Source organism: Cervus elaphus, chromosome 6 (assembly GCF_910594005.1).
Source record: "Cervus elaphus chromosome 6, mCerEla1.1, whole genome shotgun sequence".
In the NCBI taxonomy this organism is placed as follows: Eukaryota; Metazoa; Chordata; class Mammalia; order Artiodactyla; family Cervidae; genus Cervus; species Cervus elaphus.
In genome coordinates, this window is record NC_057820.1 from 25,451,305 (window position 1) to 25,739,662 (window position 288,358).

A 288,358-nucleotide genomic window follows, 5' to 3' on the forward strand; every position below is an offset into this window, starting at 1 on the left:
GCAAGGTCCTCTGGGTATGGAACCACCACCATCAAATTGATATTACACTTTACAGTTAACATAAGGCATTTCTACATCCCTTCTCTCTGTGATCCCCACAGTAACAACACATGATACTGTATTCAGAGCGAATGCAATTCTTCCTCTCCTGCAAGCAAAACCTTGATCTTGGGTCATAGCCCTCTTACATCAAATCAGGGCTGTTTCTCTATGTAAGCAGACAGGATCTTACTTGAGGGCCTCTTCATTTTCCCCCCTGTATTGACTGCTCTTTTTAGGGAAATCTCTCAGGCAAATGCTTCCCATATCACCTTAGGCTTTCCTTCCCCATTTACATTTATGGTTGGGGTAAAGACAGGTTCTCCAGCCTATATGGGGCTTCCCAGGTGGCGCTAGTGGTAAAGAATCCACATGCCAATGCAGGAGATGCTTTGGGTTCCATCCCCAGGTCAGGAAGATCCCCTGGAGGAGGGCATCGCAACCTACTCCAGTATTCTTGCCTGGAGAATCCCATGGACAGAGGAGCCTGGCGGGTTACAGTCCATGGGGTCACAAAGAGTCGGACTCAGCTGAGACACTGAGCACCAGCCTAAACAGGGAGCATCTGCTTAACCCACTGTATGCTGGTCTTCCTCCCAGTCTGATGGGGGCAAGTCAAACATCTCTGTATTTACCGTCTTACTGACAGGACATGTGGAAAACTGCCTTGTCATGTCTGTCGAGCGGGGACCTGACAGCATTCATTAGAATTCTAGTTTTTGTTCAGTCGTCATTGCTGCGTATGAGCAAGTAAAAACAGTACTGGATGTGCTCAGCTACAACTGTGGGCCTGGCATGACTGGCAGCCCAAAACAACAATTCTCCAAGCCTGCGTAAGCGAGTGCGAGCATGTTTCCCTGGAGAGCTGCGAACGGAGCTCTGATTAGTGCGTTTGCTCATAGCTGCTTCTTGTACCAGAGGTTCACACAGCCTCAGACTGTGCCTATCTCTCCGTGGAGTGGTCTGCAGGAATCCTGCAGTAATGGGTCCATTTCCTCAGCCACTGGCAACAGGATCAAGGTCACTGGGCACAAGAAGGTCACCGAGCGTGCTTAATCCCAATTGAAAAAGCTGTCCTGTCCACAATCTAATCCAAGAAGAAGCTGTGCTGTAGAGGCCGAAGTGCCTGCTGCCAGCCCCTCCAACAGTAGGACTCCCTCCAACCAGCAGCAGGAATTCTCAGGGGTCTCCAGTCTCAAAAAGAGAGGAGGTAGGACAGATACCCCAGGATTCAAGTCCCTGAGAACCTGGTTCTCCACATTCGAATCATTTGGGGAGGCAACCATTTATTGATCCCTGAGCTCCATTCCAGATTTACATTAATATAATCAGAATGTCTTTTAATTTCACAGCTGCAATCACCATCTGCAGTGATTTTGGAGCCCCCAAAAACAAAGTCTGACACTGTTTCCACTGTTTCCCCATCTATTTTCCATGAAGTGATGGGACCGGATGCCATGATCTTAGTTTTCTGAATGTTGAGCTTTAAGCCAACTTTTTCACTCTCCTCTTTCACTTTCATCAAGAGGCTTTTTAGTTCCTCTTCACTTTCTGCCATAAGGGTGGTGTCATCTGCATATCTGAGGTTATTGATGTTTCTCCCGGCAATCTTGATTCCAGCTTGTGCTTCTTCCAGCCCAGCGTTTCTCATGATGTACTCTGCATCAACTCGATGGACATGAGTTTGAGTAAACTCCAGGAGCTGGTGATGGACAGGGAGGTCTGGCATGCTGCGATTCATGGGGTTGCAAAGAGTCGGACACGACTGAGCGACTGAACTGAACTGAACTGAATCAGAATCTCTGGGGGTAGAAACTGGGCATTGACAACTATTATAAAAAGTCAGTCTAGGGTTTCCCTGGTGGCCCAGTAGTGAAGAGTCCACCTGCCAATGCAGGAGACACGGGTTTGATCCCTGGTTTGGGAAGATCCCACATGCCGTGGAGCAACTAAGCCCATGTGCCACAACTACTGAGCCCGTGCCCTAGAGCCTGGGAGCCACAACCCTGAGCCCACACACCACAACGCCCATGTGTCCTAGAGCCTGTGCCCCGCAACAAGAGAAGCCAGCACAATGAGAAGCCTGCACACCGCAACTAGGGAGTAGTCCCTGTTCGCCACAACTAGAGAAAAGCCCGAGCAGCAGTGAAGACCCAGTACAGCCAAAAATAAATAAACAAATAATTCTTTAAAAAGTCAGTCTAATGTGTGGCCATATTGAAAACTGCTACCTTAGGGGGTTTCTGTTTTGTTCAGACCTTAGAGCAAAAATTATGATGACAAAAAGGCAGGGGCCTCTCATTACAAAACATAAGATTCTAACGTCTTTAATGACAGAGTGGGAACACTGTCTGGGCACAGCCGTTGTTTGGGTGAACTGTAATCATGGTGTAAGTGTGTTTACTCCAGGGTGAGGATAATTCACTCTTCAGTGAGAGCATTGAACTAGCTCCCACCTTGGGAAGCCCTGGCCTGCTGACCTGGCCCCCGAGGGGAGGACCTGCAGGGAGGAGGCTTTGGTGTGCCTCACTCACAGGAAATGTTCACCAAATACTGGCTGGATGCACTGAATTTTGAAACAAAAAGCATTGTAAACTATAAAAGAATTCCAAAAATTAATCTCTTTATCTGAGAGGCAAGTTTGGAATTAATCATTCCATGAAGTAGACAGCAAACACAGCAGAACTTGGAAAACTACAAACACATTCACCAAATTCACTTAAAATGAATATGGATTAATTGATTTCTGAATTTCCTGGCTACTTTCACATACTCCCCTCTATCAAGAAGAGTATTTGGTTGAACATGCTTTAGAAAAATGAGATCTCCAAAGATAAAAGTTTTATCTACAAAATTAGCATTCGAAATTTTAAGAGATTTTCGGAGAAGGCAATGGCACCCCACTCCAGTACTCTTGCCTGGAAAATCCCATGGATGGAGGAGCCTGGTAGGCTGCGGTCCATGGGGTGGCTAAGAGTCAGAGGACTGAGCGACTTCACTTTCACTTTTCACTTTCACACATTGGAGAAGGAAATGGCAACCTGCAGGGAGCCGGTCTGAACGTACAGGCCCCTTACGGCCCTAAGAGAGAACAAAGGGTCTCTCTTTGTCCTGCCACCCCTTCTTGTTAAAAGTATAGACTGGCATTTGTCTCCTTCAGGGAAAAAACACACCGGTGACCTTTTGCCTGTTTTTCTGGTGCTGATAAACTCATCATGCTCGAAACCTGTTTTCTATCTAGTTAATGTTCTATTGATGAAGCCTGTTTTCTATCTAGTTCTATTGATCTTAATCATGTTGGGCGCTAGGGTAATTAATGCTTTACTGATCTTAAGTGTGGGAATTAAAAACATCTGTAGCTCTGCACTTATGCAAACCCTCGATCTATTCTTAGTAACTCCTGTTAGCATATATATAGGCGTGGTATTCTTCAATAAAGTTGGCGGAGTCGGACGCAAGTGGACTCCGTCCCTCTCAACCCCATCTTTCTGAGTCTTATTTTCCTACGTACTCTGGTAATTGCGTTCTCGACCAGTTCGTTTGCCGGCAGGCTCCGGCAGCAACCCACTCCAGTGTTCTTGCCTGGAGAATCCCAGGGACAGGGGAGCCTGGTGGGCTGCCATCTATGGGATCACATGGAGTCGGACACGACTGAAGTGACTTAGCAGCAGCAGCAATATATGAAGAAACTGAGTCATCTGATACATGACACTTTCCTTTTGATTTCATTAACGACTGAGGTTTCCTCTTTCCTAAGGGAGAATGAGGACCTGGTGATTTCTGCTTATCTCTTTTGGCTTCTGAATCACTCAACTAGTCAGGATTCCTAAAACACCACAGTGCATGCAGACACGCCTGCCACTTCCTGCTTCCTCATCCTTTAAGAAGACTGAACTACCTATGGATCCACCAATCCACCATGTTCTTCTCACTTCCATGTTTCTGCTCACACTGTCCCCTTTGCCTGGAATGTCTTTTCTGTCCTTCCCATTAACCCTGGGTGAAATTTTGCCATTTGCAACAACATGGATGGACCTGGAGGGTATCATGCTTACTGAAATAACAGAGAGAAAGACAAATACTATTTCACTTACATGTGGCATCTAAAACATAAAACAAATGAATGAATGTAACAAAACAGGAATAGACACAGATACAGAAAACAAATGAATGGTTACCAGTGGGGAGAGAGAAGAGCAAGATAGGGGTAGGGGATTAAAGTAGTACAAACTGCTTTGTATAAAATAAGATACAAGGATTTACTGGAGAAGGACACGGCTACCCACTCCAGTATTCTTGCCCGGAGAATCCCATGGACAGAGGAGCCTGGTGGGCTACAGTCCATGGGGTTGCAAGAGTCGGATATGACTTAGTGACTAAACCACCACCACCCACAAGGAATATAGCCAATATTTTATAATAACTTTAAATGGAGTATTATCTATAAAATATTGAATCACTATGTTGTATACTTTCAACGAATATATAAATCAACTGAAAAAAAAAAAAGAACAAAAGGCTCGCTGAGAAAATGTGTTACATTCTACTCTAGGTGATAGTCTGTGCTTCTTAGTGCTGAGAGCTTGTGAGTCTTCAAAGGGAAAGCACACACTCCTTTGGGATGCCACACCTCAGAAAGCTGAGAGGTCCACCCCCTCAAATTTATTCCCGAAGGACCGAACTTTTGATCCCCACTGTTGAGAAGCCAAGAGTTAGTGCCTCAACTTTAGGAGACACAGACAGGTTAACAAGCAAGGTTTTCTCGTCGGTCAGCCAACCCTTTTGCAAAGGCAGGAGGAACAAGCAGGGTCTTCTGACAACTGTAATCCTGAGGAAGCAGATTGGAAAAGGTGAAACCTGTATCTTTCAAGACTGGTTGCTTCTTGGAAATGGCTGCTCTTCCTTGGAGGCTGCCAGGTTTTGTGATCCTGGCATTTGCAGGCCATGATGGCTATTAATTTGCCCCTCAAGGGAGTGGTGCCACATCTCTTGTGTTCTGTCTTTATCCACATTTTCTGTTCTGACACCACACCACGCCTTTCTTTTTTGACCCCGGATATAAAATTTCCTTAAGGTTTAAAAACAAACAAGGTTCTCATATGGCTCCCAGACTATCCTGTTTGCTGCTGCTTAGTAGGGTGGTTGGGTCCCCATGATGATAGATCCAGAGGTTTCTTTGACTTTTCTCACTTATCACTATCTCTGTTCCAGATAAGATGAAAAAGAAGAGGGGATACTGCTTTAAAAGGGCTCAATCTGTTTCATCAAACTAGAGAAAAAGAGTGAATTCTGGGTTACAGGCAATTACACTATTCACATAGTTTCACACCTAGAACATGGGAGGTCTCTGAGGCAAAGTTGTGAAGCTTGCATTTTATTTCATTTTGCATTTGAGCTTATAAGTACCAGAACCTTTTCACAGAACTAGGTTACATAGACCAATAAAAGGCTGCTCATTAGAAAGAAATACTGTGAAAGGAATTGGGTTTGGCAAAGTGATGCCTTAGCTAAGCTGTTAGTGTCCCACAGGTGATGTTATTTAAGACTGAATAACCAAGATTTTTGATTAAAAAAAAATTACTGCAGACCAATTTACCTGGATCACAGAAGTAAAACCTATAGACATGGACTTCTCCAAAAGGAACTAAATATTTATCCTACCAAACATACAGAGCAAGAGATGAGTGAGCTTTTGTCAGTTTCCTCTGGTACTGAGTTAGCAGGGACCTGGACTCTGAGATAAGCAGAGCCCTGGAGTGTTCTCGGTGGGAAATCAAACTGACCTTCACCAGGTAACGCCAGCACAGGCAGAGCTGAGCTTGGACTCAGGGGCTAGTGCTCCCTCCGCTTATCCAGCTCATAGCCTCTTGTCTCCCCGCTGAATGAGATGGCAGAACAAGACTTCCTCTGTCAAGGAAATGACTCATGCAAATGTCAATGGATTTATGTTAAGTCTTTTAACCTGAAATTCTCAAGGCGTATCTTTCAGCCAAGCTACTAATACAGTTTGGTACTTTTCTAGTTGTTGCAATTATTTGTCTTGATTGTTCATTACCAAAACCCTAGGTCTCCTGAATGATTCCCGTCTCAAGAAAAACCACAAAAATGTATTCTGATCAGAGACAAGGGTCTTGGCCCTGCCAAGAATGTGAAGTATTGGCCCCTGTCCTAGTCCTACGCCAATGATGGTCAGGAGGACTTTTTTTTTTTAAATGTGCTGATACTACACGTCATTAGAACCCACATAAATAAATACCTTCCAGTTATCCAGATCATCTGGAAACGAGGCATCAAGGAAATCTCAACCATCTTGAACATTCTGTTTTTCCTGGAGTACAAGGTAATAAATATCCTTTCAATTATAAATTTTATTATCTTATTAAAAATATGGACAACTGGAAAGGCTTAGAATTAAAGAATTTAATTTGTTGACAATAACATTTTAATACTCCTTTATAGTCATGTGGCCTATGTTTTTAATTCTTTAAATATTGTCCCATGGACTCACATTTTATTTATTTTTAAATATGTTACTCTGATGCTTGTTCTGGGTTGTATTAGGGTTTTAAAATAGTGAGTGACAACAAATTACAGAAAAAGAGCTATGACAAAAATCCTACATAGGTAGAATTTTAGAAATTATCCCTATTTCCCTCCTCCATATTTAGAGTAATGAATATATGGAAAAATAAGAGGAGCATCAATCAGCAGTTATAAGAGGGAAACATAAGGATGCAAGCCTTCCAGTAGATAATAATAGTTACATGAATTTGGTCTTGATATCATCCTCTTGAAGGCTCTCTCTGCATTTCAAATACTGTTTAATCTCAAAGATGGATTTTTTACATCAATCATTGGCAGCTTGGTTCAAGACATATTCTCTTATGGCATTTTACAGATCTAAGATTATTGGATATGTGTTGTCATTTTCTGTCTTGATTTATTTTAAAATTATAGCTCCCTTTGTAAAAAGTATTTCAAATGGCAGAATTAATTTTTATAATAAACATTTACCAAGTGATCCTTCTTACAAAAATGAATCAATTAATATACTATCGTTAAAAATTATAGCATTCTTATGGAGAAGGAAAACAATTATATTTATCTTCAGAATGCCTCACCTCTCTTCTCGTCCTGAAAAACAACAATAAAGGGCATTTTGTATATCATTTAAAAGACGTTCTAATAACAGTGTAGATTTTTTGTTTTCAAGAAAAATTAAAATGATTGAAATAAAAGTTACCATGATAGAGTAGAAAACAAAAAATCATGAATCTATTAGAATTTACTATCACATCAAATAAACCATCTACATCATAATATAGGAATATAGATAAGACAAATACTCACTTCTAAGTGGATATCATACTAATGATATCTACCTATTAAAGTCACTGTAAGAATCAAATGAAGCAATAACTGTATTTCAAAAACTGTGTTTTTATAAACAGCTAATAGACCAATATTCTTTTAAACTCACTAGGTAAATATTCCTAATAAGTATGAAATCTGCCTGCAAAGCAGGAGATCCCAGTTTGATTCCTGCGTCAGGAAGATCCACTGGAGAAGGGATAAGTTACCCACTCCAGTATTCTTGGGCTTCCTTGGTGGCTCAGGCAGTAAAGAATCCGCCTGCAATGTGGGAGACCTGGGTTTGATCCCTGGGTTGGGAAGATCCCATGCAGAAGGAAATGGCAACTAACTCCAGTATTCTGGCCTGGAGAATTCCATGGACAGAGGAGCCTGGTGGGCTACAGTCCATGGAGTCACAAAGTGTCACGCACGACTGAGCAACTTTCCCTTTATGAAATGTTTTATACTGTACCTGAATGTGTGTGTGTATGATGTAGATCTTGAATTAGAGCCACATACCATTTATAAGGCATATGAATCATAATCTATATTCCAATTGTTTAACAGACTTAGCAACTACACAAGAACAACAAAATTATCTTCTAGAATCTCTAATCTATACATCCTTTGGTTCTTAATAGCATAATCTTCACTCAAGTTTCTTAAGAACGTGCTTGATCCAGGGTCAGGCTACATAAGCAGGAAAGGGTTACACATTTTCTAAGTTACACCCTTGGCGGATTCAAGTCAATGTATGGCAAAACCAATACAATACTGTAAAGTAAAATAAATAAATTAAAAAAAAAAAAGAATTAATACTCTTGTTTTACTTACAGATAAGAGTCAAAAGATGAAAGTGGTATTTCTGATCGCTTTCCTTTTGGTCATGGCTCACTGCACACCAGTAAGTAACCTCTTAATGTCTATTTCTGCAAATCAGCCTTGGTTCATGCATTCTAATCTAAACTTTAATACTCAATCCTCAAAAAAAAAAAAAAATCTATCATTGGAGTCAAAGTCACAGTCTCCATTTTAAGTTTCTTTGGAGCTAAAAGTAACTCTTTCAAGGTATTTTAAAAACCCTGTTAGAGGGCTTTCGTGCAGGCCCTGTGACTAAGATTCCAAGCTCCCCAGGCAGGGGGCCCGGGTTCAATCCCTGGTCGGGGAACCAGATCCCAAATGCCGCAACTAAGACCCACAGGAGCCAAAAAAAGAAAAATAAATATTAAAAAAAAAAAAAAAAGACTGTCAGAAAAGCAACAGATTTGAGTCAAACGTAGCAGGGAACCTCGCCTGGCCTCAGAGCCCAGCTGTGGTTCTCAAGCTTGGCTGCACTTTGGAATCGCTTGGGAAACTTTACAAAGTCCTAAGGCCTGGGTCCTGCCCTCCCCAGCCTGACTTAATTGGCCTGGGGCATGATGCAGGCATCAAGATTTTTATCATCTTCCCAGGTGACTGTTCCACTGGGCAGCCAAGGTTGAGAAGCGCTGGTGGAGAGGGGCCACGACTGCTCTGGAGAAGCCCTTAATGAACCCTGAGACAATCAGAAACCCCGAGGGGGTAAGTTTAGGAAGACTGCAGCTCAGGTTGTTACTGGGAACAAATCAGAGAGTGAACATGATGAGACAATTACAGGCATACCTTGGCACTATAGCGAGTTCAGTTCCAACCACAACAATAAAGCAAATATCTCAAGAAAGCGGGTCATACGAATTTCTTAGCTTCCCAGTGCATATAAAAGTTATGTCTATATTATAACCTATTATGTATGTATGAAGGACTGATGTTGAAGCTGAAACTCCAATACTTTGGCCACCTGATGTGAAGAGCTGACTCATTTGAAAAGACCCTGATGCTGGGAAAGATTGAGGGCGAGAGGAGAAGGGGACGACAGTGGATGAGATGGTTGGATGGCATCACTGACTTAACGGGCATGAGTTTGAGTAAACTCTGGGAGTTGGTGATGAACAGGGAGGCCTGGCGTGCTGCAGTCCATGGGGTCACAAAGAGTCGGACACGACTGAGCGACTGAACTGAACTGATGTATGTATGCAGCAGCGTTAGGTCTACAAAACAATGTGCAACTTAATTTTGTTTACTTAAAGTTTTCCTTTTCTAAAATTTGTTTTTAAACCATGTGTACCTTTATTGAAAAATAATTTATTGCTAAAAAACAGTAACCATCATCTGAGCCTTTAGCAAGTCAGAGTAGTAACATTAAAGATGACTGAGCACAGATCACCATGACAAATATAATAATAATGAAAAAGGTTGAAATACTGTTGAGAATTACCAAAATGTGACTCAGAGACATGAAGTGAGCGAGTGCTGGTGGAAAAATGGACAGTAGACCTGCTCGTCACAGGGTTGCCACAAACCTTCAATTTGTTTTTAAAAATATGCACTGTCTGTGGAGCACAATAAAACTAGGCATGTTTATATTTGAGATAATATTTTTGGTATTAAAACAGATTAGTGACTGATATTAACAGATACAACATTCATTCGCTTATTCTAAAAACAAATGCTTCTTGAGATGGGCGATCATGCGAGGTGCCAAAACACAGTCCCTGCCTTTTGGGAACTCAAAGTCCAAGTCTCCTAGTTAATTACTATTATTCTCATTACATCTATTTCCTCAGTCTCCATACTCTGTCTCTCAATTTTCACAGGTACGAGAATTTAATTCTGGAATTCGCCATGATTACTTCTTAAACTGGCAGGTAATTGTGTGTTTAAAAAAAAAAAAAAAACACCTAAATTAGGAATATTTGTGGTCTCCTAGGAAAATATGATTTAAAGAGAAAATATGTGAGACATTTTCAAGAAGTAATATTTTCAGGAGCATAAAGTATGATTACAAGATTTTCTCTTAGAAAAGAGAACCCTCCTACACTGTTGATGGGAATGTAAATTAGTGCAGCCACTATGGAGAACAGTATGGAGGTCCCTCAGAAAAATAAAAATAGAACTGCCATATGATCCAGCAATCCCACTCCTGGGCATATATCCAGACAAAGCTGTAATTTGAAAAGATACGTGCACCTCTGTGTTTATAGCTGCACTATTTACAACAGCCAGGACATGGATGCAACCTAAATGTTCACTGAGAGATGAATGGCTAAAGAAGATGTAGTATATATACAATGGAGTATTAGTCATAAGAAAGAATGAAATATTAATAATGCTATTTGTAGCAACACAGATGAACCTAGAGATTATCATACCAAGTGAAGTAAGTCAGACAGAGAAAGACAAATATAATATGATATCACTTATATGTGGAGTCTAAAATACAACACAAATGAACTTATCTACAAAACAGAAATAGACTCATAGACATAAAGAATAGGCTTGTAGTTGCCAAGGGAAAGTGGAATGGAGGAGAGATGGATCGTGAGCTTGGGATTAGCAGATGCAAACTATGACGTATAGAATGTGTGTGTGAGTCACTCAGTCGTGTCCAGCTCTTTACAACCCCATGGACTGTAGCCCACCAGGCTCCTCTCTCCATGGACTTCTCTAGGCAAGAATACTGGAGTGGGTGGCCATTCTCTTCTCCAGGGGACCTTCCCAATCCAGGGATCAAAGTCAGGTCTCCCACAGTGCAGGTAGATGCTTTAGAGTCTGAGCTACTAGGGAAGCCCATATATAGAATGGATAACAACAAAGTTCTACTATATAGCACAGGGGACTACATTCAATATCCTATATTGAGAAGAATATGAAAAAGAATATATTTGCATAACTGAATCGGTGTGCCATACAGCAGAAATTAACACTGTAAATCAACTATACTTGAAAAACATTTAAAAAAATTTTTTTCTCCAAGGTAAAAATGAAAAAAATCTAAGGTGGGAGGCATAGGAACCAGCCTCACTGACATGGCTAGGAATTCTGTGGACAGTTCCTGCCAGTTGGGAAAATCATCTTCAGAGAAACAGACCTCTCCAGGCCTGTGAAAATCCGAACATCAGCCTTGAGTTATCTCTTGTCTGAGTAAACACCCCCGCTCTCGGGGTGCAACTCATTTAGATTCTTCTCTTCTGCAAATAAGGGGACAACATAAGTCATGAAACTGCTTTTACAAATTTAGCGTAATCTGACTTCAATAATCTAGAACCCAGAAATCACCAGAATATTTTGTTTTTACAACTTAATATTTTGTCTTTACTTTTCAGAGGATCCATCACAGAATGAGCCCATATCAACTATTCTTGTATCACAAGGTAAACTCATTCAATCTAATATCTAAAAGTCCTCATTAAAAAGTTACACGTGTGGTTAATTCCTTTTAGAAGACTTTATGTCAACTGACAGATGTCTTTGTCTGTTTTTTTTTTTTTTTTTGCTAAGCAAGCTCAGAGATCAGTTTATACTTATTTTCAGGAATTATGTTTCGTATAGACTTTGATCTGTAGATGGCAGCTTCTTGGTATATTGCTTGCTTCTTCACATCTCCCTGAAGATGCTTGGAGCATCTTTGAAAGCTCAGGTTTCTGCTCAGAGAGAACTGTCAAAGCATACAGCTCTCTGTTCCTCACCTTGGTACTTGACTGTCCTTTCTTTTCATAGGCAGGGATGAACCTCCATGTTTCTATGGATCCTTGTTGCTTTTTTTTTTTTTTTTTAGTGAAGCTGCTAATCTCTGGAAAATTTTTGTACCAGTACTCTGCTCGGCTAACTCCTAACTCCATTCTCTTCATGTGTTTTGTTGTCCAATTAACATTACAACAAGCCCCTTTATTAGTCACAGACCTTAAAGTAATTTTTGTAATTTCTTCTTGGAAGTAATTTTTTTTGAGAACTTAAAAAAAATATCTTTGAACTGAAACAAAATTTCCTAACAATTAAGTGTCAGATAACTGTTTTGGTTTTTCTTTTCCCCCTTGCAGTACCTTCAGAGGCTTTATGAACTCTGCAATGCCTTTGTAAGTTTTCATTCTTGATTTTTCTATCATTATCAGCACTTGAGAGAAGAACAAAGGCTCAGGAAAATAAAGGAAAAGACACAGGAAATGTGAAATCATGTTTGAGGGGTTGTCATCATAATACTGGCTAATTTCCCATTTATATCTTGTTTTTAATACAACTTTAAGTCACTTATTATATGAATTAAGAATGTTCCACATACTAACAAAATTACTAATTAATGGAAGAACTAATACTTGTGAATTTGTTTGAAAAGACTTAGAATTTTTTGAAAATGTTGAAGACAGTTATTAAGCCAAAGTCCTCTCAAATTTTCATTACATGTATCCTACTAACAATATCTGAGAAGGAACTTCAATTTTAAAAAATATATATATATTCATATGTATATAAATATGTGAAGCCATTTAATAAATCATAATTTCCTTCCTTCTGCTTCTCAGCTCTAAAATGTCCATTTTATGTCAAAGACACCATCTTATCTTTTAATCCCTTGAGCATTTTAATCATAGCTATTTTAAAGTCAGTGTCTAGTAATTACAACTATTTGTATCTCCTGAGGGTCTGCCTCTCTGATCTAATTTTTTTTTCATTGTCAGTCCAGTCTTGTCCCTCCCGCTCCCTCTGATACTTTTTTTAAACCTGGTTGTTTTTGATTGAGCAGTTAACGTTGTTTTTGAAAACTGTAGACAAGCTGAGGTTCTAGATGAAATTGCCTTCCTCCAGACAGAAAGTATTTTTTTTCCTAGACTGTATAGACTATGGGCACAACATTCACAGACCACCTTGATCCATACAGAGACTGAGTTGATTAGAACAAGTCCCCCTGGTTCCTTCTTACTCCCAGGGTGAGGTCTTTGGAGTTCCAGCCATAAGACTGGTTACTCATTAAGTCTCCTTCTCCCTGCGTGCTAAGTTGCTTCAGTCACGTCTGACTCTTTACAACCCCAGGAACATGTAGCCTCCCAGGCTCCTCTGTCCATGGGATTCTCCAGGCAAGAATACTGGAGTGTGCTGCCATGCCCTTCACTCCTTCTCCCTGGCAGCCCCTGAACTTGAACTTTTGTCCCCTAGCCCGGTGGGTTTGCTAAAAGTCCTGTTAATGACTTCTCAGCCTTTTGGCTAAGATCCAGTGTTAAAAGTCCTGCTCAGTCACTACTTTTGGGACTGCCAATTGCCTCGAGAGTAAAGTCATATGTCTCCCTGGGATTTTTGCCTCCCCACAATCTCGAGTCCATAAAACCTCACTTTCTTATAACTCTGCTACCTTCAGAAGCATGCTTAAACATTTGCGGGGGGCAGGGGGGTGGTGTCCAACTCTTCCAGTTGTTCTTCCCAAAGGGGTTGACTGGAACAACAGGTTGGAAAGAAAGTAGTTGATTTTCTTTTCAATGATCAAATACAAACAATGTGAAATTTCATTAACTGTCCTACACATACAGAGAACTAGAAGAAGCTGATAATTTTAATAAAACTAAAAAAAAAAATGGTAATGGTTGAAAATTCTCTTATCTATAATAAACTTAACAATGTTTTATTATTCAAGTAGTGGCTATGTAATATTTATATGTTGAGTATTTATAGATGCATTCTTGTGTCTTGATTTTTGTCTTATCAGAGGAAACCACCAGTGAACAGAGGGACCACGGACTCCATGCTACCGTTCTCACCAGTGACAGAAACGGCTCCACCTCTGACTCCTACTCCATCAGGCCCCTTTACCCCACCAGGCCCCATTACCCCTGACAGACGGGGAGACATGTGATTCATGAAGTCCCACAGAGACTTCCTAGCCAAACACAGCATTCTTCCTCCCACATTGCTTATCACCACAACTGATGATCAAAGACATCATCTCTCTGCTCCTTGGACCACAGCACACCCTTTTCAGTATCCTAGATAAAATGGCAACGCTTCATTAAAAAAATGCTTTTATCACTCCTATTATTCCCAAGTGGAATGTCATTTTCCATCATTATCGACATTTAGAGATAGATCAGGAAAATGAGCAGAGGAATCTCGGAAACAGGATCTCTTTCTCTGAGAAGTCACAAGCTATAGTTAAGAACCAGAGGTTCTATGACAAAGGAAGGAAGGAAAAAGAATTTTGGGGAGGGATATGCAGCCTGCAGTCTCTGCCAAACATGGGGAGGTGAGAGGTGACAGGACCATCCCCAGCCTACATCCAAGCCCTTGGGATGCTTTCCAGCAAGAGGAGATGGCATTTTGACCCTTTTAACTGGGAGGGAAACTGACAAAGCCATGCAGAAATGCACTTAAAATTTCTTTTTGTCTTATTTGAGAGGCAAAGTTACAAGTTTCTCCCTGATCTGTTTATACAGATGTACAAAGCAAAAAGGAAGAAAGATTTTGTGGATATGACTCATTCTCCATCTCTACAAATACTAGGTCCACTTTTCACGAAAGAGAATGGTAACCTTGGCACCTCTGAATTAAGAACAATGATCACAGTCTATTAGTCCTTTCTGTGCCTTCACAGTGAAAAACCACTACATGGCATTCATAGGGGGCTTTGGTTTTGTTTGGGAAGTTTCCCAAAGATCTCTCCTTACACCGGGTTACAACAGGCTATACCTAGAAATCAAAGGAAACGAAGTCTGCATACAAAAGGTGTGTGTGCATGCTACGTCTCTAAGTCGTGTCCGACTCTTTGCAACCCTATGGACTGTAGCCTGCCAGGCTCCTCTGTCTGTGAGATTCTCCAGGCAAAAGTACTGGAGTGGGTTGTCATGCCCTCCTCCTGGGGATCTTCCCGACACAGGGATCGGACCCTCATCTCTTAGGTCTCCTGCATTGGCAGGTGGGTTCTTTACCACTAGCACCTCCTGGAAAGCCACAATCAACTTCATAGAAGTCAAAGTCTCAGACTTGAAAAGAACCTTAGAGGCCACAGAGTTGCCATCACCTGGGAGCTTGTTAGAAATGCAGGCGAGATCAGGCTCCACTGGGGACCTACCCAAGCAGTATCTGCATTTAATTAGGACCCCCTGATTAAGTGCTCCTCCACATCACTGACATATAGATAGCTGCCAGAATACCTCAGTCTATGCAAGAGAGCCATTCCATAGTCCTTTCTTGGCTAACTTTGATCTTGGAAAAAGTCATTCTTTGTATGGAATTAAAATTCGGTTCTAACCCAACTCTGTAGTCATATTGGATAAATCCAGTCTGTTTTCTCAATGTTAACCTTTCAAATAAATAAAAATAACTTCCACAGTCCTGCATTCCTCCAAGCAAAACTTGCCCAGTCCTCCAACTATTCCCTCTGTGACACGGTTTGATTTTTCCCCACATCCTGGGAGTCTTTGCCAAATATTCTCTAGTTTTTATATTGTCCCCACCCTCAATGGTGGTTTTCAGAACTGCATATAATACCACAGATGTGATCTGGAAAAGGACAAAAATGGAATGATTGTCTCTGATGTTCCAGATCCTACACCTGTTAATATGATCCAGGGCTGTCCCTGTCTTTCTGGGTAACCACAAAGTCCTTCCCAAGCTTTGCTAAAAACATTGTGGATGTCTTCTGTGCCTGGACCCTTGGACTGAAGGATGGGGCCTCACTCACATTTACCCCTGTTATCACTTATGTGATTACACCCAGATCAGCATTCTCACACACAGATATTTCTAATCTTATTAATTAAATGTATTCTCTAGCCTTTAAGTGTAATACTCTAGTCTTTAAATATATTCAAGTTCACAACTCAATGTTATTCTGTTAGGCAGCCTGGATAGGAGAGTTTTGGGGGAGAATGGATCCATGTATATGTGTGGCTGAGTCCCCTCACTGTCCACTTGAAACTATCACAACATGGTTAGTTTTGTTTTGGTTATAAAAAAAAAAAAAAAAAAAAAACAGTGAAAAATTAAAAGTTTAAAGTTTGGAAAAAAATTTTAAAGGTAAGTATTTTTTTAAAAAGCAATAAATAAATTCAAGATCAGTAGTTCAATATATGGTCTTAACTCTGTTTGTTCACCTATCCATCCAAAAATTTTAAGTATCTCCTCAGTTTCAGGGGAAACAGATGAGAATAGGACAGTCTGGGCTTCTGTTCCTCATCTTTTTTTTATTTACATTTATTTTTATTAGTTGGAGGCTAATTACTTTACAATATTGTAGTGGTTTTTGCCATACATTGACATGAATCAGCCATGGATTTACATGTGTTCCCCATCCTGATGCCCCTCCCTTCTGCCCTCATCTGACTCTCACTGTTTTGAAGCAGTATTTGCTATTCCTGGGAAAGTGAAAGTGAAGTCGCTCAGTCGTGTCTGACTCTTTGCGACCCCATGGGCTGTAGCCCACCAGGCTCCTCTCTACATGGGATTTCCCAGGCAAGAACACTGGAGTGGGTTGCCATTTCCTTCTCCAGGGGACCTTCCCGACCCAGGGATCGAACCCGGGTCTCCCGCATTGTAGGCAGACGCTTTACCATCTGAGCCACCAGGGAAGTCCTAGGAATTCCTGGGAGGGTGCTGTTAAACATAATGAAATATATTTGATGGCATAGCAGATACCCTAAGGGCTGTAAATTATAGTTTCATGAGCACTGAGAATGAACAGAGGAAGGACTTAGTAAAGCAAATATTTACATGGCTAATAAAGGGAAAGTGACATGCATCTTGACAGCTGGGTCCTATACGAAAATGCTTATCCAGAACTACCCAGCCCCGGCTCCACTTTAGAATCATCTGGGGACTTTAAATAAACCAAAGTCCAAGCCTACTGAATTGACCCTTTGTGGTTGTGGAAGGAACCAGAGCATCACCATTTTTCAGTTGCCTGGGGTGGTCTCAACGTGTTGTGGGGTTTGAGACCCACAACTCTACATGGATTCTTGGAAGAACAGAGGTCTCTCTGCTCTCAGGGATTGGTTCCAGGATCCTCCACAGATACTAAGACCTGGGAGTGCTGAAGTTCCTTACATAAAATGGCCTAGTATTTGCGTATGACCTATACACATCCTTCCTCCCTGTATACTTGAAATCATTTCTAGATTACTTATAATACATGGTGGGTACTCAGTTCCTCAGTCCTGTCTGACCCTTTGGGACCACATGCACTGTAGCCCATCAGGCTCCTCTGTCCATGGAATTCTCCAGCCAAGAATACTGGAGTGGGTTGCCATTTCCTTCTCCAGGGGATCTTCCCCACCCAGGGATCCAAGCCTGATCTCCTGCATTGGCAGGTGGATTCTTTACTACTGAGCCACCAGGGAAGACCACTTATAATACCTAAGACAACATAAGTACTATGTAAATAGTTCTTACATTATATTTTTTAGGAAATAATGATTTGAAAAAAAGAAGTCTGCCTGTGTTCAGTACAGACACAACCATCATTGCCCTAACTACATAGTACAGGTAAAAAACAACCTAATATTTTCTTTCAACACTTAGATTGCTTTTGTTTAATGACCTCAAAGAGAACTACAGAGAATAAAACAATATTTAAAACACAAGTACACAGAGGAAAATACAAAGAAACTATAAATTCATTCCCTCTGTCTTACACACACACACATAAGCTGCTAACACTCACCAAAACCCTGGTTCTTCTCACCTGATAACCCTAGATACCATGTCGATGATGCTGAGGACAACTGCCTGTATGGTGCCTACAGAGCCCATGGGGATGAGTGGCACTGAGATTTCAGGCTAAGCTGAACTTCGGACAGAACATCAGAAGGATCATCTCAGTGGGAGGAACTGGGTCCTGATTATAGATTATGGATGCTTCAGAGGAGGCTCTTCTCCAGTGGACCACATTCTGTCAGACCTCTCCTCTCCTCATGACCCGTGCATCTTGGGTGGCCCCACACGGCATGGCTTAGTTTCATTGAGTTAGACAAGGCTGTGGTCTGTGTGATCAGATTGGCTAATTGTCTGTGATTGTGGTTTCAGTCTGTCTGCCCTCTGATGCCCTTGGACTGCAAGGAGATGCAACCAGTCCATCCTAAAGGAGATCAGTCCTGGGTGTTCATTGGAAGGACTGATGTTGAAGCTGAAACTCCAATACTTTGGCCACCTGATGCGAAGAGCTGACTCATTGGAAAAGACTCTGATGCTGGGAAAGACTGAGGGCAGGAAGAGAAGGGGATGACAGAGGATGAGATGGTTGGATGGCATGACCGACTTAATGGACATGGTTTGGGTGGACTCCGGGAGTTGGTGATGGACAGGGAGGCCTGGCGTGCTGTTGTTCATGAATCACAAAGAGTCAGACATGACTGAGCTACTGAACTGAACTGAACTGAACAGAGGAGGCTCAGTAACAGCCAGGACCTGTTATATAATAGAAAACTGTTCCCTTTGGAAATGTCACTAACCATACGCCCCTTGAAAATCAGACACCTCAACACTTGCACCTGTTGGAAAGCTGCCACAAACTTCTCAAATATCCAAACCAAGAAAATCCACTGTAACAATTCTATCCAAGGCAAACCATTCAATATCACGGTAATCCAAGTCTATGCCCAGACTGGTAATGCTGAAAAGCTGAAGTTGAACAGTTCTATGAAGACCTACAAGACCTTCTAGAACTAACACCCAAAAAAGACGTCCTTTTTATTACAGGGGACTGGAATACAAAAGTAGGAAGTCAAGAAATACCTAGAGTAACAGGCAAATTTGGCCTTGGAGCACAGAATGAAGCAGGACAAAGGCTAATAGAGTTTTGCCAAGAGAACGCACTGGTCATAGCAAACACCCTCTTCCAACAACATAAGAGAAGACTTTACACATGGACATCACCAGATGGTCAACACCGAAATCAGACTGATTATATTCTTTGCAGCCAAAGATGGAGAAGCTCTATACAGTCAGCAAAAACAAGACCGGGAGCTGACTCAGATCATGAACTCCTTATTGCCAAATTCAGACTTAAATTGAAGAAAGTAGGGAAAACCACAAGACCATTCAGGTATGACCTAAATCAAATCCCTTATGATTATACAGTGGGAGTGAGAAATAGATTTAAGGGACTAGATCTGATAGACAGAGTGCCTGATGAACTATGGATGGAGGTTCATGACACTGTACAGGAGACAGGGATCAAGACCATCCCCAAGAAAAAGAAATGCAAAAAAGCAAAATGGCTGTCTGAGGAGGCCTAACAAATAGCTGTGAAAAGAAGAGAAGCAGAAAGCAAAGGAGAAAAGGAAAGATATACCCATTTGAATGCAGAATTTCAAAGAGTAGTAAGGAGAGATAAGAAAGCCTTCCTCAGAGATCAAAGCAAGGAAATAGAGGAAAACAATAGAATGGGAAGACTAGAGATCTCTTCAAGAAAATTAAGAGATATCAAGGGAACATTTCATGCAAAGATGGTTTTGATAAAGGACAGAAATGGGATGCACCTAACAGAAGCAGAAGATATTAAGAACAGGTGATAAGAATACACAGAAGAACTGTACAAAAAAAGATCCCCATGACCCAGATAATCACGATAGTGTGATCACTCACCTAGAGCCAGACATCCAGGAATGTGCAGTCAAGTGGGCCTTAGGAAGCATCACTATGAACAAACCTAGTGGAGGTGATGGAATTCCAGTTGAGCTATTTCAAATCCTGAAAGATGATGCTGTGAAAGTGCTGCACTCAATATGCCAGCAAATTTGGAAAACTCAGCAGTGGCCATGGGACTGGAAAAGGTCAGTTTTCATTCCAATCCCAAAGAAAGGCAATGCCAAAGAATGCTCAAATTACCGCACAATTGCACTCATCTCACATGCTAGTAAAGCAATGCTCAAAATTCTCCAGGCCAGGCTTCAACAATACGTGAACCGAGAACTTCCAGATGTTCAAGCTGGTTTTAGAAAAGGCAGAGGAACCAGAGATCAAATTGCCAACATCCTCTGGATCATCAAAAAAGCAAGAGAGTTCCATAAAAAGATCTGGTTCTGCTTTATTGACTATTCCAAAGCCTTTGACTGTGTGGATCACAATAAATTGGAAAATTCTGAAAGAGATGGGAATACCAGACCACCTGACCTGCCTCTTGAGAAATCTGTATGCAGGTCAGGAAGCAACAGTTAGAACTGGGCATGGAACAACAGACTGGTTCCAAATAAGAAAAGGTCCGTTTAGTCAAGGCTATGGCTTTTCCAGGAGTTGTGTATGGATGTGAGAATTGGACTATAAAGAAAGCTGAGCGCTGAAAAATTGATGATTTTGAACTGTGGTGTTGGAGAAGACTCTTGAGAGTCCCTTGGACAGCAAGGAGATCCAACCAGTCCATCCTAAACGAAATCAGTCCTGAATATTCACTGGAAGGACTGATGGTCAAACTGAAACTCCAATACTTTAGCCACCTGATGCGAAGAACTGACTCATTTGAAAAGACCCTGATGCTGAGAAAGATTGAAGGTGGGAGGAGAAGGGGACGACAGAGGATGAGATGGTTGGGTGGCATCACCGACTCAATGGACATGAATGAGTTTGAGTAAACTCTGGGAGTTGATGTTGGACAGGGAAGCCTGGTGTGCTGCAGTCATGGGGTCGCCAAGAGTCGGACACGACTGAGTGACTGAACTGAACAATTCTGTCTCATCATCGAGCTCTCTCAGGGGTTCACGTCGTACCTCTCTCCAAACACCTGAAGCTGAAAGTGCCCCCATCACCGCTTACCTTCAGATTCCGAACACTCCACATATACAGTCATTCTCTTCATGCAAACTATAGACCGTCATTTACAAAAGAAAGACTTCTCCGAACTACAAAAGCTAGGCAATAATATTTTGGATCCCAGAGTATCTGCGAAAATCATAAATATACGTACAATGTGAACAAGGCCAGAAGACACTCCGCAAATTTACATGCTTCCACACCCCTTTTAAGTGACGTCATTCTCTAGTTCTTGAGAATGACGAAAAAATCCGCAGGTTTTATGAAGGTGGAAGGCTGAATGACAGCCTACCAAAACTGTCCACATCCCAATCTCTGGAACCTGCTAATATGTTCAGTTCAGTTCAGTTCAGTTCAGTCACTCAATCGTGTCGGACTCTCTGCGACCCCATGAACCGCAGCACGCCAGGCCTCCTTGTCTATCACCAACTCCCAGAGTCCACCCAAACCCATGTCCATCTAGTCTGTGATGCCATCCAACCGTCTCAACCTCTGTCGTCCCCTTCTCCTCCTGCCCTCAATCTTTCTCAGCATCAGGGTCTTTTCAAATGAGTCTGCTCTTCACATCAGGTGGCCAAAGTATTGGAGTTTCAGCTTCAGCATCAGTCCTTCCAATGAACACCCAGGACTGATCTCCTCTAGGATGGACTGGTTGGATCTCCTTGCAGTCCAAGGAACTCTCAAGAGTTTTCGCCAACATCACAGTTCAAAAGCATCAATTCTTCAACACTCAACTTTCTTTATAGTCCAACTCTCACATCCATACATGACCACTGGTAAAACCATAGCCTTGACTAGACGGACCTTTGTTGGCAAAGTAATGTCTCTGCTTTTTAATATGCTGTCTAGGTTGGTCATAACTTTCCTTCCAAGGAGTAAGCGTCTTTTAATATGATCATGGCTGCAATCACCATCTGCAGTGATTTTGGAGCCCAGAAAAATAAAGTCAGCCACTGTTTCCTAGTATGTTACTTCATACAAAAAAGAAATTTTGGCAGATGTGATTAAGGATTTGAGCCGGAGAGCAGTATTGAACACTACCAAGACGGCCTTTTAATAGGAAAGGCCAGAGAAAATAGATATCAGCAGACACAAGATGCTAACATTGCTTGCTTCAAAATGAAAGAAAGGCCAACAGCAGCTAATTCACAGAGGTGGCAGAAGAGGAAAGCGGAAATTCTTCCCAAGGAAACAAAGGGAGCGCCTGCATTTCGACGTTCGGCCTGTAAAATCTGAGTTTTCTGAACACTTTCAAGCTCGCGGTTAACGTACTACAGCCTCAGAAAGTAGTACCTTAAAGATCAGAAACCCAAACCTGCGGCGGCCCGGTGGTCTGACACCCGCCTCTGCGCACACCCACAAGAGGGCGGGGCTAATGACGTAAAATGACGCGCGCCTTACGCTGCTACTACTGATGCGAGAAAATAATTCATGGGAAAAGGCTGATTATGGGAAGGATAGAAAGTGAAAGAAAAAAGTAAGCAACAAAAAGGGAGATTGTGGGATAGTATTTGCAACTCAGCAAACCGTGAACTTAAGTTCCAAGAAATAGTTAAGGACAAGGAAAGCTAGGTGTGCTGGAGAATCGCAGAATATTAACTTAGCACTTCCATAATACATAAAAACCAACTCTTTAGAGAAGAAAATAAAAAAACCACTCCTTAACTTTCACTGAGTAGTAAAAAGCCGAAAATTCTGTTTTTAAACAAAGAAACATCAGGGGAAAGCGCGAACGCAGTCCCCCACTACCACAAATTATGCAGTCGAGTTTCCCACATTTGGGGAAATCGCAGGGGTCAGCACATCCGGAGTGCAATGGATAAGCCTCGCCCTGGGAAAACCACCTTCGTGATCATGGTATCTCCCCTGCCAGGTAAGTATGAGTTTCCGTCACTGCTTGGTACCACACCAACAGATTCAAATCACTCTCTGCGTAGGACGACTTTTCTCCTGCCGTCTATACCACTCCCCTTCTGAGGTATAAAGAGTTTCCAAGAGATAATTACCACCAGCAGCATTTGACATCTGGAAATTGTCTAAACTCTTAGGAAATATGTATGTAGTTTAAGCACGACCAGCAGTCACTGCGCGTATCTACATATTCCACACCCCTTTCGTGATCTCATTTAGCGCGCGTCCTGTTCCTAGCATTGTTAGTGGCGCAGTTCCAATAAAACTTGTGAAGACGCTGCACAAACTTAGACAATATAAATTAGCTTCTATCTTGAAAGCCTTGGGATAAGTGACGTCGATGTTGACATCTGGCGCGGTTCAACAGCCGCTGTCCACGTAACTAAAACAGCAAGTCAGAAAAGATGAAACTTGACCAAAAACAAAAAAACCTACGTTCGATAGTCTAGTCCTTGGGTCGATAAAAGTAGGTTGTCAGTTTAAACCTTCAAGCCCAAGGACAAAACATGCTTTCTTTCAAACAAGCAGCAAACGATCGCCCTTAACCTGAAAGGTCAGTTGCATAAACACTCACTTTACTCTGGCAAACTAGACGGACAAGCTCACACAAGCGCCCCCCTACCTCATATCTGTGAAGTCGCCGGAGTCTGCACAGCCGCAGTGATCACACTCCGCCAGTGGGAACCAGCTTCGTGATCAGTGTCTCCCTTCCCAAATAAGAATAAACTGTGTTTCCTTGTATTCTTAAACGCTCCCGTGCTCAACGCTACAAGCAGAGGGTCATCTGTTTCCTTTTTCACAGACCTTTGAAATCCAGAATAAGACTGCAGGAGAATCCATCTTGCAAGGAAGAAACTTCTGAGCCCTCCTAGACTCATATTAGACTTCTAAAAGAGCAAATCCTGTCTCAGACAGCAGTTAGTAATTCACATTTCCACGTTCACGAAATAAATATTACCAGTGTCCCCAGTCCTCTCCCTCCCTCTTAGGAAACAGAGGTCTTGGCCTTCCCCAATCAATAGAAATTGACTAGCAGCCCATGCTGCAGCAGGAGACCTGGAGAAGAAACAACAGGTCCCCTTGATTGCTGGTTCCCCAGAGTAGGAGAGAAGCTTATTATTATGGCTAAGAGGAGACTCTGCCTTGGGCCCACCGGTGTAATAAACTGCACTCCACTATCTGCATTGTCTTTCTGAGTGAGTTTGTTTCCCGGAACGCGTGGCTACAACAGCGCCAGTACTCTTTTGGTATTCTCCCTTTGGCCAAAATAAATTAGCCAGAGTTTTGTATCTTTAAAACAGGAAAAACTAATGCTATTTCTAAAAATCTTAGTGAAAATGAACCAGAATAACTGAGAACACAGAGGTGTCTGAGGTGGGTAGAGACACAAATATTATCAGAGCAAGAAAGAAGTGAGCTCTGTTGTTGAAGGTAAAAGCCAATTCTGACTCCATGTTGGAACAGTTCTTTGACTTGCGTTACTGCATTTTTATTATTATAATCATACATAATGGCCTGCCTCCTGCCCTCTCAGACTGACTATTAAACTAAAGTGCCAGGAGGGGGTATTGGGATGGGGAACACATGTAAATCCATGGCTGATTCATGTCAATGTATGGCAAAAACCACTACAATATTGTAAAGTAATTAGCCTCCAACTAATAAAAATAAATGAAAAATATATATAAAAAAATAAACTAAAGTGCCTTTGTTCAGGACCCTACACAACTGCTGGATGGCAAGAAGGAAGAAATTTACACATCCCCTGCCTGAGGCTTGCCATTCTCGAACATATTAGAAAGGATTAATGACCTTTTTACTTTGTTTCCTCACCTCCCTCCATCTCTGTTCAGTAAAAGAACCTGGCACTCAGAGGACCTCCCCCCCAGAAGATGGTCATTTTGAAACACTAGTTTGGTATCTTCTAAGTGGGAAGCTTTCTGAGCTTTCCCAATAAAGTCATATTCCTTGCCTCAACACTTCCTTGCTCAGACTCATTGGCCTGGCTTGCCGGGACCAGAGCCAGCTTGGACTTGGTAATAATGTGAGCTGCAACTATTCCTGAAATCTGACCTTTTGACAGTCTACTAGTTTGATTTTTTACAGACTATCTCCTCCAAAGTATTATGTAATATAGACATACATATGATACATACATACATCCACATAAATATATATATATAGATAAAATCTATATATATTTTGTTTTGTGACATTTAAGTTTAGATACTTGGAACTCTGGTTTGGGAAACACTCATGTAAGGGGAAAAAAGTGGTGCTAGACTGGGCTTCCCAGGTGGTGCTAGTGGTAAAGAACTCTCTTGCCCATACAGGTAGACTTAAGAGATGTGGGTTCAATCCCTGGGTTTGGAAGATCCCTTGGAGGAGGCCGTGGCAACCCACTCCGTTATTCTTGCCAGGAGACTCCCATGGACAGAGGAGCCTGGCAGGCTATGGTCCACTGGATCACGCAGCGCTGGAAACCACTGAGCGACTAATACCCTACACTAAACCAGTAGTCTAGTGTATGTGTTCGTGTATGCTAAGTTGCTTTAGCTGTGTTCAGCTCTGTGCAACCCTATGTACTGTAGTCCACCAGGCTTCTCTGTCCATGGATTCTCCAGGCAAGAATACCGAAGTGGGTTGCCAATCCCTTCTCCAGGGGATCTTCCTGACCCAGGGTTCAAACCTGTGTCTCCTGCATTACAGGCAGATTCTTTACCAACTGAGCCACCAGATTACTGTTACCATCAAACAAATTTTAAATGCAAAATGCCATTTTCATATTTGCGACTAATAGTGCTTTCTTAAATAATAGAGCTGTTCAAGAGCCCATAGTCTTTCAAGACTAGTCTCAATATTTTACAAAAAAAATTCAGGGGCTTCCCTGGTGGTCCAGGGGTTAAGAATCCACCTGCCAATGCAGGAGACAGAGGTTCAATCCCTGGTCAGAGAACTAAGGTCCCACATGCCATGGAACAACTAAGCCCATGCACCACAAGTACTGAAGCTTGTGCACCATTACTCCTGAAGCACCCTAGAGCTGGTGCTCCACAACAAAAGAAGCCACCACAATTCAAAGCCTGGGCACCACAATGAAGAGTCCCTGCTCACCGCAACTAGGGAAAGCCCACATGTAGCAGTGAAGAGCCAGTGCAACCAAAAATAAATAATTTAAATTAAAATTTTTTAAAGAAATTCATTGATTTTGGCCTAGTAATCAAAATATTTGTCTGAGGCAGTCTGCCTCAGGGCAAGAAGGTCCCCCACTCCCTGGTAACTCAAGCAGGTTAATTAAAGCATTAGCGTTATAATCCTCACAGAAGCCCTGAAGATCTGGATATCCTTTGAGGAGAGTCGTATTTGATTAGAAAAACATAAGGAAATACACATTGTGTTAAATACTAACATAAGTTAGCATAGAGAAAGCTTCTTTAGTCATTTTGCAAAGGTTGAAAACCTCATGCCAAAGCCAAAGTCGACGTAATAATCTCATAGATAAATCTCATCTATAAACAAAAATGTAAAACTCTTAACTAAACCTATAAAATCTTTATGCACTGAAGCTAGTAGGGTATTGAAAGACATATGCAATAACTAAATAGGTTTCACACCAGGAACATAGGCCTGAAGTACACATAAGTATACTGTACATATATGCAGGATACAAATTCACTCTCTAGAAATCTCTGTTGGAGGACTCCCCTTGCAGGTTGTGGATGTGTACATTTTCTGGTACATTTCTATGTGCCCACCAAGGGTAACACTGGAGCAAAGGCCAGCACAAGAGATGTGATGTAACCTGCTGCTGCTGCCTACTCACTTCAGTTGTGTCTGACTCTGCGCAACCCGATAGACTGTAGCCTGCCAAGCTCCTCTGTCCATGGGATTCTCTAGGCAAGAGTACTAGAGTGGGTTGCCATGCCCTTCTCCAGGGGATCTTCCCGACCCAGGGATCAAACCTGGGTCTTCTGCACTGCAGGCAGATTCTTTACCGTTGAACCACCAGGGAAGCCCAGTGATATGACTTAGGTTCACTCAATTAGAATTTGACGTCTGCCTTGTAGTTTCCTCTGACAACAGCGGTAGCGGTAGTTTTCACTTGGAAAAAAATAAAACTGACACATAAAGCATTTCAAAGGTTACTTGTCTGCAGGATTTGGTTCTGTTTCTTTGATGGGTTCTCTGCTGACTAGGAATTCATTGTCGGTTCGTGTGCGGTACACCCGGGCCTCACCCAGCTTCTGACGTGCGCGGTCCCCTCCAGCCTCGGTATAATTATGTGAAATCAGGGATGTGTGGTTGGCTGCAAAGCCAGGGGTAAGCAGTTCTCTTAAAAGCAAATCCTGAAAACAGACTGTCACTGCCCATCTGACATCATGTTTTGTAAGGCTTCCTGTCTAGAGAGCACACAACGCCACGGGCATTTTGTGGGGTTAAGAGGAGGCCTGATAGGTCTTACTCTCGGTGGAGCTTCCTCTCTATCTCCCAAAGCTCCAGCGGCAGCAGGTGAGTCTTGAGGGGTCGGGAGGGAAACACCTACCCTGAGATTTATTGATTTATGGACCTGAGGCTTAGTGAACCTTTTGGTGTCAGCTAGAGGGGAAGTCTTTCTGGTGGATGTGGCAACAGGAGATGGTCACTGGAATAAAGCAGAGTGTTTGTATCCTGGGGGTGGGCAACAGGCCCACTGGGGAAGGAAAACATTTTAAGATTTTTATATTTTTAAATTCCATACTTTTAAACTTGTTTTTCAGTGATTTCTATAATGTACATAAAAAATATGCAGTAGCACATGCTTAAAGATGGATACATAATTAAATGATATCTATATCTATACATTTATATGTATATGGTGCATGCTCAAAATTTTTTACTGATGAAATGTATGATAAAAAACAACAAGAAACAAGACCATGGTGGTATAAGTCTGTGAGGCAAGCGAGCCTGTTGATTTGCCTGCAAGGTCTCCAGTTTCTTCTCCCTAAAGCTCTCCCCCAGCAGTTTTGCTGAAGGGAAAAGGCAGAAATGGAATCAGCCAAGTTTGTGGCTGCGAAAGACTTCTTCATACATTTCTTTGTTATTCAAGCTTGAAATGGTAAGACTAGGTCATTATATGTTTTCCCCTTTCCCAAACCTGTAGAGGAGCGTCTAGTTTAGCAGAAGCGCTGAAGGAACCCAAACAACCCCATACCTACAAGACGTTTTAAAAATTAGGATCTACTGGATAAAAGGGACATTTTACTTAGACTGTTTACTTTCCTAAAGTCACTCCAGCCATGCTTTAAAAACAAAATTTATCAGAGCAGGTAATTTAAACATGTATTGTTTATTTTGTAGCTTGTGTGTGTGTACCTAGTCGCTCAGTCCTGCCCAACTCTTGGGACCCCACAGACTGTAGCCTGCCAGGCTCCTCTGTCCATGGGATTCTCCAGACAAGGATAATGGAATGGGTTGCCATTTCCTGCTCCAGGGGATCTTCCCGACCCAGGAAAGAAACCCAGGTCTCCTGTATGGCAGGCAGTCTCTTTACCAACTGAACTGTGAAGGAAGCCCCTTGTAGCTTGTTGGGAAGGTCAAACAGCACAGTAATGAGAGCTTAGTGAGGGTTAGTTTTATTATGACTGTTTTTTTAATTATTATTTAAATTTTTTTATCGTTATGACAGAACTCCCACTTGGCCTAACTTTCTTGAGGTGGTTCTCTGGATTTCTGGAAGCTATTTGGGACCCTGAGAAATGTATTCTCTGAATACATTCTCTGAGAAATGTATTCCCTTTCTCCAGGCAGTTCTGGCTTCACTTCTCATTGTCCCTGACCAAACATGAGTGCTTAATTCTCCTCTGACATGGAGCATTCTTAATAAGCAGATTGGGCCAGGTTGCTTTACCTTCATAAGGGCCCAGTATAACTGGCAGACCTGACAAGCCTTCAGTAAAAAGATACTAACTTTCATCTCTTTGTCCCTGTCACCTTGCACGGTAAATGTTTGTTGGATTGAACCGAATATTAGGAGAGGCAGTAACTTAAGTCAAAGGAATGATTATTTAAAGGTGGAATATCAGATGATATCATAGGGAGGGACAGAGAGCTCATCTCTGTGGGTTAATATTCCTCAGACAGAGAATCAGCTTAATCAGCCTCCATAAAGTCAGTCCAGCTGTCCTTCGTTAATACAGAAGGCTGAGTGGTAGGTGGGGAATGGCCCATTCTGGGGAGTGCTGGTCCGGGGTGTGTTGGGGGAAGATGCATGGGAAGAGAAAAGCAGACAGTATCATTGTGCATGACAGGCAGGTGGCTCCCAGGTGCAGAGGTATCCCAGCACCTGGAACTGTACCACACTAGAACCAAGGGCCTTAAAGAGCGAGTCTTGGGAGCAGTACAGTGGGCTTGTGTCTTAGCTTGGGCTCCATAACAAAACACCATGGACTGGGCGGACTGAGAATCAGGCATTTGTGTCTCACCGTTCTGGAGACTGAGGATGGTCAGGTGCCAGCAGGTCAGGTTCTGGGGAGCCCTTGCTTCTTAGCTGGCAGGCAGCCCCCTTCTTACTGGGTCTTCACACGACAGAGACACAGGGAAAGAGAAGCATGCAACCTCTCTGAGCTCTTCTTGAGGACCCGAATCATACCAAGGGCTTCCCCTTGTGGCTCAGGCTGTAAAGAACCTGCCTACAGAGACCTGGGTTTGATCCCTGGATTGGGAAGATCCCCTGAGAAGGAGAAGGAAATCACTACCCACTCCAGTATTCTTGCCTGGGAAACCCCGTGGACAGAGGAGCCTGGCAGGGTACAGTCCATGGGGTCACAAAGAGTTGGACAGGACTGAAGGAATAACACTCATCTTATCTTGAGGATCCCAGCTTTGTGACTTACTTATCTAAACTTATCTAAACTTACTTATCTCTAAGCTTATCTAAACTTACTTATCTCCCAAAGGCCAACCTGTAGCTATTATCACAGAACACAAAGTTTGTCAGCTCTGTGGCTTCCAGGCAGACTGCCATGAATACAATAGGCTCTTGCCTGCATGTGGCAGGCAGTTTGGCCACTGGAATTGCGGTTTTCCAAAATGATGGATGACCCCCTGGGAAAATTCCAAATAAAGTTCAATTTTGCCAGGATCTACCTGAGAACCACAGCTTTAGGCTGTCTTGACAAAACGATTGTGTAAATGGTGAGATATTCAGGCATGCCCATTACCCTGTCCAACTCCAAAGAACCAAGTAAGAAACAGGCATGGGGATCAGAAAAAATCAGCTGGAATCAGACAGACATTCAAACCCTGCTCTGCCACCTCCTTTGGTGTGACCTTGGAGAACTTATTAACCTTTGTAATCTTGACTTCCTCTTGTACAACATGTGCATATAAAATACCCTCCTGATGCAGTCACTGAAAGGATCAAATGAAATAATATGTGAAAAGCACACTACACGGGACCTGGAGTATAGAAAGTTCTCAAGAAAGGATTTTTGGGGTGGGACTTCCCTGGTGGCTCAGTGGATAAGACTCTGCCTGCCAATGCAGGGGACACGAGTTCGATCCCTGGTCCGGGAAGATTCCACATGTTGCGGAGCAACTAAACATGCACACCACAACTATTGAAGCCCATGTGCCCAGGGCCTGTGCTCCAGGAACAAGAGAAGCCACTGCAAGGAGAAGCCCTCCCACTGCAACTAGAGAGTAGCTCCCTTGCAGAAACTAGAGAAAGCCACACGTAGCAAAAAGACCCAGTGCAACCAAAAATAAATAAATAAAAAGGATTTGGGGATGACAGGTAGGCAGGAAATAGGGAAGGGAAAAAAATCCATTTTCCTTTACTCATTTTAGGATCTCCAGTTGCAACCCTGGCAGACTGACAAAGACAGATAAACAAGAGAAAAACAAGCAGAAGTTTGTTAACATGTGCACAAGGGAGCACCCAGCAATGGGAAACCTAAAAGGTGTTGTTAGAACTTGGGCTCATAGCCTATCTTGTGCTAAAACAAAGGAAAGTGATTTGGGGCTTCTGAGTGGGAGGGGACAAGTTATGCGTGTCAAGAAGCAGCCAGGATCTCGGCAGTGTCCAATGCTTAGCCAGAACCTGATTTTCTAGGACCCATGCGGCCATTAGGTTGCTTTAATTATTTTTCAATCTTGAAAGATTCATCTTCTGATCTAGACAGCTGTGCAAGGCGCTGTTCAGGTGAAACTCACTCTGAGCTGCATCCAGTTTATAGATCCTCTTTATGCCATTTCCCTAGTGGCTCAGACAGTTAAGAATCTTCCTGCATGAAGGAAGACCTGGTTCCATTCCTGGGTCAGGAAGATCCCCTGGAGAAGGGAATGGCAACCCACTCCAGTATTCTTGCCTGGAAAATTCCATGGACAGAGGAGCCTGGCAGGCTCCAGGCCGTGGGGTTATTGTAGGAAGGGGGCGCCCCTCTCCAGGGCCCCAAGAGCGGGCTCTTGTCTAACACTCGGAAAAGAATTGTCCAAGGAGACACATGCTGACAAAACAAGAGACTTTATTGGAAGAAGGCACAGGGGCAGAGAGCAAGAGGGTAAGGGAACCCAGGAGAGCCGCTCAGCCACGTGGCTCGAAGTCTCGGGTTTTATGGGGATGGGATTAGTTTCCGGGTTGTCTTTGGCCAATCATTCTGACTCAGCATCCTTCCTGGTGGCGCACGCATCGTTTATTAGTTCCGTATTCCTTCCCAGGACCTCCTGTTATAAAATGACTCATGTGAATGGTTACTAGGGAGCCTGGCCAGGGTGGACGGTTTCAGTCCGGGTGCTTCCCCTAACAGGGTCACAAAGAGTCAGACATGACTGAGCAACTAACCCAAGGGATAAAGCAGTAAGTAATGGAGGCAGAAATCCACTCCTTTTATTTCGTCTCTTGAACAGACTAAAAATTCTACGCAGCCAGGCCTCTATTTTATTTATCTATCTCTCTGTTTGCTGCCCAGCTCAGAGCATGGTAATAATAATAAAAGCTAAAAACATATAGAGGGCTGCCGTGTTCCTGTACTATTTTAAATGCATCATACGAACTTCCTCATTTGAATTTCATAATGACCCTTGAAATAGCTTTTAATATTATCTCCGTTTTATAGATGAGAAAAATAAGGCACAAAGAGGTTAAATAATTTGTCCCAGGTCTCACAGCTAGCAAGTGTTTCAAAGTGAGGATTTCACACCCCACCTGCTCTAGTACCTTGTGCTCACGGTACATGGTCACTGTTAAATAAAGACTGATCAAAACATCATCTGTGTATACACACAGTTGTGTTCATTTACATGAATAAAAAAGTTTCCCTTGTGCTTTCAGCCACTCAGCATGGCGAAGCATGTGAGTCTTCTGGTCTTTCTCCACGGAGTTCTCACATTTCAGATGGTGAGTAGCCACTGATGTCTTCACATTTCTTTCCCTTCCAGGTCATCTAGATTTACCTATAGGAACACAAAGGCAGGTGAGATCTAGATTTCTCATGCTCTGGACGTAAGAGTGACTATATTAATTCTTCCCCCGTCCCCCCATTCTCCACCCTTTTATATCCATTCTCTCTTTCAAGAAAGGATCTAAATTCATTTATGCTAAATTGAAAGCAACCAAGGGTAACTTGCATGCGTGCTCAGCTGCTTCAGTCATGTCCAACTCTGTGTGACCCCATGGACTGTATGTAGCCTGCCAGGCGCCTCTGTCCATGGGATTCTCCAGGCAAGAAAACTGGAGTGGGTTGCCATGCCTTCCACCAGGAAATCTTTCCAACCCAGGGATTGAATCTGTGCCTCCTGCATCTCCTGCAATGCAGGCAGATTCTTTACTGCTGAGTCACCAGGGAAGCCCTAAGAGTAATTTAGGTATCCATATGAAGAAAGTTGGAGAAGGAAATGGCAACCCACTCCAGTGTTCTTGCCTGGAGAATCCCAGGGACGGGAGCCTGGTGGGCTTCCATCTCTGGGGTCGCACAGAGTCGGACACGACTGATGTGACTTAGCAGTAGTAGCGTGATGAAAGTGAAAGAGGAGAGTGAAAAGTTGGCTTAAAGCTCAAGATTCAGAAAATTAAGATCATGGCATCTGGTCCCATCACTTCATGGCAAATAGATGGGGAAACAGTGGGAACAGTGGCTGGCTTTATTTTTTTGGGCTCCAAAATCACTGCAGATGGTGATGACAGCCATGAAATTAACAGATACTTACTCCTTGGAAGGAAAGTTATGACCAACCTAGACAGCATATTAAAAAGCAAGAGACATTACTTTGCCAACAAAGGTCTGACTAGTCAAGGCTATGGTTTTTCCAGTAGTCATGTATGGATGTGAGAGTTGGACTATAAAGAAAGCTGAGTGCTGAAGAATTGATGCTTTTGAACTGTGGTGTTGGAGAAGACTCTTGAGAGTCCCTTGGACTGTAAGGAGATGCAACCAGTCCATCCTAAAGGAGATCAGTCCTGGGTGTTCATTGGAAGGACTGGTGCTGAAGCTGAAACTCCAATACTTTGGCTACCTGATGCGAAGAGCTGACTCATTTGAAAAGACCCTGATGCTGAGAAAGATTGAGGGCAGGAGGAGAAGGGGGACAACAGAGGATGAGATGGTTGGATGGCATCACTGACTCAATGGGCATGAGTTTGGGTGAACTCCGGGAGTTGGTGATGGACAGGGAGGCCTGGTGTGCTGCAGTTCATGGGGTTGCAGAGTCGGACACAACTGAGTGAATGACCTGAGCTGAACTGAAATGTTCAGAAGTGATGTTTAAGTTACTGACTCCAAGGCATGAAGAGAGACTAACTTGGATAAAGGGAAGGTCTTTCTGCTCAAGAATAGCTCCACAACACATTCTACCTAAAAAATATTTAGGTTTTTGTTGAAGACTCAGAGAAGAGCCCATGGGCACAGAGGCAGAAGAAAAAGGAGAGCAACGGAGAGCTGACTCCGTCTCCACTGTTGCTGCTTACTTCCTCTGAAATATTCTTTCCCTTCAACCTGCCCCAGAGCCGCCCTCCTCCCCATCCCCAAACCCTTAACTGCTAGTCATCCCTGGGAGTGTGGTTTCAACAGCACTTCCCTGATCCTCCCTCCCCATCCCCAGTCTAGTCAAATCACCCCAGGCTCACTTGCACTCCTGGCAGTTCTTTGTAGCACTTCTAACAGTCCTGACTGAATAATCCATGTTGTACTTAGTTGTTTGATGTGTGTCTTCCCTACTATAATTTATGTTCCCAAGGATGGGGACTCTGTCTTGCTCAATACTGTGACCCCCGTGGGGCAACATAGTGGGTGCTCAATAAAGGTGTGAGTCATGAGTGTTGAATGAGCCTGCCAGTATTGATGGTGGTGCCCTGGAACTTGGTGAGCAAGTGTGAATCTTCTTCCTGTGCCTCTGTCTGCCTTCGGTAGGACCTGTCCCGGAAGCACCAGTCTTGTAAGGCATGTGAGCAGGGCAGGAAGTAGACACCATCTGAAGCCGGGATGGGGTTCAAGTCCCCACTGCATCACTCACCAGGAAACTGGGCAAGCCTCCCAGTTTCATCATTTTTGAAATGAACTGCCTTGAAAATCAAAGACGATCACACACGTGTGTGCCATAAGGCACCTTGTAAACATTGCCCTCTGTGGGGATTCATTTGTGTTGTGTGGTGTGAAGCCAGGTCTGCTCAAAGACTAAAGGTCCTCGTGTGGAATTCCAGGTACCTTACAGGCAGGTAGGTAGAGTCAGGTGATAAGAAAGTGTCTTCTCAGTGCCCCAAATCATACTGAATTTGTGGCCACTAACATGAGGCTTGTCGAGAAGAAAACATCCTAAGAACAAAGGCAGAGTAAGGACAAATTGTGAAAGATTGAAATTTAGTGACAATCTGGCTAGTGCGTCTATTCCAGTTATTGTCACTTTGCCTTTGTTTTATTTTTTTAATTCTATTTATTAATTTTTGGCTGTGCAGGGTCTTTGCTGCACAGGCTTTTCTCTAGTTGCAGTGAGTGGGGTTAACTCTTTGTTGCGGAGCACAGGCTTTAGGGTGCAGGAATTTCAGCAGTTGCAGCATGTGGGCTCAGAAGTTACGATGCCTGGGCTCTGGAGCACAGGTCAACGGTTGTGGCGCAGGGGCTCTCTTGCTCTGAGGCGTGTGGGATCTTCAAGGACTGGGGATAGAACCCTCGTCTCCTGCTACAGCAGGTGGATTCTTTACCACTGAGCCACCAGGGTTGCCCTGCCTTTGACTGTTTTAGACCACTGGAGAGAGAGAAGTTAACTTGCACAAACCTGATAGTAATGTAATTAAATCCTGTGCATAGAAATGAGAACTGTCTGGTAGGACACAATTGATTATTGCCTGTGGACATTGACCAGTTGGGCCCATTTTGCACTATCTGTAAATTCATTTCAGTTTCCCTTATCTGAGCAGAAATGTGTGGTATTGAGCTCTCTTTTAAACTGTTGTAACAGCTTGCCAGTGCCCCCATTAATTAATGAATTAAATATAATCCTTGACACTTGTTCCTTTTATGTTTGTGTAAGAATCATGGCTACATTCTCTTTTTTTAGTGAAAGTGAGTCACTCGGTCGTGTCTGACTCTTTGTGACCTATGGACTATACAGTTTGATCCCTGGGTCCAGAAGATCCCCTGGAGAAGGAAATGGCTTCTCCCACTTCAGCGGGAAGGAGAGACCCACTCCAGTATTTTTGCATGGAGAATTCCACGGACAGAGGAGCCTGGTAGGCTATAGTCCATGGGGTTACAAAGAGCTGGACGTGACTGAAGCGACTTAGCACACACACACACAAATTCTCTCACACAACACTCTGGACTTCCCTGGCAGTCCAGGGGTTAAAACTCCATGCATCCAATGCAGGGGGTATGGGTTTGATCCCTGGTTGGGGAACTAAAATCCCACGTGCTGCGTGTTGCTGCCAAAAAGTAAAAATTATTTAAAAAGAAAGAAAACCACCATGTGAATCCATTATAATAACGTTTTTAACGTTTACAAAGTCAGAACATTAAAGATCACCTCAGCATCTTAAACACTGCTTATTCTGATTTTGTTTTCTAGTCACTTCTGTTTCATCAGCCATGCATAAAATGCTTTTTCCTTTTCTAGCATTTTGTGGATCATTTTCAAAGTTTTAAAATATATGTATCTGTGAAATATTTGGAAAGGAAGCCATAGACCAAAAGAACAAAAGGGGTTCTAAGACAACTGCATTTTTCTGTTTACAGAAAGGGGTGCTTGGTTTGTCCGAAGAGAGCAGTGACAGCAATCCTGGATACAGAAAAAGCTACTATATAGTTCCAGTGCTGGTAAGTCAGGGGCATTTATGTTTCCTGAAAGAATTAAGTTACTTTGGATCAATGTGTCTCAACAGCAGCACTTTTGGGGCTGGATAATTCTTTGTTGCTGGGCTGTGCTGTGCATTGTAAGATGTTTAGCCAGCATCCCTGACCTGTCCCCTCTAGATGCCACTACCACCCTTATCCTCTATATGGGACAATCAACAATGTCTCCAGACATTGCCAAATGTCCCCTGGAGGGCAGAATTTCTCCCAGGCTACAATCCTTGTTTTAGATCACTTACAAGAGAAGCCCGTAGCTGAATTGTAGAAACAGCACACTGCTAATATCTGAGGGACTGGTAAAATATGAAGGTGTTTAAATTTTTCAAACTTCTTGTGTACTGAACCCAGATAGAAATGTTTTAGATTCAGAGAGAACAGATTTTTTTTTTTCTTATCATATTCTTCTATCATATCAGAGAAATTCTATACTGGGAATTTTAGTTTAGAAGATATAAAGTTGAAACTATTTCAATTCCAATATCATCCTGAAGGAAATCCTAAGTCTACAAATAACAGCTACATCAGGAAAATATTTAACCATTTAGGACATAATGACTAGGATGTTGGTAGGCCACCTAAAAAACTCTGTGGCTCCCTCAGCAAGAAAGACCAACAGAACTTGGGCTCAGTAAAAACTATGTGAGAGTTCCCTGGTGGTCCTGTGGTTGAAAATCAGTCTTCCAATGCAGGGGATGTGGGTTTGTTTCCTTATGGGGAACTAAGATCCCACATGCCATGGAGTAACTAAGCCATGGGCTACAACTACAGAAAGCCCACACACTGCAATGAAGACCCCGTGGAGCCAAAATACAAAAAGAAAGAAAAGGTTTGACCTATTTGTATTTTTCTTGCGGCACTTTACCATTCTAATAGGAAACTGGTGACAAAAAATAGGTCAATGGAGACGAGACAAGAAAGACACAAAATATTAGACCAAATTAAAGGGCACCGATTGGTGAAGGGGTTTGTAGAATATAGCACAGTAGTGCCAAAAGGATGTCTTTGTTGAAAATGTCCTACCGTTTTGACACACTAATAATAAAGGGGAGAGAAAAAATAAAAAATAAAATAAAGGGGAGAAAAAATGAAAGGACAGAAAATATCTGGCCCATTGTTAACTGTTTGGTCAAAGCACCAGCATGGACCTGACTTGGGCCATGGGTGGCAGAGACCAGGCTACAGCAGGGATCTAAGGACACTTTAGAACCTTTCTCCTTGCGGACGTTGACATGGACCTGTCCTCAGGACTTGCTTCCTTATGCTCAATGTTTGTATCTCTGGGGACAGATGGCATTTAAACCTAGGCAAATCAGGCAAAAGTCAAACCAGTTTCCCAGTTTAGCCCTACTTCAACCACACCTACCTGTTGCAAGTCACCCCAGTCTCAGACGCCCTCTTCATCTCCTGCAGAAGCCATACATGCACTGTGTGTGTTTTAGCCACCAAGTCGTGTCTGACTCTTTGCGACTCCATGAACTGTAGCCCTCCAGGCTCCTCTGTCCATGAGATTTTCCAGGCAAGAATACTGGAGTGGGTAGCCATTCCCTTCTTCAGGGTATCTTCCTGACCCAGGGATCGACCCCCCTGGTCTCCTTTATTGCAGGCAGATTCTTTCCCATGAGCCAATTCTTATGCACTTCTCCTTCCAAAAAAAAAAAAAAGTTCTTTTAGGCCAAAACGGTCAATTTGCACAGAGCGGCCTGTATATTCCAGCCAGGAAGTGTCTTATCTAACTTGGTCTCTCCGTCCTCCTTACAGCCAATTCAAAGACTGATGGAGCAACCAGAGTTTGCTTACAACAGGGAGACAGCGCCCTTGCTAGCTTTGTGGCCATCCAGTATTTTTGGAGCACCAGATGGAATTAAGCCCAGAGTCAGCATGGTGGCACGTGTCCAGCTTCAGCCAGTGCCCGTCATTTCCAGACCGAGCGCGTCCACCGGGGCCCCTTCCTTGTCTGGGAGCACAGCTGTGAGCGGCGCTGTCCTCACACCCTCCGCCCAGCCCAAGACCTCGGAGGGGAACAGAGAGGCCTCCGCACCTGGGAACTTGGGGACCTACTGTGACATGTCAACCAGGTTTTCCCCGACACCCCAAGTTCTGACAACTCCAGGTCTCCCCACAGAGGGCGCACATCACAGCACCAGCTCCCCCACCTCCTCTACAACTAAGGAGCCCCGAGGAGACATGTAAGCTGAAGTCTGGGAGAAGGCCGGGCCCCACGTCTGCAGGGGCTGCTACCTGTGTGGAAGCTACTTTCAAGGGAAGTGGGCAAAGCTCAGGTGGTCCCGGTCACAGCCAATCACCCCCAGGGATGTATCCTGTGAACCTATTTTTATTACAGAATTCACCTCAATCACCAACTCCTGTAGAAACGAAGTTCCAGAAGGAAGCTCCATAGAACCAGGAAAGCAGCATAGTCTTTGAGGCAATTTCTCAGTTACATAGAAATAAAACAGCACAACTTTTAAACCATCTCTGAGCTATTTATTTATTTATTTATTTTAAGTCAATTGCAGGCAAAAGTGGGAAGCCATAGGAATTTGCCATCTGCCACCCTGTCCTATCTCTTTCTTTTTGCTTCTTTTTCCTGCCTGAGGGATTGGAATCTCCTGTTCTCAGATTGTCTCTACCACATCTGGAAACATTCTGATGTTGGTAATTTACGATTTTAATTCCTATAGTACTCTTTAGATTATTGAGATGATCTTGATGTCATTGTTTTCCAACATTTGAAATCTGGCCTCCAAAGAAAAGGAGAAAGCCCCGGATGATAACAAATGGAATAATTCTAAATCGCAGAATTCTTAAAAGCCTCAGAAAACTACGTACGGTTCTGGCAGGAAATTTTTAAAAAATACATTAGTTTTCTTCTCAGTTAAATCAGAGTCTCCTTCAAGTGGAAATAGCTGTGTTGACAAAGTATCTTCAGAGAGTGAACTGGGGGACTTCCCTGGTGTTCCAGTGGCTAAGACTCCACACTACCAATGCAGGGGCCCCGGTTGGATCCTTGGTCAAGGAACTAGATCCCGTGTGCGCTCAGTTGCTCAGTCGTGTCTGACTCTGCAACCCCATGGACCGTAGCCTGCCAGGCTCTTCTGTCTGTGAGATTTCCCAGGCAAGAATACTGGAGTGGGTTATCATTTCCTTCTCCAGGGAATCTTCCTGACTCAGGGATCAAACCTGCGTCTCCTGTGTCTCCTGCATTGGCAGGAGGATTTTTTTTTTTTACTGCTGAGCCACATGGGAAGCCCTCTAGATTAGGAAATCTACCTAGATCCCACATACCACAACTGAAGATCACACATGCAATGAAGACTGAAGATCCCAAGGGCCACAACTGAGACCCAGTGCAGCCAAATAAATGAATAAATATTTTTTTAAAAACTACTGTATTTAAAAAAGAGAGAGAGAGAGAGAATTGGTAGAGATGACAAAGGAATAGTGAACATGAGTTAGAAACTAAACTATGCCAACTGTGCTGCTGCTGCTGCTAGGTCGCTTCAGTCATGTCCAACTCTGTGCGACCCCATAGATGGCAGCCCACCAGGCTCCCCCATCCCTGGGATTCTCCAGGCAAGAACGCTGGAGAGGGTTGCCATTTCCTTCTCCAACGCACGAAAGTGAAAAGTGAAAGTGAAGTCGCTCAGTCGTGTCCGACTCTTAGCGACCGCATGGACTACAGCCTACCAGGCTCCTCCGTCCATGGGATTCTCCTGGCAAGAGTACTGGAGTGGGGTACCATTGCCTTCTCCAATGCCAACTGTGCAGATGACTGTAATTGAAAAGCTGCAACAACGACTACAATTTGATTACGGTACAACTGACAGAGATTCACTCAAAGATTTTAGCGGTGCTTGTGTGCAACAAATGAAATAAAAAACTTAAGAGCTGACTCAAAGGAAGAAGCTCACCTATTCAATGAGACAGACGTTGATCTTCTGTTAGCCAACTTCTGTTGTCTAAACCAAAGATAAAATTATCCTGTTTAGCCAAGGTTGAAAGGACAAACCATATGACTGGAGAAACCATATGGTAGAAACCTTCCTATGAACTGATTGCACAAATCTGGAAACTGGAAGAAAGAAGAATGATGTTAAACCCATCAAAAGTGAGGATTTGGTCATTAAAAGTTAATAAATGATCAAGCAGCTTTTTGTAGGCTTAGAGCAGTGGTGTGCTGGCAGATGTTTAACAACTGGCTTTATGGGGGGATTAAACTCCAAATTGTGGTTTTTAACCTGACCTCACTAAATACAGAGTTGGAAAGAGGTGGGCAGTAGGACACCATCTACAGTGTTGCCTAGATACAGATAGATGTATGTGAGTGCGTGCTCAGTCACTTCAGCTGTGTCTGACTCTTTGCAACCGCATGGACCATAGCCCACCAGGTTCCTCTGTCCATGGAATTCTCCAGGTAAGAATACCACAGTGGGTTGCCATGCCCCCTCCAGGGGATCTTCCTGGCCCAGGGATTGAACTGGGTCTCCTGCACTGCAGGCAGATTCTTTACCACTGAGCCACAGGGGAAGTCCCATACAGATAGATAGAATCAGCATAAACAACCTCAAGAGCACAGACAATAGTATAGTAAAATAATTAGGAAGTGTTGGGTTGAGTTTGGAGTACTTATTACCTATGTTTTTAGCATAATTTATTTAATTGTAAATTTATGTAAGTCAATTTTTAGTAATAGCCATGCTTAAAAACCAGTTCACAAAATCCCTGAAAAATTAGCAAGCAGCTCCAGCACACCATCAGGGATGAAGATTAAATCAGAAGACAAAAGGAAGCAGACACAAGGAAATCTTGCCATGCCAGAATGACTATATTATTGTGTTTCTAGATGTAACTCGAGAACATTAAAAGAAGATGAAAAATGAAAGTGGGAAATAGACGTCCTGGTGCTTACAGTTGTAAAGTACCACAGGAACTTTTCTACACTGTACTGCAGGTAGGAAGCATGTGCATTAATAAAGAATCCAGAGGAAGAAAGTACAGAGAAATACTCAAAGAGATGGGGCTGTGCTAGAATGGGATGAAGAAATAGAAGGAAAGGAAGAAAAGCATGCAGCTGGGGAAAAACAGAGCAACTTGAGAGATTTAATATGGCCTTTCTGTAATTTGGAATAAATTTTTGTATTTTGGGGTCTTAGACAACACAGAAGCTCTTGCAGTGAAAAACCTGCTGACTCACAAGGGAGATTGAGAGGAGAAAATGTCTTCAAAATCAAATTTAAGGAGCTGGGAAGCAATAGCTTTCTTCTTCCACAGCAATCTCCCACTCTGAAAATAGGTGAGCATTTGATAAGGATCAGGATGCACTCCCCTGTCCCCACATGCCAAGGATGCCACTTTGGCACAAGGATTATTTTGAGCTGAAGGCAATTGAGAATCAACAGCTACAGGGAAGTCCTCTGCCTTCCCCTTCCCCTTACCTGCCTGAAAGCAAGCTATACATTTCCCTTTAGGATGGTGTGCCCCCACTGTACTGGGAAGAGAAGAGCATTCTTTTTTTTTTTTTTTTGAGAAGAGCATTCTTATCATCAGAGACTGGGAGTCAGCACTGTGACGAGTTTACGTAAGCAGACTTTACTGAAATAACCCTGTCTTCCATTTGTTGTTGTTAGTAGTGGTCAGTTGCTAAGTTGTGTTCATCTCTTTGCAGTCCCATGGACTGCAGCACGCCAGGGTTCCCTGTCCACTATCTCCTGGAGTTTGCTCAAGTTCATGTTCATTGAGTCAATGATGCTATCTAACCATCTTATCCTCTGCTGTTGCTGTTTTTGCCTTCAGTCTTTCCCAGAATCTTCCACTAGTTCTTCTATAAATTTCCTAGTCACTTCTCCATAATTTATCTTCCTTTGAACTTCAAATCCCCTTTCCTTTGTTAAAAATGGTATATAAGTCCCCAAGTCTAGCCACTTTAACTTTTCTGTGAACTCCTGTGCATATAAAAAACCCAGTAAATTCAGGGACTTCTCTGGTGGTCCAGTGGTTAAGACTCCACACTCCCAACTCAGGGAACATGGGTTCCATCCCTGGTCAGGGAACAAAGATCAAACATGCCATGCAGCAGTGCCAAAACCCCCTCAAAACTAATATGTTTGTATTTCTTTCTCTCCTGTTACCCTGTCTTTTGTCAGTTAAATTCACAGACCCCATTCACTAAACAAACCTAACAGGGTATCGAAAGCTTTTGCTACTCTACACGTTAATGGTAACTCAGTGTCTTTCAAAGTTTGTCTAAAAGCTTAAGTGTGCTTGGGCACAAGCTTAGAAATTGAGCCTACTGTTAATGGCTTGTGTATCCAATTGCCTTTAATGGAGATAAAATGGCCGTTAAGATCTTTTTCAATTCCTTAGGTATTTGATGAAAATTTTGCGATTAGTGTAGCAAGAGCTTTTGGTTTTGAAGTCCGTGAAGCCATAATTTGACTTTAAGCAGGTGTTTACTTTCTGAGGTGGTAGATTAGATGAGTTATGTCTGTTTCTTATGAACACTTGAAATTTTTTTTTTCATGTTTAGCATCATTTGAAAGTGAGTTATTTATTGTTCCCTCCCAAATGGGTGATCTGTCTCCAGCACATCACACACATACATGAGAGAAAACTTAAAAACTCAAAAAGAAGGAAACTCTGAGAACAAATGTTTTAAAAAGCCAAGGAGTCCTTAAGTTTATTAAATGGCATTTTAGCCCATAGAGAACTTTTTGATTCAAGGAGGTAAAGTTAGTGGACAGCAAACACAAATGAACCATATAGATCCACATTACTCCTTAACTGAGATGGGAAATTATTTATCAATATTTCTGTATTGACAAATATTAAATACCTAATCAGAGAATTTTGAAAAATACTCATTATAATCAAAACAGATTTATCATGAATAAGCACTACTGGATAATATAAGGAAAATTACTATTAATTTCAGAAAATGCCCAGGTTAATTAGCTACTTAAAAGGGCATTCCTTTGAACATTTTGGAAGAAAAAGGCCTTTTGAAGGAAAGAGAATGAATGTTCCATATAAGCCATGCATAAAACCAAGCGACTATGTGCCTGCCGCTGCTTAGGCACTTCAATCGTGTCCAACTCTGTGTGACCCCATGGACTGTAGCCCGCCAGGCTTCTCTGTCCATGGGATTCTCCAGGCAAGAATACTGGAGTGGTTTGCCATGGCCTCCTGCAGGGGGATCTTCCAGTCTGCCCTCTTCCAGGCAGACTACAGTCCTTGTGGTGGCAGAATCGGACATGACTGAGTGGGCTAATGGTGATTGTGGGGGTGTGGCCCCATGATGGGATAAGTGGCCTTATAAGAAGAGACACCAGAGAGGCTTTCTCTCTCCCTCCCTCTCTTTCTTTCTCTCCCTCCCTCTTCCTGTTCCTCTCCTCTTCATGTGTAGACCAGGTCAGGATGGTGGCAGCTGCCTACAAGCTAAGAGAAAGAGGCCTCAGAGGGAAACCTACCTTTCTGGCACATTGATCTTAGATTTCCTGGCTTCAAGAAATGAACAAAAAAAATTCTGTTGCTTATGCAACCTAGTCTGTGGTATTTTGTTTTGGTAACCTGAGCTGATGGAGAAGGAAATGGCAACCCACTCCAGTGCTCTTGCCTGGAGAATCCCAGGGACAGAGGAGCCTGGTGGGCTGCTGTCTGTGGGGTCGCACAGGGTCGGACACGACTGAAGTGCCTAAGCAGCAGCAGGCACATAGTTGCTTGGTTTTATGCATGACTTATATGGAACATTCATTCTCTTTCCTTCAAAAGGCCTTTTTCTTCCAAAATGTTCAAAGGAATGCCCTTTTAAGTAGCTAATTAACCTGGGCATTTTCTGAAATTAATAGGGTCGGACACGACTGCCGCGACTTAGCAGCAGCAGCAGCAGCAACCTGAGCTGCTGAAGACACGCAGACACTTTTGCATCAAAAGTATAGACGCAATGGTTTGGACTTAAGTCTGCTTATTCTTTATACTCCTTCAAGTATCAAATCTGTTTGCTCACCTACATTACACGTGTAGGATAAAGGGAAAACAAGTTGACACTAGTGCCCACCAGCTGTGGAACACAATGTTTCTAATGAACTCATTCTGCAGTTGAATTATTGCTTACTAAAAATGAACTGTCATAGAGGGGGAAATCTCCACCACCCCATACCCCCATTGTGTTCTTGCTGCTAGACTAGCAATAAAATGGACACAGGACAGATTAAGAGGAGAAAAATTTTTTTTTAATTTGTACAGAAAGAGGTCTCATAGACACGGTACCAAAGGAAGTAGCCAAAGTTGGCACTTTTATACTTTTTAGACAAAAACTATAAATTTGTGAGGAATTGACAGGACAAAGAAATTGAGGTTTGGGATGCTCAATTAGCAAAGGACCTAAACAGAATTTGGGCTTAAGGTAGTAAACTGAAGAAGTAACATATTTGTAACACAGGCCTCTCAGCCCTCATTTCCTGTCTCTGACTACTAGGGGGTGTCCTTCTACTTCCAGATGTGGGGTGGGGGTCAGGGGGCACCTTTCACAGGAGAGATTTAATTCCTGTTTCAGGGAGACAGAGAACGTCTCTCATGGTACCCTCCTTATGTTGACCATTTCTTAGGTAACTTTCAAAATAAGCAATATGCCATTGAGGCCCATGCTGGTGACCTACCCTGGGCCCCAACAAAACCAATGAGTAAAAAGTAAATTTAGGAAGATAACTGAAGTACTGTAATGAACTTTTCAACTAATCTTCAGACATTGGTAACTTTACAGCACTTTATGCATGACAGTCACAAAAAAATATGTTAAATAGAGATCATTTGATAGGGCTTAGCATTCAAAATATTTTTAAAGCCATAAGATGTGAATTTCATGTAAGTCTGACCATTATATGAAACAATGGGAAGAGTGGGTTTGGTGCTTGAGTTACATATCTGGTCAGTGATATAATTCATGCCTAACATGAAATAGTCAGCTTTTCAGGATTGAAAAGGATTTTTGACACTAATCCCCATCTCAGCAAACAGCTACAGAGACCTGAGAGAAAATTCAGTTTTACCCTGATAGTGCTTATGTCCTAAATACACACAGCAGAGGTAACGGATTGCCCACCCAGTCTCCTTTCACCGACAGCCCTTGGTACCTGTCCTCCCTTCTTCCTAACATAACCTTTGTTTTGTTCAGTATGTCCCACACATACAAAGCTGTGGGCTTTCAGGAGCGTTCCCCACTTAGCCATACACCCCAGGGTGAGTTGCAATTAGTCCATGCAATCACTGTGGTCTCATTTCCTTTGCTGTTAATCGGTTTGCCAGTAAATGGGTCTGTGAGCCAATTCTGGCCATGACACAGGAAGACACAAATCGAGCTAAGGATTCAAATGCCAATCCTGTTCAAATGCCATGCTTTCCCGTATCAGCAGTAGCTTGGGTTTTGATTGTCAATCAAACTCACAGAGTAGACTTTATTCTAATACTTCATTTTTTAAAACTTTACAGAGAGATGAAGAGAGGAGTATTGAGTGCACAGTACCTTCATGCCATCCACAAGTTCAGGGACCACCAACACACACAGCCTCTTGGCCCCTAGAACCTACCCGGGTCACGTACGGGAAGTTCCAGGTGCATGGATTCATTTGATTGGCTTCTCACCAGTTTCTCTCTGGATGGCAGCTTAGAGCTCTCCCTCCACAGGTGCATTCCACAGACCAGGGATTTCACAGAAAACAGGCAGATAGCTTCCAGCACAAAGCATTCCTCTCTAGCTTAACATGACAGTGGCCAAGGAAACAGTGTTGTGAGAAGGAAGATCCCAGGTAGGTCTAAATCTCTGTGGAGCTCCAGGCCGGATGTTAATTCTTACTCATAGGCAATTGGCTGGGAGCTTCAAGGAAATGCTTCCAGGCTCTTAAGAAGGGACAAAGAAGATAGTCTTATTCCTCCTCACGTTTTTGTGTCTGAAACTGATGCCTAGAACTACTTCATCGAATTCCCCAGCTCCACTCTAAGATATCTGTTTTCACAATTTCTCCACTTTCTTCAAACCTCTTTTCCCAGTTCTTACTTCCAACTGATATCTTGCTTTCCTACCTAATGGAGAAAATAAAAGCAGTTAGAAGAGGGCTTCCACACACGCCCACCACCACCACATACCAAAAGGTCTCCACATCCTCCACCTCCCCTCCTGTTGCTGAGGATGTATTGTTTACCTTCACTCTAAGGCCACCCTCCACTTGTGCTTTAGCTCCTGACCCCACTCATCTATTCAAGAACATCACTTTATCAACTGTAAACCCTTCTCTTCTCTAGTTGGTTATTCCCATCTGCAAACAGTCGTTAGTATTTCCTATCTGGAAAATCTTTTACACTGGACCCCACTAGTCCAACTGTGGACTACTTCTCTGCTCCCCATTAGAGCAAAACATCTCTGTATCTGTTATCCCCAATTCTTTTTTTTTTTCTTCTGTTATCCCCAATTCTTTTAGTGTTATTTTTTTTTTCTTTCTTTTTTTTTTTTTTTTTTAGCGGGTTCGGTGTCGTTCATGATTTGGGAAGGTAACTAGTTCCAGGTACAAACTCCCGGATAACAGCAGGTATGCTGCTGCTGCTGCTAAGTCACGTCAGTCGTGTCCGACTCTGTGTGACCCCATAGACGGCAGCCCACCAGGCTCCCCCGTCCCTGGGATTCTCCAGGCAAGAATACTGGAGTAGGTTGCCATTTCCTTCTCCATTTTAGTGTTATTTTTTGTAATTATTTGTAACTCAAGTTGCCTTAAATATTCCTACATGAACTCAATAATTTTTTCCATTGAATAGTGTAGTTACTATGACTCAAAGTTATTAAGTTTTGAGAAAGAGTGCTTCAGTATGAGAAGTCCATCACCGGATCGTAGCATATTGGATTAACTTTCGGATAGGACCAAACAAATTAAAGAAATGCTCATGTCCAAACTTGAACAAGGAAGTTACTTCTTTGAATTGCTCAGTCATGTCCAACTCTTTGCAACCCCGTGGACTGTAGCTGCCAGGCTCCTCTGTCCTTGGAATTCTCCAGGCAAGAATACTGAAGTGGGTTGCCATTCCCTTCTTCAGGACATCTTCCTGACCCAGGGGTTGAACCCGGGTCTCCTGCATTGAAGGCTGATTCATTACCATCTGAGCCACCAGGAAGCCTTTGAATCTTATATCCACATATTTTTTCATAACTGATTTATTGCCTTGGCCTAATATGGGAGTATTTGAGAGATTATGATTGACAGCAAAGTATAGTATTATCTTAGCAACCCAATTATATGCTTTGTCATTTTTTGAGCACAAGATGCTTTTTAACCATTTATCATTAAGAAAAATGTTAATTATACAAGATTAGAAAATTTATTTGATATGTCCTGTATTAACTCTGTGTGCATGTTTAGTCACTTCAGTAGTGTCCAGCTCTTTGTGATCCTTTAGAATGTAGTCCACCAGATTTCTCTGTCCATGGGATTCTCCAGGCAAGAACACTGGGATGGGTTGCCATGCACTCCTCCAGGGGAATCTTCCTGACCGAGAAGCTGGGTCTCCTGTCTCTCTTGCATTGCAGGCAGATTCTTTACTCTCTGAGCCATCAAGGAGGCCCATGTATTAACTGAGGTAGTTTAAAATGAGCTTCAAAATTCTGTTATCTTTATCACATATTTATTAAATATCTTTATGAGATATCAGCTGCTTTAATCCATGAGTGATATCATTATGTCATATGTTTACAATATTTCTTTAAAAATTATTTGGCTGTGCTGTATAGCGTGTGAGATCTTAGCTCCCTGACCAGGGATAGAACTGATGCCCCCTGCATTTGGAAGCATAGAGTCTTGACTACTGGACTTCCAGGAAAGTCTTATAATTTTTCTTAAATAAAAAACAAACTGGAAATTTTATGTTTTCCCTTGTGTGAGTATATTGAATTGTGGCAATAACCTGGTGAAGTCAATGACAGTGTTAGTCATTCAGTTGTGTCTGACTCTTTGCGACCCCATGGACTATAGCCCACCAGGTTCCTCTGTCCTTGGAAATCTCCAGGCAAGAATACGGGAGTGGGTAGCCATTCCCTCCGTGGTGGCTTGGAAGGTAAAGAATTTGCCTGCAATGCAGGAGATCTGGGTTTGATCTTTGGGTTGGAAAGATCCCCTGGAGAAGGTGAAGTCAGCAGAGCAAAACAATTCTTCAATTTTTTAAAAAAGATGGCTAAAATAAAGTGCTTGTGATAAAAACCAGGATATGATAAACATCCAAAAAGGCTTCAGAAATGCAGGGGGACCACACATTAAGTCTAAATTTAAGCAGGTATAAAAGATCTTATCCTTTGGAGGCCAAAGAACAACTACACAAGTACAGAATGGCTGAACCACAGCATTGATGGAAAACAGGCAGTGCAACGAGCCTGTGATTATATTCTGTCTGCAGTTGTACTTCAAAACTCTACCAAAATCTTAGATTGAGTTGAAAACAGGATGTTTTGTGTTTGGCCTACATTTACTGAGCATTGTACTGGCCTTGCTTTACAAGGAATAAGCAGCTGTTACACAAGGAGTACTCAGAACATGGAGGTGATTGTTTTTTCCACTCAATTTGGGCACTACGTAGATAGACACAATTTCTCCCAGGAACTGCTAAAGAACACCTGAAGGAGCAGGGATGATTTCTTGGAGTGCAGCCTCAGGGATACATCTTTGCTGTTGAAGTCTGCATGACCCTAAAGACTCAAGCTATGATCAATGAACAGGGCCACGGGAAAACAGAGTTCATCCCAGTACATACGGCAGAAATTTGGGATGGTAAAAAGCACCAAAATTAGAAAGGAGACTTGAGGAAGGAAAGGGAACCAGTACTATGTACCATACAACATGGATGAGCTCTTTATTGCTGCATCATAAAGTATCCCAAACTCAGTGGCTTAAAACAGCACACACTTACCTCCCATGGTCTGCAGGTCAGGCTTTGGGCCACGGCTTTGCTGGGCCTTTTCCTACAGGGTCTCTCAGAAGGCTGCAATCGGATGGCAGCCAGAGATGGGGACATCTCAAGATTCAGCTGGGGCAAGAAGTGCTTCCCAGTTCACTTTGTGGTTGTTAGGCAGGACTAAGTTCTTTCTGGGCTACTGGACCAAAGTCCTTAGTTGGCTGTTGGTTGGAGGCTGCCCTTGGTTTCTTGCTAGGGTGGCTTCTTCTTCATCAGAGCAAATGCTTGGGAAAAGCCAGGGAAAGTACAGACTTCTCAGGTGGTGCTAGTGGTAAAGAACCTGCCTGCCAACACAGGAGACATAAGAGATGTGGGTATGATCCCTGGATCGGGAAGATCTCCTGGAGAGGGGCATGGCAACACACTCCAGTATTCTTGCCTGGAGAATCCCTGGATGGAGGAGCCTGGAGGGCTCTGGTCCACAGGGTAGCAAAGAGTCAGACGCAACTAAAGTGACAGCACAGGACACACACACAGGGTACCCTCAAAATGGAAGAGAATAGAAATGAGAACTTCTTAGTGACTGAAATCAAAGTTGAGAGGTAGGTATTAAGGTTGGTATTAAGGATGAAATTTCTTGTTTGTGCAACTGGAAAAAAGGATGGGACCAGTCCACCTTAAATGAGCATACAAGAGGACCAGGCCTAGGGAGAGAAAGAACATCAATTTTGTTTTTAACATGTATCTGAGATAGCTTTGTGATACCAGTTGGAGACAATGAAGTGGACATCAGCTCTGAGAACAGAACTGGCCTGAAGATAAAAATTTGTGACAGTATGTCTAGATGGTAGTTGATAGCTTTACACTGTTATACTTATTACTGACCACCGTTACAGTTACTCTGACTTTTTAATCATCCATTTGCAGGGATCCCAGCCTGGAATAAGGTTAAGAGATCAGTCAGTTCAGTTGCTCAGTCGTCTCCGACTCTTTGCAACCACATGAACTGCAGCACGCCAGGCTTCCCTGTCCATCACCAACTCCCGAAGCTTGCTCAAACTCATGTCCATCCAGTCGGTGACACCATCCAACGATCTCACCCTCTGTCATCCCCTTCTCCTCCTGCCTTCGATCTTTCCCAGCATCAGATCTTCTCCAGTGGGTCAGTTGTTTGCATCAGGTGGCCAAAGTATTGGAGTTTCAGCTTCAGCATCAGTCCTTCCAATGAATATTCAGGACTGATTTCCTTTAGGATGGACAGGTTGGATCTCCTTGCAGTTTAGGGGACTCTTAAGAGTCTTCTCCAACATCACAGTTCAAAAGCATCAATTCTTTGGTGCTCAGCTTTCTTTATAGTCCAACTCTCACATCCATACATGACTACTGGAAAAACCATAGCTTTGACTAGATGGACCTTTGTTAGCAAAGTAGTGTCTCTGCTTTTTAACATGCTGTCTAGGTTGGTCATAGCTTTTCTTCCAAGGAGCAAGTGTCTTTTAATTTCATGGCTGCAATCACCACCTGCAGTGATTTTGGAGCCCAAAAAAATAGTCTCTCACTGTTTCCATTGTTTCCCCATTTATTTGCCATGAAGTGATGGAACCGATCTTAGTTTTCTGAATGTTGAGTTTTAAGGCCACAGGACTGGAAGAGGTCAGTTTCAATTCCAATCCCAAAGAAAGGCAATGCCAAAGAATGTTCAAACTATTGCACAATTGTACTCATCACACCCCCATGTGGCTCAGCTGGTAAAGAATTCGCCAACAAGGCAGGAGATCTGGGTTCGATCCCTGGGTTTGGAAGATCCCCTGGAGAAGGGAAAGGCTACCCACTCCAATATTCTGGCCTGGAGAATTCCAAGGGGGTTGCAAAGAATCGCACACGACTGAGCGACTTTCACTTTCACACGCTAGCAAAGTGATGCTCAAAATTCTCCAAGCCGTGCTTCAACAGTACATGAACTGTGAACTTCTAGATGTTCAAGCTGGATTTAGAAAAGGCAGGGGAACCAGAGATCAAATTGCCAATATCTGTTGGATCATCGAAAAAGCAAGAGAGTTCCAGAAAAACATCTACTTCTGCTTTATTGACTATGCCAAAGCCTTTGACTGTGTAGATCACAACAAACTGTGGAAAATTCTTAAAGAAATGGGAATACCAGACCACCTGACCTGCCTCCTAAGAAATCTGTATGCAGGTCAAGAAGCAACAGTTAGAACAGGACATGGAACAACAGACTGGTTCCAAATTGTAAAAGGAGTACATCAAGGCTGTATATTGTCACCCTGCTTATTTAACTTATACGCAGAGTACGTCATGCAAAATGCTGGACTGGATGAAGCACAAGCTGAAATCAAGATTGCTGGGAGAAATTATCAAGAACCTCAGATACGCAGATGACACCACCCTTATGGCAGAAAGCAAAGAACTAAAGAGCCTCTTGATGAAAGTGAGAGTGGGAAAAGTAGGCTTAAAACCCAACATTCAGAAGTTAAGAGATACTTGCTATCAAATTTATTACCTCCTTCCAACTGCACTCATCATGTCCCCCACCCTCAACACCTTGTTTTGAAGAGTTAAGTTTCAATAAAATAAAAGCATGCAGCATCCCATGATCTCCACATCCTGGTATTCATGTGTTGTTGCTCAGTCATGTCTGACTCTTTGTGACCCCATGGACTGTAGCCTCCGAGGCTCCTCTGTCCATGGGATTTTCCAGGCAAGAATACTGGAGTGGGTTGCCATTTCCTTCTCCAGGGGATCTTCCCAACCCAGGTCTCCTGCATTGCAGGCAGACGCTTTACCCTCTAAGCCACTGTAATTCCTTCCCAAGAGTGGGCAGGATCTGACTTGCTTCTAGCCAATCAGCTATGGCAAGGTGGCGGATGCCACTCCTGTGATATTATTTTATCTAAGACTCAAGTCTGCTGTGGCTAGACCTTCCCCTTACTGTCTTGATGAAGTCAGCAAGCATGCTGAGGGAGCCCATGAGGCAAGGAACTAGGGGTGACCACTAGTAACTGAGAACAGGTTTCAGCCAACTGCCAGGAAGAAACCGAAGCCCTAGCTCTATGACTGTAAGGACATGAATTCTACCAACAACTGAATGAACTGTGGAAGCCGAGTCTCCTCTAGTTGAGCCTACAGATGAGAATACAGCCTTGCTGCCACCTTGATGGCAGCCTTGGGACAAAAGCAGAGGATCTAGTTAAGCTGTGCCCTGACTCATGACCCAGTGACTGTGGAGATAGTAAGGGTTAAGTCACTAAATTTGTGGTAATTTGTAATGCAGAATAGAAACCTAGGTAATATTTAAGCTTTTATTCAGCTCATCCTACTTTTAAACATGCTAACCATTTTTGTTGCATAACACTTGCCTGCTTTTTTTGTTTCACAGGCTTTATTTATGCAATCTCATTTTGGATCTAGAACACAAGGGTGAAAAAAGGATCAGAAAGCCCACATCATGTCCACCATGGCAACTAATTTACATCTCACCTTTTCCCTGATATTTATTATTATTTCAGGGTATTTCAGGGTTATTTCAGGGTATTAGCAACATGAAACCATAGAGAGGTAACAGAGCTTGTTAAGAGTCACAAAATGGTGAGCTTTACCCCTATAGATATCCCACTAGATTCAATACATTTATATAAATCTAGAATTAAAAGCCAGAGCTAAAAAAAAGACTAGCAAAGCAATTAATGGAACTCATTTACATTCTCATAGGTAGAATAATGTAATTACAAAGTGGTCTCATGTTTTTGTAATAAGCAAAAATCAAAGGTAATGTAGAATTGTAGCAAGGTAGCTGTGTAAAACTTTTTCAAACTAAGACTAGTCACAACTGCTTAGAGTGAATATAGAAAAACTTACGTCAAGACAAACATGAGTTAATTCAAAGGAAGGGAAACCAGTTAAGATAGGTATGTGTCATATCTTAATGTTTTTCCCTCTGCAAACAGTTATTTTCATTTTGAAGGGTTATAGAAAACCCTAAAGCTTCTGAGTTGTAGACATAGAAGAACTGCAAGAATAATTTTAGAGTTTCTGGAAGGGAAAGAAGTCACTAATCCACAAAAGGAACAAAAGGATATTATTTTCTTTAGGTATATATCTTCTATTTGGTTAGCAGGGCAGATTCTTAACAAAAGAAAACACAGTTTGATTAGGTTCACTAGTAAAGAATTAGTCTACATTGATGATGTCTTTCATTAAAGCTGTTGGGAAAGACTTTTTTCATTTTTCAGAATTGCAGTAAGAAACCAGTTCGAAGTTCACAGCTTGCTGTTTTCCCCTTAATTCCAAAGCTTAATTCCAAATTTGCTCTGGGTAAGATGATTTCATTGTTCATTTAATACATCTTAAGGTCCTTCCCCAGGACTCAAGGCTGAGTCATCCAAAGGTTGAGTTCTTGACTGTCTTCTCTCTATATTCACTCTCTGTAAGAACTTACCATGATGGGAGGGCTTAAATTCCATCTGTATATTTTTTTCCAGCCCTAATTCGCTCCAAACAGCCTACCAAACATCTATTTGCGGAAATATATCTACTTGAGTTTCAGATTTAGTAAGCCTAACACACAACTTTAGATCCCACACCAAACCTGCTCCTCCCACCTTCCCCCAGGAGTTATTCTTGTCTTGCTCCTCTACTCCCCAGACATGTGCAATTCACCAACCAGTCTTCTTGGGTCTACCTGTAAAATGTATCCCAAATCCCACCATTTTAGACCCTACCACGCCTACAGTGTAGTCTGAACTATATCTGTTTTTGCTTAGATGAGGCCAATAGCCTCCCGCCTAGTCCCCTGGCTTTCTCTCTTAACCTCTTCCCCAAAGACAATTCTTGACATAGTGGAGAAAGTAATCTATGAATACAAACCAGATCTAATCACTCCTCTGGCTTTCCATCAGAGTAAAATGCAAACTCCTTTCTAGAAGCTACAAAGCATTTGATACTTAATGTACTTGTTTACTGTTGTTTACGCTGCCAGATATATGGGGAAATTAAATGGGGAAGGGACTTTGTCTCATTTATAAACTCAGTAAATATCCATTGAATGAATGCCTTTTGCTCTAACAGTAAAGCTTTTCATTCTGATGAGCATTATGAGGCCCCTACCTCGCTGCAACAAAACTTTCAAGAACAAGTTTGATTTTCTATAAGCATAATTTCAAAGTAACTAGTTGGTGATGGATAGGGAGGCCTGGCGTGCTGCAGTCCATGCAGTTGCAAAGAGTCGGACATGACTGAGCAACTGAACTGAACTTAAACATTTAAATTGTGAGCTGTTCACTGTTTATAATAGCCAGGACATGGAAGCAACCTAGATGCCCATCAGCAGATGAATGGATAAGGAAGCTGTGGTACATATACACCATGGAATATTACTCAGCCGTTAAAAAGAATTCATTTGAACCAGTCCTAATGAGATGGATGATGGAGGCCCTTATACAGAGTGAAGTAAGCCAGAAAGATAAAGAACATTACAGCATACTAACACATATATATGGAATTTAGAAAGATGGTAACGATAACCCTATATGCAAAACAGAAAAAGAGACACAGAAATACAGAACAGACTTTTGAACTCTGTGGGAGGTGAGGGTGGGATGTTTCGAAAGAACAGCATGTATATTATCTATGGTGAAACAGATCACCAGCCCTGGTGGGATGCATGAGACAAGTGCTCGGGCCTGGTGCACTGGGAAGACCCAGAGGAATCGGGTGGAGAGGGAGGTGGGAGGGGGGATCGGGATGGGGAATACGTGTAAATCTATGGCTGATTCATATCAATGTATGACAAAACCCACTGAAATGTTGTGAAGTAATTAGCCTCCAACTAATAAAAAAAACAAAATAAGATAATAAAAAAATAAATAAATAAATAAAATGTGAGCTGTTACTTAACCTCTTGTAGTAATCTTGGATGATTATTCTTTTCTGACATGCCAGAGACATGCAACTGTACTTTAATAAAACTTAAAATAAGGACAAGTATGTTTTGTGCTTTATGACTGCTCCACTGTTGTAGTTTCCAATACATGGGAATAGCTGCCCCCCACCTTTTTCTTTCTTTTCTGGCTGTGCCACACAGCATGTGGGATCTTAGTTCCCTGACCAGGGATTGAACCTGCGCCCCCTGCATTTGCAGTATGGAGTCTTAACCATTGAACCTCCAGGAAGTCCAGAAATAGCCTTTAATGTGAAGGCTGACAAATGGGCAGAGGAAAGAACATGTTCAAAAGCAAAGTGAAGGATGAAAAAGCAGGTTATGCGCCATGATAGCTAATATATTCGTACAGTTCTAAAATATTCTTGAAGGGAGCAAAATTAGAGAGTGGTAGAGCACTGAGGGTCTTATCCTCCTGGCTAAGGACTCCAAACAGTAGGCAACTGCAGTTTCTTTGGCTCTTATTTTCATTTCAGGAAGCTTTAGTTCAGTTCAGTCACTCAGTTGTGTCAGACTCTTTGTGACCCCATGAACCACAGCATGCCAGGCCTTCTTGTCCATCACCAACTCCCAGAATTTACCCAAACTCATGTCCATTGAGTCGGTGACGCCATCCAACCATCTCATCCTCTGTCATCCCCTTCTCCTCCTGCCCTCAATCCTTCCCAGCATCAGGGTTTTTTCCAATGAGTCAACTCTTTGCATCAGGTGGCAAAAATATTGGAGTTTCAGCTTCAGTATCAGTCCTTCCAATGAACACCCAGGACTCATCTCCTTTAAGATGGACTGGTTGGATCTCCTTGCAGTCCAAGGGACTCTCAAGAGTCTTCTCCAACACCACAGTTCAAAAGCATCAATTCTTCAACGCTCAGCTTTCTTTATAGTCCAACTCTCACATCCATACATGACTACTGGAAAAACCATAGCTTGACTAGATGGACTACTGTGGTGAATATTGAGGATGGCCTGGAGAGGCAACGACCACTTGGAGATGGAGACTGGATTAGGAGGCTTCAGAAGCAATTCAGGTAAAAACAAACAAACAAGACCCCCAAACTATGGCTATGTTAGGAAGGTGTCCTTTTGGGCTCCAGGCTGGACTGTGCAGCTTCGAGGGCTTCTTGCATCTTCTCTACTCCAAGCCAGCCTGAGTGACTGAACTCTGGCAAACTGTTACTGATTTTGCAGCTATTTCTTTCTGAAGATCTTCGGTATTCTGTCATTCTTGGAAGTCATCTTCTTTCTCCTGACCCACTTCTCTTTATTCTTATAATATTGGCCTGAAAAGGTCACCACATGGTGTCAACTTTAGGAGAACGTCACACAGTGTGAGCTGGTCTGGTAATAATCACATGGTCCTCTGATGGCTGACACTATCTTCAGAGGCGTGGCAGGGGTGGGAGGGGGCGGGATGTGGTGCCGTATTCACGGGTGCTCTGTAACACACAACCATCTCCCTTTTCAATACTTCCTTTAAAGTATTTAAAGTTTGTGCCCTAGTGGATTCCTCAAATTATTCCTGAAACCAGGGGGTAGATGAAATATATTACGCCCCAACTCTCTTGCTGTCTTGCCTTTAAATAAGCCTGTCATCGTCGTTCAGTCACTAAGCCGTGTCTGATTCTTTGTGGCTCCATGGAGGTCAGCACGCCAGGCTTCCCTGTCCCTCACCACCTCCCAGAGTCCACCCGAGTTCATGTCCATTGAGATGGTGATGCCATCCAACCGCCTCATCCCCCTGCTATTCTCTTCTCCTTTTGCCTTCAGTCTTTCCCAGCATCAGGGTCTTTTCCAATAACTTGGCTGTTCACAACAGGTGTCAACGTATTGGAGCTACTTTAAGTAAAAATCATTGTGAAGAAAGAACTCCATTGCTCAGTTTACAAACATCCAAACCCTACTTCATCTGTTTTTGTTCTAACTAGTCCCCTCCAATCTTATGGAATCCCAATTATTAGATTTAAATGCTAACACTGCTGTTATCACCCAGTTATAGCAAAGTCCTCTTAGTAAGAGAAGGATGCCTCTCACAACTTCCCCCTGCCTCATCCTTTACAAAGAACAAAATACTACTCTCAAAATCTTAAAAAGGGAACCAAAACCAGGGATTAGGTGAACATAATATCTATTTTTATTACGAAAACATTAAATTTTGACACATTGCTTCATTGCTTTTTTAAAAATCTATGATCTGACTTAAACCTATTCAGCAAAAATGCCAATAAATTATATAAACCATAGTTTGGGTCTTTCTTAAAACTAGGAACATAATATGTTTTATAATAATCAAACAATAATACTAAATCCGAGTTGTATGAGCTGTTAATCTGTAATGTGTTTTAATGTTTTGCAAAAAATAAAATCAAAACCAAACACATGCTAACACACCGCTGGAGAAGTTTCTCAGAAACCTCCTCCTCGTCACTGCGTGTCTGCAGCCTCCTTCACTGAGGCACAGAACACCACCGTGTCACGTGTCAAGGCACTCACTCTCAACTGTCTTGTTCTGCTCACATCAGGAGTCATACTGGGTGAAGGGCTGATGATGTACTACCCCCAGACCATGCTATCTTGCCTGTAAGTAAATCCATTTCTTCAAAAGGAAATCATGAGCTAGGAACTCCAATACTTAATTTAGAAACAGTGATTCCAACATACATTAAATCAAATGTGTTAGTACTTAAAAGTCACAAATTCTGAAAAGTAAAAACAGCAGACAAATACAGAACTTCCATAAACAACCAATGAACTAAGGCAAATAGCATTGCCACCACATGCCTGAAAAAAATGGTATATTTTTGGTGTCTGTAGTTCTTTGCAAATTATATTTTGGGACAGTTCGGTTCAATAAAAGATGTATATTCTACATAAAGTTAGAGTAACAGGATTATCAACATGGGTGGCATCATTTAAAAAATACATCAATAGTCGTATTAGTGAATGTTTTCCACTTGGTTTCTAAATCTTTATTTTCTGTGGAGGCAAACCAAAGCACTGTCTTAAGACTCCATCTTCAAAGTTACAATATAGTCTCTATCATTCCTAGAGATTTTAAAGCTAGATATGACCCTGTTCCTTGCCATCATCTTCATCTTCATCATCCTCATCATCTTGGTCTCCAGATTCAAGTTCATCCTCTTCTTCAACCTAAAGGGAAAATATACATTAACATTATAAAGATCTGGTCACATCACATTCAACACAAAATGATATATACTCTGTGGATAAATTCTTTACTCTAGTAATTATAGTAGATTATGGGCCATCTGATTTCCTTGATTTAATATTCAAGGTTTCCTGTTATTTTTAATATAAGACAAGATACACAGGTTAACTTGCTGCCAGATGGGTACAACTCTCTACACATAAACCTGAACCAACATAGCAAAACGGGGATGGTACATTTGGATGGTGAGTGTCTCTGTTATCACAGGAGCAAGTCACTTTCCAGGCTCAGATTCCGAAAGAGAGTTAACAAAAGCTGGAAATTGCATCTAATCTGTGTCTTAAGTCAATTGACATACCTACAAATCTATGCCTGTAGTATTGATATACAAGCATAACAATATTCCCAAGACACAGCACAATGTTTAAAAACACATCATAAAGAAACACATATAAACCATTTTTGGAAACATCGCAATCTTACTGGATGACCAAGTTCCTTGAGTTTATTCTTTAATGAAAATATTTTCTGATCTTGATCGGCCAACAGCACCAAGAGATCATCTTGTTCTTTTTTAGAATCTGTAATGTCCACCTCGAGCTTGTTTTTCTCATTTTGTAAGATGGCAATGGTACTGTTAGATGAATCCAGCTGCTCTTTAATAGCAGTTCTTTCCTCAGACAGAGCTTTAATTTCATTCTAAGAGAGGAAAGGTGAAAATCACAATCAAAAATTAGTATTTACTCTCCTATGGTTTTAACAAATATATTCTTTCTACGACAGATCTCTGTACTCATGCAATCTGAAGAGTTTGGGGTTAGGTGTTGGGGGGACAGGAGATTTAAAATATACACACACACACAGTCACCTAGTAACATGAGAATTTATGTTAGGCTATACATCAAAGATGACTGCTGTGAAAATCTGAGTTTGACAACAAAAAAGTAGTTTTAATTACCTACTCCTCAAAAAAATCCTACTATTTCAGATAATCAGAGGAATAAATAAAGACATAACATCTTACAGCAGAAGCCTGGTTAGCACCAGAGTTAGGACTCAAAGTAAAAAAAAAAAATTTATCCCAACTTCACATATATACAATTAAATGGGAAAGAAAGATAGCTTCAAGTAAAATCCATAGCTTAAATATAAAATACTTTGACCACAATCCAAAAGGCAAAATCACACATTATCTTCCTCTTGCCATGTTTTAATTCCTACCTTTCTAGTTTCATTACTGTTACCTCATTCGTTACTTCATCCTATCTATTTTGATTTTTCTGTCACACAATAGCCTGGCAGGATTTAAGGTGTCTGTATTCTTTAGCCTACGGCTTGTGTATTAGCCAAAGCTATACTCCTTGTTTCTTACTGTGATTAGAGATTGATAAGAAAACTTAACTCTTTTTACTTTGACTAAAATATATGTTTTACATACTATATACATAGTATATACATACATACTATGTATATAACATATAAAAACATATAAAATATATGTTTTTACATACAACCTTATTTTACATATTTGATACCATTATTTGAAATAGCATTTAGAAATATTCATTTGTGCCACTTTTAGTCATCAAAATAGGAATGGACTTCTTGTGAGGTAAGATTACGTCCCATTAACTTTCTTCATAAATCTAAGAATTTGAGAAATTAAATGAAATAAAATCAAATTCCCTGGAGTGCATTTCACATCAAATACAATGAATAAAAAAGTTTCACGAAACCAACCTTTAACTCTTTAGTTTCCTGTAATAATGCTGACAGTCTTCCTTCCACATCAGTAGTTTTTGTAGCTATTACAGTTTCACTCTCTCCTGGTACAGGAGCTGATTTTGCCTAAAAGTAAAAATTGGAAAAAAAAAAAGTTTCTTTAAAGTTATAATATGAAATTCTAATGATGATTTTTCTTGCTATTTTGAAATTTTATTTCCAGTAACAGAAAAATCTAATTCTTTCAGTATTTACCCTCAATAACATGCTCTCCCTAAAAAGATGAGTTGCCTTTACAGTGGAGCAGGAGGCTGGGTCAGGAGTGGTGTGGTACAAGCTCTCATCAGAGTATAACAAAGGTTGGTTTAAGCAGCCTCAAGGCCAGATCAGGCAAGTTATCAATGACGCAGCTCTAATCTAGCTACGGCATAGCATTTAATATGTAGAGAATACTTATCAGTCTTTTCCTCATAAAATTCCTATAAGTTAAGACTATACTATCATTTCAGAAAGACAGATGGGGAAATTGAGTTGAATGCCATTAACTGGTAAAATGCAAGTATTTACTTAAGGGTTATAGGAAGTTGTACTAAATAAAAAATTCTCAGTCCTTCCCTCATCTTTTTTCTTTCAAAATACTGGGAAGTGGTGGTGTTGATCTCACAAATACCTTAAAATGAGGAAAGGGCTTTGGAACTGGAAGAGGCAAAAGAATTTTGAGGTTCATGTTAGACAAAGTCTCAACTGCCTTGAAGACACTTTTGGCAGAAATATGAACATTAAAGGCAATACCAGTAAGGGCTCCTAAAGAAAGAGGCAGACTGTAGAGAAAGTTTCTATGGTCTCAGAGAAAACACATGGCATTGTAAACAGGATGCTAGTAGAAGTATGGATGTTAAAAGTTTTGGTGAGGTCTCAGATAGAGGTGGAGGCTTCCCAGGTGGCTCAGTGGTAAAGAATCCACCTGTCAATACAGAAGACCCAGGTTAGATCCCTGGGTTGGGAAGATCCCCTGGAGTAGGAAACGGCAACCCACTCCAGTATTCTTGCCTGGAAAATCTCATGGACAGGGTCGCCTGTAAGGCTGTAGTCCATGGGGTCACGAAGAGCTGGACACAACTCAAGTGACTGAGCATGCACGCACATAAAGAGAGATGAGGAACATGTTATTTGGAAGTGGAGAAAAGGTGATCCTTGTTATAATGTGGCAAAGAACTTGGCTGACTTGTGTTCTAGTGTTGTGGAAAGCAGAACTTGTGAGTGATGAACTATGCTAGCTGAGGAAATTTCTAAGCAAAGCATTACAGGTGTGACCTGGTTTCTCCTCGCTGCTTACAGTAAAATGAGAGGATAAAGACAGATTGAAAAAGGAATTGTTAAGCAAAAGGGAGTCAGAACTCGATGATTTAGAAAATTCTTGGCCTATCCCTACTGCAATCAACGACAAAGCATGTCCCAGTGAAACACCAAGTGTGTGCCTGCACAACCATTTGTGAAGAGGTTACTCATGTGACACACGGACCCAATCAACCTATCTCTGCAGAAGGTGGAATAGAGATGTGGTTCCCCAGGAGGGATCCAGGAGAACCTTCTTGCTTGTTGGCTTGGAACCCTGGGAATTGCATGGGTCACCAATAAGGTTTTTGATGATTTTATACCAGCAGAAAACCTGCCAGCTTAGACTGCAAGATGGGGTGAAATATAAAACACCAACAGGGACTTCCCTGGTGATCCAGTGGCTAAGAGTCTGCCCTCCCAATACAGGGGTCCGGGTTCAATGCCTGGGTCAGAGAACTAGAGCCCACACACTGCAACTAAGACCTGGGGCAGCCAAATAAACAAATAAAATGCCAACAAAATGAACCACAACTAACTGATAAAACTGACCTGGCAAGTCTGACTATAATACACTGGCCAAGAAGCCTATGTGTCTGAAACTCTGGCTAATGAATACCTGAAAGGAAGGTGCTGACAAATTTGCTTCTTTTCCATAGTGGCTGAGAAACAACCTCCTGATCTTGCATATACTACCTTTCAGAACAACAACAACAAAAAACTTACAAATGCTTCAGTTTTCTGTAACAGCTCCTGTTTTTCGGCCTGTAGTTTGGTAATCTCCACAGACTGTGTGTTTAACTGAGATTTTAAAGTTGCCAGTTCCTAAGAGACAAAAAGAGTTGGGTTGTAACATTAAACAGTATTAATTTCATCAAGGAAATGTCTATTTACAGGAAGAAATTATTTCCTTCCTTGGCCTCTCTAAAATCATCACTTCTGAGTTTTAAAATTTAAGTGAAAGAACGACTCTTGAACTTTTGGTTCAAGATGGAGAATTAAATGTGTACATTAAACATGTTCACCTCTGCTTCCTTGTAAGATCCAGTGTGAAAAATCACAAAGGGAGGATAGAAGGAGGAAAGGAAGAAAAGGTGGGAAGAAGGGAGGGAGGAAGGTGGGGAAGGAGGAGGGAGAGAAGGACTGAGAAAGGGCAGGCAGGGGGGAGAAGCCCACAGGGAGAGAGAATAAGAGAAGAGAAAATAGCACTAAACTGTGGAATTTCAGAAAGCAAATGACAGTGGTAACCAACCGGCACACCTGTGAGGGCTGAAACAGAAGCTGACCTTTTAGAAAGCCACGCTGCTGCCTGGCGTATAATGCAGAACTACCAAAGGCCTGGGAACCCGCACCACCAATGTTTTGGAACTGTGAGTAAAACTGGGGTCAAAGACAGTAGGGCTGGAACTCCCCTGGGGGTAGAGTGGTTAAGACTCTGTCTTGCAATGCAGGGGTGGTGGGTTTGATCCCTGGCCCAGGAACTAATATCCAACATTCCACGGAGCAACAAAGTCCACACACCGCAACTAAGACCCGATTCAGCCAAATAAGTAAAAATAACAACAATAACAAAAACCCAGCAGGGTTGGTTGAAAGTCTGCTTAGAAATAGAGTACTGAATCCCTGTCCTAACTATGCCTCAGGTAACGTTTCCTTTTCTCTTGACTGAAGGCTAGAGGTGTATTATTTGGAATGGGCAAAATAAGATGGGTTTTAGACTAGGGGGCCACCAAACACTGATGAAAGTAGTAGTACTGTAGTGAAAGTGGTGGAATTAACTGAAAGTTTATGTATTAAGGCTGAAGTTTCCAAACTTCTTGCTCACTCCCCTCAAAACAAGTCCAGGAAAATGAAGCAATTCTAACAGTGGCTCTCCACCAAGGGCAATCTTCCCCCACGATATCTGGCAGGTGTCTGGAGATACTAGGATGCTGTCATGTAAAAAGTTTTTTATTCTCTTAATATTTTCTATCATGAACATACATGTCTTTTCTCTGACTGTTCTGTTTCTTCACTTATCAAAGTAAGTTATGTAAAAATTACAGACCATTTGGTCTTCTTTCTATACTCTGTTTTACTATATATTATTAAAAAAACCCACAACTTATTTAAAATATATCTTTGGGAAATATGAAAAGTAAAACTTTTTACTTGGGATTTATAGACTGAGAGTATATATTAATAACTTATTTTCATTTTAATATAGTTTTAGATTTCATAAAATCAGAACAGCATATTAACTCTTCCTCATAAGAACAAAACATTATGGCCACATTATTGGAGAGTTGTAAATCATTATTGATAAATTATTATTATTTTTTAAAATGTTGCATTGTAGAATCCACTCTAGGGTACAGAGAAATTACCAAAATAAGACATTTTGCTTCTCTCTGTCCAGGTATTCCCATCTGATCAGGCACGTCAGAGGGTGAGGACCAGCTGACTACTAGAGAAGGAAGTCAGTCCTAGGTTGGCCAAGCTGTTAATTTCTTTTTTTAGTATTACTTTTTTTAAAAAAAGAAACATATATTCCTTTTATAGAAAAGGAAGGAAGGAGAGGGGGATGGAAGGAAGAAAAGGCATATTTGCATTTCTAAATAATATAAATTACTACAGCAGAAAAAGTTATTTTGCTTTATTTTCAGCTAGTCATCTAACTGAGATATATACAAGTTTACTTTCTGTTTTTCCTTTTCCAATTCTAATAACCAACATTTTTCTGGAAAGCATGATTTAAATGCCCAATACATTTAACCAAGCAGTTACCAAGAAAATTAAGCACAAGATTTTGTATCTTCATATTTGCAGCTTATAAACATATTTAAAGTTTCCTTTACTGCTTACTGACAATCTACAAATAATCTGGGTAAGATGCTGAGATCTATTAAAAAGAACACCACTGAAAAATAAATACACCATAAAAAGCAAAATACCATTACTAGACAATTAAAACAGCTTCTGTATTTTCAAATGGCTTTTACTTGATAGAGAAGTGAAGATGCCTGACAAAGCAGTTCTAGATTAATGCGGGGCCGTTATGCTATTATAATTAAAACAAGACAAAACAGAGCCTGAATCAAGCTGAAAAGTGACCTGTTTTAACTCTGCAATTTGTTCAGAATCTCCTGCTGTTGCTGAAGACTGTTCATTTGTGCCAGGTGATGGTTGGGAAGATTTCTACAAAGAGCAGAGAGACAAACTGTGAAATAAATTCAGTTTAAACAGTTAGGAAAAAGCAAAACAAAACTGTACACATATAAGCTATGCCTGGTACATGTATACCAGAAAATTCCACACTGACATTTAAAATTTTATGCCCAAAATAACATTTCAACATAGCACATCTTGTCAACAAATTTTCCATAGCTAATCAACTCATAGCAAGTAATTTATTAAATCTAAGCACTTAACTGAGATAATATGAAGAAAAGAGCATAAAAGCAGGTATTTACTGAGTGATTTCCATGTATTAAAAGAGCTTCATACAGAGTACCTTATTTAATTCTTGCAACAATGGGACAGATACCACCACAACCATTTTACAGCTCAGGAAACAAGTTTCAAGAGGTTAACCAAGTTGCTCAAATTCAGTTAGCTAGGATGCACTGATGCTTTAGACAGTCTGACTCCAGAGCTCACGTTCTAAAACCTTAAAATGATACTTTACCTTAAGGGATCCAGAAATAAAAACAAGCAGGATAATGAGAATTATTTTTGACCTCGTTTACAAATTTTAAAACACTCACTCACCAAATTTTCAATCAGAGAGTCTTTTTCAGCCAGTTGACTTTGTAAAAGTTCCCGATTACTTTTTAATTCTTCTATCTCTTCTCGCAGCCTACTAATTTCTTCCGGCTGAACGCCATTCATCTGAGCCCCATCACTGTAAGGACCTTGATGCTGACTGTCTTTTCCTATCAGGCATAAAATTTGAGAAGTCAGCATGAAATTTTTCATTTTTTCAGCTGACAATTCAAGTATAAAATAAACACATAATTTCCTGAATAATTACTTTGGAGGCACTTTTGTATGCACATTTCATCTTTGCAAAACAGTGCACTGACAAAAATGATGAACTGATGCTTTCAGGGTTTCTGGGAGGAAAAACAGCATAGTCTTTAGACTAAACTGGCTCAGTGATCTAAAATTAAGAATTATAGTAGTTTCAATTCCAATTCTATCAATTAATATAAGAGAAAATAAAATCCTTTTAGAAATCTTCACAAAAGAATAGCTTTCTATATGGCCTAAAAGAACTGATGAATTATTGTCATAAATAGAGGAAGCAAAAGTTATTTTCTTCTGAAAATTTTGGTCACCTTCATATAAATAAACTATGTTTCTAAGTAGCTAGCATTCCAATAAGCAGTATAGAAAGAGACTATTTACAAGCATTTGAGCCCTTAGCATGTGCCAGACACCAAACTAGAATTTTATACGTATTATTTCATTTAAATCTCAGCTCCACTTTGCAGATTAAAAAAAAAAGAAAAAAAAAAGGAAAGGTTAGACCAGTCATTCGAAACTGGCTATACATTAGAATCACCTGGGGAGCTTGTAATAATCACTGATGCCTGGACCCAAACCCTAACTAATTTAATTAGAAACTTCAGTGGGGGGAAAAAAAAAAAACTTCAGTGGGGGTCTCAATATCGGTATTAAAAAAAATCTCAAGGGGTCTCAATGTGTAGGTAGCAAGGTTGAGAATCAATGGATAGCAAAGAGACTGGACTTCAAACTCTGACTTACACTTTTGTCACAGCGATCAAGGTTAAAGAAAGATGAGTCCACAAGAATAATCTCTTGGGGACACTACAATAGGAATAGCTAGCTACACTTACCGAGCTGTACTTTAAGAAGATTATACTGATCCTTGTGTTGCTGAATCTGAGATACTTGCTGTGTGACTGCTGTCTGGAGCTGTTCATTTTGACATTTTAATGTAGAAATCTGCTGCTTTAATTCCTCCAGTTGCAGATCCTGTGAAAGAAAACATAATTCAAGTGATTTAAATTCATACTAGTGAGCATTAAGAAGAACAAATGAAAAATCAGAGATTACTTTGGATGAGGATATTAAACTACTCAACATTTTCAAAATCATTCAACAATTAAGCAATAACACATTAACATATGTGCTAAGGCCAGTCAATATGTAGCAGAACTGTAAGATCTCCGGGCCCCACTCCATGACACACCTGCGATCTCACTGTGAGTTTTGGTTTGGGGGGCGGGGTGGTGGTGTCAATTTTAAAAACTTCATTTTATGATCCATCAAACTAAAAACTGCGTACCAAATTATTTAAGCATATGTATGCACCTCTATTACTTTTAACACTAAAAGACAAGCAGGGGACTTCCCTGCTGGTCCAGCCCCTTTCAATGCAGCAGGTGTGGGTTCCATCCCTGGTCAGGGAGCGAAGACCCCACATGCCTCTTGGCCAAAAAAACCAACTCATAAAACAAGAAGCAATACTGTAACAAAATCAGTAAAGACTTTAACAATAGTCCACGTTAAAAAAAAAAAAAAGACAATCATAGAACATTTAGAATTTCAAAAAAAAGCTTTCACTTCTAATCACCTCCTAATTTAACTGGTTGGAATGTGATCTGTGTGTTTAAAAATTTTCTTCTAATTTTTTCCAACCCAAATTTTTTAAACTTATCATAATCAGTCCATACATCATTTTTTAACTTTTAATTTGCCTACTATTCAATCATAATTTCCTCATATTAATCAGGAGATACAATATAATTTATATTCAAAAACAACACGAAGGCTGCTCTCCATTTTTCTAAATGATAGTATCATTACAATAAATATCTTAGTCAATATAACTGTTTTCCTGAATTTTGGAGAATTTCCTTAGGATTGATTTCCAAATATAATTCAGAGTTTATATAAACATTTTATAGCTCTTGAGGCTTGTTGCCTAATTGCCAAATGGTATTCTAATTGGTGAGAATATTTAAAATTAACATTTCTAAAGAAGAGTCATTATAGTAATTGTGTCAAATCACTCTTTTCTTCTTCCAAATCAACCATATTTATCAGCTCCAAGTATAGGCTATAATATTGCCTTCCAAGTTCTTATTTCCCACTGCTGTAAAGATTACATTTTACCATCTGGAAATGACTGTGATTTTGTACTAAGATAGATGAAAAATTCTAATAACCACGAACAGAGTAATGATTCAAATTTGGATCATTCAAAGATGATTCTAATTTACTAATTTGCTTATAAACTGAAAAGCTCAGACTGAATGCTAAATATACCTCCAGTGTACGTTTATTCTTTTTTAGAGTTTCATTCCCAGCAGTATACCTTGTGGAGGTACACCAAGTGGAGGGAGCTCTCATTTACAGGGCTCCACCCTGAAGCTCCTCCTTGCCACACCCGCCTGAGCTGTGCACAGTCAGCATGGGGCGGAGGGCAGTGCAGGGATGGTGGACCCGCCTCCCATGAAACTGTCTTCACCACCCTCGAACTTTAACACCAGTAATCTTATTTTACAGATAATACTGCAGCACTTCCTAGGATTCCATTCCAATAAAAGTATGTACGCCACAGTGAGGAATTAAATGAGAGAAGAAAACCAAGAAACACTGCTTGAAGGAATGTAAAGAAGCTAAGGTGCTGAATACTATGTAAGTGTGGGCTTCACTTGGTATCCTGCAGAGAAAATGTCAGTTGATGATTCTGAAACTGTAGTTTCAACTGAACTCATCATTACCCACTCTAATAAATCAGTTTCCTCTACTCTGTAGGGATACTGTGAAAATTAAATGTGACAGTGTTTAAATGTGCTTAGTGAGCACCCACAACACAGGAAACAAAAACCAGCAGTCACCACCATCATTGTCAGCTCCCTAATATCCACTCATCACCAGCATATCCTTCCTTCCCTCCAGCCTTGCCTCTCAAATTTCCCTTTACATAGCCAGCAAAGGTTCTGTGTACACATCAGTAACACGTGCCTTCCTTCTCTCTCCTTTTGCTGAGCTAAATCATAGTTATCCTCTCAGGGGGACTCAGCTTCTCTGTTTTCCCCAAGCCCCTATCTAGATAAATTATGTACTTCTCAGTGCTGCCATACACTTCTGATTATCTTTACTACTAGACTTGCTAAACACATATTAAGCTCTCAGTTTGCTGAATACTCAGAGGCTTTTGAATTATTTAGGTAAACAATGAGTTTTGCTTTGTGTATCCTCTTGCATTTAGAAATGCCAAGAGAAATTCTTCCCTAAAGCAGAAAAGTATGAGTGCTTAGTCATGTCCAACTCATTGCAACTCCGTGAAGTGTAGCCCGCTAGATTCTCATGTCCATTGGATTCCCCAGGCAAGAACACTGGAGTGGGTAGCCATTCCGTTCTCCAGGGGCTCTTCCCAAGCCAAGGACTGAACCTGGTCTCCTGCGTTCAGGTGGATTCCTTGCCATCGGAGTCACCAGGGAAGCCCCAGAAAGTGTCTACACTCCCAGTGTAGCAGAGACTGTGCATCAGTACGTACTTGCTCTCGAATCATATTTTTGTAGTGAGTCACAATGCTGTCATGCTGCTCTAATGTCTTCTTCACCTCTTCTTCTTTTTTATCTTCTTCACTGGACTTATAAATAGCCTTAGTAATCACACCTATGAAAGAAGACATTTAAAAATACTGCTTTATTATCAAGACTTATCAGTAAAAACATATGGCCTAACTGCATGAGGCTTTGGGCTTCCTGGTGGCTCAGCAGTAAAGAACCTGCCTGCCAATCTAAAAGACGTGGGTTCAGTCCCTTGGTTGGGAAAAGTCCCCGGAGAAGGAAATGGCAACTCACTCCAGTATTGTCTTCTGGGAAATCCCATGGACAGGCTACCGTCCATGGGGTCGCAAAAGAGTCGGACATGACTTTGCAACTAAATAACAACTGCATGAGAGATCAGAAGTCATCTTTCCAATTCTTACTGAGTGCCAAAAGTCCTTCAATGGGCTACAGACCAAGAGCTAAAAAAAAGATACTTTTAGGCTTACCATATAATCTGCATGCATCCAGAATATACATATAAAATAAAATCACAGGTACTTTCAAATGAGTGTCAAAATGAACTCTGGTCATCTTACCTTCAAGTTCTTTTACCAGTTTTGTAAACTCATGATCAAATATCATGTATTCTGGACTGGGGAAGTTTGGCTGGGGTTTCTGAGACGCTCTGGAATACAGCTCATGTTTGCTAATAAATCCTAGTTTCTCTATGAAATTCTCTTTGCCAATCCTCTTCTCTATCAGTTGTTTTAGTTTCTCTCTACAGAGATAAGTATATTGAGATGCTTAAAAAGTCATAACAAAACAGAAAAGCCTGGTCTACATTATGCTTTGGCAGAAAAAAAATTATCATTATCTATTGATGACATCAGCAAATCATTTTCCCCTTACTTACTTCATATAGGTCTCAAGAGAGTTATCATTGAAGTAAATCGAAATGCCCAACAAAAGAGCACATAAGCCTTGGACCAACTGTTCCTCTTCTCCAAGATTTTCTGCAATTTGTCCTGTTAGCTGAAATCTTTGTTAAGAAAACTAACAGTTCATAGTAACAAGAATACTTCGTTTTACAATTTGAATCTGACATGTATTTCATGTAAGTTTCAACAAGAAATTCTATACACAATCTAAGAAAACATAGAACAGTGGTATACATGTACACCCCCCCCCCCCCCAGCTTAAGCAAGCATCATTATCACCTTAACCATTTAAAAGTCTGCAACATAAAGAGAATGCAAACATTTGAGGCATGGAACTACCTCTAGTTGAGAAGAAGAAACAGAAAAGATAAATACTTACATGTATCTTACTAAAACATAAAGGATACAAATGGAACATTGGCTGAATTGTGAAGAAAGTGTGTCACTGCAATGGGGCAGTTGCTAAGCCAGGTACAAAGCAACATTAGTAATCCAACTCTTGTCTGTATTTTGCTTCCCTGCAATAAACAAGTTAGCAGAAATCTTTTTATGTTTTTCAAACCTGAAGTTGCCCTAAAATCCCTCCCCATCTACATAAAAAGACATTTAAAATCTTATAAAAGATGTGTCAGGAATCTGGATTTTAAAAATTGAACAAGAAAATGCACTCGTGTGTCCTGTTTGGACTGCACTTCCGAAACAGAGAGCAGAAATTAGACTTGATCCATGTTTACAAGAGTACCAGGTTATCTAAAATATTGTTAGTGGAAAACCTGATATGCTCAAGAAGAAATATATGTGGATGCTTATAATTTATCAATCTTAAAACACTAGCATAAATTTGCTGGCAAATTTAAAATGTTTCAATAGGAATTAGAAAAAAACTAGAAAACACAAATTCTACCTCCTTCAAAAAATTAAAAAAAAAAAAAAAAGACATAATCTCCTGAATTGTTTAAATTCCATTAAAGAATATATTTCTCTAACAGGAAAATAAATAAACCACATTACAAACTCTGAGAAATGCCAAATTATGAGAAATAACAAGCATAATGGAGAAGAAAAAGATTTATTTAAATTAGCTAAGTGCCTCAAACCACTAACTATACTGCTGCTAAGCATGTTAAACAATATTGAAAACTAGCATGTCCATCAACATTACACTTTCCTAAATTTTCATACAACACATTTACACCCCTTATATGAGTATTTTCTTAGCTCATAACATTCAGTTCACTTCAGTCGCTCAGTTGTGTCCGACTCTGTGACTGCATGAACCGCAGCACACCAGGCCTCCCTGTCTGCATCACCAACTCCCGGAGTTTACTCAAACTCATTCCATTGAGTCAGTGATGCCATCCAACCATCTCATTCTCTGTCATCCCCTTCTCCTCCTGCCATCAATCTTTCCCAGCATCAGGGTCTTTTCCAATGAGTCAGCTCTTCACATCAGGTGGCCATAATATTGCCCTTGCCCAAATTACACTGTGGTGTTGGAGAAGACCCCTGAGAGTCCCTTGGACTGCAAGGAGATCCAACCAGTCCATCCTAAAGGAGATCAGTCCTGGGTGTTCACTGGAAGGACTGATGCTGAAGCTGAAACTCCAGTACTTTGGCCACCTCATGTTCGCATGAGTTGAGTCATTGGAAAAGACCCTGATACTGGGAGGGATTGGGGTCAGGAGGAGAAGGGGATGACAGAGGATGAGATGGCTGGATGGCATCACTGACTCGATGGACATGAGTTTGAGTAAACTCCGGGACTTGGTGATGGACAGGGAGGCCTGGCATGCTGTGATTCATGGAGTTGCAAAGAGTCGGACACGACTGAATGACTGAACTGAACTGACTGAATCTGCATTTTTGTTTAAACAAAACAAAACTTGCTTGAAAGAAAATAATGGAAATTAATACAATAATGCATTGCTTTGGGAGTAATTTCAGAAAATATCCAAAATACAATTCTTTAAAAAATCAAGACAAGGGATGGATTCAAAAGTAACTATTACTATGTTTTGAAAAATTTCTATCACTCACCCAGACTATTCTAATTTCATGAACCTTAATGTCAACATCTTGGCCTTTCTATAATCTTTTTTCAAGTATATTTAATTAAATTCAAATTAGACCTCTTCAAATGCCACGTAAGCATTAATTAGCATGATTTAGTTTTTACATAAAGCATTAGTTTTACTTTTTCCTTGCCTTTATGTCATTATTGTGTCCACAGTATATCTTCATGTTACCCAGGTAAACTGAAAATAAAATTTATTATAGGAATACCATTTGCAGGTACCAAACATGCTGACATTGTATAAACAAGGGCATCCTATCAAATCACTGACTGATGTCTGAGTAAACAAAAATGGAATTAGGTTCAATTCTGAAAAGTATGTCCTTTGGGGTCTAGCTGAAGGTTAGAGAGCAAAGTCAAACATAACTGGTTAGAACCAAGTAGAAGATAGAATGGAACACCTTGTTTATTACAGCAACAATTCTGATTAGGAATGAGCCTACTCAAAACTGTGTACGTGTACTACTGTGTGTAAAATAGACAGCTGGTTGGAAGCTGCTGCATAGCGCAGGGCGCTCAGCTCAAGGCTGAGATGACCTGGGCGGGCGGGGCGGTGGGATGGGGGAAGTGAGAGCGATGCTCAGAGGAGGAGGAGCATGTGTATACAGATGGCTGATTCATGCTGCTGTACAGCAGAGATTAACACAACATTGTCAAATAATTATCCTCCAATTAAAAAAAAAACAGGAAAGAAATTCAATTAGAGGAGTCATGGAGGGCTCTTTTTATTTAGAAATGAAAGTTCTAAAGACGGTCTCATCAATAGGATCATAAGAATAGTAACAAGATGTTAATTTTTTAATATATGATTTAGAAAAAATAATTCACTGCTATATTATGATGTCATTTAATTATAGTGAAGCTAACTGCTATTAAAATCTCTCTCTCCTGGACTTCCCTGGTGGTCCAGTGGCTAAGACTCTGACTACCAATGCAGGGGGCCCATGTTCAATCCCTGGTCAGGGAACTAGATCTCACATGCTGCAACTAAGGGTTCATATGCCACAGCTAAAGATCCTGCCTGCCACAATGAAGATCAAAATGTCTGTGTGCCTCAAATGAGATCCAGCACAGCCAAAAATAGAAAAAAAAATCTCTCTCTTACTGTTATCAATTATCCCCCACTGTGAGAAACAGCCAAAGTCAAATATTTCTACATGTTGACAACATGGATGCACTCATTCTACTACTGGAATTTTTTCCAGCTTGAAAGAATAAACAAATAAAAGTATCATTAAAGGGAGCCTTAAAAAAGTGGGAGAGGCTAAAACTGACCAAAAATCTAAGTTTGTTAACTACTGAAAAATGCTCTCATTTTTTAGGGGGGAGAAAAGCTCTGTTTAAACTAAAAATGTTTCAAAATACTGTTGGAACCTTTGTCTATCTGAGAATACTTCTGCCTACCATTCACAAATTGCATGATGCATTTGAGTTACACATCTACTGAAAAAAAAAAAAATGGCTGAGAATTATTTCAAATCTTGTTGCAGAGAACCTTGAACATTTCAGAAGAAATAAAGTATTATTCCTAAAAGTACATTAATAATAAAAAATATGTAAAGTTAACATTTTAAACAACTGGTGTTTAAGTATTAAAATGAGGTTCAAGAGTATTGTGATCAGATTTACTTCCTAGTGGTGGGCTCTGGAGACAGAGAACTAATAGGAAAGGGACAAGATGGAACTTGTGGGATTATGAACACTATGCTGCATATTTTATCTTGGGTGGTGGTTATAGAAATGTATTCAACCATGAAAATCATCAGACTGAACACTTAAGGTCTGTGCATTTTACTGTATATAAATTATACTTTCCAAAATTTCCCTTTTAAATCAGTGATATGCACACTTATAAAATTCTTTACTAAGTATTGAAAATTCTGACAGCTAAAGCTGCCAAATCTGTGTGTGAGGTATTAACACACGTTAAATCATGCTCATACACAAAGATACAACTCCCAATAGACCTCAGTTATTAGTATTCACGCTGCATGATTGAACACATGCTCAAATACGGAACTAAAAGTACACACCTTTTGGGCCAAATATCCCAAAAAACAGATCAAAATCAAACACAAATCACACTCTCCCCCAGCACACATCAAAAACAAATCCAAAATGGTAGTATAGCACATATGTAATACCCAGAATAACTCAAGATGTTTAAACTCTTTCAAATTACAAATTTATACTTACTATTGTATATTTTCAACAACCTATATAATATAAAAGTCATCATGTTCTTTCATATGCTGATTAAAGATGACATTTTTAACTCTTAAATTTTACTACCTCTGAAATGGTTTCATTGGAAATAAAGCAGCAAGCTTGGGTGAAAAATCACACCAAAAACCCCAAACCAAGGAATTCCAGAAAGTGCAAGCATCCCCAGAGGAAGCACAAGGAGAGCTTCAGACGCTCACTCCCACAGTGAGCGCGGGAGTAACACCACTGCAGGACCGCCCAGAGAGAAACCCAAGAGTCACGGTAGAGATTAACTTGCTGACACATACAAGTGTGAGTAGGATATAACTTCAAACAAGCAGTTAAAAAAAAAACAATTAACAAAACCCAAGACAAAGAAAAAGGCTGGCTGTAGGAGGAAATGCCTAAGCCCAAACAAGTGATACATACCCGTCGGTTGATCTTATCACCCTGCAAATTATACATTAAAGATTACTTGAAAATATTACTGCTTGAGAAAAATGTATACCTAGAAAAATCCCTCAAATACAGTCTCTCTAGCAACCCAAGCCAACACTTTGGAACAGGATAGATCTAATCTTTTATTATACCAACATATGTACATTTTAGAGGAGAAAGGCTAATTTTATAACACTGTGATTACTTAAAAGTGGGAAGACACCACTCTCTTGAGGATTTCTCATGCATTAGTTAGAATTGCAATGTTAGAGCTAAGTATGTGGTGATGATGGTCAGACAGTTAATTACTATTTGGCTTAAGAAAAGCCATTATACACCACTATGTTTAAAATAAGTAACTAATAAGGACCTACTGGAAACTCTACAGGGAACTCTACTCAATAGTCTGTAAAAACCTTCATGGGAAAGAATCTAAAAAAGAACTGGATATACGTATAACTGGTTTACTTTGCTGTACACCAGAAACTAACGCAACATTGTAAATAAAATATACTCTAATGCAAATTTGAAAAAAGAAAAGCTGTTTTCCATACATAGCAACAAGAGAAAGACAAGTATTAAATAAATAAGACTATGAATATTTTGGAGTACTTCTAAAAAACCACTAAGAAAGATAAAGCAGACTTTCAATCAAAGTAAACTGATTCTAAGTAACAAAGGAAGAATTCAACTCTCTTTTCACTAGCTAATTTTTAAGCCTTCATTAATAACTTCCTATGGATGGTACTGATGTTTCTTTAAAAGCTCACAATAAAACAATTCAACAAGTGTGGCAAGATTAAAAACTGAGAAGCACTCCACATATCACGGGGAAGGAATAAGATAATACCAGTGGATAGAGCAATTTTAGATTTATTGACATTTTCACTCTCCTTGAATGATTCTGAACATCTATGACTTTAAAGTTTTGCTTAAGCATCAACGTGAATCCTTTGATAGCAAGGCTGGCACATGTGGGCAAATCATCTAAAAATAGTAAGGGATATTCCTATATATCAATCCTTTAGCATTCACATTTCAGTGAAGCTTCGCTACCTTCTTTAGGAGTCTAAAGAAATGCAAACATTTTACACTTATTTACATCTTACTAGGTAAACTATACACCTTGGGGTTCAGAGGATTTGAGAGCTCACAAACATCAAGGGGTATACTGTTTAACTATATAAGCAATGGATTGGTATTTTATTTTTGTTTTCTGAAAGGAAGATCAATTGCCCTGGGAAGAGAAAGAGCAAGGTACACAACTATGAACCACTCTATTCTATTCCTTCTCATACACTGACCCGAATATAGCTATTGAGCAGTAAGAGAAATTGTGTAGATGATATAAAAAGAAAACAAATCTACCCCCTCAAAAAAAAAAAAAAAAAACAACCCACCACCTTTCTGTCCAGAACCTGTGTTTCCATCCTGATGCAGACCTTATTCATTATTTGGCAAAACCATTCTGATAGGAGTATTTCCTGCTTTCTCTCCACAAAACCATTTGTTGTAACAGTGAGCTAATGAGCAGTCTTTGCCTTGTTCCCTTTCCATCTGCATCTACTAAGGACATCCTTAAATCCTTGCGTCACTGACATCAAAATGAAACTTTCCACCCCCTCCCTAGAGAAATCTTGCTGGTCACTTTACCTGTGAAAGAATGTTGGTGCACTGCTGCAACAAAGAAACTGGAGGATTGCCGATACTTGTAGCAAGTTGAACCCTGAGCAACTGTTCTTTCTGGGTAGCATTTTCTTGCAAAGCATGGGCAAGGGCCACGGCAGCACACCAGTTTGAAAGCGAATCAGTAGAAAATAAACCTCCGCATAACAACTGACCAGCTGAGACCGTATTGCCTGTTGCTACAAAGGTGGCAGGCAGATAATAAGGTGAAAATGAATTATGTTGTTTCTAAACACACAAAAATAGTATGAAATAATACTTAAAAATCTGTTAATTAGCAGTATTAAGTAACACTTTCAAAAGTTTGTTTTTACAAAATAAAATTTAAAAGATGACAAAGAAGTATCTTGAAAGTAGCAAAACAAAGAAATATTAGAACACTTCAGGCATCAAACTGATGATGGTATATTCCAGAAATTATGACCTTAATTAAAAACTACACTTCTAAAACAAATTGAGAGGAAATGTTATATTTTAAACATCACATTACATACTAATATTTTACATTTTAAATATCTGCTACACATTTATTTTTTACTATTAAAAGATAATTATTTATTTTAAAAATTAGAATTAAATTATTTACCATCAATAGTGGAAGGCAGAAGTGTTGACACAATTTCTCCTTGTCCTTTCTGATTTTTATATAAGAAACACTGGAAACAGTAGAGAACAGCACAGCGTAATACAAATGGCTGCCTTTCATTAACCATGGACATGAGAAGTACTACGATGGCTGGTCTGTTGCATTTAAAAAGAAAAGAACAAAAAGAATTATTGCAGTCTACGTACATAAATCAACAGCTAGTCATTTTTGTTGACTGAAAAGCCATAGCCAGAACACCAGCAAGTTACCTATTTTCATCTCCATTTCACAGAAGAGATATCTGCAGCTGAGAGAAATGAAGTGATCTATTTGCTAAGGCACATACCTAGGAATTAATACCCGAATACAAAAACATAGGTTCTAAAGACTGGAAACTCTTAAATACCAACATATTTATCTTGTCAGATAATTTCTTGTTTCAAAACACAGAACTGAACTCCTTAAAAGGATAAGACGTGCAGACAAGATATACTAAATCGTCTGCGGGATCTCAGCGTTTCTCTTTTCCTACCTTGGTGGGTTTGAAGGTGCATTTACAGAAGCAAAGTAGTCTTGGTTTACTTGGCAGCCTCGAATAACTTCAGATACAGTATTAATGGTCTGTAATGAACATGAGTGGGGAAGATAATTTAGAGAAAGTTGAGTTGAAGGAAAAACCCTGTTTTTAAAAGAAGAAAATATTATATTATTTTGCTTTTTGCTTTTAAACAAAACTTAGATAACAAAAATGTCAGTTACAGCATTGTAACTTGTAACACTTTTGTGAGATTATATTTTAAAACACTAAGCGCCTCCAACTAAAAATAAACTTGACCACATGCATTTAAAATCTCAAACTAAAATTAATAATATCCTCTAAGAGAGAGAATCTATTTCTACAAAGCAAGAAAAAGGATGCTTAAAAATAAAATCAGAGAACAAAATATAACAAATTACAAATTCAATTTAAGGATGAGGCTGAAAAAAACCTCTAAGTAAACAGAATAAAAAGACACTGGGTCCAGAAAGTCCAATAATCTATGAATAGAGTTCAAGACACAGAAAAGAGGAAATTGTCAAGGAACACATAAAACTTCCTCAGAACTGAAGTACTTATGTCTCTAGTTTGAAAGGGCCCGATGAGTACTAAAATTTAGTGGGGTTGAGGGATAGACTCTGTAATACAGCACATCATCAGTGAATTTCAGAAACAAACCAGAAAGAAAGACTCTAGAGAAAGAAAGTAGGTTACACAAAAAGACTCAAAATGGCTTCAGACTTCTTAGTAGCAACACTGGAATAATGTTCTGAAAGTTGAGTGTTAATGATTTCCAATTCTGAATTCCATACCTAACCAAACACTAGATTAATTCTGAAGGTGGAGGAATGACATGAAAAAGCTAAAACCAAATTATCTTGCCATTCACCCCCTTTCAGGAAGTTAAGTAAAATAAGATAATGAACCAAGGGGTGGTAGAAAAAGACACAGAATCTAGATAACCAAGGAATCTCTTGGTGGCTCAGACAGTAAAGAATCCACCTGCAATGAGGGAGACCTGGGTTTGACCCCTGGGTTGGGAAGATCCCCTTGAGGAGGGCATGGCAACCCATTCCAGTATTCTTGCCTGGATATTCCCAGTGGACAGAGGAGCCTGGTGGGCTACAGACCATGCAGTTGCAAAGAGTTGGACTTGACTGAGTGACTAAACATGGCAAAAGGATAAGAGAACAGCATTGAAACATGTATATTATCTATGGTGAAACAGATCACCATCCCAGGTTGGATGCATGAGACAAGTGCTTGGGCCTGGTGCACTGGGAATACCCAGAGGGATCAGGTGGAGAGGGAGGTGGGAGGGGGGATCGGGATGGGGAATACATGTAAATCCATGGCTGATTCATGTCAATGTATGACAAAAACCACTACAATATTGTAAAGTAATTAGCCTCCAACTAATAAAAATAAATGAAAAAAAAAAAAAAAAAGAGTGAATAAACGTCCCAGGATAGGGACTTCCCTGGTGGTCCAGGAGCTAAGACATAATTAATGTTCCTAATGTAGGGGGCCCAGGTTGAATCCCTGGTCAGAGAATTAGACTCCACATGCCACACACCATGAAGATGCAAATAAATAAATAAAAGGTAAGCCCCAGGATAAGAGCTGTGTGACAGCAGAAGAGAATAAGCAGCCCATATTGGAGCAGGAGGACAGAGGACTTCCAGAAGGTCTGAAGTGGGGAACGTACTGTTAAGCATATGACAGTGTTAATATGCATAGATAGACAGAAAATCAGTAAAATGAAAAAGAATATTATTTTAACTCAGGAAAGAAAAAAAGGTTATTTAAAAAAAAAAGTATGGGGCTCTGTTTGGCTTAGCAAGAAACAGTATTGGAATAGTGACAAAACTATAAATTCTGATGATCAATTTAAAAATAAATTACTGGGGTGACAGGAAGAAGTAAAGTGGGAGGGTTATATAGGGGGAAGTGAGGCTTAGATAGGAAGGAGTCCAAAGATAGTTTTTCTTATAAAACTTTCACTGTTATCTGTACTTTTAATGTACATGTGTTAATTTGAGAAAAGAAATTTAAATAAACCTTTCTTTTCTTCAAACTAACTTCTTTTTCTTATAGGCAGGAAACAGAAAATGCGATATGTCAAGGAAAAAGAATTTATTATTCTACAAATGAGATTCAAGTCTGACTTGACTAAGTCATACTGTTCTCAAAATTAAAAATATAAATCATTACTGTGCATTTCTGTTGAATATAATAAAATTAACAAGAAATCTTCTAAACATTAACATTATTTATGCACTATTAAACTTTCGGAATGAATACACCTTTTGGAATTGCTACTGTCTTCACTGTGCTAATTATACTTCATAGTGTCAATAAGGAATTTAATAGACAAGAATGGTTAGCAACTGCTGTTTTTCATTTGGCTGATATCTAATTCTTCCTAGGCTTCCTGATCTCAGCTTCCACAGAGTGGCTTCTGCCATCACTTGGTTTACCTCAGTCAGGATATCAGCAGGAACTCCAGTGGCCATCAGGATAGTGCAAAGCTGCTGCAGTAAGCCGCACTGGAACATAGCTTTTTGGCAGCTACTGGTAGCACCAGGAGGGTTGTTGGGAGATACTAGTACACGAACAAGCTACGAAAGAAAGAGAACACAACATCTGTCTTTTAGAGATTTGGAAAGTCTTGAGACAAATTGATCTGTATGAATAGAAAACCTGTGTAATGGATCCCCCGAGCTGCTCAGCCAGATCTACAGCATGCAATGCTTTGACGGCATTTTACTCACTTCCTTCAAAACTGGTGTGAAAGTGTTAGTCACTCAGTCGTGTCCGACTTTGCCACCCCATGGACTGCCGCCTGCCAGGCTCCTACATCGGTGAAATTCTCCAGGCAAGAATACTAGAGTGGGTTGCTATTACCTTCTCCAGGGAAACTTCCTGATCCAGGGATCAAACCTAGGTCTTCCGCACTGCAGATTCTTCACTGTCTGAGCCATCTCCTCTCAAACCCTGTCACTACTTAACCAACTAAGTTTTTGTAATATCCTGTGCTTTCATTTCCTCCTCAAGGGGATCTTCCCAACTCAGGGACTGAACCCACATCTCCTGCATCTCTTGCACTGGCAAGCGGATTCTTTACCCCTGCGTCACCTGGGAAGCCCCATCAAAGTCCTGGATGGCATCTTTTCCCAAGAGGAAGCTGTTTTATCTGCACTGAAAATCTGCTGCTTTGTGTAGCCACCTTCAGTGACTTGCTGCAGCTTCTACATCAGCGCTTGTTTCACCTGTGTTAACACTTCTATGTTATGAAGCAGATGGCTTCTTTCCTTACACCTCATGAACCAACTTCTGCTAGATTCAAGCTTTTCTTCTGCAGCTTCCTTACTTTTCTCAACCTTCATGGAATTGAAGAGAGTTATGGCTTTTTTCTAGAGCAGGCTCTGGCTTAAGGGAATGTTATGACTGGTTTGATCATCTTAACCAGGCCACTAAAGTTTTCTCCACATTAGCAATAAGGCTGCTTCAGCTTCTCATCACTCATGTATTCACTATTCTTTCCTTCAATAACTCTTCCTCTGGATTTACAATTTGGCTAACTGGTACAACAGGCCTAGGTTTCAGCCTATCTTCCCTGTCAATATGTCTTCCTTACTTAGCTTCATCATTTCTAGCTTCTGATTTAGAGTGAGAGACATGTGACTCTTCTTTCTCTTGAACACTTAGAGGCCACTGTAAGGCTATTAACTGGTCTAATTTCAACTCTTATGTCACAGCAGATAGGGAGACCCGAGGAGAGGGAGACAGGGAACAGTCAGTTAGAGGAACACACACACACATTTATCGATTAAGCTGTCCATTTTACATGGGCGTGATTTGTGGTGCCACAGAACAATTACAACACTTACAGCAAAGACCGCTGATCACAGATCACCATAACAAATGATAATGAAAAGGTCTGAAATACTCTGAAGATTACCAAAATGTGACACAGAGACATGAAGTGAGCAAGTGCTGATGAACAAAAGCTGACAGACTTGCTTGACATAGGGTTGCCGTAAACTTTCAATTTGTAAAAAGTGCAATTATCTGCAAAGCACAATAAAGTGAAGCACAGTAAACTGAGATATACCTGTATTTAAAGCAAGCACCAAATTATGTTATTTTTCCCATAAATATTTCTGTATGCCTCTGATAAAAAGATTTTAAAAATATAAACATCATGCCATTATTATACCTAACAAAATCAACAATAATTCCTTAAGTAAGTAAGTAAGTAAGTAAGTGTTAGTCGCTCAGTTGTGCCCAACTCTTTGCGACTTCATGGACTGCAGCCCACCAGGCTCCTCTGTCCATGAGATTTTCCAGGCAAGGATATTGGAGTGGGTTGTCATTTCCTTCTCCAAGGGAATCTTCCCAACCCAGGGATCGAACCCAGGTCTCCTGCACTGCAGGCAGATTCTTTATCAACTGAGCTATGAGGGAAACCCAATAATTCCTTAATGTCATCTAATAGCAGCTGGGTATCTTAACTGATGATATAAATAAACACATTTCTAGATAACAAAGAAGTAGGAGGGATGGTTGAAAAATGAGATTACTTATAACAATAAGAAAATAAGTGGATGTAAATCCATGGCTAATTAATGTCAATGTATGGCAAAAACCACTACAATATTGTAAAATAATTAGCCTCCAACTAATAAAAATAAATGGGGAAAAAATAAATAAATAAAAATTTGAAAAAATATATTAGGAGTACAAAATTCCTCACACAAAAAAATCATACATTATAAATTTGTACTTATAGAAAGGATTAAATAAAAGCCCATTAAAATAAAAAAAAGAAAATAAGTGATGAACTAATAGTAATATTCAAATACATTACAAATATGCAAAATATCACAATAAATTGATTTATATTTTCCCAGAGGGAAAACCAGGGGAAGTTTGTAGATGTTATTTCCAGGCAGATTTTGACTCATTATATAGATTAAGCTTTTCATAAATAGAACTATCCAACAACAAAAAGGAGTCTTTCATTAGGTAATGAGTTTTCTGAGAGTTAATGACAGTATTGGTCCAAAAAATGGAATAGAAGGAATTCCTACAGGTAGAAATAGTCATGAAATTATCATTCCAGGAAAAAATTTAAATGTTTCACAACTAAAAAATTTTCAAAAATATGCTTTCTTCAAATTTAATTTGTGAAATTTAAATGAACAATCCTCAAGTGGATCAATTTCAATCTTTAGTGGCTTAGAATTTTATCATAATTATAACTGGGATGATGAATAATTGCAGTTAGGACATATATACCCAAAAAGGATTATTTATCACTATTTACAATGCATTTTCATTTGTTATATAACCGAGAACTTGAAATATAAGCAATCCTAAATATAAGCAATAAAGCTATCAAGAAAGAGTTTTCTAACAGTTTGAAAAGCAGAAGATAATCTATGGCCTGTGAAGCTATGAAATACATCAACTACTCCGTCTTTGAATTGAGAATACATTACAGTGAGTTAAACTCAGTTTATTTTGAAGCTTATGTTCTTCAATAACTACTATCTAGTTTATTCACTTTCTAGAAGAATACTTAAAGAACTAACTTACTTCTATATAGAACTAGAATCCTGTTTTTCTGTTTATATGCAGCATTCTATTCTAAATTTTTTTTTTGTAAAATAGTGCTTTCCTTTTTGACAAGTGACTTTCTTGTTATCAACTACTTTTTGCAAAAGTTAATTCTTTAGGTAGTACCCTAAGCTATAAAACATGAGTAAGCTCCTCAAGCAGTTTAGATTTTCACTCTGGAAGGAAATATATATGTAACTGGTACATCATGAGAACCCGCCATTTTCTCTAATCACATTTTGAAAATCATTTTTCTAGAGGAATTTCCTTTGTTAAGAAAGCAGTGTTGAGCAAAGATATCAAGTTTACCGCTGGGACACTATTTCTGAAACATTAAAAACTAATAGCCTTGAAATGTGTGATACTGACATGTAAAAATAGAAACAATGAAGTTGGGAATATAAATAGATTCTGCCTATGTTCTCCTGTAAAATATTTCCCTAACAGTTTTTAAGGCATATTTTAAATAGGCTAAATATAGTTTATTATCCAAACTGGGACACTTCTGAAGTAAAAGAGGACACGATTAGTAATCACAAAATGAATACTGACCTGGTAAACTGCGGCATATGGTCACCCTAATTATCAATCAACCCTATGTGGGAAACTCCCAGAGAAGGCAGCAATATGGAGATTCTAATCATCAGTCTGATTAACCACCTAGTTTTGAGGAATACAACTTTAATAACATAGGGACATTCAAAGATCCACAAGAATCACTAGAGAGTAAGTTAGGAAACGGGTATAAACTTAAGGGTTTGGAGAAGGGTAATTCAATAAAGGGATAAATAAGTAAAATACTTCAAAAATGTCATAATTTTCTGATACAGAATTCATTTGGGATCCTACTGTCTTCACTTTTACTATCCATCACCACCAAGCTTTCACCACAGAGCTTAAATGAAATTACATGTGACTTGTTAATTTAATTTGCAGTAAACGTAAAACTCAAGACTATTAATCTTTGAGGGTAGGGACATCATCATCCAATTCCAAGCATCCAGTGTCTGGCTCTCAGTAAACGTTTATTGAATGAATTTCTATGCTGAACTTAATATTCTGAATGCTAAAATTTATATTAGAACCTTAAATGAAGAAAGTAGATTTAAAAAATTCAACAAGCTAACTTATTATTTTCTAATGCAAAACCTATCAGGAAACTGTATGCTTGGATATGCTTTAAAATAACCCAACAGGGCAAGAGAGGGGAATAAAAGATGAAACAATATTGTCAGATGTTAACAGTTATTGAAACAAAGCGTATGTGTGGGAGGGAGGGAATCTCTATCTCTAAATATAACTGTAAATCTCCATATCAGAACATTCTTACTTTTTTTTTAAAGCCCACCTGAAACCAATTCAACATCCTGGACTGACCAAATGCAAGCTATTTTTTTTTTCTTTTAAAGGATTGTTGTCAAAATTATCACATTTATGTCTGAGGACAGTGTACCTGTAGCATTAGGTGCAGATTAGTCACTTTCTGGGCGGACCAGCCAGAATTTTCATCTCCAACTTCGAACCAAGGTTTCATACGCTGAATATATGAGCCTTCTTTAAAAAAATTTTGATTGGAATTGTTGTTTTTTAACAAGTTTTGGAGCAGAATCAGACAATCTTCCACTACGATACCTGGGGAAAGAATGTAAAAAACAGGAATGTGAAGGTTGATAGAACCTGAAGGAAAATTCAACCCCCAAACATTTTAAAAAGAAAAATCTCCCTGTGAAGCATCTCCTCAGCATGCACGGCAGTGAGCCTGCTCTCCCTCAGGTCCCCCAGGGATCTCTTGGCTTTTCTTTTTGACTAGCCACTCATCTCAGTAACTCACACTGTTTCTTCACATTCAGCTTACACGTCATTTCTTCAGGGATTAGTGAGATCCAATGACTGGATTAGGATCACCAGCTACATGCTCCCACAGTAGCCTACTCCTTTCATTAGTATGTAGCATCTGTCTTCTCCACTAGATTATAATTCATGAAGACAGGAATTTGTGAATGTCCTACTCATCTCTGTATCCTCAGCAGATACAGAGATAAGATATCAGACATATACAAGGTAAAGTGAAAGTGAAAGTTGCTCAGTCAGGTCTGACTCTTTGCGACCCCATGGACTATATCGTCCATGGAATTCTCCAGGCCAGAATACTGGAGTGGGTAACCTTTCCCTTCTCCAGGGGATCTTCCCAACCCAGGATCGAACCCAGGTCTCCCGCATTGCAGGTGGGTTCTGTACCAGCTGAGCCACAAGGGAAGCCCCATATACAAGATAGGTCACTACTAAATATTTGTTAAATGAATCAGTCATTGTAATCTCTAAGAAGCACCTGACATTGTTGTCTCAATGTCTCTTCCTTGAAACTTCCTCCTCTCTTGGTTTCTAAAACACTAATAACCCCCTCCCTGGTTTTCCTTACAGATGTCTGGTCACTCCTCAGGCTTCCTAGGCAAAGAGCTCTGTTTTCTCTGCAAAGCCTATGATGAAGAGTGGATGCTCATAGTGAGTAGGTTCCTCTGTCTATATACCCACACTTTTGCGCCTACTAGTTGAGCTGCATGATTATAAGAATTAATTGCTTTTTAAAAATTAAGACTATTTTTTCAGAGCACCTTCAGGTTTACAGAAAATCTGAGCAACAAATATAGAGAACTCCTACATACTCTCTCTCCTTGCCAGGGTCCACTGCTCTTACTATTTAGCATTAGCGTGAGGTACTGATCATCATTTGTTAGACTGATGAATGAATACTGATACATTATTAACTCATGGTCATAGTTTACATTAGGGCTCAATCTTTGTAAGTTCTATAGGTTTCAACATATGTATTAATTTTATGTACCCACCATTACAGTATCACATAGAATAGGTTCACTGCTCTAAAAATCCTGTGATCCACCTATTCATTCCTCTTTCTTTTCTTCAAGACTCACTCATGATAAAAACTCTCAGCAAAAATCAGAGTTAAGGGTGAAACATCAACATTCTCATTAAAGTCAGCAATTATTCTAACACTGTATTAAAGATTCTAATACGCTTTCCTGATGGCTCAGATGGTGAAGAATCTGCCTGCAATGCAGGAGACCCGGGTTCGATCCTTGGGTCAGGAAGATCCTTTGGAGAATGAAACGGTAACCCACTCCAGTATTCTTGCCTAGAGAATCCCAAGAAGAGAGGAACCTGGCAGGCTGCAGTCAATGGGGTCACAAGAGTTGGACACCACTTAGCGACTAAACCACCACCAAAGATACTAGTCTGTGTGATGAGACAAAGAGGACAAGAAAACTGGTATAAGAAATGAAAGGAAGGAAAAAGGATTACACTATTTGTAGAAGATATTATATCTACACAGAAAGTCCAATGAGAACTGATGATTTAATAAGATAATTGGATACAAAATCAATATATAAAAAAATCAAATAGTAACCAATTTGAAAATGTAATTAAAAAGAAAGATTTCATTCATATGTAACAAAAAGTATAAGATGCCTAGGAATGAATCTAATAAAAAAAGGGTATACAACTTTTGTGTTTAAATTATAAACAGTACTGAAAGAGATAAAAAGAAGGCTTGAATAGATTAAAAGATATACCTGGGTTCATGGAGAGAAAAAGTCAATGATGATTCTCCTTAATCTTAAATCTGTATATTTTCAATAAATATCCCAACTGGGATTTTCAGGTAACTTGACTAGCTATTAAGTTTCACTTAAATGAAGAATAAAGAAAACAGATGGTAAGACAGTTATGAAGAGGGCCAAGATAGGAAATTCTTTCAATATTATAATAGGAGATTATTATGAAGCTTTAGTAATTAAGAAAGTATGGTTTTAGTGTAGAACTAGACAAACACCAATGGAATAGAACAGAGAACTCAGAAACAGACCTTCACAACGTATGAAATTTGATCACAAATCTTATACCATCATTCAAAAGAAAATCCCAATTAATTAAATGCAAAAGACAAATTTTTAAAGCCTTTAGTACAAGTGATGGAAACTCTCTTTATGACCATGAGATATAGATTTCTTAAGCCCAAAAGCATAGACTATAAAAAAATCTAACACGTGATTATATTAAAATTATAAACTTTAATAGAAACACTATAAACAGACTAAGAGAAGATAACTAAAACATGTATAATCAACAAATGATTAGTGTCTAGCGTATATAAGAGCTTCCAAATAATCAACTGCAAATGGAAAAATGATCTTACATAAAAATGGGCAAGAAGGTAATTCAGAGGGTTCAAGGATACACAAAAACAGACAGTGACTATACTAAGATCATGGCAATCAGCTCCATCACTTCATGGTGTATAAACGGGGAGAAAGCGGAAACAGTGACGGACTTTATTTTCTTGGGCTCCAAAATCACTGCAGACGGTGACTGCAGCCACAAAATTAAAAGATGCTTGCTTGGAAGAAAAGCTCTGACAAACCTAGACAGCATATTAAAAGCAGAGAAATCACTTTGCCGACAAAGCATATAGTCAAAGCTATGGTGTTCCCCGTAATCATGTACAGATGTGAGAGTTGGACCATAAAAAAGGCTGCATGCCAAAGAATTGACGCTTTGAAACTGTGGTGCTGGAAAAGATTCTTGAAAGTCCCATGGACTGAAAGGTGATCAAACCAGTTGATTCTAAAGGAAATCAATCCTGAATATTCACTGGAAGAACTGAAGCTAAAGCTGAAGCTCCAGTACTTTGGCCAAAGCTGACTCATAGGAAAAGACCCTGATGCCGGGAAAGACTGAGGGCAGGAGAAAAAAGGGGTGACAGAGGATGAGATGGTTGGATGCACCAACTTAAAAAACATGAGTTTGAGCAAACTCTGGGATATAGGGAAAGACAGGAAGCCTGGCATGCTGCAGTCCATGGGGTCGCAGAGTCGGACATGACAGTGACTGAACAACATACCCATGAAAATATGCTTAATCTCGTTATTAATTTAAGTAATGAAGTAAAATCTCAGTAAGATAACTCTCTCTCTTTGCATGTGTGCTCAGTCCATGTCTGACTCTTTGCAACCCTGTGGACTATAGCCCACCAGGCTCCTCTATCTGTGGGATTTTCCAGGCAAGAATACTGGAGTGGGTTGCCACTTCCTTCTCCAGGGAATCTTCCTTACCCAGAGATTGAACCTGTGTCTCTCTGCATTACAGGTGGATTCTTTACTCGCTGAACCATTGGGGAAGCCATAAGTAACTCATCCAATCTTTTCTGCTTATCTAATTTTGTTTCATTTATATTCTAATGACTCAATCTTTATCACCAACGTGGCCCTGCCCTCCAGATTAGTAAGCCTACTCTCAACCATGTTATCGCTGATCGCTCAGTTGCGCAGTCATGTCCGACTCTTTGCGACCCCATGGACTATAACCTACCAGACTCCTCTGTCCATGGGATTCTCCAGACAAGAATACTGGAGTGGGTTGCCATTTCCTTCTCCAGGGGATCTTCCCAACCCAGGGATCAAACCCGGTTCGCCGGCATTGCAGGCAGACGCTTTACCCTCTGAGCCATGAGAGAAGCCTCAACCATACTATAGTACTTGCTAACTCCAGTTCAGTGAATGCAAATATACTCATTTTTCTCCTCTGACTCTGGTGCTAGGGTTTTTCGATCAATTTCTCACTAAAAATATCTAAAAAAGAAAGAAAAAAAAATCTAAAAATGCTAAACTAACAAAAAAAAGTCTAAGAGCAATGAAGTGACAGTACAGCAGGCTAAAACTGACAAGAAAATGGGTATCTACACAGCCAGATAAGTATAAAAGTACCTTTTGGTTGGCAGTACATTTCTCCATTTTGATAAATCTAAACTTCTCATTTTGACAGTCTCATGGGACAGAAGGAAAATAAATCAAAGCCAAGGGTATACACAAGTTAGGCAAGGAATCTAACAGAAAACTCTTCTCCTAATAAACCAGAACCTCAAAAGGACATATCCCCAGGGGGCAAACAGTGAAAAGTTAACCAGTACTCAAAGACTGGCCTGGGTTTGCATTGCCTGAATGGTCCAGGAAATATCAAGCCTTCAATCTGGAATAAGGTGATCCCAGATAAATTGTAACCCCAGGGCTTGCCAGAGACGAACACATTTTCTATGCAAGAAATTACCTTTATCCTAGGATTCAAATTCCTGTAACTAATTCTCTTAAGTACACCACACAACACAGTGAAAGAAAGCCATGTACACAGAAAACATTGTACCATGTATAAAAACCAGTAGAGCCAAGCACCAGACCCACCAAGACTTCAAATACTAGGACTATCAGAGACCGTAAAATAACTGTTTCTTACACTTAAAGACATGAAAAGATAAATTGAAAATATATGCAGAAAAAAGGAAGTTGTAAAAAGTTACCTAGCAAATTTGCCAAAGTACCAGACAGAACTTTTGGAAAAGAAAAATGTAAAACTCAATGATACATGCAAAAGCTGATCAAATAAAGGTGAAGAGAGAATCGCTGAAATAGGAAATAGATCAGCAGAAATAATCCAGAAGAAAATCTGTTAAGATAAAAAGAAAACACAGAAGAGAAAGTACGATGATACGGTGAGAATCTAGTCAGATGACAGAGAACTGACTCTGGGTTTAGGAAGATCTGAAAAAATGTGACAAAGCAGTATTGGAAGACAGATAGCTGAGATTTCCAGAAACAGGGAAAGACACCAACAGATTCTGAAAGTCTAAGAAATATTAAGCAGGATAAATAAAAAGAAATCCATACTCAAAAAACCACAGAGGAAGAAAGAAAGAATTCATCCACCCTCCCTCAGGAAAGCCTCTTTCAACATCTAACAAAACAACAAAAAAAGGCATATGTCCTCCTTTCTCCCTTCAGTTGCATTCCTGAGAAGTTAACAATTCAATGAGAGCAAAAGGGACCTTCTCAAATCAATCTCTTCATACTATACCTCCATCACTGTTCCCCTCCTCTGTAATAATGTCCAGTAGTCTCTCAAAAGCATTTTCAAAAGCAACAATTTTCTGGATTGCTCCATTGCTTCTTGTTAGAGCCTGCAGTAGTAAGACGCCCTTATGGAGGAAGAAAGATAATGTTGAGTGGAATACAACTTTTTTAAGACATTTAAAGATTACTTTAAAAACCACAGAGATTTAGAAGTGGCAGGAATTTTACAAGCCCAACTCCTTTGCTTTACAGATGGGGAAAAAAAGGATAGAGAAGGTGAGCAATTTGCCTCCCTAAGCTGTACAGATTTCAAAAGACAGACCCCTGACTAGAATCCATGTCTAGCAATTCCTAATTCAGTTCTTTTTTCCCCATTCAATACAAATATACAATTCTTGCACATTCATCAGTCATTACATAGCTTTCACTGTGGTCTAAGAGAGCTGAACATGACTGTATCTATCTCAGTAATGCCTCTGTATGTACTTCACAATAGTAACAATAAGAAATTGTGAAATCAATAATATAAGCTAATAAACACCACCACATTCTAGCAGTGCAAGTTCAACTATTCTTGTAATTATTCAGCCTGCAAATTCTCCAGATTTAATTCTAAAAGTTGACAGGTGAAAAAAAAAAAGGAAGGAAGAGAATTCATGTCTCATGAATAGCATGCCTAGTACAAAACAATTCTCTGTAGTCTTTGCTTCTGATTTTTAGTTTTACTCAGTTCATATTGAGCCACATTTAGTTTACATATCTGCAACCACTTAATCATTCAAGAAAAACTCACTCAACCATTTCTGCTTATTTCACTATCAAACAAGAATTTTACGAGCTCACAGGGAGTCTAACAATATCATAATGGTCAAAGAGATAGAAAATATTTAATGAAAAAAGGCAGATATTACTTAGAGGAAGAGGAATAGCAACTAGGTAATTCAAAAGTGCCTAAGAGGCTAATTAGCTGTTGGCTGTCCATATTGGGCAGGTCAGTATTCACACAAGACAAAAACTGCCCACAGCGTTATTGCACTTGTCCTACTCATCTTTCTGACTGTCCACTCTCAACATTAACATGAGAGAGAAAGCCAAAGTGGTTACGTCTAATTCTCCTGCTTAATGAGTTTAACTGCTAACAAAGGAGGAAGAAATACAGTGGAAGAACACTAAGGCTATGAATTAGATACAGTGGGTTTTTTAAAGTTCTGGTTACTGCTTGTACAACTTGAAGCAAATTACATAAATTCTGTATGTAATTTATATAATGTAAGCCTCAGTACACCCATGTGTAAAACGAGGATGGTATCTTTGTCAGAGGGTTTTTATGAGGACTAAAGGAAATAAAATAGCCCCCATAGAGCCCAAGTTTTCACTGCGTATCAGTTTCTTTTACCTATTATGAAAGGTATTCCTCTATTCAAACATATCCAATAAAATGTTATTGAAAATGAAAGTATACACTCACTGGTCATTGCAAGTAAGTGGGCACCAATTCCTGACTTTAAAAACTGGCAATTAAAGGGATTTACCGATTTATCCTTCCTTTCTTATATGAACTGTAATTCAGGGTAATAAAATCCACTGTTCCATGAAGTAAACTTCCTCTTTGAGGAAGATTACATCTGAATAAATGTAAAAGAATGACAAGTTCCAGAAATCATCATTTTGAAACTCTTAACAAAATAACTGATTCAGGCAATGTTCATTAATGAATGATAGGCTATAATGGATGAAAGGATCCATGAAGGGATCTGAATGTCATCACCTGAATCAAATCCACTAATCATACAAGTGAGACAGCCAGGTACTTCATTTCCTAATGTGTTGCAAACTGCATCACCCAGGGAATATCAAAGCAAAGAGGTGAACCAAAACCTAATCAAGGCCTTCAGAAAAGTAACTGACATTAACAACCAAAAATAATGAGAGAACCTTGTCTGGATCCTGATTTGGAAACCAACTGTGAAGGACATTTATGAGACAACTGGGAAACTTGAGTACAGAATAGTTATCTTATTTAAACTGAGGGCTAAGACAAACTTATTATCTCATTAAATGTGATAATGGCATTGTAGTTATATAAGGAAATAAATACACACTACATGTGTACTGAAGTATGCAGTAGTTAAATTATACAGAAATAGTGAAATCAGATAGGTTGATTCCTTTTAAATATTCCAGTTAAAAATAAAGGAGAAGAAACAAATTTTAAAAAATAAAGAATGGTGAGGGGAGGGGTAGATGAAGCGAGTATAATAAAATCTTGAAAATTAAGGGGTTTGGGGATGGGTTTGTCTGTGTTTTCTCTACTTTTGTGTGTGCTTACATTTCTCATAATAATAAACTAAAGAATGCAATTATAGACTATCACATAGAAATGAGCTGGTACCTAGAGTTTTCTCAACCTTTCTCACTAATTTTTAAGCACTAACTTGAATAAATATATTTCAGTGCACCTATGATAAATGACCAACTAATTCTCTAAATCCAGATCAAAATCAATTTTTCAAATATAGAACAGAGACTAAAAATCTTTACCAATAGGCTTCCCTGAGAGATTTAGTCATGTTGTTAACTATCACTGAATGCAATGAGAATATTAAAAAGAAAGAAAAGAAGGAAATGAAAGTTTTAAAAGAAGGATGAAGAAAGAAAAAAATACAAAAGAGCGAAGGGGAAGCAGTGTATTATTCTAGGCAGTCACAGAGAGAGCCACTAGTGACTGCCAGGGGTGCCTGTTAGCTTCTTCTGATTGCTGTATGGCATATTATGCTGTTTATTACATAATGCTCAATAGTAAGTATGCACAAAAAATTCAAATGAATTTATTTTTATTTTTATTTTTTTCATTTATTTTTATTAGTTGGAGGCTAATTACTTTATAATATTGTAGTGGTTTTTGCCATACATTGACATGAATCAGCCATGGATTTACCTGTGTTCCTCATCCTGAACCCCCCTCCCACCTCCCTCCCCATCCCATCCCTCTGGGTCATCCCAGTGCACCAGCCCTGAGCACTTATCTCATGCATCCAACCTGGACTGGTGATCGGTTTCACACTTGATAATATACATGTTTCGATGCTGTTCTCTCAGATCATCCCACCCTCGCCTTCTCCCATACAGTCCAAAAGTCTGTTCTATACATCTGTGTCTCTTTTTCTGTCTTGCATATAGGATTATCGCTACCATCTTTCTAAATTCCATATACATGCGTTAGTATACTGTATTGGTGTTTATCTTTCTGGCTTACTTCCCTCTGTATAATGGGCTCCAGTTTTATCCATCTCATTAGAACTGATTCAAATGTATTCTTTTCAATGGCTGAGTAATATTCCATTGTGTATATGTACCATAGCTTTCTAAATCAAAGGAAAGATGGCTATAAAACTCCAAAATCTAATAAACATTATAGCAAAAAAATAACTTAACCCCTAATTGTAAAATTAACAAAAACCAACATAAATAGAGAATCATTTTATCTGTCTCAAAGACAGGAAAAAAAAAAACAGTAGATAGTTGAAAGAAGTGCTATATTTAAAAACCAAGATAATGCACTTATATACACACACCTAAGTATATCTGAAAATGAAAATAAATGATAATAATACTAATAACAATATAGAAAGAACTTCTTTATTAATTAGTTTGTATGTATGTAGTAATTCTTTATTAATTGGTATGTATCTTATTTGAACTGAGGACCAAGAAAGGAGTAGAACAACAAATTCAGGTTTAAGACACATCGTATTTTAGTCAAGAAAAGACACTCAAAACTCCTAATAGGTACACAATTCTTAAAAGAATATTAAGGAATAAAAAAATGTCCTCAGAAACCAATACATTTTAAAGCAATTTTCCTCCAAGTAAAAAATAAATAAAAAAGCCCTTCTCACGAGTTTCATTACTATATTATTTCATCACTTATAATATTGCATTCACATATATACCACAAAGTTTTAAATACAAAACTAAAAATACTGTCTATGTGGATAAAAAGTCAAGAGCATTTCAGTTTTGTCTTTACTTTGCCATGAACCAGTTATGAGACCAAGAACAATCCAAATGGTATTTACTAGCACTTAAGATGAGGAAGGCACAAGGCCGGGTGCAACAAATAGATGAATAAGACCTCCCTAACAAAGAACAAGTCACAAGGCTTCTGTGCATCCTGGGTCTCTGAGTGTAAATATGGAGACTTAATTAGTTTGATAAGATTTCCTAGCTCTAAAGTTTAATTTTAAAGATTTTTCCAATTGCCATCTAAAGTATTATGGTTTTGGTCAAGTTGTAGATAACAGAAAAAAATGGTCAAGCAGCAAAACAGTATTGCATCAAAACAAAACAGTACTGGTCAATGTAAAATACTCAAATGTATATGCAAATATTAAAATAAATCAGAATGAAGAATTAACTCCAGAGCAAATCATGTGAGTTAAATAGAGATTACAAGGAAAATCCTTTGAAATATATTCAATCAATTAAGGGTGGAGAGTTCAAATGCAGCACTTTGTTAAATTTATGTGGTTCAATGTATAGGGATGTTTCCTGTACTCTGGAGGCAGCCTGGGATCAGTACAACCTTGCAGAAAAAAATGAAAGAAATCCTAAACTTGTAGAAGGCATAAATTCGAATAGCAAAATCATTTGTCTAACCAAAATACTGAATAGGCAGAAAACAAAGAAATAATAGGGCCTTGTATATAACTTTAAAAGATCTAAACCATTAACCCAATTTTCCAAATCTAATTTCTTATAACTCTGAAAAAGGGTCAACAAAGATTTCATTTGCAAAGAGAGAATAAAAGTTGCATATTCTTAGGCTTTTTAAAAAAAATTTAACTTACATCATTACGTATAACTTCCCTGGAATCTGCTAATAAGTCCATCAATCTTGAAACACCTAGAACATATAACCATGTGTAAAACACTGGCAGATCAAAAATACCAATAGTGATTCAAATTATGAACAATTTATTAACACATTTCAGTTATAAAAGTGATCCTTACTTTTATTTTCTTGTTATTTTTGTTTTATTTTTGTTTGTTTTGTTTTTTATGATCCTCACTTAAAAATATTTTTTTTGGCCTTGTCATGAGGCATGTGGGATCTTAGATCCCTGACCAGGGATAGAACCCACACCCCTTGCATTCAAAGTGCATTGTCTTAACCACTAGACTGCCAGAGAAGTCCGTGATCCTTACTTTTAAATCAAAATAATATAAGGAAGAGGAGTCACTTACCCATGGGACTGACTAAAATAATTTGCTGCACCTGAGGCCCTAGTTGTTTTAAAAGAGAAGTAAGAAGCTTCACGCCAGGCCAGCGGACATGGAAATCAAACTCCTACAATACAAGAATTCAAAATATTTAACATTTGTAATTCGTATTTTCAAGGAAAACTTTTTTTTTTCAATTAGTAGTATGGTACCAAAAACTATAAGCAAACAGAGTTTAGCAAACTTTAAAAAAGTAATTTAAGAAATAAAAAGAAAATTTATAAATGATCAAACTGATTAAACTGTTATGATTAGATATAGTTGTACTTTGTAAAAATGGAAATAAGCAGACAGTATCTGAAGAGATTATATAGGTCTTAAACATGTGAATCTCTTGCAATGATATAACAAATTTCACTATCTTAAAAAGAAACATATGTATTGCTTCCTCAATAACACCCAAAAGGGCAACAAAAGCAGCTTATTAGGATGACAAAAACAGTGAAGTTCTTTACTTACCTCCAATAAAGATAAGAGAAGAGTGACATTTTCTTGCTGCTTAATGAAAATTTCTGTAAACTGGCTTCCCAAATCCTCACTCTGTCTTGTGGAGTTTTCTTCTGTAATATTCAAAGATAAAGTACTTGAAAATGATGCTTTATTATTTTAAAGTATCTGTTTTGCTGAAGAAGCTAAGCAGAAACGATAATTTTCTTGGAACAGTGTGGCTCGAAGTGGTATCACGGTAATGCTGGAAGGACATACCCTTAAAATTACTTTCAGTGTCATTTAAAGGAATTTTTATTCTTTAAATGTTTATGATATTCAAAGAAAATATATTTAGATCTCTGCATTTACTTAAGGTCATTTTTAGGTTAAACTTCTAGTTAGAGTACAAGGTAACTTACTGGGGCGATGGAAATATGCTATCTCAAATGTGATACTGGAATACTGGTTACGCTACTATATACATTTGCCCAAACACACAGGACTATACAACCCCTAAGGATAAATTTTAATATACGTAGATTATACCCCAAAATCCCCTCCCCGCAAAAGATTACTTAACACACAGTCCTTGCTGACTCTTAAGTCTCTTAGTGTTACTGAGTTAAATAATTTAATTCTAAAGTTAAACCAATCATCTAAAGATTATTCAGTATCTTTTTCAAAAAAATTAACATATACATCCTATAAAGTTATTTGGCAGTAAAACCAGAGTTTGTATGTAATTTTTCATTCATTTTTTAAAAGATTTTACATTTGTCCTTAAGATTTAATTCTTTATCCATTGTTTCAACATACTTTGTCAAAAAAAATATAAAGGGTCACTAAAAACTGAAGCAACAATTGCCAAAACAAACTAGCATTTAAAATCTGCCTACACTATAAATGCAATATAGAGATGGCAAATACACTACTCCCATCCCCTCACCTATTCCAGACACAGCTATTCCTTTTCCACATATTGCTCCAGGCAGTGACTATAAACAATGGAGTTGGCAGTCAAGATCAAACATATTTATTATCCCTCAAATTGTTCTTTTTTCAAATGTTAGGTTTTAATATTAATATACTTTAGAAATAGAAAAAACACAGCAGAGCAAAAAAGCAAGACAATCCTACACTGATAGTGATAATCTCATTTAATCATTTGAAGAGAAAAGGAAGAGACCAAAGTAGAAAACAAAAGTTTCCATATTCTAAGTTATTAATATAACCTAATTTTCTAGCATATTGATTAATATGCTGGGCTTATCCTTCAGAAATCCTAAGAAATATTTCTTTCATCATCTTTTTTTTTTATCAGTAGAAGAATTCACTGTTTCTGAACCTTAAAACTATATCACTTAGAATATACTTTACTTTCAAAAGGACTAGTCTGGCTGTGCTAAGAAGATGCCAAGGGAAAGAGGGAAATAACAGGCAGTTCAATTAGGAGGCAATAATCAAGGTAAGCAGTGAAGGTGGCTTACAGAGTGGTCATAATTCTTATGAAAATAGAAGGAACAGGATTTGTTGGCATATTCCTTAGAGGAGTGTGAGAAGGGGAGAAAAATAAAAGGAAGAGTGATTCTAAGGTTTCAGCCTGAAGAAGTGGAAGGATGGCACTGCCACTTTCTGAAGATTGCAAACACTGGAAGAAGAAAGCTGAGAATATATAGAGAACCAGAGGTTTAGTTTTGAATGTGTTAAGTTTGAGACACATAAAAACTTGAGTGGGGTTATCAACCAACTGGATAAACAAAAACATAACTGTCAGTGGATAGGTTTGGGTTGGACGTATATATTAGAATGGTAAACATAAAAATGATATTTATAGTCATAAGACTGGATGATAAAGGGCATCTACAAAAAACATAGCTAACATCAAAACTTAATGGCAAAAGATTGAATGATTTTCACTTAAGATGAGGAAAAAGGCAAGAATATCCACTTTCACCAATTCTAATCAACATCATACTGGAGTTCTTAGTGTCACAGGGCAGAAAAAGAATAAAAGGCATATGGGCTGAAAAGAAAGAAGTAAAATTGTATTTACAGATGACATGCTTGTCTATGTAGAAAATCCTATGGAATCTACAAAAAACCTATTAGAGAGTTTAGCAAAGTTTCTGAATAAAACGCCAATATACAAAATTAATGGCATTTCTATATACTGATGATAAAAAATTAGAAATTCAAATTTTAAACACAGCATGAATTAAGAGTGCCAGAAAGTATTAAAGACTTAGGGGTAAATCTGATAAAAGATGTATAAAATCTATATACTTTGAAAACTCCAAAATGGTGATGAGAGAAATTAAGATTTAAATAATATACATACTGGTTCCTGTATTATTGTTGTTGTTATTTAGTTGCTAAGTCGTGTCTGACTCTCTTGCAACCCCAGGGGCTGTAGCCTACCAGGCTCCTCTGTCCATGGGATTTCCCAGGCAAAAACACTGGAATGGGCTGCCATTTCCTTCTACTGGGGGTCCTCCCAATCCAGCATCTCCTGCATTTGTAGGCGGATTCTTTATCAATAAGCCACCAGGGAAGAGCTTTTGTATTAGAAGGCTCAAAACTGTTAAAATATCAGTTTACTCTCATATCAATCTGCAGATTTAATGGAATCCCAATCAAAATATCAATAAGCTTTTTTTTAGGTAGAAATTGACAAACTGGTTCTAAAATTGATACGGGAGTGTTAAGGACCAAAAAGAGCCAGGACAATTTTGAAAAAGAACAAAGTTGGAGGACTTACACTGGTAAAGATTTACTACAAAGACAGAGTAACCAACAGGGGCTTCCCGGCTGGCGCAGTGGTAAAGAATCCACCTGCCAATACAGAAGACACAGAGATGCAAGTTAGACCCCTGGGTCAGGAAGATCCCCTGGAGTAGGAAATGGCAGCCCACTCTAGTATTTCTGCTTGGAACATTCCATGGACAGAGGAGCCTGGCGGGCTCAGTCCAGGGGGCTGCAAAGAGTTGGACACGACTGAGCATATAGACATTCACAGTAACCAATACCATACCATGCAGGCAACATGAAAGACATGGAGACCAACAGACTAGTAAGTCTAGCAACAGACCCACTGGTTCACAGACCTAATCACAAGAGTTAAAACTGTAAAACTTTTAAAAGAAAATACAGGAGAAAATTTTAGTGATTTTAGGTTTGGTAAAGATTTCATAAATAGGAAACAAAAGGCCCAAATTATATAAGAAAAATAATCAATAGACTGGAATTAATGAAAATTAAAAATTTTGCTCTTCAAAATACAATGTTAGGAAAATAAAAAGGCAAGTCAAAGACTGGGAGAAAGTATTTGTGAAACATATATCACAAGGACTTTTATCTAGAATATATACAGAACTCTTACAAACTGAAGTATGAGAAGACAATCGAGTGAAAAAAAAAAAGAACAAGGGATCTGAATAAACATGTCACCAAAGAAAGTAAAAGGGCTTCCCTGATAGCTCAGTTGGTAAAGAATCCACCTGCAATGCAGGAGACCCTGGTTCAATTCCTGGGTCGGGAAGATCCACTGGAGAAGCAATAGGCTGCCCACTCCAGTATTCTTGGGCTTCCCTTGTGGCTCAGCTGGTGAAGAATCCGCCAACAATGTGGGAGACCTGGGTTGGATACCTGGGTTGGGAAGATACCCTGGAGAAGGGAAAGGCTACCCACTCCAGTATTCTGTCCTGGAGAGTTCCATGAACATGTATAGTCCATGGGATCGCAAAGAGTTGGACACCACTGAGCAACTTTCACTTCACTTCACAGAAAGTATATGGGTAGTAAATAATCACATGAAAAACTGTCAATATAATTATTTATTATGAAAATATAAATTAAAACTACCATGAGATACTGTTTCACATCCATCAGAGCAGTTAAAATTTAAAAAGATAGAAAGTACTGGACAGGATCTGGAGGAAATACACTGCCAGTGGGAATGTTAAATGGTACAACTACTTTGAAAAACAGTTTGGTTATTTCTTGTAAAGGTAAATATACACCTACTCTATCACTTAGCTAATCTATCCCTAGGTATTTACTCAAGAGAAATGAAAAGATATGTCCATAAAAAGATTTGTACATAGAAGCTTCACGGGTAACAGCTAAAAACTTGGACAAACAATCCAAATGCTCACCAACAAGGAAAGGGATTAACATATTGTTATATATTCATACAACAGCAATAAAAAAGGATTGAACTATTGATATACACTATGAATGAAACTCAAAATAATTATGCTGAGTAAAAGAAGTCAGACCAAAATAAACCAAAAAGAGAGTCTATATTGTATGATCTTATTTACATAAAAATTCCAGAAAAACGCAAATAATCTACAGTAATCATAGATCTATGGTTAAATGGGGCTAGAAGGAGGAGGAACTGATTACAAACAAGCACAAAGAAACTTGGATATGTTCACTATTTTGGTGGTAGTGATGGTTTCATGGGTTTATACCTATGTCAAAATTCATCAAACTACGTTTGCACATTTATAATTCAATGAAGTTGTGTGTGAGAGGAAAAAATCCAATTGGAGACATCAAGTAAAGTATTTGAATATACATATATGGATATCAGCGGAGAGGTCTGGGTTGGACATATATATTTGGGAGGCAGGCATACAGACTGTACTTCAAGTCACAAGCCTAGATGAGAACACTGAAGGAAAAAGCAGAGAAGGAAAGAAATCCATGCCCTAGCACATTCCAATGTTAAGACTGGCGAGAAAAGAAAGAAAACAACAAAGCAGATAAAGAAAGAGCAGCCCAGTGAGACAGGAAGAAAATCAGGGAGACTGAGAAATGAATGAAGTGTTTCAAGGAGAAAGGAGCAATTACCTGTCAAATACTATCTCTGAACTTAACATGACTGAGAAATAAAGTAGCACTGCTAACACAGGCAGAATTTGTTTATGAACAGAATGGCTAGGGTGTGTGGTGTAGTCAGATACTTTTCTGAAAGGCAGTAAAGTGAAAAGAAAGCTCACAAAGGTTTTAAGTCAGATTGATTAAAACCATATTCATCCATTTAGTCATTACTTTGGGCAAATAGCCCAACTGTATTAAGCTTCAGATTTCTTACTTGTAAAATGGGAACAGTTTTCTTTTACACAGGGTTTCCCTTAAGGATTTGAAGTGACTAAAACATCTAGCACAGTGTTTGGTGAATAGTAAGTGCTCAATAATAGTAACAACAGCATGATGATCATCATCCCTAACACAGGTTTTCTCAACCTTGGTTCTACTGACAATGATATTGTTGTGAGAGGCTCCCCAAGCATTGCAAGATGTTTAGCAGCATCCCGGGCCTTCACCCACAAGATGCCAATTGCAATTCATTACAGTTCCTCAAGATGGGACAACCACACGTGTCTCTAGACGCTGACAAATGTCCTTCAGGTGGCAGGAGGGGCCAAACTGCCCTTAAGAACCACAGTCCTAAGATTTATAACACACTATATATCTACATGCATTGATATTATCAAGTTTTCTTTTTTTTGGTCAGTTTCTTGACCAGGCATCCAATCTGGGCCCTTGGCAGTGAAAGTGTGGTGTCCTAATCACTGGACCACCAGGGAATTCCCTCAAGTTTCAAAATTACACAGAACATAACAATCTTCTTTTAATGATTCAAGAAAATTTTCAGATTCTTATATGGTTACTATAAATGAGTATTACACCAAGATGCAAAAGATGTGTAAGAAAAAGTATAACCTATGATAGTCCCAGAAACATGCTTATCTGTAAACAAATCCTGTCACTGATATTTTACCTTATATCTTTCTCATAAAAGTTGTATGCAACCTACTAAAATAAGTAGTTACTTGAGTTCATGATTGATTGGATGCCAAATAAACTTGCTGGATTTTTTTTTAACATTAGTAAACAATTAATTTTTTCCTCTTTTAGTTCAATTTTTTAGATTAATGGTGGCTTCAGAAGAATTGCCTAGGGAAGCAGTCATTATCTCCATTGAAATATTTCCATTATTTCAGGGAAAACAGGTAGAGGATGACATGAAGGGATGAAAAAAACTACATTTGAAAGCTATCATTATGTTATTGCATAATTATTATGTCAAGGGTATTAAAGGGGCAAAGTCTTGATGCAACAAAGGCCTAATAAAATCATAAGGAAATCTAATACTCAAACATAACTAGCATGAACTCAAGGGGCAATGTCTATCACTGATCTGCTTAAAAGATTTCCTGCTGTTCCTTTGGGAGCAGATAAAATCCTGTGCCCTGATTATTCACACATCTCTGAAAGTAAAATTTTGCATGGTACATTGTGGTTTTTCAATACTCAAAGCTGAATCTACCTATGGAGTTGGAAAAAAACTGAGACTACGCAAGTAGCAGGAACTGTACTCCCTTTCCATTTTATTTGCAAGGTGATGTGATGATGGGAAGGGAGATAAGAAACTGGGAAAGATATGAGAATCTGGAAGCTAGTAAAACCTTTTGAAAATCTCCCTCTTTAGAATCAGCTATGAAAAAGAGCCCTGATTCCCACAGTACGGTAAATGCCCTTTATCCCACAAAATTTCACAAGGGTTGCTGGGCTAACGAGCCTACCTTGTTTTTAGCTACCCTGGAACCCTAACAAACCATGGCTATGTGGGGGACGGTACCAAGAACAAATACGTAGCCAAATTCTGTAGATAAAAAAGCAAAGAAAACTGTGCAAAAAGTGGCCCACATGTGTCAAGAGAAAAACTCTCCACATACATAAGAAATGTATGTTGAAAAGGCAAATAGCTTAACTGTCTCCCCCTTAGAACTGTTAGCAAATAGCTTAACTGTCTCCCCCTTAGAACTCTTAGAACTAAGAGAGTGTTACTACTATCGCAGCAATGCAATGACCTAATTGTGATGCTTTGTAGGGTTATTTTACATTTGCATATTTTCGTATTTATTACATGAGAGCACACTTGGGTATATAAGTAATAATTATATAATTTATTTTAAAATGGTTTTTGTGAGTGTTGTTAATATAGTAGAGAATATAAACTCAACTACAGGGACAAGACAGTAACGTAGATGAATGAAGCAGGCCAGGTGTAAGACTATAAGGGGGATGGAGACTATGTGCTCGTCCAAGGAAAGCAGCGATCCCTCAGCTCCGACTGACTGCTCCCATGGGACAGTGCAGGCCCAGGTGTCATCAGTCTTCAGAGTTTTTAAAAAGAACAGCTCAAAATCTAAAAAGTGATATCAAAGTACCCCATTTTTAATGTGAGCGATGTATTTATTATTTAAAATACTAAGTGGTCAAACAACCTTGCATGTAAGACAGACAATGCCCTTGGCCCTAAAGACTGTGACCTCTAGAGGAGGGTTCAAAATAAAAGTCAATGGTATTTGGGGACTTCCCTGGAGCTCCAGTAGTTAGGAGTCCATGCTTCCACTGCAGGGGGCATGGGTTTGATATCTGGCCAGGGAACTAAGATCCCACACACCACACAGTGCAGTCAAAAAAAAAAAAGACTGACATTTGGGAGAATATTCAAACTTAAAAATTAATCTTAAAAGGAAGGGAGGAAAACCATATAAAGATTTGATGGATTCTTCCTATGAAATATTTTTATGTGGATAAATGCAAATAACTAAGCTGTGGGTTTAAGTATTGGTTAATATTTCTCAAAATGCAGGATTGTGTGGCATGTGTTAACAGGTTTCTCATGAAATCAAGCACAGGTACACAAATATGTCTGGATTAAACGAAATTGAATAGGCTCCTTTTTGCAGAATTCTCAATATTTAGTATACTAATGTAAATTTTGTGACATTTCAGAGGGAGATACAGTATGTTATGCTTAACTACAGATCCCTTTTAATACAGAGAATTCTAGAACTTCTGTGCTATATTTCAAGGAACAGAAGTTTAATCCGAGAAAAAGTTTAATTTGGTGCAGGTATTGAGCACAAGCTAATAACTTAGCAAGAAGTAGATTTAATACTATACATGCAATTTATTCTGTAGCTATACTCTATAAAATACTATAGCTTAGCAATATATAATTAAGATCTATGCTTTGAACTGAACTAGTAAAGTATGAGCCTGTTCCAAGGATCTATGGTTCCTTCTGATTTAATATTAACTAAAAAAGTGTTAGTGAGATGTACTCCACTTCCTTCAAATTACAGTCATAAGACAGCACTTCTAAATTTTAATGGAGAGTACCACAAAAATTTGCTAAGCAATTAAAGTAACATACAAAGCTATTTTGATGTAGAAGTTAGTCAAGCTAAAACTACAACACTAATTATATCTAAAGATTGTAAAACAAAACTAGACTCATGAAATACTATATTTTTATAAGTAGGCAAAAGTATGAAACACGTAAACAATTTCTTTTCATCCAGTATAATTATTTTAAAAATTCCAGAGCTAAGTCTACGTTTTTACATCCTATAGCTTATGTACTATTTAGTATACTTATTATAACTTGTAAAAGTAAACATCCCTTTGTTGCTGTTTAATTACTAAGTCATGTCTGACTCTGTTGCGACCCCGTGGACTGTAGCCCGCCAGGCTCCTCTGTCCATGGGATTCCCCAGGCAAGAACACTAGAGTGGGTTGCCATTTCCTTCTGAAGGGGATGTTCCCCACCCAGGGATTGAATCCCAGTCTCCTGCATTGACAGGCAGATTCTTTGCCACCAGGGAATCCCAAATGAAAAATTAAGAACAAAATGACCCTTTGAAATTATAGTGAAAATAAACCTAAGACAGGCATATCAAATTAAAGATTGCTTTTTAAAAAGTCCATATAAACCTCTGGAAACATTTCACACTTATTTAAGTGGCTTTTAACTAAATATGTATATATACATTTACTCTTCAAATGTATTTACAGTTGTGTTTTTTTCCAGTTATATAAACAATATTAAAAAACATTTTGGACCTTCTTGTTGAAACGCCACATCAAGTTCATAATCTGTCTTACGGAGGACAAAAGAGATATTCTAATAGAGGTAGTTCTAACTCAGAGTGAGGGAATACCAAGTAATCTTTTACACTGTGGTCAATTAGGTAAACAAGCAGACCTATAGTTTTAAACATCTGTCTACTAGTTGCATAAACTAGTTGTATAAATTACAAGATTTAATAAAGAATCTAGTCAGAAAAAATGGCCACAATTTATTAAATCAGGAAACTATGGAATACAAAAAAGGTATAAAAAATTTCTGTTATTCTACTTAATAGAGAATATCATGTAAGTCATATATCTCTGGGGTTTCTCTTTAGTAAAGAGAAAAATATCACCTACCTCACAGTTTGCTAACAGGATCAAATAAGATAATGGACATAGAAGCACTGTAAAATTTAAACTCTATAAATATGACAAAACAATAATAGTACTACTCAACAAGGACACAGCATTTTCGCAAGAGTCAAGGCATATTAATTAATTAGGCAGTCAGTATTATCTGCTTTGAAACAAGGGGTTCAAATTTCACAAAAGGTAATGTTATATAGCTTAATAAGTTAGTTTCTTTGTTAGTTTTTTGTTAGGTATAAGAAATTTTGTCATGTACCATTTTAAACCTACTTTAGAGAAGGATTTTTTTCTTCTTTCATTTTAAAAAGTTAAGGATCTCAGGAAAAATGGCAAAACAAAATAAAATGTGGTTGCTTTAAATTAACTGTGAGGAAAAGAAGAATCAATGTTAAAAAGTAAATGGAAATTGAAACGGACCACCAGAAAAAAGGCAATACTGGTGAGTTTTATAAATTAATATTAAAAAATGTCAGTAACCAGACATTATTGTGCATGCATAATTTTAAAGGGACAATATCAACATATAAGTATTCTCTGAACTGAAATACCTTCCAGTTCTTCTTGAATACAGGTAAAGTTTATATGTATACACACATATGTATGTATACATATTCAAATATTATTTTTATTTTTAAATAAACTGCCTCAAAAATTTCCCCCTTGGAAATACATAAGAAGTAATTAAAATAGATTGTCCTACCAGAGAAAAAAACTTTAATTTCATTAAAATATGTACTACAATATTTTCTGTGTCCTGGACAACAAATAATTTGCAGTCATAGAAATAGTAAATAATAATATAAGATTATAAAATATTCCTCTTTAGTGAAGGAATTCTTATATATTGAAATAAATCTCAAGATTTTTTTTACTAGCCAGAAGAAACTCACTTGACAGTGTCCTTTTATATTATCAGAAATTATGCCTAAAAGCACCATGCATATTAAATGCAATCTTTTACCTTCAACATCATCTGAAAAGGTGGACAAAATAAATAAATGAAAAGTGGATGATAAAGAAAACTTTATGTAGTAATATTCACAATAAAATAAATAAAAGCTTAAAAACATCATATAAGCAATATAATTTTTTAAAGGAAGAGCTTCATACTCATTTTACTCAAATATCTTAGATATTCTAATAGATATACCATGTACTATATATGTAGAGTTATGAGACATATTTACCAATAAATTGAGGGTTTATTAAAATAACTCCAATGAAGCTGAATTCATTCTAAAATGAAGTTCATTATATCACCTAAGAAATATCTTTTGATGAAGCAGTAAAGACAAAGTATCAATAACAGAATTGAAGACCCTATTTCTCAATATCTATTTTTCTAAAAATTCACTCAGGCTATTAGCCTAAGTTCATATTTTAATCTTTCCTAGAAAAAATGACTCCACTATTGTAGTTTCTAGAATTGTTTACCCTGTTTCATCCAAAGAATCACTTTTTGGATGGTAAATTAAAAATAAGGAGCCCAAATACATTAACAGAAGCAAAAATGGACCTAAACATTACTAGATTATGAATTTATAACAAAGGAAAATCACCTAATTGATGCTAAACAATTTTTTTTAAAACACAAAAATTATCAAGAAGAAAATAGCTAAATTTTCAATCTGAAACAACTAAGAAAAAATTTAATGTTTTCTAACAAGTGTAACTGCGTCTAATTTTCTCATCTGAGAAATGACTAGTGGAAATAAGTATCTTTTTCTTCAAAATGGTTGTACTGCATTTAAGTATTGTTATGTAACTGACAGCCTCTTTTTCAATGGGAACCAAATTATGTTTACTAAAGATTTTTTTACCCCTGAGAAATTAATAAAGTTGTGAGGTAGATATCACAGAGAAATAAAAATTTAAGAGAAAGGATATTCAACTCTAAGAAATTGTGATTATGCAACACAACCCAGTTTCAAATGTTATTAATTACTGGTATTTTGTGAAATTAATATCTATATATATATTTCTGCTCCACTTTTACTTTAATAAAGTATGTGTAAACAATATTAGCTACATTTCTTTATGAATTACCTACTCAGATTTTGCAGGATCCTATAATTTCAGTCTAAATTAGACTTATAATATGCATGAATATCATCCTTTAGATTGCTAGAAAAATGAAAAACCCACTATGCCCTATTGCAACAGTCAATGTGAAATAAGGAAAGCATTCCTCAATAGCACTGTAAAATGTTACTCAGTGTCTGTTTTTACAATACATGGAATAAAATGTACAGACTTCCAGTCAAGTATTTCCTATGCTGGGATTTCCCTGGTGGCCAAGAGGTTAGGATTCCAGGCTTTCATTGCCATGGACTGGGTTCAATCCCCGGTTGGGGAACTGAGATACTGCAAACTGCATGGTGTGACCAAAAAGTAAACAGACAAAAACAAAAAAACCTTATAAATATAAAAAAGTTAACATAAGACCTGTGTTAGAAATTTAAGTATATATCAGGAACAATTCCTCTAACTTCATACTGCTTACCATATAACATATAAATAAAAGTTTGATTTTTAATCAATATCCAAAAATGATTATTTAATTGAGAGATTACTAACATTCACTCTGCTTAACTAAAATCAATGAAGAGAGAATAATATATTTTAAAAAGGAGAATCTAATTCCACCTCCAAATTACATACAAAGCAGTCATCGTAAAGATACTTTCTAATGTTTTCCCTTTATTGATTAGAACAAAAAAAGAAGAAAAAAAAACCTTAAAAGTAAATTTATAAAATAAAATCAACCCTAAAATAGCAAAAATGGCACAATCCAGTTAATTTTATGTACAGAAAACACAGTAAAAGAAACTTACCTACTTCTTCCTCTTCATCATTAGATATTATATTATACAGCGTGTCCAAAGCATAACCTATTATTTCAGAATCCGAACTGGAAGAAAGAAATTATTACACTTACACACTGCCAGTGAGAGTATAAGCTGTTATGACCATTTTAGACTTTTATTTAACAAGATTGTATAAAACATTAATCTCACTTCTGAAGACCTAACCTAAGAAAATATCAGAGTGCAAACTGTAAAGACATATAAAGGTCTATTTTTTTTTAATAATACTGAAAAATCAGAAGCAACCTAAATGTCCAATAATATTTTTAAAAAGTGTGGTAAATCCATATATAGCAGCAATTAAAAAATGTATTTTTAAATAATGTTTAATGACATGGTAATTAAAACACCCCTGATTTAATGCCAGTAGGAAAAAAATGGAATACAACAATCGATGTGAAGATTGATCCCATCTATGAAAAACCATATATATATTCACATATGTATGTATATATTTTAAGGAAACCTTATAAATCAATTTGGAAAAGAAATCCAACTTTAAAACAAGCAAAATCAGCACAAGCCAGGTAATTTTTTAAGTCTGTGTGTATGTTTACATATGTTTTGTAACATAAATATGTTTATATAACATATGTATTATATAAACATAAGTGTTCTCTCTAGTTGGACCTCTAGAATTTATTTCCTTGATCTGTATTTTATTTTCTTTAAAAAAAAAAAAACTTATAGTAAACATTTACGATTTATAACATCAGGAAGTATAAAATTTTTTCCTTTTACTCATTTGTTTCAGGAAGTATAAAATTTTTTTATCTTTTTTTCTTTTGTTTCAGGAAGTATAATTTTTTTTTTGTCTTGTGGCATGTGGGATCTTAGTTCCTTGACCAGGGATTGAAACCATGCTCCCTGCATTGAAGTGCAGAGTCTTTTAACCACTGGACTGCCAGGGAAGTCCAAGGAAGAATATCTTTGTTGTTGATAAACAGATAAAATGTGAAAGCATGATGGAAGATAATGGCATTCAGAGTGAAAAGCAAGAATGAGACACAGGTCAGAAAGATTCAATAAATATAAAGAAGTGATGAGGAGTGAAAGCAAAAATGAGGGACAGAGTCACAACCAGAGGATGTAAATATCAAATAAAATAGATCTTTAAAATTATTATTACCTGTTTTTGAGAAACTTAAGACGGACATCTCTTAAGAGACCTTTGAGAAAGCAGGAATAGAAGGAAACGTCCTCAAAATGAAAACCTGATAACTAACATCATATGTAATGGTGAAAAACTAAATGCTTCACCCCTAAGATCAGTAACAAGATAATGATGTCTCTCTCCTCTAGCCACTTCCACCCAACACTGAATTAGAGGTTCTAGCTAGAGCATTTGGCAAGAAAAGGAAATAAAAAAACATACAGATTAGAAAGGAAGAACTAAAACTATCCCATTCACTGATGACATGACCTCGTACATAGAAAATTCTAAGGAAACCACTAAAAATCTATTTGAACTAGAAAATAAATTCAGCAAGGTTGAAGGACACATGCTTAACATTAAAAAAATCAACTGTATTTCTCTATACTAGCAATGAACAATCAGACAATAAAAAATTTAAAATTCCATTTAAATAACACAGAAAAGTTTTAAATACTTTGAAATAAATTTTACTAAAGTCCTATACTTGTACACTGAAAACTACAAAACATTGTTGAAAGAAATTATCTAGAACACAAATAAATGAAAAGATATTCTGTGTTCATGAATAGGAAGATGTAATGTTGTAAACATGGTAATATATCCCAACTTGACTTACAGATTCATACAGTCCCTATAAAAATCCCAGCTACCAGCTGATCGTAAACCTGTACGGGAATGCTGGGAATGCAACATATCCAGAAGAGCCAAAATAATCTTACAAAAGAAGAGCGAAGTTGAAGGACTCCCATTTTCTGATTTCGAAACTTCCTATAAAATTATAGTAATCAAGACAATACGGGCATAAGGACAGACACAGATTAATAAAATAGGTAAAGTCTAACATTTATTTCAGTTGATTTTTGGCAAGGGTGCAAAGACCATTCAATGAGGAAAGAAGTTATCTTCAACAAATGGTGTGATGGACAATTAAACACCCACATGCAAAAAGTTGGATTCCAATTTCACACCTTATATAAAAATCAACTCAAAATGGGATACAGGATTTAAATCTAAGAGTTAAAACTATAAAACTCTTAGATGAAAGCACAGGTACAAATATTCAAAACCCTGGATTAGGCAATGGTTTCTTAAATATGATACTAAAAGCATAAGCAAGAAAAGATAAAACAGATAAACTGGATTTTGTCAGAAGTAAAAACATTTGTCCTTCAAAGGACACTATTAAGAAAGTGAAAAGAAAACCCAAGAAATGGGAAAAAATATTTGCAAATCATGTCTATTAAGGGTTTTGTATCCAGAATAATATACAACTGAACAATAAAAAGAGAACTTAAAAAAAAAGACAAGTAAATAAATTAAAATTAGGCAAAAGGCTCAGTCATTTCTCTAATAAAGACACACAAATGGTAAATAAGCACATGGAAAGACACTCAACAATAATTAAGAATATGCAAAGCATAAGTCATTAGGTATGTGCAAAGGAAAACTACAAGATACACTCACTAGGATGGCCATTTTTAAAAAAGGGCAGTAAAAAGTGTTGGTGAATAGAAACTGGACCTTTACACCTGCAGATTAAGATGTAACATGGTGCAGCCCCCCCATGTAAGAGTTTGGCAGTTTCTCAGTAAGTTAAACTACATGACCCAACAATTGCATTCTTGTGTATAAAACATATGTTCACACAAAAACGAGTACACAAATGTTCATAATAGCACTACTCACAACAGTCAAAAAATGGAAATACCCCCAAATGTCTGTCAACAGATGAATGGATAAACAAATAGGCTATATCCGTGTGCGTGAGTTAGTCGCTCAGTTGTGTCCTACTCTTTGTGACAGCTCCATGTCCATGAATTTCCCAGGTAAGAATACTAGAGTGGGTGGCTATTTCCTTCTCCAGGGGATCTTTCCTGGAATATTATTCAGCTGTCAAAAGGGGTGAAATATACTAATACATGTTACAACATGGATGGACTTTGAAATATTATGCTAAGTGAAAGAAGCCAGACACAAAAGTCCCACATTTTATGATTCCATTTATATGAAATGTTCAAAACAGTCAAATTTATACAGACAAAAAGTAGATTAGCAGCTGCTAGGCACTTGGAATGGGGATGGTAGGCATTAGGCAATGACAACTAATGGATATTGGACTGTTTTTGAAGTGATGAAAATGTTTTGGAATTAGATAGTGGTGATAGTTACACAACTTTGTGACTATACTAAAACCACTGAAATGCACACCTAAAAAAAAAAAAAAACTATTGAGGTGACATGGTTTGGAAACATTAGTTTCCATCAGACAACTTTCAGGCCCTGAATGTGAGACTTGGGAGAGTAAACAGTCGCTCCTCAAGTTTTAAGAGAAATGGAACCATGGACAGATGGAGTTTCAAGGCATGCCAAGAAAGGGAACACAGCTCTCCGTGATGCAGCCAACAACGAGGGGGATAAGGACGAAGGGATTCAGTTTAAGGATTCTTAGAGTATTAGATAGACCAAGAACATAAGCATAAAAGAGTAATGAAGATGAGAAGTGGAAAGAGATGGCTGCAGAATATACACCTTTGCAATCAATGAAGTTAAGAAAATACTAATAGCATGTTTTGAGAACAGAAGATAACAGATAAATATAGAAGACAAATGGAAATGGAATTGACACAAGAAAAGGAATAAAACACAAGAAGGTTCACAGACGTTTAGCTTTGCTGTCTAAGAGGCATAATAAAATACCCATCAGCCTCTAACATGACCAATTATTAGTTCACACATTCACAAGGCTACGTGATACATCTTATTTCTATATGGTACACCTTATGATGCCTGGCAGAGAGTAAATGTGCAATACATGTTTTTTTTAATGTATTTCTTAACCTTTATATCAAGACTATTATTTTCTACTGTGCCCTAAAAATGACAATAAGGGCCACTTTATATAAGGGGTAGCATTCTGTTTTCTGTATCAAGATAGTAATTGTTTCATAACCAATTTTGTAAAACTCAATGAGAAATGCATGCATAAAGATACATGAAAAAAATTACATGTATGTTTAATAATCACACTAATTTTTTTGATCTAACATTTGTTTTCTCATAACATTGTTTAAAGCAGATAGCAAACTTGGGTTACTTTATTAGTTTTCTATTGATGCTGTAGCAAATTACTACAAATTCAGTGGTTTATACAACACAAGTATATTATCTTACTGTTCCGGAAGTCAGAGAGCTGAATGGGTCTCAGTGGACTAAAGTCAGGGTATCATCAGGGCTGCCTTCTTTTCTGATGCCTTTCAGGGAGAATCCATTTCCTTGCCTTTTCCAGGTCTAGAGGTCCCCTTTCACTTCTAAAACCAGCAAAGATAGATGGAGGTCTTTTCATTTTACCTCACTCTGACCTCCTCTTTTGCATTCCTCTTCAACTTTTGAGAAGCCTTAGGATTACCCTGGGCCCACCTGGATAATCCAACATAATCTCTCTATCTAAAAATCGGTAACTTAATCGTATCTCCAAAGTCCCTTCTGCCATCTAAGGTAACATTTATAGGTTGTGCTGAGAGAATATAAACATCTTTGGGGGACCATTATTCTTCCTACTGCAGTTGCCCAGCTGGTGTTAAAATAACAGTTCTGCAGCTGCCCACTCCAGTGTTAATAACAGATAGTTCTCGAATAACATCCGATGGATTTAATCAAACACATTAGAATTAATAGGCTTTGGGGGGGCTTTCCTATGGTTAAGACTCTGCAATCCCAATGCAGGTGGCCCAGGTCTGATCCCTGGTCAGGGAAGTAGATTCTAAATGCAACTAAGAGTCTGCATGCTGCCAACAAAGGGCAAAGATCCCATGGGCTGTTAAGATACAGCACAGCCAAATGAATAAATAACAAAAACAAGAATTAGTTGGCTTTGAAAGGTGGCCAATGTGAGTTACACTGAGGAGGACAGCAAAGATTCTATTTGGTATGAATAAGCAGCTGGGCATTGCTGAAATACAATTTTAAAAGAGGTTATGAGTTTTGACAGACGGGCAGCATCTAAGTCTTTAAAAAGCTTACATGTGGGACTTCTTTGGTGGTTCAGTTGTTAAGAATTTGCCATCTGACGCAGGGTACATGGGCTCAATCCCTGGTGGGGGAAATAAGCTCCCCCACATGCTTAGAACCATGTGCTCGATCTACTGAGCCCACAAGCTCTGGAGCCTGCGTGCTGCAACTACGACCTGATGTAGACAAATAAATAAAGAAATATATATATATTTTTAAATGCTTATATGCTTTGCTTTGTTTGAGGAACTTGGACTTCACACTGCACTGAGTTGGTTAAATGCATTAAACAGGTGAGTAATAGAAGATTTACATTTCAGACAGAAAATTCTCGAAATGAATGGAAAGACAAAGAAGTCAGGGGCAAAGAATAGAGTCTGGAGGCGGTGGCCGGTTTTACATTATGTTAAAAAAAAAAAGCCAAACTCTCTGATACAGCTCACTTCAAAAGGTGGACCCTAAGTCTCCTCTTCTTAAGTACAGGCTGTATTTATTAACTTGCTTCTAGTAAAGTAGAATGTAATGGGATTGACGATAAGTGACTTCTGAGACAAAGTCCTAAAAGGCATTGTGGCTTTCTCTCTGTTCTCCCTCTAAGATCACTTGCTCTGTGAGAAGCCAGTTTTTCATATCATGAGGATGCTCAAGTAGTCCTTTAGAAAGAGCAACAAGGTGAGATATTGAGGCCTCTTGCCTCAGGTGAGTGTGCCACTTTGGCATCAGATACTCCAGCCCCAATCAAGCCCTCAGATGACTCCAGTCCTGGCTGACATCTTGTGCACAGCCTCCTAAGAGACCGTGAGCCAGAACCACCTAGCTAAGCCACTTCTGAATTCCTGATCCACAGGAACTGTGACATAACAAATACCTGTTATTTTGAGCCAGGAAGCTTTGAGGTAATGTATTACACAGCAGATAACTAACACAGTGGCTGTGAAAATGACTTAAGTGAGTGACACTGAGAGCCAAAACTAGGACTGACAGCTGAAATCAAGAGAATTCATGGATTCCAGGTGTTTTTGTTTTTTTTGGTCTGGATGGGCATAATGGGTTAAGGAGCGGGATGAGTTCAGCACAAAACCTCCAGTTTCTTATTTTAACGGAAAGGTGCTAACTAGGAAGAACTTGGGTTAAAGGCAGCTGAAGTAGATCAGGTGGGTGATGGGATGTGGACGAGTATTAGTAGGACAACCAGAGACACATTAACTTTTGAACATTTTGAATTTTAGGTACCTGTGAAGAAATCTTGATATGGTGGAAATGTAAACTGAGCCGCTAAAGCTTGTAAGATATATTTAACTAGAGATAAGATCTAAAGTTATTCCTGCACAGTTGTTAATTAAAACCAAAGACGCAGATGCTCTCTTCAAGACAACCTGAAAGAGCAAAAACTATGCTGAATGACTTTTCTCTTAAGACTTCACTCTATTAGTATGAGTTTACTTACCTCCCCTCAGAAAGACAGAGTCTAGATAACTGATATAACATATAATATGTATATTATGGAATAACACACTATAGTATATCTAAGTGAAAATCAATACATTAATTTGTTCAATTCAAATTCCAAATTTTAAACCTTTAACTGACAGTTGCTTCATTCCTTTTCTTATATAATGGTAAGCTCTCAATCCCTGAAGGTTTAGATTATATCTGTCCTAAATGCTTAGCGCAATGGTTTGGATCTAGTGTCCAGTAACTCTTTATTGAAATGACAACTGAAAGTAAAAACTTAGTAGCCTTAATCATTTCTGGAACAGTGACTCTAAAACAAATTAATTAAAATTTTAAGAAAAATTAGGGAGAAAAATCATTAAATAGAGACATACCGATCTGTTTGTAAAACATGGATAAGATGTTCCATTGCTTGAATACCCACTTCCAAGCGATATTTCTGCACAAAAGAAAAATGTTATTTAAGAAAGGAATATCCAACTTAATAACCTTAATAACTGATAAAGTGTTACAGACCTTAGATAATGATTTCAGAGCTCGCACAGCATTTCTTCGATCATCCAGTAAAGTAGATGAAGCTACTCTGTCACAAAGCTTTTGAATCTGTCATGGAAAAAGGAAATAACATAAATAGAATAAAAAGAAAGAAAAAAAGATAACATAAAGTTTCTTCCAAAACTTATACCATTTGGGGGGAAAAAAAAGGATGTCACTATTTAGATAGTATTATAATCTTGTTACAGATATCAAATAGATTTTTCACAGAGACTTGAAAAATGGAAGTGGCAGAAGAGAAGTCAAATAAGGTTAAGTTATATAGACTGAAAAATTAAAAGAAATTAGTAGACTCAGAGCTTTGCAAACATAACTATTACAGCTCTTTCAACTAAGAAGGATCCATTAGGGCTATGGTATATGATGTGTTAATAAAGTTAATAAACAAAAATTTTTAAAGTAATGTTTGTTTACATCATAATTTCTTTTTTTTTTTTTTAAATATATATTTATTTATTTATTTGACTGCATGAGGTCTTAGTTACAGCACATGGGATCTTGTTCCCTGACCAGGGTTGGAACCCGGGCCCCCTGCATTGGAAGCACAGAGTCTTAGCCACTGAACCACCAGGGAAGTCCCCATAATTTCACCCTAATATTTCCACTACATATCTGAATGAGGAAAGTCAGAAACTGTTTATCAAAAATTTAGTTTTAAGTGTGCCTCGAAAACCTAGAAGGGTGAAATGTTCTAAGCTTCTAATAAATTTTCAGGAATTAATATCTGAACTGAATTTTAAAATAAACCTTGGAGCATTATTTATAATAGAAAAAAAATTAGAAACAACTGTCCATCAAGAGAAGAAAAGCTAAATAAATTATGGTATATTTGCCAGTCAAATACTATGAAAACTACTCAAAAGATGTTAACTGTACTGACATAAAAATACTATGATTTAATAAATAGTGGAAAAAAAAGAGCAAGTTGTAAAATTATGTAAATTTTAAGCTCACTGTAATAAAAGAATCAAACTGTGTGTGTATGTAAAACTGCACTTAAAGAAGAATTTGGAAACTTAAAGCAACTATAAAACCTTTAGAAGAAAGCACTGGAGAAAATGCTTGTGGCCTTAAATTAGGCAAGAGTTTCTCAGACACATATATTAAAATACAAGTCATAAAAGAAGAACATAATAATTTGGACTTCATCACTCCTGTTTTTCAAAAGACACTGTTAAGAGAATGAAAAGATAAGCCATAGAAAGACTGAAAAAACATGGAAAACAAGTGATAAAGAACAGTTTTTAAAACCATTACACTCAGGTCCTTCATAGCTCCAACAGTTGTTTCCTATCTTATTATGCTATTACTCATTCTTTAATAACACTTTTTACTCGGATTCTAGAAATGATATTGGCGTGTCACAAATTTTGCAATCAATGTACCAAAATTAATGGTGTTTAAATACATATAGTGTTTTCCAAATTATGTTCTGTAGACTTCTAGTGTCCCAGAAGATATTAACAGACTTCCTATGATCACAACCAAAGGGAAACATAAGTTATATACAAAATTAGGTTTCTGCAATGCAGAATTTCTAAGTCTTTACTATATTGATTTGCATTTCTTCACACTACAGATGCAGTATGCTAACCAAGCCTAGCTTGACTTCTTGATTTTATTCATTCTCAGTTCAGTTCAGCTCAGTCACTCAGTCGTGTCTGACTCTTTGCGACCCCATGAACCTCAGCACGCCAGGCCTCCCTGTCCATCACCAACTCCCGGAGTCCACCCAAACCCATGTCCATTGATTCAGTGATGCCATCCAGCCATCTCATCCCCTTTTCCTCCTGCCCTCAATCTTTCCCAGCATCAGGGTCTTTTCCAATGAGTCAGCTCTTCACCTCAGGTGGCCAAAGTACTGGAGTTTTAGCTTCAGCACCAGTCCTTCCAATGAACACCCAGGACTGATCGCCTTTAGGATGGACTGGTTGGATCTCCTTGCAGTTCAAGGGACTCTCAAGAGTCTTCTCCAACACCACAGTTCAAAAGCATCAATTCTTTGGTGCTCAGCTTTCTTTATAGTCCAACTCTCACATCCATACATGACTACCGGAAAAACCATAGCCTTGACTAGACAGACCTTTGTGGACAAAGTAATGTCTCTGCTTTTCAATATGCTGTCTAGGTTGGCCATAACTTTCCTTCCAAGGAGTAAGCGTCTTTTAATTTCATGGCTGCAGTCACCATCTGCAGTGATTTTGGAGTCCCAAAAAATAAAGTCAACCATTGTTTCCCCATCTATTTGCCATGAAATGATGGGATCGGATGCCATGATCTTAGTCAGCTGAATGTTGAGCTTTAAGCCACCTTCTTCACTCTCCTGTTTCACTTTCATCAAGAAGCTCTTTAGCTTTTCTTCACTTTCTGCCATAAGGGTGGTGTCATCTGCATATCTGAGGTTATTGATATTTCTCCTGGCAGTCTTGATTGCAGCTTCTGCTTCCTCCAGCCCAGCATTTCTCCTGATGTACTCTGCATATAAGTTAAATAAGCAAGGGGACAATATACAGCCTTGACATACTCCTTTTCCCATTTGGAACCAGTCTGTTGTTCCATGTCCAGTTGCTTCCTGACCTGCATTCAGGTTTCTTAGGAGGCAGGTCAGGTGGTCTGGTATTCCCATCTCTTTCAGAATTTTCCAATTTATTGTGATCCACACAGTCAAAGGCTTTAGTGTAGTCAATGAATCAGAAATAGATGTTTTTCTGGAACTCTACTGCTTTTTCGATGATCCAGAGGATGTTGGCAATTTGATCTCTGGTTCCTCTGCCTTTTCTAAAACCAGCTTGAATATCTGGAAGTTCACGGTTCATGTATTGCTGAAGCCTGGCTTGGAGAATTTTGAGCATTACTTTACTAGCATGTGAGATTGGGTGCAACTGTGTGGTAGTTTGAGCATTCTTTGGCATTGCCTTTCTTTGGGATTGGAATGAAAACTGACCTTTTCCAGCCCTGTGGCCACTGCTGAGCTTTCCAAATTTGCTGACGTATTGAGTGCAACACTTTCACAGCATCATCTTTTAGGATTTGAAATAGATCAACTGGAATTCCATCACCTCCATTAGCTTTGTTCGTAGTGACGCTTCCTAAGGCCCATTTGACTTCACATTCCAGGACGTCTGGCTCTGTGTGAGTGATCACACCATCGTGATTATCTGGGTTGTGAATATCTTTTTTGTACAGTTCTTCTGTGTATTCTTGCCACCTCTTCTTAATATATTCTGCTTTTGTTAGGTCCCTCCCATTTCTGTCCTTTATTGAGCCCATCTTTGCATGAAATGTTCCTTTGGTATCTCTAATTTTCTTGAAGAGATCTCTATAGTCTTTCCCATTCTTTCCCATTGTTTTCCTCCTCACGTTTAGAAATTATTCCTACCTTACATTGTACTTACTTCTTATTAATTATGTTGACTTTCAAAAATGGAATAGCTTTTCGGCCGGAACCGCCATCTTCCAGTAATTCGCCAAAATGACCAACACAAAGGGAAAGAGGAGGGGAACCCGCTACATGTTCTCTAGGCCTTTTAGAAAACATGGAGTTGTTCCTTTGGCCACATACGTGCGAATCTACAAGAAGGGTGACTTGTAGATTCAAGGGAATGGGTACTGTTCAAAAAGGAACGCCCCACAAATGTTACCATGGCAAAACTGGGGGAGTCTATAATGTTACCCAGCATGCTGTTGGCATCATTGTAAACAAACAAGTTAAGGGCAAGATTCTTGCCAAGACAATTAATGTGCATGTTGAGCATATTAAGCACTCTAAGAGCCGAGATAGCTTCCTAAAACGTGTGAAAGAAAATGATCAGTAAAAGAAGGAAGCCAAAGAGAAAGGGACTTGGGTTCAGCTGAGGCGCCAGCCTGCTCCACCCAGAGAAGCACACTTTGTGAGGACCAGTGGAAAGGAACCTGAACTGTTGGAACCCATTCCCTATGAATTCATGGCCTGAAGGGTGTAAAAATAAAGACCTGGACTGTAAAAAAAGGAAAAAAAAGGAATAATAAAACGTTCTCTTTATCAAGTAATTGGTTGATAGTTTTTCTCATTTTTTTTTTTACCTTGAGAAAAACTACACAATTATCTTCTGAAAACACGAATCTCACTATTCTCAGCTTAAAGAATACCTAAAGCTAAAAAGAGTTTTCCTGAGTATGATTGTAAGATTAAACTGTTAGCTAAAGATAGATTTCTTTTCTAATGAGTTCAAATTATATATCTTCAATTAACTTTGATTAATAAATAAAATCACTAGTTTTTTCAGAAAGTTGTAAAATGTAACTTAAAAACTAATCACTATTTTAAAGTGTACTATGTATACATAAAAGTTCCTGAGTTTGGGTAAATATGTCTCAAGGCTATTTTTAGGATGACAAACATGCTGGGTGTTCCCTGATAGCCTAGTGGTTGGGATTCCAGGCTTTCACTGCTGTAGACCAGGTTCAATTCTTGGTTGGAGAACTGAGATTTTGCAAGCCACCTGATGCAGCCAAACAAAAGGAGAAGAAAAAAGACTATAAACATGCTTTTTATCTACTAAACTTGGGTTTTAGTGGCAAGCACACATTCTTCTCAACTGGTGATTTTAATCCGAACTTTCTCTCTAGTGCCTTAAGACAAACTCAAATCACCACACTGCAAAATCAGTAAGTCAAAAATGAGTATAAGAGCAACTTATCCATCATAATTAAGCTATTTGAGATACTTTCTGTCAGCCACTAAAATGGCCTTTTCATTTTATTGATTTCTGATAGCAATCTAAAACTAATTACAACAATCTCTGGCTTCTTAAAGAACATAATTATAAGCTTTCTTGGCATTTAAACCTAAGTCTTCTTCAATATCAGATACAGGGATGTTTTAGGTGGTAAATGAAGAAATAAATATAAAAATCTTTGCACAGCACCTAGTGCTATAAATGCTCAAAAAATGTTAACAAACTTAATTATTGTTAAACTTCTATGATTCCTTTGTATTATTTTTCTATCCTATTAGGCTTTTGACCATCATGGACATCACCTATGTTTCTAACAGATCATTCCAAGTTTGCAGATTTTCAGTGAGAAATCTGATAATTAAGCTAGATAGTAATATGTCTATAACTCCAAATTACTCAGGCTTCAACTCAAGACTGAGTACATGGACTTTGCAACTTCTACTTTTGCTGTGAGAAAGCCTTATTACCTCATGATAATATTTCACAGAGTTGAAGTTTCCGAGTAAGTGATCTCTCCAAGATGCAGTGCTATACTCCTACTTTTTACAGACAATGGAAACCAAATGAAAGGAAATTATTATATATGTTTCAAACCTTACAAACACTTAGCCATGTTTTAGGTCAAACATAGGTCTGTATTTTTAAGGTGACATTTCAGTTCAGTTCAGTTCAGTCGCTCAGTCGTGTCCAACTCTGAGACCACATGAACCGCAGCACGCCAGGCCTCCCTGTCCATCACCAACTCCCGGAGTCCACCCAAGCCCATGTCCACTGAGTCGGTGATGCCATCCAACCACTTCATCCTCTGTCGTCCCCTTCTCTTCCTGCCCTCAACCTTTCCCAGCATCAGGGTCTTTTCCAATGAGTCAGCTCTTCACCTCAGGTGGCCAAAGTATTGGAGTTTCAGCTTCAGCACCAGTCCTTCCAATGAACACCCAGGACTGATCTCCTTTAGGATGGACTGGTTGGATCTCCTTGCAGTCCAAGGGACTCTCAAGAGTCTTCTCCAACACCACAGTTCAAAAGCATCAACTCTTCGGTGCTCAGCTTTCTTTATAGTCCAACTCTCACATCCATACATGACTACTGGAAAAACCACAGGCTTGATTAGACAGACCTTTGTGGACAAAGTAATGTCTCTGCTTTTTAATCTGCTGTCTAGGTTGGCCATAACTTTCCTTCCAAGGAGTAAGCGTCTTTTAATTTCATGGCTGCAATCACCATCTGCAGTGATTTTGGAGTCCCAAAAAATAAAGTCAACCACTGTCTCCCCATCTATTTGCCGTGAAGTGATGGGACCAGGAGCCATGATCTTAGTTTTCTGAATGTTGAGCTTTAAGCCACCTTTTTCACTCTCTTCTTTCACTTTCATCAAGAGGCTCTTTAGTTCTTCTTCACTTTCTGCCATAAGGGTGGTGTCATCTGCATATCTGAGGTTATTGATATTTCTCCTGGCAATCTTGATTCCAGCTTGTGCTTCCTCCAGCCCAGCATTTCTCCTGATGTACTCTGCATATAAGTTAAATAATCAGGGTGACAATATACAGCCTTGATGTACTCCTTTTCCTATTTGAAACCAGTCTGTTGTTCCATGTCCAGTTCTAACTGTTGCTTCCTGACCTGCATACAGGTTTCTCAAGAGGCAGGTCAGGTGGTCTGGTATTTCCATCTCTTTCAGAATTTTCCCCAGTTTATTGCAATCCACACAGTCAAAGGCTTTGACATTTACCAAGAAAATATTTTGTAGCACAAATACACTTAACTCCTATTCAGATTTCTAAGACCATTATTCTATTTATTCCTGACTTGAAACACCAACTCAATGCAGTATAATTGTGTTCATTATCTATTCTTTTCTTCTTTGAGTTATTAGAATCCCCTGTGTTTTAACTGGGCACAAAGGCTGTCCACCTAGACTCCCTTCCAAGCTCTCCTTACCCCCAGGCAGAGAAAGTGACAACCTTCTGGCCAGTGAGTTGTGCCTTCCAAGTCATGTCCTTAAAAGGAAGCTATATGCTCATTTCTCTTTCTCTTTCCCTCAGCCTGGGACTTGAACCTGAAGCTAGTGAAGCATCTTCAACAAGCCATTATCATAGGGGATGGCAGAACAAGATAAAAAGCAGCACCTGGGCCCCGGGACCACCCTGAGGAGCATAACTAACCTACCCGAGGGATCACCTTCTAATGGGACTTTTATTGGAGAAAGACACAAACTCTTATCCTGGTTAGACCTCTGTTATAGTAGCTGTTCCAATACCTAAACTTATAAGACATTTTACAGGAGAGGAAACTCAGGTTCAGGGAAGAAGAAATGCACCCAAAGTACACTGCCGGCTCGGTGGTGTGGTCCAGATTCTAACTGAGCCACAGAGGTCTCACTCCAAAGCCCACGCTGCCTCTACTATTCTTCCACTGCCTTACACTTATCTTACACTGTGCAGGGAAACGTGAGCCGCAGCACCCGCTGCAAACTACAGGCACTGCAAGATTTCCTCCTTGGAAACAGGGGAACATGGTGACGCGTTTCTGTGAAATGCTTCCACGAGCACTGCACCCCACCAACGACGCCGGTTAGCCTTGGCCTTAACTGCCCAGCCAGAGTACAGATGGAATAGCCCCTTGCTCCAAGGGAGTTGGAGCTTTGTGTTGGGAAAGCTATAATCAGAAGCTATCAGGTATTTAAGAAAAAGGCAGCACCATATGTAAGTACTTCAGAAATTAATACACTCACTTGTAAAGAATCTGGCTGAGATAATAAAGACAAACTGGAACAGAAGGAGGTTACAGAAAATATGTCAGCTCATTATAACAAACACGAAGTAAGGTTTTTTAAAAAAAGACATTAGGGTGGGGACAATGGGCAAAGAGCTGTAGAGATAGATAAGGCAAAAGAATTCTTGAAAAAACTGAATTTAAGAGGCCAACAGGCTTGAGAAGAAAGAATAAAACGTCTGAAACAGCTACTGTTTAGAATTCAGCTTCTAGCATTTTGTCCTTGGGCAATACATGCACATGTACATTCATAATTACAAGAACAACCACTCCAGCACCGTAATAGAAAACGAACAAGAGAGAAGACCTTCAATGCCCATTCCTGGAGGACTTTCATTTTTCACTTTACATACTTCTACAGCTTTTCCTTCAACAAGTATGTATTCAAATGCCTCTCTTATCATTAAAAAAAAAAAGAATCAGAGAATCAAAAAGCATCAGTGAACAAGCTAGCTGAAGTTTGATATGAATCAGCAATCACTCTTCAATATCTCAGAATATTCTAGCTTTGGTAAGGCTAAAGGAATGACAGAGTCTGACGAACTCGGTGCCATAATTTTGAAATTGGTAATTCATTTATTCACTCAAAAAATGTTACAGAGTGCTGCTAGCCTCACAGGCGCCATGGTCAGTGCAAGCAGAGAGTCGTCGTTTGTGACCAGGTAAATTCAGAAACTGCACTAAGCAAAGGCGTGAGGGAAGAGTCAAACAGTGAGGGAGGTGAAGAGGCACACTTATAAAACACGTCACAGAGGTATAATGCACAGCATAGGGGACAGAGTCAATACTATGGCAGTAGCTTTGTATGGTGACAGATGGCAACTAGGCTTATAGTGGTGATCACTTTGTAATGTACAAAAATATCAAACCACGACATCGTACACCTGAAACTAATATTATAAATCAATTATACTTCAATAAAAAAGAAAGAAACTAAGACTATAAATTAGCAACTTCTGTAACAATTGGTTACCTTTATGGTTGTTTAATTTAAAAAAACTGGGCTTGTATATTATATGTTCATGAGAATGTGTGTCTGTGTTGTCATTTCATTTTTCCTAGCAATACATTTTTACTATGTTTTACAAAAGTGTAGGTCTGTGACGAATTGGAAATGGGGGGCGCAGGTGGAAACTAATCCACTGGTCCTTTACCACAATCAGTTTGAGAAATACTGCTAAATTGCTTAATATTTTGCTGGGGCCTGCAAAATTCTGTTTTGGGAAAACAGCAGTGGATCACTTTAGAAGGTACCTACTCAAATGAAACTATAAAAGCAAGGAGACAACAGAATAAATTAAAAACAGGTGAGAAATATACAGAAAATAGTAAGTATGATGAAGGAAATGATGTAGAGAAATGAGAGACTGGAAGGACACCACTACTCTGGACAGCGCAGCTGGTCGGAAGGCCCCAAGTTGAGGAGTGATGTGGATATGGCGGACGTGTGGGTTAAGGGTACCAAGGATGCAGCAAGCAGAAGAGCAGGGAAGCAGAGTGAAAGAGGACCTTACCATCAGAAGGAAAAAGGACAGTATTTTAGAGCTGAAGAACATGTCTATTCAGTGTCCCAAATGGGATCCTGCGGTGAGGGACTTTGTTGCCAGCAGCTCACTCACTCTCTCAAGAAACTGACCAATGAGGCCACTTAGTAATTTAAAGAAAAATGCATGAATTTACTAGTCAAAGGCTGTCAGCCTAGTTGACACTCTTACCTACAAAGGAAGTACAAGTTTAAATCCCACAGATTTTAATGCTATCTTGCTCCTTTTCAGGTAACATTTTGCTGCCATTATTGATCAAAAGAATGAGTTACAATACAGAATATATGAATCCAGTCTACTTCTGTAAAAAGTCAAATATTTGTCCCTAGGCCTTTTAAAAATACTCATCACAGCATACTACCAAGACACAACATTTCAGATAACCTCTGTAGATTTGAAACAAGTGACCTTCCCAGAATTTTACTGCCTGAATCAACAGAGATGTAAATGTGGTTGACCCTTGAACAACAGATCTGAGCTGTGCAGGTCCACTTATATTGAATTTTTTTCAACAGCAAAGACTATAGATTCTCAATCAATTAAATCTGAGGATATTGAGGAACAGAGGATACACAGAGACAACTATAAATTACAGGAGGATTTTCCACTGTGCAGAAGGTTGGTGTTGTTCAAAAGTCAATGCACAGTCAGTACACATAAGGTTATAGAACAGAATACTGGTAACAATCAAAAAAAGACACTTCAGCCTATTTACTTGAAACAAAGAAACTTTTAATTAAAAAAAAAAAACAACTCTTGCTGTGGGGACCCAACTATGTTCATTAATTAGTAAATAGAAATATTCTAATACTTCTGCTAAAATTAAAAAAAAATCAAGTATCTGTGAATGTAACTATCTCAGTCTATAAATAAACTCATTTAAGTGATAAACATTGGTAAATGCAAACACTCTGGAAGGATGTACACAAAACTTCCTTAGAGATTACTCCTGGTAACAGGAAATAAGATTGTGGAGAGAGGAAGAAAGGGGCAATTTGAGCCTATATATTGATTTGGATTATTTATAATAAGCATGTTTTCAACTAGTGCTTCAATAACAGAAACATTTAAAGACAATTCCAGAATATATCAGCCTTTGCTCTTATTCTAGTACCTGCTTTAACAGACCACTTGACTGACTCACTGTTCATCTACTTTCTGAACACAACTGGGGCTTGTAATTCCTGACAGTTATGCTCTACAGTTATCATGAACACTGAACTGGCAGATACTGAACCGCTGTACCAGAGAAGGCAATGGCGCCCCACTCCAGTACTCTTGCCTGGAAAATCCCATGGACGGAGGAGCCTGGTAAGCTGCAGTCCATGGGGTCGAGAAGATCGGACATGACTGAGCGACTTCACTTCCACTTTTCACTTTCATGCATTGGAGAAGGAAATGGCAACCCACTCCAGGGTTCTTGCCTGGAGAATCCCAGGGACGGGGGAGCCTGGTAGGCTGCCGTCTATGGGGTCACATAGAGTCAGACACGACTGAAGCAACTTAGCAGCAGCGGCAGCAGAACCAATGTACCTAAGGAAAATACAGGCCTAGGACCTTATGAGCCTCTGGTAACATTTTCATAATTGGATCCAATGCATAACCTTGCTTAATGTGTGCTTCTGTTTAAAGACATCTTGCTCAATATATATCTTGATTCATTAACACTGAACTCACAGCTAAAAGTGCTATTTCTCATGCCTGAGGGAAGCTAATCTAACAAACATTTTCTCCCTAAGCTACATCACAACTTCCTCATCCTTCGGAACACCAGGTAAGACCTCAGCACTATACTTGGGACCAGTTTTAACTGTGAAATCGACAAAAAGCACAAAAATGCCAAACACATGACAATAAACAGACTGTGCAAAAGACGCGTGTTTACAGTATGGGGACGGGATTTAAAACCATTAAGCTCTGCAGCAACCGGCTGAAGCTGAACACTAGCTACACCCTTGAGGCAGGATATGCAGGCTTCAGTTCCATCCCAGGCCTCTCTGCTCTCTTTTCTAACCTGACCTGCTTCACTGAATAACGATGTTACCCACCTGACACTGCTGGGATTTGATACTGTGATTCTTGCATTAAACAGAGTATTATGTACTAACAACGACAACAACAAAAACCCAGTTCTAACGAGAAGACATACATATGAGTAAAATTTAACTCACAGTTTTATTTAAAAGGATTGAAGGGAGTAATAAGGAAAAACTTCAGAGACAGCAGTATTTCAACTAATTCATACTATGCTAACTAGGTAGTAGATTTTCTCAGAGATAAATACAATGATGAATTAGACATGGATTGAAAAAGTCAGACAAAATTGAACAACTGACCACTCACTCTTGTTATCAAGATACTTTTATAGTCGCTTAGAAGAGGGTATGTAGTTAAGAAAACTAAAAATCCGGTGTCTTAAGTAATTTCTAATAAAGTAGCTTTATGTTTTAATATGCAAAGATCTCCAAGACATACCAATGAAAAAGCTAGCTGCAGAACACTAGAAACAGTGTATCATTTATGAAAAAGAGATAAACATGCTCATACAAATATATAAATTCATACTGCATGATTATTTATAAGTGTGTGGAAGGATTTATACCAAAATAAGAATAGCAGTTATTTCAGGAAACAGAACTGAAATTGGAGATGGTAGTCAAAGAGGACTTAAACTTTACTAGTATGGTTTGGCATTTTGTATAATAAAATAAAAAAGCTAATTAGTAAAATAATATGTATAACATCATGTAGCTCATGGAGGTGATTATGTTTCAGGACTCTTGCCTGATGAGATTGTCATGTGAGATTCACAAGTTCACTTGTCAAGAAAAATATGAAAAGGACAAAAAATTCCATTAATAACTAGTAAAGCCCAATTACAACCTCATAACCTATGGCACAGTGGTAAAGAATCTGCATGCCAATGCAGGAGATGTGGGTTCAATCCTTGGATCAGGAAAATACCCTGGAGTAGGAAACAGCAACCCACTTCAATATTCTTGCCTGGAAAATTCCATGGACAGAGGATTCTAGCGGGCTACAGTCCATGGGATTGTAAGAGTTGGACACAGAACGAAAGCACAGCATAATCTGAATTTGTTTGCTTGTTCTGTTTACTAATAGTGTAAACTTGTTTACTAATAGTTTATTTTTACTCAGTGATACACAAGAGACCAAAAAAGCAAAAGGAAAAGGAATGAATAGGGAAGAAAAATCTGAGATGAGGAATATGAAAATAAGAAATCACTGAGAAATAAGAAGGGAAAAAGAGAAGGTACCATAAAACTAGGATGCTGAAGTACATTTAAAGGACTCTGACATAAAGCAGTTTGCAGTATTTTTTCACAATTCCGGATAGAAATTCATAATTTCTAGTATTCAGTAACTATTTAACTGACATGAGAAAATGAAAGTCAGTAATGCCAATTTTAAAAAATCAAATTCAACCATTCAACAGATACTTATCAAGCATCTAACATCAACTTTTTTCTTTTCTTTCTTTCCTTTAAAAAAAAAATTTTTTTGGCTACTATGCATATAGGATCTTAGTTCCCCAACCAGGGATGGAACCTGTACCCCCTGCACTGGAAGCGCAGTCTTAACTACGAGACTGCCAGGGAAATCCCCCAACTTGTTTGATATAACTTTGCCTTCATGAGGTTTAAAACATAGTTATAACTTCTTTGGAGAGAATTTCCTTAACTATGACTACAGGACTAAAGTAACTCATGCTAATCAACAGTCAATTCGATTTACGTTGTTTTAATGAAACAAAAAGTTACTGGTTTTGATTACAGAAAGAGCCAGAAATTTGTTTTAAATCAAATTCTATCACTGAGAAGATTTTATTAAAAAAAAAAAAAAAGCAAGAGCCAGACTTATCTTCAGATGATCTGAACTGTTTCAATCTTAAAGTGGGGGGGAGGGGGTGATTACAAAGTCAAACACCAGTCACTTTTCAGATCAATCCATAAACCTAACACAATCTATTTCCATTACAATTACTAATAAGTTAGCCAACATAATATACTGCTTCATCTATTCTCCATGCTTTCTCTAAGAAATTACCTGTTTTCCAAAAGCACACACTTTTAAGCAAGGCATCATACTGAAACTTGTCTAACAAATAACCTATCACAAATGCTAGCAATTCAAAGTCTAACAGTATATAAGTTTTCAAATTATAAACTAAAATTATAAATTTTAATTATAAATTTTATAAATTACAAATTTTAATTATAAAAATTTGTGACTTTTTATACACAGAAAGTTTATGGCATTTCTCCCTGAGGTATAAAAATATAAGCATGCCTTTTCTAGGATATATACAACAGAAAAACCAGACAAAGCAATATAAATAATAAGAGGTACATGTACAAAAAGAAAGACAAATTTACATAAGAAATTCTTATATTCTCTCCTAAAAGATAATTCAAGTGATTACAATTATAAATCATAAAACATCAAGAATTATTTTGTCTTTTAGGTTACCCAAAGGGCAAGAGTTCATGAACTCTATAGAGCTGATGATAAGGAAGGACTTCTATTTTAAATGCAGCATTGCTTTAAAAAATATATCCTTTAGGAACATTTTATCCAATATATGTTTCTCAGAACACTAGACCTACATGGTTTCCTGGAGGGAGGAAAAGGATACGATCAATTAGATTTGACAAACACCACTTACTTTCTAACTCCATCTGGAAAATATTTGTAAACGTAACATACTGTCTGTTTAATAAACCTTGTACAAATATTAGGTTTTTTGTTTTGTTTTTGACCATCACACAGTATATGTCTTTAGTAACAAAATCCTTTCAACTACAGCCACTCACATTTTTTGGGACACACTTTGATATGTAAATTTTAAATGATACAAATACTCTACATAATTAACCTTCAAGAAAGCCATTCAATTTTCAATAGGCACTACTTTTAAAGAATATGAGACACCTTTGGTTGGGTATAGTGATCAAAACACAAATCATTACTATGGCTTTCTCTGACACTGTTATTGTGAGAGAGCTAGGAGAGAAAATGCCTAGCAGTTCCAATACTGACCGGGTTATTAATGTAGAATATGAACCACGAAGCCAGATATAGGAATTTCAGGCTACACATTTTATACTAACGGGGTATATAATGTGCTCGACTAAACCAAAACTGTGTCTAAATTTAAGTGCACATTCCTTAATAACAATTTTTATTAAAAGAAACTACAGCTGTGTCCATATAGCCCTTTTGCTTTTCAAGTCAGCTGACCAAAGTCTGATCTAAAAAAAGACACTTTAGCAGTACAGTAATTCTACATATCTTTTCTGGACTTTTGCAGCTTTCATGTTTTGGGACACAATTTGGGAAGAGAACCCCACCCCTATGATTCATCATGACAAATAGTTAACATTTTTCTTGGAATCTGCAAGAAGCTCACCTTCAAAAAAGAAGATATTAGTTGGAAGGTAGATGGAAAATTAAGCATGTATGAGCTCTCAAAAGGGCTTCCCAGTTTGAACTAGTAGTAAAGAACCTGTCTGCCAACGAAGGAGACTTAAGAGACGAAGCTTCAATTCCTGGGTCAGGAAGATCCCTTGGAGGAGGGCACCGCAACCCACTCCAGTATTCTTGCCTGGAGAATGCCATGGGCAGAGGAGCCTGGTAGGCTACCAGTCCACTGGGTCACAAAGAGCTGGACAGGACTGAGGTGACATAGATAGCACTTAGCACGAGCACTCAAACAAATGAGTAGGATATTTACTATAATCAGTGTTTATCTGGACCTAGCAAAGTATGCCAAAGCTAAGGAGGCTTTAATCGTCAGAAACCAGTTAGTGCCTTTCTCTACTGAAGTAAAAAAGAGAAATCAAATTAAAAAGTATCTGACGCTATGAAATATGAAAGGTTTAATGTGAATGAAACTCCAGACTTAAATATTTAAAACTTTGTAGAATTATTGACCATCATATGCTATAAACACAAATATTTACTACTTTTTTCTAGAGAACATCTTAATACCAGTCCAAAGTTACTGTTAACTGAGTATGAAAAGCTAGGTACCATACAGTCAATAATAAAACTCAAACATTTAGGAGAAGTTTGAGTTAAGGAAAAGCAGGAAAGCAGTCAAAGCACAGCAAATCTGAAAAATCCCTGAAGTAAAAAGTTTGACATAATGAATTTCAATCATTTCAGCACTTTGATTCCTACAGTCTTTAAAAAGTATTGTTTTAACACCTAGCACAAATATTGAGTACTACTATGGAAAAAGAGATTAAAATATATATGAACACTGCACCAAACATGCTTAAGAGTCTAGAAGAGATGCGGCAGATATAAAGGGCAGAAAGTCTAAGAAATGCACAATCTAGTTAATCTGAAGATTAATCAGAGGAGAAATATTATCTGCAGTTTAGTGGATGGAAAAATAAGGGGTGCAAATTAGGGAAGGGATCCATTATGGATTTAAAGGAGAGGTAGAACTTAAGACAATGAAAAGAGGCTTTCCACTGGAAAAGATGAGAAAAGCAAAAAAGAAGGGAAACCACAATGGAAACAATATAACTTTGCAGAAATGGACAAAACTACAAAATACTGATAAAGCAGAAGTTAGAAATTCTAAGCTCTGGCAACTAGAATATCCAGGTCACATCAAATCACCAAGTAAAAGATCTAATATTATACCAACAGTCTACCGATGCCCTATAAATACTCCTAAATTAGTAACTTATGACCCTGTATACCAATTACTCTCCCAGATGGAATGAGATGGTGAAATAAATTTTATTCATGCTGAGTAAATAGTGTAACAGTAACTCAGAGTATACTATTAATTCTCATCAGAAGACATTGGTTTTCCAATTCTGAATATATACGTTCAAGTCTAGGCAAGAACAAGGGCCCCCCACTTTCCTTTCAGTTTATATATACATGATACACAAGTGATTCCAGTTTCCCTTTGAAATCATGAAGTAAAAACTATGTTGCTCCATTCACCATGGCAAGATCAAAGTGCTCTAGTCTCAGCTCTGCATTACTGTGCAAGTGGCTTCAGAGCTTTGAGCTCCAGCCTCCTAACTTGTAAAATGAGGGGGTTCCACCTGGATGACCTGCAAAGGGACTTTCAGCTTTAAAATCCTATAATCAATCAGTTGTACACCATCTTTGCTAGAGAGGACATTGTGAGAAGACTATAACAAAAAAAAATATTCTTTCCCTGAAAACATGTAATAAGAGACTTCCCTGGCACTTCAGGGGTTAAGACCCCAAGCTCCCAAGGCAGAGGGTACAGGTTTCGTCTCTGGCCTGGGTACTATGATCACACATGTTGCATAGCACAGCCAAAAAAAAGAAAAAAAAGTAATAAAAACTTAGCTTTTATTGAACACATACTAAGTGCTAGGTTCTATTTTTTATTTCACTTAATCCTCATTACACCCATCAGAGTAGGCATTTTTCTGATTTTACTCATAGGGTATTAGTCATCTCTTGCCTGTTCAATCCAATGAGAGGTGGAAGGCAAGGATTCAAATCAAGTTCTAATAAACCACACTTTAAAACCTGGTGCCTCAAACAAAAATATCAGACAGATAAAATACATGAACAAAAGCTGAAGAGGTGGGCTGTGACTAGGTAACCTGGAGAGAGCATGTGTATGTGTATGTATGCACGCATGTGTGTGTGCACGTGACCCTGTGTGAAATCTCCTGATTTTCAAATGAAGGAAGGCAGATTCACCAGCTTTCAGCTTCTGCTTTAAACAGTTCTAACTCAGATGACATTCATTTTAATAATTACATAAATTTCCAAAATTCCCAGATATGTATTAAAATACACACATCAGCAATAAAGCCTAGGCTTTGATGTAAGGCAAGCTTTGGTTGAATCCTGGCTCTATTACCAGCAGTGTGACTTAGGTCAAGTGACTTCACCTCTCTAAGCCTCAAGTTTTCATTTGTAAAGTGAGGATACTATCACCTATCCTGCAAGGTGGTTGGGGATCTAAGGAGAATGAGAATGTAAACTACAAAGAACACAGTAAGAACCTGAGAGATGAAAGCTACTACCGAACCTTTAGGATCCTCGTAACACAGAACATAGGATCAACGTTCATAGACGACTCAGTAGCTATACGAATACTAACCTCAGTTTACTTTTACAATGTCATACTTTGTCACTTTTTTGTAGACCTAAAATTACTCTCAAATCAATAGTTGAAAAAAAAAAAAGGTCATACACTTATTCCTAACAGACACGAACCAAACTTCGAGACTTATCCTAAACCTAAAATCGAACCAACTTAACAAAAACTATGTTGAGTAGCTAACAATTTTTTTAAAGTGACGCTGCAAATCCCGTTACCACGAGTTCAGACTTCTGAATGGGGAGAATGGAAGGGACGCCTGTTCCCAAAGCATTTTGAGCGCGAAAGATCATCACAACGTCCAAGCGAGTATTTCCCAAATAGTGGGTGAGGCTGAAAAACGGGGTCCGAACTAATAACACCTTGAAGAACGACCTGCCTCCAGTTGAAGGGGCAGGGGCAGGTGGCTTTGTGACCCAAACTATCGTATTATTCTTAGCCACTTGTTCTGGTCAACTGCTGGGTTTTAAACCTTCCTGCAGTCTTCCTCAAAGCCCCATTCCAGACTGCGAGGGAGGTGGACTTTGGGTTAATCACCGCCAGTGAAGACACTGGCGAAACGGGAGGGACAGGCCCGCGGCCCCAAAGGGCGTGGGAGGCAGGTCGGGCCACTTCTGCCCAGGATGGATGACTTTCCCGGCGGTACCACCGCGGACCACCACCAAGCGGCCTGCGGGGCTTCGGGGCGCGGCTGCTGTCAGCAGGGCCAAGCCGCCGCGCTGGGGGTTGCGCTGCGGGTGTGAGGGAATAACTTGCGGGCTTGAGGGAATAACTTGCGGGTTTCAGGAGAGGAAGAGAGGCACGGGGGCAAAAGGGGAGGCGGCATGTAGACTCCCGGCCCACGGTGACGGACGGGGGTGGGGGGGAAACCTCCGGGCCCCCATGTCCTCCGTCCCGGTTTCTGCCCGGACCCTTCCCAAGTCCCGGACCCGCCGCTCCTCTCACCGTCTCGGCTTCTGTGTGCTGGGGTCCGGCACTCTGACCCCCCATAACCCCGCGGAGGAAATTCATCTTGCCGCTCAGCCACGGGCTCTACCGGCCTTTTCGGGAAAGAAGAGATAACTTCCCCTGTCCTCCGCAGGGCCTGACCCCCAAGCCTGCACTTTGCACTCCCCGGCCGCCACCGCCACAGCTTACTCGGCGGCCGCTCCAGCCCCCTAAGCCCGGAAACAGCGTCCGCCACCAGTTGAGATGCGCATGCGCGGGGACGTGGCATTACGTGGCGGCTCGAAGGGCGAAGGCAAAGGGGGAAAGTAGGCGAGAGGAGGCTGGTAGCCCGGGTCCTCCCAAGCCCCGCCCACTGCGCAGGCTCCGCCCTCCCCCGTAAGAACACGCCTCCCACTCCCGCCTTCGGCTGGTGCCTCCTGCTGGCCCCAACCACCCACGTGGTCCGAGCCCGGCCCTGCCGGCAGGGGACCTTAAGGATTGTGTACGCATTTTGGCTTGCAAGGTGTTTAATTGTTGCCGGGCGGGACTTACTGCAAGCTGTCAAGTCTGGGGTCGTATTTTGTTGAGTCGAAAGTGAAATTTTCCTTCGGCCGACGTGACAGGTAAGGGGTCCCGGCCTCTGAGAGGGTTCATTTGGTTTTGCGGTATACCAGAACGAGCTTTGTGGCCTTCTCATCCCCACAAATTGCATTTCTTTACAGGGCTTTGTTTGATGGAAAAAAGGGTACTTGAGCCCCCTCATTCCATTGCCACGGGAGGGCGCATTTCTCAGCTTTTGCTCTTCCAACCTGCCAAAAGGAATTCCTGGATCTAAACACCAGGTACACCGCTATTTTCTAGGGGTGTGAGGAGGAAACCAAGCCAACCCTGCATTTGGCTTACCAGAGAAAATACGTTGATCTGCAGTGTCAGTTTGGCAGCAGGGAACATGATGTTTTGTTATTAACACTAAACTCCTACATTTTCAGCGTGTGTGTGGAGGGGAGCGGTTAGCATGAAAAATATTCGTTTTTCAAATCCGTATGCCTTGTTTCTTTCGAAATGAGAGTGCCAGATACACATGCTATGGAGTAGTCTTGTCAATGTCTTGAACGTAAAAGCGCAGAGTCTAGTTATAACTGATTCATACACCTCTCCCGTTGGATGCCCCGCAGGTCTCAGACTCCCCAGCCTTCCTTTAAAAAAAAAAAAAAAAAAACAATCAGTATGCTTCGTTCATGTGCCCTGCCACACTCATTAGTACCACTAGCCAAATAATTGCCTAAGTTGGAAGGAGGAAGCTGGGAGGAATCTGAAACTCTGGATTTCACCCCCACAGGTCCAGTAGTCAAATCCTGTCATGCCTATTTATAGACTACTTCTCAAATAGGTCTCTGCTCTCCATGCTCTCTGCCTCTGACATAGTTTATGTTCTCCTCATTTTTCACCAAGATTACGGGCAATAGCTTCCTAACTAGTTTGTCAGCATTTAAGCCTTGGGTTTCTTTCAGTCATGCAAGTCCACTCCCGGGTGAGCCTGACAATGACAAAACATCTGTCCACGTTAGTCCTCTTCTGAAAATCCTCCGGTTGTTGCCCATTCACCCCAAAATAAAATCCAAACTCCTTAGCTTGATGTTTAGGCCTGTTATGTTCTGGCTCTTGCCTGTTTTTTCAGCTCCTGCCTCCCCCACATACTCTGGATATATGCCTGGATATGTCCTTCCCCTCCCTCCACTTCATCAAGGAAACTCCTGCTAGTTCCTTAAAATTTAACTTTGGTATCTTCAGAAAGCTCTTCCTGAAATCTAGATACATGTGTATATGCTATTCCTTTGCAGTTGTTGATATGTGGGAAGCTCTCAATAAATGCCCACTGAGCCAGACTGTTAATGACAGACCGTGTTTTTCATTTTTATATCTCTGTGGCTTAGCATTCTCCCATAAAAGGTGATATTGATAGATACATGAAGAAAACATTAAAGGATATACGAATATAATGATGAGGAGGAAGGTCCTTTTTTTCATCTGTAAGGTGGGATCACAGATAACACATACCACAAAGACTATGGTGCAGTTCCCTTTCCAAGTGCCAAGGTTTTAAGCTTATGTGAGTTGAAGAACAGTGGGGATCATACTGCCAAAAATATTGTACACTAAGCATTGTCCTCTGTGTTAAAACTGGACACTTGACAGTTTGCTTTAGACATTTTCCACTAGGGCATTTCCTTGCAGCCTAAAAAAAGTAACCAATAAATGCTCAGCATTTTTATTACCAAGTAATATCTGCAAAGAACTTCATCTAGTCCTTACATCTCACCCCCTCCCTGAGCCTCTCCTCACCTCGAGGGGTAAAGCTCTGAGATGGAGTGGGGCTCATGGGTGTCTATTACATGTATTATTTGGTAATAAAAAGCAGCGCCTTCACAGTTTAGCAGAATCGTTTTAAGGCACCAACCTTTCCAAAATGCCCTGCTTTGTTTTAAATTTCAGTGAGTATAGCAGATGCTCAAGAACCATTTCTTAAATAAAGAAAAAGAAAACATGAAAAAGTTGTGACTGCCCGATTTGTGCCATTATACTTCTCACCTTTATAAATCTAAATATTCAATGGAAGAATGCCACAAATCATTAAGATACATATAATTCATGGCTCAACTGGTAAAGAATCTGCCTGCAATGTGGGAGACCTGGGTTTGATCCCTGGGTTGGGAAGATCCCTTGGAGAAGGGAAAGGCTACCCACTTCAATGCTCTGGCATGGAGAATTCCAAGGACTGTATAGTCCGTGGGGTTGCAAAGAGTCGGACACGACTGAGTGACTTTCAGTTTTCAGAATGTTAACTTGGGTGAATGAAAGTGATTTTTCTGAGAACAGAACAACTAACAAAAACTCATTGATTTGAAATTCATTTTTAGATTTGCTTGCTGCCAGTCCCTGAGCTTAGTGGCTCTCTTCAGTGGCCCACTTTCCTCATCCTTTCTTCTTTTCTATAGCAAACTCAGCAATAAGAATGAAATATCATTGCACAACATTGGTTGAGGGTGGTGGTAACGTGGTAGAGTTTTGTCCATACCTGCATCGGAGGACGAGTGGAGGTGATAATTTGTGTTTAAAATGTTTCAATCACATATAGGTTTTTAAAGACTAGTTACTGGAAAAGTCAGGGTTCAAAAATATTGTTGATAAAATTTTGCATTAAATTTTACCCATTAACCAAACAACACACAGCAAAATAAATCGATAATGATGAAGCAGTAATTGACATTCAGAACCAATCAATAATAACAGTATCAAATACACTTGTGCTCTTTCTTTGCTAGACTGTTCAAAGGACTTTACAAGAAATAAATTGCTTAATTCTCCCACCAACCTTATGAAGTGAATAATGTTATTAGCCCCATTTTTCCCGTGACAAAACAGGGACAGAGAGTAACTTACCTGATGTCATACAGGTAGAAAGTGGCAGAGCTGGAACATAAATTGGTAATCAGACTTCAAAGCCGTGCTCTTATGTATTATCCTGTCTGACCTCTCTAGACTCAAGACAATGATCATGCACTAGGTAGGGAGGTGGTCTACAAGTCCTTGTGTAATCTGGCCTCTCTGTTGTCTCCCTGACCTCACTCACTTCCTGCTTTATTCCCTCCAATCCGTCAACACTGGCTTCCTTAGGTTTCTGAAACTTGATTTCCCCTCATGGCCTTTGTGCTTGTCTTTGCTGTGTTTGGATGCCTGCTCCTCTACCCACATAGAGCAATGCCTCACTCCCTTCACCTTATTTAAGCCTGCTCAGATGTTACTTGGGCTTCCCTCGTGGCTCAGGCGGTAAAGATCTACCTGTAATGCAGGAGACCTGGGCTTGTTCCCTGGGTAGGGAACATCCCCTGGAGAAGGGAATGGCAACCCCTCCATTATTCTTGCCTGGAGAATTCCATGGGCAGAGGAGCCTGGTGGTCTACAGTCTATGGGGTCGCGTAGAGTCAGACACAACTGGGCATGGATGCACACATAAATGTTACTTGGGTCTCTCCTGACTGTTCTAAGTTGCCATCTCCCCATACTCCTTCTTCCTCTGCTCTGCTTATGTTCCTCTGTAGTCCTTATCAGTTTTACTTTATTCTTCCATATATATATATTATTTTTCCATATTTCATCAGATCTAAGATGCCATCAAGTGTACCTCAGAGAAAGAAAAAAAAGATTGTTACTGTTATTCATTTGCTAAGTCATGTCCAATTCTTTTTGACCTTATGGTCTAAAAGCATGGCATGCCAAGCTCCTCTGTCCTCCACTGTCTCCCAGAGTTTGCCCAAATTCATGTCCATTGAGTCAGTGATGTTATCTAACCATCTCATCCCACCTCCTTCTACTTTGCTTTCAATCTTTCCCAGCACCAAGGTCTTTACCAATGAGTCAGCTCTTCACATCAGGAGCTTCAGCTTCAGCTACAGTTCTTCTAATGAATATTCAGGGTTGATTTCCTTTAGGATTGACTGGTTTGATCTTGTAGTCCAAGGGACTCTCAAGAATCTTCTCCAAAAAAAAAAAAAAAGAATCTTCTCCAGCACCACAGTTCAAAAGCATCAGTTCTTTGGTGCTCAGCCTTCTTTATGGACCAACTCTCACATCCATACCTGACTATTGGAAAAAAAACCATAGCTTTGACTGTAAGATACCACCTATCAAAAAATGCATCCCAATTTTAGGTTTCATAAAATGTGAAGAAATGTTCATCATAGGATTAGTGGAATATAGTATTTATTTTACATCTTTATTTTGTTTATTGTATATTTCTCCACTATCACCTGAATGTAAACCCATAAAGGTAGGGATTTTAAATGCGCCCTTTTGTAAATTGCTTTCTCTTCAGTAGCTCTCCCTGGTGGTTCAGATGGTAAGGAATCCGCCTGCAATGTAAGAGACCTGGATTTGATCCCTGGGTTGAGAAGATCCCCTAGAGAAGGGAATGGCAACCCATTCCAGTATTCTTGCCTGGAGAATTCCAGGGACAGAGGAATCTGGCAGGGTACATCCATGGGGTCACAAAGAGTCAAGATACGACTGAGCGACTAACACTTTCAGGTTCTGTCTTCAGTGCTTAAGCCCAGTATATGACACATGGTCAGCACCTACTAGCTCTTTAAGGGATGAATGAACTCCTCAAATGAGGCAATCCCCACCTTCAGCTTGTATGCATGGAAGCAGGAATTCTGCAGTGCTGCTACATTGCATGGTACCCAGACTTCCTCAACAGAGTCTGAGAAAATTTTCCTCAGATAATTTGATTTACTAAATTTAGTTTATTAATATTTTGTTTGCTTTCAGCAATCAATTTAGTAATTAACACTTAGTCATACGTAAAGATAAATGTCGAAGAAAGGAGTTAAATTTGGGGGATCAGATAGGAGGCCATTTGGGAGAACCAGTTCAACCTCCCAGTGGCAAGCTCACTTTGGCTTGAAATTCATTACACTAATGCAATTATTGTCATCATGGTTGTCTCCTTCTCCTTCTTTAAGACAGGTAATACATTCATGTGGTTAAAATATAAGTGACAAAAGTGTGCTTAGCAAAAAGTTTCCCTACTATTCCTTGGCCACCCAGGCAAATATAAACAATTCTTGTTTATCCTTCCAGATACACATATATGTATATGTACTCTCTTTTAATAACACAAATAAATGTAGCACATTGTACAAACTCTTCTGCACCTTACAGTCTCCTGTTTAATAATTCTTAGAAATTGTTCCATACAAGAAGTATTCTTATCCTTTCTTACTGTGTTCTGTGAAATGCTTTTAAAATAATTTTTGAAGCCCTGGGAATTCCTTGGAAGAGGGGGTGCAAGAAAGAGGGTTCTGGGGCCCCATCCTACTCCACTTGATGGATTTCATTTGTTTATACTTCCTGTGTCATTTGGAAGAAAAGAGGCTAAAATGTTAGGTAGCCACCTCTCTTAAGAGGTGTGAAATGTGATCAAGGCAAGGACCTGAATAGTCAAGTAGTTTCACATGCTCTAGAGTCCAGGATGCAAATTCCTGCTCTACCTGTTTTGAGAAGGATAGTAATATCCTCCTCATGTGGTTGTTGTTAGAATTTTATTACATAATAGCTTTAATGTGCTTAGTACTTTAGTGCATGAAACAGTAAATACTCAACGAAGGTCAGAGTGGAGACCTAGGTTTCTTTGGTGAATATCATCAATTTCTTAACAACTGAACATTTAAAGATATTACCCTATAACAGTACTCACTTCAAACTATTGGCTCATGTTACAGAAAAGTCCATTACTTCAGACATGACTTGCTCTGGGGAACATCCAGATAATCTCTCAAGGATCTGGACTTTAATTATTTTATCTGGACTCTGCTCTTTATATTGGTTTCTTTCTCTGACTCTGTGCAAGGGCAAGTTTGCTGAGAGTCCCTGCAGCCCTGTAACCTCCCAGGACCAAGTTTATAGAGGAAGACTCCTTACCTTTCTCCTTAGAATCCTAGCAAAAGTCCTCTTATCACTCACTGGACCTTACTGGGGCATGTACCTTTGTGTTGGGTGAGTTCCTATAGTCCAGTGTGTGAGATGCTCTGACTGGCCTTGGTTTACATGCCCACCTGTAAAACAAGCAGTGGGCATATGGTATAAGAACGGGGAAATAGGGACTTTCTTCCAAGGGAAGCTGGACTACTGTGCCAGCAGAAAGTTTATCAGGATAGGAAAAACAATAGATGCTTGCTGCATCCCTGATGGACTTGACTGCTTGCCAGTTTTTTTTTTTTTTCCTGCAGTGCCATTAGCACTAGCTAGCATAAGTACTGTTGCTCTACAAAATGTTCAAAAGATCATGTTGCATTACTTACTAAAAGTAATTTTACATTGCTTTGTATTTATATCTGCAAGCAAAGCTATATCCATACCCACTTTTTACAAGAGTACAGTCCAGGTGTGTTTCCATTCTTCGGAAAATATAAGAGAAGTGCTTACTTAATAAAACACTTAAATTAGGAAATCCCATTTTCAGTTCCAAAGGACTTTTTGTAGGACTGAAATTTTTGAGTTAATTAATTAATTTATTTTTGACTGCTCTGCATCTTCATTGCTGCAAGTGGAGAGCTACTCTAGTTGTGTGTGGGCTTTTCAGTGCGGTGGCTTCTCTTGTTTTGGAGCACAGGCTCTAGGACGCAGGCCCAATAGTTGTGGCTCTCGGGCTTTAGTGAGCTGGGTAGTTGTGTCACGAAGGCCTAGTTTCTCCACAGCATGTGGGATCTTCCCAGACCAGGGATCAAACCCATGTCCCTTGCCTTGGCAGGCTGATTCTTAATTGCTGGATCACCAGGGAAGTCCTATAAGAGTGTTTATTGAGGGATAAATTTATCAGCTCCAGGCCCAGGCACTCTTATCTCCTGTAGAGAATCTGACTGTCATCTCTCCACACCCACTGTGTCCCCCGCTCCCTGCAGCTAGCTAAACAGGCAAGTCCTGAATAGCCAGAATGGGCTTGAAGAGTTTACTGCCCCATTCCACAGCTAAACTAAGTCTTTTGAAGTTCAAATTACTGGGTGATGCCAAGACTTCCTGGAAGTTTAAGACAGCTTCTCGTGAAGTCATTGCCATGTTCATTAGCAATCCATGACCAGGCGCTTGCAGCTGACTGTCTCATCTGCCTGAGTCTGTGGTCAGGTGAGTACAAGAGCAGGGGACTCTGTCAATGTAGATTGGGCCTCCAGGGCCTGAAGGGTGGTAACTGACTTGGACCAGAGCATCTCAAAGCCAGCCCAGACCTCCAAGGTCTCCTCTCTCCCCAGTTCCAATTCTTTAATGATGTTGACTATACGCAACCAACACACTACATGAGTAATTGGGGTAAGCTCAATAAGTTGCAGATATTAGATGGAGGGTCCATAACTGGCATACAGTTTGAGGAAAGAGGGAGTTGGCTGTGGACATAATTGTCTACCAGTAGCTCAAGAGTCCACAGGCAGAGGAATAGAGGATAAAAGATTATGAGCACAGAGAGACCGAGGACAGAAGCCTTCCCTCTGGCTCGACTGTTCATGATGCTGCCTTGCCCAGGATCTCAAATACCACACTAGTCAGGGGTAATATAAAGAAATAGAAAAGCTCCAGCTCATTCTCCCACTACCTTCTCCTTGGGCTTTCCAGGAGGCGCTAGTGGTAAAGAACCCACCTGCCTATGCAGGAGATGTAAGAGACGTGGGTTCAATCCCTGGATTGGGAACCCAATTGGGAACCTCTGCTGGAGGAGGGCATGGCAACCCACTCCAGTATTCTTCTTGGAGAATTCCATGGGCAGAGGGACCTGGCGGGCTACAGTTCATAGGGTCGAAAAGAGTTGACTTAGCATGCACACACGCATGAACCGTCTCCCTACCTCTAGGTAGGGAGATATTAAGGATACCTAATATCCCAACACACACATGGCCTTTCCAGGGCAGGGCCACAGTTGGTAAGACCCAAGATGACCCAGACCCAAGTCCTTAAACTGCTCCCTCTCTCCCAGGTGTGTGCATGATGACTCCTAAATAGCAACCAGTCTTCTTGTGCAGGCGCTGCTGTATAGATGTGGTTCAAGTTTCTATGTGTGTGCATGCTAGGTAGCTTCAGCTGTGTCCAACTCTTTGTGACCTCATGGAGCCTGCCAGGCTCCTCTGTCCATGCGATTCTCCAGGCAATGATACTGGAGTGGGTTGCCCTCCTCCAGGGGATCTTCTCAACTCAAGGATCGAACTGCAGTCTCTTATATCTCCTGCATTGGCAGGTGGGTTCTTTACTGGCACCTGGGAAGCAAAATGACTGTACTTGTATTTGGGTACTTATTTCATGGTATAGTAAATACTAAGATCTTTGTTTTTTTAAAAACAAAATTCATAACCATTGAAAACATATCAATGAAACTACAAATTTAACCCATTTCATTTTAATAGAATGAGTGATTCTAAATTCTGCTGTATCCTGCATACCTGATGGGCTGGTTAGGCCTGAATTCGACTCCTTTCTGTTTGGGGCTTTTGGAATCTTGGTCTGTAGGTAGCTACTCGGCTCTGGCCAGAGACTCGGGCTCCTTGTTTTTTATTTTTCCTTGCCAAATTTAGGAAGGATGGTCCTTCTAGTGGGTTAACTCCTGACCTCCCTGGCAGAATGAGCCTCTTTATTTGTAGGACTTTTCTCCTCTAATTCATACTCAGCCCCTCCCTTTTTGAGGGTGGGGTGGGGTGGGAGATGGAATTGCAAGAGCTAATTGATAAGGAAGGGGCTTAGAGGGGATTAGTGGAGCTTCTGTGAAAGAGATAACAGTCACAGAAGAGAAAGGGGAGAGAGTAGAGAAAGAGATCCAAGAAACTGAATGAAACTGCTGACTAATATCTGCAGCTAGAGTATTACACCCACATAAATACAGTGTTTTTTTTTCTTCAGTACTTAAAAATAGCTCAGTATAGCAGAATCCTGAAAACAGATGTGCTTGGTTTCCTGAGCTACTGATTCAGCAAACATTGGAGTGTCTGTCCTCTCTGCCAGGCCCTGCTATAGCTTCTTTCCCGCTGTAGGTTCCTTCTGGAGTGCTGAAATTCTAATTTGTATTTTCACAGAGAGTGAAGCCTGGGCTTCAGCATGGTATAGAGTAGAAAGGAATGTTTTGTTTGCAAACCTAAACAGAATTGGGTCCTACCTCTTTGGAATGGTGTAGTCTTGGGCAAATTAGACTTAACTTTGCTGTCTTGGTTTTGATTCCCTACTGCCTTGCAAAAGAAAACCAAAGAATGCCTTAAAACAAATTGTCTGGGGTCTAAGCTGGTACCTTTCTACTAAGCCATGCTTGGCTCGAAGTGTTGTCTTTTTTGTTAAAAGCTGGTTGTGATTTTATCCTTATCTGGAAAGAAAGAAGGAGAAAGGTCAAGATCAATAGTTATCTATGGACAAGTTATCTATCCATCTTCTACTTTTTTACTCATGTAACTTTTATTCTGAATTAATTTTAGAATTGAGAAAAGGTTGTAAAAATTGTACAAAGAATTCCTAAATATTTTCACCCAGATTCCTCAAATGTTAACATTTTTATCACAATTACTTTATCATTTTTTTCTCTTTAAATTATGCATTTCCCCCTAAACCATCTTGGAAAGAATTTTTAAGCATGATGTCCCTTTATTTTAGTACCTAATTCCTAACAACAAAAATGTTTTCTTAAATAACACATTGCAGTTATCAAATCCAGGAAATTAACACTGATATCAATGCAATTATCTAATCTACAGACCTTATTCAAATTTTGCCAGGAGTCCCAATTATTTTCCTTTCTGGGCCAATATCCAGACCAGGATCACACATTGTATTTAGATGTTATGTGTCTATAGTCACCTTTAATCTGGAATGGTTCTCTGTCTTTGTCTTTTGTGATTTGATATTTGGAAGAGTATACAGATTAGATCAGTTACTTTGCAGCACGCTGCTCAACTGGAGTTTGTCAGACCTTCCCGATTAAGTTCAGATGGTGCATCTTTGGCATCTTTGCTAGGAATATCCCAGACATACTCTTCTCATAGTGCATCATCTCAGGAGAAACATAACATATACTTGCCCCACTATTAACAATATTAATTTTGATCCTTTGTTTAAGGTGTTGTCTGCCTCTCTACTGTACATTTAACTATTTTTCCCTTTGATATTACAAATGATATTACACATTTGAGGAATGTGCTTTAATATTACTAAATATCCTGTTCCTCCTCAAACTTTTACCCTCCGGTTTTAGGATCCGTTGATAATTGTTGCCTGACTCAATAGTAGTTGCCAGTCTGTTGCTTAGGGGCTTCCCAGGTGGCACTAATGGTAAAGAATCCTGCTGCCAATGCAGGAGATGCAGTAGATAAGGGTTTGATCCCTGGGTTGGGAAGATCCCCTGGAGGAGGAAATGAGCGGGACACGACTGAGCACACACAGTCTGCTGTTTGCATAAAACCTTTCCTGGAAGCTCCATCTGTCAACCTCTACCTGTTTTGCTAAGAACCGTGTCCTCGTGCATGCGAAGTTGGTTCAGTCATGTCTGACTCTTTGCAACACTATGGGCTGTAGCCCACTAGGCCTGTCTGTCCACAGGATTTCCCAGGCAAGAATACTGGAGTGGGTTGCCGTGCCCTTCTCCAGAGGATCTTCCCAAGCCAGGGATCAAATGTATGTCTTTTGCTTCTCCTGCATTGGCAGATGGGTTCTTTACCACTAGCGCCACCAGGGAAGCCCCTTAAGAACCGCATCCAACCTTAATTGGATCCCAAGAGAGCCTGGGAAATGCATTATTATATATATATATATTGGTATAAGCATATTGCTTTCCCCAGGAAAATTGGGGTTCTCTTAGTAAAGAGGGGAGAATAAAAGCTTACTACAACTTGCCAACCCAATAGCATCATTTATAAGGATTAACTTTTCTTTTTTGTTTTTAAATTTTGGCAGCACCATGGGCGTGTGGAATCTTAGTTCTTAGTCCCCTGGCCAGAGATCAAACCAGAGCCCCCTGCATTGGAAACATAGAGTCATAAGGATTAAATTAAATGGTCTTTGTAAAACATCTACCAAGGAACCTGGAACATGGTCGATACTTTAAGATATCCCTCCCCAGCCTATGGGAACAGATCTTTGTTTGTTCTTGTGATCACTTGTGGTCACATGGCTAGTAAATAACAGAACAGGTCTACAAACCCTAGTCTGGTTCCTACACCATGGTTTCCTTTTGCTGGTTTTAAACATTCTGTAGTCTCCTAAATCTTCTCAGCTATATGACTAAAACTACCTCTACAGTATTTTAACATACAAAACTGTATATTAGTCTATACAACTGTTATGGAATGGTGCTATTCACTAGATGAAGATAACATTATGTGTATGTTAAATAAATAAAAACCTGACTTAATTTCTTTATACTTGGGCATGTTCCTTTTTGTGTAGTCCCAGGAAGTTGTTCTCTTTTGGGGCAATGGCTATTTATTCTTCCAGGAATCATAATCTGGAAAGACTTGGGAGGGAAAAATGGTTAGAGAATAAGTGTGTTTGCTCAGCATTATAAATAAATACAACCACATGTTTTATTGATTCTTTGTAGTTTTTAAAATATTTAACAGAAAGAATTGTAAAACTCTTTTGTCTCCTGCCAACAATAAGAATTGGAATTTTAAAATTCCCTTGTCACAGAATCAGTATGAAAGAACATGAAATTTTAATACCAACTGGCAGCAGAAAACCTCACTTTATTTAACTTAGAATTTTACACTGAACATCATGGAGGAGAATAATATCAGTACATGACAGAAATAAAATATGATGGTAGAAAAATGACAAATCAGGATACACAAAATTGTATATGAAAACTGAGAGTGTTAGTTGCTCAGTTGTGTCCAACTCTTTGTGACCGCTTGGACTCTAGCCCACCAGGCTCCTCTGTCCATGGAATTCTCCAGGCAAGAATACTGGAGTGTGTTGCCATTTCCTTCTCAACCCAGGGGGATCTTCCCAACCCAGGGATCAAACCTGGGTCTCCCTCATTACAGGCTGATTCTTTACCATCTGAGCTACCAGGGAGGCTAACAGCTAAGTTTAAAATATATGGGGAAAAAAATAAAATAAAATAAAATATATGGGGAATTCCCTTGTGGCCCAGTGGTTAGGATTCTACACTTCCACTTCATGGGGCACAGGTTTGATCCCTGGTCAGGGAATTAAGATCCAGCAAGCTGATCCTGCAAGCTGTATGACATGGCCAAAAAAAAAAAAAAAAAAAGATAAGCAAATAAAATTGAGTAAATATTTAAAATGTATGCATAGGAAGAAACCTAGAAAGAAATGTAGGGAAAAAAAAAAAGAAATGTAGGATGTGAATTCAGAGTGTTTGTTTTTTGGTGGAAGGATATGGGTCGTGTGTTTTTCTTTCAACTGCTCCATAATTTCTACTGGATACATTTTTCTTTAAACAAACATGCCTTTCCTGCCCCCCCCCAAATAATCACAAATAATAGCAAGATTAAAAAAGATATCAAGTAGAAACATTTTCAGAAGGGAAACATCAGGAGCCCCAGACAAAACTGTTAGTTTGCTTTGGAGGAGAGACCCAAGGGGTCGCCATTTGCAGCTGATGCCTGAGCCTATTTCATTTTATCCGTCTTGGTACCATCTCTTTTCCTCCCTCTCTTCCATTCTTTCTTTACTTCTTTCTCTTTTACTGTAAGGTAGGTGAAGAGATTGAAGAAGGAAATGGCAACCCACTCCAGTATTCTTGCCTGGAGAATCCCGTGGACAGAAGAGCCAAGTGGGGTCCTTGGGGTCACAGCAAGTCAGACACAACTGAAGCGCCTTAGCAGGCAGGTGAAGAGACTAATTATAAGAAAGAGAGCTTCATACAGTAGAAAGAACATTACAGTTTGAAGTCAGACAGGCTTAGATTTAAATCTTGGCATTCATTCCACAAACATTAATTGAGCAATGAGTATGCCATTTCCTGCTGTAGGCATCGGAGATTCAGCAATGATTAAAACAGATAAAAATGTCCATCTTTGTGAAACATGTTCTAGTGGGGGTAGACAGTGTGATTTAAAAGGTCCCAGAAAGACCCTTGGATGAGAAAATATCTGCCCAACACTTGTTTATAATGCATAAAAGTACGCCATGAAGGACTTAGCCTTTTGGATCCACAAACATCTTCTTTTAAAATGCAAATATTGGTGGAAAAAGTACATCATCATCACACTTAACTGCCCTTCATATGTTAGTATGAGTTAATTCTGTCGTATACTTCAGGAGCTAAATGAAAACCATGCTTTGTAAGAATGAACATGTTAATTGAAGAGAGGACCATTAGGTACTATCTGAGAAGGGGAGACCTAAGTGGGTTTCAGCGTAAGCAGTAGGAGGGTCCTGTATCAAGAGGCAATTTAAGAAGGGCAAGACAGAGGAAAAAAAGGACAATGGGGGGATAAAAAGAGAACGGTGGTAGAGAACAATGGTAGAATTCCAGGAATAAACTTCATTCTTAACATATATGAGTGTGTCTTGGGGAAAGATGCGGAAGTCTTCCCAGGTTTAGATACCTCCCCCTTCCTCCTTCCCTCCCTAGCCAAGTTTTTCTTTTTAAAGAAAATGTCTTAGGACCAGGACATTTCTGAGGTATATACCCGTGACCTTCTTAAATCCTCACATTGTCAAATACTCCTAGAAAGTGTAATCTCTCTAATGAAATGGTTGAGATATGAATAAAAGAATGAGTGAATACCTTTTCTGAGAAAGAGTAAGAATCAGTAACAGTCCCACTGGGGTGAAATGGAGGTCCTCTCCTCATTCAGTAGCTTGCCTCTTCCTCAACATTTTTAAAAAATTTATTTACTTTTTAATTGAAGGATAATTGCTTTACAGAATATTGTGGTTTTCTGTCAAACATCAGCATGGATCAGCCATAGGTACACACATGTCCCCTCCCTCCTGAACCTCCCTCCCCACCCACTCCTCTAGGTTGTTACAGAGCCCCTGTTTGAGTTCCCTGAGTCATATAGCAAATTCCCACTGGCTATCTATTTTACATCTGGTGAGGTAAGTTTCCATGCTACTCTCTCCATATATCTCCCCCTCTCCTCCCCTCTCCCCCGTGTCCATAAATCTGTTCCCTATGTCTGTTTCTCCATTGCTGCCCTGCAAAAATAGATTCATCGGTACCATCTTTCTAGATTCCCTATATATGCGTTAGTATATGATATTTATCTTTCTATTTCTGACTTACTTCACTCTGTGTAATAGACTCTAGGTTCCTCCACCTCATTAGAACTGACTCAAATGCGTTCCTTTTTGCCTCAACATTTTAAAATGACAGTTCGTTAACTGTCAGAGACCTCTGAAAATTACAAGATTTAAAACATGTAGATACTGAGGTTCATACGTACATCTGTCTCCAAATCCTCCATCCTCTCTCTAGTTCACTTTTCTCCTCAGCCATGATGGTGCTTCTATTCCTGTTATATTGAGATTGCATCACTTAAGGTTGTGAAGAAGTTCTCTGAGAGTCTGGAGTCCATCCTGAATCTTGCAAAGGAACTCAAGAAGGGTCTCTTGTAAGGAGAGAGGGGAATCTTCAAAGAAATCTTTAGGAAGTCCAGGCTGGCCTCATGAGAACCGAAGAGTCGACAGGCAGGCAGTGTGTGTGTGGTAGAGATGTGTGTGTTTCTGTCTGTGTCAAGGTTTATAGCCTCATGGTCTCTGTGCTTTTTTCAGTGAGTCTGTTCTGTTCTCCTGTTTTCTCTGCCGACTCACTGCCTGTCTGCTGCCAAGCTTGCAAGTAGCTTTGGAGATTGCCTGGACCCCAGCCCATATTCAGTGTAACCTCACAGCTCAACTCCCTGGTTATCATTATCTATGTTCTCTTTTATCTTGGCTTACAGTGTAGTGGGAGGGGGCGGGGGGTGGCAAGACAGACGATCCTGTTGTGAAGACCCTTTAGGCTGTTAGGTTTTACCTGAGTATAGTGGGAGTTGGTATTAGTTCCTAACAACAGCAGTTACTGGGCTTCCCTGATAGCTCATTTGATAAAGAATCTGCCTGTAATGCAGGAAACCCCGGTTCGATTCCTGGGTCAGGAAGATTCCTTGGAGAAGGGATTAGGCTACCCACTCCAGTAGTTACTACCAGCAAGTTCTTGTGCTAAGCAATTTACATATATTGTCTCCTAAAGGTCTCAACCTCCTTACTTTCATCTCCTTTATGCAAAAGGAAACTAACTGTTGAAAGAGAGAGGTTAAGTAACTTGCAGAGGTCACAGAGCTCAACTACTGGGATTCGAGCTGAAATTTTTCAGAAGGCAGAGTTTGTGCCCTTTCCTGGTTTTCCACATCTCTCCCTGGGCGTGTCACTGACTGCTCCTGATCCCTGCCATAGCTTAACCCGGGTACTTCCCCTAAGTAAGCTTTCCCTCTTTGGAGAAGTAGATACTTTGTGAGAAGGGGAACTCTCACCAGTGGGTTACAGAGGTCACCCTGTAACAGTGCTTCCCAGTTATTTCCAGTCTGAAGCAAAGCGGTGATCTTGCCAGAACTTATGTAGGCAAGAAGGCGCTGCTCTCTTGGTTTCTCATATTGAGTCATCTACCAACTTAAGAAATAGTCCAAACACCCTACACTTTGGCTTTTATATGTTATAAATTGTTGTTGATGTTCAATAACAGTCTAGTGCTCCGTACCTGGTATGTGGTGGTATGTTCAGTAAGCTTTTTTTTCCTCATTACACTGAAGTAGCCAACTTATCAGTTCAGTTCAGTCGCTCAGTCGTGTCCGACTCATTGTGACCCCATTAATTGCAGCACGCCAGGCCTCCCTGTCCATCACCAACTCCCAGAGTTGAGTCAAACTCATGCCCATCGAGTAATCCAAGCCTATGCCCCAGCCAGTAATGCTGAAGAAGCTGAAGTTGAACAGTTCTATGAAGACCTACAAGACCTTTTAGAACTAACACCCAAAAAAGATGTCCTTTTCATTATAGGGGACTGGAATGCAAAAGTAGGAAGTCAAGAAACACCTGGAGTAACAGGCAAATTTGGCCTTGGAGTACGGAATGAAGCAGGGCAAAGGCTAATAGAGTTTTGCCAAGAGAACACACTGGTCATAGCAAACACCCTCTTCCAACAACACAAGAGAAGACTCTCCACATGGACATCACCAGATGGTCAACACCGAAATCAGACTGATTATATTCTTTTCAGCCAAAGATGGAGAAGCTCTATACAGTCAGCAAAAACAAGACCAGGAGCTGACTGTGGCTCAGATCATGAACTCCTTATTGCCAAATTCAGACTGAAATTGAAGAAAGTAGGGAAAACCACTAGACCATTCAGGTATGACCTAAATCAAATCCCTTATGACTATACAGTGGAAGTGAGAAATAGATTTAAGGGACTAGATCTGATAGACAGAGAGCCTGATGAACTATGGACGGAGGTTCATGACATTGTACAGGAGACAGGGATTAAGAACATCCCCATGGAAAAGAAATGCAAAAAAGTCAAAATGGTTGTCTGAGGCGGCCTTACAAATAGCTGTGAGAAGAAGAGAAGCGAAGAGCAAAGGAGAAAAGGAAAGATATTCCCATTTGAATGCAGAGTTCCAAAGAATAGCCAGGAGAGATGGGAAAGCCTTCCTCAGTGATCAATGCAAAGAAATAGAGGAAAACAATAGAATGGGAAAGAGTAGAGATCTCTTCAAGAAGATTAGAGATAGCAAGGGAACATTTTAGGCAAAGATGGGTTTGATAAAGGACAGAAATGGTATGGACCTAACAGAAGCAGAAGATATTAAGAAGAGGTGGCAAGAATACACAGAAGAACTGTACAAAAAAGATCTTCACGACCCAGATAATCACAATGGTGTGATCACTCACCTAGAGCCAGACATCCTGGAATGTGAAGTCAAGCGGGCCTTAGAAAGCATCACTATGAACAAAGCTAGTGGATGTGATGGAATTCCCGTTGAGCTATTTCAAATCCTGAAAGATGATGCTGTGAAAGTGCTGCACTCAATATGCCAGCAAATTTGGAAAACTCAGCAGTGGCCACAGGACTGGAAAAGGTCAGTTTTCATTCCAATCCTTAAGAAAGGCAATGCCAAAGAATGCTCAAACTACCACACAATTGCACTCATCGCACACGCTAGTAAAGTAATGCTCAAAAGTCTCCAAGCCAGGCTTCAGCAATACGTGAACCGAGAACTTCCAGATGTTCAAGCTGGTTTTAGAAAAGGCAGAGGAACCAGAGATCAAATTGCCAATATCCGCTGGATCATCGAAAAAGCAAGAGAGTTCCAGAAAAACATCTATTTCTGCTTTATTGACTACGCCAGAGCCTTCAACTGTGTGGATCACAATAAACTGTGGAAAATTCTGAAAGAGATGGGAATACCAGACCACCTGACCTGCCTTTTGAGAAACCTGTATGCAGGTCAGCAAGCAACAGTTAGAACTGGACATGGAACAACAGACTGGTTCCAAATAGGAAAAGGAGTACATCAAGGCTGTATATTGTCACCCTGCTTATTTAACTTGTAACTTTTCTTATATCCTCTCATAAAATTGAAGCCAAGCATCATTAGAGCTGGTTTGTTATTACCCAAGGGTCTTACTGCATTTGAGCCACTGTAATAGAATACCATAGAGACTGGAGAAATTTATTTCTCCCAGTTCTGAAGACTGGAGCCCAAGACCAAGGCACTGGTAGATTCCATGTCTGGTGAGGATCCACTTCCCGGTTCATAAACTTTTGTCTTTTTGCTGTGTCCTCACAAGGCAGAAGTGACAAGGGAGGTTTCTTAGGCCTCCAGTTTGAGGGCACTATGATCTAATCACCTCTCAAACACCCTATTTGTTAGGGGGACACAACTACTCTGATTTTAGCACCAATTTGCAGTTGAAGGTGAGTTGATGGAATTGAAAAGAATCATGATTAACAGGTTAGCAACGTTTCTGATAGATGATTTTGTGGGGGAAAAAAAATACACTTTTGAAGTAAAAATGAGCCGCAAGCTTTCAGATTTTATACTTGAAGAAGATCCCAGTGGAGAGAGATCAGCAGGACCATAATGTCGTCATTGTGTCCCCACAATGTACCTCTTTAGGTCTCTTACAAATTACTCCTGCCACCAACATAGTGGCCTCTAGGAGGCACCGTTTCCCCTCCATGGCTGTTGACCCATCACTGGCTATGAATCAGATCCACGCTGAGCCTGACTCAAGCTGGATTCTATTTGTTAGGAGCTAACCACAGGGAAATAAACACCCAGAGTGAGAGTGATGCCAATCTTTATAATCTGGTTTATGAGGAGAGTGTATTGATCCTGTCTTCTAGCTCTTGAACTATTGATGAAGATTGAGCCCTTTTACTCCCAACATTGAAGAATCATTTACCAGACTTGGTGCTTGGGGTCTGGCAGAACAAAATGCAAGGCCCCTTATCAGAGTCAGAGACATGGCAAGGGAGAGGCCTGACAGTCTTCCTTAGAACCACCCTCATGGTGCCGGGTTTGGCATTGAGGCTTCTTCCTTTCAGACAACACCTGTCCCCAGCAAGGAGTAGCCGCTCCAGCACTCAGCACTGTCCTAACTCATTTTGTAAATTCCCACCCCACATAATCTATCATAGAGGGTCTGTTTGTTGCATATGCATTTGAATTTACTATGAAATAAATGTCTATATAAATTGGCCAAAAAGCAGATATTAAGAATAACAACTAAGAAAATCAACTAGCTAATTCATTCCATTGGGATTATGTTTACATCTTTATTCTCAAGATTCAAACTTTAATATTGAATAATAGGTTCTACTTTTATTAAATCCAATTCTGCTCTGAATAAATGTCATAAAATTTGAATGATACAAATTTATTTTAATTTTGTAAAATTTACATTTGGCAAGACTAAGGTCAATCAACATTTTTCTACACTTATGTGTTAAATCCTAGGATTCTAATAAAGTTATCCAATAGGTGGCGCATATGGAAGGTAAAGAATCCATCTGCAGTGCAGAAGAGCTGGGTTTGATCCCTGGGTGTGGAAGTTGCCTGGAGAAGGGAATGGCAACCCACTCCAGTATTCTTGCCTGAAGAATTCCATGGACAGAGGAGCCTGGTGGGCTATGGTCCATGGGGCTGCAGAGTTGGAAATGACTGAGTAACTGACACTTGTACTTTTTCTTCAGGATTCTAATGAAGCTAACCAATAGAAGAGATGTGAATGGTGTCCTCATTCATCAATTTGATGATGATTTGAAATTTTATAGATATTATCTCAAGTTCATTCCTTCTCCCTCACCTGGTTATGAATGTGCAGGACTGAAGGACCATGTGTCATGCCCACATGTTTTTTATTATGCTCTTCTCCCATCAAATACATTTCTATGTTTATAGTTGGTTATTTATGATTTTACACTTCCCTTTTGTTATTAAGGTTGTTAGCTTTCAGTTCTCGCTGCTACCAGGATAGTCCTTTGCACTCTGATTTGCTCTTTGTGATCTAACGTGGACCCTTAGTAGTGGCTAACTTTTATTGAGCATGTACTGTGTTTCAGACATTGTTCTAAGGACTTTGCAGGTATTAGCTAGAAGAATCCTCGTAACTACTCTTAGATGGGTAGTAGCATACCTACTATTATCATGCCACTTTGTGGTTATTTGGCCAAAGTCACACAGCCAGAAAGAAGCACAGCTTGGGATTCAAATCCACTGGGGCTGCAGAGTCTATGACACTCTGCAAGAATATTCAATACTGCCTCAATATTCAGGTGTATTAGACTAGCTGAAGTCCAAGAGTTAGTAGAATCTTAGTAGAGTTTCCAAAGGACTCACCTGTGAATGACATCTTGCTACGTATACCCTCTCTGAGATTATTTCCTCAACTATAAAATAGAATAATAGAGCCAACCTGATATGACTACTTGAGGATTAAATGAGTAAGATGTGTGTGTTGTATTATATATCAATATATACGTGTGCATATGTGAAGAATCTTAAACAGGACCCAGCATATAGCAAGCACTCCTTATGCTAAGCACTCTTACTGTGCTCAGTAAGTTGTAGCTGTTCTTACAATAATCCACTGGTTTCAAGGCTAGTAAGGCTTTCTGATACCCAGTGGTCTAGGTGCTGAGAAGTCCTTACACTCACTCCTCCTTCATAGCCCTTTTCCACAGCTCCTTTACCCTCTACCAACACTTTTTTTTTTCTTCTTAATAATTTTATTTACTTAGTTTTGGCTGTGCTGGATCTTCGTTGCTGTGTGGGCTTTCTCTAGTTGTGGCAAGCGGGCGCTACTCATAGTCGCCGAGCACTGGCTTCTTATTACAGTGGCTTCTCTTGTTGCAGAGCATGGGCTCTAGGACCCCCGGGCTTCAGTAGTTGCCGCGCATGGGCTCAGTAGTTGTGGCTCAGGGATTTAGTTGCTCCAAGGCATAGTCTTAGAAAACTAAGATCATAGCATCTGGTCCCATCACTTCATGGCAGATAGATGGGGAAACAATGGAAACAGTGAGAGACTATTTTGGGGGGCTCCAAAATCACTGCAGATGGTGACTGCAGCCATTAAATTAAAAGATGCTTGCTCCTTGGAAGAAAAGCTATGACCTAGACAGCATATTAAAAAGCAGAGACATTACTTTGCCAATGAAGGTCTGTCTAGTCAAAGCTATGGTTTTTCTAGTAATCATGTATGGATGTAAGTGTTGGACTATGAAGAAAGCTGAGCACCGAAGAACTTCTGCTTTTGAACTGTGGTGTTGGAGGAGACTCTTGAGTCCCTTGGACTGCAAGATCAAACCAGTCAATCCTAAAGGAAATCAGTCCTGAATATTCATCGGAAGGACTGATGCTGAAGCTGAAACTTCAATTATTTGGCCACCTGATGAGAAGAACCGACTTATTGGAAAAGACCTTGATGCTGGGAAAGATTGAAGGCAAAAGGAGAAGGGCACAACAGAGGGTGAGATGGTTGGATGGCATCACCAGCTCAATGGACATGAGTTTGAGCAAGCTCCGGGAGTTGGTGATGGACAGGGAAGCCTGGCATGCTGCAGTCCACGGGGTCCCAAAGAGTCTGACATGACTGAGCAACTGAACTGAACCTAAGGCAGGTGAAATCTTCCTGGACTAGGGATTGAAGCTGTGTCTCTTACATTGGCAGGCAGATTCTTTAACCACTGAGCCACCAGAGAAGCCTTTATGTTTTTGTTATTATTATTATTGAAGTATAGTTAATTTACAACGTTGTGTTTCAGGTGTTCAGGAAAATGATTCCGTTATATATACATATATATGTATTCTTTTTCAGATTCTTTTCATTATAGATTATTACAAGTTGTTGAATATGGTTCTCTGCTATATTACAGGTCCTTGTTCACCCTCTACCAGCTCTAAAGGACACTGCCAGTGCTCAGATGTGAACTGTCATAGGTGACTGTAGAAAACATTTCCAGCGTCCCTCGGGACCTGCTCCACATGCGCCCCCCCCTTGTTTCCTGGCCAGCCTGCCCCCACTTTCACTCTTTCCTGGGAGACCCCTCTCCCCAGGCCCAGTGTGGGTGGGAATTGCTCTCAGGCCGTCCTGCTCTGCACAAGCCTTTTGTTTTCTAAATAAGCTTTACAGCTAATCCCTGCCGGGGAACTGACTGGAAACAAGCCTAGGAAAATCTGTATGAAATTACAAAAGTGACTTAATTTGGCTCTAGTCCATAATCTTGACTTCCATTGAAATGGTAAACTAGAGCCTCCTTGAGGCTCTGCCTCTGTGCTTTTGCTTTTGAGAATAAAATAGGTCTCGCTTTCTCTTGATGGGCTTCTACCTCCTAGGGAGCCCGAAGGTGCAGCTCAGGCTGGTGTGGGTGTTCTGTTTCCTCCGGCGGGCAATTTGCATCTTTGAGGAACTGCAGGTGGGGACCTCGGGCAGTTAAACGTACCTTCCTCTCTGTGGGGATTATCCCTTCTGGGCAAATCCTCCCTCAATCGGGCACTGAGTTTAGGAAATCTCAGGGCAGGGCTAGAGATTAAAAATAAAAAATAAACAATAAAAATTCTTAGAAAAATTACAGAGGGCATTTAGCCTAAGAACCAAAGTGTATTTATCAAGAGAAGCATTTCCTCTGTGATAGACAAGAGACATTGCCATAAAATGAAATTATATTTAGGTTAAAATAGATCTTCTAATCCATCTCATAATAAAAAAATGAAATGACCTTGAAAACATGTTGTGAGTCAAATGGATAGTGAAAATGGGGAAGGAATTATGAATGCAACGTAAGATATTAGGCCAGCTGCCTAGGAAATTAAAGGCACACCTTGCCTTCTGTCTTTCTCCTGCTCCTTCCTTTGTTCTTACTGGAGCCTGTATGATATTTTTAAGAAGGAAACCACTTCTGGTGTCTCTCTTGGCTAACGTAAGTCAGTACTTCCCCATTGCCTTCAGATAAAATGTTTGACTTATAAAAGTCCTTGAGGCTTCCAATTTGCCCTATCGTTACCCCAGCTTCCTAAACTCCAGCTTCAGTAAATAACTTTCAGTTCCTAAGTGCTCTTACTTCCAGGAATTTGCCCCTGCTTACCCTCTACCTAGACCACTTCCCATCCACAAAGCTGTTCTCTCTCAGTTTCAGGGCCCCACCCCCCAGGATCTGCTTCTCTTACAGATTCTATCCCGCTGTGTTAAACTTCCCTGTTGCATGTCCAGTCCAGCAGAACTCTGGTCTACAGAAGGTCAAGAACCCAGCTTTGTCTGTTTCACAGGCCTTCATCCAGGTTAGTGTTTGACTCGTGTGTGAAAGTCGCTCAGTCGTGTCCAGCTCTTTGCGAGCCCATGGACTGTACAGTCCATGGAACTCTCCAGGCCAGAATACTGGAGTGGGTAGCTGTTCCCTTCTCCAGGGGGTCTTCCCAACCCAGGGATCGAACCCAGGTCCCCCACATTGTGGGTGGATTCTTTACCAGCGGAGCCACAAGGGAAGCCCAAGAATACTGGAGTGGGTAGCCTATCCCTTCTGCAGTGGATCTTCCCATCCCAGGAATCAAACCGGGATCTCCTGCATTGCAGACAGATTGTTTACCAACTGAGCTATCAGGGAAGACTCTTGTAGACACTTAGTAAATAGCTGTTGAATGAAAGAATGGCCGGGGGGGAGAGGCTACCAGGGGAAGTTGCATAATTGGTAAGCGTCCTGGATGGAGGATGGACAGGTGGAGTTTTGTGGACTAGGGGCTGCTCCTTCATACTATGTCAGATCTCTGAGTGTCTAGTGCTCACGACTGGTCCATAAATTGCTTGAAACCCAGAGAAATTGGTTTCTGGTAACTGAACCTTGCACCGGCCTGAAGTCATTTGTTAATGTGTAAGAAGATGTAGTAACTGTCGGGAGGAAGAGACTACTTGTCAGCACATTTTCTTCCCACAGGAAGTTACAAGGAAGCCACATTACACTCAGAAGCTTGCTTGCGGGAGCCTTCTTCCTTCCTTCCTTCTCTAAGTGTTTGCTTGTTAAGTGCCTGCTCCATCGGAACAGAAGCTTGTGAGGGATTTTAAGGACAGTCCTTCGGCAGAGGAAGTTAGGAGACTACTCTCTGAGCTGTGGAGGCAGCACCATTCCAGTGGAGTGGCGCTAGCCCAGGGCTGCAGGAATCACCCCCAGACTGGGTCCTGGGTGCCTTTCTTATATCCTTTCAATGTTGACCAACTGCCCTTCTCACTGACCCCTTCTGTTTACATCTTCAGTCCGGTTAGGTCCAGATTGACCTCATGGAAGCACTTAGAAGTCTCTTCTGGGCATTGACACATCTCTGCTGCGTCTCATGCCAATCTCATTTCCAAACTCCAGCATGGGCCTGGTGGGCAGGGGTATCCAGGGCAGTAAGCACCTTGCTTGTAGCTTCCAAATATACTTCTGCTGTGCTGTGCTTAGTCACTCAGTCATGTCTGACTCTTTATGACCCTGTAGACTGTAGCCCGCCAGGCTCCTCCATCCATGGGATTCTCCAGGCAAGAATACTGGAGTGGGTTGCCATACCCCTCTCTAGGGGATCGTCCCGACCCAGGTCTCCAGCATCACAAGTCTGAGCCACCAGAGAAGCCTATACTTCTGCTGATATAACCATAAATAATGCTTATACTTAATAGCAGGGGCTATTAGAGATTTACAATTGTGTATTTGCAGTGAAATATTGGATTATCAGGTTGTCAAGGAGAAAGAATTGCTCTATACTCTTAGGTTCAGTTGTTGGGGTGCCTTTGAATTCAACTGACAAAGGACAGTTAAGGAAAAAAACAAAATTCAATCATGTGTTTTTATTAATGTGTGTACAGGAGTTCACAGAGACTGTGACTCTGGGAGAAGTTAGGATTTAGGGCTTATATACCATCTTAATGGAGGAAAGGGAAGGGGAGAAGGGCATTTGCAGGAAAACTAGAGACTTCTTAAGAGAAGGGAGAGGGAGAAAGGGCCTATATTGGAAAACAGATGAGTTTTGGGAAAGGTAAATGGGCCCTGAGAAATATCACGGGAGTTGGTGGTGGTGTCCTACTCTTTGCGACCCCATGGACTGTAGCATGCCAGGCTCCTCTGACCTCCACCATGTTCCAGAGTTTGTTCACATTCATGTCCATTGAGTCAGTGATGCCATCTAACCATCTCATCCTCTGCCGCCCCCTTCTCCTTTTGCCTTCAGTCTTACCCAGCATCAAGGTCTTTTCCAGTGAGATGGCTCTTTGCATCAGGTGGCCAAAGTATTGGATGCAGCTTGAGCTTCAGCATCAGTCCTTCCAATGAATATTCAGGACTGATTTCCTTTAGGATTGACTGGTGTGATCTCCTTGTAGTCCAAGGGACACTCAAGAGTCTTCTCCAACACCACAGTTAGAAAGCAGTTTTCGGGTGCTCAACCTTTATGGTCCAACTCTTATATCCATACATGACTATTGGAAAGACCATAGCTTTGACTATACGGACCTTTGTCGGCAAAGTGATACCTGTTTTTTAATATGTTGTCTAGGTTTGTCATAGCTTTTCTTCTAAGGAGCAAGCATCTTTGAATTTCATGGCTGTTGTTACTGTCAGCAGTGATTTTGGAGCCTAAGAAAATAAAATCTGTTACTGCTTCCACTTTTTCCCCTTCTGCTGCTGCTGCTTCTGCTGCTGCTAAGTCGCTTCTGTCATGTCCGACTCTGTGCGGCCCCATCGATAGCAGCCCACGAGGCTCCCCTGTCCCTGGGATTCTCCAGGCAAGAATACTGGAATGGGTTGCCATTTCCTTCTCCATTTCCCCTTCTATCTGCCATGAAGTCATGAGATCGGATGCCATGATCTTAGTTTTCTGAATGTTGAATGTTAAGCCAGCGTTTTCACTCTTCTCTTCACCCTCATCAAAAGGCTCTTTAATTCCTATTCACTTTCTGCCATTAAAGTGGTATCATCTCCTTATCTGAAGTTGTTCATATTTCTCCTGGCAATCTTGATTCCAGCTTGTGCCTCATCCAGCCCGGCATTTCGAATGCTGTACTCTGCATAGAAGTGAAAAAAGCAGGGTGACAGTATGCAGTGTTGTTGTACTCCTTCCCCAATTTTGAACCAATCATTTGTTCTATGTCCAGTTCTGTTGCTTTTTGACCTGCATACAGGTTTGGCAGGAGACAGGTAACATGGGAGATATGGTAGTTTTTGTGACAATGTCTGTGTAGATGTGGTGTGGTGACTTCTCGTGATCTCTGTTGATAAGAATGTTCTTTGGTTGACTTCTGGCAGTTGGGTTCTTTGAGTTCTTTGGGGAGGCTCTGCTCTTACACAGATAAGAGATTTCAAGAACTCAAATGCCTTCTGCTCAAAATAACTGTTATGCGTGACATATTCTGGACTTTTCTTTTTTACCTAGAATGTTCCAGTAGGTAGAAGATAATTGGATGAAATTCTTCTCCCAAATTATATCAGTATTTGTATTTGAGCCCAGAAACCTTCAAACAAGTGACTAGAATATAAAACAAATAAAAACAAACATAGTGACCAGGATATTATTTACCGGATCCAGATGACACTGTTGTTCCAAGCGTAAAATATTGTTTACTCAACAAGATGAGTAAGAAAACAATTTGATTCAAACCAAATGGTTTAAAATGATTAGTCTAATTCTAGTTACTCTTTCCCTGGTTTTAAGTGTGGAATTAATAAACTCTTAGTAGTATATTTTCAGCACCCTTTTCACTTTTTATGACAGTAAAAAATAATCTTGGTCATTCAAGAAATATTTATTGTACAAGCATTCTCCTCCTTGCTGTGAGTTTTATCTTAGCTTGATTTTTGTGATATGCCAAAGACAGACATGGAAACTAAATACAGGATTAAAAAGACCAGAGCTTGCTACCCCAAGGGAGAAGACGTGAATGAAAACTGTGAGGAAGTAGCCACGAAAAGAGAAAGGGGAAAGTGCAGTCTGAGGGGTCAGCTCTTGAGAGGTTAGAATTGGTAAATTATGGCTAAAGCTGGAGAAAAGATCCATTACCTACCAAATAATGTAGCAGACCTTATCTTTTCGGGAAGTAGGACCCAGAAGAAGAAATATCCTTTATCAGTTGGGTTGACAGAATGACCTCATCTCTTTGGAACCTAGAAATCGAAAGAGTATGAGGCTTTCTAGAATAGTGATGCCAAGTTAAAGAAGTTCGACCTGAGCTGGAAAGGGCTAATTAGAAAATACGGGGTTGAGGAGATAAGCTGTTATACAAATAATATGCTTTCTGATCAGTTGTATTTAATATATTATATGCTTTCTAAACATTTTTTGATTTAGTTCTTAAAACAGTCTCATAAAGTTACTAGTATTTTGACTTTACAGAAGAGGAAACAAATTATGTTAACCAATCTTTTATTGATGGATATTTATTTTTTCATGCTGAATTAAACATTCATATGTTTAAACATTCATTCATGTCCTTAAGTACTCCTGTTTTTATTTATTTTGATTCCTTTGCATATCTTAATGGATAATACAGGTTTACTTTTCCATATTTGCTATGCTTATAACTAGAAAAAGCATACATATTTAAATGGAAGGAAATAAAAGTGCTAACAGTATTTGTATTCAGTGGTGTAATTATGGCTGATGCAGTCTTGCTTCCCATTTTCTACATTTTTGTGTTGAGTATGTATTACTGAAAATGAAAATAATGAATAAACTAAATGAATTGGTGATATGGGGGAATATTCATGAGATCTTCTCTAAAAGCAAGAGCTACAAGAGAACAGCCAGATAAAATCTGAAATATATCAGTTTCAAAATCAATATAGTATGCTGTGGCTCATAAACTAATTAAAATCAAATTTTATAAACACTTTATAAGACATGCACATAGGCCTAGTGTTACAGGAGGCTGGCTGGGTGGTCCAATTTGTAGGAGAAAGTAAACAAGGACAGTGGGAGGGCCAAGCTGAAGCAGTGGATAGGAAAGGCCCAGCCTTCAGAGTCAGCTGTGAACTGATGTGTGGTTTTGAACAAGTTCGGTCTTCTGTAAATGGAAATGATTCCTACCAGGCAGCTCTGTGCTGAGAATGGCGCCAACGGGAATGGGCTCAAAAAGAGAAAAAGAGGAATTAGAGACAGCAAGTATAGAAAACTCTTTTATGAGGAATTTTACTCTAAAGAGAAGCAGAGAAACGGGATGGTAGCTAGAGGGGAATGTGATAGGAAAGTTTGTTATTGCTGTAAAGCCTGTTTATTGGGGCTTCTCTGGTGGCTCAGCAGTAAAGAATCCACCTGCAATACAGGAGACGCAGGAAACGCGGGTGTGATCCCTGGGTCAGAAAGATCCCTGGAGGAGGGCATGGGAACCCACTCTAGAATTCTTGCCGGGAAAATCCCACAGACAGAGGAGCCTGGTGGGCTGTGGTCCATGGGGTCGAAAAGAGTCAGACACGAGTGAATCGACGGAGCAGAGCAGCATGTGCTGATGGGAACGATCCAGTGGAGAGAAAGATGATGTTGGAGAACTGCAGGAGTGATGCTCTTGAGTGCGTGAGAAGGGAGGATTGGCCTTAGGTGGGAGCGCAGTGTAGGCAAAGCAGCAGGTGGGGCAGAAGAGAGGGTGCGTGCAGATGCTGGTAGCTGGGAGAGTTTGCAAGTGACTTCATCACTCTTGACTGTTGTGGAATTAAGTCTTTCTTAATTCCACAGACAGCACCACCAAAGGGCATGTGTTGGGGGGGGAGTGGGGGAAGCTGGCACCTTGAGGATGACAGAGAAGCTGTGATATAGTCTTTTAGGAGAGTAAATTGATAGGAAATGTTGCATGATGGCCGTGGCTGTGGTGGTAGGGTCCCTAAGGGCCTGCTGGAAGTCAGTGGGCCGTAATTTAAAGTGAGATCAGCCAGAGTTGTGTTTTCATCCAGCACTGGAACTGGGCTAATGTCAAGGTGTCAGCAGGACTGCTTCCTTCCAGAGGCTCCAGGGGAGAATCAGTTTTTTTGCCTGTGCCAGTTTCTAGAGGCCACTTGCTCTTCTTGGCTCATGGCCCCTTCCTCCATCTTCAAAACTTGCCACATAGCATCGCTGAAGTTCCGTCCAGACTCTGCTTCCTTCGTCCTTCCTCTCTGACAGAGGCCCTCTTGCCTCCCTCTCTAGGGGACCCTTGGGATTACTTTGGGCCCACCCAGATAATTCTGGACTGCCTCCCCATCCCCAAATCCTTAATCACGTCTGGTGAATCCCTTTTTTGCCATGTAAAATAACATATTCACATGTCCACGGATTAGGACTCAGACATCCTTCAGGGGGCCATTATTCTGTCTCCCATCATTAGTGAAATTGAATATGTTTTCATATGATTATTAGCTTTTTGTATTTCTTCTTTGTGAGTTACTCATTCCTGACATTTTTTTTCTATTAGCTGTTAGTCTTTATCATTCATTTGTAAGAAGTCTTTCTCCCTTAAGGATATAAACCCTGACAGTGGAGTATCTTGCATTATTTCCCCCTGGTTCATTGCTTGCTTTTCAACTTTGTTTACAAAATTTTATCCTACTTATAAAAGTATTACTTTCACAAAGTTTATCTTATGGAAAATGTCAAACAAGTAAAAGTAGAGAGGTTATTATATTAAATCTCCACATATTTATCACCAAGCTTAAATAATGATTAACTCAAGGCTAACCTTATTTTATTTGTATTCTTACCTACTTCCCCTATGTTATTTGTTATATTCAATACCAGATATCATTTCATTTTGTCCATAAATATTTCAGCAAAATACATGAGCTTTATGATATTAATTTTCTTAGATTATTTTCTCTAAGGTTTCTGGTTTTGGTGCTGCCTATGAAAAAGCCCAATCCACTTGTCTTTTTAAAGAGGATGAAAATAAAGTCTGAATGTAAGTTTTTTACCTTTTAAGGGAGTCCTGTTTCTTTTTTCTTAACTTTTTCTTAGAAGTGAGCGTTTTCTGACTACTTAAACACGTCTACTTGAGCACCTACCATGTGGAAAATGCTGTGAATTCAACTTCATGTTACCCTTTGCATGCATGGGAAGAGGGAACTGTGTAAAAGGATTACAATTATAAAATTAGCAGCCTGCCCATTGGTCTCCACATTCCTGATTTAGTCCTCTTTCCATGATGACACTGATGACCGGGGACAACTGCTAGAAGGCTGGCAATTTCGGCCACGCCTGCATTATTTACACTTTTCAGTGTTTTATGCCAAGGCCGCTGGGCACTGGCAAGTAAAAACAAATACGAAACTGAGGAGAAGACCGTATGCCTTTCTTCACAGTCTGCTGCTTGGTAACCCCCTTTCTGTTCTCAAAGCCATGAGCCCCATGGTCCTTCATTTAACACAGCCCACTCCATGATGGATTGTTGGCAACCAGAGATGGAATTAGAGAGCCATTGACTTCCACGTCAAAAAAGAAGAAATACAACCAGTACAGTTATTAATTAGGACCAGCTAAGACTGAGTAATCCAGGTGATATCTTAGCGTTCCTGACGTAAAAGGGGGTAGTGGGGCAGGAGTTCAGTGCGTGCTTCTCATAGCCTAGCAACTCCACAGCCAAAACAAACACAACTCAAACTTTACTACCATAAATACCAACCGATTTGTTTGGCAGCCCCTGACATCCAACTTTTAACTCCTTGCGATCTGGTTTTGTGAAAATTCTTCTTTTGAAGGTTACCAGCTGGATTCTGGACATTATTTCAGTCTCTGTGCTGTGTGTCCTTTCTTTGGTACGTGACTATGAAGAGCCCCTCTGTTTGAACTTCTTGTCCTCTTATCCTCTGTGATGCTAAGTGATTCTGTTCTCCCCGTGTTTCACGTGAGTCTTTGACTACCGTGGTAGCTGCTTCCTCTCCCTTCATCCCTTAGTTGCAGCCCCACTTCAGGCTGTGAGAGTCACCTGTGCTTCTGTCTTACAACCAACTCCTTAGCTTCAACCCTTTGGCTCCCAAATCTCACTTTCAAGCTCAACTTATTCCCTGAGCTCCTGACTCAAATGTTTCTGGCTAATTTCTGAGGATATCCAGGTTGATTTGGCTCACCTTGGACTTCTTAGCTCAACTCCTGCCTTAAACTTTAGGTCCTGGGGTCTTGCTTGGTGGTTCAGTGGTTTAAGCCTCCTCACTTCTGCTGCAGGGGGCCCGGGTTCAGTCCCTGGTTGAGGAACTAAGATCCTGCATGTCATATGGCACAGCCAAAAAAAAAAGCCAAAAACAAACCAACTTGAGACCTTGGACACTAGCACGCAACACCTCCAGGCTTGGACTCAGCTTGTTTAGGAGATGATCTTGGTAGCAACCGAGAAGGATCAGAATTTGACAGATCTTAGAATTGAGTCTTACTGCTATAACCTAGGTAGGCCTGAATTGAGCCTGTGGTACCTGGCAAGGGCTACAGTTATATACCCTTTCTTCCTGGGCACCAGAATACTGCTTGCCTTTTCTTCCAAGAATTTCACTTTCCCTCTAAGTCTGAAGCCTGTTTTGCTGAGGCCCTGAAAGTGCTGATGAGGGTTACCACGTCCCTTCCCAATCAGATCTTGTTTCGTGTTTTCCCAGCCCCACGAGTGCTGTGTTCCAACCTTCGCGGGCACTGGGCCTTAAGCCATAGGGCTGTTCTGGCTGTTCCTAGGTCTTGACTGTTACCCCTTCTCAAAGTCTGGCCTCCTTTTGTGTCCTGCTATCCCAGCTTCCTCCATTGCTTCACTTACTTCATGCTCATACTTTCTAAAAACCCCTCCAGCTGTTATTTCTGGACGTGGTACTTCACACTTCAGCTCATCCTACCTTCTAGGGTCATCTTAAATTCTTCATGGAACTTGGTGAGGTATAAAGATATTCTTACCTTTAAAATAGATTTTCTTTTCTTTATAATTATTAATTTTCTTAGCATTATTTTTATTGTTTATTCCCAACTACACAGCATATGAAAGGTTAGAGGGCCTGGCTTTGCCAGTGTCCCATAAAGTTAAGTAAGCACTCTTGATGTATGTGCTTATTTATTAAAGTCGTACCTAAAATATTTTCAAGCACTCATCTTATCGTGTTACTACGTGGGAAAATGCCTGTAGTTACCTCTCGCCCCAGGCCATAGTCCACACTTATTGGTGTGCTATTGGAGGTCTTCCAAGAACACTCTCTAGTGTTTTTTTCATTCATTTTTTTTTTTCATTGAGACACGGTTCATTGAGATATCTTTATTGAGATACGGTTGACATACAACATTTTGTATTTTTGTATAGTGTGAGGATTTGATATAACTCATTAGCATTATTATTTTTTAATTTCTTGTTTTTTAATTAAAGGATAATTGCTTTACAATATTATGTTGGTTTCTGCGATACATCAACCCGAATCAGCCATAGGTATACATATGTCCACTCTCTCTCCCCCACCTCCCACCCCATCCCACTGATACAACACTTTAGTATTATTAATGGGGGAGGGTTCTCTTTCTTCCTCTTCCTTCTCTCGTTCTTCTCTACCTCCCATTCTAATTGACTAAATAATTATTGATCACCTAGAGAGGCAGGTCAGTAAATGAAGACATGCAGCCGGTGGCAGTGGGGGTTACAGAGACTGGCGGGAGGATGCCCCATCCCAAGGGAACAGCAGCTGCTGCTCTCTCCATTGTTTCTCTGTGGACTGTGGGTCCAATGTTGTCAAATTGTTATCTTTTTCAAGAGAATTTGGGCATCTGTTTCCCTTAGGGCCCCACGCTTCCACTGCAGGAGGCACAGGTTCCATCCCTGGTCAGGGAACTAAGATCCTATATGCCATGCGGCCAAAAAAAAAATTTAAAAATTAGCAACCAATTAAAATATTGTTTAAACCCTGTGACACTAAGCAGAACAACTGTGAGCTGGATCTGGCCTGTGGGTTCCTAGTTTGCGCTTTTACTCTCCAGAAATCCCCTCCAAGCCCCTCCATGTTCCCTGATACCTTGTGTTTTCCTGGCTCTTCCTTTTGTTCTTCATGTCCCACTAGCTGGACTGCCCAACCCCATTCTCTCCATTGATCCAAATCCTAACTCTTACCTGATCTTGAAGGTCAAACTCAAAGTCTGCTGTGTGGCATGCTTGGCTTTTCAGCAGCAAGCAGGAAAATCCAGAATCAGCAGTGGGTTGACAGGTGGTCTAGACACCAAATCCTGGGAGGTCATCCAAGGCGGGGATCACATTCCCAATCTGCAAGTCCAGGGAACAGGGAGCCAGGGGACAAGGGGTTCAGTGACTTGTGTGAAGGAGTCTGAGCAAGTCTTAGACACAGGACACAGAAGATTGGAATGAAGCTTGATAATAGTTCCAAGACAGCAGCTTTTAAAAATAAAACAGGATTCTCTAGTTTTTGAAGGGAAAGAAAAAAGGAAGGGCAGCTAACCTGTTTAGTCCTAGGTATGTCTGAAGTTATACTGCAGTTTCAGATAGCTTATTCATGTCATACAGCTAATAAAATGCAGGGTGAGAGTTTAGATTTTCTGTTCTTTGGAGCTTGAGCTTCAGCATCAGTCCTTCCATTGAATATTCAGGGTTGATTTCCTTGAGGATTGACTGGTTTGATCTCTTTGCTGTCCAAGGGACTACTCAAGAGTCTTCTCCAGAATCACAATTTGAAAGCCTCAGTCCTTGGTTGCTCAACCCTCTTTATGGTCCAACTCTCAAATCCATACATGACAACTGGAAAAACCATAGCTTTGATTATATGGACCTTTGCTGGCAAAATGATGTCTATCCTGTCTAGGTTTGTCACCACTTTCCTTCCAAGGAGCAAGTGTCTTTAAAATTTCATGGTTGCAGTCACTGTCCACGGTGATTTTGGAGCTCAAGAAAATAAAAGCGGTCACTGCTTCCACTTTTTCTGCTTCTATTTACTATGAAGTGATAGGGCCAGGTGCCATGATTGTGTTTTTTTTTTTTTTTTTGGTTGTGCTGGTTCTTCGTTGCTGTGCAGGCTTTTCTTTAGTTGCAGCGAGCGGGGACTACTCTCTAGTTGCGGTGCGCCAGCTTCTCATTGCAGTGGCTTCTCTTGCTGTGGAGCCCAGGCTCCAGCATGTGCAGGCTTCAAGAGTTGTGGTTCCCAGGCTCTAGAGCACAGGCTCAGTAACTGTGGCACACGGGCTTAGTTCCTCCGTGGCATGTGGAATCTTCCTAGATCAGGGACTGAACCTGTGCCTCCTGCATTGGCAGGCAGATACTTTACCACTGAGCCACCAGAGAAGCCCTCAGGTTTTTAGAGTGTTGCGTTTCAAGCCAGCTTTTTCACTCTCCTCTTTCACCCTCATCCAGAGGCTCTTTAGTTCTTCTTAGGGAGGCTCTGAAAGCAGGGGTGGGGGATATGTGTCTTGGGCTGTGCTCTCTTTGCCAAAATATCACAGAGCAACTGGGGTGTGAGGTCAGTGTCTTGGTTTGAGACCAACCAGAACAGAAGTATTAAAAATGAAGGCTCTGCAATGTTTAAATACATGCAACAAACATAGTAACCAAAGCATTTGCTTCCTTCACTAGATACTGCTTTCCTGTGCCCATAAAATGAGCAATGATGTTTAGTCCTCAGACCAGAAATCTCCAAAAATGATATGAAATATGTATGCCTAAGCCAACTGGCAGAAACCAGTCACTTCTATGGGTGTCTTTGACTAAATGTCATTCTAGCTTCCTCTGTGATTCCTTTTTAAGACCCCACATTTTATAGCAAAGGTCATCAGACCTCTTCCTAGTCCAAGTGAAAGAAAAAGAACTGCTTTTAAATATTTAAAGTCTCTTTATTTTCTCAGTTTGTGCAGAAAAATAGAGAAGAAATGCAGAGTTTTTTCATGGAAATTAAGTCCAGCTTTTCTCAGACCTCTGTCTTGTCGTCTTTGCCCATCATAGAAGTAGGTTCTGGGGTGAAAGTATTTGTGCAAATACTTTTTCTGGGATTTACATACAGTGGAAAAGCTTAAAGGTAAAATTTCTTTAAGTACTATTTACCCTGCCCCCATCCTTTTTGAGATATCGTGTTCAGCCTTGAAGCTGATGTGGTAACACCAGACTACCTATTCTTGCCAATACATGTCACCATTGCTTTAGCTTTGTACTTGCTCTTCCTTCTGCCTGGGACAGCTGTTGTCAACCATTGCACTTTCTTCCCTGGCTCATTCTTTTGTTGTTGTTTAGTTGCTAAGTGGTGTCTGACTCTTTGTGACCCCATGAACTGTAGCCTTCCAGGCTCCTCTGTCCGTGGTGTTTCCCAGGCAAGAATACTGGATTGGGTAGCCATTTCCTTCTCCAAGGGGTCTTCTGACCCAGGGATCAAACCCACATGTCCTCTATTGCAGGCTGATTCTTTACCACTGAGATACCTAGGAAGCACGGCTCATTCTTACTTCACGATTCAGCTCAGGTGTCATCTCCAGGAATTCTGAGCCTCCAGGTTGATGTCATTGCCCCTTCTGTTTGTTGGCGCTGCACCCTGAGCAAACCTCCTACTTAAACCTTAGTATAGACACGCCTTGAAAGCAAACTATTAATAAAAATGAAGACTTATATAACTGTCCTTTTATTTTTCTTTTAAAAACCATAATATTGGCCAATTTCCAAGCTTTAGGTTTAGTTAAATCCTTAATGGAAAACATGTGGCTTTGTGACATGCACAGTATCATTATTATTTTGTCTGCTATTAAACAGAAACAATCTAGATGAAGATTCTAAGTCCTTAAGCAAACCATGATGCTGAATGAATATGGACTGGCGTACACATCGTGAAAAATTGCCTCATCTGCTTTTGTTTTGTGTGTCTTTGGTGTGTTCCTTCCTTTCCTAACCCTTTATGGTCTCTGTTGAGGCTTCCCTGGTGGCTCAGATGGTAAAGAATCTGCCTGCAATGCAGGAGATCCAGGTTCAATCCCTGGGTCGGGAAGATCCCCTGGAGAAAGGAATGGCTACCCACTCCACTATCCTTGCCTGGAGAATTCCATGGACAGGGAAGCCTGGCAGGGTCTCAAAGAGTCGGACACGATTGAGTGACTAATACTTTCACTTTTCACTATGGTCTCTGTTAAACTAGATTTTCTTTCTTCTGATTTCTAAAAAGTAGTTCCTTGTTTATGCTGTTACTTCCACTTTAACGATTTTTGTTTCCAAGATTACCCCAAAGGAAACAATTTCCACTTTAACAACCATATAGGAAAACCATGTACCTGTCACCCAGTGAAGGCTGATATTCAGGCTATGAGCATTTGGCCTAACAGTAATCATAATAGTTTATATCTGTACCAGCAGGTCTATGAGATAGGAATTGCAATTGTGCCTTTTTACAGATTCAAAGAACTTAATAACTTTTCCAGCATCATGCAAGTTATAAACGCAGAGCTGGGTTTAAGAACAAAACTCCACCAGATTCCAGAACTTGTGTTTTAAAATTTTTAACTGTTTGATTTTGAAATAAAATAAGGATAGATTAATAGAGAGTTGCAAAAAAACATGTGGGGAGGTCCTGTGTAACCGTCACCCCATCTCCCCCAGTTTGACATCCTGTATCACTGTAGTCAGCATCAAAACCAGGAAATAGTTTAGCATCCCTTCATGTGGTAAGCTAAAGTCCCTGATTAGCATAAAATTTTAGCTGAATATGGCTTTTGAATGAGAATAGCTTCTTTATATTGTAAAGCCTTCTTTTAAATAATCAACTCATTATTACCATGATACACACTGAAGAATAACGTGGTTTAGATCATTAGTTCTTAACCTTTTAGGTTAGATATATTTTAGGAGGCAATGCTACGTGAACCTTCTGGGCAGAAAAGACGCATGCACGCATATGTACAAAATCATGGTTTCCTAAACCTCCTCTATCTCCACCCCTCAAAATGTGCTGAGACTTAGATGAAAAACTTCTGGTTTACGAGCAACATTTAAGGAAGTCACATTTACTTAATCTAAAACAGTCTTTCTTAGGGCTTTTTTATGTTTTCCCAACTCTGCTTATAGAGAAGCCTCCAAACTCTCTTTATTACTCTTCTGTTGACATTTAAAGGGCTGAAAGTTCCTTGGGTTTTCTACAACTCTTGGTGGCTTAGGGAAAAACTGTTTCCAACATTATTGCTCTTATGAACACACTTTATCTGGGTCTGTTTTTGTGTGCATAGAAGTCCTTTGGTCAATAACTTTTAAGTTGTCTTTCCCTTTTCAGGTCACCACCAGAACTTGAGTAATGTGAGGTCCTGGCTCTGGAGTTAGGGATCAGGCCTGGGGTCTCTGAAGCCCAGCTATATACGAGAATGTCACTGAGAGCTTCTGTCAGTTTTGAGCCAGCTGCCAGGACCCTGGAAATGTATTTCCACAGCCAGGGCTCACCCAGAACGTGTGAGTTAACAAGTCAGATGTCAGAGCTGCAACCTGGAAGGAGGGTAGAGATATATATATATATATAAAGTCAGGCTGATGGTCTGGCCAGAAGGGTAGGACAAATCTTTGATTATGAGGAAGATTCTTGCCTTAATCATAAACCTCTTATATGCTTCCTGCTGGGGTAAAGCTCAGAGGTGTGTTCTTCTGCTGGAAGCCAGAGTTCAGTGAGCCAAGAACCCACAAGAAGTGGTCACACCTGGAAATGTGTGGGTGAAGTTAAGGGCTGATGCTGACACTTTGCATGAGGAATTGGCTATATTTTGCGCTCAATTGGCTAAGACAGAAGAAAGCCAAAATACTTTCACTGTGTATCAGCTACCTGATTTTTTATGATGATCTTTTTCCATTCAGAAGAAGTTTCACACCAGCTCTACCACTTTTTTAAGTTTTCTGTCTGCTGATGAATGCATTCTTTTTGCATACAGTTGGCTTTTTACTGCCCTGAATAATTCTGTATCCTGGTTGCTGAAAGAGACTAGTTACTAATTGCTTTCAAAGGGATGGTATCCATTTCCTCCTCCTGAATTTGTCTACTTAAGGTGAAGTCTTTTACCGTGGTTTCTTTGCACTGTCAAACCAAGTATTTGACCCAAGAGGAGAATGAAGATTGGAAGGAGGGAGGGTGGTCCTGGGCTAGTGTCTGTTTCTAACTTTGTGAAGTGCTGTGTTGGGGTCCCCTGTTGTTGAAGGTCTGCCTCAGTTTTATAACAGGAATCAGACTCTTATACCTACCATGCCAGACACTGTGCTAAACACTATAAATAATCCTCCCAACAACCCTAAAGTTGGCCCTTTTTTTTTTTGGCCATGCTATGTTGCATTCAGTGTCTTAGTTCTCTGATCAGGGATTGAACCCATGCCTCCAGCAGTGGAAGCACGGAGTCTCGACCCCTGGACCACCAGGGAAGTCCCCCAAAGTTGGCTATTTATCCCTGAGGAAACTAAAGGTCAAAGAAATAAACTAACTCGACCAGTATCACAAAACAAGTCAGTGAAGAAAAAGGGATTTGATCCCATGTGATTCATCCTTCTGTATTTAAGTGGAGGATTTGGTCCTCAGCTCTGGCTTCTCACAGTACACCTCTCTCTTCCCCTCCTCCCTCCATGAGGAAATCTGGCTCAGGGATAGGAGTTGACACTCAATCCGTTGGAGACTGATTAATGACCCTAGAATGCCTTTTCACAGAAGCAGATATGCCTTTCCAATAAACAGAATATCCACTAACCAGGGACACTCCTCTGGGTTGGAGTGCTTAATGAGAACTGCTACTGCTGCTAAGTCGCTTCAGTCGTGTCCAACTCTGTGCAACCCCACAGACGGCAGCCCATCAGGCTCCCCCGTCCCTGGGATTCTCCAGGCAAGAACACTGTAGTGGGTTGCCATTTCCTTCTCCAATGCATGAGAGTGAAAAGTGAAAGTGAAATCGCTCAGTCATTTCCGACTCTTAGCGACCCCATGGACTGCAGCCTACCAGGCTCCTCCGTCCATGGGATTTTCCAGGCAAGATTACTGGAGTGGGGTGCCATTGCCTTCTCTGTAGTGAGAACTAGATAACTGCAAAGAAAAAAGTGAAAGTGAAAGTAGCTCAGTCGTGTCCAACTCTTTGCAACCCCATGAACTATACAGTCCATGGAATTCTCCAGGCCAGAATACTGGAGTGGGTAGCCTTTCCCTTCTCCAGGGGATCTTTCCAACCCAGGGATTGAACCCAGGTCTCCTGCATTGCAGGCAGATTCTTTACCAGCTGAACCACAAGGAAAGCCTGGATAACCTCAAGGCATCTCATATCCAGAATGTAGTGTTAGTTGCTCAGTGGTGTCCGACACTTTGTGACCCCACAGGTTGTAGCCCACTAGGCTCCTCTGTCCCTGGAATTCTCCAGGCAAGAATATTGGAGTGGGAAGCCATTCCCTTCTCCAGGGGATCTTCGCAACCCAGGGATTGAACCCGGGTCTCCTATATTGCAGGCAGATTCTTTACTGTCTGAGCCAAAGGCCTGAAGAATTAAACACAGCCTGTAGCCCTGAGATGGCTAAATGTCTGCCAAGTATAGTCTACCCTGAACTGTGCAAGATAAACACTGATGAAGCTTCTTTCCAAAGTCATCACTTTCTGGACTCCAGGCAACTCAGGGCAGATGACTCTTCTTTTATTTATATTATCTTTAGTTGTTAGGATTATTGTATCGCTTAGATCACTTAGCCTGAGGCGATTTTAGCTGTCATCATAACTTTCTGGGCATTGGATAGAACTCATTAGAATTTACAAACCATTATTCAGGGTGGCTTACTTTTGTAATCCCAAGCCTATTTATTTACATATTGATTTATGATGAGATTATTGTCTCTAAATTCTGAAGAAGTTATCTCAAGAGTTTGCAACCTTTATTCTGTCAAGTTTGGTAGCTTTTAGAATCTCCTCTACTTGAAGACTTTAGTGATCAAAACTGGCTACATGGCTGAAAATCCACCATCTATAGCAGTCATTTATTTACATTTTATACTGAACAACAAATAGGCAGGCTGCACAAGTTTTTTATGCACTTTATGGATGTGTGACACTTTCACATACAATGCCTGAATGGAGAGGAAGAACATCTCTTTAGTTCTAGCCTGTCTCAGTCTCACAAAGATAATGGATGGAAAGATTTCAGGAGAAATGAACATTTTGTTCTTTCTTCAGGCCATAATAATCTTTTCCTCTTCTGCCCTAAAAGGAATGGGGTTTATCCTACTCACCAAAGTAGATTTCTCTTTGCATCAAAAAGCTTTGAAAAGGAGCCAGCTGCACCAAGCGAGTCCTGAAATTCTTGAGAAACCAGTTTTCAATTAGGAAGGCTTGATCCAAGATTAAGGGGGTTCATCATTTAGTGGCACTAAATTAGCCATGGGGGACTCTGGGGTCTCTTTCTAAATTGGCCGCTTTTAGCCTTGTGCAGCTTGCCTGCTTTGTGAATTGCTTGTGAAACTGCAATGAGGTAATGTTTTGAAAGTGTTTTGAAAACCATAAAATGCTATATACAACTCTTAAGTTGTGCCTTCAGAGCAGAGCAGTGAGCAGTGAAAAAGGAATCAGCTGAAAGCAATTGGTGCCTTTACTTTTTCATGAGCCAGACATGAAGTGCTGATGTTTATTGAGCATTTATCATGTGCCAGGCATGGTATAAATGTTTTGCTTTTATTAACAGATCTAATCTTTATAGTGTTGTAATAAGGTCGATACCATTGCTGTTGTTTAGTTGCTAAGTCATGTCTGACTCTTTTGTGACCCCATGGATTGTAGCCTGCCAGGCTCCCATGTCCATGGGATTTGCCAGGCAAGAATACTGGAGCGGGTTGCCATTTCCTTCTCCAGGGGGTCTTCCTGACCCAGGGATCGAACCCCTGTCTCCTGCATTGGCAGGCGGATTCTTTACCACTGAGCCATGAGGGAAGACCATAAGGTAGATATTAGTGGCCCATTTTACAGATGAGAAACACTGAGGCACAGAGAAGTTAAGCATCCTTTCCAAGGTCATGTAGAGGTAATATACTCGGGTCATACATTTAGTAAGTGATGAGATGAAGCTGGGATGCAAATCCAGGCAGCCTGGCTCCACAGCCCAGACTCTACTGCTGGCAGTTTAAGCCTTCCTTACTAACTGAATTGGTAGCAGGTCCAAGACATTTGTTATGTATGTCTCAGGAGGTTAAATGTTATGTAAATCTTGAAAGGTTAAAATTGTGATGAGTAAAGACACTAAGAAAAATGAGAATCCTTTAAGGATTTGGATTTGATTCCCTTCTAATGCCTAGTTTTCATAGTTTTGGGTCCTATCTTACTTATATAGAGTAAGTGTGTGGTCCTTAAACATGCTTGTAAAGTCATCTCTTAAACACCCACTCCATCAGCAAAATTGTGGTAATGGAATTGTTTGATCTTCAAAGACCAATAAGATTGAAATGAGAGGGTATAAAAGAAAAACCTTATAAAGTATAACGTCAGTGAAGTATTTTATGCTGAAGTTTATATTTGTATATTCTAATAATTGTACTCTTCTAAAAAATTCACCTGCTGATGGTGATTGGATATCTTCCTTTTTTTGTAAAAAAAAAAAACCCAAGACTGGCCGCACTTGCCCTCTGCAATGGCCCACACTCCATCTGTGGACTGTGCTTCTCTCTGAATCTGAATAAATCCATTTCTTACCTAAAAAAACAAAACAAAACAAAAACAAAAGTATCAACTATATTTTTTAACTTAAGATTGATTCATAAACATGTTTGATTTCACATTGAACTATATATATATAACATAAAAATATATTCTTAGATATTTAAATCTATAGCTTTTGATGTATATGTGTCAAGGATATGTGTCATAGTTTATTTAACCATTCACTATTATTGGATATTTAAGATGCCTCCAGCTTTTAAATGATAATAAATAATATCACAATGAATTTCTTGGTGCATATCTTAAGAGGAATAAATCTCCAGAAGTAGAATTATTCACCCAAAAAGTATAGACAACTGAAAGCCTTTGGTATGTCTTGCTAAATTGCTTTTTTTAGAAGGATAAATAAATATTTATTTGTGACAAAAATGTACAAGGTAGCTTTTTTTTGAAAATTGGATGTTTTCATTTAAAAATATTTGCCAGTTTATGGTTTGCATTGTTTCCATTAACAGCTCTTCGTATGTGTTTAATGCTGTCCTTTTTTTTTTTTTCAATAAATGGGACATATTTTGCATGTCTATTGGTTAGGTTTTCATACTGATTTCTTATGAAGTTTGTTAGTCCTTTTGATTCAAATTTGTAGCAAGCAGAAATGTGTTATTACATAGCTTATATTTATTTTGATTCCATCCTCATAATTTTCTTTGTAATTTAGCTTAAAGCCTCTAATCTTAGGATGTCATTCCTCACCTATGTAACCATTGCAAAGAATTAAGCACTAATAATATAAAATGATGTCCAGTTACATTGTTAAGAAAAAAAAGATAGTGTCTTGCAAAACAATGTTAATTATGATCCCTTCTCTCTCCCTCTTTCTATCCCCCCATCCCTCTCTCCTTCCATACACATACATGTTTATTTATTTATGAATTGATTTTGAATGTTTTCTTTGTGGCACAGATATAGCATTGGTCAAAACAGACAAAATCTGAGAACTTATGGAACCTGGTTTATTGGCGAGGCCATACACCAAAGGATTGGGAATTCCCTGGTGGTCCAGTGCTTATGAGTCTGCACTGTCATTGCTAAGTACCTGGATTTGACCCCTGGTCGGGGAACTAAAGATCCCACAAGCCACAGGTGAAAAAAAAAATCACCAAAAATAAATAGAATGTCAGGTAGTGGTAAGTGCTATTAACAGAAGTAGAGCAGGGTAAGAGATGGAGAATGACGAGGGCTCCTTTAGATTCAGTGGTCAGAGATCTTTCTAAGGTGGCATTAAGATCAAAAAGTATTGGATGAAGTAGCTAGTATAATATTTTATATACCCATATGGATAGAAAAAACCCAAAGTTCTGTATTCCCCTCCTCACTGAATATTAAGGGTGGTTCTTTTGTCACCCAGACAAATCCAGCAAAGCAACCTATCCTAAACTTTTCCCTTACCTCCCATACCTAGTTAATCATCACATTTTTGCCACCTATTTATTTCTAAATTTCTTTTCTACTTGCCATTGTCTCCTCTTAGGCCCTTGTCACTTTTTGTTTTCTTTCACTTTTTGAAAAGATATAGTAGTTCATTTTCATGCACCAAATAGTGTCCAATTAAAATCTGTAACACATGAGAACTAACTTGGTGGGGCTTCCAAACTGGTCAAATGGGGTATTGTGAGCATGAAAATAAACATTAACAGTAATGGATTATCAAATAGGAATCTGGGAGTTCACACTGATATAAACAAAAGAATTTTAAAAAATGAGAAAGAAGAAAAGGTCTTCCCTATAGTAGAAATGCAGCTGATCAATGTGGAAAGAATGATAGAATTAGAAAAATCACATCTGGGTAGCCACTATTACAAAAATTGACTTGGCCAGGAGTCGTCAATGGCTGCTAAAACTGGGTGAAGGTATGATGATAAATGGGATATGTATATAATCTCAAAGTAGTCGCCTACACAAGACACTTACTGATTACAAAGGGAAAAATATTAACTGTATAGTGGAGAATTCCTTCAGACACTGCATTAACCAAGCAAAGCAAACATCACTGGTAATAGGACACATGGACATCACGTGCCTACATCATGCACCGAGGACAGAACAGTACTTCTCTGGTATTTTTGCCAAAAATGCATAACCTAGATCTAAATACCATGAAACAACATAGGTTACCAGATGCAGGGGCATTCTTCAAAATAATTGTCCTGCACTCTTTAAAAGTATGAAGGACATAGGACTTCCCTGGTGGTCCAGTGGCTAAGACTCTGCACTCCCAATGCAGGGGGCCCAGGTTTGATCGCTGGGTGGGGAACTAGATCCCACACACTTCAACTAAGACTCAGTACAGACAAATAAATAAATATTTTAAAAAATGATAAAATAAAAATATCAAGGTCATGAAAGAAGACTGAGAAACTACTTTAGACTACAGAAGACTAAGGTAACGGATGATAACTAGATTCATTTGTAATCCTAAATTGTATCCTGGTTAGAAAACAATTTTTCCTTTTGATACTAGTCAGACAGTTGATGAAATCTGAATGTCTATAAATTGTAGGCTACCCTGGTGGCTCAGATGGTAAAGAATCTGCCTGCAATGTAGGAGACTCATGTTTGATCCCTGGGTTGGGAAGATCCTCTGGAGAAGGAAACGGCAACCCACTCCAGTATTTTTGCCTGGAGAATTCCATGGACAGAGGAGACTGACAGGCTACACAGACTGTGGGGTCTCAAAGAGTCAGACATGACTGAGCGACTGTCACTCATTCACTCAGATTATAGTAGTGTATAAATGTTAATTCCTGATTTCGATAACTGTATTGTGGTTATAGAAGGAAATGTCCTAGTCTTTTAAGAAATAACACTAAAGTGTTTAGGGTAAAGCATGTCCAAAGAAAATTTCAACTAGAACCTCTTCTAGATGCTTTTTTAATGGGTGGAGGTCACATGACAGTCTATCAATTGTCTGATAGAGTATCCATAATAACCACTTGCAGGTTTCTTTGAAAACCTGGATTTGTTCATTCAGGAGCCACCACTGAGTGCCAATGTGTAAGCACAGTACCATGTATGCCCAGGATGAGGCAGGAACCATTGAAATGTGTCCTCAGGGAATTGACACCCTATAGGAGACAAGCCAAAGAGAATTAATGAGAACAAGAAAGCGAATGTAGTAACTACTAACATTTGAGGAATGTGGGTGATGGGTATCCATTTATTATTTTTGCAAATTTTCAGATCTATGAAATTATTTAAAAATAAAAAGTTAAAAATGTAAAAACTATTAGATGAAAAGAAATTAAAAGGCAGTAAAAAGATTTCAATAGAACTAGACTTTTATAGACAACTTACAAAACTTGTCCCTATATTAGACCACAAAAGAAAATAACAAATTCTACAAAGCACAGAAATGTACATGCCATAGTCACAGACTACAGGCAGTAAAGCAAGTAAAAATAAAGTGTTTAAAAATCCAAAATGCTTCAGTTCAGTTCAGTTCAGTTGCTCAGTCATGTCCGACTCTTTGTGACCCCATGAATCGCAGCACACCAGGCCCCCCTGTCCATCACCAACTCCCGGAGTTTACTTAAATTCATATCCATTGAGTCGGTGATGCCATCCAGCCATTTCATCCTCTGTCGTCCCTTTCTCCTCCTGCCCCCAAGCCCTCCCAGCATCCAGGTCTTTTCCAATGAGTCAACTCTTCGCATGAGGTGGCCAAAGCACTGGAGTTTCAGCTTCAGCATCAGTCCTTCCAATGAACACCCAGGACTGATCTCCTTTAGGATGGACTGGTTGGATCTCCTTGCAGTCCAAGGGACTCTCAAGAGTCTTTTCCAACATCACAGTTCAAGCGCATCAATTTTTCTGCACTCAGCTTTCTTCACAGTCCAACTCTCACATCCATACATGACCACTGGAAAAACCGTAGCCTTGACTAGACAGAACTTTGTTGGCAAAGTAATGTCTCTGCTTTTTAATACGCTATCCAGGTTGCTCATAACTTTCCTTCCAAGGACTAAGCGTCTTTTAATTTCATGGCTGCAGTCACCATCTGCAGTGATTTTGGAGCCCCCAAAAATAAAGTCTGACACTGTTTCCACTGTCTCCCCATCTATTTCCCATGAGGTGATGGGACCAGATACCATGATCTTAGTTTTCTGAATGTTGAGCTTTTTAAGCCAACTTTTTCACTCTCCTCTTTCACTTTCATCAAGAGGCTTTTTAGTTCCTCTTCACTTTCTGCCATAAGGGTGGTGTCATCTGCATATGTGAGGTTATTGATATTTCTCCCAGCAATCTTGATTCCAGCTTGTGCTTCTTCCAGCCCAGCGTTTCTCATGATGTATTCTGCATATAAGTTAAATAGGCAGGGTGACAATATACAGCCTTGATGGACTCCTTTTCCTATTCGGAACCAGTCTGTTGTTCCATGTCCAGTTCTGACTGTTGCTTCCTGACCTGCATACAGGTTTCTCAAGAGGCAGGTCAGGTGGTCTGGTATTCCCATCTCTTTCAGAATTTTCCACAGTTTATTGTGATCCACACAGTCGAAGGCTTTGGCGTAGTCAATAAAGCAGAAATAGGTGTTTTTCTGGAACTCTCTTGCTTTTTTGATGATCCAGCAGATATTGGCAATTTGATCTCTGGTTCCTCTGCCTTTTCTAAAACCAGCTTGAACATCCGGAAGTTCTCGGTTCACGTATTGCTGAAGCCTGGCTTGGAGACTTTTGAGCATTACTTTATTAGCATGTGAGATGAGTGCAATTGTGCGGTAGTTTGAGCATTCTTTGGGATTGCCTTTCTTAGGGACTGGAATGAAAACTGACCTTTTCCAGTCCTGTGGCCACTGCTGAGTTTTCCAAATTTGCTGGCATATTGAGTAAAGCACTTTCACAGCATCATCTTTCAGGATTTGAAATAGTTCAATTGGATTTCCGTCACATCCACTAGCTTTGTTCGTAGTGATGCTTTCTAAGGCCCACTTGACTTCACATTCCAGGATGTCTGGCTCTAGGTGAGTGATCACACCATTGTGATTATCTGGGTCGTGAAGATCTTTTTTGTACAGTTCTTCTGTGTATTCTTGCCACCTCTTCTTAGTATCTTCTGCTTCTGTTAGGTCCATACCATTTCTGTCTTTTATCGAACCCATCTTTGCCTGAAATGTTCCCTTGGAATCTCTAATTTTCTTGAAGAGATCTCTAGTCTTTCCCATTCTATTGTCTTCCTCTATTTCTTTGCATTGATCGCTGACAAAGGCTTTCTTATCTCTCCTGGCTATTCTTTGGAACTCTGCATTCAGATGGGAATACCTTTCCTTTTTTCCTTTGCTTTTCTCTTCTCTTCATTTCACAGCTATTTGTAAGGCCTCCTCAGACAACCATTTTGCTTTTTTGCATTTCTTTTCCATGGGGATGTTCTTGATCCCTGTCTCCTGTACAATGTCACGAACCTTTGTCCATAGTTCATCAGGCTCTCTGTCTATCAGATCTAGTGCCTTAAATATGTTTCTCACTTAGACAAACCGCTTAGACAATCTCAACTCTCTCTAAACCATAACTGAATCAAAGAAGAGATACTATACTTCCAAACAATTTAGAATATGTGTTAGTTGCTCAGTCGTGTCCAACTCTTTGTGACTCCATGGACTGCAGTCCACTAGGCTCCTCTGTCCATGATATTTCCCAGGCAAGAATACTGGAGGAGGTAGCCATTCCCTTCTCCAGGGGATCTTCCTGACCCAGGGATCGAACCCGGGTCTCTAGCATTGCAAGCAGATTCTTTACCAACTGAGCCACCAGGGAAGCTCATTTAGAATATATTTCTATATTTAGAATAGAAATATATATTTCTATATTTAGAATATAATAGTAATGAATAAAACCTCTGGGATGTTGCCTAAATTACAGGCAAGGGAAAATCTGCAGTCTAAAAACTATTATTATTCATCAAGAAAGAATAAAAATCATATACTGTTTTAGAAGTTAGGACAAAAATATAAAAACTACTAGAAGCCCAAGAGCAAGACTATGGTGCTGTCTTTTCTCTGCTCTCAGAAGGCTTTGTCAGCTACTTGATGGAGCAATTTAAGGAGCACTTTCAGTGGGCCAGTACAAAGTGCTGGACTGGAGCAGCAAATAGTATCTCTTTGTGGAACTTTCAAGGTGTGTGTGTAAGAGAGGGAAAATATCGGATAATAAATTATAACTTCAAAAATTCAATGACGGTTATGAAGGTGAAGTACACATTGCTATTCAACATCTCTAGTGTAGTGTCACTTAACAGGAATGTCTGTTGTCACTGCCTCCCTCCCTCCTGCTTTTCTCTGACTCTCCTTCTCCCTCTTTTCCTGTCTCTCCCTGTCTTTTTGTTTTTCTCTTTTCTCCTCTGACTTTCCCTCTCCCGCCCCCCCACCCCCAATTTCCTGAAGACAGTATGCTTATTTTTGCCTCATCTTGAGCCTAGTGCTTTGCTTGATAGCACTCAATAGTGGCCACTGAATGAATGTATTGAGAAATTAATGAATGAACCCTATAGGCTACTACTAGTGGACACTCTGCCAGACAATGTGTAGGTTACCATTTGATAAACTTTGTAAAAAAAATAATCTAGAAGAGAACATAGGAAATGTATACTATAGAGTACAAAATAGCCACAAAATACTGTTTAGACAAGCTAGTAGCCTGTTTAAGCAGTATAAGGTTAATTGAAATTCTATGAAGGGTAGTTTGTGTAAGGGAAAATCATGCCTAGTTTATTTTTTAGAATGCCTGAGTGAAGTATTTCACTGTACTCTGGGAAATCAGTAGATGCAGTTTATTTTGATTTTTCGCAGAATTTTGATGCAGGTTCACATCCAAGACCCACACTGGGGTGGGAACATGAAGTGTCAAAGGAAGGACTGAGGTGTATGAGAGCAAAAGTAGTAAGAAAAGATGTGGAAGTAATAAGTGAGGACTAAATTAGGGACGCCCTGCAGGGTAAAGACTTGGGATTTTATTGTGCTGCCTTGGGAGAGTTTTGAGAATGTTATCTGATTTATAACTGTAAAGGATCTGGTTGCTGTGGGGCTAAACCATAGTTAAATGAGAACAGTACATCAAGACTAAATAAAAGGTTGCTGCAGTAGGTGATGGTGGTATGAACTACAATAATGCAGTAATAGTAGTAAGAAGTGGTTAATCTAGAAGAATGTTGAAGGTAGAGGGAACAGAAATTTACTGTGATTTGCTGTGTGGTGTAAGAAAAACAGACTCGAGTGACTTAAAAGTTTTTGACTTGAGCCATTGAATGAATACATTTATACTTGTCTCCTTGCCATATTGCCTGCAGAGGAGTGAGTATTTCATGGAGGTTATTTCTGTAGGACAGGGAGATTACTTAGGAAGTTGTTGCAATCATTCTGGAAAGATGAAAGAGGCTTGAATCCAGGCAGCAGCTCTAAGTACAGAGAGGTATTCAAAGGTCACAGTCTTGAGAGACATTTAGGAAGTAAAAATAACTATTTAGGAAAGCAGTTTCCAGTATTTCAATAAAAATTCATGATAACCGAATCATTTTTCCCAATAACTCCACCTACTCATATACTAAACCTTTGAGCAAGGTTTGTCTGAGGCCTGTTTTTACACAGCCCAAGAGCTCAGAGTGGGTTTTCCAGGTGGCGCAGTGGTAAAGAATCCACTTGCCAATGCAGGAGACTCAGGTTCAATCCCTGGGTCGGGAAGATCCCCTAGAGTATGAAATAGCGACCCACTCCAGTAATCTTGCCTGGAAAATTCTATGGACAGAAAAGCCTTGAGGGCTACAGTCCATGGGGTCGCAAAGAGTCAGACATGACTGAGCACACATGGACAAAGCTAAAAGTATTTAACATTTTCAAGGTATTTTAAAATGCGGATAAGGTTGGATATGTAACAGAACATTTATGGCTTCTGAACCTAAAACATTTACTGTCTGGCTCCTAATAGTGTTATGTTTGCCAACCAATGGTGTGGATCAGTAGTTTTTTTTTTTTAGTTTGTCTTTAATCTTCTATTTCTTTAAAAATTTATTTTTTAATTGAAGGATAATTGCTCTACAGAATTTTGTTTTCTGTCAGACCTCAACGTGAATCAACCATGGGTATACCTATGTCCCCTCCCTCTTAAACCTCCCTCCCATGGATCAGTGGTTGTTAAAGTGTGGTACCTAGAGCAGCAAGCAGCACTTGGGAACTTGTTATAAATTCAGATTTTCAGGCCTCAACACAGACTTGCTGAATTAGAAACTCTGGGAATGGAACCCAGCATTGTGTGTTTTAACAAGCTCTCCAGGTGATTCTGATGCTTGTTAATTTCTGAGAATCACAGATCTAGAGAAATTTTTGTACCTGGTGAAAAATCACGGCTTCTCTGGAGGCTCAGTGGTAAAGAATCGGCCTGCCAATGCAGGTGATGCAGATTTGATCCCTGGATGGGGAAGATCCCCTGGGGAAGGAAATGGCAACCCATTCTAGTATTCTTGCCTGGAAAGTCCCATGGACAGAGGAGCCTGGTGGGCTACAGCCCTTGGGATTGTAAAGAGTTGGAAACAACTTGGCAACTGAGCACATGAGGAATAACAGTATTGTGCATAAGAGCTTCAAACTGGAAACAGAAATGTCAATCAATAGAAAGGTTGGTACAGTTAACACAATGAGAATATTTAATAGCTTGTGGTAAAGGGCATGCAATGGAGTGTACATAAAAGGCAGACAGACTGCTTGTGTTTGAATCCCAGCTCCACCAGAGTAGCAGCTGTTATGACCTTGGGCAAGTTACTTGACCTCCCTAAGCCTCAGTTTCTTCATCTGTTAAATGGGCATAAAAATAGTAACTACTTTATAGGGTTATTGTGAGGATTAAATAATTAAAGTAGATGAGTAGCTGGTACATAAGTATTAGATATGAAGGACAATCTGCATTTAATGTATTATGCTACTTTAAGGAAAAACATGTCAAAGTTCACTTCATAGAAGTGACAGCCCATATATTTTGCATATAACAAAATGAGCAACCTTAAAGTGTAGATTTTGGAGGTTCAAATGTTGTCACTGCCCCGTAAACCTGTTTTCACACGTGAAAAAAACCTTTAAATTGCTTTAATAGGATTGTGAAGAAAACTGCTGAAATGTGTATGCCTACACATTTGTCTGGTATATGGGCATTTCCTAATTGCCTTTTATTTCTTTCACCATTTCCTCAGCTCCTCCCTTCCAAAATTCCTCAGCTGTCTTGATAGTCCCTGAGAAACATTGCCAGAACTAAGGTGCAAAGTGGCTTCCTTGACTGTAAGCAGATTTGGCTTTTTCCATGAATCAAGGTCATGAGAGTCAGTGTCTAGTGTTTTCTCAGCTATGCCCCCGGAGCCAAGTCTGAGCCTAGATCTAGGACAGGGCTGTAATCCTGGTATCTCCTGGGATTTCACCCTTTTAGCTGCTTTGGCATATAAAATGCTTAGCATGTATTTAGCAACGCCTGAACACTGAACCAGGCACACAAAGAAATAGAAATCCGCACCCCCCCCCCAGCCCCGTGGAGGCCCCGTCGTATTTTTTCTACATCCCAGTACCTAGAACGCAGTAGGCCCTATAATGTATGTTGCGTTAAACCTGTTTGAACGGATGTGCCTTTCTCGGTGGAGCTTAAAAACCTCCATTTCCTAGAGTGAGTTTAGCTGCAAGCAGGTAAAGCCACTGACTGCATTTTACGCTCGTCTAGAGCAGCAACCTGCAGATACCTAGTTCAGGAAGAAGAATCACTACATTTTCTCCCTCTTAACATTAATTATATAAACGGACCAGAAAAATCAGTCCCCCAAAGGGCACAGCGCAAAAGGCACACCGCTGCAGCCACCCGGCTCCTGTTACGCCGCGATCTCGAAGGGCGACGAGGCCCGAGCCTTGGGCCGGAGAAAGGCAGCCTCCTTGTGACGTCAAATCAGCGGACTCTCGCCCCTGCTTCAGGCCGGTTCCGGTTCCCCGGCTTTCCGGGCGCGAGAGTACGTGAGCGCGGCGGCGTTCTGCGCGTGCTCCGCAGAGGGACGCGAGAAGGTTGGGTCCAGCTCGCGGAGGAGATGCGTGATTGGCTGAAGCCGTGCTGGGGGGTTCCCCAGCCCTTTCGGCAGGGGTAAAACAATAAGAGGGGGCGGTGGCAAAGGGGGCGGGACGTCCGTGTTCCTTGTCGCTCGCCGCAGCGCCTGGTGCCCGGGAAGAGGTGGTTGTGAGGAGAACCAGCTCTCGGCTCTCCGGCTTCCTTGGCTTGAGATTTGTCAGAGGGAGGGGGCGGCGAGTGAAAAGAACCCGCTGCAGCCGGTCCTCGGCGACTCTCCCGCTGACCTCCGCGCGACGTACCCGCCGCCGCTGTTGGTTGGAGGTGTGTACGGGGGCCGGGAGGGGCGGCCGGTGTGGTGGTCGGAAGGGGACATTCCCGTCTCCCGCCGCGGCTCGCGGCAACCGTTCTGTGCGTGAGCCCCGGTGTCGGAGGTGTGGAGGCCGAGAGAGACATTGTTCTTGCCGGCTGCCTACGCTGCTGCTGTGTGCGTGAGAGAAACCGAGCCTTTCCTCTCAGGTGAGGGATGGGGGGCCGCGTGGGCAGGGAGGTGACCGGCGCGCGTCTTGCGGACGGAGGGCTCCGAGGGCACAGGTGGGGCCGGGGTTGGTTGGGGATGAGGTGGCGAGCTGGGTAAGGGGACGCAGCGGCTCCCAAAGGCACGCTGATGGAGGCTTCGGACGGGATGAGGGGGAGTGGGCTTGCCGGAGAGGATGTTTTCGGATGCGGAGCCCCCCACTCTCGTCCCCGACTCTTGCGGCTCTTATTCCCGGTTCCCCGGGAATGGGGAGGCCGCCGCTGCCGCCCCACCCGTGGGGGAGGGGAAAAGAGGCTCTGCCGGCGGAGGCAGAAGCGACGCAGATGCGAAAGTAGCGGCCTCCGGGCACCATTTCTCTGCACGGAAACAGAATCCGGGTCTGAAGGCAGCCGCCGCTTTGCTTACCCCAGTACCTGGTGTTCCGCGGTCTCTGACCCCCCTCTGTTTTATCCCGAGAGAGTTCTGAAACCCGGGCTATATATAACGTGCTCCTTCTCCGTGCCCTTTTATGCAGGCGATCTCTTACTGACTCAGGAATAGAAGAGGTGTTTGCGTGCTCTGGGGAGGGGGTTTATTTCTTTTCTCCCATCTCTTTCTTGGGGAGAGTGGGAAGGATAGTCAAGGAGAGGAACATAGCGTAACTAGGTTGTGTTATTTTTGTTAGTTGAATCCGATCGAATTTTACCTGCATCTCTATAAAGGCATATTTTTTAAGATGGCCCTGTGCCGCCCTGGGGCGAGTGTAGATTGCAGCTACAATTTCCCGCATAGATCAATTTTTTTTTCCCCTCCAAGGTATGCCTAATTTCTTAACAGAATTTTTTTTTTGGGGGGGGAGGGGGAGAGTCAGTGCCTTTGCTGTCTTAAAAATCAAATAAAAACAAAACCACACACGTGCACCGAAGCTGGAATAATAGCAAAGTTATTCCGTCTTGCCCCCCATATGATTGTTGTGATAATAACTTATGTGGAAATACTGGCTTTAGCACCTCGTGCTGGTCTCTCAAATGTTAGCATTGCATGTACCTGGATCCGTGAAACATTAACTGCAGTTTGGGGAGCCTCCTATATTAGAGGGGAAGAAAATGGGAATTCCTTGTTTAGCTCCATATTTGGCAGTTAATATAGCCTTAGGCATGTGAACAAAGTTTCAGAGTAAACATTTGGCCCTGTTAGTATTCAGTGGTCCTTTTGATGTCCAAAATTCCTGGTCTCAGAAAATAGACGGTATGATTCGTTTAAACTGAAATGTGTTGTTTCTTTGGTGATATTATTTTCCCGTTAAATATTTAGGATTAGCTATGAGTAAACATATGTTATGATTTCATCTCTTGAGGCTGTTTAATTCTGAAAAGTTAGAAAGGAATTGAAGGGAGGATAAGGACCTCAAATGGATTTCTTTCTATTTAGCAGATGTTATAGTTCAAGTTGTTGAATATTCAGGGGTTGAAATATTTGTCAATAAGTAGCAAGAGGAAAGAACCAGAATGTTTGTGGGGTGGATGGGGATCAAAAATGGGAGGAGAAGTAAATGTCTTTAATTTGGTAGTCGAGTGAGTGTTTAGTTAGTAGGTGAGGAGAATTGCTACCAATTGCTATTCTTGAGTTTGAATAGTATTGGCACTGTTGGTAGTAGGTTATTTTCATTATCCACAGTTCACTTAATGAAAATGTCCCTATCAGTTACTGAAAATATATAAAAACCAGTAGGTTAACAGTTAACAGTTTCCTTGTCCTGAAGATTATTGCTGTTGATTGCCCATTATCAGGATTGAAAATTCTTTCCTTGATTGCTTTAAATAAGACTTATCCCCACATATTTTATACTGGGTGTGTATGGAGGTGAGGAATGACCCCTTTTCAAGGCTGATTTTGATAATTACAAACTAGAGGGTTGTTCCTGAACTTAAATTCAGTAGAATTTAATTGACAGACAGGACTCTCTCCACTGGGAAACATTTAAAAGCTGACAGAACAAACAAGTTGCATCTCTTGGAACTCTGGACTGGCTTCAGCAGCAATGTAATCAGTTTTTTGATGGCTTTCCCTCAGCTTATTTTTATCTTTTAAATTCTAGATATTTTACCCTATGTTGATACTGTAGGTATGTTGGGATGACTGTTGTGGATTTCCTTTTATGTTACTGTCTTCTGTCTTTTAACTTCTCCCTACAGTATCAAATAAGCTAACAGTTGGACTTTAAATTTTTTTTATATTCTTGCATCCCTGGATGGTCTTCAAAAGTGGTTGTTCTTAAACAGATATAATGAAAAATCACTGTTCCAGGGAGGAGACCTTATTTCAAATGCTGAGGGACTTTGAACTCCTTTCCTTAGGCTCTTAACATTGTGGCTTCCTTTTCTGTAAATGAAGCAATTATCTATCTCAAGGAGGTAAAGGGATGTGTAGGTTACTTGTTTAAGGTTACCTTAAAGCATAATATAAATACACACTAATTTTTGTGGGGAAACATTTCCATTTCTTTAATGCTTGGTCACTTTTCTAATACCTCTGAACTTAAAAACTCACCTCCTTACCTGTGGGGCCCTCGGAAAGAAAAGGCTTAATTCACAAGTATCTCTTATTTCTGTGACTGGTGCTTAGATCTTGTTTGTGATGCTTTCATTCCATGGCATGCCACAACAAATTGAAGGTTGCTGCTTTCAATAGATAAGCATTGCTGTTTTGATTGGTAAAGTCCTTTTAAACAGAGACCCTTTGGTAGTTCCAAAGGTTTCAATTTTAATAGGGGGTTAGCTGTTAAGAATGGGTAATACAGCCCATGCTTCAGTGACAATGGACCTGGGCCTGACTAGTGTGAGCCAGCCAGGAGTGAGGGGCTCTAGAGAGGAAGGGGTGGGGATAGTTATTCAATAGTAGAGATAAGTTCTGTCCTAGCATAGACATAGCCTTTGGTAACATAGTTTCTGATAAGAGAACTGCATCCTCTTCCTAGGATCTTACTTTTTTTTTAAATAAAAAGCAAGAAAAAAAAAAAAAAAAAAAAAGCAAGATAGAGTACTACTTCTAACTTCACAATACTGAAAAATTATTTTTGTAGGATTTTTTCTGTTTTCCAAAATGTCATTTTCTTTTGGCTTCTTGACTTTTTAAAAAAACAAGACAACATGGGATCTCAACTTTTTAGCAGTTTTTATTTTGGATGGAAATAACCCTAAGTATTAAATTGTGATGAAATTTCATGTGATTAGTTTGCAATAACTGAAATTCCCCATCCCCAACTGTTTGAGCCAAAGATCTTGCAGTTCTCATCACTTGTTATAGATAGTGGTCAGAATATTTCAGGCTCTTTGAAGAGTGAATTTTTGATTCTGCATTGATACTTACGGGATTTCCCAGGTGACTCAGACATAAAGGAATCTGCCTGTAATATGGAGACCCTGGTTTGCTCCCTGGGTTGGGAAGGTCCCCTGGAGAAGGGAATGGCAACCCACTCCAGTGTTCTTGCCTGGAGAATCGGCATGGACAGAGGAGCCTGGTGGGCCCCATGCTGGGTCCGTGGGGTTGCAAAATGTCGGGCACGACTGAGCAACTATCACTCACTTTGATACTTATATTTGGTTGAGGTGCAGCTAGGTGTTTAGCAGTTTAGATTTTATGATCATGTGTAGATAGAGCCATTTTATTACTGAGTAGAGAACAGAGGTGCCATTTCAGAGATCCCTAAGATTAAAAAGGATTAAAGGAATACAAAAGTATTTCACCTGGATAACCTTATCTTTTGTATTGTATTCTGCACTGATCATTATTTTGCAATAGTAGATCTAAAGAATTAATTTCATTTTCCTGTCAAAGTGCATACATTGCCCTTCTTGTTATTGAAATCATACTTTAGTTGCAAAATTTATATTTCATTATTTTCCACCTATGGTTTTAGCCTTTGACAATGTTTTTAATGACTGCATATGAACTGATGTTCCACAGTTGGGTTTCACTATATTACATTTTTGTTTTCAAGACCATTAATTTAACATTAGGCTAACAGAAAAAAAATAGTACTATATCAGGTAAGCACACCAGATGTTTTTAAAATTACCTCTTAGAAACAACAAAATTCCACTGTACCTTTGGGTCTAGGCAGTAAGTTTCTTTCTGTTTCTCTTTCTCTATGTAGCTGCTCATTTTAAATTTCAGCATGGTATAGCTTTACTAGTCTGTTCCCCTCCACCTACTCAACTTTATCTTCAATTAGTTGGTAGTATTTAAGCACACTCAAGACTTTAAGGATAAATTGTCACTAATGTAGGCATAATGTCAGATTATTTTTGCTCTGCTATTAGTGCTAAATTAATTTTCACACTTTCGATCTTTATTTTAGAGCCATGTTTTCGAACCAATAACATATATTGGTTATGGTTATCAAAAACCAAGTGAAAATTTTAAAGTGTTTTTTAAAATTAAAAAATTAATTATACTCTTTTTAATACTCAATAAATAGTTTACAGATGGTGGTATGAATTGATATGCAGTATTTTTTTTCCCGTAGACCCACACTTCTTTTTGTATTATCGCTTCCCCTGCCCCGCCCCAAAGATGGGATTTGTAGCATTCTAGAATTTACTATTTCTCCCAGCAGTCTTGATTCCAGCTTGTGATTCATCTATCCCAGTATATCACATTGTGTCCTCTGCATATAAGTTAAATAAGCAGAGTGACAGTATACAGCTTTATGTTCCTTTCCCAATTTTGAACCAGTCTATTGTTCCGTGTCCAGTTCTGTTAATAACTTACTTCTTGACCTGCATACGGGTTCCTCGGGAGACTTGTTTAGGTGATCTGGTACTCCTATCTCTGAAAGAACTTTCCACAGTTTGCTATGATCCACACAGTCAAAGGCTTTCTTGTAGTCTATGAAACAGAAGTGGATGCTTTAGTGGAATTCTCTTGGTTTTTCCTATGATCCAACGAAATGTTGGCAATCTGATCTCAGGTTCCTCTGCGCCTTTTCTAAATCTAGCTTGTACATCTGTAAGTTTTCAGTTCATGTACTGTTGAAGCCTAGCTTGAAGGATTTTGAGCAGTAAGTTGCTAGCATGTGAAATGAGTGCGATTGTGTCATAGTTTGAACATCTTTGGCGTTGCCTTTTTTTGGGATTGGAATGAAAACTGATCTTTTCCAGTCCTGTGGCCACTGCTGAGTTTTCCAAATTTGCTGACACATTGAGTGCATCACTTTAACAGCATCATCTTTTAGGATTTGAAATAGCTGAACTGGAATTCTATCACCTCCACTAGCTTTGTTCGTAGTGATGCTTCCTCAGACCCAGTTGACTTACACCCCAAGATGTCTGTCTCTAGGTGGGTGAGCACACCATCGTGGTTATCAGAGTCATTAAGACCTTTTTGTATACTTCTTCTGTGTTTTCTTGCCACCTCTTCTTAATCTCTTTTGGTTCTGTTGGGTCGTTACCATTTCTGTCCTTTATCGTTCCCATTATTGCATGAAATGTTCTCTTGGTATCTCTGATTTTCCTGGAGGGATCTCTTCTTGCTGTTATTCAGTGGCTCAGTGGTGTCCAATTCTTTGCGACCCCATAGACTACACACCAGGCTTCCTTGTCCTTCACTGTTTCCCAGAGTTTGTTCAAACTATGTCCATTGAGTTAGTGATGTGATCCAACCATCTCATCCTCTGTCATCCCCTTCTCCTGCCACCTTCAATCTTTCCCAGCATCAGGGTCTTTTCAAATGAGTTGGCTGTTCACATTAGGTGGCCAAAGTATTGAAGCTTCAGCTTCAGCATCAGTCCTTCCAATGAATATTCAGGGTTGATTTCCTTTAGGATGGGCTGGTTTGATCTCCTTGCAGTCCAAGGAGCTCTCAAGAGTCCTCTCCAGCACAACAGTTCAAAGGCATCAATTCTTCGGCGCTCAGTCTTCTTTATTGTTCAGCTCTGACATCCGTACATGAGTACTGGAAAAACCATAGCTTTGACGATACGGGACTTTGTTGGCAAAGTAATATCTGTGCTTTTTAATACACTGTCTAGGCTTGTCATAGCCTTTCTTCCAAGGAACAAGCATCTTTTAATTTCATGGCTGCAGTTACCGTCTGCAGTGATTTTGGAGCCCAAGAAAATAAAGTCTGTCACTGTTTCCATTGTTTCCCCATCTATTTGGAATTAAGTGATGGGACCGGATGCCATGATCTTCATTTTTTGAATGTTGAGTTTTAAGCCAGCTTTTTCACTGTTTCACCTTCATCAAGAGCGTCTTGAGTTCCTCTTAGCTTTCTACTGTTAGAGTGGTATCATCAGCATATCTGAGGTTTATATTTCTTCCAGCAATCTTGATTGACAAGGGCATTTCACATGATGTACTCTTCATAGAAGTTAGAAAAGCAGGGTGACAATATACAGCCTTGATGTACTCTCCCAGTTTTGAACCAGTCTCTTGTTCCATGTCCAGTTCTACCTCTTGTTCTTGAACTGCATACAGATTTCTCAGGAGGCAGATAGGTGGTCTGGTATTCCTGTCCCTTGAAGAATTTTCCATGGTTTGTTGTGATCCACACATTCAAAGGCTTTAGCATAGTCAGTGAAGCAGAAGTAGATATTTTTCTGGAATTCTCTTGCTTTTTCTATGATCTAGCAGATGTTGGCAATTTGATCTCTGGTTCCTCTGACTTTTCTAAATTCAGGTTGTACGTCTGGAAGTTCTCAGTTCACATTCTGTTGAAACCAGCTTCCCATACAGAAAGAAGTCTAGCTTCTTTCCCATTCTGTTGTTTTGCTCTGTTTCTTTGCATTGTTCACCTAAGAAGCCCTGCTTATCTCTCCTTGCTATTCTTTGGAACTCTGCATTCATTTGGGTATATCTTTCCCTTTCTCCCTTGCCCTTCCCTTCTCTTCTTTCCTCAGCTGTTTGTAAAGCCTCCTCAGACAACCACTTTGCCTTCTTGCATTTCTTTTTCCTTAGGATGGTTTTGGCCACTGCCTCCTCTACAGTGTCATGAACCTCCATCCTTATCTTCAGGCACTCTCTACCATATCTAATCCCTTGAATCTGCTTGTCACCTCTGCTGTATATTTATAAGAAATTTGATTTAGGTCCTACCTGAATGTCTAGTGGTTTTCCCTACTTTGTTCAATTTATGTCTGAATTTTGGAATAAGGGGCTTATGATCTGAGTGAGCCTCAGTTTGTTCAGGTCTTGTTTTTACTGGCTGTACAGACCTTCTCCATCTTCAGCTGCAAAGAACATAATCGATCTGATTTCAGTATTGACCATCTGGTGATGTTCATGTGTAGAGTCTTCTTTTGTATTGTTGGTAACGGTGTTTGCTATGACTAGTGTTCAGTGGACAAAACTCTGTTAGCCTTTGCCGTGCTTCATTTTGTACTCCAAGGCCAAATTTACCTGTTATTCCTGTACCTCCTGACATCTTATTTTTGCATTCCAGTCCCGTATGATGAAAAGGACATCTTTTTGGGGGGTTCTAGAAGGTGTTGTAGATCTTCATAGAACTGGTCAACTTGAGCTTTTTCAGCATCAGTGTTTGGATCGTAGATTTGGATTACTGTGATATTGAATGGTTACCTTGAAAGTGAACCAAGATCATTCTGTCGTTTTTGATGTTGCACCCAAGTACTGTATTTCAGACTCTTGTTGACCGTGAGGGCTACTCCTTTTCTTCTAAGGGGTTCTTTTCCCACAGTAGTATATAAAATGGTCATCTGAATTAAATTCAGCCATTCCTGTCCATTTTAGTTCACTGATCCTGAGATGTTGATATTCAGTCTTGTCCTCTTCTGCTTGACCACATCCAATTTACCTTGATTTGTGGACCTAACATTCCAGGTTCCTATGCAATAATAATGCTCAAAATTCTCCAAGCCAGGCTTCATCAGCACATGAACTGTGAATTTCCAGATGTTCAAGCTGGATTTGGAAAAGGCCAAGGAACCAGAGATCAAATTGCCAACATCCACTGGATCATCGAAAAAGCAAGAGAGTTCCAGAAAAACATCTACTTTTGCTTTATTGACTATGCCAAAGCCTTTGACTGTGTGGATCACAACAAACTGTGGAAAATCCTGAAAGAGATGGGAATACCAGACCACCTTATATGCCCCCTGAGAAATCTGTATGTGGGTCAAGGAGCAGTAGTTAGAACTGGACATGGAACAGCAGACTGGTTCCAAATTGGGAGAGGAGTATGTCAAGACTGTATTTTGTCACCCTGCTTTTTTAACTTATATGCAGAGTATATCATGAGAAATGCTGGACTGGATGAAGCACAAGCTGGAATCAGGATTGCCGGGAGAAATATCAATAACCTTGGAAACGCAGATGACACCACCCTTATGGCAGAAAGTGAAGAACTAAAGAGCTTCTTGATGAAAGTGAAAGAGGAGAGTGAAAAAGTTGGCTTAAAACTCATTATTCAGAAAACTAAGATCATGGCATCTGGTCCCGTCACTTCATGACAAATAGATGGGGAAACAATGGAAACAGTGAGAGACTTTATCTTTTTGGGCTCCAAAATCCCTGCAGATGGTGATTGCAGCCATGAAATTAAAAGATGCTTGCTCCTTGGAAGACAAGTTATGATCAACCTAGATAGTATACTAAAAAGCTTTAATAATGTCTCATTAAAAAGGAGACGTTACTTTACCAACAAAAGTATCTAGTCAAAGCTGTGGTTTTTCCAGTAGTCAGGTATGAATGTGAGAGTTGGACTATAAAGAAAGCTGAGCGCCTGCAAGAGTTGATGCTTTTGAACTGTGGTGTTGGAGAAGACTCTTGAGAGTCCCTTGGACTGCAAGGAGATCAAACCAGTCCATCCTAAAGGAAATCAGTCCTGAATATTCATTGGAGGGACTGATGTTGAAACTGAAACTCCAATACTTTGGCCAGCTGATGTGAAGAACTGACTCATTGGAAAAGACCCTGATGCTGGGAAAGATTGAAGGTGGGAGGAGAAGGGGATGACAGAGGATGAGATGGTTGGATGGCATCATCGACGTGATGGACATGAGTTTGAGTAGGCTCCGGGAGTTGGTGATTGACAGGGAAGCCTGGCAGTCCATGGGATCTCAAAGAGTCGGACAACACTGAGCAACTGAACTGAATATTCCAAGTTCCTATCCAGTATTGTTCTTTACAGCATCAGTCTTTACCTTCACCACCAGACACATCCAGAGCTGAGCATCATTTTCTGCTTTGGCCCAGCAGCTTTATTCTTTCTGAAGGTGTTAGTAATTGCCCTTCATTCTTCCCTAGTAGCATATCAAACACTTTCTGACCTGGGGGCGTCCTCTGGTGTCATACCTTTTTGCCTTTTCATACTCTTCAGGGTTTCTCGTGGCAAGAAATCTGCAGTGGGTTTCCATTCCCTCCTCCAGTGGATCGTGTTTTGTCAGAACTCTCTTGCTATGAACAGGGCTTGGCTTATAGCTTCATTGAGTTAGGCAGGCCCCTTCACCAGGAGAAGGCAGTGATACATGAAGGGGAGCATTAACTTTATCTTTGAGTAATATTTTGGAAACTCATTTATGTTGTTGCATTTTGCGTGCTAAGTCACTTTAGTTGTGTCTGACTCTTTGTGACCCTATAAATGTAACCTGCCAGGCTCCTCTGTCCATGGGATTTTCCAGGCTAGAAGAATGGGCTGCCAACCCAGGGATGGAACCCATGTCTCTTAGGTCTCCTGCATTGGCAGGCGGATCTTTACCACTAGTGCTGCCTGCATATTATCAGTAAATTGTTTTTATTGCCAAGTAGTATTTGATTATTTGAATTTACCACAGTTTGTTCATTCACCTAGCTAATGATCATTTAGTTGTTTCCAGGTTTTGAGTGTTAATAAAGCTGCTACAAACAACATACAGGTCTCTGTGTAGACATATGCTTAATTTCTTTTGCATAAATATCTAGGAATGGAATTGCTGGGGAATATGAGGCATGTATGTTTACTTTTATGAGAAACTGCCCTACTGTTCTCTAAAGTGACTACCTTTTTTCAATTCCTACCAACTTTCCCATCCTTGCAAGCACTCAGTATTTTTAGATTTTGATGTTAGCGTTATTAGAGGTATTTAGTGCTGTGTCATTATGGTTTTAACTTCAATTAAAAGACAAGTATTTGCTTATTGGCTTTGCTGGGTCTTGTGCTCCTCTCTACATGCAGCAAGTGGGCGCTGCTCATTGCGGTGCCTTCTCTCTTGTGGAGCGTGGGTTCTAGAGCACAGACTCAATGGTTGTGGCGCATGGGCTTGACCCACCAGGCACCTCTGTCCATGGGGATTCTCCAGGCAAGGATACTGGAGTGGTTTGCCATGCCCTCCTCCAGGGGATCTTCCCAACCCAGGGATCAAATCCAGGTCTCCTCCATTACAGGTGAATTCTTTACTACTGTCTGAGCCACCAGGGAAGCTGAAAAATACTTGAGTGGGTAGCGTATCTCTTCTCCAGGGAAACTTCCTGACCCAGGGATCGAACCAGGGTCTTCTGCACTGCAGGAGGATTCTTTACCAGCTGAGCTACCAGGGTTGCAACTAAGGGCTGGGGCAGCTAAAAGAAAAAAAAAAAAACTAGAATATAAAAGATTGGCTTTCAAAATGTTTTGAAATTACATGATTAATGACTTAATTATTTTTTCACTGGCATTCCCACATTGCGTCAGATGGTAAATAAAACACCTGCAATGTAGGAGACCCAGGTTTGGTCTCTTGGTCGGGGAAGATCCCCTGAAGAGGGGAACGGCCACCCACTCCAGTATTCTTGCCTAGAGAATTCCATGGACAGAGGAGCCTGGCCAGTTACAGTCCATGGGGTTGCAAACAGTTGGACACAACTGAGAAGCAAATAAACAATTGTCATAACACTATGTAAGTTTGTGTACAGCAAGATGATTTGACTTACATACATTATGAAATGATTATCAATAAGTGTTTGTCCATCCTCTCATACAGATAAGAAATTACAGGAATAGAAAGAAAAAGTTTGTGATGTGACCTCTTTGTATTTACTGTCTTAACAGCTTTCATATATAACATAGAGCAGTGTTAATAACATTTATCATGTACATTACATCCCTCATAGCACTTTTAGAAGCAATTGAAATACCTTTGTATTTTGGTAGGCTCCTTCTCTTAAGAGTGTTTTGTTTTGTTTTTTTTTTGCCTTGCTTTGTGGCATGTACAATCTTAGTTCCTTGACCAGGGATGAAACCCCTGCCCTTGGCAGTGGAAGCGTGAAGTCATAACCACTGGACTACCAGGGAATTCCCTTTAGAAGTCTTCAGTATCACAGGTTTGTTCAACAGTCTTTTTTAATCCCTGTAAGTACAAAGTAATGGTAGATGCTGCAAAGAATCTCTTGAGCATCTGCTGGAAGCATAACACTGCCAGGCTTCCGTTTAGTATTAACTTAAAGAATCTTCCAAACAGGAGAGGGTTATGCCTGTGCACATGCACACATTACTGGGACTAAACATGTTAATAAAAAGAGCCAAAGATGACGCGTGTAGCACTTAGAAGAAGAAATGATTAGTCCTGCCTGAGGGACCTAGCTAAGAAAGCCAGGTAGGGTTGGACTAGGATCTTGAGTATGTTTTCAAAAAGCCCATGAGGGAGAATTGATGGTTTTAAAGAGATGGTCATTCCCTAAATATTTTCTCTTTTATTAATAGTTCTGACTTGGAATACTCACTTCATCTTCTGCATGCCAGATTTCTATTCCTGTTCCAGTTCAAGTGGTACATCCTTTGTGGTAGGGCTATAGCATTTATCACATTAGATAATTGCATTTAGGAATTCTATCTCCCGCTGGACTTGAAATTTCTTTGGAGCAGCAGATCAAGTTTGTCATATTCACCTCCCTTTTTCCTTGCATAGTTTCTGGCCCTTAGGTAGTATGTATTTAATAAAGATTGAATGAATTTGTATTGTCTCAACCTATTTATCCAGCTGGTGTTGAATGAAGTAAGACAGTAGCCTAGAGTATGAAAATTGCAAGTTCTGGGAAAGATGCTAAGTGGTATGATATTCTCGCTTATTCGGTCAGTCGTGTCTGACTCTTTGCAACCCCATGGACTGTAGCTCACCGGGCTCCTTTGTCCCTAGGTTTCTCCAGTCAAGAATACTCGAGTGGGTTGCCATTTTCTCCAGGGGATGCTCCCAACCAAGGGATTGAACCCAAGTCTCTTGCATTGCAGGTGGATTCTTTACCATCTGAGCCACCAAGAGCATAGAATTTGTTTAGAGAAGTGAGAAGTGTAGTAGAAGGTTCATTTGAAATGTTGGTTAGGGCTGTGTATGTCAGCCTGGATTCCTGTGGAAGGCATAATACTTCAAACTGAATGCAGGTGTTTGAATTTTATGTGTACAATGAATGCTACACATGATACAAAAGTTTGGAAGACTCTTTTTTCTTTAATGAGGGCGTTACAGTTAGAAAAGTTATTTATTTTTGGTCGTGGTGGATCTTTGTTGCTGTGTGTGGGCTTTCTCTGTTGGAGTGAGCAGGTGCTGCCCTTCCTTGTGCTCAGGCTTCTAACTGAGGTGGCTTCTCATTGCTGAGCACCTGCTCTAGGCGCAGGGGCTCAGCAGTTGTCGTGCATGGGCCTAGTTGCTCCACGGTGTGTGGAATCCTCAGAACAGGGATCTCACCCCTGTCCCCTGCATTGGCAGGTGAATTCCCATCCACTGTACCAGTTTGGAAGGGGTGTCCCAGTTTGGAAGGCTTTTGAGAAAGAACTGAAAGAGTCTGAATTTAGTGAGAAACAGAAAGGATGGGACAAATTCCAAGAGATTTTTGAGTTGTCAAGATTTTAGTTTCAAGCTTTTTAAAGAGGGCAAGTCACTTAGGACTTTCAAGCAAGAAAGGTGGTGGCATCATTAACAGAAACAAGGAAACTGCTTTATCTGTATAAGGGAGAGTGTATGTATGTATTGGTTTACTTACGAGATCATGTGTGCGTATTTAGCAAGGGGTTAAGATGTTAAATTTGAATTCTAGCAGAGACTACATACACATTTAGGTAAATCTGGGAGCTGAAGCTGTTTGATGATCAGAAATTGCCATATTAGAAGACAGACCTTGAGAACTTTGCATTTTGATGAGAAGGAAAGTTGCCTCACGGTAAAACTCTAGAAGAGTTAGGAGGAGGTGAGCATCAGTGGTGATGCAGACTGGTAGAAGACTGAGGTCACTGGATTTTTGAGAATCATGACATTCTAGAGAATTATGTTTAACGGAGAGCTTGGATTATAATATTTAAGAGGGGAGTAGATAAGGGGAAGACTAAGAGAGATGCATGGTTAGTAATTTAGGTCAGAATATGATTAATAGAATGCAGAGTGCATGATAGCTCCTTGAAAGAAAAGTTATGACCAACCTAGACAGCATATTAAAAAGCAGAGACATATTAAAAGCAGAGACTTGGCCAATAAAGGTCCATCTAGTCAAAGCTATGGTTTTTCCAGTAGCCATATATGGACATGAGAGTTGGACTCCAAAGAAAGCTGAGTGCTGAGGAATTGATGCTTTTGAACTGTGGTGTTGGAGAAGACTCTTGGAGAGTCCCTTGGACTGCAAGGAGATCCAACCAGTCCATCCTAAAGGATATCAGTCCTGAATATTCATTGGAAGGGCTCGTGCTGAAGCTGAAACTCCAATACTTTGGCCACCTGATGTGAAGAACTGACTCATTGGGAAAGATCCTGATGCTGGGAAAGATTGAAGGTGGGAGGAAGGAGAAGGGGATGACAGAGGATGAGATGGTTGGATGGTATCACCGACTCAATGGACATAAGTTTGAGTAGGCTCCGGGAGTTGGTGATGGACGGGGAGGCCTGGTGTGCTGCAGTCTATGGGGTCACAAAGAGTCAGACACAACTGAGTGACTGCACTGAACTGAGTGCATGATAAAGTACTTTGAGAATGCAGGGGAAAGACAGGAACGAATAAAAAGATGTCTGAAGATACACAGGAGTTACAGGCAGAGTTAGTGAATGACCTCTGAGGTAGTTGAGGTTCTGTTAAATAGTATGGAAAGCCAGATGTAATCAGGTTGGTATCTTGATGAATAAATAGGGTGATACTGCTTTTAACTGACAGGAAAAGAGTACCTTTTACACTGTACATTACAGTGTGACAACAGTCTCCACATGTTCATGTGTTTTGGGAGAAAGTAGGACTTTATAGGAGAATTTGACATTTTGAAAAAAGGTGTTAGATGATAATTGCTCTTTGAAGCTGATTTGAGGCTAACAACCTTCTGAAGATTCTTTTTGTACATAAGTATTCTTAAATCTTGGCTATCTTTGTTGAACTATATAGTCTTGTAGGCTTGACTAAAGATCACTTCTTAATTTGTGAGTTGAGAAATCGCCGTCTCAACAGGCTGAGACTTTCGTGGCCTTCGGGAAACCCTTTCCTTACTTTCATGTTCAGCGTTTTATTTTATAAACAAACGTAAGTGGAAGGACCCAAATTCCGTAAATCTCTTGCCTGTGACTTGGGTTCTTTCCTGTGAATGCATTTCCCCACTCCCACTCCAGGGGAGAAAGCTGAAAGAGGGCAGTTGTTTGTGTAAGTGTGTTAGTCACTCAGTCGTGCTCAACTCTTTGTGACCCCATGGACTGCAGCCCACCAGGCTCCTGTATCCATGAGATTTTCCGGACAAGAATACTGGAGTGGGCTGCCATTTCCTTCTCCAGGGCATCTTGCCGAACCAGGGATTGAACCTGGGTCTCCTGCGCTGCAGGCAGATTCTTACTGACTGAGCTACAAAGGAAGCCCTTGTAGCTTCCCTTGTTGTTTGTGTAGAATACATGAATTAATCTGTTGTTAAAAGTAGAGTGAGGTTGCTTTCCATACCCCTCCCCCCATACTTTTTACTTTCTGGTTAATGTAGTTGATTTCCCATCAGTCAATTATATTTTAGCCCTCTAAATTGAGTGCATTTAAGTCAGTGTATTTAATTGGAACACCGTCCTCTATGTAACATCTTCATTTCATCTACTCCCTGTGGGAGTCTCCCTGTAACTTTTAGAAACTGGACTCTGCACAGCTTCTTAGGTATAGCTGTTTGTTTAGGCTTTCACCAGGTTAGCACTGCTTTATCTCATTCCCCATTCAAAATTCACTTTTCAGGTTATCTCTTTTTGAATAAATGTAATTTATTGGGTAATCAAGTAAAAAGTTGCCCCCACTGCCAGTTTCCTTGCCTGTCTCTCTGATATAAATTGATGATCCCCGGCTTCATGGCCATCAACTTCAGTGACTGTAAAGGTAGTGGGCAATGTGAAACCTCTCTTGAACTTTGTTACAAAAACTCCAGTGTATTTTGACCTTTCTTTGATATTGATTTGTGTGATACTTTTTTTTTTTTTCACTTTTTCGTTGTACATAGGTGACAGAAATTCCAGGTGAATTGTGTACTTTATAAATGTGTTGGGAAATGGGGATAAGTAACAAAGTCTCACTGAAGAAAATCTGGAAGTAGAGAAGAAAAAAAGGGAAAAATGAGAATCCCCAAACTCAGAAACAATACCTAATAGTGTTTTTTGTCATTGACCTTTGAACAAAACTGTTTTGTACATAATATTTTATTCAGAGGGTAAGTTAGTATCTTGCCACAGCTTAACATCAGTTGTTAACAGTAGTTTTAAATGTGCATAATTTCCACGTTTTTGTTGTTTTATAAAATTTTACTATATGTCTCCTGTTCCTCAATCTCGCCTATCATTCTTAATAAAAACACTGCGTTTTTTTCTTCATTATTTTTTAAGGCTGTTTACTTGCCTGTGTCTTCGTTGTGTCACAGAGGTGCTTTCCTTGAGGTGCTTGGGCTTTCTGGTTGGGGTGCATGGGCTCAGTGGTTGCAATGCCTGGGCTTAGTTGCTCTGTGACAGGTGAGATCTTAATTCTCCAACCAGGGATCAGCCCCAGCCCCCTGTATTGCAAGGTGGATTCTCAAACTTTGGGCGATCAGGGGAGTCCCTGCTTCATTTCTTTAAACATAGTAAATAAGTCTCTTCATGCATCAGGATCTGTTAATCCTTATTGTTGGAGGATTTTAGGTTTGGGGGAAACTAATGGCACCTGAAATGACTGTGTCTAATTTTGTTTTGTGCATTAACTTTTTTTTTTAAATGAGTTGATTTAATTGTAGGTGGCACAAAATTTAAGGTAGAGCAAAGATTGAAGAACAGATTGCCTGGATTCTAGGCTGGGTTTACTTTGGCCTCACTAGGATAGAAATGACTAAGGGAGAACTGAAGGGATAAGCCACTGTGAACATTTCATTTCTTGAATGTGCCATGGGCTCCAAGACAGCACTTTATTCTAGCTTATTTGTTGTTGTTTAGTTGCGAAGTCATGTCCAACTCTCTTGTGACCCCATGGACTGTAACCCGCCAGGCCCCTCTGTTCATGGGGTTTGGATTTCCCAGACAAGAATATTGGAGTGGGTTGCCATTTCCTTCTCCAGTGGATCTTCCTGGCCCAGGGATTGAACTCACTACTCCTGCATTGGCACATGGATTTTTTACCACTGAGCCACCAGGGAAGCCTTTTCTTCTAGCTATAGGTGGCAAAAAAATTTTATGGAAGAGAATGCAAGTGTTTAAACAGCAGTGGAAGTAATGATTACCATCATCTGAGGCATAAGGAACAGCTTTTTGCCAGATTTCCAAATTCTGCCTGTGGCCCGGGGCGCCTTCCGCATGGCCTTCGCTTTCAGCTCCTGCAGCTTCTCTGCACCTCTTTTTGTTACTGCTTCAGAGCTTCACCTTCTCATCTCCTTTGCCTGTTTCTTTGGCTGCTTCAAGGACTTCTTGCCACTGCCCCTCCCCCCAGACCCTGGCACTGGAAGCAGTTAGGCATTATATAAAAATATGTTTTTTTAATATCGACTGAGTTTCAAGACAATCGCAAAAGGAGAAACAGGGAACCTAATACAGCATTATGTAAAAATTGAGTTGGGAGTCACCAGGATTAATTTAATAGAGTTTTGTCTGTAGGCTCCTTTATGGCTGGTATCTGATTATTAAAAAGCATCACAGTTTTAGTGATAATGGTGGGCTATCTTTGTGAAATTTTTAAAAGGGGACCTACTTTGAGGGAATTCCCTGGCAGTCCAGTGGTTAGGGGCTTCCCTAGTGGCTCAGAGGTTAAAGCGTCTGCCTGCAATGCGGGAGACCTGGGTTTGATCCCTGGGTCTGGAAGATCCCCTGGAGAAGGAACTGGCAACCCACCCCAGTATTCTTGCCTGGAGAATCCCATGGACGCAGAAGCCTGGTGGGCTACAGTCCACGGGGTCGCAAAGAGTCGGACGCGACTTCACTTGCACTTTTCCAGTGGTTAGGACTTCTTGCTTTCACTGCTGAGGGCATGAGTTCTGATCCTTGACAGGGAGCTAAGATCCAGCAAGTTTAGTGCAGCAAAAAAACCCACATTGAAGTTTATTTGTTAACAGGAATTTAAACTGCATCTTGATTTGCTCAGTAGTTTCACACACACAAACGTGTATATACGTGTATTTAAACTAGTGATACTCATATTTTCTCTTTTTTCCTCCCATTTCTCTTAATTCCTAGTGTTATGACTTTTACTGTATGGAGGGTTATAGACATAAATTATTTACTTTAAATGATGAAAGGTTATGTTTCTATTTTTATTTTTACTGGTTTATCTTTGAGAGTTGGGGCTGAGAGGTACGTTTAGGTCGCACCTAACCCATTCTGTTCCCTGTTTGCTTGTCTGTATTCCATGATAGATTATAAACTCCGAGGGCTAGAGTCCTGTTCACTGAGGTATCCCACTTTATATGAACAGTGTCTGACATGTAGTTAGATAATTAATAGCAAGAAAGGTTGAAAAGACATACACTAAATGTGAAACACCATTATCTGAGTAGAGTATTGCTGATTTTTAATGGTAATTATTATGATTTTGAAACAGTGAAATTAATCCCTAGAAGGCAAGAGTATTATATAAAGAAGACAAAAGCTGTTACTGTCTATAAGCGTAATCTCCCAAGTCCTGAGTTGTGCCCTCTGCCTAGTTTTCAAAATAAACCATTATAATCTAAGATTGTAGGAGATAATGTTCCCCAAAGGAAAAATATACTGTGAGTAAAAAGACTTTATTATGGTGTCACCTAGTCTGAGACAGCACTGGACTTGCCTCTTCGCCTTGTATTGAGACATAGGGAGATCAAGAAAGAGAGACAGAGAGACGAAGAGGAAATGGCAAATGTTGGAGGTTGTAAGTGGTTATTGGGAATTTATTATTTTACTGTTACTTTTTAATACGTGATTTTATTTTCATTTGAATGGCTAAGAAAATTTGCTTCATAGTATTTAACAAAGATGACTTTTAAGAGTTATTATTCTTATGTTTGCTTCCCTAGTATTTGACATTGTGCAGCAAAGAAATGGTTATGGAGAAGCCCAGTCCGCTGCTTGTAGGGCGGGAGTTTGTGAGGCAATATTATACTTTGCTGAATAAAGCTCCAGAATATTTACACAGGTAAATTTTAATTGGATTATTTACTATTTTTATTTACTTTTATTTTCTTGAATATGACTGCATATAAATTTTGTCTTTCCTGTCTCCTCGCGTCCTGACAAGTATCTTTACAAAGCTCATCCAATAGTTTAACAATCTGATGGCATAAAACCCATCTTTTTCAAGTTTCCTCCTTGAATGAAATCCACAGTAAGAAAAACACTCCTTATCAGATCCCATTATATAACACATTCACATCTGTACACACACACACACACAATTACATGGTCTGGTATTTTATGTTTCTTTTTTTTTTTTTTTTAACCACAGACTTGACCAACTAATGGGTTCTAGTCTTGATTGAAATCACAGGTTAAGTTTCGTTTGGTTTTTGTGTGGTTTTTAAAAGTTCTCTGTAGCAGCGTTAGGAAATGAATCAGTTAATTGATTTCATTTGTGAAAATTCCTTCAGATTGATTCACAAGAAAATATTCCTTTGTGAGACGGCAAGAGTAGCCTTGTTTACTATTTTGGCAAGACACGTATATGAGCTTATTTTTTTTCCGGAGACTGAAATGAAATTGATTTATATTATGGGTAGTATTTATAGTTTTTGTTCTACCTAGTGTATTTTTTAGTAGGTCGAAGATACGTGAGACCTTTGTAAGGATTAGGCTTTGCCGGCGTTTTTGCTGTAGAACACACTAGCCAGATGAGTTAGGATAAGTGTGTCATTGCTGCTTCGCCTGGGAAAGACTGTTAAAGGACTTTTCTCTTTAGATACAGGTTCTCTTTATAAATGTGCTGGGCATTCTAAATTTCTGTTTTGCATTGTGCCCTGCCATTGTTAAACATGTGTGTAATAGTCCCTATATTATTCCAGGAGACATTTTAAGATAACTAACACTGCCCCCCCAAAAAAGAATCCGTACCTGTACATTTTTCTGATTATAAAAATAAAAACATGCCTGTTGATAGTATATGGAAGTTTGAGGGAGAATGGAATTATTAAGGCTTTTCATTATCTGAAATTTTGTCTCACAGTGTAGGTATTAGCATTTTTAACTTTTTCTTTTTATAACAAGGAAGGGCAAGACTCTCTACCATAATTTCAGGTAACAGCACAGACTTCTGTTTTATACTTAGCTTGTATAGCAGATTTCCTTACTCATAAAAAATTTAAGTTTGTTTTAAATTTTTCAGTTACTATCACTGTAGCGCATATCCTTACACGTGCAGTTTTGGGCATCTTTCTAGTTGTTTTCTTAGGATACCTTCCTAGAAAATAGAATTGTTAAGTCAAAGGTATGATTTTCTCTAAAGCTTTTCCTATGCACACTTAACAGCCAAATTGTCCAAATGAAAACTGTATACATGCTTGCCGGTAGTACATGAGAGAGAACAGTGTAAGACATTAAAAAAAAAATACGGGTAGTGGTTAAAAGCCTGGGTCTGGAGCAAGCTGCTCTGACTTGGTAGGTGTGTAACATTTGAGTTAATTTAACCTTTTCTGAACTTCAGTTTGTTCATTGAGATAACAGCACTTATGTTAGTCCTGAGGTTGTTAGGAGACTAGAATGAATCACTACATGTGTAGTGCACTGAGAAAGTTGTTTGTCATAGAGGAAGTCTTCCATGTTTTACTGCAATAGGAGCAGTTTTGCATATTTGATAACTTTAATTTAGGAAGATCTCCTAGTTGCTTTATGTAATACCAGAGAAGCACTAATTTATCATGTACTTAAGAGCAGTATAAAAATATTGAGAAATTAGATGCTAAAATAATATATATATATATATATTTTTAAACTTGACCTCTGAATTATTTCAATTAAGTCTAAACTTTTAACCTTAGCCTTTGGAATTAGTAGTCATTTGGAACTCTTAGTAGAATGAGTGTTAAATAGTATCTGATTCCAAACAGATCTAAATAACGTAAGTTTTTACATTTGACAAAAATGGGTAAATAAACAGCAGCGTCGGTATTTAGAATATATTTTGAATGTCTCATTTTCCCACTTAACAGCATATAGATACAGTAAGATGAGAATAGCTAAAGACAGTATAACTAATAGCCGGGCACACTAAAAATTCTATGTCATTGCTCATTTAATCCTGACAGTACCTCTGTGGAGAAGTTAACTCTTGTTCCATGTTACCAAGGAAAGTGAACTTGAAGACTGTAAGTCTCAAGGTTACACAGCTAATCAGTGACAGAGCCAGACCTGGAAACTAACTCTGCTTAATACCAGGACTCCACTCCCTCTTAGACTTTCTTTCTATTCATAACTGAATGTTAATCATTATCAATGCTTTCATAGGTTTTATGGCAGGAATTCTTCGTATGTTCATGGTGGAGTAGATGCTAGTGGAAAGCCCCAGGAGGCTGTCTATGGCCAAAATGTAAGTGTCAATTTCATATACATTTAAGATTATTTTAACTGATTTAAACTTACTTGAACTTGTTTAAGTTAAGATTATTTTAAGTTAAGTTAGAGATTTGGAAAATAGCCTTCTTGTGCCCATGGATTTCTTCTTGAGTGTGATCAGTTAGCTATGCTAAAATTTATGTTACAATACTTGTCAAATGTGCTTTGAGTTCTTACAAACATTGATTTTTGTAGGAAGCACAGTGTTAACACTGGCATGGATACAAAAGAGAAAATAGGACATTTTTATATCACTGGTGTATTTTATACCTGAAACAGTTGAGACAGTGTATAATATTTACAGAAATGTGGGCTAAACCTTATGTTACAGGAATGAATAGAAGTATATTTCTTATGACTTTGTAGAGGATGTGGGATTTCAGCTAGTCTCTGAATTATAGGATTGGCTTTACCAAACAAGAGGAAATTGAAAGAAGAAATGCAGACAAGCAGTGAAGTAAAACCACGTGTGAGGTCATGCAGTAGTCAACATGGTTTATGGAACATGGGTCTGTCAGTAATGCATAGCATGGTGGAATGGATTCAAATGAGGCAGAGAGATTAAGTAGTTAGTATTCTAGAGTTGTGAGGAAATTGGTGGAAGTCTGTAGTATTGAATAGGTAACTTAGTGTTAAAAAGGTAATGCAATATCATGAGTTTGTATTTCCTCCCCACCTCCTAATAAAGGATATACACCACAAAGTATTATCTCTGAACTTCAGCGAATGTCATACTAAAATTCGTCATGTGGATGCTCATGCAACCTTGAGTGATGGAGTAGTGGTCCAGGTCATGGGTTTGCTGTCTAACAGTGGACAACCAGAGAGGAAGTTTATGCAAACCTTTGTTCTGGCTCCTGAAGTAAGTTTTTGTTTCAATTAATTTTCATTTATGTGACTTCATTTTGCTGTTAACTGGTTGCTTGAAGTGCCTGGTCTCCTCTCACAGGCACAGGTGTGCATGTCGCTGTTGTTGAGGAGCCTGTTGGACCCGTTCGTTTATTTGAATTTTCTGTGCTTTGACTGTTGAGCAGAAGAAATGAGATCCTGATACAAATGTGCAAATAGATGATTAAGATTACAGAAATAATATTAAAAGTGTGTTATTTACTAGTTTGAAAGTAGTCATTTCTTGAGTTTAAGTATTCTGTGATTTTCTTTATATTAACATTATAGCATGTTCAGCTTTGGAAAGTTATATTCAGTTTACATTATTTCTGTATTAAAATAAAAACTTTATTCTCTTTATGTCATACCACATTTATGGGTATTTATGGAGTATTTGGATTTTTTTTATAGGGATCTGTTCCAAATAAGTTTTATGTTCACAATGATATGTTTCGTTATGAAGATGAAGTATTTGGTGATTCTGAACCAGAACTTGATGAAGGTGAGATATCTTGAGATTTCAAGATACAAGGGTTTTGTTGGTATCAGTATTCTTTAATGACATGGAAAGTGTGAAACTTACAGAAATTTGACTCTCTAACTGAGTCAAAGCCCCTTTTCTCCTTTTTGTTCTTTTTTTTTTGTTTAAAAAACAGATGTTCTTTATATGAAATTTTATAAAAATCATACACAGAAGTGAAAAAAAAAAAAACTCCCTCAATCTCATTCTATATAGATAACCAAGAATTTGGTGCCTACTACAAAATTTTGTTGTATTCTATACCGACTGATACTTTCCTAAACGTGGAAGTAGCTGACTCAAAGCTAGGCCTTTTTTTCATCTGGTGTGTCTTTGTTGGCTCTTGATATTTTTTTGTCTATACCAGAATTATTTAATCTTCTGTTGATATACATCAGCTTGTTTCTGATTCTCTGTCATTATTGCTTCATTGAATTAATATGACAAAGGAAACTGAGTTATGACTTTAATAGCATTTTTTCCTACCCTTTCCTTTTCTTACTAATAGATCTTTTTAAAAAATAGCATAATTCCAAACTTCATCTTGCTTGCTCTTTTTTAAGAGAACAAGGAGTATTAAGTGCCTTTGTACTTTCAAGAAATAACGCTATTTTTAAACTATTTATGATTTCTTTGAACATTAAAAATACATATATGAAACTGTGTATTAAGCCTCTTAAAAAGAGATGTGGTGTATTCTGTGTTGTCAGAATCAGAAGATGAAGTAGAGGAAGAACAAGAGGAAAGACAACCGTCTCCAGAACCTGTGCAGGAGAGTGCTAACAGTGGTTACTATGAAGCTCACCCTGTGACGTAAGAAGAGTGCTTGCAAGGCCACATTTGGCCTAAACTATCCATATCATGTAGTTGCAAGTGGTTTTTGTTCCTAGAATTGTTGCTGAAAGTAAATTCTTGATAAAGCTATGTAGCCAGTGCCTGAGTATTTACCATGTATATGCAAGAAATTTGGAAAGCATTCTTACATTTAATTCAAAAATTGAAAATGGTTTGGCCTAAAACCCATCACTTACTGATAATGTATACTGTTTGAGACAATACAGATTTAAGCATTTTATTTTTTAACTAATGAGTTTTCCTTATAGTTAGTGATAAAGTAAACATGTTTAGTAATCCAGTTTTTACATTTAGGTTAGAGAAAGGCTGCTTGAGAGTATTGTTCCTTCTGCCTTCTGGTTCTTAGTGAACTTTGCTTCAAAACGGTGTATATTATTCGTTCTGCCCATTAATTAGAGAAATGCTGAATTTTCTCCTATTTGAGTTGATCATTTCACTCCTACTAAAAAGTGAACAAAATATTTTATTGTAGTAATGGCATAGAGGAGCCGTTAGAAGAATCCTCGCATGAACCTGAACCTGAGCCAGAATCTGAAACAAAGACTGAAGAGCTGAAACCGCCAGTGGAGGAGAAGAACTTGGAAGAGTTAGAGGAGAAGTCTGCTTCTCCTCCGCCTGCTGAACCTGTTTCTCTGCCACAGGAACCACCAAAGGTTAGATCCGAGGAGCTCTTTAGGCCCGTAACATCACACTTCCATACGGTGCCATTAATGAAGCATGACCTTTGTTCTGCTATGTTAATTGTTGAATAGTAAATTATGCTTTTTTTATGTGTATGAAAGAAGCTGTGGGGTTTTTTTTTGTAATTCTGAGGATATCGTATTTCACCCCCTAAAAAACACCCCTCAGAATAAAATTTAAGATTTGATTTTTATCTGTGTGCAGTGTTTAGTACCATACATGAAATTATTCAAGTCCATGTAATAAAGCCGAGAGTTGCTCTTCCATTCTGTATTAAATCCTCTACACACGGATGCAAACAGGAGTCATGCAGTTTCCCAACTGAAAACAAATTGGCCTATTGTTAAAACAAGTGATACGTGTGCTATTTCTGGTTTAAATGGGAACAGTTTCCTTACTACACCAAACTGTCTTGGAAAGATGAGTGATACCCATAGTGTTTCGTTTAAACCTACCTAAAACATTTTTTATTTTTCTGTAAAGTAGGTATATTTGGGTAGTGAGAGGAGATTGCTTGTTCTATTTGTGAATGTCTGTTAAAGTTTCCAGCTAGTACTCTCTTCTTTCCTGTCCTTCCTGTCTCCCCTTAGCGCCATCACATACCTTATCTTCCCCCCAAAAGGGGAAAGAAATTGATTCTATTAGGTTCTTATTTTTCTAGCATGTGTAGTTGTTAGTGGTTTTGCTTACCACTTGCTCATCTACTTAGAGCATATAGGAACTTGCTTGTGGATTTATTTAGTAGTTCAGACAAAACAGTCATAATCTTGCATAATGAAATTTTGAAACCTGGCACATAGACTGGCATGTGTGTGTGTGCCTTTCTTTTTAGGAGTCCTCCAATATAGAGCAATAGTTCAGAAATGAAAAGAAAATATATATTTGGAAGTTTCCCTATAGGAATGTTGGTGGTTTTCCATGATTAGTAGTCTAGGTTTGTTGCATTTCCTGCAGGCTTTCTCCTGGGCTTCAGTGACCAGTAAAAACCTGCCTCCTAGTGGCACTGTTTCTTCCTCTGGAATTCCACCCCATGTTAAAGCACCAGTCTCACAGGTAACCGATCTGTGAACACATTGGATTGTATCCTTGTTACATTGCCAATTGCTTATCTTTTTCATACTTTTTAAAATGAGTCAATCAGAAATTATGAATTAAATATACAGAAAAATTGTATTAAATGTCAGTTGCACCCACTTTAAATGCCAGATCTCCATTCATCATCTACATAGGTGGTATTTGGGGGTATGGGTGTGTGAAATACAGATTTAGTTAGTTTTAACAATATATATTGTCATTTAAAAGCCTTCTTAAAATAACCAAAAAACTCCTTTTTATAAGTTTAAAATTTCATTTAGCAAAAATATTTTAGGGAAGAAATTTGAAAGCCACAAAGTAGTATGGCATTATAAAGAATCATTGTTTTTTTTTTTTTTTTAAACAGAAAACTAAAAACAAAAATGCACTGCCTAAGCTCTCAGTCTGTAAGTGGTTCATACTGTTTAATTGAAGCCTGTACCAACTTATGACTGTAGTGTTCACCTTAACTGATCATTCTAGTATTCTGCCTTTTGTCTGTTTGTCATCTTACCCACCTCAGAGCTTTCAAAAACATTGAAAAATAAAGACACTGGCTACCTAATGTGTTCATTAGACATACTTTAGAGTTAACCAAATTCTAAAGTAAATAGGCACAGTTAAAGGGTGTCCAGTACTTCTCCTACATTTTGAGTCAAGCTTCATTCCAGTATAAAATTTACATGTAAAATGGTTAGTGCACATAAAATTGTGTTTATACACCTCTTTTTGTGTTCTGAACATTGAAACTGTGAGATTTCAAAAGTAGCTAGGAATTACTAGGCAGTCTACCTGGTGTTGGTACACATAATTAGCTATGTAATAGAATACATGGCCTTGTGGTAGCTTTTCTTTTCTTTTTTTTTTCCAGCTAGATATTCAGGTAATACTGAGTAATTACTTCAGATCACAAACTAGAAGTCTGTCTTAATGAAGAAAATTAATTTGCCAAGTACTGATTGTACTTTGCTACCCATTTGAAGATTCAATAAGTGATTTTCTGAATTTTCTTTTGGAATTCTTAGTTTCTTACCAGATTTGTGTTTGGAACCTTTTGGATTATTACTTGAATTTCAGAGAGTTGGCTACATTTATTTTAAACTTACTGCTAGTTAAAAGTTAGAGTAACTAATGCCTATTACGCCTTTAGTATGGCACCACACATTGTGCAAAGCACTTATTTATTCTTACCTAGTCCCTGTAGGAACTAATTATTCCTGTTTCACAGACAAGTAAATTGAGACCTGGAGTACTTCACCGAAGGTCAGACAGCTATATAAATAAAATAGTAGGGCTTCGAATTCATGCAGTTGGATACCCATGCAAACCTGTAGGTTTCTTCAGCCGTTGGAGGGTAATGTATCTCTGTTTACATCAAAGAAGAAGAGTGTTTACATCAAAGAAGAGGAGTGCTATATCTAAGTCATGTCTATATGTTACATTATATTAGATCCTAGCCTCTTGTCTAGAGAAATAAAATTTTAAGTTGAAAAAAAAAAAAGGGTAAGAGACTGGATTGTGTTTTAATAACCTATCTCCTTATTAAGACAAAATTTGAAACATTTATAATTTAAACTTTAAAATACTTTCTGATCTCCTGAAGCTGTATAGAATGGATTCATAATTGTTTTCCTCTTGATTTAATAAACGTTCAGTTTTGTCACTTTGGTATAATATCCATTTCCTTAACACTTTGAGCATAGATTATTAATAAAAGGCTTCCCAGGTGGCGCTAGTAGTAAAGAACCCGCCTGCCAATGCAGGAGACATAAGAGATGTGGGTTCGATCCCTGGGTCAGGAAGATCCTTTGGAGGAGGAAATGGCAACCAACTCCAGTATTCTTGCATGGAGAATGCCATGGACAGAGGAGCCTGGTGGGTCCCAGTCCATGGGGTTGCAAAAAGTCGGATATAACTGAAGCGACTTAGCACACATTAGTAGAAAGAGAATTAAATCTAATTCCAAAGTATTGGTAGGCATTAATTTAGAAGTAGTTAATTTATTTTCGTGGCAGATTTGTTGGAAGTGGATTAGTTCATTTAAGTAGCTTTGTTTGGTTGAAGTACACATTAGTTGTGATTTTACCTGCTGTTACTGAGTTGATTGATGGTTTCATTTTTTTTTCATATTATGTTTGCTTTCATTTGTGGAATTTGTCATGTGAGCACACTTTCTGGTTGTGTGGAATTAATTTTCAGGCCCTGAAGGTTGTACATGGTTGTCTTAGTTACTTTATCTCCTTGGAGCAAGAAGTTTTCATGAAATTAATCCTGAAGAATTGTAAGTGCAAAGCTGGCTTAATTGACATATATTGAAAGAAATATTGATAAAATTTTTTTGTCTCATATTTTTCTTGTACTGGCATCATCAAGTATCTAAAAAATTGCTAAATTCTCGTATGGGTTATTTGTGAGATGTTGAAACTTATTTAAACTTGTGTTTTTAATATTAAATCCTTAAAGGATAGTAACTTTTTTGTTTTGCTACTTGTTTATTTTTGTTTCATTAATCTTTTGAAAAGAATCTGAATCAGTCAGCTAGAATCCTTTTTCTTGGATTGAATAAATTGAGGTTTTTCTAGATATTTAAATTAAAAAGTGTGATTTGCTATTTTTGTTCCTTAAGTACTAGCTTCATCAAACTTTAGAAAATACCTGTTCTTTAATAAGGTTTTATATTCATACTGTTCGAGTTGTGCTTTTAGGCCCTGCCCTCCTCAGTTGAAATTTCTAAATAGCTGCCTTTTCCAGGCATCACATTTTCCGTCAAATTGTTATGTAGTCTTAAATTCTAAATACAGATAGCAGTGGTCTCGGGGCTGTGGTGTTGGTTCCCTGGTCAGGCTAGAACATTCTCCTACATGTTTTGAATTAGAGAACCAAATATAATTTAATTTTAAATGAACCATTAGTTACTGAACATCTGTGTCTAATAGCACTGTACTTGGTACTTTTTCTGGTGTAGAAATAAGATATGGTCCTTGTAGGAATAAATACACATAAATAATTGAAATACCTGAAAGAGTTAGACATTGAAAATTTTTTTTTAGCTAGCAAAACTCTAGAACATGGGAAACAACATTTTGAGAGAAGTAGGAAATCTAGAAGAAAAATAACTGAATGAGACAGGCAAATTTATTAAAGACTGATAGGATAGAAGATAATATACCTTCTGGTTACAGCGGGTGAAACTATAAATTGTTTTTGAAAGAAACAGCTCTTTGTATCAAAATTTGTCCTTGCAAATTATAGTATCCTAGTTATATAAACTATGAAAGAGTTTGAGCCACTTTTGGGCTGAGGTACTCAGAGGTGGTCAACCATAAAGATAGCTAGTTTTTTGACTTGAGGACACATTCTCCATATTCCTGCTGAGTGTTTTCAGCATTCTTTGAAGGTGCATATGTTTTCTCTCTTCTTTGGATCATAAGTATTTGGGTAATAGACTACCTGAAGAAGTTGGAAATACTGAAAATGCCATGTATGAAGGAAAAGGTAATAGATGTAGCTGTCATTTTGTTTTTAATATAGTTATTTAATTACATGTGTTTTATTTAGTAGTTAGCAGAAACTTGGAGGGTAACTTAAAATGATCTTTTACTTCTCCTGCCACCCCCAAGAAACAGTTAAGAAACATTGTTGGCGTCAGTCCTTAAATAAATGCATATCTCTCTCATAAGGAAGAACAACAGGGAGCTAAAGGACTTCTTTGACTGTTTGAGATGCTATAAACACGTTTCCTATATTGTTTTTTGTGTACATCTTAACTTTAAGGTAGTATTTTTAGGTGCCAGAGTATACTAAATTTTATGTTTTGAATTACCAAAATATTGATTTAAAAAATTATTCATGATATCGCTGATCACTAAATTTGAAGGGCAGCAAACTAGATAATTAGAAGTATGTATCATATATTCTTGTCTTCCAAAGATAAAGACAGCTTTTTATTTTGTATATGTATTTACATGAAATGGCTCATCTTGCATTTTTTTACTTTTTTAGCAGTATCTTTTATACTGTCTCAATGTGGATGTAACTTTATTGAAAAAATATGGTTGTAAAAAACAGCTTATTATGAATTATAACCTAGAGTGAGAAAACAAAATTTACTCTACAGTCCTAGATTGGTACAGAATATCTTTATAAAAATTTATGTTTCACATATGTAGGACATACATTAAAAATGTTCTAGACTTAATATTACCATAATGCCTGCTGGTGACTTGGTGTTGTTGCTTTAGTTTGGTTGTTTTTCTCCTGTGGAATGTGTTTCTTTATAATGTATTTTTTTCCCTTGTATTTTAGCCGAGAGTGGAAGCTAAACCAGAAGTTCAATCTCAGCCACCTCGTGTGCGTGAGCAACGACCTCGAGAACGACCTGGTTTCCCTCCTAGAGGACCAAGACCAGGTGAGTCAGCCCCTCCTGTGATCTTCAGCAGTTAGCATGTGAAAAGTTAGAGAAAACTGAACTGAAAAAATTTTTAAAAATTATAGTGTATTTTATATGCAAATCCTTTTAGTACCAAGTTGTTTAAAGGCTGAGGTAACCTGATATATACACAGCCTGGGTAAAACAACTAACTTTGAGGGGGAAATTAGTTGACATGCCATAGAGACATATATTTTAAAAATAATAAGAGAATTTTGAGACACATTTTCTTTGGTTATTGTCACTGGTTCTAAGAATTCAAAACCGAGCTGCCAATAACCTATTCTCTTACTTAGCACTCTTATCTCTTCACAGATAAACAATAAGCACACCCTGATTCTTCTTATTTTGATTGTCTTAGGTATTAAGTAAGTTGCCATGATTTTTGACTTGTTTCCATTGTTAGCTAATATATGTAGAACCTCTATTTGAATTCTATAAATATGTTTAGATTGCTTTTGGGAGGAGGTGGGAGATAGTATATATCACATTTAGAAAATATACTTTTTTAATAAAATAAGTATGTTATTAAACCAGAAGTTATGGGAGCTGGGGTTTATCCCAGCCTTGTCACTGAGTTTGTGATCTTGGGTAAGACCCTTAAATGATGACATTCTCTTAAACCATTCAGTTACTACACAAATTTTTTCTGTGTGATGCCTTTCTTTATATGCCTCATTCTGTTCCTTGTGTTAGTGGGAGGATCATATAAGATTTTATATGTGTATATATGAGCACCCTAAGGTGTATAAAAGGTTACATAAATGACATACTATTGCTGTTAAATTGACTGATTTGGCTATAATTTTATACAAGATTAATTTGTGAACTTTAAAGTACTAAACAGATATTTAGTACAAACACATCTCACTATCTAAAATCAGTTTGGTGCCTGGGTGATTGCAAGAGTTTGGTTGAGGAGGAATACTTGCTCTGCTGATACTTGGCTTTCACATGATCAGACCAGTAGATCTAGAAGAAGGGACTTTGGCAATCTAGTCAGTACCCTCAGTTAACGCGTCAGTGTCATGTTATTTTCTAACTAACCTACTAATAATAGTTCCACAACTCAAAGGAGCTTATTACCTTATTAAACTAAAACAAGAATATCAGGTGTTGGGGTTTTTAACTTTCATTGCTTTGAACTAGTTGTTTATTATATGACATTGTAAACTTTAATATCTGCTCTGTTCCTCTTCTCAGGCAGAGGAGATATTGAACAGAATGAGTCTGACAACCGTAGAATAATTCGCTATCCAGATAGTCATCAACTCTTTGTTGGTAACTTGCCACATGATATTGATGAAAATGAGCTAAAAGAGTTCTTCATGAGTAAGTGGTTTACTTTGCTTTATGGTAAAATTAAGCAGAAGGTGAAGAGAATTTTTTTTCTAATCATAAGACTTATTCTTCTTGACTTTTATTTCAGAGAAAGCATTCTGTTGTTATAATCAGATTTTCACATAACATTATATTCCAGATAATTGATGGTAATGCCAAAAGTTTTGACAACTATTTTGATTTGCTGTAGTGTCTAGAGTTTTTAAATTTTTTAAGACGTATACATGTATCCATTCTCACTTAAGCTCCTTTCCCATCCAGGCTGCCACATAACTTTGAGGAGAGTTCCATGTAGCTATACAGTAGATCCTTATTGGTTATCCATTTTAAATATAGCAGCATGTACATATTGATCCAAAACTCCCTTAACTATCCCTTCCCTTTTATCCCCCTCCCCCCCAAACCATAAGTTCCTTCTCTGTGAGTCTGTTTCTGTTTCATAAGTAAGTTCATTTGTATCATTTCTTTTTAGATTCCATGTATTATGTCATATGATATTTCTTCTTCTCAGTCTGACTTAACTTCACTCAGTATGGCAATCTCTAGGTCCACCCATGTTCCTGCAAATGGAATTATTTCATTCTTTTTAATGGCTATGGCAGAAAGTGAAGAAGAACTAAAGAGCCTCTTGATGAAAGTGAAAGAGGAGAGTGAAAAAGTTGGCTTAAAGCTCAACATTTAGAAAACTAAGATCATGGCATCTGGTCCCATCACTTCATGGCAAATAGATGGGGAAACAGTGTCAGACTTTAATTTTTGGGCTCCAAAATCACTGCAGATGGTGATTGCAGCCATGAAATTAAAAGACGCTTACTCCTTGGAAGGAAAGTTATGACCAACCTAGATAACATATTAAAAAGCAGAGACATTCAAGGCTATGGTTTTTCCAGTGGTCATGTATGGATGTAAGAGTTGGACTATAAAGAAAGCTGAGTGCCGAAAAATTGATGCTTTTGAACTGTGGTGTGGGAGAAGACTCTTGAGAGTCTCTTGGACTGCAAGGAGATCCAACCAGTCCATCCTAAAGGAGATCAGTCCTGGGTGTTCATTGGAAGGACTGATGCTGAAGCTGAAACTCCAGTGCTTTGGCCACCTCATGCGAAGAGTTGTTGACTCATTGGAAAAGACCCTGATGCTGGGAGGGCTTGGGGGCAGGAGGAGAAGGGGACGACAGAGGATGAGATGGCTGAATGGCATCACTGACTCGATGGGCATGAGTTTGGGGTAGACTCAGGGAGTTTGTGATGGACAGGGGGGCCTGGCGTGCTGCGATTCATGGGGTCGCAGAGAGTCTGACATGACTGAGCAACTGAACTGAATTGAATGGCTTAGTAGTCTATTGTATATATGTTCTACACTGAGGAGAGTACTATTTTCATAATATGATTAAAAAAAAAATTTACCTCCATACATAATGTGTATATCTCTAGGTACTGGTCACCTTTAATTGATCAGGGATATAAGGTTACATCAGATGTTTCCCAGTGACTGTACTTAGTGTTGATTGACCTGGTTCTGTAGAGGTTAGAAGAAAGAGCTGGGTGAATCAGTCTTAAATTTGGAAATGGGAGTCATTCGGCAAATACAAATCTAATATAGACAATAAAATTGTCTCTCTAAAATGTGTAGGTAAGTTTTCCTTCTGAGTGGACTGATAAAGATGCAGGGCAACAGGACAGGCTAGCGATTGGCATCTTAAGTGAACGACGTGAAACCTATAGGAGTGAGAGTACCTTAATGCGTGCTGGGTATAGCAGCCTGCAGGCTGTGTTTTGAAATGGGTCAGGAGGAATGAGGTATGAAATTCTAAACAGTTACAGTAACAACATATTCTGTTAAAATATCTTATCCTTTGTGTAATGTATACTTTCACAGGTTTTGGAAATGTTGTGGAACTTCGCATCAATACCAAGGGTGTTGGGGGAAAGCTTCCAAATTTTGGTTTTGTGGTTTTTGATGACTCCGAACCAGTTCAGAGAATCTTAATTGCAAAAGTGAGTGAGTTAAAAGGCATAATTGAATACCTTATTATTCCTGTTGTATTTAATGTGAATTAGTCTTTTTTAAATCGTACAGTTAAAAATAGTTTACTGTGAACTAGTATTTATGCAAAGAATAAAGATGTGTTAGTAGTTTTAAAATTAGAGATATGGATCATTTTAAAATAAATTTGTTTCATCATTTACTCTGGTAAAGAAGGTTGGATATTGAGAATAGATTGCATATTGAGAATTTTATGAAGTTTTTTGTCTTTTAGGATTTTCTTACTTACGTAAGAAAGTAAGAAAATCACTATTTCTTACATCACTATTACTGTCTAACCTGCCCATGTACATTTTTTTCTTCCTTTTTAAAGCCAATTATGTTTCGAGGGGAAGTACGTTTAAATGTGGAAGAGAAAAAGACAAGAGCTGCCAGAGAGCGAGAAACTCGAGGTGGTGGTGATGACCGCCGGGATATTAGGCGCAGTGATCGAGGTCCTGGTGGTCCCCGGGGGATCGTGGGCGGTGGAATGATGCGCGACCGGGATGGAAGAGGACCCCCTCCGAGAGGCGGCATGGCACAGAAGCTTGGCTCTGGGAGAGGAGCTGGGCAGATGGAAGGCCGCTTCACGGGACAGCGTCGCTGAGGCGCCACTGTCGGCAGAGTCCTGACAGTGGTACATTACTCATCGTGTTTGCATTCTTATTAATTTTTTTTTGGCTTTGGAATGTGACACAGCCTTTTTGATCATTTCTTTGATGTGAAAAGCATCTTTCGGTTATCAGTTAAATTGAGGTGGACATTATTTCCCCAATTTTACAACAGGATTCACATTGTTAATTTATCTAGACTTGGAGAATTAAGGACTGAGAAATGACCATATCTTAAACTATCTACAACAAAATGAACTTAAAAGGACATGCCCAACTGAATTCAGGTCCTTTGAGTCAAAATATCCTCTGCTGCACATTTTGTTTAAGTGTTACTGTTTCTGCCTATTATTGTTGGAAACACAAATAGTGCAATTTGTGCAATTGGAGAATCTTGCCTTTTTTTCTTGGCTCCCCCCAAAAATACAAACCAACAGAAACTTGTTATGCACTCATCAGAATGCACTAATGGGTACTCTGAACTCATTAACCTTGACATCTGCAACAGGAGGCAATAGGGGAAAAAATCTTTCATCTTTTTTTCCAATAGAGCATAGTTTGTGAAATGATGAGGGCATTTTTACCTGCTTGCTGTGACCAGCGTGTGTACACATAAACCTTAACAAGACTACAAGTATATTCCAGAAGGAAGTCATTTAGTTATGAACTAAATAACAAAGATCAGAACTTCAAATGCTATGGTCTTGAATATTAGACCAGATTTAGTAGCTCCACATCTAAGGTTTTTTTCTACCTGCCCCTCTTCAGTACAGGGATGGCTGGCTGCTCGACACACTCCTCCTCCCCCTTTCCTTTCTTTAAGCTGTGTACAGTGAAAGTTGTCTTTACTGTATTTCTGTTCTCTGGTAATGTAATACGCATGATGGTGCCTTCTCTTAATACATCATTCCAGTCTTGCTGGTAATTTTGTACAGTATAGTGTATAAATTGCTGTGCTGCAAAGCCAAACAGCTGCAAAATGTTGAGAAATCATTGAAGTATATAAAAATTGCAGTATCTTTAAAATCAGTAAAATTGACTAGTATATTATTTACCTTGTTCTTCAGTTAACAACTTTGTGTTCTCTGTGGGAGGGAGTCTTGTGTGTTTGGGAGGGAGAGGGAAGGAGGAAGTCAGTTATTTGAGTCAAAGTCTCTTGTTGACTTTTCTCTTAGCCTGAAGGTGAACGTTGAAGCGTATCACTTGAGAGGTGCTTGGAAAAGTCAGTCAACTTGATGTACATTTTTAGTGACCTTTTAAAAGCAGTCAGATTCCATAAATGGCATGTAAACTTGAAGTGAGGATACTGCAATTTTCAGAGAAAAGAACAGCAGCTCTTAAGTGTTTGCATTTTCTATTTGGGGGGGCAGGGAACTGTCATTCATTTTGCACAATTCTTGACCTGATGTCAGCACCCGAGTGGCTCTGAATTTAAGTCTGGGATGACATCTTTTATTTTTACATGAATCTCTAAACAATTCTGTGAGCAAAGTTTGTAGCTGCTGGATTATTGTCTGTCTTTATAGCAAGTTCCGGTAAACCACAAATATGACAAAAGGATATCCAATTTTACGCCTGGAGTATTTGGTACCTACCAGTTTCTGATGTTTCAGGCCAGGAGTGGGGTAAATAAGTGTGACCACTTAAAGCTGCTTGTAGCATGGAAGACTTCTCCATTCTGTCTTAGTAAAAACAAACAAAAAATGCACTTGACATAATAGCAAACTTTCTTAATTATAAAACTGTTTGCTATTTAGTAAACTAGCAAATGATGCACATATTTTGTTTTTCATGTACTGGGCAATGTAAGTAAAATTAAGCCTATTCACCCCCACCCCCACCCCCACCCCCACCCCTTGAATGAGGTCTTCCATGTTCGAGGAAAAGTCTTGCACTATTGGATATATTTTGAGGACACAGATTTCTCAGTTTCCATTTTGGGGGGTTTAAGGATTTTTTTTTCCTGTTTGAAATACATTTACGCTTTCTAATGTATAGTACTTGAAGTTCTTACAAGAAAATTACTTTTGAGTTTTGAAGCTTTTATTCAAACTGCTTTTAAATAAGTGGTTTCTTGTCAGTGTTTTTTTTTTTTTTTATAGCATATTGTTCCTCTTTCATTTCTTTCTCCTTCTCCTTTATTTGATATATATATATATATAAATAAAATTTTGAATCCAAGATATTGCCCTTCCACCCATGAAAACTGTTCTGGCACCAAAAGTGATGATAAATGTTAAGTGTAATAGAAAATTAAAGCAAAGAGCCATTCAGCTTCAGTCTTTACATACCATGAATAAAACATTAAAACATCACATGGAGAAGTTTACATGGTGATTATTCACCTGCAGTACTGTGGACTTTTAACATTTTGTCCCCTTTTCAGTGAACCAGAGTAAAAACATTCATCTACCATAACTGTTATTTGCTGGGTTTTTTTTTTTAATTGTTGTTGTTTGTTTGTTTGTTTTTATTTTTTGGATGGTAATATTCTATTCTATCCTTATGACACTATTGCAACCAAATTGGCTTTACCATCTTGGCTTTAGTAGGTATAGAAGACAATGGATTACCATCTTTATTGCTGTAATGTGTTAAGCATTATATGCTAGTAGTATTTAGTTTAATTGTTTCAGGTGGAAAGTATTCTTTGAGTTTCCATTTTGAATGTGTTTGGACTAAACAAACAATAAACTACTGATGTCTGCAGCATTTTATCTATGTCCCTAATTTAATCTGTAGGTTTGTGTTCCGAAATATTTTCTCCCAGTTGCATTTCACACAACCTCAGTAAAATAAGGAATTGTTCCAAAATCAACTGATTATTATTTGTGAAATTTGATACATAAATTATTTAAGTAAGACTTAAACATAATTACTTGAACTGAGATTGATCCCAGTTCAGTTAGATAACTGGTAAACAAGATAGAGAATATTAGACCAGAATAATAAGTGGTGAGGAAGGTGAGAAGCAGATTACTAAACACTTGTTTATTTTTATTAATCTTGGGTTTTCCAAAGGATTGCTACTTCATCTCAGAAGGAAAAGAGGATGGGAAGATCAAGGTGATCTGAAGTTATGGACATGACCAGTTCAGCAATTGGAACAAATCTGTGAAGCTCTAAAAGAATATTAAAATGGAAAAGAACCATTCAGTCATAGTTAACAAATATATTCTTCAAATGAAAAATAAAATCATAAGGCATATGTAATTTTAGAACTTGAGACTTTTACTTTGTTTATAGGGATAGTACAAGTGAATTTTTCCTGATATACTTCTAACACTGAAGATTCCGTAAATCCTTTTTTTTTATTACCTTTTTTTTTACCCGTAAATCTTTACTAGTTTGTACTGGAGAAAAGCTAGACTGTTATTCAAGTACTTTTAGGAAGTAAGGCTTTAGATTTTTATGTGTCTATTAAGCTCACTTTCAATTTTAATTATAATGTATAATATTTAATTTTATGGCTAGGGAAAAACATTATTCAGAAGGGATAAAATGTATGTGCCATACTATATTGAAAACAAATTTGAAGGAGTAAAATATCATTTGGTACAGGAAATATGGAACAAAATATTTGAAGGTTGAACCACACATGATGCTTCATTTTTGTGTTATATAATATAGTCTTTGTATCAAGTAAATGAAAATGTAATGAATAGATGTTCATATTTTTTCTTTAGGATAACTTGCTCATCATAATTTATATTTCAACTTTAGGTGAAGACTTGATTTTTTTTTTTCCTTTTCAGTCTGTTTTCATAAGGCTTTCTAATTATTGTCTTCATCATTTTAATACCAGAATTCTAAAGTATCTTAAATGACTGGATAAATGAATTATGTATCATCATGTTCTGAAAGAGATTTCCCTTCATAAAAGATATGAGTAGGTTCATTGATCGTAAAAGATGTGAGTAGTTTTGTTTAAAACCATTTGCATAGTTAAGTCAGAATTCCTTCAGTTTTCAAGGTATTTTTGACAATTGAAATCTTCCAATCTGTTTATGTAGTATGTAACCACACCTTATACTTAAGAATTAATAGGAAACGAAATTGGTTTTTAGCATTACCGAATACTGGGCAAAATACTGTGAGAGTTTAGAATTAAACATTCACAGTAAGATTACTGTTCTTGTCCTTGATCTCCTGAGAGTTTTGATAAAGCTGGCTGCCTACTTGGTTTTATGACAATAAACTCATCACCCCATAACCACCACCACTTTCCCCCTACACACAAACCTGTCCTTTCTGTCCTCAGCCTCTTTCCCCACAAGTTTTCTCTGAATGGTTTCATTTAGGCCAGGAATTACCTTAGCTTCAGTATATTGTCCATTCAGTAAATTTCACGCAGTGTGATAAAAGGCGGGCTTTGGAGACAGCCTGGCCTTGAATGGCAACCCTGCCGTTCCGTGGCTAGCCAGTTTCTGTGCTCCTGTTGAACTCATTTGTAGACTAAGGAGGAGGATTGTGAGGATTCAGTGAGTTAATACGGGAAGCTCCTAAAACAGTGTATGGGGCGTTCAGTAAGTGTTACTTTTTTTTACACAGTTGAATTTCTACTGTCTACCGATAACTATGTTTCAAACATTTCTTTTTTTATTCCTATCTTGCATTGTCCCCTTTTAAAGTCCTTGTGGTGATTTAGTTGCTAAGTCATGTCTGACTTGTGACCTATGGACTGTAGCCTGCCAGGCTCCTCTGTCCATGGAATTCTCCAGGCAAGAATACTGGAGTGGGTTGCCATTTCCTTCTCCAGGGGGTCTTCCCAACCAGGGCTCCTGCATTGTAGGAAGATTCTCTGCCAACTGAGCTATGAGGCAAGCCCTTTGAAGTCCTAGGTAATTCAAAATTCAGAAGTCCAAAGCAATGTGGTTTCTAACTGCCGTGCTTCTCTTTCTAAGTGGTATGCATACCTAATTCTCTGATAGTGAACGTCTCTATTAACCTAAAAATGACATCTTATCTGTTCTGCTTAATATTTTCTCTTTGTCTCCCTTCTGTCCATTTTAATTGATTAACGATTGAGCTTCGGAGTGCCAGGTGTGTTTTAGGTACTATTGATAAGTGATGAAATAAAAAAAGGTTCCTTGCTCTCAGGTTAAAAGGTCTGAAACAGTGGTTGCATGTTTAAGGTAGCTAGGGGGACTTCCCTGACAGTCCAGTGGTTAAGATTCCGTGCTTCCGCTTCTGGGGGGGCTCAGGTTCCATCCTTTTATTTTTGTAAGGAAAAACTAGGAAGCTGACTGTGAGGAGGTTGGTCTTTATGACAAGAATAATAGGAAGTTGAAGGTTTATTTGGCAGGATGGTAATTCTATTTTGAAATACCTGGCTACACAGTAAACAAAATGAAGGAGTTAAGTAATGAGTAAGTTGGGTGAAAGGATGCTGTATTTCAGTAAGCCATGATAGTAGAGCGGTTGTACTAGCTTGGACTAGAGTGATGTTAGAAACCTAAACAATTTGAAAGACTTTGTGGGTAAAACAGCCAGGTCTTGGTGAGGAAAAAGGTAGTATCAAAGGATCCAAAGTTGTTCCCTTGCGTAACTACAAAAGCAAAGTGGTATGTGGAGTGTGTTAAAGCCAGCCTTTCATGATGGGGAGGCAGGGGTGTTCTACAAAAGTATATGTTTTAAAAAAACCATGCTTTGATGATGGGGAGGCAGGAGTGCTAGTGGAACCCTCTTGGATTTTGATGTGAAGTGGACCTTAAAAGAGGAAGCTTTATAGGAGAGTGTAATTTTGACTTGTGCCTTTTAATTTCAAGAACAGTATATAGAATGATTTATGTACTGTGTTTTAACACAAAAAAAGCATGCTGTGCCCATTGTAGAAAGTACAGATAATCCAAGAGAATGAACTGGACAATGTAACCCATGGATGATTTCTGTAAATAGCTTGGTGGGTGTGGGGGTGTGTTTTCCTTCATATTTATTTTAATGAAGACAGATCACTTAGAGAGTGTTCCTCAATCATCTAGAGTTGACATGGGACATAGGAGCACTCCAGTCAGAGGGACTAGCTAATGTAAAGCCTACGAAATTAGAAAAGTGAAGAGGGTAATGAAAAGCTGGGATAGGTGGAATTAGGGTTCAAGGGGTGGCAAAGTGGTAAGAGGTGAACTAGACTGGATCATGTAAGCAGCCCACATACTGTTTATTTGGAAAAACTATACTACCCAAAGCAATCTACAGATTCTGTGCAATCTGTTTCAAAATTCCAATGGCATTTTCCACAAAATAGGATAAAAAAAAAATCCTAAAACTTGTTTAGTAAGTAAGCATTAATCATCAGTCATGTCCAACTCTATGACCCCATGGACTGTATAGCCTGTCAGCCTCCTCTGTCCATGGAATTCCCCAGTCAAGAGTACTGAAGTGGGTTGCCATTTCCTTCTCCAGGGAACCTTACGACCTAGAGATCAAACCTGGGTCTCCTGCGTTGCAGGCAGATTCTTTGCCAACTGAGCTACTAGGGAAGCCCAATTGCAACATGAAGCCATTAATTATGAAGACAGTTAATCATGGGAGTGATATGCTGTGTACAGGTTAGGTGGTAGGAGGATAAGAATGGGAACAGGAGGCTGCTGTGATATCTGAGGGGGAGGGAAATAGATTTAGGTTATTTTTTGGCAGCTGACATTAGGTGTCTGAAAGGAATGCAGAATGATTCAAGTTCTAAATAGCATAAATATACAAATCAACAAAAACGGTGTAACCAGTAAAATAGTTCTCTTTACACCCATTTTCATCTCCAAAATTGAGTTTTCTCCAATATCTGGCCTAATATTTAGGCAAACTCGAGTGTAGTTATCTTTTACAGATGAGACTGAGGCTCATAAAGTATATAGTTAGACAAGCATGAAGTAATTTGAAATATTGGATTAGCTGAAAGTGTTGACCTGCTTCAAAAGTGAGTAATTTTAGAAAAAAGATGAGTTTTAAGCAGTGAGAGTTTAAACTTTCAGTGCAGTACATTTTATTCTGGCTTTATTTTAGAAAATTGAAAAAAATCAGTTTCCAGATGAGTAGGCCTAAAATTAAGGATCCTTTAATCAGGAATTACAACATTCAGGAAGTTCAGCATTAATTAATGAGGCAGGGTGTAGACTTGGAACAGAAACCAAATACCTGTTAAATACTGTGAGAAAAGAATAATTTTTGAGGACCTCTTATTTTACTTAGGTTACCTCTTACTCTGATAACCTGATTTTCATTTATTATTTTTAAAGAGGTGAACTAAAGCTTGGAGAGGTGAAAACAAAGCTCTGCTTGACATGTAGCAATGAGGATAGTGACCTGGAATAGAAAACATGTGTGAGACATTTCAGTTGGAATGTGGCTTACCAGGAAGGATTAGTGATGTTTGAAAGCAAGCAGTGAAGTAACCAATACGTGTGAAAGCAGTGAGAAAGATTTGTACAGCAGTCCGTGAGTATTAGCATCTTTGGTGGCTCAGATGGGAAAGAATCTGCTTGCAATGGTGATGCAGGAGACCCAGGTGGATCCCTGGGTCCGGAATATCCCCTGGAGAAGGGAATGGCAACCCATTCTAGTATTGCCTGGAGAACTCCATGGACAGGGGAGCCTGGCGGGCTACAGTGCATGGAGGTCACAAAGTGACAAGGCTGAATGACTAACACTTGCGCCAGAAACCTCCCTGGGTGCTGGCTGGCAATACAGCAGATGCAGCCTACCCTCAGAAAACTTGTAGTTTTTGAGGGAGGCAACAGACAAGCAATTTCAGTCCTCATTAGTCCTGGGCATAATAGAACTCATTTAGTTCCAATAGTAATCCTCTGAGGAGTCCTATTTATGTTACAGATGGATAAACTCAGGCACAGTGGGGTTGACTGCTTTTCCAATAGCACATGGCTAACAGAAGATAGAACTAGCAGAGGATATAATAGTGACTGGAGATGGGGCTGTTCCTTCATCACTCCCAGGGGTGGTATGAAAGGCTTCAGGAGGTACACTTGAGATCTGAAATGAAGAAGAGGCAGCTTTAAGGATGAAGAGCATTCCAGATAGAACCAATGCTGTGCTTGCAAGGAGCTTGGTGTGTTCAAGGACATTAACACCAGTGTGGCCATGATAGTAAGCAGATGATATCAACAGGTAGTGAAGTGAAAGTTGCTCAGTCATGTCTGACTCTTTGCAACCCCACAGACTGTACAGTTCCATGGGATTCTCCAGGCCAGAATACTGGAGTGGGTAGCCGTTCCCTTCTCCAATCAGGAGGTAGGTAAGAGCTAAATTGAGGATGTCCCTATAGTTGGATTTTACTCTTTAACTGGGATTGTAAGAATCTGGGCAAGGAAATGATGTGAGGAGCCTGTCAGGAAGGGATGCTGCATTATGGCAACGGTCGCTTGGATTAGGGTTGGAGTAGTGAAGATGGTGATAAATGGTCAGTTAATAATCGGGATACAGCCTATAAGACTATAATGGATTGGATTTTTTTTTTTCTGCTTTTTTTGGCTGCACCACATGGCATGTGAGATCTTGGTTCCTTCACCAGGAGTGAACCCTTACTCCTGCATTGGAAGTGTGGTCTTCACCACTGGACTACCGGGAAAATCCCATTATGGATTGAATTTTGAATGTGAGGGAAAGATAATATTCAAGGATGACTCCTAGGATTTTGAAGCAACTTGGGTGGAAGGCAGTACTCTTACTGAGATAGAGAAGGAGATAAAGAAGGAGCATGAATTGGAGGGAAAATCAACACTTCTCTTAGGGATTTCCCTGGTGGCCTAGTGATTAGGATTTGGGGCTGTCACTGCCATAGGGAATTAAAATCCCTGTGGAACTAAAAGCCACATGGGTGTGGCCTAAACAAAATACCAGTTCTATTATATCCAAGTTTTGTATGCCAATTGAATATCCAAGAAAAAATGTCAGGCAGTTTGATTTTGGAATTCTGAGGAGAGTGCTGTGCTGTGATTGGTTAGTATAGGTCTTTGCAGCCATTGGGTTAGATGAGATCGTCTAGGAAGAGAGCACAGAAGAGGCTGAGATTATCCCCACCTCAGATAATCCCCACCTTTAGGGTTCTACAACAGGAGAACGTGCAGAGAAAACAGACAAAATGTGGCAAATATTGGTGTCAAGGGAAGCTAAGTTTTGGGATTTGTCTTGCAAAGTATAGTAAGTTGTTTAAATGCTGCTGAGAGGTCAAATAATTAGATGGACACTCAGATGGTAAAGAACCTGCCGGCAATGTGGAGACCCAGGTTCAGTCCCTGGGTCGGGAAGATCCCCTGGAGAAGAGAATGGCTACCCACTCCTGTATTCTTGCCTGGAGAATTCCATGGACAGAGGAGGCTGGTGGGCTACAATCCATAGGGTTGCAAAGAGTCAGACATGGCTGAGTGACTAACACACAACTGCTAAAATAAACATACCCTGAAATGTGTAATAGTTCAAACAATAGTTTTCCTCCCTCCTCATAAAAAAGTGGTGGTGAAGAGGTCAGTAGTCTGTCGCTCCCTCACTCAATCGTTTAGGGACCTAGATGAAGGAGGGCTCTACCAGCTTCATGGTGTGGTTTGAAGATCACATTATAGTCATCTCCATTACTGCTAGCTGGAAGGGAAAAGTAACATGGAGGATCTTATATGGAGATTTTTGTGGGCCAGGTCTGGGAATGGTACACATCTCATATTCCATTGACTTCAGTCGCATGACCACTCCTAACTGCAATGGAAATTTCAGAAAATAATTAAGCCACACAGAGAAAAAAGGAGCCAGTTTATTTTGAGTGTCCAGTAGTCTGCCACAGATGGCTCTGTATGGGTCATAGTGACTTGGGAGGAACTATTGCAATGAAGGGAGAAGGATGAAAGCCCAAGAGAGAACAGGAAATTAGCAATTTCTTCTGTAGGTTTGCTATGAATATCTTGGAGAAGGAAATGGCAACCCACTCCAGTATTCTTGCCTAGAGAATCCTGTGGACAGGGGATTCTGTGGCTGCAATCTATGGGGTCGCACAGAGCCAGACACAACTGAAGCGACTTGGCATGCATGCATGCTATGACTATGAACAGAAGAAGGGGGTAGAGGCTAGAGGGAGAGAGGGAACATCAAGGGAGAGTTTATAAGAGTCTGGTTATCAATGCAAACAGAATATGCTATTTTTAACATTTGAGGAATGGATTCCAGGTTATACTATTATGATATAGCTGTGTTGGTGACTGACAGATCGAATATGGTGTATATTGAACTTGACCAAGTAAGTGGTGTATTGTACTTTAGGTTTCCAAACCTATTTGTCTTAATCACTTTTAAATGTGGCAATGAGGCACTGAATCAACTACTAGGTTGAGAACAGAATTATGTTTTCTATGACAAATGTCCATCCTTCCATCAAAGAACAGGAACTGCAAAATGAGTCAGTCTATTTTCTTAATAGAATGACAATGCATTCATAGCTGCATGAGCCATACTATATTGAAAATAACCTTACTTTTTGTAGTCTGAAGATTTTATGGCCCTTCCATTCACTTGGTAACTCAATTGAAGTGATCACAAAATCCCATGATCATTCAGTATCTCATGAGACCTAAGTGAGAGGTTTTTTAAAGTTTTCTTGCAAAAAAAAAAAAAAGTTTTCTTGCAAGAAACTGAAGCACATTGTTTTGGGATATCCAGATACATACAGAATGATTGTTGCCAAGAGTTATTTAACAGATGACTGCCAAGGGGAGAAAGAACTGGGCTGCTCGAAGCTAAAATATATGAATTTACTGAAAAAGATTTCTGGGCCAGCTATGAATTTCCTATCCTCCTGTATGTCTGTTGTTTTATTGCAATATCACTCACACACATAAAATTCACCCCTTTGAAGTGTACAATTCAGTGGTTTTTCGTAGATCTGCTATCCAGGACACTCTCCTAACTGGATCAAGGAATTACAGAGACCAAATACCGTTATAAAATGGTTTTTATGATTTAATGTGAAAATAACAGAGTTTAAGGCATCCTCATACCTTACCTTGCAGAATATGTCCATACCTTGCAGAGGTATGGAATGAGGAAAAACCCTGTTTTTTGTGTGTGACTTAAGCATCTACATGATTCTGACCTGCCAGTTTTGCCTAATCATGGATTGAGTTAGTCTGTGCCTTAAACATAGCATTCCTAACTGCACCCTGCTTGGCTGTCTGTCATATGCCAGTATTGCTCATGTCTTTTAGTTCCCCAACCGTCTTAGCCACTTTCCTGTCATTTCAATCCTGTCCTCTCTTCCCCTTTCGTTATCTTCAAAATATTTCCCTCACTTTCAGTGCCCAGGCTGTCCTCCCCAAGGCCCCTTCTAACGTCAGTTCTGTCGTCACTTACCTGCCTTCACCTTGCCTCGCCTACTTATCACCTCCTATACTGTCACTCTCATCTACCTGTCCCACGCTGGCCCCACTGCCCAGGCCGGAAAGGAAGCGTCGAATCGCTCTCAAGCCCGAACCTTCCCCGGTGAGGGCTGCAGAGCCCACTTCCCGGCTCAGCGGAGGAGCTTGAAGAACGCTTCATCGCGCTATTTTCACGGTTTCCCCCTTCCATTTTCACCCGATCCTACAAAACCACCATCACTTTTAGCCTCTCCGTAAGCACCAGAGTCGCTTGTTGCCTCCAGTCTAGAGGAGAGATCTCCCAGCGAAGTAAACAAGGAAAGGTGCTCTCTTACTTGAGAACGTAGGTGTACGCTGATACTAGCGTCTGCGCATCAGAGATTAGATCCAGAGCCGAGCCCCAGGTGAACTGGCTGGATGGGTGACGCTAAGCCAATCAGAGATCTTGACGACAGAGCTCAACCAATCAGAACACGGGCAGCTTGGCGCACTCGGGGGCGGGCCTGGGCGGATGAGGCTCCGCCCCCTTGCAGCTTGGTGGCCAACGCCTTCGCTTAGGGCTAGCCAGAGCTGAGCAGTTTCAGTGACTACAAGGACCAGGCATCTTAAGAGCTGCGGGGCGGTGCCCTCTAACCCTTGCTAATTTCCCTACAGGCCTTGGCCAACAGGTGTTGGTGCCTGCCGTGAACGCGTTTAGACCCCGGCCGTATCTCTCTCTGGAGACTTTGTGCCTATGCTTGGGGACAGAGCGAGGTCGTTGCCTTGACGACGACAGCATGCGGCCCGCGGTCCTCTTGAGTGTGAGCTTGCGGCGGGTTGAGGCCAATCAGCCTACCTGCCTGCTTCACCTGAAACCCGTGACTGTGTCCGCGGAAGAAATAAAGACAGCAGTGGAATTGCTAGTTTGCTAGTCAGCATCTTTTAGACCTGCGAAGGAGATGCTCTTCACCTCAATTTTGTCTCCAAGTTGAAAACCTTTGGACTTTCCACGCGGAAAGCTTTAAAAGAAACAGTAAGTATAATAGTTTTTAAAGCTTCTGTTATCTCGTTCTTTTTTGTGTGTCTTTAACACAATAAAAAACAGCATTATTTTTATTATCTAAATTATTGGTAGAAGAACCCTATGCTTCCTTGGCATATGTCCAGAACTACCGCATTGCCAATTGGTCAGATTTCCTTTTAGTTTGTATCACCCTTTATATTCACAAGTAGAAGGCATGAGAAGTTATGGTTTATGAGTAACTGTTTAAGGAAACAAGAAGCTTTTTCAGCCTTGATACTTTTAAGGTATTTGTGGGCAGTGCCACTTGAAAAAACAAGTGTGTTCAATGTACCGTGACCCAATAGGTAGTTGGTTGGAGAATACATTTGGAGTAGTTAACTTGCAGAATGTTAGCTTGTGACATGCTTAAGGTAATTTTAATTTTGTTCACTTTGCATTTCCAAATATTGAGGACACCAATTACAAATATTTTTAAAAAATTATTCAAGTTATAGATTCCAGCTATTTTTGTCCTTGGTATAATAAGCCTAAAGTCTAGTCCTTAATAAAATATGCTGTTTTAGTGGAAGGAAAAAAAAATTAAGGAAAGGAGAGAGAATTACACTGATATTTTTTCTAACACTGACATTTTATTTAAAAAGTCAATAGAAGTTAAATGGAAGTTAAAATGTCAAATGTATGGCAAGTTAGTGTCAGGGACAGTTTATGGGAGAACCTCCTATCAGAGTTGGTAGTAAAATAATGACATAATTGGGTTGGTGTTGACTGGGATTTATTTTTTCTCCTTTCAAAGATCAATCTTCTGATTTTCCATGTTTATCAACACATATATATATATATTTAGTTTAATCTCTCTATTAACTATTTTCAAATAAAATGTCAGTGTTTGGAAAAAATTATCAATGTAATTCTCTCTTTCTTCTTTCCTTAATTTTTTTCCCTACCACTAAGACAGCATATGTTACTAAGGACTAGACTTTAGGCTTATCATACCAAGGACAAAAATAGCTTGTATATATATCTACATATCTATATATGTATATCCTAAATTGTCAAATGTAAACTGATGAAAATGTATACATTGGGTTTTCACAGTTTGCTAGAACAAAGAGGATATTTGTTTTGTCTTAGTCGTTAGTGTACCAATAGGAAAGAAAGGAAAATATCAAAGTTCACAGTCTGGGTAAATTAATTTTAGATTGCCATAAGTACACAACTAATGTTATAGGTAAGAATTTGTTTCTTTCCAAGTTTTATGAATGAGTGTTTCTATATTGTCAGGTTAAAAAATTTCAATTATGAATCCTCATTTGAATATATATTTTGTGGTAGTTTAGTAGCTAAGTTGTGTCTGACTCTTTTGTGACCCCATGGACTGTAGCCCACCAGGTTCCTCTGTCCATGGGATTTTCTTTTTCAGGCAAGAATCTGGAGTGGGCTGCCATTTCCTTCTCCAGGGGATCTTCCCAACCCAGGGATTGAACTTGTGTCTCCTGCATTGGCAGGCAATTCTTTATTTCTCAGCCACCAGGGAAGCCAGAATATATTACCAAAAGACTTTTTTTTCCTTCCAAAACTTTTAGAATCACATTGGAATTAAGAGCAATATTTTTTATTTTTTGCTTCTGGAATTTAATTTCAACAACAGATTATAAAAATAAATTTAACTTTGAGGTTGTAGTTTATTAGTTTTTATATTTCTTGACAATCAAAACTTATGAATTAAAACCTAACTGTATCTGGACTGAAAAGTTTCTTTCTATTCCAAAATATCAAGTGGAATGGTTGCTAGTCCTTCACCAATCATTGGTAAAGTAAGACAGATTTTGTTAGGATTGCCTTTTTTCAGAAAATGTCATATAATGTGATGTAAAATAATTCTAAACACAAAATTCAAATAATCATACTTCTAGTGATTAATCATTAAAAGGATTTTTGAAATACAGTGTTTGGAACATTAACATTTAATTTTCAAAAATCTGCTTACATACTGTGTGACTGCTGTTATTTAGTATGTTCAATGTAAGAATTTAATTACTATGGTAAGAAAGTGAAAAAAAAAATAGTTTATCAGAAGTTGTTAGTTTTAACTTGGTAGTATTTTCCCCGACTGATTACAAAGAATATAAAGATCTTCAATTTTGATCTTTTAAACCTGATGTAAAAAAATAAATTTTATCTTCACTAAAACCAGACTCACTTGGTTTTCACCTTTGAGTGAAAATTGTGTTTTTCTAAGGTAAACTGTAATTGTTTTGTATAATAGTTCAAGCATTGCTTTATCTGCATTAAAAATATATTGAGATTTCATTAACATGACATTCAGTTATTTAAATTTGAAGTTAATGGCTTCAGTTCCACTTGCCTTGTCTATTATGAAATGCATGTAAATATTTTGAAAACATAGCTTAGATGGAAATAAATACACAGGACAGCCATTAATGCAGTGTCTGTCCTAATATGGAAAACAGGTGGGGAAGAATTAATTTGGGAGGGTAGAGGAATTAATACATTCAACATAATTAATGCCATATTTCGGTTCCCACAGAGAGAAAAATTCGTAGTGGTTTTGAATTAAAATGGAAAAATATGAGAACCTAGGATTGGTTGGAGAAGGGAGCTATGGAATGGTGATGAAGTGTAGGAATAAAGATAGTGGAAGAATTGTGGCCATCAAGAAGTTCTTAGAAAGTGATGATGACAAAATGGTTAAAAAAATTGCCATGAGAGAAATCAAGTTACTAAAGGTGAGTAAACATATATTGAATTGAAAAAAAAAAAAAAAAGAATTGTTTCTTGGTCAACAGTTTTAGAAAATGCTTTTTTAATATTTGTTTTATTTCCATAAGTAAGTTTAAAGTATAGATATTTTTTTCTCTTTTGGTAATAAACAGAAGGATTACATCTGAGTATTCATTTATCTGTGAATATAAGCATAATTTGTTATTATTTATTTATTTATTTGGATGCTCCAGGTCTTAGTTACTGCAAGCAGGCAGGATCTTTAGTTGTGGCATGTGGGATCTAGTTCCCTGACCAGGGATCAAACCCAGGGCTCCAACACATTGGGAGCCCAGAGTCTTAGTCACTGGACCACCAGAGAAGTCCCAAAACATAATTTTAAAAGTATCTGTTGCCTCTCTCTATCTGTCTGCCTATCTATTTACCAACAACTCTGTTGAGAGTCTTAAAGAAGCTTCAGTGATTCACTTGGAGGACTCATAGCACTCAGCAAATAGTTTTACTCTTGGCTATGACTTGTTAAAGTGAAAAAATATACAGTAAAATCAGCAAAGGGAAAAGGCACAAGGGGTGAGTTCCAGAGAAAATCTGTCGCTTTTCTCCCAGTGGATTAACACAGGATGCACTGATTTCCTCCAGCAATGAGTTATGACACTACGTGTGAAAAATTGTTTAGTAAGGAAATTCATTAGAGACTCAGTGCCCAGAGTTTTTTAACGGGGCTTGTCATAGAGGTACTCCCTGCTTTGCTTGCACCAAAATTCCAGACTCTTAGTAGAACTGCAGGTATTCAGCATACACCATATTGTTTGCACCATGAGTCACTTTATCAGTTCTAGAAATGAAGGAACACTTCTGAAATCCAAGTACCTAGGTATAAGCCAAGGGGTCACTTTGCAAGCCAACTTTCTAAGGATAAAAATCTCAGACCTGCCATGTTAACTCCCTCCCCCACCACACCCCCATCAATCTAACTGGAAGTTTATCCATTTTATTTATCTTTAGAAAGAACCAGTGTTTGACTTTGTTGTGTTGGTCTTTCTTGTTGTGTATTTCTTTTCTATTTCGTTAATTTTTATTCTTTAGTATTTTATACCTTCTACTTATTGTGGGTGGGTTATTTTACAGTTCTTTTCCCTAATCTTTTGAGTTATATGCTTAACTTCTTTTATTTCTAGGTTTTTTTCCCCTCATATATGCATTTAAAGCTGTCACTTTCCTTCTAAGAATAGCTTTGTATGTGTCCTAGAAATTTTGATTAGCAGTGCAAAATGTTTTCTCATTTTCTTTCATTTCCAAACATGTGGAAAATTTCTAGGTTTTTCTCCCTTGGTTGTTTAGTTTTGACACAATTGCCCTGTGATCTGAATATGTACTATGTAAGATTCTTATTCCTTTGATAAATACCTAATATTTGTCTTTTCCATTATTTATCAATTATTCCTACATTTCTGAGTTTCCATCTGGGATCATTTTCCTTGTACTTAAATCACATCTTTTTATTTTCTTTAAAGCAGATCTGCTAGTAAGGAATGTTGTCCATTTGTGTTTGTCTTTCAAAAGTCTTTGCTTTCTGTTTAAGAGAGTGTTTTCACAGGATATAGAACTCTACGTTGGCAATTAGTTACCTCTGATATGTTCAAGATAACATTACACTGTTCTGCTGGCTTTCATTTGCATTGCTTCTATTGAAAGGTCAGACATTCCTTAGTGGGTCTTTTTTTTTTTTTTTTCTTTTTTCTGGGTGCATTGAAGCTTTCTCTTTGACTTTGGCTTTCAACACTTTTACAATAATATGCCTAGGTGTGGGTTTCTTTATATTTATCTTGCTTGGATTTTATGGCCCTTGCATCTATAAAATAATGTCATTTGTCACTTCTAGAAAATGCTCAGCTATTACTGTTTCATGTATTGCTATGGTCCCATTCTTTCTCTTCTCCATTTGAGATTTCAGTTTCATATATGACACCTTCCTCATGTGTGTCTTATATTCTTTTGTGTTTTTCATCCTTTTGTTTCCCATTGCTTCATTCCATAGATTTTCTTCTGACCTATCCTCCAGTTCAGTAGTTCTTTTTTAAAATTTTATTTGTTTCTGACTGTGTTGGGTCCTCATTGCTGCGTGGGCTTTTCTCTAATGAGGCATGGGCTCTAGGGTACTCAGGTTTCAGTAGTTGTGGCATGTGGATTCAGAGAGTTGCAGCTCCCAGGCTCTAGAGCACAGACTCAGCAGTTGTGGTACACAGGCTTAGATGCTGCGAGGCATGTGGGATCTTCCTCCATCAGGGATCGAACCCCCGTCTCCTGCGTTGGTAGGCGAATCCTTTACCAGTGAGCCACCAATGAGCCCCAGTTCAGTAGTTCTGTTTCAGCTATATCTAATCTATTGTTAAACTCACCCACTGATTTCTTAAAGACATATTTTAATGTTCTAATTTTTTCATTCAATTTTTTTCCTATAATTTCCATTTTGCTGTTGAACCCTCCATTTTGCTTTCTTATTTAAATCACAGGCTTTTCTAAAGTCTGTGTCCAATAAATAGATCTCCCACAGGTTTATTTCCATTGTCTGTTTTTTCTCTTGGTTTTTGATTGAGTCTTATCTCTTGATATGCCAGTATTAATTTCTAAAAATTCTATAGAGTTTCTGGATGATGTTATCTTCCCCCTGAGAGGAGTTATATTTGCTTAAAATGAGGCTCTTGAGGGTACCCTTAAGGGTGCTTGGTGGCACTAATGTTCAGAAATTATTATACTTTTCTGTTCTAGGGTTTTTCTTTGGGTTCACATCTACTGTATCACTTTTTATGGTTGCAGGTTCCCTCAGTTTTTTGACGTTGACTTTTTATGCATAGTCACTTATATCTGATAATTCCAATATCTGAACTCATATTGCATCTGTTTTGATTAACTTTATCTTCTGATTTTTTTTTACTTATAGTAACATTTCTTTGCATGCATTGGTTATCTTTATTTTTTTCTCTGGACATTACATTTGAAACATTATTTTTTTTTAGGAATAACTTGAGGCTAAAGTGAAGATGTTTTCTTCCCAAGATTTTTTTTTTTCTTCTATGTTCATGGGCTACTGTGCCAGATATCAATTTTCAGCTTTGAATCACTCCTTTTTGCTCGGCTTTGTGAAGCTGGAGGGGGCCTCTGCAAATAATTCTCCTTTTGCCAGCTTGTATGATTTTAGGCTTTGTCGATAGAGGCTTTCCTTCCTGGTGGGTCCTTTTTTTGGCATGAAGTGAGCAGACCATCATATGGTGGACCTGGGAGCCTGTATCAGCATTATTCATGGAACACTTCTGGTGTCCCTACAGTTTCTCCACTTGGCTGGCTGATGTCCTGTGGCAAATGTCTTCACCATTGGCAGTCTGTACATGCCTATGGCAGCCATGCCTTCTCTAATGAAGTCTGAATCTTAGCTTTGGTCTGTTAGTAAGAAAAGCAGAGCAATAGAGGAAGAGAGAGGGGGATGGGGGATAAGATGAAACAGACAGCCTGTGTTTTAATTTAATTCAGAAGAGTATTGTTCAATCTCCACCTATTCTGAGATTTTCCAGTTATCTCTATGTTATTGATTTCTAGTTTAATTCCATTTGATCTGACAGAAGGCATTGCATGATTTCTAATCATTGCAATTTGTTAGTGTGTTCTGTGGCCCACAGTGTGGTATATCTTGGTGCATATTCCACACGAGGTTGAGAGAAAACTTACTTCTTCTGTTGTTGGATGAAGTAGTCTACAGATGCCAGTTCTGCCCAGTTGTTGGATGGGGTTCTTGAGTTCAACTCAGGCCTTACTGATTACCTGCCTGCTTGGATCTGTTTCTGAGAATGTTGGCATTTCCAACTATGACAGTAGATTCATGTATTTCTCCCTGCACTTCTCAATTTTTGCATCATATAGTTTGATTCTTTCTTGTTAGGTGCATTTTGTTGTTGTTGCTCAGACGCTAAGTTGTGTCCAGTGCTTTGTGGATACGTACTGTAGGATCCTCTGTCCTCCATTATCTCCCAGAGTTTGCTCAAATTCCCATCCACTGAGTCGGTGATGCCATCCAACCATCTCATCCTCTGCTGCCCCCTTCTCCTCCTGCCTTCAATCTTTCACAGCATCAGGGTCTTTTCCAATGAATCAGTTCTTTGCATCAGGTAGCCAAAGTATTGGAGTTTCAGCTTCAGCATTAGTCCTTCCAATAAATATTCAGGGTTGATTTCCTTTAGGATTGACTGATTTGATCTCGCTATCCAAGGGACTCTCAAGAGTCTTCTCCAACACAGTTCAAAAGCATCAATTCTTTGGCACTCAGACTTCTTTATGGTCCAACTCTCACATCTGTGCGTGACTCTTGGAAAAACCATTGCTTTGACTAGATGGACCTTTGTTGGAAAAACGGTCTCTGCTTTTTAATGTGCTGTCTAGGTTTGTCATAGCTTTTCTTCCAAAGAGCAAGTGTCCTTGAGTTTCATGGCTGCAGTCACCATCTGCAGGGATTTTAGAGGCCAGGAGAAATAACATCTGTCACTGTTTCCACTTTTTCCCCTTCTATTTGCTATGAAGTGATGGGACTGGATGCCATGATCTTAGTTTTTTGAATGTTGAGTTTCAACCAGCTTTTTCAATCTCTTTTTTCACCCTCCTCAATAGGCTTTTTAGTTTGTTGTCACTTTCTGCCTTTAGAGTGGTATCATCTACATATCTGAGGTTATTGATATTTTTCCCAGAAATCTTGATTCCAGCTTGTGATTCATTCAGCTGGGCATTTTACATGATGTCTCTGCATATAAGCTAAATAACCAAGGTGAGAGTATACAGCCTTCTTGTACTCCTTTCCCAATTTTGAACTAGTCAGTTATTCTGTGTCTGGTTTTAACTGTTGCTTCTTGACCCTAAATTATGATGCTGTTAAAGTCCTGCACTCAATATGTAAGCAAAATTGGAAAACTCAGCAGTGGCCACAGAACTGGAAAAGTTCAGTTTTCATTCTAATCCCAAAGAAAGGCAATGCCAAAGAATATACAAACTACTGTACAATTGTGCTTATTTCACATGCTAGCAAGATTGTGTTCAAAATCCCTCAAGCTAGACTTTAGCAGTATATGACTTGAGAACTTATGGTTTACAAGATGGTTTCAAAGAGGCAGAGGAACCAGCGATCATATTGCCAACATTCGCTGGATCGTGGAGAAAGCAAGGGAATTCCAGAGAAACATCTACTTCTGCTTCGTTGACTATGCTAAAGCATTTGACTCTGTGGATTACAATGAACAGTGAAAAATTCCTACAGAGATGGTAGTACCAGACCATCTTACCTGTCTCCTGAGAAACCTGTAAGTGGGTCAAGAAGCAACAGTTAGAACCAAACACGGAACAACCGACTGTTTCCAAATTGGAAAAGGAGAACAGAAGGTTATCTATTGTCACCCTGCTTATTTAACGTACATGCAGAGTATATCATATGGAATGCCAGGCTGAAATAAAGATTGCTGGGAGAAATATCAACAACCTCAGATATGCAAGGAATACCACTCTAATGGCAGAAAGTGAAGAGGAACTAAAAAGCCTGTTGAGGACGGTGGAAGAGGAGATTGAAAAAGCTGTTTTGAAACTCAGCATTCAAAAATTAAGATCATGGCATCTGGTCCCATCACTTCATGGCAAATAGAAGAGGGAAAAGTGGAACCAGTGACAGATTTTGTTTTCCTGAGCTCCAGAATCACTGTGGATGATGACTGCAGTCATGAAATTCAAGGACATTGCTTCCTGGAAGGAAAGTATAAAAATGTCAATCACTCAGTCATGTATGACTTTTTGCTACTTCATAGACGGTCGCCCACCAGGCTACTCTGTCCATGGAATTCTCCAGGCAACGATACTAGAGTGGGTTGCCATTCCCTTCTCCAGGGAATCTTGCCCACCCAAGGATCTCCTGTGTTTACAGGAAGACTCCTTACCATCTGAGATAAACCTAGACAGCATATTAAAAAGCAGAGACATCATTTTTCTAACAAATGTCAGTATAGTCAAAGGACCACAGCCTTGTCTAACTCAATGAAACTGAGCCATGCCATGTAGCACCACCCAAGACGGACAGGTCATGGTGGAGAGTTCTGACAAAATGTGGTCCACTGGAGAAGGTAATGGCAAACCATTTCAGTATTCTTGCCTTGAGAACCCCATGAACAGTATGAAAAGGCAAAAAGATAGGACACTGAAAGATAAACTCCCCAGGTGCCCAGTATGCTACTGGAGATCAGTGGAGAAATAACTCCAGAAAGAATGAAGAGATGGAGCCAAAGCAAAAACAACACCCAGTTGTGGATGTGACTGGTGATGGAAGCAAAGTTCGATGCTGTAAAGAGCAATATTGCATAGGAACCTGAAATGTTAGGTCCATGAATCAAGGCAAATTGGAAGTGGTCAAACAGGAGATGGCAAGATTGAACATCGACATTTTAGAAATCAGCGAACTAAAATGGACTGGAATGGGTGAATTTAACTCAGATGACCACTATATCTACTATTATGGGCAAGAATCCCTTAGAAGAAATGGAGTAGCCATCATAGTCAACAAGGGTCCAAAATGCAGTACTTGGATGCAATCTCAAAAACGACAGAATAATCTCTGTTTGTTTCCAAGGCAACCCATTCACTATCACAGCAGTCCAAGTCTATGCCCCGACCAGTAATGCTGAAGAAGCTGAATTTGAATGGTTCTGTGAAGACCTACAAGACATTCTAGAACTAACACCCCCAAAAGATGTCCTTTTCATTATAGGGGACTGGAATGGAAAGGTAGGAAGTCAGGAAACACCTGGAGTTACAGGCAAATTTGGCCTTGGAGTACAGAATGAAGCAGGGCAAAGGCTAATAGAGTTTTGCCAAAGAACGCACTGGTCATAGCAAACACCCTCTTCCAACAACACAAGAGAAGACTTTACACATGGACATCGCCAGATGGTCAATACCGAAATCAGATTGATTATATTCTTTTCAGCCAAAGATGGAGAAGCTCTATACAGTCAGCAAAAACAAGACTGGGAGCTGACTTTGGCTCAGATCATGAACTCCTTATTGCCAAATTCAGACTTAAATTGAAGAAAGCAGGGAAAACCACTAGGCATTCAGGTATGACCTAAATTAAATCCCTTATGATTATACAGTAGAAGTGACAAGTAGATTCAAGGGATTAGATCTGATAGAGTGACTGATGAACTATGGACGGAGGTTTGTGACATTGTACCAGGAGGCAGGGATCAAGACCATCCCCAAGAAAAAGAAATGCAAAGAGGCAAAATGGCAGTCTGAGGAGGCCTTACAAATAGCTGTGAAAAGAAGAGAAGCAAAAGGCAAAGGAGAAAAGGAAAGATATACCCATTTGAATGCAGAGTTCCAAAGAATAGCCAGGAGAGATGGGAAAGCCTTCCTCAGTGATCAATGCAAAGAAACAGAGGAAGACAACAGAATGGGAAAGACTAGAGATCTCTTCAAGAAAATTAAAGATACCAAGGGAACATTTCATGCAAAGATGGGTTCAATAAAGGACAGAAATGGTATGGACCTAACAGAAGCAGAAGATATTAAGAAGAGGTGGCAAGAATACACAGAAGAAGTATACAAAAAAGATCTTCATGACCCAGATAATCACGATGGTGTTATCACTCACCTAGAGCCAGACATCCTGGAATGTGAGGTCAAATGGGCCTTAGGAAGCATCACTACAAACAAAGCTAGTGGAGATGATGGAATTCCAGTTGAACTATTTCAAATCCTAAAAGATCGTGCTGTGAAAGTGCTGCACTCAATATGCCAGCAAATTTGGAAAACTCAGCAGTGGCCACAGGACTGGAAAGGGTCAGTTTTCATTCCAATCCCAATGAAAGGCAACGCCAAAGAATGGTCAAACTACCACACAATTGCACTCATCTCACACCCTAGCAAAGTAAAGCTCAAAATTCTCCAAGCCAGGCTTCAACATTATGTGAACCATGAACTTCCAGGTGTTCAAGCTGGTTTTAGAAAAGGCAGAGGAACCAGAGATCAAATTGCCAACATCCTCTGGATCATTGAAAAAGCAAGAGAGTTCCAGAAAAACATCTACTTTGGCTTTATCTATTATGCCAAAGCCTTTGACTATGTGGATCACAACAAACTGTGGAAAATTCTGAAAGAGATGGGAATACCAGACCACCTGACCTGCCTCCTGAGAAATCTGCATGCAGGTCAAGAAGCAACAGTTAGAACTGGACATGGAACAACAGACTGATTCCAAATCAGGAAAGGAGTATGTCAAGGCTGTATATTGTCACCCTGCTTATTTAACTTCTATGCAGAGTACATCATGAGAAATGCTTGGCTGGATGAAGCACAAGCTGGAATCAAGATTGCTGGGAGAAATATCAGTAACCTCAGATATGCAGATGACAACACCCTTATGGCAGAAAGCGAAGAACTAAAGAGCCTCTTTAAAGAAGAGAGTGAAAAAGTTGGCTTAAAACTCAGCATTCAGAAAACTAAGATAATGGCATCTGGTCCCATCACTTCATGGCAATTAGATGGGGAAACAATGGAAACAGTGAGAAACTTTATTATTTGGGCTCCAAAATCCCTGCAGATGGTGACTGCAGCCATGAAATTAAAAGATGCTTGCTCCTTGGAAGAAAAGTTATGACCAACCTAGATAGCATATTAAAAAGCAGAGACATTACTTTGCCTACAAAGGTCCATCTAGTCAAAGCAATGGTTTCTCCAGTAGTCATGTATGGGTATGAGAGTTGAACTACAAAGAAAGCTGAGTGCCGAAAAATTGGTGCTTTTGAACTGTGGTGTTGGAGAAGACTCTTGAGAGTCCCTTGGACTGTAGGGAGATCCAACCAGTCCATCCTAAAGCAAATCAGTCCTGAATATTCATTGGAAGGACTGATGCTGAAGCTGAAGCTCCCATACATTGGCCACCTGCTGTGAAGAGCCGACTCATTTGAAAAGACCCTGATGCTGGGGAAGATTGAAGGTCGGAGGCGAAGGGGATGACAGAGGATGAGATGGTTGGATGGCATCACTGACTCATTGGACATGAGTTTGAGTAAGCTCTGGGAGTGGTGATGGACAGGGAGGCCTGGTGTGCTGCAGTGCATGGGGTCACAGAGAGTCAGACATGACTGAGCGACTGAACTGAACTGATGCTTTTTCCATTAGTAATGCGTGGATGTGAGAGTTGGTTCATACAGAATGTGAGTGCTAAAGAATTGATGCTTTCTAACTGTGGTCCTCAAGAAGACTCTTGAGAGTCCCCTTGACTACAAGGATATCAAACCAGTCAATTATAAAGGAAATCAACCCTAAATATTCATTGGAAGGACTCATGCTGAAGCTGAAGCTCCAATACTTTGGCCACATGATGAGAACTGATTGATTGGAAAAGAACCTGATGGCAGGAAAGATTGAGGGCAGGAGGAGTAGGGGGTAACAGAGGTTGAGATGGTTGAATGGCATCACTGGCTCAATGGACATTAGTTTGAACAAAATCTGGGAAATACTGGAGGACGGAGGAGCCTGATGTGCTATAGTCTATGGGATCGCAAAGAGTTGGATATGACTCAGTGACTAAACAACTAATAGTTGATTTAAAATGTTCTGTTAGTTTCTGGTATACAGCAAAGTGAGTCAATTATACATATACATACAATCATTTTAAAAAAATATTATTTTCCCATATTACATTACAGAGTGTCCTTTTCTTTTCTTATTGTATCTCTGAATAGATTCTGAATTTGTTCCTTTTTGATTGTTTCTTATCTTGCAACGAAGTGAGACCCTTCTGGACCAGCTATCTGAAGGAGGTTCATTTTCAGGAGAAGTCATGGTCTTGTTCCAGGCTAGCAGGAATCCACCCTGCTTCACAGTGATATTCCTAACAACAGAAGCCCGAGTGTGGGCTTTATTTACGTTCTCCTTAATTTCTCTGAAACTTGTAATTGCAGGTTTGTTCATAATGAATTGTTTTGCCTTCTCTTTGGTTTCACTGACAGACTGCTTCCAGCAAATGAGTTTCTGTGGGATTGTTCACCCCTCCCGTCTTGTTTCATGGTGCCATTCAGTTCTTAGGACGCTTTCACTGACAGTCTGTGAACCCTGTTCTCATTATATCAAAGAAGGGTTTTTTTTTTTGGTTTTGTTTTTCTTTTCAGGGTATGTCATCAGCTTTGGAAAACTCTGCTCTGCGAGCTTTGTAACCACAAATAATCTTATGGTTTCTTCCCAGACTCCTGTTTGACCTTGATGGTGCCACCTCATTTGTTGGGGGGTCGGGGTCCTAGATCCTTCTTAGTTTCATCAAAGATGAAGCTACACTTCTTTTTCTCATTGGCTTTATTGTGTTTTCTGAGAGGAGAATGGAGCAGCAAGTTCTTTTTAACATACTAAAAGCCAGGATATGGCTTCACAATTTATGCTGTTTATGCATTTTATTTAGATGTTTCTCTTGTGCTGAGATCTATTTTAGACTGTGACTATTACTAGTAATTTGGTCCTCTAAAAAATTATTTTTCACTTTTTTTTTTGATAGCAACTAAGGCATGAAAATCTGGTGAATTTGTTGGAAGTGTGTAAGAAAAAAAAGCGATGGTACCTCGTCTTTGAGTTTGTTGACCATACGGTTCTTGATGACTTGGAGCTCTCTCCAAATGGACTAGACTACCAACTAGTTCAAAAGTATTTGTTTCAGGTTATCAGTGGGATTGGATTTTGTCACAGTCACAATGTAAGTATTCAGTTTAAATAATTATTTATTAAGTTGAAAAGTTGGGAGAATATACAGTGAACACCCATTGCTATTAGTGTATCCACCTATTGCTGGATTCTATACTTGCTAACATTTTGTTATATTTGTTTTATTAAATATTTATTCATCTTTTCTTCCATTTGTCTACTTATTAATCTGCCTGATTTATTTATGCATTATTTGAAAGTAAGTTACAGACATCAGTGCTTCAACTCTACATACTTGAGCTATGCATGTTATTAACAAGCCATTACTGTGGATATCTAGGATATAATAGAATTAGTAGCTATGCTACTAACTTTAGCCTATGCAAAATGCTCAGCTGTGCCAGTTTCTGGTCCTCTGAGAGTTTACAATAAATATATCTTCAAAGTTTTCAAAATAAAATTTACTTGTATTAGAGAATTAGACCTAATAATTTGTTTTGCCTAGTTCTAGAATTTGTACTATTGTTTCCCAGTGTCCTGTTTTCTCTTTCCATAGTCTTTTTATAAAAGGACTTTCCATAGTCCTTTTATAACCAACTGACCTTTTTTACATTTACAATTTTTACAAATGTAAAAATTTATATTTTTTTGCCTCTTTACATTGATAATTGCTTGATGTATGCCTCCACTTGGGTGCTCAGAAATCCACCTAAAAACTCATATTGCTGAAACTAAACTCCTAATTATTCTTAACCAAAATTAACCTTCTCTAGACTTTCCTATTTTTTGTTAATGGACCCACCATTCTTTTAGATTCCCAGATTTAAGGAAAGTATCTGAGATTACTTCCTAAATTCTGTTGATTTAGAATATTTCTACACTCCACCTCTTTCTTTCCATTCATTTGAGCACCAGACTAGTGTAGGCCCTTTGTTTTTGTTGTTGTTCAGTTGCTAAGTCACGTCTAAGTCATTGAAACCCCACAGACTGCAGGACGCCAGGCTTCCCTGTCCTTCACTGTCTCCTGGAATTTGTTCAAACTCATGTCCATTGAGTTGGTGATGCCATCCAACCATGTCACCCTCTGTCGTCCCCTTCTCCTCACGCCCTCAATCTATCATCTCCTATTTGTCCCACTTCTCTTCTCCCCACTTCTAGTCACCCTCTTTGCTTTATCTTGTTCATGGCCTTCTTTAAATGTTCAATATCTTCTTTAAACACCATATGGGTCATGTCATGGGTTCCCATCACCTTGACATGAGCTCAGACTTCCCAGGCTGGCAGTTGAGGCATAACCTAGTAAGTAACCTCTACTCCAGGAAAAACATTTCCCTAGTGGCTACTGGTCTACTCCCATTCTCACTCTTTTGCTCTTTTTGTCCCATTCACTTGGATTGCCCTTTCATTTCTACATTTATCTAGGTCACACTAGTATTAAAGACCTGTCTTAGAGCCCACCTTTTTCCTCGAAAATTGTTTCTGACCACCACAGTCTTCCATGATAGCTTTACTCTCTTAGTCTTGAGAGCACTCATTATCAGAGCAATTGATTGGAAATTGATCGAAGGCAAAAGAAGAAGGGGCTGGCAGAGGATGAGACAGTTAGAGAGCATCACCAATTCAATGGACATGAACTTGAGTGAACTCCAGGAGATAGTGGAGGATAGAGGAACCTAGTATGCCACAGTCTTTGGGGTCACAAAGAGTTGGACACACCTTAGTGACTGAACAACAACAGCAACATATATTTCATTCAATATCATTCATCATGTAAATACAATTTAGTTCTTCAAATAAAATTTCAAGCATAAATGTTCTTTTTTCCCCAGCTCGGTCTCAGGTTCTTTAAACCCAGGAACAACGTTATATGCTTTTATCTGTCTTCATCATAGGGACAAAAAACAGTGCCCTGCACATAACAGGTGCTAAAAAAAAAAAGCTTGCTTAACTTGATGTGCCATTCAATATGTGTCATGCTCTGCTTTTTATATCATAGATTATACACAGAGATATTAAGCCAGAGAACATATTAGTCTCCCAGTCGGGCGTTGTCAAGCTGTGTGATTTCGGATTTGCACGGACGCTGGCAGCTCCCGGGGAGGTGTACACTGATTACGTGGCCACGCGGTGGTACAGAGCGCCAGAGCTGCTGGTTGGTGACGTCAAGTATGGCAAGTAAGACGTCGTCAGCAGGGCGGGGGTGCGGAGGCAGACTTGGCTCTCCTTTTTTGATAAAGTGGAATATGTCTTCGGTATAATGACAGTCCCTCTAATTGGGCTTCCTTGGTAGCTCAGCAGTAAAGAATCTGCCAGTGTGGGAGCCACGAGTTCAATCCCTTGGTTTGGGAAGATGCCCTGGAGAAGGAGACGGCACCCCACTCCAGTACTCTTGCCTGGGAAACCCCATGGACGGAGGAACCTAGTGGCTACATCCTTGGGGTTACAAAAAGAGTCAGACACAACTTAGTGACTCAGCACTCGCCCTCTGCGATGGCCCACACCCTTGTCTGTGGAGTGTGGTTCTCTCTAAATAAATCCCACTTCTTACCTTAAGAAAAAAAAAAGATCCCTTCTAATACTGAAAGGAAGTTTTCAGTTTAGAAAACTTTATAAAGTGATTTGTAATCACTTTTGTGTTTCCCCTTTAAACATTCTTGTGAAATGGGTTGGTATGAGTATGATTATTTTAAAGGTAGAGAAATCAAGGTGAGTAAGTGGTCTGTTTTTAATAGTAAGTTAGAAATAGATATATTTATCACTTGTAAAGGGAGGTAACATTGATTAGGTAAGTCTGACACTTGCATTGAGGCCGAGTAGAGTGGGCAGGGGTGGGGGTAGAAATGGAATGAAGTGAACCATTTTAAAAATACAAATCATCTTCATAAATGAATTCTATAAAGAAGAAGGGATTGCAGGTTTTACCAGTTTCAATAGAAATTGTTCTAAAATATTTTCTATAATTTCTCTGTTTTTAGAGCATATATCGTTTAATATTTACTCTGAGCTCTCATTTTACTGCCATGCTGTAATTTCTGTACCAGCTATGGCCTTAAGCAATTTCAAGGTAGTTGTTCCTATGGTAATGATGCCAGAATACTCTATAAATTCTTGTGACCGATTTTTAAGAGAGTTTTTCTATTTTCTCCGTATTAGCTTTCTGGTCTTGTTGTTTGTGTCCCCAGTAACCATCTTGTTCTGGTATGCTGTTTTCAGTGTATAGTTGGATACACTGATGAACCTTGTTCAAATTATGTGTAAAGAAAAATGAGTAGCCTCTGACTGCAAACCCAGAAGACTTATATCCAGAATAAAGTATACTTAACAAGCATTTTGACTATTTGGTAGCCTTGTGTCACATGCTTGAAGTTTCCTGAAATCTGATTATTGTAATGTTGGAAGTTAATACTTTAAGTTTATAGAAAAAAATATTTGGGAGCATAATTTAAGGCTTACTGTTACTTTTCTTGATACCAAGAATACAAAATAGTAATATGCAAATGACAGAGGATGAGATGGTTAGATGGCATCCCCAACTCAATGAACATAAGTTTGAGTAAACTCTGAGAGATAGTGAAGAACAGGAAAGCCTGGTGCACTGCAGTCCACGAGGTGGCAAAGAGTTAGACACAACTTAGTGATTGAACAACCACAGTATGCAGAACAGATTCAGTCATAGTAAACATATTAGGTGTTGGTGATGGACAGGGAAGCCTGGAGTGCTGCATTCTGTGGGGTCGCAAAGAGTCCAACACGACTGAGTGACTGAACTGAACTGAAATACATCAGGATCCCAGATTTTACATCACATTGCTTTTCTTTCAGGGCTGTTGATGTGTGGGCCATTGGCTGTCTGGTAACTGAAATGCTCATGGGGGAGCCCCTCTTTCCTGGAGATTCTGATATTGATCAGTTATATCATATTATGGTGTGTTTAGGTAAGATTATGCATCTGTATTTTAAGTTTTAGTAATTTTTTCCCATGTGATTTTATTGGTTTGTATTGATTTTGCAAGTTGTTGGTACACTAAAGATGATGCGTGTTTTGAATGAATATAGGGAGCAAATAGGAAAACCTCATTTCTCTCTCTCTCTGTCTCTCTCTCTCTCTATATATAGATGTAAATATTCATTCATTCATCCTCTGCCTGTTTTTTGTCTATCTGACATATGATCCTAATAATTTTACCTGTCCTCCTGCCCAGCTCCCCTCTAAAGAAAAGAGCAAACATTGGACATTTTTCTGCACATTTGCATTCAGTAAGTCACACGTAGAGAGAATACAAATGATCATATTATCTTTGGGTCAGCAAGCATTTGGTATAATATGACTATTACCTCATTCTCATCTTCACATTGAGTGACACAGGGACTTCCAAGGTGATTTAATCTTGCTTCAGTCAGGACTTTTGCTCTTTGTACTTTGTGCAGAATTTCAAAGCTACATTATCAAAGTCTTCTCATATTTGTTGAAATGTCAACTTTCTGTTGGGCGATGGAGTTTGGAAAATGGAAATGATGGGAAATATCTTGAGGATTAAGTGTTTAGGTTAGAAATTCCATAAACAACACAGTGGTTTCTTACAGCAGAATTTTCATATGTATATTTTATATTCAGTCAGTCAGTTCAGTCACTCAATCATGTCGAACTCTTTGCGACCCCATGGACTGCAGCATGCCAACTTTCCTGTCCGTTGCCAACTCCCAGAGCTTACTCAAACTCATGTCCATCGAGTCAGTGATGCCATCCAACCATCTCATCCTCTGTCATCCCCTTCTCCTCCCACCTTCAGTCTTTCCCAACATCAGGGTGTTTTCTATTGAATCAGTTCTTCTCATTAGGTGGCCAAAGTATTGGAGTTTCAGCTTCAGCATCAGTCCTTCCAGTGAATATTCAGGACTGATTTCCTTTAGGATAGGTTGATTGGCTCTCCTTGCAGTCCAAGGGACTCTCAAGAGTCTTCTCCAACACCACAGTTCAAAAGCATCAATTCTTCTGCACTCAGCTTTCTTTATAGTCCAACTCTCACATACATACATGACTACTGGAAAAGCCATAGCTTTGACTAGATGGACCTTTGTTGGCAAAGTAATGTCTCTGCTTTTTAATGTGCTGTCTAGGTTGGTCATAGCTTTTCTTCCAAGCGTCTTTTAATTTCATGGCTGCAGTCACCATCTGCAGGGATTTTGGAGCCCAAATAATAAAGTCTCTCATCTCTCACTGTTTCCATGGTTTCCCCATCTGTTTGCCATGATGTGATGGGACCGGATGCCATGATCTTAGTTTTCTGAATGTTGAGTTTTAAGCCAACTTTTTCACTCTCCTCTTTAAAGAGGCTCTTTAGTTCTTCGCTTTCTGCCATAAGGGTGGTGTCTTCTGCATATCTGAGGTTATAGATATTTCTCCCGCAATCTTGATTCCAGCTTGTGCTTCATCCAGCCTGGTATTTTGCATGATGTACTCTGCATAGAAGTTAAATAAGAAGGGTGACAATATACTGCCCTGACATACTCCTTTCCTGATTTGGAACCAGTCTGTTGTTCTATGTCCAGTTCTAACTGTTGCTTCTTGAGCTGCAACAGGAGGCAGGTCAGGTGGTCTGGTATTCCCATCTCTTTCAGAATTTTCCACAGTTTGTTGTGGTCCACATAGTCAAAGGCTTAGGCGTAGTCAATAATGCAGAAGTAGATGTTTTTCTGGAACTCTTTTGCTTTTTCAATGATCCAATGGTTGTTGGCAGTTTGATCTCTGGTTCCTCTGCCTTTTCTAAATCTAGCTTGAACATCTGGAAGTTCACGTACTGTTGAAGTCTGGCTTGGAGAATTTTGAGCATTACTTTGCTAGGGTGTGAGATGAGTACAATTGTGTGGTAGTTTGAGCATTCTTTGGCGTTGCCTTTCTTTGGGATTAGAATGAAAACTGACCCTTTCCAGTCCTGTGGCCACTGCTGAGTTTTCCAAATTTTCTGGCACATTGAGTGCAGCACTTTCACAGCATCACCTTTTAGGATTTGAAATAGTTCAACTGGAATTCCATCACCTCCACTAGCTTTGTTTGTAGTGATGCTTCCTAAGGCCCACTTGACTTTGCATTCCAGGATATCTGGCTCTAGGTGATTGATCACACCATCGTGGTTATCTGGGTATTTTATATTAGGTTAGATATTAAAATTGAGAGTAAAGACAAAAGTGATTAAATCAGGCCAACATCACTTGGGTAAAAATTAAATTCTTAAAGAGTGGAACTTTTTTATTTATATTAGATTCTGACCATACAACTATTAGCATTTTCTGTTTGGGTCAGCATTTTGTGCTTTGTTGGAAATAAAGCATTTTTTTTATACCATTATAAGAAATTATGCAATGTTCTTTACCTGTCCTTTTCCTAAGCTCCACCCTCATGTCTTCAAGTTTCTACACAGTGGTGTGGGAACTTCTCTGAATGAGTATGTTGAGATGTGAATGTTGATTTCCTTTGAGTTGACTTGTGCCAAAACCACCATGAGAGCGCCGTCTTTGGTTGCCTTCGCTTGCTGAGAGAGTCCCCACTTTTACATAACGAGTTCCTGTCATCTCTACTCCACACCACCTGTCCTGTGATGCATAATAACAGAGATGTGTGCTATTCTCACTGCTAGGTAATCTAATTCCAAGACACCAGGAGCTGTTTTATAAAAATCCTGTGTTTGCTGGAGTAAGGTTGCCTGAAATCAAAGAAACGGTGCCTCTTGAAAGACGCTATCCCAGACTCTCTGAAGTTGTGATTGATTTAGCAAAGGTAATCAATACTTTTTCTTTGCTCTTTCTGACAGGGAATTTACATTATGGGGATTTGATTTTCCCTTTTTTTTTTTTTTCTGGTCTGCTTGATCTTTTCGGTCAACCCCTTCCTCTGACAACTTAAATTTTTGTACATTAAGAGAGGAGAAAGGGGGCAGCAGAGGGTGAGATGGTTAGACGGCATCGCTGACTCAATGGACAGGGATTTGAGCAAACACGGGGGACAGTGGAGGACAGGGGAGCCTGATGTGCTGCAGTCCATGGGGTCACAAGGAGTTGGATACAACTTAGCTGCTGAACAACAGCAAGAACAACATTAAGAAAGAGTTTAATTTGGTGGGAACAGAGATGGAGGAATGCCAGAGATAAAAGCCTGAAAATTTTGCTTGTTTTTTTTTTAAAAAAACTTTTTGTATTATCTAGCATGTTTTAAGTGTGAAAACATTCCCATAATGATGTGTTTTTAATGTCTAACATTTAAAATGCAGGCCTTGTATAAGTGGAAAAGAGGAGAAAATAGGATAAGAAAATGAAAAGATGAGTAGAGAAATATTTAAGTCTAGGGCTTTAAAGTATTAAAGTCTACAGATCATGATCTGTAGTATATTGTTAAAAAGGGGCTTTTATTCAACCACTAGATTCACTGAAGCTAATTTTTACATGATCGTCACCTTTGCCTTGTATTTAATTGAGGAAGATATTAGGGACATTCTCACTGGATCAAATTCTTTCTAAAAGTGGACCTTTTGGATTTATTAGCTCAAAAAAGCCTCATTAGTTAGGACTGTCCTAAAGTGTGGTTGTTTGTTTTTTTTTGGGGGGGGGGTTGGCCCACACAGCATGGCATGTGAGATCTTGGATCTTGGTTACCTGACCAGGGATCAGACCCAAACCCGTGCCCTCTGCTGTGAAAGCACAAAGTCATACCCATGGACCACCAGGGAGGTCCCTGTCCTAAAGTGTCGATAAAATAAATATCTCGAAAAGAGCAGGGTCACATAACATTTAGCTAAGATAGTTTTTGCTTTTTTACTTCTTTAAATAACTCATTTTAAAAAAGCTTGGTAAGCTTATGAATAGTTATAACAAGTTCTTAGAAAAATACATTGTTATTTTTCTACATAATGTAACAGATCCAAATATTCTTTATTTAGACTAGCTTTATGATCTGTCTGTAAAGAGATTTAAAAGGAATAAAGGTAAAATGATTGTCCAACTTATGTCCCTTATGGTAGAATCATATGACTTTTTAAACATTTTATTCCTTTTTAATCATAGGAAATCTTAAACATAGAAAAGGAAGTAGATAAAATAGTGGTGTCATGACCCCCATAAGCTGGTCATTAGCTACAGTGGTTAAAAATCTTTGGCAAATATTTCATCTATCCTATCCACACACTTAGGAATTTTTTTTCCTCAGCAGTTTTTTACTGTGTGGCCTGTGGGATCTTATTTCCTTGACTAGGAATTGAACCTCCGCCCCCTTAGTGGAACCACAGAACCTTAAGCACTGGACCACTGGGAATTCCCTCAGCAACATTTTTTTGGAGTATTTTGAAGCAAATTGCAGATATTATGGTATTTCACTTACAAATACATTAATTATTTGTATAATTTTCTTGTTCATTTAAAGCTACCTATTGAGTCCCTTCTATTTTTACTAGCTGTGAGTGATTCCATTGGGTCAGAACAAGATATAATGAAATCTATATGAAAATGAAAGAACAAGATAAAATGAAATCATCTATGTCAAGTATCTAGCGCAATAATAAGCGCAGAGTAGTTCCCTTCCCTTCTATTCTGCAAGTACTGTAAATTTAAAAAATTGTCAAGAATTTCTTAATATAAAATACCTAATCAGTGCTCAAAGTTTCATTAATTTTCTCATAATTCCTTTTTATAGTTTGAATTAGGATCCACATGAAGTCTAGAGGTCACAATTGGTTGATATGTCTCTTAAGACACTTAATTTACAAGCTCCTCTTCACCTCTTTGTTTTTTATTTAAACCTTGCCATTTATCTATTAAAGAAAATAGGTTGTTTGTCCCATAGAATTTTTCACATAGTATAGTTTAATATGTTCCTCCGTGTCCCATATTTTGTATAAACTCATAGTAGAGCTAGAGCTTAATCGGAATTAGGTTGAATTTTTTGGCAAGAATACTTCATAAGAGGTTTGTATATTCAGAGACGCTGAATGTCTGGAGGTCTTTCTTTTTGTGATATTAGCAGTCATTGGTGGTCACTGTCTAGATTTGTGCTTTATTCCTTATCACTTATTATAGATGTTTAAAATTCATTGACTCTGAAGAAGAATTTTCTATGTTTAGACATGTGAATGTAGGCAGTTCTTTGATATGAACTATATGTATTCTTTGGTTTCCCAGAAATGCTTACATATTGACCCAGACAAAAGGCCCTTCTGTGCGGAGCTCCTGCACCACGATTTCTTCCATATGGATGGATTTGCTGAGAGGTATGCTACTATGTGTTCTGTGTCACATCAACCTAGGGTCAAAGTAAGGCCCCCATAGCAGTACGTAACAGTAACAAACAGTATTTCTTTACCCACCTATTCTAACAGGATCTCAAATATTTACCACCCTACCTCCATTCACCCTTGGCAACAACACATTCCTAGGAGTGGTCCCCTGCCTTCACCAAATCAGGGCTCTTGGTTTTCACGAAGCAGTCCCTTCATGCCATTCTTTCTCTCTCCCTGTGATGACCTCCATCACTCGGGTCACTGATTTCTGGTCTTGCTACCAGCTGTGCGATGCTATCATCTTGGGTCCTGATGCATTTGCAAAGGTGGCATCTCCTGTTGCTGCTGAACTTACACCACACCCAGTCCTCTGACACTGCTGACTGTGGATGCACGTGGAGACCTCGATGTGCCAAACCTGTGGGAGCCAGAATAGCTGGCGTGGTCCCCCTGTGCTGCTCCAGCCGCTGGCATCCGTGCAGCTGACAAAACAAAAAATAGTGAGATGAGTGGCAATGACACTGCTTTATGTTTCTGCCAATCTATTTATTATCCACCTTAGTAAAAGATAACCGGATCCTCGTATTTGCTTCCACATTTGATTTCTTATGTTGTTTTGGTTGAAATATACAGAGAAACTGTGGTCTCACATAAATATGTAGTTGGAAAATGGAAGAGAATTTTGATAGTTGTTTTAGGTCACTGTGAGTATTTTTCTTTAATTCCATACCAAAAAACTTTGATACTGTACCCAAACTTGACAGCGGTAGTTTCTTAAAAGTTGCTTGTATTGTGGAATCTGAAACCGTATCAATGAGCTTCTTTTCCCATTACATTAAAATCCGCTTGTCCGTCTTGCACTTTGAGTAGATCTTTTACTCATGCATGCTTTTGTAGAATCATTCATTAGTCATTTGGAAAATACTCTTTTGCTAAGTTATATAGAGCTTTATTTAATAATGTTGACATTTAATTGGGCTATATAAAAAAGTCACATTCTCATCAGAAAAACCTTTAGTATTAGGAATCTGCTAAGTTCACGGTAGTGGATACAAGTTGAATGAAATTCTAATTTTTTATAAAAAGGTGAATTTTACCATTAATGCAAATATTATTGGATTTTTCCTTGAAGTAACACACTCCTTTGTTCATTTTTTAAAAGAAAATATCTGCTGAATACCCCAAGTCTGAGTAGTAATAATTTTTCTATCAGTTTTTCAAGTAATAATGTTCCATGAAGAAAGTGGCTAGTTTAGCTTGTAACTCAACCAGCTACACAAGTGCTTTTCTTAAGACAACCATTGCACTTTGATTTGCAGTGGAGGTACCTTTTCAGGGGTATAGATTTAATAACGGATATATATACACACACATATATATGTATATATATACTTACTGTCCCATCAGGGACATTCTTAAACAAAACTGCCCCTCCCCAACTTAAACTTGAGAATTTGTGACTAGGAAGAATATAATAAAGTTTGTGTAAGGTTTGTAAAGTTTTGTACCTCTGTAAAGTTTGGTGCCTCTGCTTCAATCTTGGTAAGGTGCCTGCAGTTTCCCCCTGTTGCTTTTTATTTCATCAAATGTCAGCATGGTGAAAAAGAAGTCACCATCATACTAAGATAAGAGCTTTGATGTTATGAACCTCCTGGAAGATTTTCAGAGATCTCCAGCGGTCCGCAGAAACCTCATTTCTCATTTTGAATAACACAGTCTAGTTTAATGCTCAAATCTTAAAGATAAATATCTTGAACATCAATTTTTTCCCAGATTTATCTGTTTCATACAGTCTTATCAACAAATGTATTCTTACGTAGGTTTCCTCAGGAACTGCAGTTAAAAGTACAGAAAGATGCCAGAAACATTTCTTTATCTAAAAAATCTCAAATCAGAAAGAAGGAAAAGGAAAAGGATGAGTCCTTGGGTGAAGAGAGAAAAACACTTGTGGTGCAGGTAAATTTCCATGTTTTAAGGCATATTAAATTTTAAATTTAATATATCCTTAAATTTGAGGGGGGTATGGGATATTGAAGATCTTAAAAGTTTCCTGAGTGGTTAACAAGTTCACGTTTAGATTAGTTATAAAAATGTATTTTCTGTAGACATTACCTGTTTTAAAAAAAAATCTTAGGATATCATGTACTGAGTGCCTACTATACTCAAGTCTGTACAACAGGGCTTGTCGGGAAATCATACTCATTCAAGAACATTTAGACATGCATGTGCACACTCATATGCAAACACATAACACGGTTTTTTCCCCTTAGATAATAGGAGAGAGAAATATAATTTTTAGAATTTTATATAAAGTAGAGCATTTAAAAATTGAGATTTGGGTACTCAATTTATTTGAAATTTACTTTTCTTGGTAAATTATCCAGCATCTGTTCTCAGTAAGATAATTCAAATCTACCACCAGCTCACTCACATTTTCTCAAATGAACCCAAAGGAGAAAGAGGACTCAATTTTGTGTTCCCTGACTTTTGGATACATGAGAACAAAAGTCAGCATGCTTGAGTCCTCTTTCATGGTTTTCCACTGAAATATAATTTGATATGTGTATACCTGCTTATGTGTATGTATAATTTTTTTTTAAAGTTATTTATTTTTGACTGCGCTGCTCTTCATTGCTGCGTGGGGGCTGTCTCTAGTTGCAGTGAGTGGGGGCTACCCTCTGGTTGTGGTGTGTGGGCTTCTCACTGCAGTGGCTTCTCTCATTGTGGAGCATGAACTCTAGGGCATGAGCTCAGCAGTTGCAGTACTTGGGCTTCCGTAGTTGTGGCGCACAGCCTTAGTTTTGCCCCTTGGCAGGTAGAATCTTCCTGAATCAGGGACTGAACCTGTGTCTCCTGCATTGGCAGGCAGATTCTTAACCACTGCACCACGAGGGAAGTTCTGTGTACATATCATTAAATCTGATATATATATGTGTGTGTGTGTGTGTGTGTGTGTGTGTGTGTCAGAGCTAGTGTAAGTTGCATTTTCATTTGAAATAGATGTCTGACTGAGAATCCCAGGTTTAGTTTTAATTCCAGAGGTGGAATGAGAAAAACCGGAGCCCAAGAAGGTGATCTCTCTGAAATTCTGCTTTTGTTGACAGGTACTTCATGGGAAAAGGTTATTTTTCCTTCCCCTCAGATCATTAATGTTGTTAACATTTTATAACAGGATACCAATGCCGATCCCCAAATTAAGGATTCTAAAGTATTTAAAACAAAAGGACCAAAAACAGATGGAGAAAAAGTGGAAAAAGCGAGTCGAGCTTCAAATGCCAGCTGTCTCAATGACAATGGGATGAGCCCCGTCAAAATAGTGCCTTCAACGAGCCTCCGAGATGGCAGCAATGGCAGCGTGGACCAAACAAGAAATCCAGGCATGGCGATTCCCCCACTCACACACAATCTTTCTGCAACAGCTCCCACTGTTACTTCTGGAATGGGAACTATCTCAGGAATTCAGAGTTACAGGTATGAATTGGGAAAATAAGAACAAAATGTTCTTGCATATTTACAAGCTGCAAATATTTATTAGTCCAGCCACCTGCATTATTACTCTTAGACTTCTGGATACTCTTCATTATTTTTTTTTTTAAATTATTTATTTGGCTGTCAGGTCTTAACTGGCAAAACACACGATCTTTCATTGCAGTGCACTGACTATCTAGTGGTGTCATACCAGCTTTAGAAGGCACACCTCAGTAGTTGGTTGAGGTGCACAGGCTTCATTGCTCTGTGGTATGTGGGATCTTAGTTCCCTGACCAGGAATTGAACCCACGTACCCTGCAATGCAAGGCAGAGTCTTAACCACTAGACCACCAGGGAAGTCCCTGCTATTCCTTCTTGTCAGGTTGCTGTTTCAAAAGACTTCTTGGCCAATGTGATGAAAATTATGAGCGTTTGATCAAAAAATTTACCGAGTCCTAAGGAAATAGAGTTGTATTATTTAAGGTGAAGAGACTCTATAGCTATTTAGTCTAATAACACAAAAAGAGGTTGTCATAATAAAAGAGATAATTGGTTTTGCATATCTGCTGCTGCATGGTGTGGCTGTGGGCATTTAGTAGTACAGTTCTGTTCAGTTCAGTCCCTCCCTCAGTCGTGTCTGACTCTGCGACCCCATGCACGTCAGGCCTCCCTGTCCATCACCAACTCCCAGAGTTTACTCAAACTCATGTCCATTGAGTCAGTGATGCCATCCAACCATCTCATCCTCTGTCATCCTCTTCTCCTCTTGTCTTCAATCTTTCCCAGCATCAGGGTCTTTTCAAATGAGTCAGCTCTTTGCATCAGGTGGCCAAAGTATTGGCATTTCAGCTTCAACATCAGTCCTTCCAGTGAACACCCAGGACTGATCTCCTTTAGGATGGACTGGTTGGATCTCTTTGCAGTCCAAGAGACTCTCAAGAGTCTTCTCCAACACCACAGTTGAAAAGCATCAATTTTTTGGTGCTCAGCTTTCTTTATAGTCCAACTCTCACATCCATACATGACTATTGGAAAAACCATAGCCTTGACTAGATGGACCTTTGTTGGCAAAGTAATGTCTCTGCTTTTTAATATGCTGTCTAGGTTGGTCATAACTTTCCTTCCAAGGAGTAAGTGTCTTTCAATTTCATGGCTGCAGTCACCATATGCAGGGATTCGGGAGCTCCCAAAAATAAAGTCAGCTGCTGTTTCCACTGTTTCTCCATCTATTTGCCATGAAGTGATGGGACTGGATGCCATGATCTTAGTTTTCTGAATGTTGAGTTTTAAGCCAACTTTTTCACTCTCCTCTTTCACTTTCATCAAGAGGTTCTTTAGTTTTTCTTCACTTTCTGCCGTAAGGGTGGTGTCATCTGCATATCTGAGGTTATTGATATTTCTCCCAGCAATCTTGATTCCAGCTTTTGCTTCATCCAGCCCAGCGTTTCTGATGATGTACTCTGCATATAAGTTAAATAAGCAGGGTGACAATATACAGCCTTGACGTACTCCTTTTCCTATTGGGAACCAGCCTGTTGTTCTACGTCCAGTTCTAACTGTTGCTTCCTGACCTGCATACAGATTTCTCAAGAGGCAGGTCAGGTGGTCTGGTATTCCCGTCTCTTTCAGAATTTTCCACAGTTTGTTGTGATCCACAGCCAAAGGCTCTGGCATAGTCAGTAAAGCAGAAGTAGATGTTTTTCTGGAACTCTCTTGCTTTTTTGATGATCCAGCGGATGTTGGCAATTTGATCTCTGGTTCCTCTGCCTTTTCTAAATCCAGCTTGGACATCTGGAGGTTCATGGTTCATGTATTGTTGAAGCCTGGCTTGGAGTATTACTTTACCAGCGTGTGAGATGAATGCAGTAGTGTGGTAGTTTGAGCATTCTTTGGCATTGCCTTTCTTAGGGATTGGAATGAAAAGAATAGGCAATAAATTCGATTAAACTGCATGTCACTTGGTGGTAGTTTTTTGTTTAGTCATTAAGTCGTGTCCAACTCTCTGCAACCCCGGGACTGCAGCACGCCAGGCTTCCCTGTCCTTCACTCTCTCCTGGAGTTTGCTCAAATTCATGTCCGTTCATGTCACTTGGTGTTGGGTCATTTAATTTGATGCTTGAAAAAAATAATTACTGCTGATTCTAACGTAAATTTTTGTTTTTGTTTTTGTTACAGAGTGGATGAGAAAACCAAGAAGTATTGTATTCCATTTGTTAAACCAAATAAACATTCTCCACCAGGAGCTTATAATATTAATGTGACCACATTGGTAAGTGAACTGTTTTCAGTGGTAGAAGAGCAAGTATTAGTCATTTCTAGGTTTATTAATATTAAACATGGTAGTGAAGAACTGAGAGTTTTGTTGGGAGACACATCATGGTGTAGAAACTTAACTATGTATATATCATCCCAGCCTGTCAAAGTCAAGTTTAAGTTTTATAAATCTAGAAATTTAAATGCAAGGTGTTATTATTATATAGAATAGATAAGCAACAATGTCCTACTGTATAGCACAAGAAACTATATTTAATATCCTGAGATAAACCATAATGGAAAGGAATATAAAAAAGAATGTATATATAACTGAATCATTTTCCTGTACAGGAGAAATTAATACAACATTGTAAATCAACTATACGTCAGTCAAAAAGATGTTATTAAAATGACATCTATTTTAATTTTTTTTGGTAATCATAAATTTTCTTAACTTAATGTTTGGTAATCAGTACCTTTATAGAGTAGACGAAAAGGTTAAATTATCTTATCTCACCCAAATCAGATTTCTGGTAGAAGTATTCTATTTACTCACTTAACAGATATTTATTATCTATTAAGCAGAAAACACTGGAGAAGAATAAGTTAATCTTTTTTTTCAAGGAGCTCCTGGTCTAGTAGAGAATAAACAAATTAAAACATAGTGTCAGATTGCAGTAGTAGAATCATATCAGGGTTCACAGGTCTTCTGAAGATTTAGGGAGTATTATTAGGCCAGAAGGCTTCTTTTAAAAGTTAAGTTGAATCATCATTGCTTTTCCACTCAAAACCCTCTGTTGGCTTCTTAGCTCTGAGAAAAATCAAAGTGCTTTCAGGGCCTTTTGGTCCCTGAGTGATTTACGCTTGCCACCCCTCCATCCCACTCCTGGCTACTCTCATTTTTGATCACTCCAGTCCATCCAGCTTGATGGGTTGGTGGTTAAGAATCTACCTGCCAATGCAGGAGACACAGGCTCAGTCCCTGGGTTGGGAAGATCCCTGGGAGTAAAATATGATAACCCACTCCAATATTCTTGCTTGGGAAATCCCATGGACAGAGGAGCCTGGGGGCTCATGGGTTTGCAAAAGAGTCAGCCATGACTTAGCAACTAAACAAGTCCAATCACATTGATTTCCTTGCTATTCCTAGAATGTGGCTAGACATGCTCCCACATTTGGGTTTTTGCACTTGCTGTTTCCTCTCTTTTAGAGTATCCTTACCCCAGATAATCCAAAGAATTTGCTTTCTCTCCCTCTTGACTTCCATGAAATCTTACTGTGAAGTCTTCTCAAATATTTTAACTCATTTTGTCTCCTATTATTTTCTCCCTTCCCCTTGTTTAGTTCCCCACCCCTGATTGCCTTACATGACATCCTCTGTATTCTCTTATTTATATATTGTCTGTTTTTCCCTGCTACCCCTTTCCCTGAATGGAAACTTCCCAGGAGGGATTTGTACTTTCTTTGTTTTTATTACTGTTCTGCCCCACACCTTGAGTAGTGTCACATGCATTTAAACTGCTTAAGAAATGTGGTGAGTGGATTCTTCTGCCAGGAATAGGGAGGTATGGATGTATATTTCCAAGGGAGTATTTTTCTCATGACATTCCCTTCTCTACCTCTTTCATCATCCTCAGAGCTGAAAAGTATACCCTTCTTTTCCTGTCTCTCATGATTGAGACATTGCATTTATTTTTCTTTTAACTATTCTTAGCCTATAATTTCTGTATCCATAGTACTTTCCTTTTTTTTTTTTTTTTTGCTATACTCTGCTCATTATTTATGGATTTTTTTGTGTGTTTTATATTCTTGATCTGCTTTGGAAGACTATTTTAATCAGCAAGGCTTCTCAAGGTAGCTGGCTTCTTTTCAGGCATTACATAATCAACAGTGGCTGATAATTTTAGATCTCATTTCTGTTTATCTTCCTTTGGAACAGGGACTCAAGAAAGGAGGTAAAGATTAGTGGGGAGAAGACCCATGGAGTCTTTTCTTAATGAAAATTAACAGAGGCAGAACTCAGCATACAATTTCTTTAACTTCTAGGTTGACTATCAATACCCTTCTCCCATGCTTTGTACCCTGATTCTGAGATGTAGATAAGTATATTATTATAAACATCTCTTATGTATTTTAACTTGTCACTTTTTGAGTATACAAATCTAGTAGTTTGGACTCATTATTTTATTTTATTGTTTTTTACTTGCAGATAGTTTTTTTTAAAACAAAAACTAATTATTTTATTTTATAGTTGATTTGAAACTTGAGGCTTAGCACTTATTCTATTAAAAGAGTAAATAGAAACATCTCAAATAAAGAAACTCAAAAGTTCACTACAGGACTTCTGAAGACTTTCTGGGAGGCAGGGTAGTTCACAGAATATGAAACTCAAGACATCTGGAACCTTAGGGGCTTGACACTGTCATTATAGTCTTTGTGTATATATTTCACTGTTTATATATGTATGTGTATATACATGGACATACATATGATTTCATCATCTGTATGTGGTTTTTTCCTTTTAGCAAATCATATAATATCTCTGTGTATCATCTGTTTTGAAAATGTGGAAAAGATTGTAGAGTCTCTGTGTTTCTTAAATGAAACAGATTGGGAAAATGTCAAACTCACAAAGGTGCAGAATTGAAGTGCTACTGCTGATCTTTATTATTTTTCCAGACTTTATAAAATATGAAGTAATAGCACTAAGAAAGATTAGGAAAATAATTGGAATAATAATTTTATACTTTATACCTTAATAAAATGTATTTCTAGGGAGATAATATCATTTGCTAATGCTGAGGAGCGAGACAAGGACAAATGTAAAAAAACGAGTAACAAGATTACCATTGGGAAAGTGAAAAATGTGCTAGGAGATGTGATCTGCGACAAGATGAACTATTCACAATTCAGGTGTCAGTAACAACTATATGCATAAAAGTCCAGCAAGTGTCATAAGGCCTGACCTTGCTGGCCTGAAAGACCAGGACACTGATGCCCATCTTTTAACCTTGTGACGCTTGCCAGAACTTAGACTGACAGTTGGTGGAGGAAGGAGAAACTCAGAGCAATCAAGCACCCCACTTGTTAGCAATTTTAGTAAGTTAGGAAGAGATTTGAAATAAATGGGTGAAGTTGTTTCATTTGTTATTAGTGTTCCTCAAACTTTATATTATTCCAGCTTTTGAATTCCATAAATTTTAAGATATGAATATAGTAGTTATGAAAGGGGACAAGCTTACCTGGAAGCTAATTCATTTGTGTTAACCATTCTGATGATATTAGGTTGCTAGTGAAAAGAGCCTACTTCAGGCAAATAAGAAAAGAAGGGAATACTCAAAGACAGATGTCCGTTTGCCTGAACTAAATTATAATCATCTCCCTGAACTAAAAGCCCTGGAAGGCATCGGTATGTTTATAATGCTTTTACTATTTCAGCCTTTTTGTATACATTATTTAAAATGTATGTTAAGTAAACTAACAATATTAAAATTTTTAGTAACTTTACATATTTAAGTATGTGAAAATGTAGACTTATGTACAATAACTACAGACTGAGGGACAGATATAGAATGTGAAAAACTAACAAAAATGTCTCATTTTCTCACTCTGTTCATGGTTATTTTTGTCTAGCTCGGAATTCCAGGCTAATAAAGAAAGAGAACAAAAATCTTTCAGAATCTCGAATTCCGTCTCTGGCCACAATTGACTTGCACACCCCCAGTATCGCCTTACAGCAGGTATAGAAATACTCTCTGTAGGTTTCATGGAACTTGGGTTTCTCTCATACTTTCTTTTGGGCTTCCTGGGTGGCTCAGCGGTAAAGAGTCCGCCTGCAGTGCAGAAACTGCGGGAGACGTGGGTTCTATCCCTGGGTGGGGAAGATCCCCTGGAGGAGGGCATGGCAACCCACTCAATAGTCTTGCCTGGGGAATCCCGTGGACAGAGGAGCCTGGTGGGCAACAGTCCTTAGGGTTGCAGAGAGTCAGACACAACTGCAGTGACTTAGCACGCATACTTCCTTTTAAAGTGTCATATGGAGAGTTTGCTTTTATGGATTGGGTAGGTTTATTAGTGACATCTGTAAAATTTGCATGTTAAATTTTATTTTATGATTCATTGCATTAAGCACCCTTATTACATATATATATTTACATAAACATTTCCCAGCTTACAGTGATCAGTTTTTTATAGGTTAAAAAATTGTGTGTGTGTGTATGTAGCCTAGCTGTGGCTTTAACATACCTATTCTTTATTGTAGCTTATGGCATTTCACTGCAATAATACCAAACTTATTAATATTACCCATCTTTCAAAGAATTAAACTCTGGAATTATTTTTATCCTCTTAAAAGTTATTGTTTATTTGACACTTTTCCCTAGGGCAATCTGTTCCATCCATGCTAGAGATTTTCTTTTTAAATTTATTTATCTTAATTGAAGGATAATTGCTTTATAGTATTGTGTGGGTTTCTGCCATACATCAACATGAATCAGCCATAGGTACACATATGTCCCCTCCCTCTTGAACCTCACTACCACCTCCCACCTCATCCCACCCCTCTAGGTTCGTGCTAGAGATTTTCTATTCCATATAGTCTTTTTCTATAACTTCTCTTATCTCTCCACAATATTTACATTTCTGCTACTTTCATATCAACAATAGTCATATCCCTAAGAAAACTGGCAAACTTTTTAATCTCTTGGGCCATCCATAACTAGCTGCAAACTTGAGACATGTATCACTGAATTTTTCCCTTTACTTCTTTTTTTCTCCCACTTTTCTTCCTCAAACAAGTTTTTACTTCTGCTTGCTGCAACTTTTATTTTGGAATTCTCCATCCCGATTGTTTAAGTATCTCCATTTCCTAGACAGCCCCTGTATGTACCCTCCTCCTCCATGTGGGTGCTTTTTCCTACTGTTACTCCTGAAATAATTTGTACAACTCTGCAAACAAGGGGAATGCTATTGCTGAGGATAACAAATTACAGAGGCAGTTACTGAGTGATTCTGAGAAAAACATTTATAGATGGCTGTTGCTTTTTGACTTATCCCTTGCCAGCCATTTCGGGAGCAACATCATTAAAGCTAAACAAATTCCTATTGTGTGGGGATGAAGCATGGCCACAGATTTATTTTTAGGAACTACAGTGTTGCGGGAAATTCCTCGTATACTGCTAAAGTTAAATGTAAAGCAGATTTTAAAAGCAAAATTTCCCACTTGCTCTTTGTGAGCACATTATTGTTCAAAGCACTTTTGGGGTCAACACAGCTCAATCTTGTTGCAAGCAATGGAAGAAAAACTTTAGCTGCCTTCCCCCTTCTTCAATATTTTTCTTTCTCATTCTGAACTAATCGTTTTACATTTGTAAACTGGTTCTGCAGTTTTTCCTCTCAGGTTATTTGTTCAGCTTCCATTTGCATTTAAAATACAATGAAAGAGAAAGTAGGTATATTGAAAAAGCCCAGGTTAACACCAAAATAACATGAATTTATGTGTGGAAAATCTAGGTGGGAAGAGACCCAGCTGGACAGGGAAAGCCAAGGGCCTGCCTTCTGAGGCTGTGACCTGCCTTGCACCCTTACTTTATGGTGTTCATCAATGCACTGAACTACAGAACATTTTCACATTTATAAAAGTCTGTTATATACCTTTTGGAACAATCTGTAAGATAGATTCTATAAGTGAAGTATTGCTTAATCCATGGAATCTGTCTCCATTCCCTCACCACCCCCCCATGCTTACACATCTTATATTTACAGACATAACTTCAAATTTTTTTCCTCTAAGCATTGTTTGCTTCATTCCACAAATTTCCGTATGTTATATTTTCATTATCATTCTGGTCAAACATTTAAAAAATTTCCCTTGTAATTTCTTCTTTAACCCAGTAATTATTTAGAAGTGTGTTGTTGAATGGATACTTGGGTATTCTTTAGATACTTTACTATTTATTTGTAATTTAATTCCATGTGGTCAGAGAATATACTCTGTATGATTTCGATTTTTTTAGATGCATGGAGATGTGTTTTACGGCCCAGCACATGGTCTGTCTTGGTGAATAAACCTTATTCTCTTAAAAATAATGTATATAATTAGTTGTTGGATGTAGTGTTTTATAAATGTGAAATTCGACTAAGGTTGATAGCGCTCAAACATTGTATATTCTTGATTGATTATTTTTTTGTTTAGTTCCATCAGTTCCTGAAAGAGTGCTATCAAGATCTTTCACTATGATTATGGCATTGTCTATTTTTCTGTTTATTTTTGCATGTATTTTAAAAATTCTGTTTTATTAGGTAGACACGTTTATACTTGTTTTGTCTTTCTGATACATTGTCCCTCTTATCATTTTGGAGTGTCTCACTTTCTCTCTCATGGTGCTCTGTGCCTCGAAGTCTGTTTTATCTGAGATTAAAATAGTCACTTCAGCCTGCGTGCGTGCTGAGTCACTTCAGTCACGTCTGACTCTGTGCGACCCTGTGGACTGTAGCCCACCAGGCTCTTCTGTCCATGGAATTTTCCAGGCAAGAATGCTGGAGTGGGTTGCTATGCCCTCCTCCAGGGGACCTTCCCGACCCAGGGGTCAAGCCCACGCCTCATATGTGCTGCTCTGGCGGGTGGGTTCTTCACCACTTGTGCCCCCTGGGAAGCCTTCACTCCAGCGTACTTACAGTTACTTGTTTCCATAGTATATCTTTCTATCAATACTTTCATTTACTTCCAGCTTATCTGGTTTTTATGTTTAAAGTGTTTCTTTTGCCAACAGCAGATAAATTAGGATCTTCCCTTTGTATCCATTCTGTCAATTCTGATTCTTTTAATTGGAATGTCTGTTTGTTTTCTATTTCTGCTAACAAGTTACTACCAATTTAAAACAATCTCCATTTGTTACCTCACAATTTCCATAGATCAGAAGTCAAGGTATAGCTGCTGCTCTCCTTATGAGTCTCATTAAAAAAAAAAAAATAAAGAGTCTTATAGGCTGAAGTTAAGATATCAGCAGGACCGCGTTTCTCTCTGGAGGCTCTAGAGGGGGAATCGTTTTCAGGCTCATTCAAGTAGTTGGCAGCATCTAGTTCCATGTAGTTGTGGGACTGATGTCCCGTTTCCTTTCTGACTGAAACTTGGTGGGTTGTTCTCAGCTTCCAGAGGCCATTTACATGGCTCATGGCCTAATTCCACAGCCTTCAAAGCCAGCAACTGTGGTTGAAACTTTCTTACTCCTTTGAGTCACTCTTACGTCATCTGCCTCACCTCTCTGATGTTCTTCCGCTTTTAAGGGCACATGTGATTTCTTGGGGCCACCAGGATAGTCTATCTGAGGGTCAGCTGAATTGCCAAATTAATTTCGTGTGCAAAGTTCTTTCACAGCAGTAGCTAAGTGAGTTTGATTGACTAACCAGGGACAGATACCTTAGGGGAATATCTTTAGAATCCTTCCTACCCCTGAATATTTAGGCCAATAAATATTAATATGATTATTCATGTGTTTGGATCTAGCGCTATCTTTTATTAGTTGTTTTTTGTTCCTCTGTTTTCCCTTTCCAGTCTTATTTTGTATTTAAATATTTTTAGTATTGGCTCTTTGGTGATAATCTCTGCATTATTTTTTAATGAATTCTCTAGGGATTACAGTGTATGTAACTAATTTTTTTGTAGTCTACTTAGAGTAAGTATTGTATCACTTATAAAATGTAGAAGGTTTCCAAACCTATTTCTCTTCCCCACACCTGAACTTTATGTTAGAGTTAGCGTATGTATTTTATTCACATACATAGAAAACCTCACTACACTATGTTATCTTTTTGCTAAAATAGTCGTAAGTATTTTAAACAGTTTATGCAAATAAAAGTAGTTTTCTATGTTTACCTAGCTACTGACTTTCAATGTTGTTCTTCCTTCTTTCTTAAAGATTACAGTTTTAATTTCTGATATGATTTTCCTTCTGTCTGGAAAACCTCCTGTAATGCTTTTTACTGAGCAGGTATGATAATGACAAACTCTTACTTTTCTTTCATCTGGGAATGACATTATTATTTTGCCTTCTTTCCTGAAATATGTTTTCACTGGATATAGAACATGAGTTGGTACATTTTTTAAAAATAAATTTTTCCTCTAAGCACTATAATTATTTCTCTGTCTTCTAGTCACTACAGTTTCTGGTGGAAAATTATTAGGTATTTGAATTGTTCCTCTGTATGTAGTGTTTCATTTTTCTCTGCTGCTAAGTCACTTCAGTCGTGTCTGACTCTGTGCGACCCCAGAGATGGCAGCCCACCAGGCTCCTCCATCCCTGGGATTCTCCAGGCAAGAACACTGGAGTGGGTTGCCGTTTCCTTCTCCAATGCATGAAAGTGAAAAGTGGAAGTGAAGTCGCTCAGTCGTGTCCTACTCTTAGTGACCCCATGGTCTGCAGCCCACCAGGCTCCTCCGTCCATGGGGTTTTCCAGGCAAGAGTACTGGAGTGGGGTGCCACTGCCTTCTCGGTCATTTTTCTCTAGCTGCTTTCAATATCTAAGCTTTGTCTTTTGTGTTTATTAGCTTGAATATCTTATGTTTGGACATAGTTCTCTTTGAGTGTATCCTTCTGAAATTTGCTGAGCTTCTTGAATCTGCAAACTGATTTCTGTTATCAAATTTGGCAAGTTTTGGTCATTATTTCTTCAAATATTTTTTCCTGCTATGATTCCTTTCTTTTCTTGTTATGAAATTCCAGTGACTTGTATGATAGGCCTTGTGGTAGGTTTTTGTTTTGTTTTGTTTTTTACAGGTTCCTGAGGCTATTCACCTTCTTCAATCTTTTTTTCTGTTTTTTCAGATTGAGTAATATCTACTGATCTATGTTGCACTTCCTCACTACTCTGATAGCAGGGCTTGCCCTTTGGGCAAAGTCACAGTGGTGATAAACAACAATACTGGAAACTTACTCCCACATGAAGGGTTGTATCTCCAAGTTTGACTCTTGTCCTTCATTCTCAGTTTTTTTTTTTTTTTTTGTATTTTTTTTCCAAAGGGTTTTGATTCATTTATTTTTTTGATAGGTAGTAAACATGGGTTACAGCAGGTTTACATTGCCCTGGCACATCAGAAGTATCATTTAGCATATATATCAACAATGAGGTCAAAGAGTATGATGAAGCCATTACTTCATCTTTTTCTGTATAAGCAGCTTGAGCTATCCATATGAATAGTTAGTCCTAATCATCTGATGTTTGAACAAGAATTGGGATGTGGGGGAGGTAGGACTTTGGCAATTACTGAGAATCTGTTATGTTCAATTATTAACTTCTAGGTGTCAAAGTCTCCCCTGTCAGACGATTCAGAGGCTGATTTGCCTCCCGTGGAACACCAGCACTGAGTGTCCTGTCGGTTCTGAAATGGGTAGGTCTGATTTCTCACACTTGGAGCTGTGTTACCCTTCATGGGAAATGTTTTGTGTTAATAGCTTGTTAAAGCTACAGATTCTTAGCCAAAATATTCTTCCATGTTTGGCTCTGTGGGAACTCCTGACAGACAAAGAATTGTACCACTTAAAAAAAAAAAAACCAGGAGTAGCGTTTGTCTCTGGGATGAAATCCTTTTTCATAGAGCTTACATCTCTTGCTTTTAAACTAATCTGCTATATTTTATTGGATACAGTAATGTGAACTTAGGGTGAAAAGTGCTCCAGGAGGATACAGACTTATCTTTCTTATCAGTCATATGCCCTTTGGGCTTGTAAAACAAGAAAGAGTAAAGGATTGCTAGATAATCTTTTTCCTAATAAAGAGGTATCAGCACTAAACCCAGTGATTGCTTTCCTTTTAAATAGAACTTTTTAATGCTAAAAATCAAAATCAGACCCCCTCCAAATCAGACCTTTTGGGGGTGATAATTTTCTATGTGAGCTCACACACATCATTCAAAGTTGAATATCTCATTAACTCTGTGAAATGTATTGGTAATAAAACCCCACATTCTCATAACTGTGTTGTTGGAATTAATCTTTCAACCTCCACAAAGTATTTTGAATGTCTGTGACACCAAATGTGAATTTACTGTGATGTGAACAAATTTTAAATTTTAATTTCTCATTTTTAGAGGTCCTTTCCAAGGCCCTAGTGGAAGTTATTTGCAATGCATTCATTATACATACTGTGTAAACTTCAAGCTCTCTTAAAATTTGCATCTATTTTGTCAAAATTAGTCATTATTTATATAAAAGGGGATGTGCTATACATGGTAATTTTGGTGAGTAATTATCCCGAAGACTGTCTTTAAAATCTTGGTTTTGATGCACATGGTTTTCTTAGACTATATAATACCTACAAAGACTATCAATATAGACAGGGTAAGAAAACAAGAGAGGTAGAAATTAATTTCTAGAAGGAATTTATATAAACTATTGGGTGACGTATATCCCCCCTTTGCTTTTAGATGCTTCTGTGGTACCTGAGACGACATTCTTGTGCAACAGAATTCTAGAAGCAGAGATTCATGGCTTTGAGCATTGACTTCTGAACTGCCTGTGTTTTCTGAGAAAGGCCTTGCAGCAGAAGAAAAGACATCATCCATGTGTTTCACAGGAAGATTGAAAAACTGTTATCCCCTCACCTTTCAAGTCCGTTGATGCTATTTCAAGATATATCAAATGAAAGAATAGTGATAGGGTTCTTGTTCTATGAATGTGTATTTACTATTAGTAGATTGTGTATTTAAAGTGAGTAAAAAAAAGAGAGAGAGAGAAGCATTTAAAAGGTTTTGTTATTTATGCATTGAATCTTGTGTGTTATCTGTATAAATGTGTACATTTATTTGGAAGTGAGTTCAGTGGAGGTAGATGATCGAAACTAGGATCAATTGAAGAAAATGAAAAAAAAAAAAAGGATCAAAAAGAGAAAATGTTTCCTTTACCCAAACTTAATTATAAAACACATTTAAAAATCTTGCTTGTTTCTATGCTTTAAGGAGAAAAGTAACTACTCTCTATGGATAGAAGTGTATCTTTGGTTTCTGTGATTATTGTTAATGTTTGATCAGTGTTATTGTGGGAATTTGGCCTCTCTGCTGATCTTCTAAGAACCACAGTAAAGCAAATTTTGCAAAGAAACCTTTATTTCTAATAACTTCGTGTGGTTCTGGCATTGGATAGTCCTCTGTTTTATAAGATTCTAGTGCTCATGTTCCTGTGTGTAGGAATGTGATTGAAATGAGTGGTGCAGAAGAATTTTGTTAAATTTACCCTGGAGCTGAATGCTGTGCTTCTCATTTGAAAAAAAAAGAGGTAACCATACAGAGTTTGAGGGCTGAAACTGCGTTATACCAGTCGACTTAGGCTGATTACTCTTTTCTGGGCCAGTGTCTATGAAACTCTCCAGTTGGAAATGCTTTAGGGAGGGAATGTCCACTGTTAGGACTTCACTCTTGTCCCACTGATAGTTTGAAGGTGACATTAGACAGAACCTAGAGATGTTCCTCTCTCCTTGGTTCCTCAAACACTTAGGCCTTCCCCAAAACTTTTTGTCAAGGTTCAAGATCATTTATCATCAGCCCCTACATCTTTACTAGCAGAGTGGTCCAAACTTTTGTGTGGTAATGTTAAACCAATTGGACCGCAGGATTTTGGTTTCTGGGTTGTAAGTCATGCTCCGCATTTAGAGAATAGTTGTTAAGGGGACCAGAATTTGTGTGGACATTTCTTTTGGCTTAACCAATGTTAACAACATGTTGTTTTTTTCCAGAAGGCATTGGCTAGAACTTAACTCCCAAATTTAACTAGCACTTTTCTCTGGGAGCTTAATATTGAAATTCTGACCTTAGATACTTGGGCTTCAAAAGAGTAGGACATTCCAGAGGAGGCAAAATAAGAGGCTCCAATGTGGAGTCTATCGGTGGTTCAACTAAAATTTGGTCTTGATTCTGAAATTCTATCCTTAACCTCTGACCAGGTATTTGACTAGATTGTTATGGCTAACATGCTGAACAGAATTTGTGTGTAAGTGCTAATCGGCTTCACATTAAAATATTATTTTATTTTTACTTTGAAAAATGCTGCCAAGAGACTCTACAGCATGGAAAACAGATGTTACTTAAAAAGCGAAGTGTTTCTCTAGTTTATTTCTATGTTGTTTTAATTTTTAGATCAGTGTGAAAATATCATCTCAGTGTCTAAGGATCTAAGATCAATAACCTTCTCATTTCTATATTTGCTTTTGGGCATTTTTTTGTTTATTAAAACATATTGTGAACTTCAGAGTTAAGGAGCTAATAATGATTTACTGTAAGTCCAGGTTAAGACTTGAGGATCTTATCTGTTTAGAACTTGCAGAACTACTTGAAAAAGATTTTACAGATTGGGGCCATAGATACTGAACCAAAATAATCCCTCTTTTCAGTTTGAGGTTACTTTAACTTTTTCTCACCTATAAGGATATGATTAAGCCACTTACTAATAGAAAATGTATGTATGTACTGGTGGGGGAAATGGGCTTGCTGTGTGTATGTATGTTTTAAAATTAATAAATATTATATCTTACTGAGCTCCATATATGGTTTTTGCTTGATTTTTATTTGAGACCATGAATAATGCATGCAGCACTGCATATTTTTAACAAATAAGTTTGAAATAATTGTTAATTTTTTTTTCAAAATTTAGGAAACAGGGGTAGCAAGTTAATTTTCTTGTACAGCCAGTGATACAAGCAGCCTGATCCTGTCTTGTCCTTTACTTGTCTTGTAAAGATGACCTGGTAAAAACTGTGATAAACTCAATCTTAAAACCTGGTTCTCTTGATTGAGAATAGCTTACTTGGTAAGAGAGAATACCTTGCTTGGTTAGGATAGCTAACATCCTATAGAAATGGGGCCACAGAAGATGTGTTTTCTCTTGTGACTCTCTCATCGTTGGTTCCTTCGCTTTAGTTTTGCTCCAAGGCTGGATCTATAGTAAATTATGTGTTACACTAGAGAGGAAAATGTGCTTGACTTGTTTTCTAAGCTCTGCTTCCTATAACCGAACCATTGGCAGGAATGAGAGACCTCAGCATCACTGTTTTTCAGGTTTTAAGGCTGGTCCTAGAAAATTGGACTAAATGGATTTTTCCCCATTGTTTTGTGTTGTGTTTTAGCATTAGATATGGGCCCTTAACACTCCTCCATGTGAATGAAAAAGTTTGTTCTCATATCACTTTTTAAACGGTCTAATTTTCTCTCTTTGTATCTTCAGACGTGAAGTAACTTGAAAGTGTAATTACCATGTTGTTGTCCAGTCACTAACTGGTCTCTGACTCTTTTGCTACCCCATGGACTGTAGCCTTCCAGACTCCTCTGTCCTTGGGATTTCCCAGACAAGAATACTGGAGTCGGTTGCCATTTCCTTCTCCAGGGGATCTTCTTGACCCAGGGATAGAACCCAAGTCTCCTGCATTAGCAAGCGAATTCTTTACCACTGAGCCACCAGGAAAGCTCATAATTATGATAAAGCTTATCCGTTTCTTAACATGTCTTTCTGAGAAGTGCCTTACCACCAATCACTCGTCATCACTTGTAAGTAACTTGTGATTTAGAGCTTTGTGTTTGTAGATATTTTTGGATATTATTCTTGTGGATATTTGTGATGTTATTATATACTGAGAAACTGAAAACAAAAACTCACCCACAAGACGTTGTTTTCCTTTGCTTTCAGTGAAATTTTATTTCCCTCCATTGCATAGCCTTATTTAATCCCTTCTTGTTCTACTTTGGCGTGAAGGGTCATCTCCTGTAGAAATGAGGATGGCTCTAGCCAAATTTTGGAAACCGTGTTATTGGTTAACATGAATTAAATGAGGAGTCAGGAAAGTGAAACCAAAATATTTCAATTCAGCATGTTTTCTCCCTACACTAGGGTAGGATCTCCAGGCAGTAAAGAGAACAGGCTTTTATGTCAGTTTATCTCCATTTAGCGATCTCCATGCCTCTAGAGGCTTCCCCAGTTGCTCAGTGGTAAAGAATCCACCTGTCAATGCAAGAGACACAGGAGACACGGGTCTGATCCCTAGGTCAGAAGATCCCCTGGAAGAGGAAACGGTAACCCACTCCAGTATTCTTTTTTTTTTTTTTCATTTATTTTTATTAGTTGGAGGCTAATTACTTTACAATATTGTAGTGGGTTTTGTCATACATTGACATGAATCAGCCATGGATTTACATGTATTCCCCATCCCGATCCCCCTTTCCCGCCTCCCTTTCCACCCGATTTCCACAAGTGCACCAGGCCCGAGCACTTGTCTCATGCATCCCACCTGGGCTGGTGATCTGTTTCACCATAGATAATATACATGTTTCAACGCTGTTCTCTCGAAACATCCCACCCTCGCCTTCTCCCACAGAGTCCAAAGTTCTGTTCTGTACATCTGTGTCTCTTTTTCTGTTTTGCATATAGGGTTATCGTTACCATCTTTCTAAATTCCATATATATGTGTTAGTATACTGTAATGGTCTTTATCTTTCTGGCTTACTTCACTCTGTATAATGGGCTCCAGTTTCATCCATCTCATTAGAACTGATTCAAATGAATTCTTTTTAATGGCTGAGTAATATTCCATGGTGTATATGTACCACAGCTTCCTTATCCATTCATCTGCTGATGGGCATCTAGGTTGCTTCCATGTCCTGGCTATTATAAACAGTGCTGCGATGAACATTGGGGTGCATGTGTCTCTTTCAGATCTGGTTTCCTTGGTGTGTATGCCCAGGAGTGGGATTGCTGGGTCATATGGCAGTTCTATTTCCAGTTTTTTAAGAAATCTCCACACTGTTCTCCATAGTGGCTGTACTAGTTTGCATTCCCACCAACAGTGTAAGAGGGTTCCCTTTTCTCCACACCCTCTCCAGCATTTATTGCTTGTAGACTTTTGGATAGCAGCCATTCTGACTGGCATGTAATGGTACCTCATTGTGGTTTTGATTTGCATTTCTCTGATAATGCCACTCCAGTATTCTTGTCTGGAGAATTCCACAGATGGAGGATCTTGGAGGGTTACAGTCCTTAGTGTTGCAAAAAGACATGACTGAAGCGACTGAACACACATACACATGCCTCAAAATGTGGAAGGCGACCACCATTAACTGCTGCTTGAATTGAAACCAATCCTTCTGTCCCACAACAATGTCTCCACTGGTTACTTCTTTCCTGAACCTGAACCTGTTTGGTGTTGTTTCAGGGGCTCTGACGAGCTCTGGCACTATAGTCCTTTATGTTTCAGCACAAAAAAGAATTCAGTGAGAGAAAAGTGGTAGATAAGAAGTGATTTATTACAATAGGATGCTTCTGAAGCTTACAAGTGGGTGGGCAAGAAATGCTGCCTACCGAGAACTTACTGGGCTACAGTTTTATAGTCAAAGGAAAAGTGGGGAGGGGGAGAAGAACTTCCTTGTCTCTCTTGACGAGACGTTGTGCTTCCGTCATCAGTTCCTCCTCCAGGTTGAGCAGGGGAATTTTCTTGAACCTATGTGGTTCATCTAGGTCCGCAAATTATTGTTGTTCCTTATGTGTGCAGAGAGCATGTCCTAGGGGTCATTAACTTACTGAATTCACTGGGCAAGTGGTGGGTCTCATGCCACTACTGTTTTATTGCTTTGGGGCATGTCTCATGCTTCTGTTGCATGGTTTTGTTGCTAAGAAAGCCTGCTTGGTTTTATGGTTAGGCAAACTTGCTTTCTTGAGCTATCATGAACTTACAGGGGTTTTCCGTATTTTTGGATTTACAATCCCCTAGTGGGATTAACCAATCACTTACATTGTCCCTTTACTCCGTCCCTGTCAAACCTCTGTTTAGCCGTCTTCCCTCGATCATCAGTCCATTTGCTTACATATATACCCACCTGTCTGTCTCCTCCACTATATGTATTTTCAAATATAAAAGCTGTTTATTGAATTACTTCTAGACCCTCCAGGAGAGTCAGGGCCAGATTCTGAAAGCACACAGACAGGCAAGATCAATACCCAATGTCGCTGCCGCTACCAAAATTTCTGTGTCTTTAAAGATTGGGAACCACATATTTTTTATAATCTCTTTTTGCTCCAAACCATCTAGCTCTGCAATTTTTATCTGACAATTGTAATAGTAGCCCTGTGAAGGTAGGAATGTTAGTCATGGTTTACAGGCAAAGTATAGGCTTCAAAAGCTTAAGAAATTTATCGTGTCACTCAATTAATAAATGATAAAGCCATGGGTGTTTGTTGAGAAGACCCTTGATAGTCCCTTGGACAGCGAGGAGATCAAACCAGTCAATCCTTAAGGAAATCAACCCTGAATGGTCTTTGGAAGGACTGACACTGAAGCTCCAATACTTTGGCCACCTGATGTAAAGAACTGACTCATTGGAAAAGACCCTGTTGCTGGGAAAGATTGAGGACAGGAGGAGAAGGGGACAACAGAGGATGAGATGCTTGGATGGCATCACCGACTCAATGGACATGAGTTTGGGTAAGCTCCGGGAATTGGTGATGGACAGGGAGGCCTGGCCTGCTGCAGTCCATGGGGTCACAAAGAGTCAGACACGACTGAGCGGCTGAACTGAACTGAACTGGGAAGATCCCACATGCCTCAGAGCAGCTAAGCCCATGCATCACAACTACTGAGCCTGTGCTCTGGAGCCTGTGTGCCCCAGAGCTTTGCTCCACAAGAAGACAAGCCACGGCAACGAGAAGCCCATGCTTCACAGTGAAGAGCAGCCCCTACTCACTGCAACTAGAGAAAGCCCTCACTCTATAACGAAGACCCAGCACAGACAAAAGTAAATGAGTAAATCTTAAAAAATTTATCATGGGGACCAAACCGGGTGAAAGTTCAGTTCAGTTCAGTCGCTTAGTCATGTCCCACTCTTCGTGACCCCAAGGACCACAGCACGCCGGGCCTCCCTGCCCATCACTAGCTCCCGGAGTTTACTCAAACTCATGTCCACCGAGTTGGTGATGCCATCCAGCCATCTCATCCTCTGTCGTCCCCTTCTCCTCCTGCCTTCAATCTTTCCCAGCATCAGGGTCTTTTCAAACGAGTCAGCTCTTTGCATCAGGTGGCCAAAGTATTGGAGTAACTATGCTTTAGTTAATGAAGGATATTAAAGATCTTAAAAAAACTGAAGCAGATTTCAGCTCTACTATTGGAGATTTTCCTTTGTAGGTATGTTTCCCACCTCCTGAAAACAAATACAAACACCAGATTCAGATAACATAGTTTGGTACAAAGTATATTGTAGATCAAAAATTATTTTAAACTGGGAAATGCAGTGCAGCCTGGAGAATGTATTTTTTTAATTTATTTTTTTTATTGAAGGATAATTGCTTTACAGAATTTTGTTGTTTTCTGCCAAATCTCAATATGAATCAGCCATTGGTATACATATGTCCCTTCCCTTTTTAACCTCCCTACCGCCTCCCTCCCCATCCCACCCCTCTAGGTTGATACAGAGCCCCTGTTTGAGTTTCCTGAGCCATATAGCAAATTTCTGTTGACTATCTATTTTACATGTGGTAATGTAACTTTCCATGTTACTCTTTCCATACATCTCACCCTCTCCTCCCCTCTCCCCATGTCCATAAGTCTATTCTCTATGTCTGTTTCTCCATTGCTGCTCTGTAGATAAATTCTTCAGAACAATTTTTCTAGATTCTGTACATGTGTGTTAGAATACGATATGTATCTTTCTCTTTCTGACTCACTTCACTCTGTATAATAGGTTCTAGGTTCATCCACCTCATCAGAACTGGCTCAGATGCGTTCCTTTTTATGGCTGAGTAATATTCCATTGTGTATATGTACCACAACTTCTTTATCCATTCATCTGTCGATGGGCATCTAGGTTGCTTCCATGTTCTAGCTATTGTAAATAGTGCTGCAATGAACAATGGAATACATGTGTCTTTTTCAAGCCTGGTTTCCTCAGGCTTCCTTCTATGCCTAGAAGTGGGATTGCTGGGTCATATGGTGGTTTTATTCCTAGTTTTTAAGGAATCTCCATACCATCTTCCATAGTGGTGGCATCAATTTGCATTCCCACGAACAGTGCAAGAGCATTTCCTTCTTTCCACACCCTCTCCAGCATTTGTAGTTTGTAGACTTTTTGATGATGGCCATTCTGACCAGTATGAGGTGATATCTCATTGTGGTTTTGACTTGCATTTCTCTAATAATGAGCAATGTTCAGCACCTTTTCATGTGTTTATTAGCCATCTGTATGTCTTCTTTGGAGAAATGTCTGTTTAGGTCTTTTCCCCACTTTTTAATTGGGTTGGTTGTTTTTCTGGTATTGAGTTGTATGAGCTGTTTGTATATTTTGGAAATTAATCCTTTGTCAGTTGTTTCATTTGCTAGTATTTTCTCCCATTCTGAGGGTTGTCTTTTCACCTTGCTTATAGTTGCTTATAGTGCAAAATCTTTTAAGTTTAATCAGGTCCCACTTATTTACTTTTGTTTTTATTTCTGTTACTCTAGGAGGTGGCTCATAGAGGACCTTGCTTTGATTTATGTCATCGAGTGTTCTGCCTATGTTTAATTATACTTGTCATCCCAGGTAAGGTGGTCAGATCTCAGATCCCCTTTCTTCTGTTGAGTCTTGGGAGGAAATAAGTTAATGAGAGAGAGGCATTTTGTTTAGGGTAGAGGAATGAAGAAGTCAGTTCTGCTTGGATGGCTGGAAGTTATTTAAGGAGAGTATTGAAAGTTCTGAGCTTGGGAGTTTTTGTAGTTGACATTATATCCACTTCGCTATGGTGATACCTACTCCTTTGGCTCCGCCCAGGGCTGCTCAGTGCTGCCAAGCATGATCCAGGAGGTGGCAGTAAAACCCCATTCACTGTAAGTGATTTTCGTCCTAAGGGGAAAAGTGCTAAGACCTGTGATGAATTTCACCTGAGGGGTGTTATTTGCCATTTTGTCCACGCAGTAAGTGGTCTTCTTTCCCCGATTTTAAGGGCCCAGTGTTAAGGATTGCTTAATCTATTTGATTTAGCAAACAGAGAAGAAGGCAGCAGGGAATGAGACAGTTAGATAGCATCACTAACTAAATGGACATGAACCTGAGCAAACTCCAAGAGATAGTGGAGGACAGGGAAGCCTGGTGTGCTTCAGTCCATGGGGTCTCAAAGAGCCAGACAAGACTTAGCAACTGAGCAACAAGGAGCTCTAGGAAGCATAGAGGGAGCCGAAGAGACCCAAGGTATGTGGACTTTGTCTCTGATTGGGTCAGGTTCTCCCCTAATGTCAGCAAGTGGTTCATGACTCAGAGGTCAGTGAGGCAGAAGCAGTGGCTGGAGGAGAGCTATGCTGGTGGGAGCATTCCTGTGGGGAGGAGGAGCTGTGGATTTCACTGAGAATCCTGAGTAAATGAAAAGAATTTGGAAAATTATGAAAGTAAATTTGCCTCACAACGATGAAAGGTGAGCAGAAGGGTAAAGGCAGAGTGGCAGGAAGGTGGATCAGCCCACCTCAAAGAATGCTAAGCCAAAAAGGGTGCTGAACGTCTTTGGAATGAATTGGATAGAGTTTGCAAGTGTGATTTACAAGTAGCCAAATGTAAGCTGATGCTCACAATGAATGGAAATTGGAGAATTAGTCTGCACTGGCACTGGTAAGGATGTGGAGAAAAGGGAGCCCTTGTAAACTGCTGGTGGAAATGTAAATTGGTGCAGCCACTACAGACCACAGTATGGAGGTTTCTCAAAAATCTAAAAATAGAACTATCATACGCTAGCAATTCTGCTCTTGGGTATGTATTTGGGGAAAAAAAGCAAACCAAAAACAGAGGAAAAAAATACATGCACCTTAATATTTATAGCAGCGTTATTTACAGTTGCCAAAATATGAAAGCAACCTAAGTGTCCATCAACAGATGAAGGATAAAGATGATGTGGTACACATATACATGCTAAGTCGCTTCCCTCATGTCTAACTCTTTGCAACCCTATGGACTGTAGCCCACCAGGCTCCTCTGTCATGGGATTCTCCAGGAAAGAAGACTGGAGTGGATTGCTGTGCCCTCCTCCATGGAATCTTCCTGACCCAGGAGTTGAACCTGCATCTCTTAAGTCTACCTGCATTGGCAGGTGAGTTCTTTACCACTAGCACCACCTGGGAAGCCCCCAGTACATATATATTCAGCCCCCCCAAAAAAGAATGAAATTTTACCATTTGTAGCAACATTGTTGAACTTGGAGGGCAATATGTAAAGTGAAGTAAGTCAAACAGAGAAAGACAAATACTGTATTGTATCACTTACATGTGGAATTTAAAAAAAGGCAACAAACCAGTGACTATAACAAAAAGATTCACAGATCTAGAGAATAATCTAGTGGTTACCAGTGGGGAGAGGGAAGGGAGGAAAGGCTATATAGGCATAGGGGAGTAGGAGGTGTAAGCTATTAGGTACATAATAAGCTACAAGGATACATTGTACAACATGGGGAATAGAGCCAATTAAAAAAAAAGTATGTATTTATATTTTGGCTGCTCTGGGTCTTTGTTACTGCATGCCCGCTTTCTCTAGTTGTGGTGAGAGGGGATTTGCTTGTTGCAGAGCATGGGCTCTAGGGTGCTCAGGCTCAGTAGTTGTGGCTCATGGGCTTAGTCGCTCTGCAGCATGTGGAATCTTCCTGGAGCAGGGATCAAACTCATGTGCCCATCATCAGCAGGCAGATTCTTCATTTTTTTTTTTTTTTTAATTTACGGCTGCACAGGGTCTCAGCTGCGGCTCGCAGGATCTTCATTACATCATGCAGGATCTTTGCTCCATGGCATGTGGGATCTGAGTTCCCTGACCAGGGACTGACCCTGTGTCCCCTGAATTGCAGGGTGGATTCTTAACCACTGGACCAACAGGGAAGTCCTAGCCAATATTTTATAATAACTATGGAGTATAACCTTTAAAATTGGGAATCACTATATTATACATCTGTAACTTAGAGAATATTGTACATCAACTATACTTCAATTTTTAAAAAAGTACCTGAGCATTGTAACCCTTGTGTTCTTTAGAGTCAGAGCAGCTCTCTCTAGATTATGCAGCTCTCCTGAAAGTTTGTAATAACTGCTATCAAAATTGGATATCTCCTGTTATGGGCTGAACTCATCCCGCTCAAATTCCTACGTTGAAGCCTTGTCCACCGTACTTCAAAATGTGATATCTTTGGAGATAGTACCTTAAAAAAAGGTGATGGAAGTTAAAATGAGGCCATTATGGTGGGTCCAAATCCAATTTGATTGATGTCCTTACTAAGAGAATATGTGGATAATATGTCTCTTAGAGAGACAGCAGAGGCACACAGGCACAAGGAAAAGGCCATGTGAAGAGGCAGTGAGCGTGTGACCATCTGCAAACCAAGGAGAGAGTAGTTTGAGCAAACCCATCCTGCTGATGCCTTGATCCTGGACTATCAGCCTCTAAAACTCAGAGAAAATAAGTCTCTATTATTTAAGCCACCCAGCCTTCGTAAAGGCAGTCCAAGCAAGCTAGCACACTTCTTCAAATGATTTTTGAAGTGCCATAAGGTAATGTTTACAAAAGAAGTTGGCTCTTTCTTAGTTTTTCATTTTTAATCAGGAACTTAGCAAACCCCAGTGTTTGAATGTGCCTCAGACCAATCACTCAGGGGCAGACCCATGCAGACCCAAACTTCCTTGCTGGTTTGAATGTCCCTTGCTGACACCTGCTGCCCACAAATCCTCAGAAGGCAGTTCAACACTGCAGAGGTGGATAGCATCCCACCACACCCCCCAGCCAGGATGAAACCAGCGCCTTGTATGAGAATGCTGCTGTCTTGACTTCCCACAAGTCGTTACTTCTATTTTCCAGAGAAGGAGTAAGTTCTGTGCAGAGGTGGAGAGAAGGGCCCCATTCTTAAAACTGTGTGATACTTTGTCACATTGATCCCAAAGCAGCTCTGCTCTTTTCAGAGGCTCCTAAAGGCTGCTTTCTTTCTTTTTTTGGCCTTGGCTCTGCGTTATTGACCTCAGAGCACCCTTTGGATTCAGTTAAAGAACCAAACATACACAATGAGATTGGAACTGGATTCAGGCTGATGCCACCTGACACCAGGAAAATTTCCCCAATCAAAGTAGATTTATATAAAATGCCAGGGGAGAAAAGTGAGGCAATCTGGTGCCGAGTCCATGAGTAGCCAACTGGCAGAAGAGCAGTCAGTAAAGGAGTGGACAGGTCGTGCCCCTTCCTCATAAGTACGATGGCAAACTGCACTGCTGTGGGTGAGTGGCAGGATGAGTTTCTCATCAACTGTTTCCTGTACAAGTGTTGTCTCTTGTCCATTCCACTTCAGCTGGTGGGCAAGTTTGCCTCCATCCAGCATCACGATGGACTTGACCTTCCTGTCATCTGCTGTTGTCTCATTGAAATTCACTCCCAGCTCGAAGCTGACCTGCCTCTTCTTGAAGGTACTTTGGGTTTTTACGGTGATTGTATCCCCATTCACTTCGATGACTGTGGTAGGCTTGGTCATATTGGCCGCCTGCTTGGTAGCAAAACCCACACCAAGTGACTTCACGTTTTCATCGAAATTCCTGCTCTCCACTAACTTCCAGGTACCCATGAAGGTGTCCACTGTAGTGAGGCTGGGCTAGTCTGGGAAACAGAAGACAGAGAATGCGTGCAAGGGCTCTGGGACTCGCTTTCTTTAAAAAAATTTTTTTTTTAATTTTTAAATTTATTTTTGGCTCTGCTGGGTCTTTGTTGCTGCACAGACTTTCCTCTAGTTGTGGCAAGCAGGGGCTAACTCTCTAGTTGTGGTGTGAGGGCTTCTCTTGTTGGGGAGCATGGGCTCTATGCTCACGGATTTCAGTAGTTGCAACATTGTGGGCTCAGTAATTGTGGCTCCTGGGCTCTGGAGCACAGGGGCTTAGTTACTCTACAGCATGTGGGATCTTCCCGGACCAGGGACCGGAGACCCACCATCTCCTGCATTGGCAGGAGGGTTCTTTACCACTGCACCACCAAGGAAGACCCTAAAGTGTCTTTTAAAGACATTGGCAGGGGCCCTTCTCTGGCATCCAGGCACAGGTTTGATCCCTGGTTGGGGAACCAAGATCCCACATGCCACGCTGAGTGGCCAAAAAAAAAAAGACATTTTGATCATCATCTGCTGCTCATCACCCAGCTCCAGTTCAATCTGGGTGGTGGTTGTGGAAGGACATGCCATCTTATATCTTTTATTTCTCCCTTTGAGACCCCAACCTCCAACTGAATTCCCTCTCCTTACCCAATTAAAAACTGTCTTCCCCAGATACCAGTGAACACGAGTCTCAGCTCAACCAGTCTAGATGCCCCATAACTCTTATAACCAACATGTGAATTATTACAACACCAGTAGTACTGTGGGCTGTAGGAATAGAATTTTATGTCTAACTTAGCTTCAAGGCATGAATAAATTCATGGTTAATTTTTTGTGAAATTTTTTTGGGGGGGGTTTAGAACCAAACCTTTATTAATGCTGTCAGGAGGAAGAAAATGATAAGTAATTATGTACTTGATACAACAGAATTAGTCTTTACCATACAGAGCAACAAACAACATCTTTTAAGCACTTACTTTTACAGTTTCCATTTCAAAAGAACACACCCAAACATCTTTCCCTGTATGGGCATGACTACCACTCTTTAAATTCTAGTGATTGTATCGTGCCCAAGTCACTAGTTAAAAATTGGACTATCATGCCGACATATTTTTAAACATTAAAACAAAAAAAAACTCAGAAGACAGAAAAATTCCAAGGGTAGAAAGTGTTGGGGATATAAAATTTTTAAAGTAAAATTTAAGGACAGGAGGGACATGATAAAAAGCTACTGATATTACCAACTCAGGGCACAGTACAGGAACAAGAATGAATTATCATACAGGGTTTTCAGATCTTTCTCTGAATTTTTACTGATTGTATCTTGTAAAAGTCCACCCTTTTCTCTCGCACCCCAGGTTTTGCTTTTAATCCCCAAACTGATTTTGGCTAATAGATTCTACTCTATTACTGGATTATTTAAAAAGCATAAAGAAACCTTGGACTGAAGATACAACAAATTATCTAACCTTAGTAATACATGGATTCTGTTTGCTATCAAACATTATAGTCATTTTACGGTGACCACAAAAGACTGCTTCTTGTACAATGACTATGAAAAGACACAGTAAGCAGAGATTTTGCTTTCTTAATACTGACCACAAACACAATAAAACCAAAAGAAGATGTGTTTACATGGCACAACTCAACATAAAATTCCTTTAAAATTACTGCATTTCCACTTTGCTCAGAATTTTTTTTTCATTTATTTTTATTAGTTGGAGGCTAATTACTTTACAATATTGTAGTGGTTTTTGCCATACATTGACATGAATCAGCCATGGATTTACATGTATTCCCCATCCCGATCCCCACTCCCGCCTGCCTCTCCATCCCATCCCTCTGGGTCTTCCCAGTGCACCAGCCCTGAGCACTTGTCTCATGCAGAATTTTTAATCACAAAATATCTCAGTGAACAAAAATATGAGTTACATCTCATCTTAAGTGCACACCAGAATCTTAGATACTTTTAAAGTCCACGTAGGCGTAGCCGCTCCCACAAGTCACGTGCCCCTTCTTGGGGGAAGGTGGGCTGGCAGGGACAGCTTGGTCTGCAGGGCACTGTGCTCCCCAAATGACTGCGACCACTTTCAATGCAGTTTTTCCCAGGATATTTCCCCCAAGATCTTCTTTTAAATCTTCCTTCTCTTTGTACCCCACTCCCCAGTCTCAACTGTCATCTCCCTCATCTGCTTCCTGAGACCTTAAACAGCCCAATTCCTCCCCGACAACTAAACCCTTATTGCTAAGTCCTGTGTTGTTTTTAATAATGTCTTTTTAATTTCATTTTGAAATAATTTCAAGCTACAGAAGAGTTGCAAGAATGATACAAAGAACTGTCACATGCCTTTCCTCCAAATATATCAATTGTAAAAACATTTTCCCACGAATTTTTTTCACTCTCTCTCCCACCCTCCCTCCCTGTTCCCCTTTTCTCCCTCTCTCTATCTCCCTTCCCCCCTTCCTTCACACACACACATTTTTTCCCCAAATAATTTAAGACAGTTGCATAAAATATATTCCTTTACCTTCAGATTTTTATCCAAGGATCTTCTCTTACATAATTACCAACTCAGAAAATTTAACATTGATAAATGGCTATTATCTAAAACATGGTTCACATAAAAATTTTCCAGTTGTTCCAATAATATCCTTTGTGGCAATATCTCCCTTTCCTTCCCAGCTCTAGGCCATGTTACATTTAGTTGTCACATCTCTTTAATCATCTTTACACTTTGTCTACCCTGACATCCACATATTTTGGAGATTACAGAGCAGTTGTTTTGTAAATTTGGGTTTGCTGGATGATTCAATTCAGGTTATGCCTTTTTAGTATAATTAGAACTTTAGACTTGCATAGGCTATTTCTGCCACAAAGCAAAAGATGTATTTTAGTGTGTATAAAAGATGCATTAAAAAATTCACATGTTCCCAACAGACTGCCATTGCTGCAGAAGCAGACAGTCCCACATATATGCTAAGAGGAATACGTGTAAACTAGTTCATTTTGACATATTAGTACTTGAAAATGATCCCCCTGAGTCGATAAACCTACTATGTACCTCCATATTTTAAAGAAAAATGTACTAACCCAAACTCACAAGGATCTTCCCCGATGGCTCAGTGGGGGAAGAATCCGCCTGCAATGTAGGAGACCTGGGTTCAGTCCCTGGGTCAGGAAGATCCCCTGGAGAAGGGAATAGCTACCCACTCCAGTATTCCTGCCTGGAGAATCCCATGGATAGAGGAGCCTGGCAGGCTACACTCCAAAGAGTCCAAAAGAGTCAGACATGACCGAGCAATAATATTTGGATTTGAAAACTCACAAAGGTCTATACTTTTAATTGGGGTTGTGGGCTGTTTCTCAGGTAGGCTATTCTATGCATGTTCAAGGGTAAGAAATGATGTAATTTTATCTGAAGCCATTTTGAAAAAGGGTCTTACTGTGAAATACCCCAGGAGTAGCTCACTTTCTATAATGGATGCACTGAAGCTGTTACACCCTTTTTAGTTTGTCTTAGTTTTCCTGAGGTTTATAGATCACTAACAAGGCCTTCAGGGATTGGATTTCAGAGCAGTCATATACTGGATTTCATGGCGACCCCTACAGTCCATGGGGTCGCAAAGAATCGCACGTGACTGAACCATGCTGAGATACTGGATTGCCAGAGTTCAAAAGGCCTGTCAGAAGCAGGTTGGTTTTGGGCGATGGAGTGCGGTGAGCTCACCGAACAGCTGGGTGAGAGGTGGGAGTGAGAGGTAATGAAGCAGGAGGTCCAGGGAGGGAGGTGAGGTTCAGATACAGCACTGATCTGTCTTCAGGTTTGCCCAAGGTTGGCCCTTTCTGGATTATGCCCCATTAACCAAAAGGAAAGCCAATGAGCGAGCAAGTTTATTACAAAATATAGATCCTTTTTTTTTTTTAACTTAATGAGGATTTCAAATACAGGTTTACTTAAGCTTGTGATTTCTAAGCAAATATCTGTTCTGAGGATGAAAATTTGCTATATAGTAAAGAAAAAAGTGTTTTTCTTTTTATCTTTTAATATAGTAAGGAAACAGAGCATGATGACTTTATATCTCTCTCCATTTCCCGGGCAACATTCCCAGCATCTTCATGTCTTTGTGTGCCCCCAAACCCCCACTTCTTTTCCTTCGTAGAAGCAGCAGCAGCAAATTTGCACAAAGTTTTTGGGAGGAACAGATGTAAGCCACTGATCACATATGAGAAACCAAGGTTCCTATGTTATAGGCAAGGTGAACAGCACAAAAAGGAGGCAGTATTTTACAGAAAGCCTAAAGAAATGTCAATAACAATGGAAGACAGCCTGTGGGATTTGTTGTTTATGTTGCCTTCTCAGTATACAAGGTTCCTATAGTTAACTAAATTTGTGTCTGTGGCGTTCTAGAGTTACTAGAACATCCCCTACTTGAATTTTGAGCCTAGAATCATGTTGAAAGTTTTAGGGGAAGTATATAATTTAAACTAGTATCTATATGTATGAAGAGAAGAGAAGGGGAACCCACTCCAGTATTTTTGCCTGGAGAATCCCACGGACAGAGGAACCTGATGAGCTACAGTCCCTAGGGTCACAAACAGTTGGATACGACCAAAGGGACTTAGCATGAATATGTAGATAACAGGAGAAACAGTGAAAATTAGATCAAACTAATTTTCACTGGTGGCTTAAACAGTTAACATTAAAGTATATTTAGATATTGCAGTTTAAAAAGAACTTTTTTGGTTAGGTAATTTAGTTTATAGTATCTTTAAAACAGTACCTGTTGTTAAACTCCCCATAGCTTTTTGTTTTAATCTTTATAATTTCTTTTTGTTGTTAGAAAACTGAGCAGATCTTGAAAGTTCTCTTCACAAGAAAGAAGTTTTGTAATTATGTATGGTAACAGATGTTAACTGAACTATTGTGGTAATCATTTTGCAATATATACAAATATTGAATCATTATATATAACCTGGAACCAATATATTATGTCAGTTAAAAATGAATGAATAGTGGGGGGACTCTCCCCACTCCGCAGCCCCACCGTGAAGGTCGGTTTCTGACCGGAAGGCTAGACCCTGAGGTCCTCACAGCTGAGGGCCAGCCTGGGAGGCCACAGGGAGGCAGGATTGATTTCTGCTCACCAGAGCCCCTGTAGGGTCCAGGCCCGCGGGTGCATTCCTGGGGGCGGGGGACGCGTCTTCCTCCTCCACTGGTTCCCTTTCCTGCAGGTGAGAGCTGGACCTGGCCACAATGGACACTGGGCTTTGGCTGGACAGACACAGGGGTGAATGAACCAGTAATGAATGAATGAATAAATGAATGGAAAGGGAAAGTTTCTCAATTGGAGGTGTTCAGTCATTTTTTAAAAATGATTTTTCAATATATATGTTTTAAAATATGATTAATGGGAAAATCTGAAAAACAGAGAAAAATAAAAAAGGTTATGGACAGTCAAAAAAAAAAAAAAAAAAAATGAATGAATAACCACTGCCAAATAGGATAAAACAAAACTTTCTGTCTTTATAATTTCTTTTAAAGATCACTTTGTAAATATGCCTTGCTTTGTGAGTTTTCCAGTAAGCATAAAAGGGTGTCATTAATGTCTCCATTTGGTTTGTAGCAGTCTCAATTTATTTAAATGCTCTTCACTGTGACTTAGAAGATGGAGCTGATTCTTCCCGTATCGCAAGATGATAGGAATTATGGGAACCACTCATTTTAGAACTTTTCTTGCATAAACATGCTGTGATCATAAAAAGTAAAGGATAAGAATAATGTAGTTATTGCTTCTATTTTGTTATCATGAATAACCTATAAACCAATACGTTCACTGCTGACAAGGAGAACAATTTCCAGTCAGTGGAGTTTAAGATGCATAATTTTCCAACCCAATTGTTTTAGTTGAAAACTGAAAGCATAAATCTTTTTCCAGTCTTTTCTGAGGCCTTAGCTTCTTTTACTTCAGCACATTTGGGGCTTCTCTCTTTTCTCTGCTTTCCTCAGAGGAACTTCCTCTCCAGAGTCTTCTCCTGGGGAAATAATTGTAATAAGGAGGAAGGCGACTGTGTGGACAAAAATATGGGTGGAATTGAAAATGGTGGTTCCACGTTGGAGGAGGGTAAGGCCTGTATGGAAACCTAATGTAGACTTGGGACCATCGTGGTGGGAAAAAATGGAAGGGACACCTGGGTGTCCTGGTGATGGGCTGGGTCCTCGTCACTGGGTTCCTTGTGGCAGGGGGAGGGGTGAGTGTAAAGATCTCACAGTCTGTAGGGTGCGCATTATTTTGTGAATCTCCAGGAGGAGTGACCACTTCTTGTCCTGTGGGGAGAAAAGTACATGTCAGGAAATAGGCCTGATGGCAGGAACAGAGGGGAAAGTCTTCAGGTGTAGCAGAGGAAAAAGAATGGAAGGGAGAATTCTAGAGTCTCCCTAAAGCATGTTTGAGAGAACTGTCTAGGTCAGTAAAAT

General features: G+C 39.5%; 5 protein-coding genes, 4 long non-coding RNA genes, 1 other non-coding gene and 1 pseudogene across 19 annotated transcripts in view; 5 read left to right on the top strand and 6 right to left on the bottom strand.

The window, feature by feature from the left end:
- The first annotated feature begins 11,570 nt into the window (after nt 1-11,570).
- On the top strand, nt 11,571-14,227 carry LOC122696442. The gene is made up of 3 exons (XR_006341756.1): nt 11,571-11,621; nt 12,288-12,323; nt 13,943-14,227. It is a non-coding gene; the product is annotated as an uncharacterized LOC122696442 (long non-coding RNA).
- An 8,463-nt stretch (nt 14,228-22,690) lies between these two features.
- On the bottom strand, nt 22,691-22,854 carry LOC122696681. Its single transcript, XR_006341815.1, has one exon. It is a non-coding gene; the product is annotated as a U1 spliceosomal RNA (small nuclear RNA).
- An 8,520-nt stretch (nt 22,855-31,374) lies between these two features.
- On the bottom strand, nt 31,375-37,628 carry LOC122696440. Its single transcript, XR_006341754.1, has 2 exons — nt 37,570-37,628; nt 31,375-32,319 (listed from the first exon to the last, which is right to left on the bottom strand). It is a non-coding gene; the product is annotated as an uncharacterized LOC122696440 (long non-coding RNA).
- A 6,784-nt stretch (nt 37,629-44,412) lies between these two features.
- LOC122696438 lies at nt 44,413-49,559 on the bottom strand. The gene is made up of 2 exons (XR_006341752.1): nt 49,143-49,559; nt 44,413-46,280 (listed from the first exon to the last, which is right to left on the bottom strand). It is a non-coding gene; the product is annotated as an uncharacterized LOC122696438 (long non-coding RNA).
- Nucleotides 49,560-57,191: 7,632 nt separating this feature from the next.
- USO1 (USO1 vesicle transport factor) lies at nt 57,192-133,285 on the bottom strand. Of its 4 annotated transcripts, XM_043906457.1 has the most exons (26): nt 133,003-133,210; nt 114,848-114,934; nt 114,706-114,770; nt 107,680-107,756; nt 105,807-105,818; nt 95,570-95,670; nt 95,075-95,177; nt 94,678-94,733; nt 89,832-89,952; nt 84,361-84,539; nt 79,763-79,903; nt 77,277-77,365; nt 76,745-76,899; nt 76,126-76,337; nt 74,464-74,484; nt 70,163-70,273; nt 69,731-69,849; nt 69,414-69,595; nt 68,820-68,941; nt 66,148-66,286; nt 65,057-65,220; nt 64,400-64,483; nt 62,033-62,131; nt 59,990-60,097; nt 58,733-58,948; nt 57,192-58,230 (listed from the first exon to the last, which is right to left on the bottom strand). In XM_043906457.1, the coding sequence occupies exons 1-26, from the start codon at nt 133,066-133,068 to the stop codon at nt 58,141-58,143; spliced, it is 2,919 nt and encodes a 972-aa protein (XP_043762392.1). In that variant the 5' UTR covers nt 133,069-133,210; the 3' UTR covers nt 57,192-58,140. The 4 variants fall into 4 exon arrangements, with proteins under 4 accessions (XP_043762392.1, XP_043762393.1, XP_043762394.1 ...); XM_043906458.1 differs by lacking the exon at nt 105,807-105,818; XM_043906459.1 differs by lacking the exon at nt 74,464-74,484.
- On the top strand, nt 118,222-118,884 carry LOC122696445 (annotated as a pseudogene). Its single transcript, XR_006341757.1, has 2 exons — nt 118,222-118,232; nt 118,319-118,884. The product of XR_006341757.1 is annotated as a 60S ribosomal protein L21-like (transcript).
- A 36-nt stretch (nt 133,286-133,321) lies between the features above and the next one.
- Nucleotides 133,322-156,384, top strand: LOC122696446. 4 transcript variants are annotated; one of them, XR_006341760.1, is made up of 4 exons: nt 133,322-133,607; nt 133,707-133,826; nt 154,892-154,955; nt 156,146-156,361. It is a non-coding gene; the product is annotated as an uncharacterized LOC122696446 (long non-coding RNA). The 4 variants fall into 4 exon arrangements; XR_006341761.1 differs by having other exon boundaries at nt 156,185-156,357; XR_006341758.1 differs by having other exon boundaries at nt 154,892-156,384.
- A 28,346-nt stretch (nt 156,385-184,730) lies between these two features.
- Nucleotides 184,731-221,217, top strand: G3BP2 (G3BP stress granule assembly factor 2). 2 transcript variants are annotated; one of them, XM_043906461.1, is made up of 12 exons: nt 184,731-184,959; nt 203,558-203,676; nt 205,977-206,058; nt 206,773-206,946; nt 207,384-207,474; nt 208,203-208,305; nt 208,820-209,000; nt 209,983-210,081; nt 214,408-214,510; nt 215,735-215,863; nt 217,748-217,866; nt 218,229-221,217. In XM_043906461.1, exons 2-12 carry the CDS (start codon nt 203,582-203,584, stop codon nt 218,499-218,501), a joined length of 1,449 nt encoding a protein of 482 aa, XP_043762396.1. In that variant the 5' UTR covers nt 184,731-184,959; nt 203,558-203,581; the 3' UTR covers nt 218,502-221,217. The 2 variants fall into 2 exon arrangements, with proteins under 2 accessions (XP_043762396.1, XP_043762397.1); XM_043906462.1 differs by lacking the exon at nt 209,983-210,081 and having other exon boundaries at nt 184,732-184,959.
- Nucleotides 221,218-230,099: 8,882 nt separating this feature from the next.
- CDKL2 (cyclin dependent kinase like 2) lies at nt 230,100-271,831 on the top strand. Of its 2 annotated transcripts, XM_043906464.1 has the most exons (14): nt 230,107-230,865; nt 233,405-233,603; nt 244,172-244,366; nt 246,311-246,489; nt 248,137-248,249; nt 250,950-251,089; nt 253,480-253,568; nt 255,398-255,533; nt 256,750-257,048; nt 259,222-259,315; nt 262,585-262,708; nt 262,933-263,039; nt 268,596-268,684; nt 269,720-271,831. In XM_043906464.1, exons 2-13 carry the CDS (start codon nt 233,436-233,438, stop codon nt 268,659-268,661), a joined length of 1,710 nt encoding a protein of 569 aa, XP_043762399.1. In that variant the 5' UTR covers nt 230,107-230,865; nt 233,405-233,435; the 3' UTR covers nt 268,662-268,684; nt 269,720-271,831. The 2 variants fall into 2 exon arrangements, with proteins under 2 accessions (XP_043762400.1, XP_043762399.1); XM_043906465.1 differs by lacking the exons at nt 262,585-262,708; nt 262,933-263,039 and having other exon boundaries at nt 230,100-230,865.
- Nucleotides 271,832-281,381: 9,550 nt separating this feature from the next.
- On the bottom strand, nt 281,382-281,870 carry LOC122696633 (fatty acid-binding protein, heart-like). The gene has a single exon (XM_043906889.1). It carries the CDS (start codon nt 281,862-281,864, stop codon nt 281,382-281,384), a length of 483 nt encoding a protein of 160 aa, XP_043762824.1. The 5' UTR covers nt 281,865-281,870.
- Nucleotides 281,871-287,843: 5,973 nt separating this feature from the next.
- The window catches only part of ODAPH (odontogenesis associated phosphoprotein), a 9,696-nt gene continuing 9,181 nt past the window's right edge, over nt 287,844-288,358 (bottom strand). The window contains exons 2-3 of the mRNA XM_043906890.1: nt 288,072-288,208; nt 287,844-287,927 (exon numbers count right to left, since the gene is read on the bottom strand). Coding sequence (XP_043762825.1) covers nt 287,844-287,927; nt 288,072-288,208 — 221 coding nt within the window. The remainder of the gene's footprint in view (nt 287,928-288,071; nt 288,209-288,358) is intronic.

Coding starts and splice junctions, on each gene's coding strand:
- LOC122696633 (XM_043906889.1), bottom strand. CDS start 281,864: ATGGGTACCTGGAAGTTAGTGGAGAGCAGGAATTTCGATGAAAACGTG.
- USO1 (XM_043906457.1), bottom strand. CDS start 133,068: ATGAATTTCCTCCGCGGGGTTATGGGGGGTCAGAGTGCCGGACCCCAG. Junction 68,942..69,413: donor ACTGGTAAAAGAACTTGAAG/GTAAGATGACCA, acceptor CTTCTTTCATAG/GTGTGATTACTAAGGCTATT. Junction 60,098..62,032: donor TACAGAAAACTGAAGCATTT/GTAAGTTTTTTG, acceptor TTTTACTTTTAG/GCAAAATCAGCTCCTGTACC.
- G3BP2 (XM_043906461.1), top strand. CDS start 203,582: ATGGTTATGGAGAAGCCCAGTCCGCTGCTTGTAGGGCGGGAGTTTGTG. Junction 206,059..206,772: donor AGGCTGTCTATGGCCAAAAT/GTAAGTGTCAAT, acceptor CTCCTAATAAAG/GATATACACCACAAAGTATT. Junction 208,306..208,819: donor TATGAAGCTCACCCTGTGAC/GTAAGAAGAGTG, acceptor ATTTTATTGTAG/TAATGGCATAGAGGAGCCGT.
- CDKL2 (XM_043906464.1), top strand. CDS start 233,436: ATGGAAAAATATGAGAACCTAGGATTGGTTGGAGAAGGGAGCTATGGA. Junction 248,250..250,949: donor TCATATTATGGTGTGTTTAG/GTAAGATTATGC, acceptor TCTCACTGCTAG/GTAATCTAATTCCAAGACAC. Junction 257,049..259,221: donor TCAGGAATTCAGAGTTACAG/GTATGAATTGGG, acceptor TTTTTGTTACAG/AGTGGATGAGAAAACCAAGA.